This window comes from Mchenga conophoros, linkage group LG11 (genome assembly GCF_057382185.1).
Source record: "Mchenga conophoros isolate Kocher_MC1m ecotype Shallow Benthic linkage group LG11, M_conophoros_male_GT1.1, whole genome shotgun sequence".
Taxonomy (NCBI): Eukaryota; Metazoa; Chordata; class Actinopteri; order Cichliformes; family Cichlidae; genus Mchenga; species Mchenga conophoros.
The window spans coordinates 1809284-2097641 of record NC_140536.1 but is presented as its reverse complement, the minus strand read 5'-3'; the positions used below and the strand labels follow the sequence as shown (position 1 = coordinate 2097641).

General features: G+C 44.4%; 8 protein-coding genes and 1 long non-coding RNA gene across 15 annotated transcripts; 5 read left to right on the top strand and 4 right to left on the bottom strand.

Moving 5' to 3' along the window:
- The first annotated feature begins 86489 nt into the window (after window positions 1-86489).
- Window positions 86490-117319, top strand: hace1 (HECT domain and ankyrin repeat containing E3 ubiquitin protein ligase 1). 3 transcript variants are annotated; one of them, XM_085290500.1, is made up of 24 exons: window positions 86490-86777; window positions 88100-88154; window positions 88353-88442; window positions 88998-89102; window positions 90735-90810; window positions 90905-91036; window positions 91985-92067; window positions 92228-92324; window positions 92420-92521; window positions 92601-92707; window positions 94651-94801; window positions 102596-102897; window positions 104201-104269; window positions 104411-104498; window positions 107682-107793; window positions 108201-108298; window positions 108426-108513; window positions 110373-110522; window positions 113107-113303; window positions 113543-113674; window positions 114952-115050; window positions 115509-115579; window positions 115673-115786; window positions 116027-117319. In XM_085290500.1, the coding sequence occupies exons 1-24, from the start codon at window positions 86687-86689 to the stop codon at window positions 116127-116129; spliced, it is 2712 nt and encodes a 903-aa protein (XP_085146626.1). In that variant the 5' UTR covers window positions 86490-86686; the 3' UTR covers window positions 116130-117319. The 3 variants fall into 3 exon arrangements, with proteins under 3 accessions (XP_085146626.1, XP_085146627.1, XP_085146628.1); XM_085290501.1 differs by lacking the exons at window positions 86490-86777; window positions 88100-88154 and having other exon boundaries at window positions 88400-88442; window positions 88998-90459; XM_085290502.1 differs by lacking the exons at window positions 86490-86777; window positions 88100-88154; window positions 88353-88442; ... (1 more) ...; window positions 90735-90810; window positions 90905-91036 and adding an exon at window positions 91365-91602.
- A 1636-nt stretch (window positions 117320-118955) lies between these two features.
- Window positions 118956-133622, bottom strand: preb (prolactin regulatory element binding). Its single transcript, XM_085290503.1, has 11 exons — window positions 133244-133622; window positions 131924-132030; window positions 130748-130910; window positions 130246-130441; window positions 129813-130063; window positions 125068-125148; window positions 122213-122340; window positions 121316-121489; window positions 119692-119764; window positions 119454-119613; window positions 118956-119376 (listed from the first exon to the last, which is right to left on the bottom strand). Exons 3-11 carry the CDS (start codon window positions 130880-130882, stop codon window positions 119282-119284), a joined length of 1293 nt encoding a protein of 430 aa, XP_085146629.1. The 5' UTR covers window positions 130883-130910; window positions 131924-132030; window positions 133244-133622; the 3' UTR covers window positions 118956-119281.
- Window positions 133623-147028: 13406 nt separating this feature from the next.
- adcy3a (adenylate cyclase 3a) lies at window positions 147029-209252 on the top strand. Of its 5 annotated transcripts, none has more exons than XM_085290495.1 (21): window positions 147029-147117; window positions 149338-150417; window positions 164594-164743; window positions 173412-173542; window positions 174651-174762; window positions 179446-179573; window positions 180001-180159; window positions 181382-181547; window positions 181713-181832; window positions 185563-185705; window positions 189419-189580; window positions 189772-189859; window positions 192974-193090; window positions 193271-193551; window positions 194237-194318; window positions 195354-195512; window positions 195600-195746; window positions 198771-198884; window positions 201120-201246; window positions 203136-203260; window positions 207539-209252. In XM_085290495.1, the coding sequence occupies exons 2-21, from the start codon at window positions 149743-149745 to the stop codon at window positions 207716-207718; spliced, it is 3366 nt and encodes a 1121-aa protein (XP_085146621.1). In that variant the 5' UTR covers window positions 147029-147117; window positions 149338-149742; the 3' UTR covers window positions 207719-209252. The 5 variants fall into 5 exon arrangements, with proteins under 5 accessions (XP_085146621.1, XP_085146618.1, XP_085146617.1 ...); XM_085290492.1 differs by lacking the exon at window positions 147029-147117 and adding an exon at window positions 147272-147387; XM_085290491.1 differs by lacking the exon at window positions 147029-147117 and adding an exon at window positions 147467-147618.
- Window positions 209253-212927: 3675 nt separating this feature from the next.
- On the top strand, window positions 212928-230404 carry wdr26a (WD repeat domain 26a). The gene is made up of 14 exons (XM_085290490.1): window positions 212928-213567; window positions 214514-214613; window positions 214746-214802; window positions 216110-216246; window positions 216532-216629; window positions 218273-218429; window positions 218680-218818; window positions 218933-219073; window positions 221016-221135; window positions 224474-224619; window positions 226546-226624; window positions 226720-226849; window positions 227039-227233; window positions 228159-230404. The coding sequence occupies exons 1-14, from the start codon at window positions 213269-213271 to the stop codon at window positions 228179-228181; spliced, it is 1821 nt and encodes a 606-aa protein (XP_085146616.1). The 5' UTR covers window positions 212928-213268; the 3' UTR covers window positions 228182-230404.
- Window positions 230405-238547: 8143 nt separating this feature from the next.
- cnih4 (cornichon family member 4) lies at window positions 238548-242837 on the bottom strand. The gene is made up of 5 exons (XM_085290488.1): window positions 242678-242837; window positions 242122-242190; window positions 241844-241956; window positions 239659-239799; window positions 238548-239579 (listed from the first exon to the last, which is right to left on the bottom strand). Exons 1-5 carry the CDS (start codon window positions 242744-242746, stop codon window positions 239552-239554), a joined length of 420 nt encoding a protein of 139 aa, XP_085146614.1. The 5' UTR covers window positions 242747-242837; the 3' UTR covers window positions 238548-239551.
- Window positions 242838-249941: 7104 nt separating this feature from the next.
- On the bottom strand, window positions 249942-262036 carry kpna5 (karyopherin alpha 5 (importin alpha 6)). Its single transcript, XM_085290485.1, has 14 exons — window positions 261888-262036; window positions 256940-257073; window positions 256402-256503; window positions 256220-256319; window positions 255671-255765; window positions 255158-255289; window positions 254850-254938; window positions 254681-254780; window positions 254383-254546; window positions 253171-253249; window positions 252958-253083; window positions 252743-252870; window positions 252155-252333; window positions 249942-251615 (listed from the first exon to the last, which is right to left on the bottom strand). The coding sequence occupies exons 2-14, from the start codon at window positions 257066-257068 to the stop codon at window positions 251428-251430; spliced, it is 1611 nt and encodes a 536-aa protein (XP_085146611.1). The 5' UTR covers window positions 257069-257073; window positions 261888-262036; the 3' UTR covers window positions 249942-251427.
- Window positions 261165-271318, top strand: LOC146563410 (uncharacterized). Its single transcript, XR_014894310.1, has 3 exons — window positions 261165-261407; window positions 266202-266354; window positions 271072-271318. It is a non-coding gene; the product is annotated as an uncharacterized LOC146563410 (long non-coding RNA).
- Window positions 268108-274139, bottom strand: rwdd1 (RWD domain containing 1). The gene is made up of 7 exons (XM_085290486.1): window positions 273546-274139; window positions 272654-272719; window positions 271840-271970; window positions 270581-270724; window positions 270366-270498; window positions 270219-270281; window positions 268108-268541 (listed from the first exon to the last, which is right to left on the bottom strand). Exons 1-7 carry the CDS (start codon window positions 273616-273618, stop codon window positions 268429-268431), a joined length of 723 nt encoding a protein of 240 aa, XP_085146612.1. The 5' UTR covers window positions 273619-274139; the 3' UTR covers window positions 268108-268428.
- Window positions 274140-275083: 944 nt separating this feature from the next.
- On the top strand, window positions 275084-281317 carry rrp15 (ribosomal RNA processing 15 homolog). Its single transcript, XM_085290487.1, has 5 exons — window positions 275084-275236; window positions 279685-279932; window positions 280346-280443; window positions 280517-280706; window positions 280792-281317. The coding sequence occupies exons 1-5, from the start codon at window positions 275203-275205 to the stop codon at window positions 280927-280929; spliced, it is 708 nt and encodes a 235-aa protein (XP_085146613.1). The 5' UTR covers window positions 275084-275202; the 3' UTR covers window positions 280930-281317.
- The last annotated feature ends 7041 nt before the right edge of the window (window positions 281318-288358 follow it).

The following is a 288358-nucleotide window of genomic DNA, read 5'->3' as shown; positions in this document are numbered from 1 at the left end:
GCATTGCCACAGCTGGATTTCTTAAAATGTGGTTTCTGAGGGGGAGTTTATCTCTGGATGTGTGCAAATGTATGTGCATTCATGTGTGCTTGCGTGGAGATCTGAGGTTGGCTCGTAGGGTGGACCTCTGCGCATAATCACATGTGTGTGCACACATTTCCATTTCTGGATATCTTGGAATTTGGTTTCTGAGGGGGAGTTTATCTCTGAATGTGTGCAAATGTATGTGCATTCATGTGTTCCTGCGTTGAGATCTGAGGTTGGCTGGTAGGGTGGACCTATGCGCATAATCACATGTGTGTGCAAACATTGCCACGGCTCGATTTCTTGGAATTTGGTTTCTGTTGGGGAGTTTATCTCTGGATGTGTGCAAATGTATGTGCATTCATCTGTGCTTGCGTGTAGATCTGAGGTTGGCTGGTAGGGTGGACCTCTGCGCATAATCACATGTGTGTGCAAGCATTGCCACGGCTCGATTTTTTGGAATTTGGTTTCTGAAGGGGAGTTTATCTCTGGATGTATGCAAATATATGTGCATTCATGTGTGCCTGCGTGGAGATCTGAGGTTGGCTGGTAGGGTGTACCTCTGCGCATAATCACATGTGTGTGCAAGCATTGCCACAGCTGGATTTCTTGAAATTTGGTTTCTGAGGGGGAGTTTATCTCTGGATGTGTGCAAATGTATGTGCATTCATGTGTTCCTGCGTTGAGACCTGAGGTCGGCTGGTAGGGTGGACCTCTGCGCATAATAACATGTGTGTGCAAGCATTGCCACGGCTCGATTTCTTGGAATTTGGTTTCTGAGGGGGAGTTTATCTCTGGATGTGTGCAAATGTATGTGCATTCATGTGTTCCTGCGTTGAGATCTGAGGTTGGCTGGTAGGGTGGACCTCTGCGCATAATCACATGTGTGTGCAAGCATTGCCACGGCTCGATTTTTTGGAATTTGGATTCTTTGGGGTGAGTTTATCTCTGAATGTGTGCAAATGTATGTGCATTCATGTGTTCCTGCGTTGAGATCTGAGGTTGGCTGGTATGGTGGACCTCTGCGCATAATCACATGTGTGTGCAAGCATTGCCACGGCTCGATTTTTTGGAATTTGGATTCTTTGGGGTGAGTTTATCTCTGGATGTGTGCAAATGTATGTGCATTCATGTGTGCCTGCGTGTAGATCTGAGGTTGGCTGGCAGGGTGTACCTCTGTGCATAATCACATGTGTGTGCAAGCATTGCCACGGCTCGATTTCATGGAATTTGGATTCTTTGGGGTGAGTTTATCTCTGGATGTGTGCAAATGTATGTGCATTCATGTGTGCCTGCGTTGAGATCTGAGGTCGGCTGGTAGGGTGGACCTCTGCGCATAATCACATGTGTGTGCAAACATTGCCACGGCTCGATTTCTTGGAATTTGGTTTCTCTTGGGGAGTTTATCTCTGGATGTGTGCAAATGTATGTGCATTCATGTGTGCCTGCGTGTAGATCTGAGGTTGGCTGGCAGGGTGTACCTCTGTGCATAATCACATGTGTGTGCAAGCATTGCCACGGCTCGATTTCTTGGAATTTGGTTTCTGAAGGGGAGTTTATCTCTGGATGTGTGCAAATGTATGTGCATTCATGTGTTCCTGCGTTGAGATCTGAGGTTGGCTGGTACGGTGGACCTCTGCGCATAATCACATGTGTGTGCAAGCATTGCCACGGCTCGATTTTTTGGAATTTGGATTCTTTGGGGTGAGTTTATCTCTGGATGTGTTCAAATGTATGTGCATTCATGTGTGCCTGCGTGTAGATCTGAGGTTGGCTGGCAGGGTGGACCTCTGCGCATAATCACATGTGTGTGCAAACATTGCCACGGCTCGATTTCTTGGAATTTGGTTTCTTTGGGGTGAGTTTATCTCTGGATGTGTGCAAATGTATGTGCATTCATGTGTTCCTGCGTTGAGATCTGAGGTTGGCTGGTAGGGTGTACCTCTGCGCATAATCACATGTGTGTGCAAACATTGCCACGGCTCGATTTCTTGGAATTTGGTTTCTTTGGGGTGAGTTTATCTCTGGATGTGTGCAAATGTATGTGCATTCATGTGTTCCTGCGTTGAGACCTGAGGTCGGCTGGTAGGGTGGACCTCTGCGCATAATCACATGTGTGTGCAAACATTGCCACGGCTCGATTTCTTGGAATTTGGTTTCTCTTGGGGTGAGTTTATCTCTGGATGTGTGCAAATGTATGTGCATTCATGTGTTCCTGCGTTGAGATCTGAGGTTGGCTGGTAGGGTGGACCTCTGCGCATAATCACATGTGTGTGCAAGCATTGCCACGGCTCGATTTTTTGGAATTTGGATTCTTTGGGGTGAGTTTATCTCTGGATGTGTGCAAATGTATGTGTATTCATGTGTGCCTGCGTGTAGATCTGAGGTTGGCTGGCAGGGTGGACCTCTGTGCATAATCACATGTGTGTGCAAGCATTGTCACGGCTCGATTTCTTGGAATTTGGTTTCTGAAGGGGAGTTTATCTCTGGATGTGTGCAAATGTATGTGCATTCATCTGTGCTTGCGTGGAGATCTGAGGTTGGCTGGTAGGGTGGACCTGTGCGCATAATCACATGTGTGTGCAAGCATTGCCACGGCTCGATTTCTTGGAATTTGGTTTCTGAGGGGGAGTTTATCTCTGGATGTGTGCAAATGTATGTGCATTCATGTGTGCTTGTGTGGAGATCTGAGGTTGGCTCGTCGGGTGGACCTCTGCGCATAATCACATGTGTGTGCAAGCATTGCCACGGCTCGATTTCTTGGAATTTGGTTTCTGAGGGGGAGTTTATCTCTGGATGTGTGCAAATGTATGTGCATTCATGTGTGCTTGTGTGGAGATCTGAGGTTGGCTCGTCGGGTGGACCTCTGCGCATAATCACATGTGTGTGCAAGCATTGCCACGGCTCGATTTCTTGGAATTTGGTTTCTGAGGGGGAGTTTATCTCTGGATGTGTGCAAATGTATGTGCATTCATGTGTGCTTGCGTGGAGATCTGAGGTTGGCTCGTAGGGTGGACCTCTGCGCATAATCACATGTCTGTGCAAACATTTCCATTTCTGGATATCTTGGAATTTGGTTTCTGAGGGGGAGTTTATCTCTGAATGTGTGCAAATATATGTGCATTCATGTGTGCCTGCGTTGAGACCTGAGGTCGGCTGGTAGGGTGGACCTCTGCGCATAATAACATGTGTGTGCAAGCATTGCCACGGCTCGATTTCTTGGAATTTGGTTTCTGAAGGGGAGTTTATCTCTGGATGTGTGCAAATGTATGTGCATTCATCTGTGCTTGCGTGGAGATCTGAGGTTGGCTGGTAGGGTGGACCTGTGCGCATAATCACATGTGTGTGCAAGCATTGCCACGGCTCGATTTCTTGGAATTTGGTTTCTGAGGGGGAGTTTATCTCTGGATGTGTGCAAATGTATGTGCATTCATGTGTGCTTGTGTGGAGATCTGAGGTTGGCTCGTCGGGTGGACCTCTGCGCATAATCACATGTGTGTGCAAGCATTGCCACGGCTCGATTTCTTGGAATTTGGTTTCTGAGGGGGAGTTTATCTCTGGATGTGTGCAAATGTATGTGCATTCATGTGTGCTTGCGTGGAGATCTGAGGTTGGCTCGTAGGGTGGACCTCTGCGCATAATCACATGTGTGTGCAAACATTTCCATTTCTGGATATCTTGGAATTTGGTTTCTGAGGGGGAGTTTATCTCTGAATGTGTGCAAATGTATGTGCATTCATGTGTTCCTGCGTTGAGATCTGAGGTTGGCTGGTAGGGTGGACCTATGCGCATAATCACATGTGTGTGCAAACATTGCCACAGCTGGATTTCTTGAAATTTGGTTTCTGAGGGGGAGTTTATCTCTGGATGTGTGCAAATGTATGTGCATTCATGTGTGCTTGCGTGGAGATCTGAGGTTGGCTCGTAGGGTGGACCTCTGCGCATAATCACATGTGTGTGCAAACATTTCCATTTCTGGATATCTTGGAATTTGGTTTCTGAGGGGGAGTTTATCTCTGGATGTGTGCAAATGTATGTGCATTCATGTGTGTTTGCATGGAGATCTGAGGTTGGCTCGTAGGGTGGACCTCTGCGCATAATCACATGTGTGTGCAAGCATTGCCACGGCTCGATTTCTTGGAATTTGGATTCTTTGGGGTGAGTTTATCTCTGGATGTGTGCAAATGTATGTGCATTCATGTGTTCCTGCGTTGAGACCTGAGGTCGGCTGGTAGGGTGGACCTCTGCGCATAATAACATGTGTGTGCAAGCATTGCCACGGCTCGATTTCTTGGAATTTGGTTTCTGAGGGGGAGTTTATCTCTGGATGTGTGCAAATGTATGTGCATTCATGTGTTCCTGCGTTGAGATCTGAGGTTGGCTGGTACGGTGGACCTCTGCGCATAATCACATGTGTGTGCAAGCATTGCCAAGGCTCGATTTCTTGGAATTTGGATTCTTTGGGGTGAGTTTATCTCTGGATGTGTGCAAATGTATGTGCATTCATGTGTTCCTGCGTTGAGATCTGAGGTCGGCTGGTACGGTGGACCTCTGCGCATAATCACATGTGTGTGCAAGCATTGCCACGGCTCGATTTCTTGGAATTTGGTTTCTGAAGGGGAGTTTATCTCTGGATGTGTGCAAATGTATGTGCATTCATGTGTGCCTGCGTGGAGATCTGAGGTTGGCTGGTAGGGTGGACCTCTGCGCATAATAACATGTGTGTGCAAGCATTGCCACGGCTCGATTTTTTGGAATTTGGATTCTTTGGGGTGAGTTTATCTCTGGATGTGTGCAATTATATGTGCATTCATGTGTTCCTGCGTTGAGATCTGAGGTCGGCTGGTAGGGTGGACCTCTGCGCATAATCACATGTGTGTGCAAACATTGCCACGGCTCGATTTCTTGGAATTTGGTTTCTCTTGGGGAGTTTATCTCTGGATGTGTGCAAATGTATGTGCATTCATGTGTTCCTGCGTTGAGATCTGAGGTTGGCTGGTACGGTGGACCTCTGCGCATAATCACATGTGTGTGCAAGCATTGCCACGGCTCGATTTCTTGGAATTTGGATTCTTTGGGGTGAGTTTATCTCTGGATGTGTGCAAATGTATGTGCATTCATGTGTTCCTGCGTTGAGATCTGAGGTCGGCTGGTAGGGTGGACCTCTGCGCATAATCACATGTGTGTGCAAGCATTGCCACGGCTCGATTTTTTGGAATTTGGATTCTTTGGGGGAGTTTATCTCTGGATGTGTGCAAATGTATGTGCATTCATGTGTGCCTGCGTGTAGATCTGAGGTTGGCTGGCAGGGTGTACCTCTGTGCATAATCACATGTGTGTGCAAGCATTGCCACGGCTCGATTTCTTGGAATTTGGATTCTTTGGGGGAGTTTATCTCTGGATGTGTGCAAATGTATGTGCATTCATGTGTTCCTGCGTTGAGATCTGAGGTTGGCTGGTAGGGTGGACCTATGCGCATAATCACATGTGTGTGCAAGCATTGCCACGGCTCGATTTCTTGGAATTTGGTTTCTCTTGGTGAGTTTATCTCTGGATGTGTGCAAATGTATGTGCATTCATGTGTTCCTGCGTTGAGATCTGAGGTTGGCTGGTACGGTGGACCTCTGCGCATAATCACATGTGTGTGCAAGCATTGCCACGGCTCGATTTCTTGGAATTTGGTTTCTGAGGGGGAGTTTATCTCTGGATGTGTGCAAATGTATGTGCATTCATGTGTTCCTGCGTTGAGACCTGAGGTCGGCTGGTACGGTGGACCTCTGCGCATAATCACATGTGTGTGCAAACATTGCCACGGCTCGATTTCTTGGAATTTGGTTTCTCTTGGGGAGTTTATCTCTGGATGTGTGCAAATGTATGTGCATTCATGTGTGCTTGCGTGGAGATCTGAGGTTGGCTCGTCGGGTGGACCTCTGCGCATAATCACATGTGTGTGCAAACACTTCCATTTCTGGATATCTTGGAATTTGGTTTCTGAGGGGGAGTTTATCTCTGAATGTGTGCAAATGTATGTGCATTCATGTGTTCCTGCGTTGAGATCTGAGGTTGGCTGGTAGGGTGGACCTATGCGCATAATCACATGTGTGTGCAAGCATTGCCACGGCTCGATTTCTTGGAATTTGGTTTCTGTTGGGGAGTTTATCTCTGAATGTGTGCAAATGTATGTGCATTCATGTGTTCCTCCGTTGAGATCTGAGGTTGGCTGGTAGGGTGGACCTCTGCGCATAATCACATGTGTGTGCAAACATTGCCACGGCTCGATTTCTTGGAATTTGGTTTCTCTTGGGGAGTTTATCTCTGGATGTGTGCAAATGTATGTGCATTCATGTGTTCCTGCGTTGAGATCTGAGGTTGGCTGGTAGGGTGGACCTCTGCGCATAATCACATGTGTGTGCAAGCATTGCCACGGCTCGATTTTTTGGAATTTGGATTCTTTGGGGTGAGTTTATCTCTGGATGTGTGCAAATGTATGTGCATTCATGTGTGCCTGCGTGTAGATCTGAGGTTGGCTGGTAGGGTGTACCTCTGCGCATAATCACATGTGTGTGCAAACATTGCCACGGCTCGATTTCTTGGAATTTGGTTTCTCTTGGGGAGTTTATCTCTGGATGTGTGCAAATGTATGTGCATTCATGTGTTCCTGCGTTGAGATCTGAGGTTGGCTGGTAGGGTGTACCTCTGCGCATAATCACATGTGTGTGCAAACATTGCCACGGCTCGATTTCTTGGAATTTGGTTTCTCTTGGGGAGTTTATCTCTGGATGTGTGCAAATGTATGTGCATTCATGTGTTCCTGCGTTGAGATCTGAGGTTGGCTGGTAGGGTGTACCTCTGCGCATAATCACATGTGTGTGCAAGCATTGCCACGGCTCGATTTCTTGGAATTTGGTTTCTGAGGGGGAGTTTATCTCTGGATGTGTGCAAATGTATGTGCATTCATGTGTTCCTGCGTTGAGACCTGAGGTCGGCTGGTAGGGTGGACCTCTGCGCATAATCACATGTGTGTACAAGCATTGCCACAGCTGGATTTCTTAAAATGTGGTTTCTGAGGGGGAGTTTATCTCTGGATGTGTGCAAATGTATGTGCATTCATGTGTGCTTGCGTGGAGATCTGAGGTTGGCTCGTAGGGTGGACCTCTGCGCATAATCACATGTGTGTGCAAACATTTCCATTTCTGGATATCTTGGAATTTGGTTTCTGAGGGGGAGTTTATCTCTGAATGTGTGCAAACGTATGTGCATTCATGTGTTCCTGCGTTGAGATCTGAGGTTGGCTGGTAGGGTGGACCTATGCGCATAATCACATGTGTGTGCAAGCATTGCCACGGCTCGATTTCTTGGAATTTGGTTTCTGTTGGGGAGTTTATCTCTGGATGTGTGCAAATGTATGTGCATTCATCTGTGCTTGCGTGTAGATCTGAGGTTGGCTGGTAGGGTGGACCTCTGCGCATAATCACATGTGTGTGCAAGCATTGCCACAGCTGGATTTCTTGAAATTTGGTTTCTGAGGGGGAGTTTATCTCTGGATGTGTGCAAATGTATGTGCATTCATGTGTTCCTGCGTTGAGACCTGAGGTCGGCTGGTAGGGTGGACCTCTGCGCATAATCACATGTGTGTGCAAGCATTGCCACGGCTCGATTTCTTGGAATTTGGTTTCTGTTGGGGAGTTTATCTCTGGATGTGTGCAAATGTATGTGCATTCATGTGTGTTTGCATGGAGATCTGAGGTTGGCTGGTAGGGTGGACCTCTGCGCATAATCACATGTGTGTGCAAGCATTGCCACGGCTCGATTTCTTGAAATTTGGTTTCTGAGGGGGAGTTTATCTCTGGATGTGTGCAAATGTATGTGCATTCATGTGTTCCTGCGTTGAGACCTGAGGTCGGCTGGTAGGGTGGACCTCTGCGCATAATCACATGTGTGTGCAAACATTGCCACGGCTCGATTTCTTGAAATTTGGTTTCTGAGGGGGAGTTTATCTCTGGATGTGTGCAAATGTATGTGCATTCATGTGTGCTTGCGTGGAGATCTGAGGTTGGCTCGTCGGGTGGACCTCTGCGCATAATCACATGTGTGTGCAAGCATTGCCACAGCTGGATTTCTTGAAATGTGGTTTCTGAGGGGGAGTTTATCTCTGGATGTGTGCAAATGTATGTGCATTCATGTGTGCTTGCGTGGAGATCTGAGGTTGGCTCGTAGGGTGGACCTCTGCGCATAATCACATGTGTGTGCAAACATTTCCATTTCTGGATATCTTGGAATTTGGTTTCTGAGGGGGAGTTTATCTCTGAATGTGTGCAAACGTATGTGCATTCATGTGTTCCTGCGTTGAGATCTGAGGTTGGCTGGTAGGGTGGACCTATGCGCATAATCACATGTGTGTGCAAGCATTGCCACGGCTCGATTTTTTGGAATTTGGATTCTTTGGGGGAGTTTATCTCTGGATGTGTGCAAATGTATGTGCATTCATGTGTGCCTGCGTGTAGATCTGAGGTTGGCTGGTAGGGTGGACCTCTGTGCATAATCACATGTGTGTGCAAGCATTGCCACGGCTCGATTTCTTGGAATTTGGTTTCTGAGGGGGAGTTTATCTCTGAATGTGTGCAAACGTATGTGCATTCATGTGTTCCTGCGTTGAGATCTGAGGTTGGCTGGTAGGGTGGACCTATGCGCATAATCACATGTGTGTGCAAGCATTGCCACGGCTCGATTTCTTGGAATTTGGTTTCTGTTGGGGAGTTTATCTCTGGATGTGTGCAAATGTATGTGCATTCATCTGTGCTTGCGTGTAGATCTGAGGTTGGCTGGTAGGGTGGACCTCTGCGCATAATCACATGTGTGTGCAAGCATTGCCACAGCTGGATTTCTTGAAATTTGGTTTCTGAGGGGGAGTTTATCTCTGGATGTGTGCAAATGTATGTGCATTCATGTGTGTTTGCATGGAGATCTGAGGTTGGCTCGTAGGGTGGACCTCTGCGCATAATCACATGTGTGTGCAAGCATTGCCACGGCTCGATTTCTTGAAATTTGGATTCTGAGGGGGAGTTTATCTCTGGATGTGTGCAAATGTATGTGCATTCATGTGTGCCTGCGTGTAGATCTGAGGTTGGCTGGCAGGGTGTAGCTCTGTGCATAATCACATGTGTGTGCAAGCATTGCCACGGCTCGATTTCTTGGAATTTGGTTTCTGAGGGGGAGTTTATCTCTGGATGTGTGCAAATGTATGTGCATTCATGTGTGCTTGCGTGGAGATCTGAGGTTGGCTCGTCGGGTGGACCTCTGCGCATAATCACATGTGTGTGCAAGCATTGCCACAGCTGGATTTCTTGAAATGTGGTTTCTGAGGGGGAGTTTATCTCTGGATGTGTGCAAATGTATGTGCATTCATGTGTTCCTGCGTTGAGATCTGAGGTTGGCTGGTAGGGTGGACCTCTGCGCATAATCACATGTGTGTGCAAGCATTGCCACGGCTAGATTTCTTGGAATTTGGTTTCTGTTGGGGAGTTTATCTCTGGATGTGTGCAAATGTATGTGCATTCATCTGTGCTTGTGTGGAGAGCTGAGGTTGGCTGGTAGGGTGTACCTCTGCGCATAATCACATGTGTGTGCAAGCATTGCCACGGCTCGATTTCTTGGAATTTGGTTTCTCTTGGTGAGTTTATCTCTGGATGTGTGCAAATGTATGTGCATTCATGTGTTCCTGCGTTGAGACCTGAGGTCGGCTGGTAGGGTGGACCTCTGCGCATAATCACATGTGTGTGCAAACATTGCCACGGCTCGATTTCTTGGAATTTGGTTTCTCTTGGGGAGTTTATCTCTGGATGTGTGCAAATGTATGTGCATTCATGTGTGCTTGCGTGGAGATCTGAGGTTGGCTCGTCGGGTGGACCTCTGCGCATAATCACATGTGTGTGCAAACACTTCCATTTCTGGATATCTTGGAATTTGGTTTCTGAGGGGGAGTTTATCTCTGGATGTGTGCAAATGTATGTGCATTCATCTGTGCTTGTGTGGAGATCTGAGGTTGGCTGGTAGGGTGTACCTCTGCGCATAATAACATGTGTGTGCAAGCATTGCCACGGCTCGATTTCTTGGAATTTGGTTTCTTTGGGGTGAGTTTATCTCTGGATGTGTGCAAATATATGTGCATTCATGTGTTCCTGCGTTGAGATCTGAGGTTGGCTGGTACGGTGGACCTCTGCGCATAATCACATGTGTGTGCAAACATTGCCACGGCTCGATTTCTTGGAATTTGGTTTCTCTTGGGGAGTTTATCTCTGGATGTGTGCAAATGTATGTGCATTCATGTGTTCCTGCGTTGAGATCTGAGGTTGGCTGGTACGGTGGACCTCTGCGCATAATCACATGTGTGTGCAAGCATTGCCACGGCTCGATTTTTTGGAATTTGGATTCTTTGGGGTGAGTTTATCTCTGGATGTGTGCAAATGTATGTGCATTCATGTGTGCCTGCGTGTAGATCTGAGGTTGGCTGGCAGGGTGTACCTCTGCACATAATCACATGTGTGTGCAAACATTGCCACGGCTCGATTTCTTGGAATTTGGTTTCTGAAGGGGAGTTTATCTCTGGATGTGTGCAAATGTATGTGCATTCATGTGTGCCTGCGTGGAGATCTGAGGTTGGCTGGTAGGGTGTACCTCTGCGCATAATCACATGTGTGTGCAAGCATTGCCACGGCTCGATTTCTTGGAATTTGGTTTCTGAGGGGGAGTTTATCTCTGGATGTGTGCAAATGTATGTGCATTCATGTGTTCCTGCGTTGAGATCTGAGGTTGGCTGGTACGGTGGACCTCTGCGCATAATCACATGTGTGTGCAAGCATTGCCACGGCTCGATTTTTTGGAATTTGGATTCTTTGGGGTGAGTTTATCTCTGGATGTGTGCAAATGTATGTGCATTCATGTGTTCCTGCGTTGAGATCTGAGGTCGGCTGGTAGGGTGGACCTCTGCGCATAATCACATGTGTGTGCAAACATTGCCACGGCTCGATTTCTTGGAATTTGGTTTCTCTTGGGGAGTTTATCTCTGGATGTGTGCAAATGTATGTGCATTCATGTGTTCCTGCGTTGAGATCTGAGGTTGGCTGGTAGGGTGGACCTCTGCGCATAATCACATGTGTGTGCAAGCATTGCCACGGCTCGATTTTTTGGAATTTGGATTCTTTGGGGTGAGTTTATCTCTGGATGTGTGCAAATGTATGTGCATTCATGTGTTCCTGCGTTGAGACCTGAGGTCGGCTGGTAGGGTGGACCTCTGCGCATAATCACATGTGTGTGCAAACATTGCCACGGCTCGATTTCTTGAAATTTGGTTTCTGAGGGGGAGTTTATCTCTGAATGTGTGCAAACGTATGTGCATTCATCTGTGCTTGCGTGTAGATCTGAGGTTGGCTGGTAGGGTGGACCTCTGCGCATAATCACATGTGTGTGCAAACATTGCCACGGCTCGATTTTTTGGAATTTGGTTTCTGAAGGGGAGTTTATCTCTGGATGTGTGCAAATATATGTGCATTCATGTGTGCCTGCGTGGAGATCTGAGGTTGGCTGGTAGGGTGTACCTCTGCGCATAATAACATGTGTGTGCAAGCATTGCCACAGCTGGATTTCTTGAAATTTGGTTTCTGAGGGGGAGTTTATCTCTGGATGTGTGCAAATGTATGTGCATTCATGTGTGTTTGCATGGAGATCTGAGGTTGGCTCGTACGGTGGACCTCTGCGCATAATCACATGTGTGTGCAAGCATTGCCACGGCTCGATTTCTTGGAATTTGGATTCTTTGGGGTGAGTTTATCTCTGGATGTGTGCAAATGTATGTGCATTCATGTGTTCCTGCGTTGAGATCTGAGGTTGGCTGGTAGGGTGGACCTCTGCACATAATCACATGTGTGTGCAAGCATTGCCACGGCTCGATTTTTTGGAATTTGGATTCTTTGGGGTGAGTTTATCTCTGGATGTGTGCAAATGTATGTGCATTCATGTGTGCCTGCGTGGAGATCTGAGGTTGGCTGGTAGGGTGGACCTCTGCGCATAATCACATGTGTGTGCAAGCATTGCCACGGCTCGATTTCTTGGAATTTGGTTTCTGAGGGGGAGTTTATCTCTGGATGTGTGCAAATATATGTGCATTCATGTGTGCCTGCGTGGAGATCTGAGGTTGGCTCATAGGGTGGACCTCTGCGCATAATCACATGTGTGTGCAAACATTGCCACGGCTCGATTTCTTGGAATTTGGTTTCTGAGGGGGAGTTTATCTCTGGATGTGTGCAAATGTATGTGCATTCATGTGTTCCTGCGTTGAGATCTGAGGTTGGCTGGTACGGTGGACCTCTGTGCATAATCACATGTGTGTGCAAGCATTGCCACGGCTCGATTTCTTGGAATTTGGTTTCTGAGGGGGAGTTTATCTCTGGATGTGTGCAAATATATGTGCATTCATGTGTTCCTGCGTGGAGATCTGAGGTTGGCTCGTCGGGTGGACCTCTGCGCATAATCACATGTGTGTGCAAACACTTCCATTTCTGGATATCTTGGAATTTGGTTTCTGAGGGGGAGTTTATCTCTGAATGTGTGCAAATGTATGTGCATTCATGTGTTCCTGCGTTGAGATCTGAGGTTGGCTGGTAGGGTGGACCTATGCGCATAATCACATGTGTGTGCAAGCATTGCCACAGCTCGATTTCTTGGAATTTGGTTTCTGTTGGGGAGTTTATCTCTGGATGTGTGCAAATGTATGTGCATTCATCTGTGCTTGTGTGGAGATCTGAGGTTGGCTGGTAGGGTGGACCTGTGCGCATAATCACATGTGTGTGCAAGCATTGCCACGGCTCGATTTCTTGGAATTTGGTTTCTGAAGGGGAGTTTATCTCTGGATGTGTGCAAATATATGTGCATTCATGTGTGCCTGCGTTGAGACCTGAGGTCGGCTGGTAGGGTGGACCTCTGCGCATAATAACATGTGTGTGCAAGCATTGCCACGGCTCGATTTCTTGGAATTTGGTTTCTGAAGGGGAGTTTATCTCTGGATGTGTGCAAATGTATGTGCATTCATCTGTGCTTGCGTGGAGATCTGAGGTTGGCTGGTAGGGTGGACCTGTGCGCATAATCACATGTGTGTGCAAGCATTGCCACGGCTCGATTTCTTGGAATTTGGTTTCTGAGGGGGAGTTTATCTCTGGATGTGTGCAAATGTATGTGCATTCATGTGTGCTTGCGTGGAGATCTGAGGTTGGCTCGTAGGGTGGACCTCTGCGCATAATCACATGTGTGTGCAAACATTTCCATTTCTGGATATCTTGGAATTTTGTTTCTGAGGGGGAGTTTATCTCTGAATGTGTGCAAATGTATGTGCATTCATGTGTTCCTGCGTTGAGATCTGAGGTTGGCTGGTAGAGTGGACCTATGCGCATAATCACATGTGTGTGCAAACATTGCCACAGCTGGATTTCTTGAAATTTGGTTTCTGAGGGGGAGTTTATCTCTGGATGTGTGCAAATGTATGTGCATTCATGTGTGCTTGCGTGGAGATCTGAGGTTGGCTCGTAGGGTGGACCTCTGCGCATAATCACATGTGTGTGCAAACATTTCCATTTCTGGATATCTTGGAATTTGGTTTCTGAGGGGGAGTTTATCTCTGGATGTGTGCAAATGTATGTGCATTCATGTGTGTTTGCATGGAGATCTGAGGTTGGCTCGTAGGGTGGACCTCTGCGCATAATCACATGTGTGTGCAAGCATTGCCACGGCTCGATTTCTTGGAATTTGGATTCTTTGGGGTGAGTTTATCTCTGGATGTGTGCAAATGTATGTGCATTCATGTGTTCCTGCGTTGAGATCTGAGGTCGGCTGGTACGGTGGACCTCTGCGCATAATCACATGTGTGTGCAAGCATTGCCACGGCTCGATTTCTTGGAATTTGGTTTCTGAAGGGGAGTTTATCTCTGGATGTGTGCAAATGTATGTGCATTCATGTGTGCCTGCGTGGAGATCTGAGGTTGGCTGGTAGGGTGTACCTCTGCGCATAATAACATGTGTGTGCAAGCATTGCCACGGCTCGATTTTTTGGAATTTGGATTCTTTGGGGTGAGTTTATCTCTGGATGTGTGCAATTATATGTGCATTCATGTGTTCCTGCGTTGAGATCTGAGGTCGGCTGGTAGGGTGGACCTCTGCGCATAATCACATGTGTGTGCAAACATTGCCACGGCTCGATTTCTTGGAATTTGGTTTCTCTTGGGGAGTTTATCTCTGGATGTGTGCAAATGTATGTGCATTCATGTGTTCCTGCGTTGAGATCTGAGGTTGGCTGGTACGGTGGACCTCTGCGCATAATCACATGTGTGTGCAAGCATTGCCACGGCTCGATTTCTTGGAATTTGGATTCTTTGGGGTGAGTTTATCTCTGGATGTGTGCAAATGTATGTGCATTCATGTGTTCCTGCGTTGAGATCTGAGGTCGGCTGGTAGGGTGGACCTCTGCGCATAATCACATGTGTGTGCAAGCATTGCCACGGCTCGATTTTTTGGAATTTGGATTCTTTGGGGGAGTTTATCTCTGGATGTGTGCAATTATATGTGCATTCATGTGTTCCTGCGTTGAGATCTGAGGTCGGCTGGTAGGGTGGACCTCTGCGCATAATCACATGTGTGTGCAAGCATTGCCACGGCTCGATTTCTTGGAATTTGGTTTCTGAGGGGGAGTTTATCTCTGGATGTGTGCAAATGTATGTGCATTCATGTGTGCCTGCGTGTAGATCTGAGGTTGGCTGGCAGGGTGTACCTCTGTGCATAATCACATGTGTGTGCAAGCATTGCCACGGCTCGATTTCTTGGAATTTGGATTCTTTGGGGGAGTTTATCTCTGGATGTGTGCAAATGTATGTGCATTCATGTGTTCCTGCGTTGAGATCTGAGGTTGGCTGGTAGGGTGGACCTATGCGCATAATCACATGTGTGTGCAAGCATTGCCACGGCTCGATTTCTTGGAATTTGGTTTCTGTTGGGGAGTTTATCTCTGGATGTGTGCAAATGTATGTGCATTCATCTGTGCTTGTGTGGAGATCTGAGGTTGGCTGGTAGGGTGGACCTCTGCGCATAATCACATGTGTGTGCAAGCATTGCCACGGCTCGATTTCTTGGAATTTGGTTTCTCTTGGTGAGTTTATCTCTGGATGTGTGCAAATGTATGTGCATTCATGTGTTCCTGCGTTGAGATCTGAGGTTGGCTGGTACGGTGGACCTCTGCGCATAATCACATGTGTGTGCAAGCATTGCCACGGCTCGATTTCTTGGAATTTGGTTTCTGAGGGGGAGTTTATCTCTGGATGTGTGCAAATGTATGTGCATTCATGTGTTCCTGCGTTGAGACCTGAGGTCGGCTGGTAGGGTGGACCTCTGCGCATAATCACATGTGTGTGCAAACATTGCCACGGCTCGATTTCTTGGAATTTGGTTTCTCTTGGGGAGTTTATCTCTGGATGTGTGCAAATGTATGTGCATTCATGTGTTCCTCCGTTGAGATCTGAGGTTGGCTGGTAGGGTGGACCTATGCGCATAATCACATGTGTGTGCAAGCATTGCCACGGCTCGATTTCTTGGAATTTGGTTTCTGTTGGGGAGTTTATCTCTGAATGTGTGCAAATGTATGTGCATTCATGTGTTCCTCCGTTGAGATCTGAGGTTGGCTGGTAGGGTGTACCTCTGCGCATAATCACATGTGTGTGCAAACATTGCCACGGCTCGATTTCTTGGAATTTGGTTTCTCTTGGGGAGTTTATCTCTGGATGTGTGCAAATGTATGTGCATTCATGTGTTCCTGCGTTGAGATCTGAGGTTGGCTGGTAGGGTGGACCTCTGCGCATAATCACATGTGTGTGCAAGCATTGCCACGGCTCGATTTTTTGGAATTTGGATTCTTTGGGGTGAGTTTATCTCTGGATGTGTGCAAATGTATGTGCATTCATGTGTGCCTGCGTGTAGATCTGAGGTTGGCTGGTAGGGTGTACCTCTGCGCATAATCACATGTGTGTGCAAGCATTGCCACGGCTCGATTTCTTGGAATTTGGTTTCTGAGGGGGAGTTTATCTCTGGATGTGTGCAAATGTATGTGCATTCATGTGTTCCTGCGTTGAGACCTGAGGTCGGCTGGTAGGGTGGACCTCTGCGCATAATCACATGTGTGTGCAAACATTGCCACGGCTCGATTTCTTGAAATTTGGTTTCTGAGGGGGAGTTTATCTCTGGATGTGTGCAAATGTATGTGCATTCATGTGTGCTTGCGTGGAGATCTGAGGTTGGCTCGTCGGGTGGACCTCTGCGCATAATAACATGTGTGTACAAGCATTGCCACAGCTGGATTTCTTAAAATGTGGTTTCTGAGGGGGAGTTTATCTCTGGATGTGTGCAAATGTATGTGCATTCATGTGTGCTTGCGTGGAGATCTGAGGTTGGCTCGTAGGGTGGACCTCTGCGCATAATCACATGTGTGTGCAAACATTTCCATTTCTGGATATCTTGGAATTTGGTTTCTGAGGGGGAGTTTATCTCTGAATGTGTGCAAACGTATGTGCATTCATGTGTTCCTGCGTTGAGATCTGAGGTTGGCTGGTAGGGTGGACCTATGCGCATAATCACATGTGTGTGCAAGCATTGCCACGGCTCGATTTCTTGGAATTTGGTTTCTGTTGGGGAGTTTATCTCTGGATGTGTGCAAATGTATGTGCATTCATCTGTGCTTGCGTGTAGATCTGAGGTTGGCTGGTAGGGTGGACCTCTGCGCATAATCACATGTGTGTGCAAGCATTGCCACAGCTGGATTTCTTGAAATTTGGTTTCTGAGGGGGAGTTTATCTCTGGATGTGTGCAAATGTATGTGCATTCATGTGTGTTTGCATGGAGATCTGAGGTTGGCTGGTAGGGTGGACCTCTGCGCATAATCACATGTGTGTGCAAGCATTGCCACGGCTCGATTTCTTGAAATTTGGTTTCTGAGGGGGAGTTTATCTCTGGATGTGTGCAAATGTATGTGCATTCATGTGTTCCTGCGTTGAGACCTGAGGTCGGCTGGTAGGGTGGACCTCTGCGCATAATCACATGTGTGTGCAAACATTGCCACGGCTCGATTTCTTGAAATTTGGTTTCTGAGGGGGAGTTTATCTCTGGATGTGTGCAAATGTATGTGCATTCATGTGTGCTTGCGTGGAGATCTGAGGTTGGCTCGTCGGGTGGACCTCTGCGCATAATCACATGTGTGTGCAAGCATTGCCACAGCTGGATTTCTTGAAATGTGGTTTCTGAGGGGGAGTTTATCTCTGGATGTGTGCAAATGTATGTGCATTCATGTGTGCTTGCGTGGAGATCTGAGGTTGGCTCGTAGGGTGGACCTCTGCGCATAATCACATGTGTGTGCAAACATTTCCATTTCTGGATATCTTGGAATTTGGTTTCTGAGGGGGAGTTTATCTCTGAATGTGTGCAAACGTATGTGCATTCATGTGTTCCTGCGTTGAGATCTGAGGTTGGCTGGTAGGGTGGACCTATGCGCATAATCACATGTGTGTGCAAGCATTGCCACGGCTCGATTTTTTGGAATTTGGATTCTTTGGGGGAGTTTATCTCTGGATGTGTGCAAATGTATGTGCATTCATGTGTGCCTGCGTGTAGATCTGAGGTTGGCTGGTAGGGTGGACCTCTGTGCATAATCACATGTGTGTGCAAGCATTGCCACGGCTCGATTTCTTGGAATTTGGTTTCTGAGGGGGAGTTTATCTCTGAATGTGTGCAAACGTATGTGCATTCATGTGTTCCTGCGTTGAGATCTGAGGTTGGCTGGTAGGGTCGACCTATGCGCATAATCACATGTGTGTGCAAGCATTGCCACGGCTCGATTTCTTGGAATTTGGTTTCTGTTGGGGAGTTTATCTCTGGATGTGTGCAAATGTATGTGCATTCATCTGTGCTTGCGTGTAGATCTGAGGTTGGCTGGTAGGGTGGACCTCTGCGCATAATCACATGTGTGTGCAAGCATTGCCACAGCTGGATTTCTTGAAATTTGGTTTCTGAGGGGGAGTTTATCTCTGGATGTGTGCAAATGTATGTGCATTCATGTGTGTTTGCATGGAGATCTGAGGTTGGCTCGTAGGGTGGACCTCTGCGCATAATCACATGTGTGTGCAAGCATTGCCACGGCTCGATTTCTTGAAATTTGGTTTCTGAGGGGGAGTTTATCTCTGGATGTGTGCAAATGTATGTGCATTCATGTGTTCCTGCGTTGAGACCTGAGGTCGGCTGGTAGGGTGGACCTCTGCGCATAATCACATGTGTGTGCAAGCATTGCCACAGCTGGATTTCTTGAAATGTGGTTTCTGAGGGGGAGTTTATCTCTGGATGTGTGCAAATGTATGTGCATTCATGTGTGCTTGCGTGGAGATCTGAGGTTGGCTCGTAGGGTGGACCTCTGCGCATAATCACATGTGTGTGCAAACATTTCCATTTCTGGATATCTTGGAATTTGGTTTCTGAGGGGGAGTTTATCTCTGGATGTGTGCAAACGTATGTGCATTCATGTGTTCCTGCGTTGAGATCTGAGGTTGGCTGGTAGGGTGGACCTATGCGCATAATCACATGTGTGTGCAAGCATTGCCACGGCTCGATTTTTTGGAATTTGGATTCTTTGGGGGAGTTTATCTCTGGATGTGTGCAAATGTATGTGCATTCATGTGTGCCTGCGTGTAGATCTGAGGTTGGCTGGCAGGGTGTAGCTCTGTGCATAATCACATGTGTGTGCAAGCATTGCCACGGCTCGATTTCTTGGAATTTGGTTTCTGAGGGGGAGTTTATCTCTGGATGTGTGCAAATGTATGTGCATTCATGTGTTCCTGCGTTGAGATCTGAGGTTGGCTGGTAGGGTGGACCTCTGCGCATAATCACATGTGTGTGCAAGCATTGCCACGGCTAGATTTCTTGGAATTTGGTTTCTGTTGGGGAGTTTATCTCTGGATGTGTGCAAATGTATGTGCATTCATCTGTGCTTGTGTGGAGAGCTGAGGTTGGCTGGTAGGGTGTACCTCTGCGCATAATCACATGTGTGTGCAAGCATTGCCACGGCTCGATTTCTTGGAATTTGGTTTCTCTTGGTGAGTTTATCTCTGGATGTGTGCAAATGTATGTGCATTCATGTGTTCCTGCGTTGAGACCTGAGGTCGGCTGGTAGGGTGGACCTCTGCGCATAATCACATGTGTGTGCAAACATTGCCACGGCTCGATTTTTTGGAATTTGGATTCTTTGGGGGAGTTTATCTCTGGATGTGTGCAAATGTATGTGCATTCATGTGTGCTTGCGTGGAGATCTGAGGTTGGCTCGTAGGGTGGACCTCTGCGCATAATCACATGTGTGTGCAAACATTTCCATTTCTGGATATCTTGGAATTTGGTTTCTGAGGGTGAGTTTATCTCTGAATGTGTGCAAACGTATGTGCATTCATGTGTTCCTGCGTTGAGATCTGAGGTTGGCTGGTAGGGTGGACCTATGCGCATAATCACATGTGTGTGCAAGCATTGCCACGGCTCGATTTTTTGGAATTTGGATTCTTTGGGGGAGTTTATCTCTGGATGTGTGCAAATGTATGTGCATTCATGTGTGCCTGCGTGTAGATCTGAGGTTGGCTGGTAGGGTGGACCTCTGTGCATAATCACATGTGTGTGCAAGCATTGCCACGGCTCGATTTCTTGGAATTTGGTTTCTGAGGGGGAGTTTATCTCTGAATGTGTGCAAACGTATGTGCATTCATGTGTTCCTGCGTTGAGATCTGAGGTTGGCTGGTAGGGTGGACCTATGCGCATAATCACATGTGTGTGCAAGCATTGCCACGGCTCGATTTCTTGGAATTTGGTTTCTGTTGGGGAGTTTATCTCTGGATGTGTGCAAATGTATGTGCATTCATCTGTGCTTGCGTGTAGATCTGAGGTTGGCTGGTAGGGTGGACCTCTGCGCATAATCACATGTGTGTGCAAGCATTGCCACAGCTGGATTTCTTGAAATTTGGTTTCTGAGGGGGAGTTTATCTCTGGATGTGTGCAAATGTATGTGCATTCATGTGTGTTTGCATGGAGATCTGAGGTTGGCTCGTAGGGTGGACCTCTGCGCATAATCACATGTGTGTGCAAGCATTGCCACGGCTCGATTTCTTGAAATTTGGTTTCTGAGGGGGAGTTTATCTCTGGATGTGTGCAAATGTATGTGCATTCATGTGTTCCTGCGTTGAGACCTGAGGTCGGCTGGTAGGGTGGACCTCTGCGCATAATCACATGTGTGTGCAAGCATTGCCACAGCTGGATTTCTTGAAATGTGGTTTCTGAGGGGGAGTTTATCTCTGGATGTGTGCAAATGTATGTGCATTCATGTGTGCTTGCGTGGAGATCTGAGGTTGGCTCGTAGGGTGGACCTCTGCGCATAATCACATGTGTGTGCAAACATTTCCATTTCTGGATATCTTGGAATTTGGTTTCTGAGGGGGAGTTTATCTCTGAATGTGTGCAAACGTATGTGCATTCATGTGTTCCTGCGTTGAGATCTGAGGTTGGCTGGTAGGGTGGACCTATGCGCATAATCACATGTGTGTGCAAGCATTGCCACGGCTCGATTTTTTGGAATTTGGATTCTTTGGGGGAGTTTATCTCTGGATGTGTGCAAATGTATGTGCATTCATGTGTGCCTGCGTGTAGATCTGAGGTTGGCTGGCAGGGTGTAGCTCTGTGCATAATCACATGTGTGTGCAAGCATTGCCACGGCTCGATTTCTTGGAATTTGGTTTCTGAGGGGGAGTTTATCTCTGGATGTGTGCAAATGTATGTGCATTCATGTGTTCCTGCGTTGAGATCTGAGGTTGGCTGGTAGGGTGGACCTCTGCGCATAATCACATGTGTGTGCAAGCATTGCCACGGCTAGATTTCTTGGAATTTGGTTTCTGTTGGGGAGTTTATCTCTGGATGTGTGCAAATGTATGTGCATTCATCTGTGCTTGTGTGGAGAGCTGAGGTTGGCTGGTAGGGTGTACCTCTGCGCATAATCACATGTGTGTGCAAGCATTGCCACGGCTCGATTTCTTGGAATTTGGTTTCTCTTGGTGAGTTTATCTCTGGATGTGTGCAAATGTATGTGCATTCATGTGTTCCTGCGTTGAGACCTGAGGTCGGCTGGTAGGGTGGACCTCTGCGCATAATCACATGTGTGTGCAAACATTGCCACGGCTCGATTTTTTGGAATTTGGATTCTTTGGGGGAGTTTATCTCTGGATGTGTGCAAATGTATGTGCATTCATGTGTGCTTGCGTGGAGATCTGAGGTTGGCTCGTCGGGTGGACCTCTGCGCATAATCACATGTGTGTGCAAACACTTCCATTTCTGGATATCTTGGAATTTGGTTTCTGAGGGGGAGTTTATCTCTGGATGTGTGCAAATGTATGTGCATTCATCTGTGCTTGTGTGGAGATCTGAGGTTGGCTGGTAGGGTGTACCTCTGCGCATAATAACATGTGTGTGCAAGCTTTGCCACGGCTCGATTTCTTGGAATTTGGTTTCTTTGGGGTGAGTTTATCTCTGGATGTGTGCAAATATATGTGCATTCATGTGTTCCTGCGTTGAGATCTGAGGTCGGCTGGTAGGGTGGACCTCTGCGCATAATCACATGTGTGTGCAAACATTGCCACGGCTCGATTTCTTGGAATTTGGTTTCTCTTGGGGAGTTTATCTCTGGATGTGTGCAAATGTATGTGCATTCATGTGTTCCTGCGTTGAGATCTGAGGTTGGCTGGTACGGTGGACCTCTGCGCATAATCACATGTGTGTGCAAGCATTGCCACGGCTCGCTTTTTTGGAATTTGGATTCTTTGGGGTGAGTTTATCTCTGGATGTGTGCAAATGTATGTGCATTCATGTGTGCCTGCGTGTAGATCTGAGGTTGGCTGGCAGGGTGTACCTCTGCACATAATCACATGTGTGTGCAAACATTGCCACGGCTCGATTTCTTGGAATTTGGTTTCTGAAGGGGAGTTTATCTCTGGATGTGTGCAAATGTATGTGCATTCATGTGTGCCTGCGTGGAGATCTGAGGTTGGCTGGTAGGGTGGACCTCTGCACATAATCACATGTGTGTGCAAGCATTGCCACGGCTCGATTTCTTGGAATTTGGTTTCTGAGGGGGAGTTTATCTCTGGATGTGTGCAAATGTATGTGCATTCATGTGTTCCTGCGTTGAGATCTGAGGTTGGCTGGTACGGTGGACCTCTGCGCATAATCACATGTGTGTGCAAGCATTGCCACGGCTCGATTTTTTGGAATTTGGATTCTTTGGGGTGAGTTTATCTCTGGATGTGTGCAAATGTATGTGCATTCATGTGTTCCTGCGTTGAGATCTGAGGTCGGCTGGTAGGGTGGACCTCTGCGCATAATCACATGTGTGTGCAAACATTGCCACGGCTCGATTTCTTGGAATTTGGTTTCTCTTGGGGAGTTTATCTCTGGATGTGTGCAAATGTATGTGCATTCATGTGTTCCTGCGTTGAGATCTGAGGTTGGCTGGTAGGGTGGACCTCTGCGCATAATCACATGTGTGTGCAAGCATTGCCACGGCTCGATTTTTTGGAATTTGGATTCTTTGGGGTGAGTTTATCTCTGGATGTGTGCAAATGTATGTGCATTCATGTGTTCCTGCGTTGAGACCTGAGGTCGGCTGGTAGGGTGGACCTCTGCGCATAATCACATGTGTGTGCAAACATTGCCACGGCTCGATTTCTTGAAATTTGGTTTCTGAGGGGGAGTTTATCTCTGAATGTGTGCAAACGTATGTGCATTCATGTGTTCCTGCGTTGAGATCTGAGGTTGGCTGGTAGGGTGGACCTATGCGCATAATCACATGTGTGTGCAAGCATTGCCACAGCTCGATTTCTTGGAATTTGGTTTCTGTTGGGGAGTTTATCTCTGGATGTGTGCAAATGTATGTGCATTCATCTGTGCTTGCGTGTAGATCTGAGGTTGGCTGGTAGGGTGGACCTCTGCGCATAATCACATGTGTGTGCAAGCATTGCCACGGCTCGATTTTTTGGAATTTGGTTTCTGAAGGGGAGTTTATCTCTGGATGTGTGCAAATATATGTGCATTCATGTGTGCCTGCGTGGAGATCTGAGGTTGGCTGGTAGGGTGGACCTATGCGCATAATCACATGTGTGTGCAAGCATTGCCACAGCTGGATTTCTTGAAATTTGGTTTCTGAGGGGGAGTTTATCTCTGGATGTGTGCAAATGTATGTGCATTCATGTGTGTTTGCATGGAGATCTGAGGTTGGCTCGTAGGGTGGACCTCTGCGCATAATCACATGTGTGTGCAAGCATTGCCACGGCTCGATTTCTTGGAATTTGGATTCTTTGGGGTGAGTTTATCTCTGGATGTGTGCAAATGTATGTGCATTCATGTGTTCCTGCGTTGAGATCTGAGGTTGGCTGGTAGGGTGGACCTCTGCACATAATCACATGTGTGTGCAAGCATTGCCACGGCTCGATTTTTTGGAATTTGGATTCTTTGGGGTGAGTTTATCTCTGAATGTGTGCAAATGTATGTGCATTCATGTGTTCCTGCGTTGAGATCTGAGGTTGGCTGGTACGGTGGACCTCTGCGCATAATCACATGTGTGTGCAAGCATTGCCACGGCTCGATTTTTTGGAATTTGGATTCTTTGGGGTGAGTTTATCTCTGGATGTGTGCAAATGTATGTGCATTCATGTGTGCCTGCGTGGAGATCTGAGGTTGGCTGGTAGGGTGGACCTCTGCGCATAATCACATGTGTGTGCAAGCATTGCCACGGCTCGATTTCTTGGAATTTGGTTTCTGAAGGGGAGTTTATCTCTGGATGTGTGCAAATATATGTGCATTCATGTGTGCCTGCGTGGAGATCTGAGGTTGGCTCATAGGGTGGACCTCTGCGCATAATCACATGTGTGTGCAAACATTTCCACGGCTGGATATCTTGGAATTTGGTTTCTGAGGGGGAGTTTATCTCTGGATGTGTGCAAATGTATGTGCATTCATGTGTTCCTGCGTTGAGATCTGAGGTTGGCTGGTAGGGTGGACCTATGCGCATAATCACATGTGTGTGCAAGCATTGCCACGGCTCGATTTCTTGGAATTTGGTTTCTCTTGGTGAGTTTATCTCTGGATGTGTGCAAATGTATGTGCATTCATGTGTTCCTGCGTTGAGATCTGAGGTTGGCTGGTAGGGTGGACCTCTGCGCATAATCACATATGTGTGCAAGCATTGCCACGGCTCGATTTTTTGGAATTTTGTTTCTGAAGGGGAGTTTATCTCTGGATGTGTGCAAATGTATGTGCATTCATCTGTGCCTGCGTGTAGATCTGAGGTTGGCTGGCAGGGTGTACCTCTGCGCATAATCACATGTGTGTGCAAACATTGCCACGGCTCGATTTCTTGGAATTTGGTTTCTGAGGGGGAGTTTATCTCTGGATGTGTGCAAATGTATGTGCATTCATGTGTTCCTGCGTTGAGACCTGAGGTCGGCTGGTAGGGTGTACCTCTGCGCATAATCACATGTGTGTGCAAACATTGCCACGGCTCGATTTCTTGGAATTTGGTTTCTCTTGGGGAGTTTATCTCTGGATGTGTGCAAATGTATGTGCATTCATGTGTTCCTGCGTTGAGATCTGAGGTTGGCTGGTACGGTGGACCTCTGTGCATAATCACATGTGTGTGCAAGCATTGCCACGGCTCGATTTCTTGGAATTTGGTTTCTGAGGGGGAGTTTATCTCTGGATGTGTGCAAATATATGTGCATTCATGTGTTCCTGCGTGGAGATCTGAGGTTGGCTCGTCGGGTGGACCTCTGCGCATAATCACATGTGTGTGCAAACACTTCCATTTCTGGATATCTTGGAATTTGGTTTCTGAGGGGGAGTTTATCTCTGAATGTGTGCAAATGTATGTGCATTCATGTGTTCCTGCGTTGAGATCTGAGGTTGGCTGGTAGGGTGGACCTATGCGCATAATCACATGTGTGTGCAAGCATTGCCACAGCTCGATTTCTTGGAATTTGGTTTCTGTTGGGGAGTTTATCTCTGGATGTGTGCAAATGTATGTGCATTCATGTGTTCCTGCGTTGAGATCTGAGGTTGGCTGGTACGGTGGACCTCTGCGCATAATCACATGTGTGTGCAAGCATTGCCACGGCTCGATTTTTTGGAATTTGGATTCTTTGGGGTGAGTTTATCTCTGGATGTGTGCAAATGTATGTGCATTCATGTGTGCCTGCGTGTAGATCTGAGGTTGGCTGGCAGGGTGTACCTCTGCACATAATCACATGTGTGTGCAAACATTGCCACGGCTCGATTTCTTGGAATTTGGTTTCTGAAGGGGAGTTTATCTCTGGATATGTGCAAATGTATGTGCATTCATGTGTGCCTGCGTGGAGATCTGAGGTTGGCTGGTAGGGTGTACCTCTGCGCATAATAACATGTGTGTGCAAGCATTGCCACGGCTCGATTTCTTGGAATTTGGTTTCTGAGGGGGAGTTTATCTCTGGATGTGTGCAAATGTATGTGCATTCATGTGTTCCTGCGTTGAGATCTGAGGTTGGCTGGTACGGTGGACCTCTGCGCATAATCACATGTGTGTGCAAGCATTGCCACGGCTCGATTTTTTGGAATTTGGATTCTTTGGGGTGAGTTTATCTCTGGATGTGTGCAAATGTATGTGCATTCATGTGTGCCTGCGTGTAGATCTGAGGTTGGCTGGCAGGGTGTACCTCTGCGCATAATCACATGTGTGTGCAAACATTGCCACGGCTCGATTTCTTGGAATTTGGTTTCTTTGGGGTGAGTTTATCTCTGGATGTGTGCAAATGTATGTGCATTCATGTGTTCCTGCGTTGAGATCTGAGGTCGGCTGGTAGGGTGGACCTCTGCGCATAATCACATGTGTGTGCAAGCATTGCCACGGCTCGATTTCTTGGAATTTGGTTTCTGAGGGGGAGTTTATCTCTGGATGTGTGCAAATATATGTGCATTCATGTGTGCCTGCGTGGAGATCTGAGGTTGGCTGGTAGGGTGGACCTCTGCGCATAATAACATGTGTGTGCAAGCATTGCCACGGCTCGATTTCTTGGAATTTGGTTTCTGAGGGGGAGTTTATCTCTGGATGTGTGCAAATGTATGTGCATTCATGTGTTCCTGCGTTGAGATCTGAGGTTGGCTGGTACGGTGGACCTCTGCGCATAATCACATGTGTGTGCAAGCATTGCCACGGCTCGATTTTTTGGAATTTGGATTCTTTGGGGTGAGTTTATCTCTGGATGTGTGCAAATGTATGTGCATTCATGTGTGCCTGCGTGTAGATCTGAGGTTGGCTGGCAGGGTGTACCTCTGCACATAATCACATGTGTGTGCAAACATTGCCACGGCTCGATTTCTTGGAATTTGGTTTCTGAAGGGGAGTTTATCTCTGGATATGTGCAAATGTATGTGCATTCATGTGTGCCTGCGTGGAGATCTGAGGTTGGCTGGTAGGGTGTACCTCTGCGCATAATAACATGTGTGTGCAAGCATTGCCACGGCTCGATTTCTTGGAATTTGGTTTCTTTGGGGTGAGTTTATCTCTGGATGTGTGCAAATGTATGTGCATTCATGTGTTCCTGCGTTGAGATCTGAGGTCGGCTGGTAGGGTGGACCTATGCGCATAATCACATGTGTGTGCAAGCATTGCCACGGCTCGATTTCTTGGAATTTGGTTTCTCTTGGGGAGTTTATCTCTGGATGTGTGCAAATGTATGTGCATTCATGTGTGCCTGCGTGTAGATCTGAGGTTGGCTGGTAGGGTGGACCTCTGCGCATAATCACATGTGTGTGCAAGCATTGCCACGGCTCGATTTCTTGGAATTTGGTTTCTGAGGGGGAGTTTATCTCTGGATGTGTGCAAATGTATGTGCATTCATGTGTGCTTGCGCGGAGATCTGAGGTCGGCTGGTAGGGTGGACCTCTGCGCATAATCACATGTGTGTGCAAACATTGCCACGGCTCGATTTCTTGAAATTTGGTTTCTGAGGGGGAGTTTATCTCTGGATGTGTGCAAATGTATGTGCATTCATGTGTGCTTGCGCGGAGATCTGAGGTCGGCTGGTAGGGTGGACCTCTGCGCATAATCACATGTGTGTGCAAACATTTCCATTTCTGGATATCTTGGAATTTGGTTTCTGAGGGGGAGTTTATCTCTGGATGTGTGCAAATGTATGTGCATTCATCTGTGCTTGCGTGTAGATCTGAGGTTGGCTGGTAGGGTGGACCTCTGCGCATAATCACATGTGTGTGCAAGCATTGCCACGGCTCGATTTCTTGGAATTTGGTTTCTGAAGGGGAGTTTATCTCTGGATGTGTGCAAATATATGTGCATTCATGTGTGCCTGCGTGGAGATCTGAGGTTGGCTGGTAGGGTGTACCTCTGCGCATAATAACATGTGTGTGCAAGCATTGCCACGGCTCGATTTCTTGGAATTTGGATTCTTTGGGGTGAGTTTATCTCTGGATGTGTGCAAATGTATGTGCATTCATGTGTTCCTGCGTTGAGATCTGAGGTTGGCTGGTACGGTGGACCTCTGCGCATAATCACATGTGTGTGCAAGCATTGCCACGGCTCGATTTTTTGGAATTTGGATTCTTTGGGGTGAGTTTATCTCTGGATGTGTGCAAATGTATGTGCATTCATGTGTGCCTGCGTGTAGATCTGAGGTTGGCTGGCAGGGTGTACCTCTGCGCATAATCACATGTGTGTGCAAGCATTGCCACGGCTCGATTTCTTGGAATTTGGTTTCTGAGGGGGAGTTTATCTCTGGATGTGTGCAAATGTATGTGCATTCATGTGTGCTTGCGTGGAGATCTGAGGTTGGCTCGTACGGTGGACCTCTGCGCATAATCACATGTGTGTGCAAGCATTGCCACGGCTCGATTTCTTGGAATTTGGTTTCTGAGGGGGAGTTTATCTCTGGATGTGTGCAAATGTATGTGCATTCATGTGTTCCTGCGTTGAGATCTGAGGTTGGCTGGTAGGGTGGACCTCTGCGCATAATCACATGTGTGTGCAAGCATTGCCACAGCTCGATTTCTTGGAATTTTGTTTCTGAAGGGGAGTTTATCTCTGGATGTGTGCAAATGTATGTGCATTCATCTGTGCTTGCGTGGAGATCTGAGGTTGGCTGGTAGGGTGGACCTCTGCGCATAATCACATGTGTGTGCAAGCATTGCCACGGCTCGATTTCTTGGAATTTGGTTTCTCTTGGTGAGTTTATCTCTGGATGTGTGCAAATGTATGTGCATTCATGTGTTCCTGCGTTGAGACCTGAGGTCGGCTGGTAGGGTGTACCTCTGCGCATAATCACATGTGTGTGCAAACATTGCCACGGCTCGATTTCTTGGAATTTGGTTTCTCTTGGGGAGTTTATCTCTGGATGTGTGCAAATGTATGTGCATTCATGTGTGCTTGCGTGGAGATCTGAGGTTGGCTCGTCGGGTGGACCTCTGCGCATAATCACATGTGTGTGCAAACACTTCCATTTCTGGATATCTTGGAATTTGGTTTCTGAGGGGGAGTTTATCTCTGGATGTGTGCAAATGTATGTGCATTCATCTGTGCTTGTGTGGAGATCTGAGGTTGGCTGGTAGGGTGGACCTCTGCGCATAATCACATGTGTGTGCAAGCATTGCCACGGCTCGATTTCTTGGAATTTGGTTTCTCTTGGTGAGTTTATCTCTGGATGTGTGCAAATGTATGTGCATTCATGTGTGCCTGCGTGGAGATCTGAGGTTGGCTGGTAGGGTGGACCTCTGCGCATAATAACATGTGTGTGCAAGCATTGCCACGGCTCGATTTCTTGGAATTTGGTTTCTGTTGGGGAGTTTATCTCTGGATGTGTGCAAATGTATGTGCATTCATCTGTGCTTGTGTGGAGATCTGAGGTTGGCTGGTAGGGTGGACCTCTGCGCATAATCACATGTGTGTGCAAGCATTGCCACGGCTCGATTTCTTGGAATTTGGTTTCTCTTGGTGAGTTTATCTCTGGATGTGTGCAAATGTATGTGCATTCATGTGTGCCTGCGTGGAGATCTGAGGTTGGCTGGTAGGGTGGACCTCTGCGCATAATAACATGTGTGTGCAAGCATTGCCACGGCTCGATTTCTTGGAATTTGGTTTCTGAGGGGGAGTTTATCTCTGGATGTATGTAAATATATGTGCATTCATGTGTGCCTGCGTGGAGATCTGAGGTTGGCTGGTAGGGTGGACCTCTGCGCATAATAACATGTGTGTGCAAGCATTGCCACGGCTCGATTTCTTGGAATTTGGTTTCTGAGGGGGAGTTTATCTCTGGATGTGTGCAAATGTATGTGCATTCATGTGTGTTTGCATGGAGATGTGAGGTTGGCTCGTAGGGTGGACCTCTGCGCATAATCACATGTGTGTGCAAGCATTGCCACGGCTCGATTTCTTGGAATTTGGATTCTTTGGGGTGAGTTTATCTCTGGATGTGTGCAAATGTATGTGCATTCATGTGTTCCTGCGTTGAGATCTGAGGTCGGCTGGTACGGTGGACCTCTGCGCATAATCACATGTGTGTGCAAACATTGCCACGGCTCGATTTCTTGGAATTTGGTTTTTTTGGGGTGAGTTTATCTCTGGATGTGTGCAAATGTATGTGCATTCATGTGTGCTTGCGTGGAGATCTGAGGTTGGCTCGTAGGGTGGACCTCTGCGCATAATCACATGTGTGTGCAAACATTTCCATTTCTGGATATCTTGGAATTTGGTTTCTGAGGGGGAGTTTATCTCTGGATGTGTGCAAATGTATGTGCATTCATCTGTGCATGCGTGTAGATCTGAGGTTGGCTGGTAGGGTGGACCTCTGCGCATAATCACATGTGTGTGCAAGCATTGCCACGGCTCGATTTTTTGGAATTTGGTTTCTGAAGGGGAGTTTATCTCTGGATGTGTGCAAATGTATGTGCATTCATGTGTGTTTGCATGGAGATCTGAGGTTGGCTCGTAGGGTGGACCTCTGCGCATAATCACATGTGTGTGCAAGCATTGCCACGGCTCGATTTCTTGGAATTTGGTTTCTGAGGGGGAGTTTATCTCTGGATGTGTGCAAATGTATGTGCATTCATGTGTTCCTGCGTTGAGATCTGAGGTTGGCTGGTACGGTGGACCTCTGCGCATAATCACATGTGTGTGCAAGCATTGCCACGGCTCGATTTTTTGGAATTTGGATTCTTTGGGGTGAGTTTATCTCTGGATGTGTGCAAATGTATGTGCATTCATGTGTTCCTGCGTTGAGATCTGAGGTCGGCTGGTAGGGTGGACCTCTGCGCATAATCACATGTGTGTGCAAGCATTGCCACGGCTCGATTTCTTGGAATTTGGTTTCTGAGGGGGAGTTTATCTCTGGATGTGTGCAAATGTATGTGCATTCATGTGTTCCTGCGTTGAGACCTGAGGTCGGCTGGTAGGGTGGACCTCTGCGCATAATCACATGTGTGTGCAAACATTGCCATGGCTCGATTTCTTGAAATTTGGTTTCTGAGGGGGAGTTTATCTCTGGATGTGTGCAAATGTATGTGCATTCATGTGTGCTTGCGTGGAGATCTGAGGTTGGCTCGTAGGGTGGACGTCTGCGCATAATCACATGTGTGTGCAAACATTTCCATTTCTGGATATCTTGGAATTTGGTTTCTGAGGGGGAGTTTATCTCTGGATGTGTGCAAATGTATGTGCATTCATGTGTGTTTGCATGGAGATCTGAGGTTGGCTGGTAGGGTGGACCTCTGCGCATAATCACATGTGTGTGCAAGCATTGCCACGGCTCGATTTCTTGGAATTTGGATTCTTTGGGATGAGTTTATCTCTGGATGTGTGCAAATGTATGTGCATTCATGTGTGCCTGCGTGGAGATCTGAGGTTGGCTGGTAGGGTGGACCTCTGCGCATAATAACATGTGTGTGCAAGCATTGCCACGGCTCGATTTTTTGGAATTTGGTTTCTGAAGGGGAGTTTATCTCTGGATGTGTGCAAATGTATGTGCATTCATGTGTGTTTGCATGGAGATCTGAGGTTGGCTCGTAGGGTGGACCTCTGCGCATAATCACATGTGTGTGCAAGCATTGCCACGGCTCGATTTCTTGGAATTTGGATTCTTTGGGATGAGTTTATCTCTGGATGTGTGCAAATGTATGTGCATTCATGTGTGCCTGCGTGGAGATCTGAGGTTGGCTGGTAGGGTGGACCTCTGCGCATAATAACATGTGTGTGCAAGCATTGCCACGGCTCGATTTCTTGGAATTTGGTTTCTGAGGGGGAGTTTATCTCTGGATGTGTGCAAATGTATGTGCATTCATGTGTTCCTGCGTTGAGATCTGAGGTTGGCTGGTACGGTGGACCTCTGCGCATAATCACATGTGTGTGCAAGCATTGCCACGGCTCGATTTTTTGGAATTTGGATTCTTTGGGGTGAGTTTATCTCTGGATGTGTGCAAATGTATGTGCATTCATGTGTGCCTGCGTGTAGATCTGAGGTTGGCTGGTAGGGTGGACCTCTGCGCATAATCACATGTGTGTGCAAGCATTGCCACGGCTCGATTTTTTGGAATTTGGATTCTTTGGGGTGAGTTTATCTCTGGATGTGTGCAAATGTATGTGCATTCATGTGTGCCTGCGTGTAGATCTGAGGTTGGCTGGTAGGGTGGACCTCTGCGCATAATCACATGTGTGTGCAAACATTGCCACGGCTCGATTTCTTGGAATTTGGTTTCTGAAGGGGAGTTTATCTCTGGATGTGTGCAAATGTATGTGCATTCATGTGTTCCTGTGTTGAGACCTGAGGTCGGCTGGTAGGGTGGACCTCTGCGCATAATCACATGTGTGTGCAAGCATTGCCACGGCTCGATTTCTTGGAATTTGGTTTCTGAAGGGGAGTTTATCTCTGGATGTGTGCAAATGTATGTGCATTCATGTGTGCCTGCGTGTAGATCTGAGGTTGGCTGGCAGGGTGTACCTCTGCGCATAATCACATGTGTGTGCAAACATTGCCACGGCTCGATTTCTTGGAATTTGGTTTCTGAGGGGGAGTTTATCTCTGGATGTGTGCAAATGTATGTGCATTCATGTGTTCCTGCGTTGAGATCTGAGGTTGGCTGGTACGGTGGACCTCTGCGCATAATCACATGTGTGTGCAAGCATTGCCACGGCTCGATTTTTTGGAATTTGGATTCTTTGGGGTGAGTTTATCTCTGGATGTGTGCAAATGTATGTGCATTCATGTGTGCCTGCGTGTAGATCTGAGGTTGGCTGGCAGGGTGTACCTCTGCACATAATCACATGTGTGTACAAACATTGCCACGGCTCGATTTCTTGGAATTTGGTTTCTGAGGGGGAGTTTATCTCTGGATGTGTGCAAATGTATGTGCATTCATGTGTTCCTGCGTTGAGATCTGAGGTCGGCTGGTAGGGTGGACCTCTGCGCATAATCACATGTGTGTGCAAACATTGCCACGGCTCGATTTCTTGGAATTTGGTTTCTCTTGGGGAGTTTATCTCTGGATGTGTGCAAATGTATGTGCATTCATGTGTTCCTGCGTTGAGATCTGAGGTTGGCTGGTAGGGTGGACCTCTGCGCATAATCACATGTGTGTGCAAGCATTGCCACGGCTCGATTTTTTGGAATTTGGATTCTTTGGGGTGAGTTTATCTCTGGATGTGTGCAAATGTATGTGCATTCATGTGTGCCTGCGTGTAGATCTGAGGTTGGCTGGTAGGGTGGACCTCTGCGCATAATCACATGTGTGTGCAAGCATTGCCACGGCTCGATTTCTTGGAATTTGGATTCTTTGGGATGAGTTTATCTCTGGATGTGTGCAAATGTATGTGCATTCATGTGTGCCTGCGTGGAGATCTGAGGTTGGCTGGTAGGGTGGACCTCTGCGCATAATAACATGTGTGTGCAAGCATTGCCACGGCTCGATTTTTTGGAATTTGGTTTCTGAAGGGGAGTTTATCTCTGGATGTGTGCAAATGTATGTGCATTCATGTGTGTTTGCATGGAGATCTGAGGTTGGCTCGTAGGGTGGACCTCTGCGCATAATCACATGTGTGTGCAAGCATTGCCACGGCTCGATTTCTTGGAATTTGGATTCTTTGGGATGAGTTTATCTCTGGATGTGTGCAAATGTATGTGCATTCATGTGTGCCTGCGTGGAGATCTGAGGTTGGCTGGTAGGGTGGACCTCTGCGCATAATAACATGTGTGTGCAAACATTGCCACGGCTAGATTTCTTGGAATTTGGTTTCTCTTGGTGAGTTTATCTCTGGATGTGTGCAAATGTATGTGCATTCATGTGTGCTTGCGTGGAGATCTGAGGTTGGCTCGTCGGGTGGACCTCTGCGCATAATCACATGTGTGTGCAAACACTTCCATTTCTGGATATCTTGGAATTTGGTTTCTGAGGGGGAGTTTATCTCTGAATGTGTGCAAATGTATGTGCATTCATGTGTTCCTGCGTTGAGACCTGAGGTCGGCTGGTAGGGTGGACCTCTGCGCATAATCACATGTGTGTGCAAACATTGCCACGGCTCGATTTCTTGGAATTTGGTTTCTGAGGGGGAGTTTATCTCTGGATGTGTGCAAATGTATGTGCATTCATGTGTGCCTGCGTGTAGATCTGAGGTTGGCTGGCAGGGTGTACCTCTGCACATAATCACATGTGTGTACAAACATTGCCACGGCTCGATTTCTTGGAATTTGGTTTCTGAGGGGGAGTTTATCTCTGGATGTGTGCAAATGTATGTGCATTCATGTGTTCCTGCGTTGAGATCTGAGGTTGGCTGGTACGGTGGACCTCTGCGCATAATCACATGTGTGTGCAAGCATTGCCACGGCTCGATTTTTTGGAATTTGGATTCTTTGGGGTGAGTTTATCTCTGGATGTGTGCAAATGTATGTGCATTCATGTGTGCCTGCGTGTAGATCTGAGGTTGGCTGGTAGGGTGGACCTCTGCGCATAATCACATGTGTGTGCAAGCATTGCCACGGCTCGATTTTTTGGAATTTGGATTCTTTGGGGTGAGTTTATCTCTGGATGTGTGCAAATGTATGTGCATTCATGTGTGCCTGCGTGTAGATCTGAGGTTGGCTGGCAGGGTGTACCTCTGCGCATAATCACATGTGTGTGCAAACATTGCCACGGCTCGATTTCTTGGAATTTGGTTTCTGAGGGGGAGTTTATCTCTGGATGTGTGCAAATGTATGTGCATTCATGTGTTCCTGCGTTGAGATCTGAGGTTGGCTGGTACGGTGGACCTCTGCGCATAATCACATGTGTGTGCAAGCATTGCCACGGCTCGATTTTTTGGAATTTGGATTCTTTGGGGTGAGTTTATCTCTGGATGTGTGCAAATGTATGTGCATTCATGTGTTCCTGTGTTGAGACCTGAGGTCGGCTGGTAGGGTGGACCTCTGCGCATAATCACATGTGTGTGCAAGCATTGCCACGGCTCGATTTCTTGGAATTTGGTTTCTGAAGGGGAGTTTATCTCTGGATGTGTGCAAATGTATGTGCATTCATGTGTGCCTGCGTGTAGATCTGAGGTTGGCTGGCAGGGTGTACCTCTGCGCATAATCACATGTGTGTGCAAACATTGCCACGGCTCGATTTCTTGGAATTTGGTTTCTGAGGGGGAGTTTATCTCTGGATGTGTGCAAATGTATGTGCATTCATGTGTTCCTGCGTTGAGATCTGAGGTTGGCTGGTACGGTGGACCTCTGCGCATAATCACATGTGTGTGCAAGCATTGCCACGGCTCGATTTTTTGGAATTTGGATTCTTTGGGGTGAGTTTATCTCTGGATGTGTGCAAATGTATGTGCATTCATGTGTGCCTGCGTGTAGATCTGAGGTTGGCTGGCAGGGTGTACCTCTGCACATAATCACATGTGTGTGCAAACATTGCCACGGCTCGATTTCTTGGAATTTGGTTTCTCTTGGGGAGTTTATCTCTGGATGTGTGCAAATGTATGTGCATTCATGTGTTCCTGCGTTGAGATCTGAGGTCGGCTGGTAGGGTGGACCTCTGCGCATAATCACATGTGTGTGCAAACATTGCCACGGCTCGATTTCTTGGAATTTGGTTTCTCTTGGGGAGTTTATCTCTGGATGTGTGCAAATGTATGTGCATTCATGTGTTCCTGCGTTGAGATCTGAGGTTGGCTGGTAGGGTGGACCTCTGCGCATAATCACATGTGTGTGCAAGCATTGCCACGGCTCGATTTTTTGGAATTTGGATTATTTGGGGTGAGTTTATCTCTGGATGTGTGCAAATGTATGTGCATTCATGTGTGCCTGCGTGTAGATCTGAGGTTGGCTGGTAGGGTGGACCTCTGCGCATAATCACATGTGTGTGCAAACATTTCCATTTCTGGATATCTTGGAATTTGGTTTCTGAGGGGGAGTTTATCTCTGGATGTGTGCAAATGTATGTGCATTCATGTGTGCCTGCGTGTAGATCTGAGGTTGGCTGGTAGGGTGGACCTCTGCGCATAATCACATGTGTGTGCAAGCATTGCCACGGCTCGATTTTTTGGAATTTGGTTTCTGAGGGGGAGTTTATCTCTGGATGTGTGCAAATATATGTGCATTCATGTGTGCCTGCGTGGAGATCTGAGGTTGGCTGGTAGGGTGTACCTCTGCGCATAATAACATGTGTGTGCAAGCATTGCCACAGCTGGATTTCTTGAAATTTGGTTTCTGAGGGGGAGTTTATCTCTGGATGTGTACAAATTTATGTGCATTCATGTGTTCCTGCGTTGAGATCTGAGGTTGGCTGGTAGGGTGTACCTCTGCGCATAATCACATGTGTGTGCAAGCATTGCCACGGCTCGATTTCTTGGAATTTGGTTTCTGAAGGGGAGTTTATCTCTGGATGTGTGCAAATGTATGTGCATTCATGTGTTCCTGCGTTGAGATCTGAGGTTGGCTGGTAGGGTGGACCTCTGCGCATAATCACATGTGTGTGCAAACATTGCCACGGCTCGATTTCTTGGAATTTGGTTTCTCTTGGGGAGTTTATCTCTGGATGTGTGCAAATGTATGTGCATTCATGTGTTCCTGCGTTGAGATCTGAGGTTGGCTGGTACGGTGGACCTCTGTGCATAATCACATGTGTGTGCAAACATTGCCACGGCTCGATTTCTTGGAATTTGGTTTCTCTTGGGGAGTTTATCTCTGGATGTGTGCAAATGTATGTGCATTCATGTGTTCCTGCGTTGAGATCTGAGGTTGGCTGGTACGGTGGACCTCTGTGCATAATCACATGTGTGTGCAAACATTGCCACGGCTCGATTTCTTGGAATTTGGTTTCTGAGGGGGAGTTTATCTCTGAATGTGTGCAAATGTATGTGCATTCATGTGTTCCTGCGTTGAGATCTGAGGTTGGCTGGTACGGTGGACCTCTGTGCATAATCACATGTGTGTGCAAACATTGCCACGGCTCGATTTCTTGGAATTTGGTTTCTGAGGGGGAGTTTATCTCTGGATGTGTGCAAATGTATGTGCATTCATGTGTGCTTGCGTGGAGATCTGAGGTTGGCTCGTCGGGTGGACCTCTGCGCATAATCACATGTGTGTGCAAACATTGCCACGGCTCGATTTCTTGGAATTTGGTTTCTCTTGGTGAGTTTATCTCTGGATGTGTGCAAATGTATGTGCATTCATGTGTTCCTGCGTTGAGATCTGAGGTTGGCTGGTACGGTGGACCTCTGCGCATAATCACATGTGTGTGCAAGCATTGCCACGGCTCGATTTCTTGGAATTTGGTTTCTGAAGGGGAGTTTATCTCTGGATGTGTGCAAATGTATGTGCATTCATGTGTGCCTGCGTGGAGATCTGAGGTTGGCTGGTAGGGTGTACCTCTGCGCATAATAACATGTGTGTGCAAGCATTGCCACGGCTCGATTTCTTGGAATTTGGTTTCTGAAGGGGAGTTTATCTCTGGATGTGTGCAAATGTATGTGCATTCATGTGTGCCTGCGTGGAGATCTGAGGTTGGCTGGTAGGGTGTACCTCTGCGCATAATAACATGTGTGTGCAAACATTGCCACGGCTCGATTTCTTGGAATTTGGTTTCTCTTGGGGAGTTTATCTCTGGATGTGTGCAAATGTATGTGCATTCATGTGTGCCTGCGTGGAGACCTGAGGTCGGCTGGTAGGGTGGACCTCTGCGCATAATCACATGTGTGTGCAAACATTGCCACGGCTCGATTTTTTGGAATTTGGATTCTTTGGGGTGAGTTTATCTCTGGATGTGTGCAAATGTATGTGCATTCATGTGTGCCTGCGTGTAGATCTGAGGTTGGCTGGCAGGGTGTACCTCTGCGCATAATAACATGTGTGTGCAAGCATTGCCACGGCTCGATCTTCTTGGAATTTGGTTTCTGAGGGGGAGTTTATCTCTGGATGTGTGCAAATGTATGTGCATTCATGTGTTCCTGCGTTGAGATCTGAGGTTGGCTGGTAGGGTGGACCTCTGCGCATAATCACATGTGTGTGCAAGCATTGCCACGGCTCGATTTTTTGGAATTTGGATTCTTTGGGGTGAGTTTATCTCTGGATGTGTGCAAATGTATGTGCATTCATGTGTGCCTGCGTGGAGATCTGAGGTTGGCTGGTAGGGTGTACCTCTGCGCATAATCACATGTGTGTGCAAGCATTGCCACGGCTCGATTTCTTGGAATTTGGTTTCTGAAGGGGAGTTTATCTCTGGATGTGTGCAAATGTATGTGCATTCATGTGTTCCTGCGTTGAGATCTGAGGTTGGCTGGTACGGTGGACCTCTGCGCATAATCACATGTGTGTGCAAGCATTGCCACGGCTCGATTTCTTGGAATTTGGTTTCTGAGGGGGAGTTTATCTCTGGATGTGTGCAAATGTATGTGCATTCATGTGTTCCTGCGTTGAGACCTGAGGTCGGCTGGTAGGGTGGACCTCTGCGCATAATCACATGTGTGTGCAAACATTGCCACGGCTCGATTTCTTGGAATTTGGTTTCTCTTGGGGAGTTTATCTCTGGATGTGTGCAAATGTATGTGCATTCATGTGTTCCTGCGTTGAGACCTGAGGTCGGCTGGTAGGGTGTACCTCTGCGCATAATCACATGTGTGTGCAAACATTGCCACGGCTCGATTTCTTGGAATTTGGTTTCTCTTGGGGAGTTTATCTCTGGATGTGTGCAAATGTATGTGCATTCATGTGTTCCTGCGTTGAGATCTGAGGTTGGCTGGTAGGGTGTACCTCTGCGCATAATCACATGTGTGTGCAAACATTGCCACGGCTCGATTTCTTGGAATTTGGTTTCTCTTGGGGAGTTTATCTCTGGATGTGTGCAAATGTATGTGCATTCATGTGTTCCTGCGTTGAGACCTGAGGTCGGCTGGTAGGGTGTACCTCTGCGCATAATCACATGTGTGTGCAAACATTGCCACGGCTCGATTTCTTGGAATTTGGTTTCTCTTGGGGAGTTTATCTCTGGATGTGTGCAAATGTATGTGCATTCATGTGTGCTTGCGTGGAGATCTGAGGTTGGCTCGTCGGGTGGACCTCTGCGCATAATCACATGTGTGTGCAAACATTGCCACGGCTCGATTTCTTGGAATTTGGTTTCTGAGGGGGAGTTTATCTCTGGATGTGTGCAAATGTATGTGCATTCATGTGTTCCTGCGTTGAGATCTGAGGTTGGCTCGTCGGGTGGACCTCTGCGCATAATCACATGTGTGTGCAAACATTGCCACGGCTCGATTTCTTGGAATTTGGTTTCTGAGGGGGAGTTTATCTCTGGATGTGTGCAAATGTATGTGCATTCATGTGTTCCTGCGTTGAGATCTGAGGTTGGCTGGTACGGTGGACCTCTGCGCATAATCACATGTGTGTGCAAACATTGCCACGGCTCGATTTCTTGGAATTTGGTTTCTTTGGGGTGAGTTTATCTCTGGATGTGTGCAAATGTATGTGCATTCATGTGTTCCTGCGTTGAGACCTGAGGTCGGCTGGTAGGGTGGACCTCTGCGCATAATCACATGTGTGTGCAAACATTGCCACGGCTCGATTTCTTTAATTCTAATTCAATTTTATTTATATAGCGCCAAATCACAACAAAAGTCGCCTCAAGGCGCTTCATAGATACAGAGAAAAACCCAACAATCATATGACCCCCTATGAGCAAGCACTTTGGCGACAGTGGGAAGGAAAAACTCCCTTTTAACAGGAAGAAACCTCCGGCAGAACCAGGCTCAGGGAGGGGCGGCCATCTGCTGCGACCGGTTGGGGTGAGAGAAGGAAGACAGGATAAAGACATGCTGTGGAAGAGAGACAGAGGTTAATAACAGATATGATTCAATGCAGAGAGGTCTATTAATACATAGTGAGTGAGAAAGGTGACTGGAAAGGAAAAACTCAATGCATCATGGGAATCCCCCGGCAGCCTACATCTATTGCAGCATAACAAAGGGAGGATTCAGGGTCACCTGGTCCAGCCCTAACTATATGCTTTAGAAAAAAGGAAAGTTTTAAGCCTAATCTTAAAAGTAGAGATAGTGTCTGTCTCCCGAATCCAAACTGGAAGCTGGTTCCACAGAAGAGGGGCCTGAAAACTGAAGGCTCTCCCTCCCATTCTACTTTTAAATACTCTAGGAACAACAAGTAGGCCTGCAGAGCGAGAGCGGAGCGCTCTAATAGGGTGATATGGTACTACAAGGTCATTAAGATAAGATGGGGCCTGATTATTTAAGACCTTGTATGTGAGGAGCAGGATTTTGAATTCAATTCTGGATTTAACAGGAAGCCAATGAAGGGAAGCCAAAACAGGAGAAATATGCTCTCTCTTTCTAGTCCCTGTCAGGACTCTTGCTGCAGCATTTTGGATTAGCTGAAGGCTTTTCAGTGAGTTTTTTGGACATCCTGATAATAATGAATTACAGTAGTCCAGCCTGGAAGTAATAAATGCATGAACTAGTTTTTCAGCGTCACTCTGAGACAGGATATTTCTAATTTTAGAGATGTTGCGCAAATGGAAGAACGCAGTCTTACATATTTGTTTAATATGTGCGTTGAAGGACATGTCCTGGTCAAAAATGACTCCAAGGTTCCTCACCGCGTTACTGGAGGCCAAGGTAATGCCATCCAGAGTAAGAATCTGGTTAGATACCATATTTCTAAGATTTTCAGGGCCGAGTACAATAACCTCAGTTTGATCTGAATTAAGAAGCAGAAAGTTAGCGGCCATCCAGGTCTTTATGTCTTTAAGACATTCCTGCAGTTTAACTAATTGGTGTGTGTTATCTGGCTTCATGGACAGATAGAGCTGGGTGTCATCTGCATAGCAGTGAAAATGTATGCTATGTCTTCTAATGATGCTGCCTAAGGGAAGCATGTATAATGTAAACAGAATTGGTCCTAGCACTGAACCCTGTGGAACTCCATAATTAACCTCAGTGTGTGAAGAGGACTCTCCATTTACATGCACGAATTGGAGTCTATTAGATAGATATGATACAAACCACTGCAGTGCAGTACCTGTAATACCTACAGCATGTTCTAATCGCTCTAATAGGATATTATGATCAACAGTATCGAACGCTGCACTGAGGTCTAGCAGGACAAGCACAGAGATGAGTCCACTGTCAGAGGCCATAAGAAGATCATTTGTAACCTTCACTAAAGCTGTTTCTGTGCTGTGATGAGCTCTGAAACCTGACTGAAACTCTTCAAATAAACCATTCCTCTGCAGATGATCTGTTAGCTGTTTGACAACTACTCTTTCAAGGATTTTTGATATGAAAGGAAGGTTTCTTGGAATTTGGTTTCTCTTGGGGAGTTTATCTCTGGATGTGTGCAAATGTATGTGCATTCATGTGTTCCTGCGTTGAGATCTGAGGTTGGCTGGTACGGTGGACCTCTGCGCATAATCACATGTGTGTGCAAACATTGCCACGGCTCGATTTCTTGGAATTTGGTTTCTCTGGGGGAGTTTATCTCTGGATGTGTGCAAATGTATGTGCATTCATGTGTGCCTGCGTGGAGATCTGAGGTCGGCTGGTAGGGTGGACCTCTGCGCATAATAACATGTGTGTGCAAGCATTGCCACGGCTCGATTTCTTGGAATTTGGATTCTTTGGGGTGAGTTTATCTCTGGATGTGTGCAAATGTATGTGCATTCATGTGTGCCTGCGTGGAGACCTGAGGTCGGCTGGTAGGGTGTACCTCTGCGCATAATCACATGTGTGTGCAAGCATTGCCACGGCTCGATTTTTTGGAATTTGGATTCTTTGGGGTGAGTTTATCTCTGGATGTGTGCAAATGTATGTGCATTCATGTGTGCCTGCGTGTAGATCTGAGGTTGGCTGGCAGGGTGTACCTCTGTGCATAATCACATGTGTGTGCAAACATTGCCACGGCTCGATTTCTTGGAATTTGGTTTCTTTGGGGTGAGTTTATCTCTGGATGTGTGCAAATATATGTGCATTCATGTGATCCTGCGTGTAGATCTGAGGTTGGCTGGTAGGGTGTACCTCTGTGCATAATCACATGTGTGTGCAAACATTGCCACGGCTCGATTTCTTGGAATTTGGTTTCTGAGGGGGAGTTTATCTCTGGATGTGTGCAAATATATGTGCATTCATGTGTTCCTGCGTTGAGATCTGAGGTTGGCTGGTAGGGTGGACCTCTGCGCATAATCACATGTGTGTGCAAGCATTGCCACAGCTCGATTTCTTGGAATTTGGTTTCTGAAGGGGAGTTTATCTCTGGATGTGTGCAAATATATGTGCATTCATGTGTTCCTGCGTTGAGACCTGAGGTTGGCTGGTAGGGTGGACCTCTGCGCATAATCACATGTATGTGCAAGCATTGCCACGGCTCGATTTCTTGGAATTTGGATTCTTTGGGGTGAGTTGATCTCTGGATGTGTGCAAATGTATGTGCATTCATGTGTGCTTGCGTGGAGATCTGAGGTCGGCTGGTAGGGTGGACCTCTGCGCATAATCACATGTGTGTGCAAGCATTGCCACAGCTCGATTTCTTGGAATTTGGTTTCTGAGGGGGAGTTTATCTCTGGATGTGTGCAAATGTATGTGCATTCATGTGTTCCTGCGTTGAGATCTGAGGTTGGCTGGTAGGGTGGACCTCTGCACATGATTACATGTGTGTGCAAACATTTCCATTTCTGGATATCTTGGAATTTGGTTTCTGAGGGGGAGTTTATCTCTGGATGTGTGCAAATGTATGTGCATTCATGTGTTCCTGCGTTGAGATCTGAGGTTGGCTGGTACGGTGGACCTCTGCGCATAATAACATGTGTGTGCAAGCATTGCCACGGCTCGATTTCTTGGAATTTGGTTTCTGTTGGGGAGTTTATCTCTGGATGTGTGCAAATGTATGTGCATTCATGTGTGCTTGCGTGGAGATCTGAGGTTGGCTGGTAGGGTGGACCTCTGCGCATAATAACATGTGTGTGCAAACATTGCCACGGCTCGATTTCTTGGAATTTGGTTTCTGAGGGTTAGTTTATCTCTAGATGTGTGCAAATGTATGTGCATTCATGTGTTCCTGCGTTGAGACCTGAGGTCGGCTGGTAGGGTGGACCTCTGCGCATAATCACATGTGTGTGCAAACATTGCCACGGCTCGGTTTCTTGGAATTTGGTTTCTGAAGGGGAGTTTATTTCTGGATGTGTGCAAATGTATGTGCATTCATGTGTTCCTGCGTGGAGATCTGAGGTTGGCTGGTAGGGTGTACCTCTGCGCATAATAACATGTGTGTGCAAGCATTGCCACGGCTCGATTTCTTGGAATTTGGTTTCTGAGGGGGAGTTTATCTCTGGATGTGTGCAAATGTATGTGCATTCATGTGTGCCTGCGTGTAGATCTGAGGTTGACTGGTAGGGTGGACCTCTGCGCATAATAACATGTGTGTGCAAGCATTGCCACGGCTCGATTTCTTGGAATTTGGTTTCTGAAGGGGAGTTTATTTCTGGATGTGTGCAAATGTATGTGCATTCATGTGTTCCTGCGTGTAGATCTGAGGTTGACTGGTAGGGTGGACCTCTGCGCATAATAACATGTGTGTGCAAGCATTGCCACGGCTCGATTTCTTGAAATTTGGTTTCTGAGGGGGAGTTTATCTCTGGATGTGTGCAAATGTATGTGCATTCATGTGTTCCTACACTGAGATCTGAGGTTGGCTGGTAGGGTGGACCTCTGCGCATAATCACATGTGTGTGCAAGCATTGCCACGGCTCGATTTCTTAGAATTTGGTTTCTGTTGGGGAGTTTATCTCTGGATGTGTGCAAATGTATGTGCATTCATGTGTGCTTGCGTGGAGATCTGAGGTCGGCTGGTAGGGTGGACCTCTGCGCATAATCACATGTGTGTGCAAGCATTGCCACGGCTCGAATTCTTGGAATTTGGTTTCTGAGGTTGAGTTTATCTCTGGATGTGTGCAAATGTATGTGCATTCATGTGTTCCTGCGCTGAGATCTGAGGTTGGCTGGTAGGGTGGACCTCTGCGCATAATCACATGTGTGTGCAAGCATTGCCACGGCTCGATTTTTTGGAATTTGGTTTCTGAAGGGGAGTTTATCTCTGGATGTGTGCAAATATATGTGCATTCATGTGTGCCTGCGTGTAGATCTGAGGTTTACTAGTAGGGTGGACCTCTGCGCATAATCACATGTGTGCAAGCATTGCCACGGCTCGATTTCTTGGAATGTGGTTTCTTTGGGGTGAGTTTATCTCTGGATGTGTGCAAATGTATGTGCATTCATGTGTTCCTGCGTTGAGATCTGAGGTTGGCTGGTAGGGTGGACCTCTGCGCATAATCACATGTGTGTGCAAGCATTGCCACAGCTCGATTTCTTGGAATTTGGATTCTTTGGGGTGAGTTTATCTCTGGATGTGTGCAAATGTATGTGCATTCATGTGTGCTTGCGTGGAGATCTGAGGTTGGCTGGTAGGGTGGACCTCTGCGCATAATCACATGTGTGTGCAAGCATTGCCACAGCTCGATTTCTTGGAATTTGGTTTCTGAGGGGGAGTTTATCTCTGGATGTGTGCAAATGTATGTGCATTCATGTGTTCCTGCGTTGAGATCTGAGGTTGGCTGGTAGGGTGGACCTCTGCACATAATTACATGTGTGTGCAAACATTTCCATTTCTGGATATCTTGGAATTTGGTTTCTCTGGGGGAGTTTATCTCTGGATGTGTGCAAATATATGTGCATTCATGTGTGCCTGCGTGGAGATCTGAGGTCGGCTGGTACGGTGGACCTCTGCGCATAATAACATGTGTGTGCAAGCATTGCCACGGCTCGATTTCTTGGAATTTGGATTCTTTGGGGTGAGTTTATCTCTGGATGTGTGCAAATGTATGTGCATTCATGTGTGCCTGCGTGGAGACCTGAGGTCGGCTGGTAGGGTGGACCTCTGCGCATAATCACATGTGTGTGCAAGCATTGCCACGGCTCGATTTTTTGGAATTTGGATTCTTTGGGGTGAGTTTATCTCTGGATGTGTGCAAATGTATGTGCATTCATGTGTGCCTGCGTGTAGATCTGAGGTTGGCTGGCAGGGTGTACCTCTGTGCATAATCACATGTGTGTGCAAACATTGCCACGGCTCGATTTCTTGGAATTTGGTTTCTTTGGGGTGAGTTTATCTCTGGATGTGTGCAAATATATGTGCATTCATGTGATCCTGCGTGTAGATCTGAGGTTGGCTGGCAGGGTGTACCTCTGTGCATAATCACATGTGTGTGCAAACATTGCCACGGCTCGATTTCTTGGAATTTGGTTTCTGAGGGGGAGTTTATCTCTGGATGTGTGCAAATGTATGTGCATTCATGTGTTCCTGCGTTGAGACCTGAGGTCGGCTGGTAGGGTGGACCTCTGCGCATAATCACATGTGTGTGCAAGCATTGCCACGGCTCGATTTCTTGGAATTTGGTTTCTGAGGGGGAGTTTATCTCTGGATGTGTGCAAATGTATGTGCATTCATGTGTTCCTGCGTTGAGACCTGAGGTCGGCTGGTAGGGTGGACCTCTGCGCATAATCACATGTGTGTGCAAGCATTGCCACGGCTCGATTTCTTGGAATTTGGTTTCTGAGGGGGAGTTTATCTCTGGATGTGTGCAAATGTATGTGCATTCATGTGTGCTTGCGTGGAGATCTGAGGTTGGCTCGTAGGGTGTACCTCTGCGCATAATCACATGTGTGTGCAAACATTTCCATTTCTGGATATCTTGGAATTTGGTTTCTGAGGGGGAGTTTATCTCTGGATGTGTGCAAATGTATGTGCATTCATGTGTTCCTGCGTTGAGATCTGAGGTTGGCTGGTAGGGTGGACCTCTGCGCATAATCACATGTGTGTGCAAGCATTGCCACAGCTCGATTTCTTGGAATTTGGTTTCTGAGGGGGAGTTTATCTCTGGATGTGTGCAAATATATGTGCATTCATGTGTTCCTGCGTGTAGATCTGAGGTTGGCTGGTAGGGTGGACCTCTGCGCATAATCACAAGTGTGTGCAAGCATTGCCACGGCTCGATTTCTTGGAATTTGGTTTCTGTTGGGGAGTTTATCTCTGGATGTGTGCAAATGTAAGTGCATTCATGTGTGCTTGCGTGGAGATCTGAGGTTGGCTGGTAGGGTGGACCTCTGCGCATAATCACATGTGTGTGCAAGCATTGCCACGGCTCGATTTCTTGGAATTTGGATTCTTTGGGGTGAGTTGATCTCTGGATGTGTGCAAATGTATGTGCATTCATGTGTGCTTGCGTGGAGATCTGAGGTCGGCTGGTAGGGTGGACCTCTGCGCATAATCACATGTGTGTGCAAGCATTGCCACGGCTCGATTTCTTGGAATTTGGTTTCTGAGGGGGAGTTTATCTCTGGATGTGTGCAAATGTATGTGCATTCATGTGTTCCTGCGTTGAGATCTGAGGTTGGCTGGTAGGGTGGACCTCTGCACATAATTACATGTGTGTGCACACATTTCCATTTCTGGATATCTTGGAATTTGGTTTCTGTTGGGGAGTTTATCTCTGGATGTGTGCAAATGTATGTGCATTCATGTGTGCTTGCGTGGAGATCTGAGGTTGGCTGGTAGGGTGGACCTCTGCGCATAATAACATGTGTGTGCAAACATTGCCACGGCTCGATTTCTTGGAATTTGGTTTCTGAGGGTTAGTTTATCTCTAGATGTGTGCAAATGTATGTGCATTCATGTGTTCCTGCATTGAGATCTGAGGTTGGCTGGTAGGGTGGACCTCTGCGCATAATCACATGTGTGTGCAAACATTGCCACAGCTCGATTTCTTGGAATTTGGTTTCTCTGGGGGAGTTTATTTCTGGATGTCTGCAAATGTATGTGCATTCATGTGTTCCTGCGTTGAGACCTGAGGTCGGCTGGTAGGGTGGGCCTCTGCGCATAATCACATGTGTGTGCAAGCATTGCCACGGCTCGATTTTTTGGAATTTGGTTTCTGAAGGGGAGTTTATCTCTGGATGTGTGCAAATGTATGTGCATTCATGTGTGCCTGCGTGTAGATCTGAGGTTGACTGGTAGGGTGGACCTCTGCGCATAATAACATGTGTGTGCAAGCATTGCCACGGCTCGATTTCTTGAAATTTGGTTTCTGAGGGGGAGTTTATCTCTGGATGTGTGCAAATGTATGTGCATTCATGTGTTCCTACACTGAGATCTGAGGTTGGCTGGTAGGGTGGACCTCTGCGCATAATCACATGTGTGTGCAAGCATTGCCACGGCTCGATTTCTTAGAATTTGGTTTCTGTTGGGGAGTTTATCTCTGGATGTGTGCAAATGTATGTGCATTCATGTGTGCTTGCGTGGAGATCTGAGGTCGGCTGGTAGGGTGGACCTCTGCGCATAATCACATGTGTGTGCAAGCATTGCCACGGCTCGAATTCTTGGAATTTGGTTTCTGAGGTTGAGTTTATCTCTGGATGTGTGCAAATGTATGTGCATTCATGTGTTCCTGCGCTGAGATCTGAGGTTGGCTGGTAGGGTGGACCTCTGCGCATAATCACATGTGTGTGCAAGCATTGCCACGGCTCGATTTTTTGGAATTTGGTTTCTGAGGGGGAGTTTATCTCTGGATGTGTGCAAATATATGTGCATTCATGTGTGCCTGCGTGTAGATCTGAGGTTTACTAGTAGGGTGGACCTCTGCGCATAATCACATGTGTGCAAGCATTGCCACGGCTCGATTTCTTGGAATGTGGTTTCTTTGGGGTGAGTTTATCTCTGGATGTGTGCAAATGTATGTGCATTCATGTGTTCCTGCGTTGAGATCTGAGGTTGGCTGGTAGGGTGGACCTCTGCGCATAATCACATGTGTGTGCAAGCATTGCCACAGCTCGATTTCTTGGAATTTGGATTCTTTGGGGTGAGTTTATCTCTAAATGTGTGCAAATGTATGTGCATTCATGTGTTCCTGTGTTGAGATCTGAGGTTGGCTCGTAGGGTGGACCTCTGCGCATAATCACATGTGTGTGCAAACATTTCCATTTCTGGATATCTTGGAATTTGGTTTCTCTGGGGGAGTTTATCTCTGGATGTGTGCAAATATATGTGCATTCATGTGTGCCTGCGTGGAGATCTGAGGTCGGCTGGTACGGTGGACCTCTGCGCATAATAACATGTGTGTGCAAGCATTGCCACGGCTCGATTTCTTGGAATTTGGATTCTTTGGGGTGAGTTTATCTCTGGATGTGTGCAAATGTATGTGCATTCATGTGTGCCTGCGTGTAGATCTGAGGTTGGCTGGCAGGGTGTACCTCTGTGCATAATCACATGTGTGTGCAAACATTGCCACGGCTCGATTTCTTGGAATTTGGTTTCTTTGGGGTGAGTTTATCTCTGGATGTGTGCAAATATATGTGCATTCATGTGATCCTGCGTGTAGATCTGAGGTTGGCTGGCAGGGTGGACCTCTGTGCATAATCACATGTGTGTGCAAACATTGCCACGGCTCGATTTCTTGGAATTTGGTTTCTGAGGGGGAGTTTATCTCTGGATGTGTGCAAATGTATGTGCATTCATGTGTTCCTGCGTTGAGACCTGAGGTCGGCTGGTAGGGTGGACCTCTGCGCATAATCACATGTGTGTGCAAACATTGCCACGGCTCGATTTCTTGGAATTTGGTTTCTTTGGGGTGAGTTTATCTCTGGATGTGTGCAAATATATGTGCATTCATGTGATCCTGCGTGTAGATCTGAGGTTGGCTGGCAGGGTGGACCTCTGTGCATAATCACATGTGTGTGCAAACATTGCCACGGCTCGATTTCTTGGAATTTGGTTTCTGAGGGGGAGTTTATCTCTGGATGTGTGCAAATGTATGTGCATTCATGTGTGCTTGCGTGGAGATCTGAGGTTGGCTCGTAGGGTGTACCTCTGCGCATAATCACATGTGTGTGCAAACATTTCCATTTCTGGATATCTTGGAATTTGGTTTCTGAGGGGGAGTTTATCTCTGGATGTGTGCAAATATATGTGCATTCATGTGTTCCTGCGTGTAGATCTGAGGTTGGCTGGTAGGGTGGACCTCTGCGCATAATCACAAGTGTGTGCAAGCATTGCCACGGCTCGATTTCTTGGAATTTGGATTCTTTGGGGTGAGTTGATCTCTGGATGTGTGCAAATGTATGTGCATTCATGTGTGCTTGCGTGGAGATCTGAGGTCGGCTGGTAGGGTGGACCTCTGCGCATAATCACATGTGTGTGCAAGCATTGCCACAGCTCGATTTCTTGGAATTTGGTTTCTGAGGGGGAGTTTATCTCTGGATGTGTGCAAATGTATGTGCATTCATGTGTTCCTGCGTTGAGATCTGAGGTTGGCTGGTAGGGTGGACCTCTGCACATAATTACATGTGTGTGCAAACATTTCCATTTCTGGATATCTTGGAATTTGGTTTCTGAGGGGGAGTTTATCTCTGGATGTGTGCAAATGTATGTGCATTCATGTGTTCCTGCGTTGAGATCTGAGGTTGGCTGGTACGGTGGACCTCTGCGCATAATAACATGTGTGTGCAAGCATTGCCACGGCTCGATTTCTTGGAATTTGGTTTCTGTTGGGGAGTTTATCTCTGGATGTGTGCAAATGTATGTGCATTCATGTGTGCTTGCGTGGAGATCTGAGGTTGGCTGGTAGGGTGGACCTCTGCGCATAATAACATGTGTGTGCAAACATTGCCACGGCTCGATTTCTTGGAATTTGGTTTCTGTGGGTTAGTTTATCTCTAGATGTGTGCAAATGTATGTGCATTCATGTGTTCCTGCATTGAGATCTGAGGTTGGCTGGTAGGGTGGACCTCTGCGCATAATCACATGTGTGTGCAAACATTTCCATTTCTGGATATCTTGGAATTTGGTTTCTCTGGGGGAGTTTATTTCTGGATGTCTGCAAATGTATGTGCATTCATGTGTTCCTGCGTTGAGACCTGAGGTCGGCTGGTAGGGTGGGCCTCTGCGCATAATCACATGTGTGTGCAAGCATTGCCACGGCTCGATTTTTTGGAATTTGGTTTCTGAAGGGGAGTTTATCTCTGGATGTGTGCAAATGTATGTGCATTCATGTGTTCCTGCGTTGAGACCTGAGGTCGGCTGGTAGGGTGGACCTCTGCGCATAATCACATGTGTGTGCAAACATTGCCACGGCTCGGTTTCTTGGAATTTGGTTTCTGAGGGGGAGTTTATTTCTGGATGTGTGCAAATGTATGTGCATTCATGTGTTCCTGCGTGGAGATCTGAGGTTGGCTGGTAGGGTGGACCTCTGCGCATAATCACATGTGTGTGCAAGCATTGCCACGGCTCGATTTCTTGGAATTTGGTTTCTGAGGGGGAGTTTATCTCTGGATGTGTGCAAATGTATGTGCATTCATGTGTGCCTGCGTGTAGATCTGAGGTTGACTGGTAGGGTGGACCTCTGCGCATAATCACATGTGTGTGCAAGCATTGCCACGGCTCGATTTCTTGAAATTTGGTTTCTGAGGGGGAGTTTATCTCTGGATGTGTGCAAATGTATGTGCATTCATGTGTTCCTACACTGAGATCTGAGGTTGGCTGGTAGGGTGGACCTCTGCGCATAATCACATGTGTGTGCAAGCATTGCCACGGCTCGATTTCTTAGAATTTGGTTTCTGTTGGGGAGTTTATCTCTGGATGTGTGCAAATGTATGTGCATTCATGTGTGCTTGCGTGGAGATCTGAGGTCGGCTGGTAGGGTGGACCTCTGCGCATAATCACATGTGTGTGCAAGCATTGCCACGGCTCGAATTCTTGGAATTTGGTTTCTGAGATTGAGTTTATCTCTGGATGTGTGCAAATGTATGTGCATTCATGTGTTCCTGCGCTGAGATCTGAGGTTGGCTGGTAGGGTGGACCTCTGCGCATAATCACATGTGTGTGCAAGCATTGCCACGGCTCGATTTTTTGGAATTTGGTTTCTGAAGGGGAGTTTATCTCTGGATGTGTGCAAATATATGTGCATTCATGTGTGCCTGCGTGTAGATCTGAGGTTTACTAGTAGGGTGGACCTCTGCGCATAATCACATGTGTGCAAGCATTGCCACGGCTCGATTTCTTGGAATGTGGTTTCTTTGGGGTAAGTTTATCTCTGGATGTGTGCAAATGTATGTGCATTCATGTGTTCCTGCGTTGAGATCTGAGGTTGGCTGGTAGGGTGGACCTCTGCGCATAATCACATGTGTGTGCAAGCATTGCCACAGCTCGATTTCTTGGAATTTGGATTCTTTGGGGTGAGTTTATCTCTGGATGTGTGCAAATGTATGTGCATTCATGTGTGCTTGCGTGGAGATCTGAGGTTGGCTGGTAGGGTGGACCTCTGCGCATAATCACATGTGTGTGCAAGCATTGCCACAGCTCGATTTCTTGGAATTTGGTTTCTGAGGGGGAGTTTATCTCTGGATGTGTGCAAATGTATGTGCATTCATGTGTTCCTGCGTTGAGATCTGAGGTTGGCTGGTAGGGTGGACCTCTGCACATAATTACATGTGTGTGCAAACATTTCCATTTCTGGATATCTTGGAATTTGGTTTCTGAGGGGGAGTTTATCTCTAAATGTGTGCAAATGTATGTGCATTCATGTGTTCCTGTGTTGAGATCTGAGGTTGGCTCGTAGGGTGGACCTCTGCGCATAATCACATGTGTGTGCAAACATTTCCATTTCTGGATATCTTGGAATTTGGTTTCTCTGGGGGAGTTTATCTCTGGATGTGTGCAAATATATGTGCATTCATGTGTTCCTGCGCTGAGTTCTGAGGTTGGCTGGTAGGGTGGACCTCTGCGCATAATCACATGTGTGTGCAAGCATTGCCACGGCTCGATTTCTTAGAATTTGGTTTCTGTTGGGGAGTTTATCTCTGGATGTGTGCAAATGTATGTGCATTCATGTGTGCTTGCGTGGAGATCTGAGGTCGGCTGGTAGGGTGGACCTCTGCGCATAATCACATGTGTGTGCAAGCATTGCCACGGCTCGATTTTTTGGAATTTGGTTTCTGAAGGGGAGTTTATCTCTGGATGTGTGCAAATATATGTGCATTCATGTGTTCCTGCGCTGAGATCTGAGGTTGGCTGGTAGGGTGGACCTCTGCGCATAATCACATGTGTGTGCAAGCATTGCCACGGCTCGATTTTTTGGAATTTGGTTTCTGAAGGGGAGTTTATCTCTGGATGTGTGCAAATATATGTGCATTCATGTGTGCCTGCGTGTAGATCTGAGGTTTACTAGTAGGGTGGACCTCTGCGCATAATCACATGTGTGCAAGCATTGCCACGGCTCGATTTCTTGGAATGTGGTTTCTTTGGGGTGAGTTTATCTCTGGATGTGTGCAAATGTATGTGCATTCATGTGTTCCTGCGTTGAGATCTGAGGTTGGCTGGTAGGGTGGACCTCTGCGCATAATCACATGTGTGTGCAAGCATTGCCACAGCTCGATTTCTTGGAATTTGGATTCTTTGGGGTGAGTTTATCTCTGGATGTGTGCAAATGTATGTGCATTCATGTGTGCTTGCGTGGAGATCTGAGGTTGGCTGGTAGGGTGGACCTCTGCGCATAATCACATGTGTGTGCAAGCATTGCCACAGCTCGATTTCTTGGAATTTGGTTTCTGAGGGGGAGTTTATCTCTGGATGTGTGCAAATGTATGTGCATTCATGTGTTCCTGCGTTGAGATCTGAGGTTGGCTGGTAGGGTGGACCTCTGCACATAATTACATGTGTGTGCAAACATTTCCATTTCTGGATATCTTGGAATTTGGTTTCTCTGGGGGAGTTTATCTCTGGATGTGTGCAAATATATGTGCATTCATGTGTGCCTGCGTGGAGATCTGAGGTCGGCTGGTACGGTGGACCTCTGCGCATAATAACATGTGTGTGCAAGCATTGCCACGGCTCGATTTCTTGGAATTTGGATTCTTTGGGGTGAGTTTATCTCTGGATGTGTGCAAATGTATGTGCATTCATGTGTGCCTGCGTGGAGACCTGAGGTCGGCTGGTAGGGTGGACCTCTGCGCATAATCACATGTGTGTGCAAGCATTGCCACGGCTCGATTTTTTGGAATTTGGATTCTTTGGGGTGAGTTTATCTCTGGATGTGTGCAAATGTATGTGCATTCATGTGTGCCTGCGTGTAGATCTGAGGTTGGCTGGCAGGGTGTACCTCTGTGCATAATCACATGTGTGTGCAAACATTGCCACGGCTCGATTTCTTGGAATTTGGTTTCTTTGGGGTGAGTTTATCTCTGGATGTGTGCAAATATATGTGCATTCATGTGATCCTGCGTGTAGATCTGAGGTTGGCTGGCAGGGTGTACCTCTGTGCATAATCACATGTGTGTGCAAACATTGCCACGGCTCGATTTCTTGGAATTTGGTTTCTGAGGGGGAGTTTATCTCTGGATGTGTGCAAATGTATGTGCATTCATGTGTTCCTGCGTTGAGACCTGAGGTCGGCTGGTAGGGTGGACCTCTGCGCATAATCACATGTGTGTGCAAGCATTGCCACGGCTCGATTTCTTGGAATTTGGTTTCTGAGGGGGAGTTTATCTCTGGATGTGTGCAAATGTATGTGCATTCATGTGTGCTTGCGTGGAGATCTGAGGTTGGCTCGTAGGGTGTACCTCTGCGCATAATCACATGTGTGTGCAAACATTTCCATTTCTGGATATCTTGGAATTTGGTTTCTGAGGGGGAGTTTATCTCTGGATGTGTGCAAATGTATGTGCATTCATGTGTTCCTGCGTTGAGATCTGAGGTTGGCTGGTAGGGTGGACCTCTGCGCATAATCACATGTGTGTGCAAGCATTGCCACAGCTCGATTTCTTGGAATTTGGTTTCTGAGGGGGAGTTTATCTCTGGATGTGTGCAAATATATGTGCATTCATGTGTTCCTGCGTGTAGATCTGAGGTTGGCTGGTAGGGTGGACCTCTGCGCATAATCACAAGTGTGTGCAAGCATTGCCACGGCTCGATTTCTTGGAATTTGGTTTCTGTTGGGGAGTTTATCTCTGGATGTGTGCAAATGTAAGTGCATTCATGTGTGCTTGCGTGGAGATCTGAGGTTGGCTGGTAGGGTGGACCTCTGCGCATAATCACATGTGTGTGCAAGCATTGCCACGGCTCGATTTCTTGGAATTTGGATTCTTTGGGGTGAGTTGATCTCTGGATGTGTGCAAATGTATGTGCATTCATGTGTGCTTGCGTGGAGATCTGAGGTCGGCTGGTAGGGTGGACCTCTGCGCATAATCACATGTGTGTGCAAGCATTGCCACAGCTCGATTTCTTGGAATTTGGTTTCTGAGGGGGAGTTTATCTCTGGATGTGTGCAAATGTATGTGCATTCATGTGTTCCTGCGTTGAGATCTGAGGTTGGCTGGTAGGGTGGACCTCTGCACATAATTACATGTGTGTGCACACATTTCCATTTCTGGATATCTTGGAATTTGGTTTCTGTTGGGGAGTTTATCTCTGGATGTGTGCAAATGTATGTGCATTCATGTGTGCTTGCGTGGAGATCTGAGGTTGGCTGGTAGGGTGGACCTCTGCGCATAATAACATGTGTGTGCAAACATTGCCACGGCTCGATTTCTTGGAATTTGGTTTCTGAGGGTTAGTTTATCTCTAGATGTGTGCAAATGTATGTGCATTCATGTGTTCCTGCATTGAGATCTGAGGTTGGCTGGTAGGGTGGACCTCTGCGCATAATCACATGTGTGTGCAAACATTGCCACAGCTCGATTTCTTGGAATTTGGTTTCTCTGGGGGAGTTTATTTCTGGATGTCTGCAAATGTATGTGCATTCATGTGTTCCTGCGTTGAGATCTGAGGTCGGCTGGTAGGGTGGGCCTCTGCGCATAATCACATGTGTGTGCAAGCATTGCCACGGCTCGATTTTTTGGAATTTGGTTTCTGAAGGGGAGTTTATCTCTGGATGTGTGCAAATGTATGTGCATTCATGTGTGCCTGCGTGTAGATCTGAGGTTGACTGGTAGGGTGGACCTCTGCGCATAATAACATGTGTGTGCAAGCATTGCCACGGCTCGATTTCTTGAAATTTGGTTTCTGAGGGGGAGTTTATCTCTGGATGTGTGCAAATGTATGTGCATTCATGTGTTCCTACACTGAGATCTGAGGTTGGCTGGTAGGGTGGACCTCTGCGCATAATCACATGTGTGTGCAAGCATTGCCACGGCTCGATTTCTTAGAATTTGGTTTCTGTTGGGGAGTTTATCTCTGGATGTGTGCAAATGTATGTGCATTCATGTGTGCTTGCGTGGAGATCTGAGGTCGGCTGGTAGGGTGGACCTCTGCGCATAATCACATGTGTGTGCAAGCATTGCCACGGCTCGAATTCTTGGAATTTGGTTTCTGAGGTTGAGTTTATCTCTGGATGTGTGCAAATGTATGTGCATTCATGTGTTCCTGCGCTGAGATCTGAGGTTGGCTGGTAGGGTGGACCTCTGCGCATAATCACATGTGTGTGCAAGCATTGCCACGGCTCGATTTTTTGGAATTTGGTTTCTGAGGGGGAGTTTATCTCTGGATGTGTGCAAATATATGTGCATTCATGTGTGCCTGCGTGTAGATCTGAGGTTTACTAGTAGGGTGGACCTCTGCGCATAATCACATGTGTGCAAGCATTGCCACGGCTCGATTTCTTGGAATGTGGTTTCTTTGGGGTGAGTTTATCTCTGGATGTGTGCAAATGTATGTGCATTCATGTGTTCCTGCGTTGAGATCTGAGGTTGGCTGGTAGGGTGGACCTCTGCGCATAATCACATGTGTGTGCAAGCATTGCCACAGCTCGATTTCTTGGAATTTGGATTCTTTGGGGTGAGTTTATCTCTGGATGTGTGCAAATGTATGTGCATTCATGTGTGCTTGCGTGGAGATCTGAGGTTGGCTGGTAGGGTGGACCTCTGCGCATAATCACATGTGTGTGCAAGCATTGCCACAGCTCGATTTCTTGGAATTTGGTTTCTGAGGGGGAGTTTATCTCTGGATGTGTGCAAATGTATGTGCATTCATGTGTGCTTGCGTGGAGATCTGAGGTTGGCTGGTAGGGTGGACCTCTGCGCATAATCACATGTGTGTGCAAGCATTGCCACAGCTCGATTTCTTGGAATTTGGATTCTTTGGGGTGAGTTTATCTCTGGATGTGTGCAAATGTATGTGCATTCATGTGTTCCTGCGTTGAGATCTGAGGTTGGCTGGTAGGGTGGACCTCTGCACATAATTACATGTGTGTGCAAACATTTCCATTTCTGGATATCTTGGAATTTGGTTTCTGAGGGGGAGTTTATCTCTAAATGTGTGCAAATGTATGTGCATTCATGTGTTCCTGTGTTGAGATCTGAGGTTGGCTCGTAGGGTGGACCTCTGCGCATAATCACATGTGTGTGCAAACATTTCCATTTCTGGATATCTTGGAATTTGGTTTCTCTGGGGGAGTTTATCTCTGGATGTGTGCAAATATATGTGCATTCATGTGTGCCTGCGTGGAGATCTGAGGTCGGCTGGTACGGTGGACCTCTGCGCATAATAACATGTGTGTGCAAGCATTGCCACGGCTCGATTTCTTGGAATTTGGATTCTTTGGGGTGAGTTTATCTCTGGATGTGTGCAAATGTATGTGCATTCATGTGTGCCTGCGTGGAGACCTGAGGTCGGCTGGTAGGGTGGACCTCTGCGCATAATCACATGTGTGTGCAAGCATTGCCACGGCTCGATTTTTTGGAATTTGGATTCTTTGGGGTGAGTTTATCTCTGGATGTGTGCAAATGTATGTGCATTCATGTGTGCCTGCGTGTAGATCTGAGGTTGGCTGGCAGGGTGTACCTCTGTGCATAATCACATGTGTGTGCAAACATTGCCACGGCTCGATTTCTTGGAATTTGGTTTCTTTGGGGTGAGTTTATCTCTGGATGTGTGCAAATATATGTGCATTCATGTGATCCTGCGTGTAGATCTGAGGTTGGCTGGCAGGGTGTACCTCTGTGCATAATCACATGTGTGTGCAAACATTGCCACGGCTCGATTTCTTGGAATTTGGTTTCTGAGGGGGAGTTTATCTCTGGATGTGTGCAAATGTATGTGCATTCATGTGTTCCTGCGTTGAGACCTGAGGTCGGCTGGTAGGGTGGACCTCTGCACATAATCACATGTGTGTGCAAGCATTGCCACGGCTCGATTTCTTGGAATTTGGTTTCTGAGGGGGAGTTTATCTCTGGATGTGTGCAAATGTATGTGCATTCATGTGTGCTTGCGTGGAGATCTGAGGTTGGCTCGTAGGGTGTACCTCTGCGCATAATCACATGTGTGTGCAAACATTTCCATTTCTGGATATCTTGGAATTTGGTTTCTGAGGGGGAGTTTATCTCTGGATGTGTGCAAATATATGTGCATTCATGTGTTCCTGCGTGTAGATCTGAGGTTGGCTGGTAGGGTGGACCTCTGCGCATAATCACAAGTGTGTGCAAGCATTGCCACGGCTCGATTTCTTGGAATTTGGATTCTTTGGGGTGAGTTGATCTCTGGATGTGTGCAAATGTATGTGCATTCATGTGTGCTTGCGTGGAGATCTGAGGTCGGCTGGTAGGGTGGACCTCTGCGCATAATCACATGTGTGTGCAAGCATTGCCACAGCTCGATTTCTTGGAATTTGGTTTCTGAGGGGGAGTTTATCTCTGGATGTGTGCAAATGTATGTGCATTCATGTGTTCCTGCGTTGAGATCTGAGGTTGGCTGGTAGGGTGGACCTCTGCACATAATTACATGTGTGTGCAAACATTTCCATTTCTGGATATCTTGGAATTTGGTTTCTGAGGGGGAGTTTATCTCTGGATGTGTGCAAATGTATGTGCATTCATGTGTTCCTGCGTTGAGATCTGAGGTTGGCTGGTACGGTGGACCTCTGCGCATAATAACATGTGTGTGCAAGCATTGCCACGGCTCGATTTCTTGGAATTTGGTTTCTGTTGGGGAGTTTATCTCTGGATGTGTGCAAATGTATGTGCATTCATGTGTGCTTGCGTGGAGATCTGAGGTTGGCTGGTAGGGTGGACCTCTGCGCATAATAACATGTGTGTGCAAGCATTGCCACGGCTCGATTTCTTGGAATTTGGTTTCTGTGGGTTAGTTTATCTCTAGATGTGTGCAAATGTATGTGCATTCATGTGTTCCTGCATTGAGATCTGAGGTTGGCTGGTAGGGTGGACCTCTGCGCATAATCACATGTGTGTGCAAACATTTCCATTTCTGGATATCTTGGAATTTGGTTTCTCTGGGGGAGTTTATTTCTGGATGTCTGCAAATGTATGTGCATTCATATGTTCCTGCGTTGAGACCTGAGGTCGGCTGGTAGGGTGGGCCTCTGCGCATAATCACATGTGTGTGCAAGCATTGCCACGGCTCGATTTTTTGGAATTTGGTTTCTGAAGGGGAGTTTATCTCTGGATGTGTGCAAATGTATGTGCATTCATGTGTTCCTGCGTTGAGACCTGAGGTCGGCTGGTAGGGTGGACCTCTGCGCATAATCACATGTGTGTGCAAGCATTGCCACGGCTCGATTTCTTGGAATTTGGTTTCTGAGGGGGAGTTTATCTCTGGATGTGTGCAAATGTATGTGCATTCATGTGTGCCTGCGTGTAGATCTGAGGTTGACTGGTAGGGTGGACCTCTGCGCATAATCACATGTGTGTGCAAGCATTGCCACGGCTCGATTTCTTGAAATTTGGTTTCTGAGGGGGAGTTTATCTCTGGATGTGTGCAAATGTATGTGCATTCATGTGTTCCTACACTGAGATCTGAGGTTGGCTGGTAGGGTGGACCTCTGCGCATAATCACATGTGTGTGCAAGCATTGCCACGGCTCGATTTCTTAGAATTTGGTTTCTGTTGGGGAGTTTATCTCTGGATGTGTGCAAATGTATGTGCATTCATGTGTGCTTGCGTGGAGATCTGAGGTCGGCTGGTAGGGTGGACCTCTGCGCATAATCACATGTGTGTGCAAGCATTGCCACGGCTCGAATTCTTGGAATTTGGTTTCTGAGATTGAGTTTATCTCTGGATGTGTGCAAATGTATGTGCATTCATGTGTTCCTGCGCTGAGATCTGAGGTTGGCTGGTAGGGTGGACCTCTGCGCATAATCACATGTGTGTGCAAACATTGCCACGGCTCGATTTTTTGGAATTTGGTTTCTGAAGGGGAGTTTATCTCTGGATGTGTGCAAATATATGTGCATTCATGTGTGCCTGCGTGTAGATCTGAGGTTTACTAGTAGGGTGGACCTCTGCGCATAATCACATGTGTGCAAGCATTGCCACGGCTCGATTTCTTGGAATGTGGTTTCTTTGGGGTGAGTTTATCTCTGGATGTGTGCAAATGTATGTGCATTCATGTGTTCCTGCGTTGAGATCTGAGGTTGGCTGGTAGGGTGGACCTCTGCGCATAATCACATGTGTGTGCAAGCATTGCCACAGCTCGATTTCTTGGAATTTGGATTCTTTGGGGTGAGTTTATCTCTGGATGTGTGCAAATGTATGTGCATTCATGTGTGCTTGCGTGGAGATCTGAGGTTGGCTGGTAGGGTGGACCTCTGCGCATAATCACATGTGTGTGCAAGCATTGCCACAGCTCGATTTCTTGGAATTTGGTTTCTGAGGGGGAGTTTATCTCTGGATGTGTGCAAATGTATGTGCATTCATGTGTTCCTGCGTTGAGATCTGAGGTTGGCTGGTAGGGTGGACCTCTGCACATAATTACATGTGTGTGCAAACATTTCCATTTCTGGATATCTTGGAATTTGGTTTCTGAGGGGGAGTTTATCTCTAAATGTGTGCAAATGTATGTGCATTCATGTGTTCCTGTGTTGAGATCTGAGGTTGGCTCGTAGGGTGGACCTCTGCGCATAATCACATGTGTGTGCAAACATTTCCATTTCTGGATATCTTGGAATTTGGTTTCTCTGGGGGAGTTTATCTCTGGATGTGTGCAAATATATGTGCATTCATGTGTTCCTGCGCTGAGTTCTGAGGTTGGCTGGTAGGGTGTACCTCTGCGCATAATCACATGTGTGTGCAAGCATTGCCACGGCTCGATTCCTTGGAATTTGGTTTCTGTTGGGGAGTTTATCTCTGGATGTGTGCAAATGTATGTGCATTCATGTGTGCTTGCATGGAGATCTGAGGTTGGCTGGTAGGGTGGACCTCTGCGCATAAGTACATGTATGTGCAAGCATTGCCACGGCTCGATTTCTTGGAATTTGGATTCTTTGGGGTGAGTTTATCTCTGGATGTGTGCAAATGTATGTGCATTCATGTGTGCTTGCGTGGAGATCTGAGGTTGGCTGGTAGGGTGTACCTCTGCGCATAATCACATGTGTGTGCAAGCATTGCCACAGCTCGATTTCTTGGAATTTGGTTTCTGAGGGGGAGTTTATCTCTGGATGTGTGCAAATGTATGTGCATTCATGTGTTCCTGCGTTGAGATCTGAGGTTGGCTGGTAGGGTGGACCTCTGCGCATAATCACATGTGTGTGCAAACATTTCCATTTCTGAATATCTTGGAATTTGGTTTCTCTGGGGGAGTTTATCTCTGGATGTGTGCAAATATATGTGCATTCATGTGTTCCTGCGTGTAGATCTGAGGTTGGCTGGTAGGGTGTACCTCTGCGCATAATCACATGTGTGTGCAAGCATTGCCACGGCTCGATTCCTTGGAATTTGGTTTCTGTTGGGGAGTTTATCTCTGGATGTGTGCAAATATATGTGCATTCATGTGTTCCTGCATGTAGATCTGAGGTTGGCTGGTAGGGTGTACCTCTGCGCATATTCACATGTGTGTGCAAGCATTGCCACTGCTCGATTTCTTGGAATTTGGATTCTTTGGGGTGAGTTTATCTCTGGATGTGTGCAAATGTATGTGCATTCATGTGTGCTTGCGTGGAGATCTGAGGTTGGCTGGTAGGGTGGACCTCTGCGCATAATCACATGTGTGTGCAAGCATTGCCACAGCTCGATTTCTTGGAATTTGGTTTCTGAGGGGGAGTTTATCTCTGGATGTGTGCAAATGTATGTGCATTCATGTGTGCTTGCGTGGAGATCTGAGGTTGGCTGGTAGGGTGTACCTCTGCGCATAATCACATGTGTGTGCAAACATTGCCACGGCTCGATTTCTTGGAATTTGGTTTCTCTTGGTGAGTTTATCTCTGGATGTGTGCAAATGTATGTGCATTCATGTGTTCCTGCGTTGAGATCTGAGGTTGGCTGGTAGGGTGGACCTCTGCACATAATTACATGTGTGTGCAAACATTTCCATTTCTGGATATCTTGGAATTTGGTTTCTGAGGGGGAGTTTATCTCTGGATGTGTGCAAATATATGTGCATTCATGTGTTCCTGCGTTGAGATCTGAGGTTGGCTCGTAGGGTGGACCTCCGTGCATAATCACATGTGTGTGCAAGCATTGCCACGGAACGATTTCTTGGAATTTGGTTTCTGTTGGGGAGTTTATTTCTGGATGTGTGCAAATGTATGTGCATTCATGTGTTCCTGCGCTGAGATCTGAGGTTGGCTGGTAGGGTGGACCTCTGCGCATAATCACATGTGTGTGCAAGCATTGCCACGGCTCGATTTTTTGGAATTTGGTTTCTGAGGGGGAGTTTATCTCTGGATGTGTGCAAATGTATGTGCATTCATGTGTGCCTGCGTGTAGATCTGAGGTTGGCTGGTAGGGTGGACCTCTGCGCATAATCACATGTGTGTGCAAGCATTGCCACAATTGGATTTCTTGGAATGTGGATTCTTTAGGGCTGAGTTTATCTCTGGATGTGTGCAAATATATGTGCATTCATGTGTGCCTGCGTTGAGATCTGAGGTTGGCTGGTAGGGTGGACCTCTGCGCATAATCATATGTGTGTGCAAACATTGCCACGGCTCGATTTCTTGGAATTTGGTTTCTGAAGGGGAGTTTATCTCTGGATGTGTGCAAATGTCCTGTTATCCTGTCTTCCTTCTCTCACCCCAACCGGTCGCAGCAGATGGCCGCCCCTCCCTGAGCCTGGTTCTGCCGGAGGTTTCTTCCTGTCAAAAGGGATTTTTTCCTTCCCACTGTTGCCAAAGTTCTTGCTCATCTGGGGTCATATGATTGTTGGGTTTTTCTCTGTATCTATGAAGCGCCTTCAGGCGACTTATGTTGTGATTTGGCGCTATATAAATAAAATTGAATTGAATTGAATTGATGTATGTTCATCATGTCTGCATGCGTGGAGATCTGAGGTTGGCTGGTAGGGTGGACCTCTGCGCATAATCACATGTGTGTGCAAACATTTCCATGTTTGGGTATTGTAATGTTGGGTTGTGTTGCATGGTTGAGAGGAGGCGGTAAAACACCTAGCAGGCTAGTCGGAAGAACACACACCCACGCTGGTATCGGTAATCCACGGTGGTTCTTTAATACGCCTTCTTCAACAACCATATAAATGCCCGGCTGAACGGCTGCGGCTCAACAACATAACGCCCAGCGTCCATACAACCCAAGCGTTGCAAACAAAACAAAAAAAAGGTTTGGAGAAGAAAACATAAATCCGTCCCTCCTTAATCACAAGCGTGCAGGCACGTGTCCTCATAATTCCAGAGAGTGAGAGCAGTGGCACAAACTGGTGACACCATCAACCCTCGACTTGGGTGTCTTAAAGAGACACCACACCATTGTGACTGTTACATATTCCCCCCGGGTTAAACAAAGGCTGTCCCCAGCCGAACACAGCAAAGGTACAGTTCAGACTTAACCAGCCTCCATACATGGTCAGCAGGATAAGACGTTAAAACCAAAACAGGGAAATGTACAGTTCAAAATTGACAAACTGGCATACATGACAGTGTCCCACATGGTGAATGTCCATTTAAATAAATGTTAAAGAAAGAAAATAAACTTAGGATAGCCAGGACAATTACGGAACAAAATTCCCTCTTTTTCTTACATTGCGTTTCTTCCTTTTCCCCAAAAACTGTAACAGTAAGCATGAACATATTACCACAACATGAAAACATTGCCAACATGAATCGTAGAAAACTCAAACAACGGTCCTGTTACAACAGTAGACCACATGAAACACATCAAAAAGCAAACAAGGTCACTTTAGGTCAAATCTGTCAGTATGAAAAGGGTTGGTCCACCTATTGACTGACCAGTCAGCGGTGACTCTAGGAACTCGTCTTGGTCTGAGGTTATAAGAACCTCTAACAGCACACCCATCGTCAGCAGGAGGTGAACTGTTAACCTCTGTCTCCAGAGCAATGTCAGCAGTCTCTTGGAAAGAGTTCTGGTCCACGAAAAGCGGGACAGTGTCAGCATAGTCAAAGTCAGTCTCAGCAAAGGCGTTGCTAAAGACCGCGGGAGTGGTGTCAACAGCGTCACAGTCAATGCGGCCTGGGACTGAAAGAGCAGGAGGCAAGCTGCCGGGACACTGAGATCCAAATCTGCTGTAGCCTTTAGCTTTGCACGCTTGACAGATAAAGCTGAGGCCCAGGTGTAGAATGGTTGCAGGTTTGCAACATGAAAAACTCCAACTCTCTCCCCAGTGTCCACTGTGGTGAGACAGTAATTCACATCAGACATCCTCTTGGAGATGCGGTAGGGACCCGTGTAAAGGGGGGCCAACTTAGCAGAAAAGTTGGACGATGCATCTGATTTTGGGTGCGACTTTACTCTGACGAGGTCCCCAACTTCATAAGAGACTGTGCGACATCTCAGATCATAGTAGTGCTTTTGCCTTTTATGACTCTCTCCGAGCACCAAGCGAGCATGTTCATGAGCATCCCGAAGTAAAGCTCTCAGGTCATCTGAGTGGGACGTTTCAGGGTCGCTCAGTCCCTCCCCGGAAGGCTGAGTGACAAGGTCCAAGGGCGTGTCCAACTCTCGCCCATACAGCATCATGGACGGGCTCAGGCCTGTGCTCTCGTGAGGCGCAGTGCGCAGTGCAAAACAGATCTGGGGAAGATATTTGTCCCAAGAGGTGTGTTTATCCCCAACATAGGCTCGAATGGCCGTTTTCAAAGTGCGATTTACACGCTCAGTTGCATTCGTTTGAGGATGGTATGCAGTCGTTAGTCTGTGTTCAGTCCCAAGAGTCAACAAAACATGCTCAAAGAGTTCACTGACGAAAGGCATTCCCCTATCAGAAATAAGGTGGGAGGGAGAACCATGTCGGGCAAAAATGTCAGTAATGAACTTGTTCGCTGCAACTTGAGCAGTGGCTTCTCTCACAGCACTCACCTCGACCCATTTTGAGAAATAGTCCACAAAAACAAGGATATAAGCATTCCCTCTTTGTGTGCGGGGCAGTGGGCCAACATAGTCCACCCCTGCGTACTCCCATGGTCTTTGTGGCTGGATAGGGACCATAAGGCCTGCTGTTTTTCTTTGACTTGGCTTAGTGGCTTGACATGAACAACATGAGACCACATACTTTTTCACGTCAGAGTTCATGTGTGGCCAGAAGAATCTGAGACACAAGCGTGCCAGCGTTTTTGCAATGCCCAGATGTCCGGCTGTAGGATGATCGTGGTAATACTTGAGCAGATAACCACGGAGTGTAGTAGGAGCAAACAGTTTAAGCTGCTTGAGTGGGTGGAGACCACATTTCGTTTTTGGGTCGAGGAAATAGAGGAGACCATCATGTACAACATACTTTTCCAGATCTTGATTATCCTCCCCAGTTTGTTGGTCACTCTCCAGCTGATTGAGCAATGAGCCTGTGACTGGGTCCTCAAGCTGCAGTTGACGAACATGTGGGCGGTCTGAAACAATTACAGAAGGCAGAGCACGAAGGTCCATGCTCCCAATCACGGCATAGGGAGGGAGAAGATCAAGCTCTCACCTTGTCAGGATCAGGATGAATGCCAGCCGGCGTAACCCGATAACCAAGGAAGGTGAGTTCTGAAAGGCAGAATTGGCATTTGCTCAGCTTTAAAGAGAGGCCAGCGGACTGAAGCCTACCAAGGACCTCTTTTAAGTCAAGCAGGTGTTGCTCAAAGGTCGGTGATGCGACAACAATGTCATCTAGATACACCGCGCAGGACTTATAAATCAGGCCAGCTAGAACATTGTTCATAAGCCTCCGAAAAGTCGCAGGGGCGTTACACAGGCCGAAAGGAAGGACTCTGAACTGAAACAGGCCACAGTGCGTGATAAAAGCAGTCTTTGGTTTAGCTTCTTCAGCAATGGGGACCTGCCAGTAACCTCGAGCGAGGTCTAGTGTTGTGAGAAACTTCCCCCTCGACAGAAAGTCCAGTGATTCATCCACCCGCGGGAGTGGGTAAGAATCCTTCACGGTCAGCTGATTCAGACCACGGAAGTCAACACAGAACCGTGGTTCGCGGGGGGGTTTGTTCACAATGACCACGGGGGCTGCCCATGGTCCTGATACAGGTTCGATGATGTTATCCTGTAGCATTTTTTCCACTTGCTCTTCTATGATTTGCTTTTTAGCTGGTGAGGTGCGGTATGGTGGCAAGTTAACAGGCTTTGCATCCCCAGTTACAATGACATGTTCTGCCAGAGAAGTGCGACCAAGGTGGCCATCAAACAGGTCACCAAAACTATTTAACAACTCCAACAGTTCTTCCCTCTCCTCAGAATCCAAGTTAGCTTCTCCAGCCTTATCATGGAGGGAGAGCTGCGGGGTGTGCTGCAGGGTCATAGTTCCACACTCAAGATCAGCTTCCACAAAGCCATTTTCACCGAGTTCATCAAGACATGGGGGGTTATCGTCCATAATTACAGTTCTTGTTGGGACATGTAATGTTAGTGAAATGCGAGTCATAAAGTCCATCCCAAGAACAAAGGGGGATGACAGGTCCTGCACTATCACCAACCACTGATAGACTCGCTTGCCCATAAATCCAATGGTTAACCAGGTTATTCCCAATGGACTGCAGTTAGTGCCATTGGCCAGTCTTATGGGCGGAGAATCCCACGGATTATTTAATGACTGATTTTGGTTTTTCTCAGACAACAGGTCTGCATTTACTGCTGAAAGAGATGCCCCTGTATCTAGTGTGGCATCCAGAGCTGCCCCATTAAAGTTCACTTTAACTCTGAGAGGGGTGTTCCACGATGCTTGCAAAGTTCCATCTTCAACGTGACTGAGCACTGGTGGCACACTTTGATCTGACAAAGGTGTTGAGGGCCGAGTTATTGGCTGGGGGGAGGGTTGCCCCTGTGAAACACTCTCCCCCCCCCCCCCCCCCCCCTGAAGTTTCCCTGCCTCCTGCCAGCTGCTCTCGTCTCCCTGACCCCGCCAGTTTCATCTGGATCCGCAGGCTGAGTTACTGGATGTTGGTCAGGAGACAGCATTTGAGGAAGCTCCGGAGCCATCCTGGGAGAGTGTCGAGCTCCCTGAAAATCAGTGGAACAGTTAGGGCACGTACGAGATGTAACACCAGGCATGGCACATTTGAAACAGCGGGGTCCTCCCTCAGCTCTGTTTTTCAGCTGAGCTCGGGAAGGCTGTGAAAGGCTGGTGCCAAGAACAGAATGCAGCTCATGGGCACGCAGCACTAGATCAATTTCTGACCTTACAGACGTTCCATACAGTGCTACTCTGTACTTCTCCACTGCGTGTTTACAGATGAGCTCAATTTGCTCCAGTTCAGATGGTGGGTTCCTCAGTCTCCTAAATTCACTGAGCATATGGGCAACAAACGTTGGCAGAGGCTCTTCGGGGTGCTGGAAACGGTCCAGGATGCCTCTCAAAATCTGCTCCTGGTTGTCAGCAGGCAAGAAGACAGTTCTGAAAAGTTCACAAAACTTAGCCCATGTAGATACATGAGGAATGAGCACAACAAACCACTTTCTTGGTTCCTTAGCTAGGAAGTGTGGTAGCTCTCTGAGGATTTGGGCGTCTGTTAGGTCTAAGGAGGTTTTGTAAGCATTAACAGACTGTAGCCATTCTTCTGGGTGAAGACTGCCATCATTAGCGAGCACATTGGGCTCCAATTTAGCTTGATGCAATGCCGCAGCAAGGACTCTGGTTGTATTAATTAGCTCCAGCGAATCTGACTGGGATTGGGACAAGGCCCTGGCGGGCTGCGTGGGGCCAGGTGCTGAGATAGATCGTTCCGTTTCCCTGGTTGGTAGGCCTGGCACATATGGAGTAGAGGAGGCCTGAGGAAAAGGGTGAGTCCAGTGCTCCAAAATATTCCTCTGGAGGTCCAAAGAGTGATGAAGGCACTGCTGAAGCATATCAACCTCTGCTTGCAGACTTTGCACTTTATGCCCAAGGTCAGCAGTACTATGTCTGGCAGTAAGTCGGTTGGGGTGTAACATAAAGTCTATATCATCACACATGTCAGTCAAGTCAGGATGAGTAGCCATAATACACACTTATCAAAAACCCAAATCTATATAAGGTAGCAGTTGTGCTGAAATCAACTTCAGTTCTGGTCACACAAAAATATACAAAACGTGAATTCTGAAGTTTAGCTTCAAATGTTTTATCTGACTTTGAAACGTGGAGGTAGAAGGAGTAAACACCCCGGATCAAAAGCATTTAGGTGTAAAATACAGTAGATCCAAACTTATGAGTAACTGTGTATGAGTAACACCTTTTCAAGTCAAATGCACTTAAAACAGCATCTCAATAAGAACAGTTAAGTCAGTGAGAATCAATAGTAAATCAGTTTGAAATATAGACAGCGTTGTTTTTGTTTTGTTTATATATATATATATATATATATATATATATATATATAATATATATATATATAAAAACTCCCAGCACGCCCATGCGGGCGGTTTATCCTTCAAGCTCGGGTCCTCTACCAGAGGCCTGGGAGCTTGAGGGTCCTGCGCAGTATCTTAGCTGTTCCCAGGACTGTGCTCTTCTGGACAGAGATCTCCGATGTTGTTCCCGGGATCTGCTGGAGCCACTCGCCTAGCTTGGGAGTCACCGCACCTAGTGCTCCGATTACCACGGGGACCACCGTTACCTTCACCCTCCACATCCTCTCGAGCTCTTCTCTGAGCCCTTGGTATTTCTCCAGCTTCTCGTGTTCCTTCTTCCTGATATTGCTGTCATTCGGAACCGCTACATCGATCACTACGGCCGTCTTCTTCTGTTTGTCTACCACCACTATGTCCGGTTGGTTAGCCACCACCATTTTGTCCGTCTGTATCTGGAAGTCCCACAGGATCTTAGCTCGGTCATTCTCCACCACCCTTGGGGGCATCTCCCATTTTGACCTCGGGACTTCCAGGTTATACTCGGCACAGATGTTCCTGTACACTATGCCGGCCACTTGGTTATGGCGTTCCATGTATGCCTTGCCTGCTAGCATCTTGCACCCTGCTGTTATGTGCTGGATTGTCTCTGGGGCATCTTTACACAGCCTGCACCTGGGGTCTTGCCTGGTGTGATAGACCCCAGCCTCTATGGATCTTGTACTCAGAGCTTGTTCTTGTGCTGCCATGATTAGTGCCTCTGTGCTGTCTTTCAGTCCAGCTTTGTCCAGCCACTGGTAGGATTTCTGGATATCAGCCACCTCCTCTATCTGCCGGTGGTACATACCGTGCAGGGGCCTGTCCTTCCATGATGGTTCCTCGTCTCCCTCCTCTTTCTTGGGTTTCTGCTGCCTGAGGTATTCACTGAGCACTCGGTCAGTTGGGGCCATCTTCCCAATGTATTCTTGGATGTTCCTTGTCTCATCCTGGACTGTGGTGCTGACACTCACCAGTCCCCGGCCCCCTTCCTTCCGCTTAGCGTACAGCCTCAGGGTGCTGGACTTGGGGTGAAACCCTCCATGCATGGTAAGGAGCTTTCTTGTCTTTATGTCAGTGGCTTCTATCTCCTCCTTTGGCCAGCCTATTACCCCAGCAGGGTACCTGATCACGGGCAGGGCGTACGTGTTGATGGCCCGGATCTTGTTCTTACCATTCAGCTGACTCCTCAGGACTTGCCTGACCCTCTGCAGGTACTTGGTGGTTGCAGCCTTTCTAGCGGCCTCTTCATGGTTCCCATTTGCCTGCGGGATCCCCAGGTACTTGTAACTGTCCTCTATGTCTGCAATGTTGCCTTCTGGTAGTTCAATCCCCTCAGTTCTGACTACCTTCCCTCTCTTTGTTACCATCCGACTACACTTCTCCAGTCCGAACGACATTCCAATGTCATTGCTGTATATCCTGGTAGTGTGAATCAGTGAATCGATGTCTCGTTCACTCTTGGCATACAGCTTGATGTCATCCATGAACAGGAGGTGGCTGACAACTGCTCCGTTCCGTAGTCGGTATCCGTAGCCAGTCTTGTTAATGATCTCACTGAGGGGGTTCAGGCCTATGCAGAACAGCAGAACAGCAGTGGGGACAGAGCATCTCCTTGGTAGATCCCGCACTTGATGGTGACTTGTGCTATGGGCTTGGAGTTGGCCTCTAGTGTTGTACGCCACATCCCCATATATATATATATATATATATATATATATATATATATATATACTCACAACATCAGTACAGTGATTTTCCAGTCGACTCCAAACTTGTCCAGTCCTGACACGGCATAGAGGTTTGTCCCGTGGAAAAGTTCCCACTTGCAGAGACCGTGCGGATGAAGCAAAGTCTGCAGCGTGAGCTCGGCTGGTGAAGGGGAGAGAAAAACCCCGGTGCGCTTCACTCCGCATACATGCACTTCAGAAACTATGAAGAAGCGGCATCCGTCTCGTGTCCAAGTAGCGTGAATCCACGTTAATCCAAAAGTGTCGCAGTAAAGGCGTTCAGCAGATAACGATAATACATCCCGAAAACAGCGCTGCGGCGGCTTCGCTCGTTGCCGTGGAAACACACCTCCGTGATCCGGTGAATCTGTGATCTTCCCGACGTCCGCATCGAGGCCAGCCTGGTCTGTTTCCGCGAAGTATGGCAGACTACTACTAGATCTACTTTGCCGTGATGTACCTTTTAATGTATCAATCATCAGCTGCTCGAAGATACTGCATACTGAGGTCCAGGAGAAGATGTTCGGGCGCCATTTTGTAATGTTGGGTTGTGTTGCGTGGTTGAGAGGAGGCGGTAAAACACCTAGCAGGCTAGTCGGAAGAACACACACCCACGCTGGTATCGGTAATCCACGGTGGTTCTTTAATACGCCGTCTTCACTAACCACATAAAAGCCCGGCTGAACGGCTGCGGCTCAACAACATAACGCCCAGCGTCCATACAACCCAAGCGTTGCAAACAAAACAAAACAAAACAAAGGTTTGGAGAAGAGAACATAAATCCGTCCCTCGTTAAACACAAGCGTGCAGGCACGTGTCCTCATAATCCCAGAGAGAGAGAGCAGTGGCACAAACTGATGACACCATCAACCCTTGACTTGGGTGTCTTAAAGAGACACCACACCATTGTGACTGTTACAGTATCTTGGAATTTGTGTTCTGAGCGGGAGTTCATCCCTGGATGTGTGTAAATGTATGTGCATTCATGTGTGCTTGCGTGGAGATCTGAGGTTGGCTGGTAGGGTGGACCTCTGCGCATAATCACATGTGTGTGCAAACATTTCCACGTTTGGATTTCTTGGAATGTGGATAGGGTTAGGGGGTTAGGGTTAGGGGAAGGGGACTGAGCCTGCCACCTCTGTGAGGCAGGAAATGCACGGGCCATCCCTCCCGCAGGAAACCCACCCTGCTGGTTGTCACGATTACGGGAAAGCCTCTGCCTTTTTCCGTATCGGACGACGGTCCAATCAGCTGAGGCCATCCAGTCCTCAATCTTTGGAAAATGTTTGCGTTTGTGTTGTTGTGTTGTATGTTTTGTATATTGTTGTAGTTCTTGTGATGTGGGTTCACCTTTGTTATCTAAATAATTATAACTCTTAAGTGAGCTTTTATGAGACAAGATACAAATGAAGAAAATGAAAGGGAAAAAAAGGAAAAAGAACAAAGAAAAATTAAAACAAAAGCTTTATTTAATTAATTAAAAACGTTCAAAAAATAGTGTGCCGTACGTGCAACGTTTCGACCCCTCAAGGGTCTTCTTCAGGCGCTTGGCACACAAAAAAACTGCTGCGAAAATGTGGCTGTAATGCACAGTGCTGCAGCTGGTAAGAGATGTTCACTCGTCAATGCTTCAAATCCAAATGAACCCCTGGCTGACTCCACCTCCCTTTATACCCTTCTGTCTGTGAATGTTTTTTGTTTTGTCAATCCCTTTCCATTTCTCCTTTTGTAAAATTTGTATTAACCTTCTGTATGTGAACCTTTATAACCATTACCATTAAATATGAACTGTAAACATTGTACAATAAACTTTTTAATATTTAATATTTTTAACTGTATTTGTTTTTTGAAAAATGATGTCATGAAATAACTGTTTTTTAACTGTTTTACCATGCCATATTCCTTTTTTAACACTGATGTTTATGCCCTGTCCCATGAAACTGTTTTTTCAGAAAATATTATTTTGAATACACTGTTTTTAATGTTTTACATGATTCCACGGTTTATTAATCTAAATATAATTTTTTATCTCTGTGAAGGTTCTCAGTCATCCAGGTCATCGTAGTCAAAGGAGCTTGCAAAAAAAAGTGTCTGGACTTCTTTAAGTTACTTGAAGACGTTTCACCTCTCACCGAGAAGCTTCTTCAGTTCTAAGGTCAAATGGTGGAGAGTCCCAGATATAAACCTAGTGGGAGTTTCCCCCCACAGATGGAATTTTTTTATCCAATAAAAAGAGGTTTCAATCAATTTTTGTAATGTAGAGAATATCCATGTCCAATTGTAATTTACTGTAAACATTAGGATGAGGGTTTTGTGTTATGGCCCCCAGGGTAAGATTAGAATTAGGATGGGGGAGGGGGTATGGTTAGGGTTAGGGGGTTTAGATGGGGGAGCTCAAGTTGGGAGGTTGGCCATGGAAGGTGGCCAAACTCCATGCACAAACCACACCTGTTCCCACCCCGGGCCCCCACGTCACTCATGGATTGCTCTCCAGGAGGGAAGTGTCCTCTCTTATCCCAAATAAAGGGGTTTGAAAGTTTGAAAGGCTTAGGGAACCCAGAGGTTAGGTTTAGGGCCGGAATGAAATCCCTGCATGGGGTTAAAAGAGGTTAAGGTTGGGGAAGGCTTCAGGGCCAGGAGTTTATAATGGGATGGCCATAAAAGGGTCTATACAAATAAAAAATGAAGAAACAAGGAGAAAATTAAAGAGAAGGGGAAAATTCCCTTAAATGGAGTTACAGCACCCTCTAGTGGGTTGTATTGGGGTTAAACTCTCACAAAATGGCATCTGAAGCCTCCCTCAAGCACAGGAGTACATAAAATCAGTCACTCAAATTGGTTTCATGGAGATGCTCCATTAACATGATCATTCCAATGATCCAACATGTGCTCTGCAGTCTTGTCCGTCCAGCGAAGATTGTCCGATTCTGTGCTGAACTTATCAGCAGGTAGAGCAGGTATGTGCTCCTTTAAACCTGCAATAAAATTGTTTATGTGTAATAATGTGTCTTGTTCTGTTTTGGGAAGGGCAGAAGAAAAGTTAATCACTGGAATATAAATGTCAGCTTGGGGGAATTTTTCTTGTGCCGACCTCAGCGTTCTTCTCAGCTCCCTTATTGGTACATTTTTATTAGGGGTGCAACAATACACAAAATTCATGGTTCGGTTCGGTTCGATACTTTGGTGTCACGGTTCGATATTTTTTCGATACAAAAAAATGTTCAAGCATTTTTAATTTGTCATTTATTAAAATTATAAATATATATTTTAACTCAAAAGTACAGTTTTTAAATTTAACCCTAACCCTTGTGCGTGTTTTTTATTTTGACAGCGAATGCGCACCTGCGGACCACTTATGTGCAGCCCTGGTTATTTAGCTCGTCATATCGCAGCCACAGAAATTCTTTTGTCCATGAAACCATAAAGCTGCACTTTCTTTTTGCCTTATAGTCTGATTTGTCATAACTTCTCCGTTTTGTGGTAAGCTTTTCTTTGGCTGTCACTTCTTCACCCTGACCTGTCTTATTTGGCTCAGCAGAACTGAAATGCTTTTACACACTCACTCACATAAGCTCAGCGATTCTCTGCGCGATCAACCTCTCACATGTTTAAGCTGCGGGAGATTTCACTTGTCATGTTTGCATAGTAAGCTAACGATTAATAAGACGATGTCAGAGGAATTGGTGCACAAATTATCATCACTCACAGATCAGTGCTGTCGCTCTCTATACACAGTTCGCACGATTGCAAAGTGAAAGCAAAAAAACGAGCGCAAATTCAAACGCGACTTCAATATGTCACATATTGACAGTGGCTCACCGATGCCAATGACATAATTACCCAGCTACATTTCTGAAAGAATGCAAAAGCATTGACATATATTTTTCCTACAATAGCCCGACGGGCAGGGAAGAGATAGATTTTGGTAGCCCGACTGAAAAAATCGCTAGCTCCGGGACGTCGGGCTAGCGATATTGCAAGCCCTGTATCTGATTGAGGAATCACTCATCTTTGGAAAAGAGAGTTTATTACAGAGAAATGGCTCTTTCCAAAATAAAAGCTATACTATCCGCTTCTTCTGGGCTATATTCTCAGCAGCATAAGGAGAATCATGTGCTAACAGCTGTCTAAGTGACTCGGCTAAAGTTAGTAGCATGCTTGCTTTTTTTTGTCTGCTTCCACTTGTCTTTGCACTAGGATGATGTCGGTGTAAATGTGCAGTCATATTCGTTGTGTTCCCACTAGTGCTTTCAGGTTAATCTCGTTGAAATGACCTTAACGCCACAACACGGCAAATCTCCGTTAACGAGCTACCGCCGATTGCTCTGTGCATGGGGCTAGACGGCCAACACGTTAACGAGCTAACTGCGCTAGCACACTAGTTCACAACAATGTAATTAAGCATTGCATGGCACATCCAACATACTGTTTTACTTTAGTCCATGACGCGCTTACCTTCAGGGTCATACGTCACATGAAAACCAAAATAATTCCAAACGCCAGATCTGAATGAGGGTGGGGGAGGTCCATGTTACAAGGAGAGCTTAACTTCTGTCTCGCTAGCTTGCCCTGCGCTCTTCCTTCTGACTATGCTGTCTGTGTTGAGCGCTCAGTGGATCTGCGCTGGACAGTGCAGCCTAGGCGGAGTAGTCGAACACAGATTCACTGAGCGCTCAACACAGACAGCATCGTCAGAAGGAAAATTGATAAAATAAATTACAAATGTTGTATTGTTCGATACATATGCGTACCGAACCGAAAGCACTGTATCGAACGGTTCAATATCGATACGAATATCGTTGCACCCCTAATTTTTATCCCTCTGACACCTGTTATTCAGGCCGAAGGAGAGAACCAGCTTCTCCACCGATGTGTCACTGTCTGCTTTATCCACAAGGATCTCTGCATGGCCCCATTCTGTCAATTTGGACTCCCTCCGCAACATAAGGAGGAATCAAGCCCACATTGGTGTCTCCAGTGATCACCGATGCTTCCTTTGTGTGCAGTCTCCACTCTCTGAGCTTTTTCTTTGTGCTTGGATGTCTCGTCGGGGTGCATACCTGTTGTCCAACTGAAGCTGTGTTGGTCTTCTTGGGGGTGGATTCCCCCTGTATGAGGTCCATCGCCTCCATGTTCTGTTGTAGCTGAATGGCGGGAGAAGATTTCCCCTCAGAAGAAACCCCATGAAGTGCTGTAGGGATTCTCCTCACCCTCTGGTCTCTCGCTGCCACTTGATTGGGCCCTGGTTCCTGTAGATGCACAGGAGTGGCAGGTCTCAGATCGCCGTCTCTTCCCTCCTCTGTCTTACTGGAGAGTGACAGTTCACCTCCAATCGGGTCAGACGTCGTAGCAGTCGTAGTTTTGGGTGCGGTGTTAGCTGTGGGTGGAGCCTGAACTTGTGCTGTGACAGAAACGATCCGGCCAGTAGTGGCCTGCAGTGCTGCGGGTTGTGTGTCCAAAGAAGCTGATTGCGATGCTTCAATCAGGGGTGCAATCATGTCCAAATGTCTCACCTCTCCATGTACTTGTGGCTGATGATCTGGTTCATTGATGGCGTTGCTCCGCTCCGTCGATCCAATAGTTGCCTGCACGTCTGCCAGCTTCGCCACAATGACAGCCTCAGTTTGCTCCAAAGATTCAGGCTGAAGACGGCGGCCCAGATTCCTTTTGGCCCAGGATGCCGCTATCTCAAACGGGCCTCTCCAGTCCTGTTCAGGAAACTCAAAAAGAGTCTTAACTGCCTCCTCCATGCGTTCATTATAATGATCCCGAAGGATTATGATGGTTGTATGAGCCCAGTTCTTAGCATTGCCCTCAATTAGAATCTGCACTTCACTATTGGGGATAGCTTAATCACAGTCATTAGATTGTGAGCTATCTTGTTCAGAGAGGGAGGAGGAACGTCCCCCGAAACATTTTTTAAATGGTGCACTGTCTTAATGAGTTTATGAATGATGCGAACCTTTGCTGAGAAGTCAGGATCATCTGACTGTATTTTCTTCTGTGGAGGTTCGGCCCGGTCTGTTCGCAGTGGCGTGTCCAGTGGGGTGGCCTGGGGGGACTTATTGTTAGTCTTTTCAGTTGTTTCTGCGGGGCTCCACGGCAGCAGGAGGGAGGCGGGGCTCCACGGAGAGTGCAGCGGGAGGGGGGCGGGGTTCCACGGAGAGTGCAGCGGAGAGCAGTCCTGATAGTGGTGGCTGACTTGGCATTGAAGAATGCTGACATGACAATAAATGCCGTGCCATATCCCCACGCCGTATGATTGTCATGTTACAGACAGGGCAGTGAAAGTGTCCTGTCGTCCTACACTGCAGCCTGCACCGGCATATCATTTTGTCTGTAAGAGAGAAAAAAACCCCACATATAATTTAAATGTAGTTGTACAGAATGCAATCAGTTTATCTAACAATCAGATTGTACATATTAAGAAAAGCATCCAAGCCATGCTCAATAATGAAAGCAAAATGGTGTGGATCACAAGAGCTGTCAAGAAATGTGGTGAAGAAGAAATAAAAATATATTTAATAAAACACACTTTTTTCTAGCTGATGAATGCCCTGAACTGTACAATGTGAAAAGCAACTTTTGAGTCAACAGAGAGACTGCAGAAGTGCTGAAAAGAAGTGCATATTTATAACTTTAACTATGAGGTATATTTAATTCAACATACCTTTGAAAGGCAAAGCATTTTTAATGTGTCCATTTATCTGCTCCTCAATCTTTGCCCTGACAGTAGGTCTGAAAGTGGGGCACAGAGGGCAGTGAAAGAGTCTTCTGCAACACGTGGTGCATTCCTGCAATTCTGGCCTGGAGGCAGAATTCCAAATTGATATGTGCATCTAAAACAGAGAGAAACAGATAAACACCATATACACATTTAAGTTCAGGTTTTAGCAGAAATAACACGTTACAGTTAGCATGTAAGAGATTTGGGGAGAAAATTATTTTAAAAAAACAAACATAATTTACAAGGCACTTTAATTTGTGACATACGTATCTATTGACATATAACAGACAATTTAACAAAGGCTAACTCAAATCTGAGTAATAAAAAAGCAGAATAGAACAGAGAGTATTCCATCCATCCTTCCGCTTATCCTTTTCAGGGTCGCAGGGGCGCTGGAGCCTATCCCAGCTGTCATAGGGCGAGAGGCGGGGTGCACCCTGGACAGGTCGCCAGTCTGTCGCAGGGCCAACACACAGGGACAGACAACCATTTGCACATTCACACCTAGTTACAATTTGGATTATCCAATTAACCTATCCCCACAAGCTGCATGTCTTTGGACGGTGGGAGGAAGCCGGAGTACCCGGGGGGAACCCACGCAAACACGGGGAGAACATTCAAACTCCACACAGAAAGACTCCGGCCTGATGGTGGAATTGAACTCAGGACCTTCTTGCTGTGCGGCAACAGTGCTAACCACCGTGCCACCGTGCTGCCTGAATAGAGAGTATTAGTATTTATAAATATATAAATCGCTTTGTGACAAACTTTTCAATGTTGATGCAGGTGGAATGAAAGACAAAGTGTGATATGCACTGAATGGAACGATGTGCATTGATGTTACTGACAGTGAAAAGTAGTGGATTTGTTCGATAACAAGCAAAAAACAAATACGTTTGAAACTGACCACTAAATGCTAACCAGAGGTGTCAAAAGTCCACACATTCCTTACTAAAGTTCAGATACCTCTGTTTAAAAATACTCGACTAAAAGTAGAAGTATTCACTCAACTTTTTACTGAAGTGGAAGTAAGAAGTACAGTATTTTGTGTATTTTTTGTCTTGTAAGCCCTTAATCCTGTCACGGTTCTGGGTCCGTTGGACCCAGTATTCTGAGTTTATTATGTTTTGGTGTAATTTTGCATCAGGGATTGTTTTCTTGTTCTCTTGTTGTGTTAATGATGATGATGATTATGATGTTTATTATTAGAGTTTCATGTTTGTGTTTAGGATTTGTTCTTCGGTTGGGTCTGCTTAGTATATGTCTAGTTCCATGTGTCATTTTCTGTCTGTCTCTCAAATATCAAGTCTGTGTCTTAGTGTGATGGTTGCTTGTTCCTGTTTTATTGTGAAGGTCTGCGTCTTATGTTAGTGTGGGCAGCTTGGCTCCCCCGTCTCGTTAACCCTGATCTCTCCCAGCTGTGTCTCCCTCCTGTTGCCCATTCGCTGATTACCACCCTGTGTATATTAGCCCTGTGTTTTCCTGTGCTCAGTGTCGCGTCGTACCCTCAGATTATGCCTGTGTGTTCCTGGTCTCCGGTTTCAGTGGTCACTTCACTTTTGGTTTTCATGTCAGCAATAAAGCTGAAGTTTTGAGTTTCACGTTTGTGTCTGAGTCCTGCGTTTGGATCCTCCTCTCCGCCTGCCCGCACACAGAGCCCTGACAAATCCAGCGCTCTCACTTTAACCAGGGCCAGTAAACAGACACATGTGTTTCTCTGCCAGGAAGGACGATAAAAAAAAACCCACACACACAATTTAAAAATGACTGTTGTTGTAACGCAAACAGAGTGCCAGATTGCCAGAATTATGAAATTACGGCAAATGTACATATGAAAGACTCTGTCCCAACCTTTACGATCCACTCCACTGTGTCCATGCAGGGTACGTATTTCCGGCTACTGTGGCAGTCGAAATATGGCGCTCCACAGTGGCTGTGTCCCAATTCAGGGTCTGCACGCTTGAAGTATGCATTTTAAGTGCGATTACATAGCTTAAATGGCACCCTAAAAATAAATTGGCTTAGGTCATTTTTAAGAAGTCAAAATAGCCTTTGGTTTCACATTCCAAGCAAAATATTCTCAGATCTATGTGGAATTAATCTTTTACTTAGATGTGATTTTGACATAAAACTCCCCATACAGCTCTCTTCCTTTCACCAGCAAGTTGTATTATACTGGAAATTAATATACAAACATAACTATAGCCACACAACACTCCCCTATGGAACTGTCGCTACATAAACGTTGGAAACAAATCAATCTTTATAAAAAAAATGGTACGATAAGGGCATCTGGTCAGTGATGCATTTGTTAAATGATAGAGGTAAATTTTTATTAGAAGATTTCACCACCAATTATAATCTGCAAATAAATAACAACGAATTTCAAAAAATTACTAAGGCTATCCCTCAAAACATTCTATGTACAGCATATAATCTTTTACAAAACCCTGACTATAGATCCCCTGACCTCCCTGAACTCTTGGTAAATGGGCACAACATTACAGCTAACAGTCTAAAAAACTCTCAAATTAGGGAATTATTTACTAATATTTTTTCCCTTATAGATGCAATCCAAATTCCTTCTCACATCTGTTCTCCGGTGATCAAAAGAAAGAGATCGAAAAAATTACCTAAAACTTCCCATTCCACCCAAAGCTAAGGAGGTCCACTACAAAATCCTTTCTGGTATTTACCCTTTCAAAGAATTTCTCAGACGTCGCTTTGCTATTGATAATAATTCTTGCTCTTTTTGTGATGGGGATATTGAATCAACAGAACATTTGTCTTATAATTGTATATTCTGTAAAGCCCTGTGGAATGATGTGCACTACTGGCTCTTTCCAAAGATTACAAACTTACTTGAATTTTCTAAAAACGATATTATCTTTGGTTCTCTAAGAAAAGAAAAGAAGCTTGAAAATGTTCTAAATGTAATAATTATTATGGGCAAATTCTTCATTCACAAATGTCGTTTTCTGAAAACAAAGCCGTCCTTTTTTACTTTTCACAAAGAACTCTGCCTCTTCCTCTCATCTGTTAAATTTATGGACAAAAAACAAACTCTGGTTTTGAATCATATGATTATTGAACTAGATCTGCTAGAAAACCCCTAAGGTATAACGTCTTTTTTTTTGTTTTGTTTGTTTGTTTGCTTTGATTCTGTGTGGGGTTTGTTTTTATTTATTTATTTGTTGTTGTTTGTACTTCCTGTTCATTATCTATCTTCTATATGTTGGAATTCAGCCTGTTCTGATACTATTTCATGTTGGGAAAATAGAATTTTTGTAGAGATTGCTATAATTGTTGTGCATTTCTGTGCAAATGCAAATTTAAAAAAAAAAAGATCGACTTTGACAGCGAAAAAAGAAAGAAAACAAAACAATTCGATTACGTCACCGCCACGCGACGACGGCTGTCCCAATTCGAAGTGTACTCCAAATGCGCCATCGATTTCCCCAAATATCTTTTTTTCCCAAAACCTTTATTTAAACATCAGTACAATACAAAATGGAATTAAACAGTACCACAATAATGGTGTTGTGCTTACAAAAGAATTGTATACCATAGACAAACAGACACAGGAACAGTATTCAGAACCAACAATATAAATATGCTAGGGGGAAAGTAACTGATCAAGCCAAAGAATAAAGTGATTGAAAGAGCTTGATTTTTTCACAAACACCAATAGTTTTTATAGCTTTTGGGTTAGTGGAGTTCTTAATTGAGTTAAGATACTGTACAAGTTCAAAGGAGAAAACATAAAAAGAGGGATGTCTTCCTAAACATTTGGACTTGTGAATATGAAATTTAGCCATTAAAATTAACAAGTTAATCATATATCTGTTATCAAAGTTGAATTGTCTTTGGTTTTTGTGCAGACCAAATAAAACAAATTTCCAAAACAGTACAAATCCTTTAAATACATTTTCTGAGATAAAAACACATAAACTCTGCCAAAAATCTTGTACAAGGTTACGAAACCAAAAAAGATGTGTAGTAGATTCCTTGGAAGTTTTACAAAAGCTACAGCTTGTATCAATGTCTAATTTGAATTTGCTTTGAAGATAATCTTTAGAAGGATAAATTCTGTGCATTAATTTATAAGAAATATCTTTAATTTTGTTGGTAATTAAAAACTGATTAGGGAGTCTCTGTCACGGCTGCACAGCAGTCGTGTGGTGAATTGAGAAAAGGATCCAAGATGCAGGCACTGACTGGGGTGCGAGTGAATGTTTATTTGCAGAGGTGATAAGGTGACAAAAACAGGAGGAGCAGAGCGGGGAGTAAACCAACCTAAACTGGGGGAAACTAAAGAACTCAACTTAAACCAAACACGCACGGGAGGAGGAACAAAATACACAAAGAAAGATGGCAGAGAGATGCAGACTGAACACCGGGTTAGAATGATGCAGACGGACATGGCATTAAACAGACGACGCGACAGAGAGCACAGGAAAACACAGGGCTTAAATACACGGGGAGTAATCAGGGAATGGGCCACAGGAGGGAGACACAGCTGGGAGCAATTAGGCTAACGAGACAGGGGAGAGGTAAAACTGAACACACTGACATGAGACATGAACTTTCAGAATAAAACAGGAAACTAACAGACACAGAGAACCAGACAGGACACTGAACTTGACAGGCAGACTCATGAGCAGACACAATAACACCATGGACAGACAGAGGGAACACAGAGAAGTGGGAGCAGGCAGGCAAAGAACAGAAACCTAACAAATGGCAAAATCACAACAGAATACACACTCGGAATGAACAAAAGCATAAGGAAACACAAAACACTGAGTCCTCAGACTCAGGACCATGACAGTCTCCAAACTTCGTTCCACATAACACCATCTGACAGCCGGTTCCAGAAAAAAATAACATATGGTAGCGTGGTTATGGTACTCTGAAATAAAGATCCGATCGATTTATTGTTGTTTTTAGATTGCTTAGAAAAGCAAATCTTGCCAACAAAAGTTTGTATGGGAGATGCCAACGGCCTGTGGAATGAAGTGATATTAGGTTGATTCTTAAACAGCATACAAACCCCTGATGGTATTGATCCAAATACTTTTGTATAATCATGACAATTTATAGCTAAATTGAAATGTAAACAAAATTCTTCATAGGAGAAAAGCGTACCATTCGAATCATATAATTGGTTGACTAAAACAATGTTATTCCTAAACCAATTATCTAAGAAGAGAGATTTTCTTTTAAATAAAACATCCTTGTTATTCCAGATATAATAACTGTGTGGACTAAAGTAGTGCTTGTAAATAGGAGTCCAAGCTAAAAAAGCTTGACGATGAAAAGCAGAGGTTTCTAAAGGGATTTTATCAATATCAAAATTACAAGTAAGGAAAAATTCAGTGCCACCTAACTGATTTCCCCAAATATCAAGCGTGGTCTGGTGCACGCTTCGTGGTCCCATATATCCCAAAATTCATAGCGCGGCGGTGCGTGTGGCTCATTTTGCCGCAAAATACGGCAGAAGGCAGAAGGGAGCGGCCGAAGAGTGAACTGTCAAAAGTAAGTACTGAATATGATGTCACTTATTTATGTGCGAATGTTGAATAATGAAGAACATTAAAACATTGCTGTTGGCCACATGTCGGCAAAGTTATGTGACATTAGTGACGTTTGTACTAACTTGGTTTTAAAGCCTTTACTTCAAAATATCCACCGTTCAATAGTTGACTTTAATCTTACAGAGAATCTTACAGAGAATCTGATGATTTATGGATAATTAAAGTCAGTCATATATCCACAAACACAACAGGCTGAAAGTCAGTGATGCTGCTCGGTTTGCAGTCCTGAACATCACGGCACAAGCAGGATTCACTGCACTGTTAATGTGAGCTGTGTTATATTGCTGCCTCTGTTCGGTGGTGTCGAGCCAAACGGACTTTAACGTGTGTTTGAACGAGCTGACGGTTCACTCGTTAAGCTGAAAGAAAGATGCTTTAATCACAGCAGTCACACATGTGTCCACTGCACCATCTGGAACTCTTCTTGTTTACACTCGTAATAACACAAACACTAAATCCTCCTGTTTGTAGCAGTGTGTACACCTGAGACTGTCACCTGTCTGTCTGTCCTGCACTCTCTCTCTGTTTCTTTCTCTCTGATTGTGTAATAAAAGTATGAACATGTGTTTATAAGTTACACTTGTGTCTGAATCCTGCAGCTTATCACACATTTGATTTCCATGTGTGACGACTGCAAGTGTCCAGAGTGAGGACAGACTGAGGGACCCACTGCTGCACATCATCTGTGAGGCTTTGCACCCCTGATGATCCACCAGGACAAACTCGGCAGTGTGTGAGGAAGAGGAGGAGGAAGAGCCAGCAGCAGCTGACAGATGGAGAGAATAGACAGACTGTTCCCTGTTTGTGAAGGACTGCTAGGAAAGTTTAACATAACTGTCTGTGCTGAATCAGTCTTATTAGGTAATGTTCAAATAATGTGATCATCCCAGTGTTTCCAGTGTGGGAGAAAGTACTCAGGGCCTTCAAGTTACACACTATGAAAGGCAGCAACAAGTTTAATGTTCAGAAACCTAAAGTCTGTATCAGCAGCAGGATGGAGCTAAAAATAAATGTTGGTTTCAGTTCTATGAAGCTTTGAGTATTTTGGATCAGTAGCTGCTGTGTTTGTTGCATCATATTGCTGTAACTGTTTATATGCTTTATATATTCTGAGCTAAGTTGATCTATAGTGTTACATCATATTCTATAAGGATGTTATGTGTTTGTAGACTTTCTGCCCAGTTTGACCCATTTAGCAGACGTCAGCCTGTTTAAGGCTCTGATATCTATTCTGTGTGACTTACAGCAGTTATGACATGGTCTGATTTTCTCACCCAATAAAGGAATATTTCATATATCAGTCTACTCTTCATTCTATCAGACACAGTTATCACAGCTCGTACATTTTCCTTTTTACACATGTATGTAAGCATTGAGCCAAATTTAGTAATGCCAACATATTAAAAGAACAATATTTGTCTCTTATATATATAATACATCTATATATATACACTGTCACAGATACTTGTGTTTAAGTGAAGATTTAAGGTGACAGGAAATATAAATAACTGCAACTTGAATCTTTACTGAAGCTCAGTGTTTGGCACAGAGTTCAAGTTCACTGCTGTAATAACTAATAACGATTAATATAATATTGTCCATATTATATTTACATTACCACAGTGAGATGACTTTAGTCTCATGAGCAACATTAACTAATTGTCATTTACTAGCTAATCTTAAATGACTGTTCAGCACAGACATGAAGCCCAACAATCATGTTTACAGTCCTGTGGTCTCAGCCTCAGATACTCAGCTAATCACACAGAGCTCATGTAGAAACAAATGTACAAAATATGTTCTCCTTCATTTCTGTCAAACAAAGCTGTATGAAACGTTTCCAGCTGTTAGTATCATGGTTGCTAGGCAACCTGGGCAGACCGTCCCATCTCACAAGCCTACAAGCCTCACACTTCCGGCCTCAGCGGTCTTTGAGTGCGGCCCTTGAGGACCTTTAAGGCTGCAGACCCTGAATTGGGAAACAGCCATACATACATGTTTTGGTTCGTGCAACTGGTCCGTCTGGTTATTGTCTCCCCAGAAACATTTCCGTTGTGTTGTGTGTGCTTTTGTAGCATTTTTCTTTTTGCAGCGTTTTTCTTTTTACAGCGTTTTTCTTTCTGCAGCATTTTTCTTTTTGCAGCATTTTTCTTTTTGCAAGTGTTTTCTGAAGTTGCAGTCCGTTTGGCCTCTCAGGGCCACCGTATTTTCGGGCCTGTTTCAAACATTAAAGGAGAGAGAATCGGGCCATGACGTCAGAAACTCCGACAGCCCGTTCTTTATGGGCGTTACCTATTTTCAAAGAGCCAATAGGGAACGTTGTTGTGGGCGGGGCCTGATTCAAAGATGAAAGGCAAAAGAACCAGGCCGTGACGTCACAGTCAACTCAGGTCTATAAATTGCAGGTGAAACCCACACTGGACCAGCGCGTTTCTTATAGTCACGAGCGATTCACTGGATGAGATTTTGTTCTGCTACCCTCAGTCACATTTGAATGTCTGACTCATTGTAACATCGTAGCTTAAATGTCAAACACGAGTGACCAACAAGCAAAACCAGAATTAGTGTGCACTCTGCCAAAGAGTACACTGGGCGACCTGGAGGTCGAGGAGGAAGAAAATAAGAAAGTCCTGTCAGAGGAGAAGACAATGGTAGAGGACGCAAAGAAACAAACTGGACAGGAAAAACAAGTGTTAGAAGAAGTGCAGTTTGTATTCAAAGATGAGACCAACCAGGCTAAAGTATCAGCTTTGGAAAAGACACTGAAGCTGCAGAAAAAGGTGCGCGTCAACTGGGTTGTTCAGTTGGTGGTTTTACTGGCCAAAGAAAAAGTCTCCTCCAAATACAAGATCTTCACAGAGCGCCTCACTCCTAACTGCATCAGCCGTCGTCTGATTGAGAAAATCTGGCCTGAAGTTGAGGAGAAACACTTGAATTTATTCCACAACAGCATTTTCAAAGTGGGCAAGGCCATTCTCAAAGATCTTTGCAAAACACACAACTGCAAAGAAAACCTTTTGATCTTTAATCTGAGGGAACAGCTTGACAATATTACCGTCTCAATCTTCACCAAACACCTGTTGGCATTACCAGCAAGAGTACTCAGTGTCTCTAAAGACAGGCAAGAGTACAAGGAAGTTGTAAAAAATGTGACCAAAGATCTGGTAATGCACGCCATCAGCGAAGGAAATGAGACGATGACAATGAATCCAGTAGCATCCGAGTTCATTGCAGAGAGGCTTTTCCAGAAGATCTGGAACAAAATCTTGTCAAAAAAGTACAAAATGTCCTTGGAGAACATTGGAGAACTCGCCCTGACAATATACAATGAACTCCATGACAGGTGGGATTCTCCAGTACTCTTAATGTGGTCAAGAAACCCAGTAATGGATGAAGCAATCGTCAGCAGCTTCAAAAAACATGCAAAATTGAGGAGCCAAAACATCATCTTTAGGGCTTTCTCATGTGCACGCTAAAGTCTAACCAACACGTGCATGTGATTATGTGAGAAAACTCTTAAATTGGCTTCAAATATTCATTTCAATTGGGCTTTCTAAATGTAATTTTGAAACCAGAGTGGTTAAAAATAACTACTCTTTTTTCCCAACTTCCTTCCCTCATCACCAACTGGCCGAGGCAGATGGCCACCCCATCCCAGAGCCTGGGTCTGCCGGAGGTTTCTCTCTTTATAAGTGAGTTTTTCCTTCCCACTGTCGCCAAAGTGCCTGCTCTAGGGGGTTGGAGTCTTTGTGCATTATTGTAGGGTCTGACTTTACAATATAAAGCACCATGAGGGAAGTGTTGTTGGGATTTGTTCTGTTTCTTAACTCAAAAAGTCCAGTTACAACAGGACATTTTGAGTTAAAAAACAAAAATAAATAAATAATAAATAAAAATAAAACAAAGTAAAGCTATTTTTCGGCTACGAGCCGACAGGGACCCCGCCGTATTAGCCAGAGGTCCCTTTACTACAGTTCGGAGTCGCGGACCTTCAGTAACAGTAATAAATCACAGCAATAGTACATTCACGTTGTTGTAAAAAGCATGATAATATATTAAGTAATCCAAAGTATTCAGAATACGTTACTTACTGATATCTATTCTGTGTGACTTACAGCAGTTATGACATGGTCTGATTTTCTCACCCAATAAAGGAATATTTAATATATCAGTCTACTCTTCATTCTATCAGACACAGTTGTCACAGCTCGTACATTTTCCTTTTTACACATGTATGTAAGCATTGAGCCAAATGTAATAATGTCAACGTATTAAAAGAACAATATATTTGTCTCTTATGCATAATACATCTGTATATACACTGTCAAAGATACTTGTCTTTGACTGAAGATTTAAGGTGATAACTATATATGAATAACTGCAACTTGAATCTTTGGCTCACTGCTGTAATATATATATATATATATATATATATATATATATATATATATATATATACTATAATATTGGCCATATTATATTTACATTACCACAGTGAGATGACTTTAGTCTCATGAGCAACATTAGCTAATTGTTGTTTACTAGCTAATCTTAAATGACTGTTCAGCACAGACATGAAGCCCAACAATCATGTTTACAGTCCTGTGGTCTCAGCCTCAGATACTCAGCTAATCAAAGTGATGTCATGACAAAAATGAATGACCAACAAAACATTTTTCTCCTTCATTTCTGTCAAACAAAGCTGAATGTAACGTGTGTCGCGGTTAGTATCATGGTTGCTAGGCAACCTGAACAGCGCGACGAAGCGTATACCGTCCCATTTCACAAGCCTCTCACTTCCGCACTTCTCGTACTTATAGTACGCACCGTACGTAGTACGCGTAGTGCGCGTACTTCAAGCGTGCAGACCCTGAATTGGGACACAGCCAGCCAGTGGCTGCAGCCAGACCCTTCTCCTTGATTATGGTCGCCACGCAGATACTTCCGGTTCACAGCAAAATGCACCCATAGTGCATTGCGTTTGACCGTCATCACAACAGGAAGTGTGGAATATGGCAATAACAGCTTCATAAATCATTGTGTACAGTCTGGCCAATGGAAGACACCAGATAACAACACAACCGCATTAGAAAGATACCGACCCCACGACCAAGGCTTTCCCCCGAGTTTTAACCCCGTGGACCGTCCATCTATGATGGAACGGGCGATGGAGCAGCTCAACGTACAGCTCAGTCGATTGACCCGGTCTCTTCGCCGGGCCAGGACCGTGGAACTCCCGGAAGGTAGCGATGCAGTATGACCGAGCATTCATTTATTAGATAATGGTCAAAAGTGATCGCCCCATCAGTTATTACGTGTGTGTGTTGATCGGTGCAGGCACCAATGCTGCTTGGAAAACGTAGTTTCCCTTTGTAAAGATTCAAAATGACACAAAATTCAGGTTTTTATTTCAGTTTTATTTATAACGCGCAATTTCAAAACAACAGTTCTCTCAACGCGCTTTATGTCGTGTGGCCAAGATTTTACACCGAATCCGCAGCAATCAGATGAAACAGGAGGAGACTTCCAGCAAACGCAGGTGTAGGGAGGGCAGCCAGCTGCTGTGGCCTTTTGAGAGCCAAGGGAAGGAGAGGACAGAGCGCCCACAAACAGCAAATGGGACCAAACACAAAGTAGAAGCATCAGGTAAAGTACAGTCAGGTTAATGACATGCAAAGGACAGAGGTAATTACATCAGGACTGAAAAGAGGCACCTGGAAAAAAAATACTCGGGGCATAAAGTGCCTCGAATTGAGAGTTGTTGTGGTTTGGCGCCATATAAGTAAAACTGAAATGAAAAAAATAAAATAAACAAAACCCCAGATGAACAGCTGTTTCTCACGTGAGTGAGAGGGTGAATGCAGGCATCAACTACTGTCTCTCCAAGGTAACAGGTGCTTTGTGCCACTCAGAGCTGTGCTGTTCATGATTGGTTTGGCAGGCGACTAGGTAAAATACATGTAGTGAAACAAATGATTTTGAGGGGAAATAAACAACAATTTGCTGATGACCTCGCTCTGAACTTTATTTAAGTAAACCTTTTTTGTTGTTCATGATGGAATATCACTCACCTTTCCTAGCTTTAACGTGAGCAATGACAGCTGACGCCGAGCCTGTCGAGGCTAAACGGTTCCACGAGGATGAAAACGATGTCGGTCATGTGCTAATGGTTTCAGTCACCTAATTCCAGCCCAGCTCAACTCCTCTGGGACATGTTGGACTGTGTTAGACACAAGTGAATGTTTTTGGAAGGATTGTTTTATCCCTCCAGTGGTGTTCCCCTGGTATGTTACACGTCATATTAAAACGAAAGCTTTTCAAGTAAATGTTGTACTAAATGAGAAAACAAATAAACGGTCTCAGTACAGTAATGTCACGTAAAAAGGTATACATGCAATTAAACTAAGACATCAAATAAAGTTCCTTTTACCCATTTTCCAGTAGGAAACAATTGATTTTTGTAATCAAGTCATTCAAATTCCTTGATGAATCGTTGCTAATAAATCGTAATGTCTTTGTCAGGTGTTAGCTTTCACTGATATTTTCTGCATTATTTTCACCACAGACAATGAGACAGCGGTGTACACACTCATGCCAATGGTCATGGCAGACCAGCACAGGTACACGTGGAGCAGACTGTACTCATCACTAATTCATTCACTTTTATTTATGTGCTCGTTTTGGCTCACTGTGCATTAGATGGAAACGTATATTATGGTATGTCTGCTTACTTTAGGCAGTAGTATACTTGCCACTGCACATCTAATCTACGGCTGCAGAAGGATTGACATGTTTTTACATGTTCACTCCTCCCTCAGATCAGTGTCAGAGTTGCTGCTCAACTCCAAGTTTGATGTGAATTATGCTTTTGGACGAGTGAAGAGGAGTCTGCTACACATCGCAGCCAAGTAAGAGAGACTTTACAGCTGTAATCACAAATGTAACTGTGACATTCAATTCGTAGTTACTGACTTTGCTGAATATTTTCAAAGAGTTCTTTAAAGTAGTCCTTTTTAAACGATTTCTGTTTCAAAATAAACTCTAAACTGTGGAATAAGTTGTGCTGTAAGTCCTGTTAATGTGATGCTAGCAGAAACCTGTCCAGCTTGCTGTCACTGGTTCAGTCTCTGGTAAGCATTTAGTGGAATCAAAAAGTAACACCAAGGCCATAAGTAGTTCCCACTTTACGTCTGCACATTTCCTAGTAATGGTGCTTGCTCAGTGAAATACAGTGCAGTGAAAAAGTATTTTCCCCTCTTAATTTATAATTTATAAAGTCCAAACAACTTTGTCCCGCTTCTTAAATCATGAGTCGTTCTGACAGAGTGAAAAAGATCTAAAAATGTAACGTACCACAATCACAAGTTTGTCAAACAGATGACAAACAGTCTCTCATTCAGTGTACATGCAGAGAGTTGCCTAGTCTGTTGTTCTGCACTAAATACGCTGTTTTCTGTGTACAGCTGTGGCTCATTGGAGTGTCTGGTGCTGCTGCTAAAGAGAGGAGCCAATCCAAACTATCAGGACATCTCAGGCTGCACCCCTCTGCATCTTGCTGCCAGGAATGGGTGTGTTGCTGTATTTAATCTGTTTATATGTTCATTTCTGATATGTTGTCTTGTTATATTTACTACAATACACCTTTGTTCATGTCAGGGTGTCTCAATACTGGACTTTTAGCTCATGTGTTACAGGACACTTTGTTTCTCATCATGCTGTTCGTTTAGGTGGAGCTTCATGAGAGATTTCGAATTGCAATCTTCTCAGTGCTACCAACCATCAACCTACTGTTTTCTATTATAGATAAGCTGACTACCTAATGTTAAAATAAATCATGACGTTTCTTTTTGTGTTTTACAAAGTTCAGGTGTTGTCAAGTGACGTCTTCAGTCTGAATCAACTTTTTGGGATTGGTGCTGTAAGGACTGTTTATGAAATGCTGAGTGGAACTGAAGAAACTGGATGAATCACTTTCTTTTTCTTTTTCATAAGCCTTTATCTTTATGCATATTTACTTCTAGTCGATGGACCTTAAGATGGCAAAATCTGAGTCATGGGGTTTAAATCTGTAAAACAGAAAGGCTGATGAAAGACCAATGACAACCACAAATCTGTGGTCAAGTCATGTATTAAAGCGTTTCAAGCATAAATCAGCGATTTATCAATATTTCATACCAGAATCTATTTGTGCTTTAGAAACAGTCCCTCTGATCATCCATGTGAGCAAATGTTAACCTGGCTGCCTTCTCAATTTAAACGCAAGTCTTTAAAATAAATCCTACTACTACTGATATTGTTACTAACATTGCTATTATTGTTGTTAACATTTGTAACAATATAAATTTTTATTTTTACCTTTTAGTCTAATTACACTTTTATAAAACAAGCCACAAAAGATTCAACATTATAATAAAACAAAAAATGAATGTAAAGAAACCAAAACACTACATGGAACAGTGCAGGCTAACCTTGTTTAACTGTAGCTTGATTATTCTCTCACTGACAAACCTGCAGAATAAAAGAAGCCAGAAGTGCACAGGAGGAAGATGGTCGATCACAACAGTTGGGGCCACGTCAACCCGACATGTAGTCACATTTCTCAGGTGTTGCAGTTCGGGTTACGTCGAAGCTCATGATGTAGGGTTTCCTGTTACAATGTTACAATGTAGATTACTGGCAGAAATCTAAATGAAGCCTTAGAGGTGCAGGGTTCACTCTTACAACTTTTTCTGCTTCGCCTGGAGCAAAATGTGTTTCCTTATATAAAGAAATGGAGGGACATGTTCTTATATAGTGCTTTTCTACTCTATCAGAACACTTTATACAACTTGCCTATTCCATCCATTCATGTCAATACTTTTTTTTCTATGCAAGTGCTTTCTAATCTATTCCTACTCCAATGGATGCATCTGAGAGCAACTCGGGGTTAGTATCTTGCCCAAGGATACATTGCATGTAGACTGGAGCAGGGATTGAACCACCAACCCTCCAATTATTAGATGACCTGCTAGATCTCCTGAGCTACAGCCACCCCTAATGTGCAGATTGTACAAGGCTCTTGGCCCCAAAAGATTCTGATTTATTAACATATGCATGTTAATGTGCAAATAAATTTTTTGCACGGGGTAAGAACATTTCCTTGTAAATATTAGTAAATGAGGCCCAGTGACACTAAACCATTTCCTGTACTGTTCCCTCAGACAGAAGAAGTGTATGGGGAAACTGTTGGAATATAATGCTGACGTCAATATCTGTAACAATGAAGGCCTGACTGCTGTGAGTTGACTTGAATCCTCTTGGTAAATCATAAATGATTGATGTTTAATGAACTCCTGTAGTTGAGATAGTGACACTGTAACCTCTAATGTAGATCCACTGGTTAGCAGTAAATGGGCGAACAGAGCTCCTGCATGATCTGGTCCAGCATGTGTCCAATGTGGATGTTGAAGACGCCATGGGCCAGACAGCGCTACATGTAGCCTGTCAAAACGGACACAAAACAGTAAGCAAATTAGAAGCAACCTTTTTAATTACATATATAAACTGCTTGTTAGTGCACAGGGATCAAAACAGCACATGTCAGCTTTAGCAGCCTCTTAGTAATCACATTACTTGCTCCAGGTGTGTGCATGATTGTCTGCATCTTCGTTCATTTGTTCAGTATATTGTCTTTGGTTCAACAAGATCTTGAATAATCAGGCCCCATCTTACCTTAAAGTCCTCACAGTGCCTTATCACTCCAGTAGACCACAGACTGCTCGTTTACTTGTGGTTCCTGGGAAAACTTCCGCAGCAACCCAGCTGGGCGGGTTCACCGTCAGAACCGGGAGTCTGTGGAACGGATGCTGTGGGCGGGGGGGAGCACTAGCCAGGACCGGCAGAACTAATCTAGCGAGTGTCAGCGCATCGTTCATCGCCCATTTCTCTGATTTGTGAAACTATTGGGTTAACATGGAGAGTGACTCCTCGTGTTTCTGGAGTAACATGTTGGGAGAAGTGTCTGCGCGATCTGCTGGGTCCATACGTGTGGTCAGAGTATTCTGTTATGGACAACTCAGGTGGACCCAGGTAGGAGATCACACAACTGTAAATATTTTACAAGCCATATTCAAAAGCTAATCTATCGATGTCTCATCTGGTCTCATCTTATTCATTCCATGGCAGACACGTCTGACCTGTTGCTCAACACGCAATAGCGTAGAATACTAAATACCTAGACATTTATTTGATAAACATTTTTTCTCAATGAAATTCAAACCTGAAATCTTCCATCAGACTGAAAATTACATCTGCAGCCATAAAGGAAGTATCTAGAAACCATTTGGCAACGTAAATCCCCAGTGCACTGCAAACCAGTTCTGTTGTGTTACTGATTGCTGAGCTCCTGTTTTCTCGTTCTAATAATAAATATTTCCAGTATGTGATATGAGCATGTATCACATCTGTTCAGACGGTGCTTTGTCTTCTGGAAAGTGGAGCTGACATTAACCGACCAAACGTCTCTGGAGCAACGCCTCTTTACTTTGCTTGCAGGTAATGTCATCAGTCATAATAACAATAATAGTAGTGATACTGAGTGTGCTCGTAGCTCTTTTACACTTCATCTTGAGTCTTCGGGATTACAAATGCACCAGCAGATTAGCTTTGCTTTTGAATCCAGCTGTATTGAAACTCATCCTGCATTATTCTTTAGCCACGGCCAGAGAGACACAGCCCAGATCCTTCTCTCTCGAGGTGCCAAGTACATCGCTGACAACAATGGAATCACTCCACTGGATGTCTGTGTGCAGGTGAGTGTTTCATTTTTGAGTATTGTTTTTCTCTTCCTATTTTGTCGTCGTTTGGTTTGTGTTACTCTGCTTTGAGTTTTTTCTGCCGCCCTCAGGGAGGATATGGAGAAACCTGTGAGATTCTCATCCAGCACCATAGCAGGCTGTTCTTGACCCTCATCCAGATGACGCAGAATAATGACATTAAAGAGAACATGGTATCAGAATTTGTATCTGATGTCACACAGAAATCTATTTTATACTTTAGATTAGTTACGAGTGTTTGTGTTTGTGTAGCTCAGACAGGTTCTGGAACATGTCTCTCAGCAGAGTGATAGTCATTACCACAGGATCTTGACCAGTCTTGCAGAAGTGGCTACCACCAATGGACACAAGCTTCTCAGGTAAAATTACATATATTTGAGTATGTTTCACCAAAATCTGGACAGTTTATCCCATTAAACACAGTGTGTCAATGTGTCGCTGTAATTTAAAACTTAAACTTCCTCATGTTAGGTCTTAGAAAAAATGAATTTATTATTAACTACAACATTATTATTAATAAACTGGAATCTATGCTTCTAACTGAAACTGGTAACAGACAGAGACATGGGCCCATCCTCCTGTAGGCCCACCACCCGCAGGAGGCGCCATACAGGTTGGGTGCAATGTGTGTCGGGCGGCAGCCCTTGCAAACCGATCCCCCAAATCGATTGGGACATGGAATGTCACCTCCCTGGTAGGGAAGGATCCTGAGTTAGTGTGCGAGGTTGAAAGGTACCAGCGGGAACTTGTGTTTTCTGACAGTGGGGTAAGGCATGTCGGCTACTTGGTCCTGCTCAACTTCTCTTAATCTCACTTACTAATCCCCACTTTGCTGGTACACACGTACGCGTTCAGGCCTTTAATAAGTGTGACAACTGTTTTCCACTGGGAAAAATGTCCAAAGTAAAAAGACAAACTGAGAAGAACACAGCAGCTGAGAGTTGTGCTAATGCTGGCTTAGTGGTTGATGCAAGCGCTGCCCTGAACCTTCGGTCATTATCATGCTGAAAGAAAAACCTTTTAAGAAGCTTGCTGTATTTGACGTGTGTTCCTTCTTTCTTTAAGTGACCAGTTTCACTCTCTGTGTTGTGGAGAAGGACCTCTATAGCAGAATATACCTTGCTGTAGGGATAGAATTCTTGGACTTAAATGTGTTTATCATTAAGAGAATGTATACTTATGTATACTCAGCCATTAACTTGGTCAGAAGAAGATATCACTGTTGGGATCTTGGTCACCTTCCTGACTCATGCTTGCTGGAGTATTTGATTCACTATAGTCTATAAGGATTCTTTTCATGTAGTGGGAACAGACACGGTTTTATAAATGGGTTTAACCTTTTGCTCTCATCTATGGCTAGATTTTCCAGACTTGGTTCAAATAGTCAGATTAGCACAAGTGTGTTCACATCAACTCCCATACATGTCTCAAGGATAGTTAAGCCACTGAGTATAAACATAGCAATAATTAAAAGCAATTGTCTGTTAAGGGCAGCACGGTGGTTAGCACTGTTGCCGCACAGCAAGAAGGTCCAGAGTTCAATTCGGTGTCTTTCTGTGTGGAGTTTGCATGTTCTCCCCGTGCTTGCGTGGGTTCCCTCCGGGTACTCCAGCTTCCTCCCACCGTCCAAAGATATGCCGTTAGTGGGGTGTGAATGTGAGTGCAAATGATTGTCTGTGTCTGTGTGTTAGCCCTGCTACCTGTCCATGGTGTACCCCTCCTCCTGCCTTATGACAGCTGGGTTAGGCTCCAGCACCCCCGCGACCCTGAAAAGGATAAGCGGAAGCAAATGGATGGATGTCTAGCCTTTTTGGATATTTTCACACCTATTTTTGGGCAATTTCTTCTCCCATTATTCTTTTCAGAACCTCTCAAACTCTGTCAGCTTGTATGGGGAGCATCAGTGCACAGCCATTTTCAGATCCTTCTAGAATTTTCAGGCAGGTTCAAGTCTGAGCTCTGGCTGGGGCCCAGAGGGCACACACGGAGTGGTCTCGATGCCACCCTTTGTTATCGTGGCTGTCTTAGGGTTGTTCTCCTGTTGAAAGATGAATTTTTTGCTCTAGTCCAAGGTCCAAGGTGGTTCCAAACAGGATGCACCTGAGCTCAATTTTGAGTGTCATGAAAAAGGCTGTTCAGTAACTCAGAGTTATTTAAAGGTGTATAGATATAAAGCAAGAAAAGACCCAGCACAAGGAGACCAACAAACACTGCATCTTATCCAGGTTCATGCATTTGTTACAAGCTACTACAATAGTTAATCAGTGCTAAGGTGTGTTTATTTCCTGTCTTTTTTTCTTAGCCTGTCTAGCAGTTATGAAGCGCAGATGAAGAGTCTGCTGAGAATTGTTCGTATTTTCTGCCATGTGTTCCGCCTGGGGCCTTCATCACCAAACACTGGCAATGACATGGGCTACAATGGAAACAAGACACCACGCAGCCAAGTTTTTAAGGTAACACATCTGGTAGCGTACAAAGACTTTTGTATTTCTTGTTGAAGAGAACAAAAGGAAAGTACAACTGGAAAGTTTTGTTCTTTTGAAAGGTAAAAGTTGGCAGTTAGTGCTAGAGTAGAATAGAATGCCAGGTGATTGCTGGGTCTTCTTTCTCTGAAACTAACTGAAAGTCTTCTTGGATGTGCGTTTGGATCACTGTCTTGCTGAAAGGTCCAGCCTCATTGAATCTCTTCATCCTGGTAAATGGCAGCAAATTTTGGTACATTTTCCCCATTTATTCTTCCTTCAGTTAGATAAAGCATGAGGGTGCCATATCCTGCCAAACAGCCCCACACCATGATGTTCCCACCTCCAAACCTCACTGTTGCTATGGTGTTTTGGGGTGATATGCAGTGCCTTTTGACCTCCAAACATGGGTCATCCAGAGAGTTCAATTTTGGTCTCATCTGACCAGACTATATTCTCCCAGTATGTCACAGGCTTGTCTAAATGTTGTTCAGCAAACCTTAAATGTGCTTTGAAACAACTGTACCTGCTGATTTCCCGTCTTTCTGTAGCTCCCCACAAGTTGTTATTGACTCTTGGACAACTCTTCTCACTCTTCTTTTCACTCCTCTGTCTGAAATCTTGCAGGGGGTACCTGGTCATGGCCTGTTTATTGTGAAATGACATTTGTTCCACTTAAAGATTATGGCCTCAGCAGTGCTCACTGGAACCGTCAATAGTTTATTATAAAATCTACTACAGTGGGGCAAAAAAGTATTTAGTCAGCCACCGATTGTGCAAGTTCCCCCACTTAAAATGATGACAGAGGTCAGTAATTTGCACCAGAGGTACACTTCAACTGTGAGAGACAGAATGTGAAAAAAAAATCCATGAATCCACATGGTAGGATTTGTAAAGAATTTATTGGTAAATTAGGGTGGAAAATAAGTATTTGGTCAATAACAAAAATACAACTCAATACTTTGTAACATAACCTTTGTTGGCAATAACAGAGGTCAAACGTTTACTATAGGTCTTTACCAGGTTTGCACACACAGTAGCTGGTATTTTGGCCCATTCCTCCATGCAGATCTTCTCGAGAGCAGTGATGTTTTGGGGCTGTCGCCGAGCAACACGGACTTTAAACTCCCGCCACAGATTTTCTATGGGGTTGAGGTCTGGAGACTGGCTAGGCCACTCCAGGACTTTCAAATGCTTCTTACGGAGCCACTCCTTTGTTGCCCGGGTGGTGTGTTTTGGATCATTGTCATGTTGGAAGACCCAGCCTCGTTTCATCTTCAAAGTTCTCACTGATGGAAGGAGGTTTTGGCTCAAAATCTCACGATACATGGCCCCATTCATTCTGTCCTTAACACGGATCAGTCGTCCTGTCCCCTTGGCAGAAAAACAGCCCCATAGCATGATGTTTCCACCCCCATGCTTCACAGTAGGTATGGTGTTCTTGGGATGCAACTCAGTATTCTTCTTCCGCCAAACACGACGAGTTGAGTTTATACCAAAAAGTTCTACTTTGGTTTCATCTGACCACATGACATTCTCCCAATCCTCTGCTGTATCATCCATGTGCTCTCTGGCAAACTTCAGACGGGCCTGGACATGCACTGGCTTCAGCAGCGGAACACGTCTGGCACTGCGGGATTTGATTCCCTGCCGTTGTAGTGTGTTACTGATGGTGACCTTTGTTACTTTGGTCCCAGCTCTCTGCAGGTCATTCACCAGGTCCCCCCGTGTGGTTCTGGGATCTTTGCTCACCGTTCTCATGATCATTTTGACCCCACGGGATGAGATCTTGCGTGGAGCCCCAGATCGAGGGAGATTATCAGTGGTCTTGTATGTCTTCCATTTTCTGATGATTGCTCCCACAGTTGATTTTTTCACACCAAGCTGCTTGCCTATTGTAGATTCACTCTTCCCAGTCTGGTGCAGGTCTACAATACTTTTCCTGGTGTCCTTCGAAAGCTCTTTGGTCTTGGCCATGGCAGAGTTTGGAGTCTGACTGTTTGAGGCTGTGGACAGGTGTCTTTTATACAGATATTGAGTTCAAACAGGTGCCATTCATACAGGTAACGAGTGGGGGACAGAAAAGCTTCTTACAGAAGACGTTACAGGTCTGTGAGAGCCAGAGATTTTCCTTGTTTGAGGTGACCAAATACTTATTTTCCACCCTAATTTACGAATAAATTCTTTACAAATCCTACCATGTGGATTCATGGATTTTTTTTTCACATTCTGTCTCTCACAGTTGAAGTGTATCTCTGGTGCAAATTACTGACCTCTGTCATCATTTTAGGTGGGGGAACTTGCACAATCGGTGGCTGACTAAATACTTTTTTGCCCCACTGTATAACCGATGCCATCAGTATGTTCTGTAACAATAAGGTTGCAAAGGTCTTGAGAGATCTCGCTGGTTTAACCCATCATGAGATGCTTCTTGTATGACAACCTGATAATGAGACAACTTTTTATAGGCCATCAGTCGGACTGAACCAGCTGATTATACCTAATTAGAGTAAAATCTACAGAGTCATCTTAATGTCGTTTCAGTCTCCGTCTCTTTCCTTTAACATGTAGTAGAGTTATAACGTTCATGGATTATGCACAGGTGGATAAATGTAATTTGGATCATTTCAGCTTTCTGTTAATTTGGTCTGAGCTAGCTGAAGTCTTTTTTTTTTTTGACACTTTTTATTTGTTTAGGAACATTTTTATGCAGCAAGATAAAAGAAAAAAAGAAAAAACAGAAACAGTATGAGGTCATGGGAAGATAACATACACCTGTACATACATCTGCACATCCACACATACATACGTCAACAAGTCTGCATTGCTAATTCTATGCATCAAAGGGTGCTGCCACAAGCTGTAAAGTCCAGCCATTTTCTCCACCGTCTCCTTCCCAAATCTCCCTGCAGTCGCAGAGAGAAAGTCATACATTCCATCAATTTGACGTCTTCCACTATAGAGGTAAAAAGTGTTACAGTGGGAGGATCTCTACAGAGCCAGCGTTTTGTTATGGCCTTCTTCGCAGAAGCCAAGAGAACTTTCAGAAGGTAAACATCATCTGCAACTAAATCGTCTGTAAAATACCCCAGATACAATGAGGTAAATGTACAAGACACGTGGAATCCCAACACCTCTGTAATTATCTTTATAACTTCCGTCCAGAAGGGTCGTATGAGTGGGCAGGACCAGAATATATGACCGTAATCAGCCATGACTTCCCCACAATTCCTCCAGCAAAACGCAGGTGTAGCACTGAATTTAGACTTCTGTTTAGGCGTTATGAAATAGCGTATAATGTTCTTCCAGCAGAAGTCCCGCCACATGTTGGAGTTAGTCGTGGTAAACTGTGTCTCCCAGATCCGTGCCCACCCATCTTCTGTAATCACAATGTCCATTTCTTTTTCCCATTTCTGCTTTATGTAAATCGTTGAGTGCCCTTTGAGCTTAGTCAGACATTTATACAGTTTACTTATCAAGGCTCTGTTACTCCCAGAGTCATAAGCATCAATGAAAATATTAACAATCGAGAAGTCTCCACGGACACAGCTCTTCAGTCTTTTGCCAATATAGTCACGGAGTTGCAAGTATCGAAAAAAGTCTTGTTTCCCGAGATCGTAAGTCTTGCATAGGGTATCAAAAGCCATAATTTTAGATTTTACAATAACCAAACACCCAGCAGTGATTCCATGCCACACCCATTGTTTAAATCTACTATCGTGGGAAGCAGGTAGAAAATCAGGGTCATACGCTGGCCACCTCAGAAGTTTTATCTCTTCCTGGAGTTGCGCCTGCTTGACCACTCCCCTCCATATTTTTAATGTAAAAGTGACCCAGTGGCTGGGCGTCAAGGTATCATCCAAATCAGAAGCCGCGTGACCAAGTCTAGACTGGATTGGCGTGTCTGAGAGAGACATCTCAATAGTCTTCCACCTCGCACAAAAAGATGGATTACACCAACACACCAAGGACCTCAGCTGAGCAGATAAGTAGTAATTCCTTAATGAAGGTAGAGCCAAGCCCCCTTTGTCTTTCGGCAACTGCAAAGTAGAGAACTTCACCCGTGGTCTTTTGTTAAGCCAAATGAATCTCGAAATCTGCTTATTCCATTCCCTGAATTGCTTCTCTGGAATTTGAATAGGTAAAGCAAGAAAAAGATAGAGTAGTTTGGGGAGAATATTCATTTTAATTATCTGTATCCTGTTGCCAAGGTCGAGAGGGAGCAAGGCCCAAATGTTGAGATCGCTATATATTTCTCTATTAATACGACTGTAATTAATATCGTACAGTTGTGTCAGATCTCTAGGCAGAAACACTCCCAAATATTTGATAGCAGTTGCCTCCCAATTAAACTTGAATTTTGCCAGTAGTGTCTGGTCCGGAGAAAAATTAAATGACAGAACTTGAGTTTTTTTGACATTAAGGACATACCCTGAATACAGGCCATATGTTTCCAACATCCCCATTAATACTGGTATACCTGAGCTGGGATCCATGATTGTCACCAAGACATCATCTGCATATAAACACACCTTGTACTCGTCCCCTCCTATTACAGTCCCTTTCAACGATGTTTCCTGACGTATAGCCTGGGCTAGAGGTTCGATAAACAAGTTGAAGAGGTAGGGGCTTGCTGGACACCCCTGTCTACATCCTCGTTCTAAAAAAATAGTATCGGAGAGGCTACCGTTAATTTTTATTCTGGCAGTAGGGAGAGAATAAAGAGCTTGGAAACATCTTATAAACTCGCTACAGAAACCAAATCTTTTCATCACTAGGAAGAGGAAGTCCCAATTCACTGAATCATATGCTTTTTCAGCATCTAAGCTAAGAATAATTGAGCTTTTTTTCTTATTATTAATGTGTTCGATGATGTGTAAAGCTCGTCTAATATTATCGTGGGTTTGTCTATTTTTCAAGAAACCCGTTTGGTCTTCATCAATCAAAGAAGGCATTACAGCATCCATTCTTCGGCTAGCTGAAGTCTTGAATTAAGCTTTATAGAACCCGCAGGTAGGGGTGGGCGGTAGAAACGGTATACGGTAGAAACGATAGAAATTTAGAGATTTTGACTATACCGCTCTACCGCGATAGCGCATGTTGATGGTGTCATCAAGCTGCGCCTGTTTTGGTCAAAGGCATGGCAGCAGCTGCAAGCGAGGTCATCTGCAAATGATGCCATAATAGCAAAGAGACAAAGCACTTTTGGAATATGGGGAAAGCTAAAAACTGCGCTTCCTCCACTTCCGTACCATTGATTCATTAATGCTGAATCCTCTGGCAGCTGCTGTATTCCCATGTTGTTGCAGTATATTAATGACTAACCTCGTATTGTGGATGGAATATCTCAGTTGTTCTCCTGACTGAAGTTTGGTCCGTTTACAGCATCCTGCCATGCGATTGCATTTGTCCCTAACCATCGGGAACCCTCATGTTAACTTTTATCGAGTGGAAAAAAGTTAGCATTCATCCTCCAACTTCATTGTGCTAAGGTTATTGTTGGGTTTATCTAAGTACAAACCCTGCTGGAACAATTTAGACAACCAATTGCAGCAGCAAAACAAGACACAAGACAGAGCTCTTTGTGTGTTCTCGCGCGAGGGAGGCCAACTGAGGTTAAGCGCTGTTCCTTTCACTTGAACCCTGTCAAACTCTCAGCCGGACTTCCCATAGCGCTCCTTTTATTGTGGTTACATGAGTATGCGTAGTTTCATCAATACGTGACATCTTAAACAGGCATTTGTGTGAACATGTCACGATCCTGGGTCTTAGGACCCAGTGTTTTGAGTTTTAGTTCATTTTGATGTTTATAGTATGTTTAGCTCATTAGGCCTCCTATGTTGATTTGCTTATTAGTTCCCCCTTGTGTTCCAACCCATGTTAAGTCTCCCCTGCCCTTCATGTCTCTCTGTGCCCCCTCTGTTCTGTTTATGGTGTGTCTTTGCATGTTTGAGTTTCTTGTTTTCTGTCACCCTGCATTGTGCATTATGTTCTCATGGTTGGTCTTTTGTTACTCCCTCTAGTCTAGTCTCTTGTGTTCAAAGCTGAGTATTTCCCTCTGTGTATTTTGGTTCTTAGACCTCTGCCTTATGGTTTGTCTCGGTTTCTTAGTTGCTGTCTCCACTGTGTCTAGTTCGCGTCTCTGTGTGATACTTCCTGTTTTACTTTGAAGGTCCATGCCTCATGTGAGTGTTTCTAGTTTTGCGTCTCTGTCTCGTCCAGTCCTGATTTCTCCCAGCTGTGCCCTCCTTCTGTGTCTCATTCCCTCGTTATCCCTCTGTGTATTTAAGCCCTGTGCTTCTCTTTGTCAGTGTCGTAGTCTCCATCATAGCTGTGTGATTTTTCCCTGTGGCTCCTTGTGCTTTAGTTTTCCCAGTTTAGTTTATTTTGTATTGTTTTTCGTGTCCCACTCCACGCCAGCAATAAAGCTGTGTTTTTTGAGTTTACCTTTTGTCTCTGTGAGTTTGCGTTTGGGTCCTACTTTTGCCTGCACACAGCCGTACTGTGACAGAACAGAGTATAGCCTGTCGTTGTGTGTGGGTCAAAATATGACCCTGTGAAACCTGCTCAGCCAGGCCTAACGATATTACACTATGCTGTCTGCAAAGGAATACACTCCATATATCACAAGACAAGATGCAACCTTGCCATGAACTTAAGATGTATATGAGGTATGCCAGAACACCAGAAAGGAGTGAACGTCCTCCCCTCACCCTGTACATGGCTTAACTTTAATAGTTCACCATATACAAGCACAGGCGAGCCCCTAAATGGCAAGAAGTAAACATCCTCACTAAATAAGGACACAGAACCTTTACATAGGATGTGCCTGCAGTTAAACACTATAACTAATTACCTCCCCCACACCCTAGATGTGTAGGGGAGGAACAGAATAATATCTAAACATGCAGTTTAAGGCAAGGTTTACAAATTTAAGTACAATAATGGCAGCTATTATCAAAATCAACCTAACAGTTATGCTAACATAGCTGTGTTGCTAGCAGTCAAGTAGCACATCATTATATACCAGCTAGCCCAACTTCAGTAACCCTACAAACGTCACTGCTGTTTAGTTTTCTGTCTTCATTTATGTTGGAAGTGATAGCAGAGCTGTACGTTTGAATTTTTTCAGAAATCTCTCAGTCAGAACATGCTATATCATGTTTAGGTGGAAACTAGCGAGCTAACTTCCTGCTAACTTCTAACTCCGTTAAATTTAAGTTTAACATCCAGGCATTCATGAAAACATAATTTATTAATTGTTACACCTGGTAAAGCAGCAATGCTGATTGTTTTATTAAAGATGAAAGAATTTAGACAGTTTTTAACTCTCAGTGATGCTGCAGTGTTCGGTTGACTTTGGGACCTGAAACAGACAGAGTTTAGGACCCAGATTCCTCCGCGAGGCTCCTGACTACGGTAGCCTTAACGCTCTGACAATCCATCAAGTGCTGCGGCTTCATAACTTACCAAAGTCGTACTAAAACACTCAGATTTCTGAGCGCCGTGTACCACATAAAATTGGTTCGAGGTCAGTATGCACAACCAGAATTCATACATAAGGCGAACTGTCGATTTTTGAGAAAATTAAAGGATTTTAAGTGCACCTTATAGTGTGTAAAATACGTTATACAGAGGAAAAGAATATATCACGATATATATCGTTACCGCACATGCTTCAAATTATACCGCAATATGGATTTTAGGCCATATCGCCCAGCCCTACTTGCAGACATCCTCTGTTTCCCTCCTCAAGCCTCTTGTCCCTTGTCTGTCACCCTGCAGCCTCTGGAGCTACTATGGCACTCCCTGGATGAGTGGCTGGTGCTCATCTCTACAGAGCTGGAAAGGAATAGGAAGAACCCATCTTCCTCCTCCAGCAGCGATATAGCCTCTCTGCTTCTGAAACAGCGTGAGTCAGAACATGATGGGTCCACGCCAAAGCTTCCCTCCTTGCTGGATCATCAGATTGTCATCGAATCAGAGGCGTATGCTGACGGGGAGGACGTCATCTCCATGACAGCCAGTCGACTCAGTGCTGTTATCCAGGCTTTCTACATGTGTTGCTCCTGTCAGATGCCCCAAGGGTATGAGCTCTGCATCCCTCTGTCAGATCCAATGGTAGTAAACATCAGATGGCATCATTTCAATTCAATTCAATTTTATTTATATAGCGCCAAATCACAACATAAGTCGCCTCAAGGTGCTTCATAGATACAGAGAAAAACCCAACAATCATATGACCCCCTATGAGCAAGCACTTTGGCGACAGTGGGAAGGAAAAACTGCCTTTTAACAGGAAGAAACCTCCGGCAGAACCAGGCTCAGGGAGGGGCGGCCATCTGCTGACATAGAGACTGTTAAATATCAGTTTTAATCAAATAGACCTGCAGCTATACAATCCAGAGTGTTCAGTTTTCTTCTTATCATTCATCATTAGTTATTACTGTGGTAGTTCTGTTACAATACTACTGCTACATCCAACTACTGCTAATGCTGCTAATGTGTAATGATCAAATGTTTTCAAATGGGAAAGAGAACTGAGCTTGAAACTGTCGGGAAGTGACTGGAAATCTCCAAACAGCTCTAAAAGATGAAGATACTTTAATCAGGAAACAATCTAATCAGTTTCGTTATTACTTCACATGTAAAAAGTAAACCCCTGGAGACCATACGGATACCAAATTCCAATCATATTAATGGTTGTATATAAATCTGCAATCATTCTGGGATAAAGTTCTCTTAATTTTCAAGGACATATTTGGTTGTGATATCCCTGCAAAACCTAGAATGATGTTTTTTACCCAACCTAAAGATATACATCGCTTCAGAATTTTACTATTGTAAGTAAAAAAGCCGTAATGAGGATAAATGTGATCCTCCGAGGACAGATCACGGCTGTATAGATCAGAAGAAATACACTCCATGGAAAAACTGACTGATTCTTTAAGGACTGAAGCAGGCACCCATAGCAAACTATGAACCAAATATCTATCTGTAAGTCAAAACACAGGTCAAAACTTTAGATTGTGAGGAAACCCTTCAGCCATCAGGCTGTGGTTCCTCTGTGAAACCAGCTCCCAGATTGAATTCAGAAGACATAGCTCCCCCAAACCTTCCTTTTTAAAACGAAATGAAATATTTCACATTCATGTCAGGTCAGACTGACTGATCTGAGGCAGATTCCACTGGAAGCAGCCATGCTTCATCCCATTTGCTCCCACACTATTAGTGGACATTTATGGATTAGATCTATAAAGATGCTTAATTAACAAGGAAATGTGGACTGTTATTGACATGAAGTGAGCTGTTGCCCATTTCAGTTTGCTCTGTCTTTTCTCTGGTTTCTGTTTCTCGTACCTTCTGACCTCTCTCTGTTTCCACACCCAGAATGACATCACCCCGCTTCATTGAGTTTGTCTGCAACAATGATGATGTGCTCAAGTGTTTCGTTATCAGGTGAGTCAACATGGCTCTTTAACATAAACATTAGAAAGTATGAATTGATCCAGAAACGTATTTTCTCTGAATTGATTTCCACTCTCATTTCCTTGTTCTCTCATTTTTCCCCTTATATTTCCGTCTGGACCTCCTCCTTAGAAATCCAAAGATCATCTTTAACCACTTCCACTTTCTCCTTGAATGTCCAGAGCTGATGTCACGCTTCATGCATATCATTAAAGGCCAGGTAAGACATAATCGAATAAATATATGACTACCTATTATGTACAAGAGAGAAAGAGAGCTGCCTGGAAAGATAAAGGCAGCCATCATTAGCCCCACTTCTGCCTACAGAGGCAGTGGTGCAGCTCAGTGTCTGTAAACAGCTTAAATAATTTTGATGAGCTAATAAAACCGCCCTTTATTTCTGCTGAATAGTTTCTCTTCCTTCCTATAGTGTGTCCTATAGTGTCCCTAAGAATAAGTACAGCAGTACTAGTATTCAAAAGATTTGTCTTTGGAACATTCATCCGACTTCCCACGGTGCAAACCTGCAGACCTGCATCTCTTCTTCTATATCAGCTCTGATTTTCATTTTCTCCATGGCAAAGCCCCGGAGTTCTCGGTCAGGTGGTAACACTTCCTGACATTTTTTAGTTCATTATCACCAGTATTTTGTGATTCTCACCCCACTGACGACCCTACCACCCATTCTTGATCCCACATTTATTAATTAATCTATAAGTTATCCATCCACCTTCTTCTGCTTATCTGAGGCTGGGTATTAGGGGCAGCAGCAGAGGCATTCATGCCTCTACAACATACAAACAAGACAGCCCTACAACATCCAGAGCCTTCAGGGATTCAGGGCAATCCTCCCACAGGGGCTCTGCCACCAACAAGTTGTTTAACTGCCTCAGTGACCTCGCCCCCTGTGATAGACGAGTCATCCTTCTCATCCACAGACTCTGCTTCCTCTACAGGAATGTGTCAGTGGGATTAAGGAGATCCTCAAAGTATTCCTTCTACTGCCCGATAATATCCTCAGTTGAAGTCAGCAGCGCTCCACCCACACTACACTCATTGCAGTCAGAGCACCACCTTTACCTCCTCAGTCGCTTAAAGGTTTGCCACAAACTCATTAAGGAAGTGCAAAAAACTTTTTCCATGGCCTCTCTGAACTCTTCCCACACCCGGGTTTTGCTTCAGCCACCATCTGGTTCGGGGTTACCACCATCACAGGCACCAACCACCTTGCAGCTGCAGCTCAGTGCAACAGCTTCAGCAATGGAGGTGCTGAGGATGGGCCGTTTGGACTCAGTGTCCCCAGTCTCCCTCAGAATGCTAACGAAGCTCTGTGAACGAGCTCGTGGGCCTCTTCCATGTGTTCCCAGCACACCCTCACTATACGTTTAGGTGTCCCAGGTCTGTCCAGCGCCCTCCCCCGCTACTGACCCACCTCACCACAAGGTGGCGATCAGTTGACAGCTCAGCCCCTCTCTGCACCTGAGTGTCTCAAACATACAGCCGCAGATCTGTTGATACGATTACAACCTCGATTGCAACCTTGGGTGTCCTGGTGCCACATGCACTTATGGACACCCCTGTGTTCTAACATGGTGTTTGTTATAGACAAACTGTCGTTTGAGAACACCGCTCGGGTTCAGATCTAGCAGACCATTCCTCCCACTCACCCCCTCTTCAGTTCTCTGTTGCTAATATGAGCGTTTAAGTCTCCCAGTAAGATACGGATTCCCCAGGTGCAGCACCCTCAAGCACCCTAACGAGGGGGTTCAAGAAGACCGGGTACTCTGAACTGTTTGGTCTATAAGCACAGACAACAGTCAGGACCCGTTCCCCGACCCAAAGGCACAGGGAACAAACCCACTTGTCCACTGGGCAAAACCCTAACATACAGGCAGCAAGCCGAGGGGATACTACAGATACCCACCCTTGCCCATCACCTCTCACCAAAGGCAACTCTGGGGATCAGTCCACCAGGGTCTCCATCCTTGGCTGCTGCACACATTGCAGCCTACCCCTACTGCACCCCCTGCGGGTGGTGGACCTACAGGTGGATGGGCCCATGCCCTTTTTCAGGCTATGCCCAGCGAAGCCCCATGGGCTAAGGCCTGGCCACCAGTTGCCCGTCCTCAGGCACCCTCCCCATGCCCTGCTCCTGGAAGGCTCCCTGGTAACCCTATCCTGGGCAGGACGAACTGTTCCCTACGTTTTTCTCTCATAGAGGTCTTTTGAATCACTCACTCCAGTGTACAAAGCAAAGTCCATAAAGACATGGATGAGCAGGTTTGTTTGTTTGTAAGAACTTGACTGGTCGCACAGAGTCCTAACCTCAACCCCATAGAACAGCTTTGTGATTAGTTACAGCAGAGGTTGTGAGCCAGGCCTACTCTCTGAGTCTCCTGACTTCATTAGCGTACCATCATTAGGCTTAGAAGACACTGTCAAAACTTGTTGACAACAGATCCTTTAAGGTGCTTGAAAAAGAAGAAGAAAATGATCTTTGTAGCCAGCCTGCTTGTTATTCTGATATAAATGAAACAATAAAAGTTGAATGACAGATAACTCGTGGTTAAAGTCAGTGCTAAGCAAACTGCTTTCTGCACAGAAGCCGTTTCAAAGTTGGATCAGTGTGATATTATTTAGAAAAACACTGACAATTTTGTTTTCTTTAGCCAAATAACTTTATTTTACCATGCTGCTTATTTTGAAGAGTCCGTCTTCACATTTGACTTTTTGTACCTGACTTTTTTTGTATCAGACTGCTATTCGTACGCAAACCTGCAGCCAATTTAGAACTACCACTCAACCTAAAGTGGACTTCTGTGATCTGTGGGAGGAAGCTGGAGAACCTTGAGAGAACACACTCAGACCAAGGGCAGGATGTACAAACGCCAACAGAAAGGTCCCGCCCGGCCGATGGATTTAAACCTTATTTATCTTGTAGTCCTGTGAGACTTTGAGTGACCCCATGTCATTTCATGATCAAGTGTTCCTTTCACGGCGAGAACACTTGTCTTAAGAAAAGTTTATTCAGCTTCATTAATTTTTAATGGCTGTTCTGAGTTATATTAATTATCCTATCTTTAGTATTTATATTTGAGCTGCAGCATGAAAGTCCATGGATCATAGCTCACCTGGGAGTAGGTCCTTGTTTTAATTACAGGCTTCCTTATTCCTCTCTCAGTGCACTCTATCTTTCACTCCTCGGTGCTTGGAGAATAAAGGCATATATTATGGAAATGGCCTTGGCTCTGAATTACAGATGAGCGTTTCAGCACAAAACACTTCCTGAGGAATCAACTCGGATTGAAAAATTCCCCAACCTTAAAATTGAAAACACAGCCAAGTGATAATTAGTTTGAGAAAGTGCTGTGCAGTGTGAAATAAAGTCTTGTCTTCCCGTCAGCCCTTTAAGGATCGGTGTGAGTGGTTCTACGAGCATCTGTTGGCCGGCCAGCCGGATTCTGACATGGTTCATCGTCCAGTCAATGAGAATGATGTGCTGCTCATCCACAGAGGTACAGACACACTTAAGCTGCTCGTGTCCAGTCGCTGATGTCATTTGCAGGGTTATGCATACGGAATGAGATTGTGAATGTGGCCATGTGAGGGTTGTTGGCAAGTTGAAGGTGTAAAACCTAAAGTAACATGATAAAAGGTAACAAAGTATCTAATAAACTCTGTCTACTAGTGTCGTAACACAGAAACAAACGTGGAAACATACAGCAGGTCTGCCCAAAGCAGTTGGGCCATTGAAGGTTCAAAATACCATTGGTCGAACAAACTGGTCCAAAATGTGCACCAGCTGAATGGGAAATGACAAGAAGACCCTAATAAATAACATTCAACCGTCATAAAACCGAAGATCTGTATGAAAACGTTTGTTCGACAAAATATAAATTGTATTTCCCCATATCACCATCAGATTCCATATTTAGGAGTAGCTGTGAGATGGTGTCAAAGTCCACCAATGAAAAACTCAAACAAGGCATTGCTGTTCGTTTCCATGGCGAGGAGGGTATGGTGAGTTGTCTGCAGTTCAGCTGTTAACAGTATAAACAGTAGTATTGTAGTTTGTATTAAAGACGCAGAGTACTGTGCGTGTGTGTGTCTGTGTGTGTGTGTCTGTGTGTGTGTGTGTGTGTTTCAGGGCCAAGGTGTAGTTCGGGAGTGGTTTGACATTCTATCCAATGAGATCATCAACCCAGACTACGCTCTGTTCACTCAGTCAGCTGATGGTACGTGGCATTTTTCCTTTAAATCACAAGAGTTCAGGTGTACAGAGTGATCCACAGAATGAGCTCATGCCATGTTTGTGTGACCACTGCTTGCTATTAAGATCATTTTGTACTGACGTGCTTGACAAGATGAGGCACAGTTTAGTCGCACTTAGGAACTAGCATGGCTCCCCAATACTTGCTCAATGACGACTGCCTCTGTAGAATCATAATTTACAAATTTGTAAGAGGAAAATGCACGACTGCTTCCCAAGTTAATCTACAAAATGCATTAAGTCATGAAAGTCATGCTGTGCAAGAGCACTGTGTTAGAGAGAGAGAGGAGAGAATAAATGCCAGAGAGATGAGATTAGATAAGAAGAACTTTATTTATCCCGAGGGAAATTCTTTTGTCATACACATGCTCAATGCAGCAAGAGAGACAGAGGAGCAGAGGAATAAGATATACAATATATACAATAAGAATACTAGTATACAGTAATATACAGTAGGATAGTGCAAAATATAAGATCAAATAACTGTAACAAAGTAACAATATAACTGTATCTTGAAAAATAAATAGCTTAGCTATCAGTGCAGGTGATTCTAAAAGTGACATAGTGTTGTGCAAATGAATAAATACATGAAACAACTGTTGGTGATATTGCACGGTCTGAATGGGAACAGAATAGCTTTGTTATTAATCCTCAGGAGTTGTACAGTTTTATTGCCACCGGCACAAAGGATTTCCTGTGGCGGTCAGTTCTGCATTTCGGGGCAATGAGTCTTCTGCTGCGTGTGCTCCGATGGTCCATCATGGAGGCGTGCATGTGGTGGGAGGGGTTGTCCATGATACAAAGAAGCTTTTTTAGCATTCTCCTCTCAGACACCTCCTCCAGGTTCTCCAGTCTGACACCCAGCCCGTTTAACCAGCTTGTTCAGCCTGTTGGCATCGGCTGTCTTCACCGCCCTGCCCCAGCACACAGCTGCAAAGAACACAGCGCTCTCCACCACAGAGTGATAAACATGGTCAGCATTTTCCTACAAACATTGAAGGACCTGAGCCGCCTCAGCAGGAAAAGCCGACTCTGCCCTTTTTTAAAGACAGCATTGGTGTTCTTGGTCCAGTCCAGTTTACAGTGTTTACCGCAGGTACCGGTAGTCCTCCACGATCTCCACATCAGCCCCTCTGATAGTGACAGGGGTAGGAGGAGGAGCCTGCTTCCTAAAGTCCATGATCAGTTCCTTTGTCTTTGTGATGTTAAGTTGTAGATGGTTAAGCTCACACCACTCAACAAAGCTGTCCACCACACTCCTGCACTCCTCCTCCTGTCCGTCTGATACAGCCCACAATGGCTGAGTCATCAGAGAGTTTCTGCAGATGACATGACTGTGACTTGTACCTGAAGTCAGACGTGTAGAGGGTGAAGAGGGAGGGTGATAGGACCATCCCCTGCGGCGCCCCCGTGCTGCTCGGGATGTTATCTGAGTGGCAGCCCTTCAGCCGAACATGCTGTGGTCGACTTGTTAAATAGTCCGTGATCCAACCTACCAGTGGGGCGTCCACCTGCATTTCCGTGAGCTTATTCCCCAGCAGTGATGGTCTGATTGTGTTAAAAGCACTGGAGAAGTCAAAGAACATGACCCTCCCAGTGCTCCCAACAATGTCCAGGTGAGAATAAGCCTGGTCCAGCAGGTAGATGATGGCATCCTCCACACGATACGGGTTGATAAGCAAACTGCAGGGGGTCCAGCCAGGGCTCCACCAGCAGACGCAAGTGTCTCAGGATGAGTCTCTCTAAGACGCTGAAACAAACAAAGTGTACTTACCGTACACACACACACACCTGTTTATCACAAATTGTGTCTATGATCCACAGGTACAACGTTTCAACCCAACAGCAACTCATCAGTGAACCCAGACCATCTGAACTACTTTCGATTCGCAGGTCAGATTCTGGGTCTCGCTCTGTACCACCGGCAGCTGGTCAACATCTACTTCACACGCTCATTCTACAAACACATACTCGGTAAGAAACTTTGGTTGCTAATACCTGATGTTACCTACCTTTAAGTAATAAAGTTTGAGTTTTGCACCAAACACCAGACTGATGAGAAAGTCCCTTCAATGTTTCTCCAGGATCTGTGGAAAAATTAGACTGTAAGTGATAATATCCAGAAACACTTTAATATGTCCCACGCCTTTAATTTAATGTATTGACAAAAATATTAGCTCATCTGCCTTAACATGCATATGAACCTGAGTGGCATCCCATTTGTAATCCATAGGATTTCACATACAGTCGGTTCACTCTTTGCAGTTATAACAGCTTCAACTCTTGGGAAGGCTTTCCATGAGGTCTATGGGAATTTTTGATCCAGAAGCATATTTGTAAGGTCACACACAGATGTTAGATGAGCAGGCCTGGCTCGCAGTCTCCAACGTATCCCAAAGGTGTTCTGTCAGGTCGAGGTCAGGACTCTGTGGATTGGCCTGTGTAGACCAGTCAAGTTATTCCACACCAAACTCGCTTATCCTTACATATATACCTGTGCATCCTTTGATAGGAAGAATGTGTTGAGGCGATCTGTCTTCCTGGGCAGAGATATGTTAGAAGAAGCTGAGATTGCCTTGCCGCCCTGGGTTTGGTCAACCGGAGCTCACCCATCTCTTGGATATCCAGCTTGTGACCCAGCACCCCTGGGTCAGAAGCTTGCTCTTAAAATGGGTTGAACAGAAGTGCCTCATTTCTCTCATGCCAACTGGGACTGCTGGTAGAAGCTTCTTTGCTGGTGGAAGGCTCTTGCCACCACACAGGTTGTGTTTTCCCCTTTAAATATCTTAGGCTGCTGGCCATGGCACTACTAGCTTGGCAACTAGGTATTCAGACCTCATACAAGTTGGTGTCTACTGGGGGTGCAACTTCTGCCCCATTTGGTGATCTGCACTGCTCTGCAGGGAACGTGGAGTCCTCCTCCTCCATGTTCCCTAGGTTGATGAGGTTGGATTTGGCATCACTCTCTGTGTCCTTACCACCCAGCTCAGCCATGTTTTGATCCAGGAGGACCTCAAATGTTAGGAGAGTGGGGGGGATCTTTCTCAATCATGTCTGCCCAGCTCGTGGTGGCTCGTAGATGATGCGTATCACCTGCAGCAGTAGCAGCTGGCAAGCAGGCACCCTGTCAGTTAGTCCCTGCTACTCTCAACCTCCATTCCAAGATCTTCTGTGGCATCTCAGCACAGTGGGGGCAGCCTCGAGGGTCCGCCAGAGAAGCCTGGCCATGTTTAGTGCCATTGCAAATGTACACAGGTGAGTGTCCCTGCTCTTAATCGGGGCACCACATAATGGACGGGTGGGATGACGCCTCTTTGGCCTTCAGTCTGACCAGCGTGGGTAGGAGCCGTAGTCATGGTAACAGAAAGGGGTGAAACTAAGCCACACCAGGGTTGCTTGTTTGTAGCAAGCACTAGCAGCTGGGGTTAAGGCCGAGCTAGTTGCTGTGAGAATCAACATGACACGTTAGCTGAGTTCTACTAGCCAGCGCAGAAGAGACGTAAGATTTGCACATACGTGGTACGGATCGGGTTTCCGGTACGGATCGGGTAGTGACAAATCTAATGCTAGCCAAACCCTAGAATCGGCTAACCATCTAATGTGGTGTGACACTAGCATGGTTTGTGGCCTACTAACAAGCTGATGCTAGCTAGACACTAAAAAGGCTTGCCATAATGCGTTAGCCCGAGTTACACAAACGTTGGGTACGCTGCTAACTAAAACCAGGAAACTGCTGGAACAGCTTTCTTCGATGTGATTGCTGTTCTACAGAATGTAACTATGAGTTCATTTCTTTTGAGGACATATTAAGCACAGTCCAGCTAACACGTCTGGTTGGCCATGCTAGAATGATGGGGCGGAGCCCTGACCACATCTCAACAGATCTGTCATGGACACACGATGTCACTGGAGCTGATCATGCCAAGGTCATTCCCATAGTGAAACATCGAGCAAAAGAACCAGTGCAAGGCCATGGGCAGACAAGGCACACTGATTCGTGTGGGGAGTGATGCCTGTAGGCTCCGATCCAACAAATAAGGTACTGTTTTAATGCTGGTTCTGATGCAAAGGTGTCAGGATACACAGTGAATCACTTTTTGTTGCACATGGGGCTGCATGGCTGCAGACCAGTCAGGGTTGTTCCTGCTGAGCCGTGTCTACCGCTAAAAATGCTAATAATGGCCACATGAGCATCATAACTGGAGCAATGGAAGAAAGTGGCTTAATCCGATGAATCATGTTTTCTTTTACGTCGCCCACCTGAGGGAACATCTGGTGTCAGAATGCACTATGGGAAAACAGCAAGCTAGCAGAGGCAGTGTGATGCCTCAGGCGATGTACCATCTACACAACCACTGGTGCAGACCATGCACTCCCTGATTCAGCAGGATGAGGAGCACAATGAGGATGAGGTGTTGACATGGCGTCCAAATTCCCCATATTTTATAGTGTAATATGACTTTTTTTTAAATGTCTGATTATATCACCTCCTTGGCTCCAGTGTTTTTGTTTCTAGTGCTACGTTGTGTGGTGACGTCTTGTCTTGTGCGTTTCACAGGTATCCCTGTGAATTACCAGGACGTGTCTTCTATCGATCCAGAGTATGCTAAGAATCTGCAGTGGATCTTGGACAATGACATCAGCGATCTGGGCCTGGAGCTCACCTTCTCAGTAGAGACTGATGTGTTCGGAGCGATGGAGGAAGTGCCACTAAAACCCGGAGGGACCAGCATCCTGGTCACCCAGGACAACAAGGTCAGTCATCACAAATACAGTCTGACGTGTCCCAGTGTCAGTGGAATGCAGGAACTTATTTGGTTGGTGAAGGGATGAAGCGTAACACTGTATGTCAGCTATTTGTGCCTCAGTGTTCCCTGTTGCTGTTGCTTAAAGCAGAGTGCTAAAAATGACATGTATGTATAAACTCTGTCTTTTCCATTTCTGTCAGTCGGCATCTCTTCAGGCTTGGTGTCTTTGTGTGCCTCTTCTGTTAGGCCGAGTATGTGCAGCTAGTGACAGAGCTGAGGATGACTCGAGCCATCCAGCCTCAGATAAATGCATTCCTGCAGGGATTCCACACCTTCATCCCCGCCTCGCTCATTCAGCTCTTTGACGAATATGAACTGGTTAGTCCTCCTCCTCAAGTTACTCTTCTTGTTAGTTTTATCCTTGTTCTTTCCTTACTGGCACCACATTCAGACCTCAACACCATGAGGTTTTAGGCTGCTTGGTTTAACAGCATGAAATCCACCATCCAGCTGGGGCCTTCCTGTGTGGAGGTGCTGTGTTGCTTCCAGGTACACTTTTTTTTCTTTGGGTTTGGTAAAATGTCCATAGTCACACATACTCACACTGCAGTGTGTGAGTATCAGGGCTGCCACAAGTGATTGTTTTGATAGACGACTAATCAGATGATCATCCATTGGACGTAAAACGTTCAGCTTCTTGCACCAGCAGCATCTGCTCTTATATAACTATCATTAGCTTACAGCTTTAAGTGTTTAAGGTGCTAACTAAAAATAAAGACAAGATGATAGTTTATTCAATTTTAATGAAATCTGCAGATTGTTTCGGTGAAGTTTAATAAACTCCTTGCTATCTAAAATATAACAGGACACCGGAGTAAACTCTGAGCATCTCACACTTCTGATAATCAGCTGTCTGCTTGATGTTTATTCAGCTGTGTAAAAACTTTAATCTCAGCCAAAGAGATTTACTCAGGAACAAATAAAATACTAAAAAAAGCCAAACAATAACATTTTTAAGTTATCTAAGTGACTCATATATCATGTTTAACCTGAGTAGCGAAAGACGGCGGTGGGTTTGAAAACGATTTGCCGGGAGTCCGGTGTTCTCACGGCTCTAGTGACCTAGCCCCCGGCTAACTATCGAGCTAGTGGGTAACAGACGTCTCCGAAAACGTCGGAGCGCTTTTGAAAATATGCGGTGTCCTGATAAACTGAGCAGATATTTGAGGTTTAAACAGCTACATTCTCGCCTGATAATATGTTAAACGTTTATTTTGTGACCCAGAAAGAATAATAAGAGTAACATTAAAACTAACTAGCTGCCGCCATTGTTGGAAACTGAGCTGGGCCGCGCTATGAATTCTGGGATAGGTTGGGCCACGAAGTATACACCCGATCCATCCTTCAAATCTGGGGAAATGAAGGCCTAATGAAGACTATTAAATCAGTCGTCGACGATTTTGATAGTCAACGTAATCGTGACTAGTGACTAATCGTGGCAGCCCTAGTGAGCATGTGTGAGTGTATTGCTCAACCAACCATTGAACTGTGGGAGGAGCTCTGTGCTCTCCTGTTGTGTTCGTCTCAGTTAGTATCTTTTCTTTTCTCTCTGTGTGCACGTCGCTGCATCGCTGCGTGTACGTGCACACATACAGGAGCTCCTACTATCAGGGATGCCCGAGATTGATGTGCAGGACTGGTGTAGGAACACTGAGTACACCAGTGGATACGACACTCAGGAGCCAGTCATCCAGGTGGGCCCCTCTGCTACCACACAAGAACCAAATCCTTGAACACAAGACCTGAGTCAACCAGAGACACCTTCACATTTTCGTTGAGTACTTTGTAAAGAATTGCAAAAGAACTCAATAATGCAAAACTATAAAAAATAACTTTTGAAATTCCTGAAAAACACTGAGTCTGTGCCTGTGACTGCACTTTAAACCGAGTGTTTCCTAATTTTCACCAGAGAATCTCTTCACCTGCTCTGATTTCCTCTCACATTAAAATTTTACTCTACAATACGTGAAGCTGACATGGAGTTTACACGTCGCATGTATTTGTCACGCTCTGCTTAATTTTGAACACAGCACTGATTATAGGGAAACGTTTACTTCATGGCTCCGTAGGAAAAGACAGAGTGAAGTTCGTCATTGTCAGTAATATGAGGATGTCCTTTAGCTGCCAGCTAATTAGCTTTCCTCCCCCCTAGTGGTTCTGGGACGTGGTGACGGGCCTGACCCAGGAGGAGAGGGTTCTCTTGCTTCAGTTTGTCACGGGAAGGTTTGTCAGCTCGATTCCTTCTACAGTTTTTTTAAATATAGAAACGTGTAAATGCCTTTTAAAGGGAATGGTGCTAATATAATCCTCGTCCAGTTCCAGGGTTCCTCATGGAGGATTTGCCTACCTGATGGGTGGGAGCGGTTTACAGAAATTCACTATTGCTGCAGTCCCGTACACCTCCAACCTGCTGCCTACCTCGAGTACCTGGTAATTAGAAACAGATCTCTTTTTTGCGTCCTGCTATCATTTGCTAATCCCCCCTTCATTTTCCAATAGAGAGAAATTACATATAAATATAATAAATACTGGGAAAAGTACATAAAATCATTTCTTTCTTAGAAAGTTTCAAACCAAGCATACAGGTCATTAATATAGCTGCAGTTGTTTTGGTAAAGAATGAGCTGTTCCCCTGCTGTGTTGGTCATGGCGCCTTTACCCCCTCCACAGTATCAACATGCTGAAACTTCCAGAATACCCAAGCAAGGAGGTCCTGAGGGACCGCCTGCTGGTGGCTTTGCACTGTGGGAGCTATGGCTATACCATGGCCTGAGCAGTGTCTGCAGGTTTGACCGTCTCCAGCCTCCACCTCCTTCCTCCTCCACAGACGACCCTTTTGCAGTCAGCTGCTTCTTCTGCTGGATGAACAGGGAAAATCCTTAAACAGGTCCAGATCTCCCTTCACGCCTGTGCCAGGATTTCATTTTTCAGCTTTCATTGGAGACACAGCAGAGACTGACAGGAGTGCAGAGGGAGAACCTGCAGCATGTGGTCGCCTCCTCATCCCACTGAGCTAAACCAGCACCCAGCATTTCATTTTTAGGTGATTTATGCAAATCATGTATTTCAATGGACTGTTTTTCATGCAGATATTTATTTAGGATTAAAACATTATTTAGAAGATACGTTTTGTACTGAAAACACATACCGACACACATTGTGTTGAGATTATATATCAAAGTGCATCATAAACATTATCACAATATATGGAATCACGTTTTGTTTTTGTGCCGTCTCAGGCCTTCATCGTTCGTTTACTCTTTGGGCCAGTATTGTGTAACTGTTTGATACCTGGGCCAATAACAGTGAACGGTTTTTGATACCTTTGGTTTTATAATTACATGACCAAAAATAGTCGTAATCATTTGCCATTTATTTCTTAGATGACTCAACAAGCCAACACAGCAACCAACTGCACAAAGTATCAAAAGCCCAACCACGAAACAAAGTTTGAAACATGGAACAAGTCTGTAAACATGTAGACTCCATGTCCTCTTACAGGCGGCGCCTCCTTTGACAGATTTGTCCTACGTTGTCATGGCGCCGCTATAACTGTATTCAATAAGATTTTGTCATTTAAACCTTCTTTTAGGCTCCTCCCTGAAAGCTGAAACCAAAGTCAGCTGGATGGGTGATGAAACGTTTCCCCCGCTGAAAGCACTGATGATGATGATGATGATGAAGAGAGTCCACGTTTTGAAAGCAGGACTCTTTTTCAGTTTTTGTTATTGTTGATACAACACTGCGTTCAAAGAGATGGGCATCGTGCCATTAATGTATCAGCTTGCTGTATTTTTCCTCTTTGTAAAGGGAGCATATAAATAATGTAGAGATCGTTTAATCTGTCATATTTTTTCAAATGTGTTTTTATACAGACACTGGTGTTGCTGGTGTGTATTGATATTTTTGCTGATGTTTGTCTTTGAGATTTTATCTAATAACACTCGGACATGTTGCCATTAAGCAGCAGAGGCAAACGTTTGTACTTGGGGTTTTTTTAAAAAGGGGCGGGGTTACCAGCAGGTTGTTTGCCTGGACAGGTGTAAATGGCCACGACATGAGCTCTGCACTCCGGTCATCAGTTTAGACCAACAGGTAACTACTGTTTAAGCACTGCTTCCAGCCAAGAGTGATGCCTTATATGCCACATAGCTGCAGAAAAGGCTAACATTGTTATCTTTTTACAAAAAAACCAGCTGAACATGAGAGGTTTTTGGACAAAGTTTGTGTTCTTCATTCTTTAAGCACCGGCACCGTTTCAAAAGTACCGATTTGGCACCGGTATCGGATAAAACCTAAACGATACCCATCCCTAGTGTTCATGTAAGCAGCTCTGCGCCGTCACATTAGTGCCACCTACTGAAGCTCAAGAGGTAGGAAATATCAACCATTAGCATTTTTTTAAATAGGTGACTGATTTTATTTTTTAAAGCCAAGAACCAATAGAAGCTGGTTTTTAATCATAAATCAAGAATTTAGGCAGTACTGTAAAATATACATCATGCTGAGAATAAGTACAAATATTTCTGCAGCGTCCAAACATCAGCGTCCTCCATCAGTGGAAGAAGTTTGAACAAGAAAGAAAACTCTTAGTTGGGCAGGTATACTTGTTTCTGTCCTTTCTACTGAAGCGTTGTCTAATATTCACACAATCACTTCTCTGCACTGTGTGTGATGTGAAGATTTCATGCATTTTTGAGTGAGGCTGTAACATGACGAGTGAAGTGCTGGGAATACTTTCCAAATAATATTCTAGGAAAATACTTTGGGCATGCAGTTTTGAAAGGAGAGGGAAAACAGCATATTAAAGTACATGCAGTTTTTGGTGCAGCTTTCACACTACCCAGATCCCAGTGCGAACATCTGCAGGATGTGCTACAACCAGACCCATCCACAAAGGCACCAACATCCCTGTTACCAGAACCCAGAGGTACCTTATCCAGGCGAGAGGCTGAAACATCGTGACAGCTGATGGCAGAAAAAATATTAAGATCATTGAAATAAAGCTACTGCTTAATGCAACAAGAGCTCGAGCTCTCTAACAAGAAGGCAAGTTTGCAGTTTATTGATGAAGACATACTATCACTAATGATTAGTCCTGTTGGTCTGTTGTGTCTCAGGCCAGCTGTTTACAGCCAGTGTCTTTATAAATTAAAATAACCTTTATGCATGTGGTTGTTTTATTCAGTTTTATTCACACAGGACCAAACAGTCGCCTCAAGAAACAATACTTTAAGTTAAGACCCAACAATCAAAGGTTTGTCTGGTCATCTGAGACGTTTACCTGTTGGATGAGTTCAACAGCAAGTTTCTACTGTGCTCAAATAAACTTCAGGGTTTTAAAACTAACTGCTGTAAAATGTAGAGCTTGAACAGTCACTGTTGTGAAGCACAAAGTAAACTGCTAAAATCATTGGTTTTTATTAGTTTTTATTCTTTTATTTAACCAAATGGAATCAGGTTGTTTTTTAAGTCTTATTTTTGTCCTTAGGCTGAAGAAGCTGTTCAGGTGTTCATAAAGCCAGACTTGCTATTCTTCTGCAACACGACACAAGCTCGCACAGGAAACGTCTGAATTCAGACGTCCAATGAAAAACAATTTCAGTTTGATTCATTTTTATTTATATTGAGCTGAATCCAGACAAAAACATGTTTAACCAACGAGCAGCTTCTGTCATCATTCATGTCTCTGCTGCCAACAGTTACTCAAAGTCAATGGATCATTCACTGTGAACGTTTTTTTAATAAAAGGCAACGTCCTCACAAAACAATCCAATGAAAATCCGGCTTTTAAACGATGATAAACCTTTAACGCTGTCCAGGTTTGGTTTAGTAACGGTGCAGTGATGGGACGCATGAAGGCTGAACTCAGGTCCGCCGATGCAGAGAGATGATTAAATGCTCATTCGTGGCAACACGTACGACTTAAATAAACCCTGGAAAGAGGTGCTGTAGGAGGAGAACGACTCCCACCACCAGGACACCACAGAAGAACAACACCAGCCAAACAGGGAAGTATCCTGGAGAGAACACAGGAAATGATGAACAGGCTCTGAGATTATGAGACATGTTCAATAAATGATGATGCAAGACTTACTTCTTCTGGCAACACGGTGTAGTTGGCAGCGACTGTCCACAGCTACGCTCAGCAGGGCTGTTTCATTGTTCCCCTTGATGTTCTTGCCTTTCATGGAGTGAGGCAGGAAGGCCAGGTCTGTCACCACGATGCCGTGTGATTCATGCACATAATACAGCCTCTGCATACAAACACCACGTTATAAGTTAAAAACATGGCTGCTTGTTGGATTTATGCATCTGTAAGTGCAGCGTGTCACCTGTAGGGAGAACGCGATGTAGATTGCTACTGATCCTGTCACAGTTCCAAGGCCAAGAAATGTTCCAGAGTCACTACGAGGAAGAAAGCAAACAGCTTCAAGTCAGACTTGCCTTTCCAAACTCAATATGCTACGCAAACGTGCTTTCAGAGAAACACTAATCACTTTTGATAAAAGATGTGCACAGCTAATGGTTGCTGACTGAAGACCTTGACTTTAGCATTGTTGTGGGTGCCATCTTAGTTCAGAGGTCCAGTTTAGTGATGAAAATTAGTAAAGGGGACGTCTAAAAGACAGCTAAGGCTAAAGCAGTACAGAGATGGAGCAGTGCCTCCACACTATCCAATGTAAACATCTATAGGACGTGTTGTCTGTGAAGGTTCTCGGTCATCCAGGTCATCGTAGTCTAAGGAGCTTGTAAGAAAAGTGTCTGGACTTCCTTAAGTTGCTTGAGAGGTGAAACGTCTTCAAGCAACTTAAAGAGGTCCAGACACTTTTCTTACCAAGCTCTTTAGACTATAGGGCGTGTTAGAACAAGAGTCACCATCACATAAACCACAGGACTTAAAGAACAGTGCCAACATCCTTGCTGCCTGAACCCAGAGGTACCTTGTCCATCCCCCAACTAGAGGGTTACAGTTAGTAAATCTGTATAATATTAAGATCCCAAAAGGTTGATTCTGGATGTTTTCAGTGGGAGAAACATCACTGTCAGAGGCCATAAGAAGATCATTTGTAACCTTCACTAAAGCTGTTTCTGTGCTGTGATGAGCTCTGAAACCTGACTGAAACTCTTCAAATAAACCTCTGCAGATGATCTGTTAGCTGTTTGACAACTACTCTTTCAAGGATGTTTGATATAAAGGAAGGTTGGAGATTGGCCTATAATTAGCTAAGACTGCTGGGTCTAGAGATGCTTTTTGAGTAATAGCTTAATTATTGCCATCCTAAATGTACATGCATACATAATTAATAAAGAGTGATAAAGATCGAAGAGTGAGCTAATGGCAGGATGTCTTTGAGCAGCCTTGTAGGAACGATGTAAAATGAACACGGAGGGTGAAGATTAAAAGTGATTCTGCAGGTAAACTCGGACAGTCTAAATAATAAACATCAGTGAAAGTAGCTGTATACAGTAAGAAGTCTATGGGATTGTTATGAGTCATGTTTTGTGTAATGGTTACAACTTTATTGATGAAGTCATTACTATTCAAGGTTAAAAAGGAGCAGTCATCAGAGCCTCTTTGTCGCCATGGATACAGTGCTGGAAAAACCTGGAGCTATTCTCATTTTCACACACTCTCCAGGCTAAATGAAAATGCTCTAAATTAGTGAGAAGACATTTCCTCTCCAGCTTACTGATTAGTTACTTGTGTATTTGTGAGTTAGAGCCAGGACGTCTGAGACTTGTTCAGAGGAGCGACAGTATTCAGAGCCGCACGCTGTGAGGACGTGACAACATTAAAGCAGATAATCAGCCTCTGTAGGAGCAGAGCTTAGGTCGCACTAAATCAGATTAAAAAGTCTGAAATCAGAAACGAGGGCCTCGTTAGACATCGTAGTCATACCACATCTCAACAAACACAACAGCCAGTCTGCATGTCAGCATTTATGAAGCTGTTACCTGACAGCCAGACTGGAGATGACCTCCGTGCCGCAGGGAGCCGTCAGCATGGCCAATAAGCTCCTGCCGTCCCACTTGGTGAGGTAGCACGGGGGAGGTTTTCTGTCTCGTTTATGGGGGATCTGCACGGTGTAAAGTCTCAGGGCATCTTTCTGGTCTTCAACCTTTCCAAACCTGAAACAGGCGAACAGACAACCATGCAGTCATTGTTACTGACAGACGTCTGTACAGTGCACCTGAGAAACTCTCATCACTTCACTTGTTCCACATTTTTTCATCTCTTAGTCTTATGGATGGATTCCATTTATTTTACACATTCACATTCTGCAGACTAAACTCCACAAAATGGAAAAGTTTGCTTGAAGCTTTGCAAGTTGATTAAAAAATGAAAGACTAAGATGCACACTGGTACATAAGTACAGCCTGCTCAGTACTTTGCTGAAGCACCTCTGGCAGCTGTTAAATGCTACAAGCTTGACGCGCACAGTGCAGCTCCGTCAGCTTAGATGGGGAGCAACAGTGCACAGCCATTTTCAGATCTCAATGCAATGTAACAAGTAGTGTAACAAATTACTTTCTGTAGTGAGTAAATAAGTAACATGCTGCATCACTTTTCTTGAGTAATGCATCTGACAGGTGATGAAAACAGGACGCAGGAGCTCCGTCACAAACACTCAGTACTTGTGGAAGTGTCCCATTTTATATTTTTCAAATTTAAACAAATTTCCAGTCAACTTTGTTTCACTGCATCATTGTGAGATATTGTGTTAATGCGTTTTGGAATAAGGCTGTAACAACACGTGGAACAAGTGAAGCATGAATGCTTTCTGGGTGCACCGTACTGTATGAAACACTAAGATGCTCTTTGATTGAAGAACAAGCTAGATTAGGTTTTACCTGCAAGCCAAATATCGATAGGTCTTCTCATCTATTTGAGACATGGTTTCATGCCATTTAAGACTCATAGACAACTGGTTGCCACTCCATACACTGCAGGCAAAGTCCCGACCAACAGTCACCAGATGCTATATGACAACAGACAGAAGGTTACTGATGAACCATCTACACTAACTGGCTACTAAGTTACACCGTGCCGGTACGAGCCTGAACCCCTTTTTGCATCCACAGCTGCCTTAATTCTTCATGGCACAGATTCAACAAGGTGCTTGAAACATCTATATTGTCATCATAGCACACAGATGCTGTATATCTGTCAGCTGCACATCCATGAGGGAAAAACTCCAAAAGGTGATGAAGAGATGGGACTGACATTTGTAGAAATCTAGTGACTAAGGAGGTCATGAGGGTGCCTGTGACTGGAAAGTCGGTGGTTTGTGATCGCTGGCTTTTCCAGTCTGCTTATTAAAGTATCGCTGAGCAAGACACTGAACGCCAAGTTGCTCCCGATGCACTCAGAGTGTTACTGTGTGTGTGTATTAGACAAAAAGCACTCAGATGTAGAAAAAGTTACTTTCGAATTTGATGATTTTTCAGTGTTCAGTTGTCCAATTTTGGAAACAGCAATTGTAGAAATGTAGTCCAGTCTGCTGCTGTAGACGTCTACTCGAACGTTCAACCATTCTCCTCTGACAGTGAGCTGCCGGTCATGACATATTTTCTCTTTTTCAGATCACTCTAATGACAGATAGGTGAGCAGGAAAATCCCAGTAAATCAGCAATTTCTTCTCTTTTCAAGTCCTGACATCAACAACCACGCCACGCCCAAAATCACATTTCTTAGCAGGTCATCTTAACCAAAGACCTAAATTTGCTGAGCAGCTACCTGAACGCTACAAAGGTTAATTATCTTATTAATAATTTTACTTCTTTGCTTTTATTTAAAGAAAAGAAAAAAAAGCAATCTGGCAAAGCCAGAACATCTTACTATTCATCACTGATTGAAGAAAATAAGAACAACCCCAGGTTTCTCTTCAGCTCTGTAGCCAGGCTGACAAACAGTCAGAGCTCTGTTGAGCCAACCATCCCTTTAACGTTAACTAGTAATGACTTCATGAACTTCTTCACTAATAACATTTTATCATTAGAGAAAAAATGACCAGTAATCATCCCACAGATGTATTATTATCTACAGCTACTCTTAGTACCATTGATGTTAAGTTAGACTCTTTTTCTCCAATTGATCTTTCTGAGTTAACTTCAATAACTTCACCAGTGTGTGAATGTGAGAGTGAATGAATAGTGGCATTGTAAAGCGCTTTGGGTGCCTTGAAAAGCGCTATATAAATCCAATCCATTATTATTATTATAATAATTACTTCCTCCAAACCATCAACGTGTCTTTTAGACCCCATTCCTACAAAACTGCTCAAAGAAGTCCTGCCATTAATTAATTCTTCGATCTTAAATATGATCAACCTATCTCTAATGATCGGCTATGTACCACAGGCCTTCAAGCTGGCTGTAGTTAAACCTTTACTCAAAAAGCATCTCTAGACCCAGCAGTCTTAGCTAATTATAGGCCAATCTCCAACCTTCCTTTATATCAAACATCCTTGGCCTCCAGTAACACTGTGAGGAACCTTGGAGTCATTTTTGACCAGGACATGTCCTTCAATGCACATATTAAACAAATATGTAAGACTGCTTTCTTCCATTTGTGCAACATCAGAATCAGAATCAGAATGGGTTTATTGCCAGATGTTGAGGTTTACAACATTAGGAAATTGCTGCGGTGCTTCAGTGCAGACAATAAGAATTAAAGTGCTATGTAGAAAGAAAGATATGTGCATGAGATATACATGAGATATATACATGAGAATAAGAATTATGAGTGCTACATCTCTAAAGTTAGAAATATCCTGTCTCAGAGTGACGCTGAAAAACTAGTTCATGCATTTATTACTTCCAGGCTGGACGACTGTAATTCATTATTATCAGGAAGTCCTAAAAACTCCCTGAAAAGCCTTCAGCTAATCCAAAATGCTGCAGCAAGAGTCCTGACAGGGACTAGAAAGAGAGAGCAGATTTCTCCTGTTTTGGCTTCCTGTTAAATCCAGAATTCAAAATCCTGCTCCTCACATACAAGGTCTTAAATAATCAGGCCCCATCTTATCTTAATGACCTTGTAGTACCATATCACCCTATTAGAGCACTTCGCTCTCGCTCTGCAGGCCTACTTGTTGTTCCTAGAGTATTTAAAAGTAGAATGGGAGGCAGAGCCTTCAGTTTTCAGGCCCCTCTTCTGTGGAACCAGCTTCCAGTTTGGATTCAGGAGACAGACACTATCTCTACTTTCAAGATTAGGCTTCAAACTTTCCTTTTTGCTAAAGCATATAGTTAGGGCTGGACCAGGTGACCCTGAATCCTCCCTTAGTTATGCTGCAATAGACGTAGGCTGCCGGGGATTCCCATGATGCACTGGGTGTTTCTTCTTCACTCACCTTTAGACTCACTCTGTGGTTATCCATCACTCTGGATTCAATTATTAGTCATTATTAATCTCTGGCTCTCTTTTTCCTGTTAAAAAGGAGTTTTTCTTCTCAACTGTTGCCAAAATGCTTGTTCATAGGGGTCATATGACTGTTGGGGTTTTCTTTGTATTGTAGGGTACTTTACATACCTTACAGTGATTTGATATAACTTGTTGTGATTTGGTGCTATATAAATAAAACTAAACTGGCTTGCTCCCATGTGATTGGCTGATAAGACATTTGCATTAATGAGCAGATGAACAGGTTCACCTCATCAAGTAGCTAGTGGTGCAAGTTGTGTTGTTAAATATTGACACTGACCTTGTTCCCAGGACTTATATCCAAGTCTTCGATCTCTCCTTCATGTGCTTTGAAGTCAAACTTTTTCTTCAGGGAAGGAAACTGAAACAGGACATACCAGGTGAAGACAACGTTTTATTCTTCCACTGCAGGACAAATACACCAGCGTCTTATAACATCTCACTCCACTAAATACTGAGCTCAAAAACAATAAATACATTATTATGGTTTATAGTGAAATCACGTTCTTTCCACTTGCAGATTATCACCCCAGTGCTCATGTTTACCTTCAGTAACCACTGTTGCCGACAACAAGAAGACGTGCACTGAATGATTGCTTTCTAATGACTGAGATTTCAGCTGGTTTCATGCCTTTCTTCGTGTTTTCAATGCTCCCCTGTGTCATTTCTCATTATTTAACATAATATTAACATTATAGAGAGCTATGCTTGATTTCTTTGCATGCATGGATTGGATGGGCTGTTACCAACATCTGTAGTAACACCTTTAGAAATATATGTACTTAGAAAATTGCAGATGTGATTAATACTTATTTACTGAAACATTCCAGTTATAGTTACATTATGAATATGCACATAGTGTCATTTGAGGTTATCCACATTCAAACTGGATGAAGGTTTTAGGAGTTTCAGCTCCTTAACATGTGCCACCCTCTTTTTAGAGGGACCAAAAGTAATTGGACAACTGACGAAGGCCATTTCATGGGCAGGTGTGGGCAGTTCCTTCGTTCTGTCATTATCAAGCAGATAAAAGACCTGGAGTTGATTTGAGGAGTCGTGCTTGCATTTGGAAGATTTTGCTGTGAGCAGACATGTGGTCAAAGGAGCTCTCTGTGCAGGTGAAACAAGACACCCTTAAACTGCGGAAAGAGAAAACACTCACACTGTTAGGAGCGGCAAAATCTACAGTTTGGTGCATCCTGAGAAAGAAAGCAAGCACTGGAGAACTCAGCAACTCAAAAAGACCTGGACGTCCACGACAACAGTGGTGGATGATCGCAGAATCATTTCCATGGTGATGAGAAACCCCTTCACAACCAAGCAACATTCTCCAGGAGGTAGGCGTATCCAAGTCTACCATAGAAGACTACATGAAAGTAAATACAGAGAGCTTACTGCAAGGTGCAGGCCGCTCATAAGTCTCAAGAACAAAAAATCTAGACTGGAGCTTGCAAAAAAAAGAAAAAAAGAAAAGAAAGCGAAACAAAAGAGAGCACACCTAAACAGCCAGCAGAGTTCTGGAAAAGCATTCTTTGGACAGATGAAACCAACATCCACCTCTACCAGAACGATGGCAAGAAAGAAAAGCACGGAGAAGGTGTGGAACAGCTCATGACCCAAAGCCATCACATCTGTAAGCACAGTGGAGACTGATGGCTTGGGGGTGCTGCCAGTGGTGCTGGGACACTGGTGTTTATAGATGTGACACAGACAGAAGCAGCCAAACTAATTCTGACGTGTTCAGAGACAAACTGTCTGCTCAAATGCAGCCAACGCCAGTCAAATTGATTGGGGGGCGTTTCATAATACAGATGGACAATGACTCAAAAACACACAGCCAAACAAACCCAGGAGTTTATTAAAGCAAAGAAGGGGAATATTCTCAAATGGCCAAATCAGTCAGCTGATCTTAACCCAATTAAGCATTTAACTATCGAAGACTTTGGACAGAAAGACCCACAAACACACAGCAAAGCTGCTGCAGTAAAGACCTGGCAGAGCATTAGAAAGAGGAAACCTGCTCATGTCCCTGAGTTCAAGACTCCAGGCTGTCATTCCCAGCAAAGGGTTCTCAACCAAGTACTAGAGATCCAGGGCTCGCAAAGTTTCTAAATCCCTGCTAGCCCTTCGGCCAGTCACTCTTCAGTTTTTGGTGGCCCAAAGTAAATTTAAGTAGCCCGAATAAAAAAAGATTATTTTTATTGTATAATATTGTAAAGGAAACAAAACATCAATCAAAAAAATGTTAAAACAAAAATTACAACAACTGTATATAAATTACAATCACCAACTCAAATACTTGGTTCTAACTGAACAGAAATTTCTGTGAACTTGTAAGAACTGTGTGGGACATGAATCAGCCTGTGTCAGATCCTGATCTGACATTTCCACTCAAGTCACGGATGAGAAAATGCCACTCGACGTTGAGGGCATAGCATCTCCTTCATCAGCTTTCTCTTCCTGTGCATTGCCCTCCATTTCACTGCTCTTCTTGTCGGGGTTTTATGATCCAGGTGTCTTGAACCTTTTCAAGAAAACATCCAGAAACGAATCGACTTGTCAGGGCAAAAAGATTCAACTGTTTCCCCATTAATAGGGAGTGGCATGCAGTCATTCAGTGTTTCAGGGTGTAGAGAGGTACGATGTTTGTCTTCACTCGGTTCATGCAAGAAAATCCTCTCACAGATGGCTGTCGATGGACTAAGTGTCAGCATTAATTTCACCAGCAACAAGATATGAGAGAGATGTTCTGGATTCTCAGAGAGGAGATCTCTGTACAAGCAATCTACTTTGCTACCCCGGCGTTCTGCAAGCCACACTTTTAGATCCATCCATTCTTGTGGAATTTTCTCTTTCTCATCTAGCAAACAGGCAAAATGTGTGACAGGATAATCCACCTCTTCATCCCCATAATTCGCCAGCTCTTCTCTGGGGTAGGGAAGAGTGGAAGGGTCAAAAACCTTGAAACAAGAGAGAGGCTTTTCATGGAGATTTTTAAATCTGTTGTCCATGTACTTGACTGTGTTGTCAATAATCTTCTGGATCTCTGCACCAAAGGTGCCTCTGCCTGTGCCCTCACCTCTGCTAGCAGGTCGCTGACTTTTTGTTAGCTGAGTTCCACAGTAGCAAATGCTACCATCCTGGTTCGCTGTGAACTTTGTGTCCAAGCTTTTCTGATATTCTCCTGGTTTTGTTTTTAGGCTGAGTAAGCGTGATGTTGTGCTCTCAACTAACTGATTTGTTCGTGTGATGTTTAGGTTATCATGCTGAAAATCCGTACAGCACTTGGATAAGATGGTACTGGAGTCCAACATGAAACGCAGGAAGCGAACAAATTTCTCAGTCTTCATCTCCTGCACCACCCCCTTAGCCTCGGCTGCATCCTCGGCTTTGACATCACTTCCTTCTGCCATGTTCTCCATATGAACAACAGTGGGAGTGTAATTTTTTTCCACAGCCTTCAGTCATCTCCGCCGGCTTGGAGCCACCGTGTGCTCTTCAGGCCACTGAAAGGTGCCAGCCTCTCATTTAGCAGCTCACTTATCTCTGTCAGCTCTCTTCGCTTCTTTGGGGAATAGTAGTACATCTTAAAGATGGTTTTCAGTGTATCTTCAAATTTCACCAGGTACTCACAGCCTTTCACGCTATCCAGCACAGCTAGCTCTAGTTTGTGTGCCACACAGTGGATTGTTATGATGTGGGGGTATCCTCTGTTTCAGTCTCCCAGCTACTCCTGTTTTCTCCATCATCACTGCAGCGCCATCAACAGTTGCACACACTACTTTCTCCTTCCACGTATCTTCTCTGATACCCATGGTGTTCGCTGCTTCATCAAAAGCCTCTAAAATACCTGCAGCATTTGCACTCTTGACTGGCTGAAGTTTGATCATGTATGTGGCTACGTCACCATTATCCCTCACATACCTGACATGAACCAGCTCCTGTTCTATTATACCAGTGTCTGTACTGCCATCTGCAAGAATGGATAAGAACCTGCTTTCTTGAATTTCCTTTTCAATCCGGTGTCTTGAAGTTTGTGCTGCTGCTCCAATAAACTCTGCAAGCATGGTCACTGAGGCAAGTGGAACCAAGATCGAGGCCATTTGCTTTCTGAAGTTTGCAAAGACGGCTAAATTTTGCCAGTGGTAGTTCACTCTTTGCAACATGGTACGCAGTTCTGGTACAGCTTCTTCAGGACTTCTTGTTGTGCTTGGTTTATTTTTAGTATGTTTTTTGCAACTGGTGTTTGTTCTGGGAAAGATGCTGCAGACTGGGCAATAATGCATTTCTTGTGATGCACAGATGTCTCACGGGTTCTGATGGGGTCTTTCCTAAAATTACTGGTCCCAGTAACAAAGGCGCTTGTCGACTCAAAAACTCACGACACACCCTGCAGAACATGATGTTATTTCGCTCGTCATATCCCAGCCACAGAAATTCTTTTGTCCATGAAACCAAAAAAGATGCGCTTTCTTTTTGCCTCGTAGTCTGATTTGTCAGAACTTTTCGGCGTTGTGGTCGGCTTTTCACTCACCAGTCAGTACTGCCGCTCTTTATACAGTTTGTGCGATCACAAAATGAAAGTGAAAGCAACAAACAAGCGCAAAGTCAAACGCGATTCAATACGTCACATTTTGACAGAGGCTCATCGATGCTAATGACACAATTACCCAGCTACATTTGCAAAAGCACCTTCCTATGATAGCCCGACAGGCAGGGCTGAGATAGATTTTAGTAACCCGACTGGAAAAAGCCCCGGGATGTCGGACTAGCGATTTTGCAAGCCCTGAAATCAATACTTTAGTTATTAGTTTATTTATTACTTTTGAGCCGCTGAAGTGACAGGATTGTGTTTTTGAAAGAAATGCTTCAGTTTATGCAATCTTTTTGTTCACTGCATGAAGGCTGAAAGTGTTCTTCATTGTGGTAATGTTCAGAACCAACATTAGAAGAAAACACCGTCTCTGTCTATGCGGAGCTAACTGTATATGTTTAACAGCTGTGGCTGAAATGATTGAGTCTTACCTCCCAGACTCTGATGTGCCCATCGGTGCCTCCAGTTAGCAGCAGGCTCTGGTCAGGACTGAACCTGACGACTTTCTGAAGCGGATCCTGAGGGTTCAGGTCTGACTGCACTTCAGCTGAAGCGGTCACAGAGATGTGAATCGTCTCGTCCTTCATATCTGACATGTTTCCAGATGGTGTAACTCCATCCTGTCCACACTTGTCTCCTTTCCCAGCTCGTAGCCTGGCGTTACCCTGCTGCTTGCTTTTCCCTGCAGCACAGAGGACACTTTTTATTTGAACAGAAGGTGTTCAGTCTTTGTCTCAGACCATAAAACCCTTTTCTTCATGCTCAGTGCTGTAGCTGCTGTTTGGGAAATATAACATTAAATTGAATCAGACACAATAAAGAGGTGTCATTTTAGCATATTTAGCTTGTAGCAGTGTGCCTCACCATCTTTATTAGCATCTTTGGCTTCTTTCTGCATGCACTGTTTAAACTGCATCAGACAGCAGGTCCCATCCTGTCCTGCAGCAATCACACCTTTACCTACAGCCATGTTCATGGTAGCACGTGTGTCAGTATCATGGGAGTGAAGGAGACTGGCACTGTGCTGGTATTCCCCAACGAGCTGCAGATCCAGGAAGTGCTGTAAAACACAAACATCAGTCTGCTACTGTTGTACTATGGATACAAACTCAGTGTGCATCATGTATCAGGATACTCTCACCAAACACACTCAAAACACTTTTTTGTTAGTTTGTTTCCAGAGAGTCAAGAAATACAAGAAGAAAAGCACAAGTGAACAGAAGAACTCATGTGTGCATGTAAACCGCCGTAGCATGCTGTCTGTGATCATCCTGGTATACGTTATTAGATCACATAAATGAGCCTTATCAGGACAATGACACAGCAACACTACAGCGACTGTACAACACCCATCTTCAGTACTGACCACAGCGTTCTTTATGCCCGTCTTGGAGGCCCCCCCTCCTCCTGCTATGATCACCAGCCCTGTGTCAGGGTCCACTTTCACAGAGTACAAGGGGAAGGGGGCTCTGTACAAATCTGGAACCTTCTTCTTCCCCATTGTTCCTCACAAAGCTGCCAAGACACACCTGTGGAAAACAGAGTAAGTTCATCTGTGACGTCGTCTGTCCTCCCTCTGCTGGAGCTACAGAGGTTACACTGAGCGATGCCGATGGCGTCCCTGAACTTTATTAAACAGTGCAACCATTAACCATCTTAGTCACGTCTAGTCCAGCAACTTCCATTTCCAATCAAACAAAATGATACAGCATAAAATAATGACCTTCACTCTGGCTGCTTGGAAGGCTTTGTGACGTTAAGAGCACGCTGCTGGAAACAGGTGTTTTGCTGGTGTTGACATGAAATCATATTAACAATAATTCAGGGTCCAACCTTACAACCCTCAGGTTAGTGGCTCAGAGTTTAATGGCCCATGTACGTTTTTTCTGGCTTGTAAAATGTTTAAATATTAATGCAATATTTTATATTATTCCACTTTCAAGTTGAAACATGTTCAGAAAGCCGTGAAACCCCATGCCCCCCTTTAGACTCGCCCGTCTGCTGCAGGTATCGGATATAAAACCGGAGCTGTGAGCTGCATCATTTCACTGTGTTAAACAAACAGCAGCGACCACGTTAGCCCGTCTTCACTCCTGAGTTTAAGGCTGGCTTTTCCCAGTAAAGGCTTTAATGACGATTTCAGGAACAGTGCTGCAGACTCTATATCTCTCCCTTTGTCTCACATACGCTGCGTCCATTGTTACTTTCAGTCCACAGTATAACAGAGCTCCAGACCGCTACGCCGAGCATTTTAGTGGGTAAAAAGATTTAGTGTTGCTTTTGTTTTGTTGCCTCACCAGCACACCTGTTTGCACTTTTATTTGCACCAGAGTTGAAGGTCAGAAGTGAAACCGACTATACGTGATGATCATCAACTGTTCCCTTAATGTTTTTTGAGCAGGTTATATTTCTAGCAAAAGACTAACCATTATCAGTTTAAGCTCCTCCAATGTGCTCTTTCTTCTGGCTTCTTTTATTATAACTATTTTCAAGTCATCCAATATAGTGCAAAAAATACAGGTTTAAACAGGAGCTTGCTAACCTCTGGAAAGTCCTCATAAAGTGTTGTTGTGTGTGTTGCTGTTCAGCTGCTGGTGAGGGCAGCAGCTGTGTGCCTTCCTGTGTGCAGCTGTGCGACGCTTTGTTACCCTGAGGAGGCAAAAACAGCATTTAGATATTAATACAACAGTATGAGTAGAGTGAGGGGTTTCATAACACTAGAGCCAACAGGCTGAAAAACATCAAAGCAGACTGATGGACAAATCATTACAGGTCAAGTTGAGTGTGAAGCAGAAGCATGTGCACACACAAGTTTTGCATGAATGCTCATGCTGAATAACTGGGTGCTGGTTAGAATCTGCATGATGCTTCAGCTTCCTCTAACCCCAACCCTGGATTATTTTATTATGTAAATACAGCTATGATTAGCACTGTTTCCCACATGAGACATTGAGGTTTGTTCTTATCACAAACACTATGCATTAGCCTAATATACACGCTCTAAAACATGTCATAAATCCCAAACAATCAAGCACAATGTTATGTAGCATTATTTTCCTCCTGTAGCGATGCTGAAGGATCTTAACTCTCGCTTCCCTGACAGTGTTAAAGCCGTGACTGGGTGTGTGTGTGTGTGTGTGTGTGTGTGTGTGTGTGTGTGTGTGTTTAAGGCTCTATGGTGTAAATTACACTTAATATATGTAGTGTTTCACATCCACTTTAAACGGCCATGAATTGTACGCAGATGAAATGCTTAAAGCTAATTAACTTAAGTACTATATAAAAGCCACTATTCATTGAATGAAACCTGCGTGGCTGATGTCCTCTTCCTTCATGTATTACGAGTTTCTGGGTTAATGTAGTAATCGTGTTTCTTGAAGCAGCTGATGATGTGCTGGCGTGTCGGACTGAGAAAGCTACTGAGTCCCACATATAAGCTTGAAAAGAAGGTCAATTGGATTTTTGAACACGTTTCGTCCCTTCTCCAAGACGTTTGTTCAGTTTTAAGGGAAATGAAGGAGAGATCAAACGGAAGAGGCGAAATGTCGTCACAAAAGAAAAACCCTGAAAATAAGTGCAGTTACCTTCCTTTCAAGCTCTAAGGCTACTGTAACCTGGACGGCTGAGAAGCTACACAGCCGGCCTGTCACAGGACTCTGTGCTTTAAAGAGCAGCTGAGCAGCGACTGAATGAAAAACCATGAGGTGAAAGGAAACGGTGGCAGCGACGGAACCAGAACCATGTTAATGGTGTATTTAAACCGCTACGGTTTGCTAATGTATAGCATTCGGCTGTATTTGCTACAGTTAGCGCTTTAGCTCTGCCGGCTAGCCGGTCAGTGATTTAAATGTTGGACACCTACCTGTGCTGATAGTCCTCGCTATCCTCGGCTCGTATTTTACCATCGAGGTACGAGCTCAATCTAATGATTTCATTTTGAACTGTCGCGGAAAGAACTAAACGATATCCACTGACACTTCCACGCACATACACGTCAGCAGCTAACCAGGCGTTAAGATTTCTTCTTCTTTCTCTTAAAAGAAGGAATGGCGGTGGGCAAACAGCGAACGGTGCATCATCGCCACCGTCTGGTGTCGTGTGTTGACTTGATTCCAAGAAGTAGGTTCAACAAACGGAGTTTAAAAATAAATTCCAAGTTGAACAACTCCGAGCTTCCTGCTCCACAACAGCTGATCAGAGTGAATTCAGTGTGGTTCAATGGAATGACGCACTGAAGCGCTCAGGTTCACTCTGCTGAGTGCCATAGTAGGCAAAGAAAGGCATCATCAATAGAGCCCCGAAACTACGATTCAACATAGCAACGGGTAAATAAAGACCAGTGCTGACCATGACAGGAGCATCTTGTCATCATACACTGAATAAAATTTGATATAAAATGTATCATTTTATTATAATGTCCATGCTCATCATTTAGATTAAGCTGAATCCTAATTTTACATTTCGTTTTAAATCTAATTATTCAAACGTGACCTCAGTAGATTAGATGTAGGAGGCAGAACATGAAGATCAAATGTGGAGAAAGATCTTATTTCATTACAAATGCCTCAGCGTTTATAGAGCTGTGTGTATGCAGATCAAAGTAAGCTGCTGTGAACAGATCCAGATGCCATGAGCTGGGACAGTCTGAGCATCTGCAGACACGCTCACACAGCTAATCTGTTTATCCTGCACAAAACTGGCCTGGATTTTCATGCAACATTTTAATAACACAAGTTAGTTTGTTTTTCAGGATGTTTCACATGATGAAAACACATAATTTATCAACACACATTACATGTCATTTGCAGTTCTTCTCTTCTTCCTCTCCTGTCTGCTTTATCTCTTTCTCCATCTCTGACTAAAGTTATTGTAGATCCTCTGGTTAAATGATCACTGTGCACCATTTGTCTGTTATGAGCCACCGTGCCTGTGTTGGCTAATCCAATCAGAACAGAACATGGAATATACTTTTTGATCACCAGCCCTGTGTCAGGGTCCACTTTCACAGAGTACAAGGGCAAGGGGGCTCTGTACAAAACTGGAACCTTCTTCTTCCCCATTGTTCCTCATAAAACCGCCACGGGGGCAGTAACAAATATACGATGACTGGGAATCAAACCTCTACATAATAGAGTCATTTTTGACCAGGACATGTCCTTCAACGCACATATTAAACAAATATGTTAGACTGCTTTCTTCCATTTGTGCAACATCTCTAAAGTTAGAAATATCCTGTCTCAGAGTGACGCTGAAAAACTAGTTCATGCATTTATTACTTCCAGGCTGGACGACTGTAATTCATTATTATCAGGATGTCCTAAAAACTCCCTGAAAAGCCTTCAGCTGATCCAAAATGCTGCAGCAAGAGTCCTGACAGGGACTAGAAAGAGAGAGCAGATTTCTCCTGTTTTGGCTTCCTGTTAAATCCAGAATTCAAAATCCTGCTCCTCACATACAAGGTCTTAAATAATCAGGCCCCATCTTATCTTAATGACCTTGTAGTACCATATCACCCTATTAGAGCACTTCGCTCTCGCTCTGCAGGCCTACTTGTTGTTCCTAGAGTATTTAAAAGTAGAATGGGAGGCAGAGCCTTCAGTTTTCAGGCCCCTCTTCTGTGGAACCAGCTTCCAGTTTGGGTTCAGGAGACAGACACTATCTCTACTTTCAAGATTAGGCTTCAAACTTTCCTTTTTGCTAAAGTATATAGTTAGGGCTGGACCAGGTGACCCTGAATCCTCCCCTAGTTACACTACAATAGGTCTAGGCTGCTGGGGCTTCCCAGGGTGCACAAGTGTTTCTCTTGAGTCACTGTGGGCCAATAATGGCTCCTCCTCATCAGACTGAAATGCCACCCTGAGTTTGTGTTGACTCTCGTATATTTGGCAGGACAATGAGCTGCCTGGTCTCTTCCCCATCACGAGGGTCTTGAACATGCCTGTATCTGTTCACAGGTCCCAGATGCTGCCTCGATCTCCTTCTGTGGACATATTGTCTGCATCTCCCTCTTTTCATTGTTCCTTCCTCCCTCATGTTGTGTGACCTTCTGTCTGTTTAACCTCTGGTCATACAGCCTGTGGTCTGTGGCAGCTGCAGAGAGGGGTGGAGCAGTGGGCTCTGGGTGTGTGTCAGGGGAGGCTGATCCACACAGCTGTTCTCCATATCCTAATCATGTCTCCCCTATGAGTAGGATGCTGGGACTGGATAGAAGAGCTTTCTGCTGCACTGAAGGCAACTGGAAAGCTGCCCAAGGAGAGGAGCATTGGGCTGGAGAGAGTGGGACTGAAAAGCCTGCCAATAAATGTGATGCACACTGGTTTGCACACATAAAAACAGTCACGTGCTGGAAAAACTGTCAGTCTGGGTCCTTGCTAAAGTGGTGCCAAAACCCAGTCATGTTGTGACAGATCCCGGATAGCGGCTGACCTGGTGGCTATGCATCAGGAGGTGACTGTGGTTCAGAGGGTTGGGAAGCTCGTCTTGTAACCGGAAGGTTGCCTGTTCGATCCCCTGCTCTCTCTGTCCTGGTCGTTGTGTCCTTGGGCAAGACACTTCACCTACCGCCTACCTGTGATGGCCAGAGGGGCCGATGGCGCGATATGGCAGCCTCGCTTCTGTCAGTCTGCCCCAGGGCAGCTGTGGCTACAACCGTAGCTGCCTCCACCAGTGTGTGAATGTGAGAGTGAATGAATAGTGGTGTTGTAAAGCGCTTTGAGTGTCTTGAGCTTCTGATGAGAGTGAGCTTTATTGAGGAGGATAACATTCAACAAAAGGCGAGGGTGGCGAGAACAGAATTGACAAAACCTAAACCGAGGGAGGTCCGGAGGCCGGTCGCACGGAAGAGAGCGGCGACCTCATTCAGGGAGCCACCATCGACGGTGATGACATCCAGCTAGAAGCCTGGAAAGTGGCCGGCAAAGGCGAGGTGGTTCAGGCAGAGGCTGGACCAGACAGCGAGGCAGAGGCTGGACCGGCGTGGAAGTCCCTAACGGCGGCGCTGCAGGCGACGGCGTGAAAGCTGCAGGCGATGGAACCGCAGACGACGGCACGGAAGCCGCACTGCAGGCCTGGCACTGCAGGCGACGGCTGAACGGGCCCCTCAGACCCTCCAGCGGTAAAGAAGTAAAGACAGCTGAGCAGGAGACTGAACAGCTGATAAGCAGTTCTTATTGTCCTTTGCCGTACAGACCACAACCGCCGAGTAAACAGTCCCACAGTTCAAACCAGTAATATTGTCCTTCCTACTCACCACAGCCGGCTGCTCTGAAATCCCGGTGTCCGACTGTGGCGAGGGGCGTCGACGGCGCGATTGCCGCTTCCTGTTCGAAGGCTGGGTCGACGGGCCGGGCAGAATATCCTTAGTCGGGCCAGGCAGCTAAACAGTAGTTGCTAGGCGAGAGGTAGAGGCCGGACGAACAAAGTGAAGCTCGTCCAGAAAGAAAGCCTCTGCGAGCGGGTGAAGTAAGCTGAGCAACCAGGGGAGACCAGAAACTAAGCGCTGTAGCCAATTAGCTATGGCTTGGCGAAAGTCTTTCCCCTCGTGCTCCAGCCATAAGTTAATCTCCACATTCACAAATATACATTTCTGACATTCAAAAACAAAACAAAAACAAATCAGCGACCAATATAGCCACCTTTCTTTGCAAGGACACTCAAAAGCCTGCCATCCATGGATTCTGTCAGTGTTTTGATCTGTTCACCATCAACATTGCGTGCAGCAGCAACCACAGCCTCCCAGACACTGTTCAGAGAGGTGTACTGTTTTCCCTCCTTGTAAATCTCACACTTGATGATGGACCACAGGTTCTCAATGGGGTTCAGATCAGGTGAACAAGGAGGCCATGTCATTAGTTTTTCTTCTTTTATACCCTTTCTTGCAGCCACGCTGTGGAGTACTTGGACGCGTGTGATGGAGCATTGTCCTGCATGAAAATCATGTTTTCTTGAAGGATGCAGACTTCTTCCTGTACCACTGCTTGAAGAAGGTGTCTTCCAGAAACTGGCAGTAGGACTGGGAGTTGAGCTTGACTCCATCCTCAACCCGAAAAGGCCCCACAAGCTCATCTTTGATGATACCAGCCCAAACCAGTACTCCACCTCCACCTTGCTGGCGTCTGAGTGGGACTGGAGCTCTCTGCCCTTTACCAATCCAGCCACGGGCCCATCCATCTGGCCCATCAAGACTCACTCTCATTTCATCAGTCCATAAAACCTTAGAAAAATCAGTCTTGAGATATTTCTTGGCCCAGTCTTGACGTTTCAGCTTGTGTGTCTTGTTCAGTGGTGGTCGTCTTTCAGCCTTTCTTACCTTGGCCATGTCTCTGAGTATTGCACACCTTGTGCTTTTGGGCACTCCAGTGATGTTGCAGCTCTGAAATATGGCCAAACTGGTGGCAAGTGGCATCTTGGCAGCTGCACGCTTGACTTTTCTCAGTTCATGGGCAGTTATTTTGCGCCTTGGTTTTTCCACACGCTTCTTGCGACCCTGTTGACTATTTTGAATGAAACGCTTGATTGTTCGATGATCACGCTTCAGAAGCTTTGCAGTTTTGAGACTGCTGCATCCCTCTGCAAGATATCTCACTATTTCTGACTTTTCTGAGCCTGTCAAGTCCTTCTTTTGACCCATTTTGCCAAAGGAAAGGACGTTGCCTAATAATTATGCACACCTGATATAGGGTGTTGATGTCATTAGACCACACCCCTTCTCATTACAGAGATGCACATCACCTAATATGCTTAATTGGTAGTAGGCTTTCGAGCCTATACAGCTTGGAGTAAGACAACATGCATGAAGAGGATGATGTGGACAAAATACTCATTTGCCTAATAATTCTGCACTCCCTGTAATATCCTGTAATATCCTCCCGTAGCCCCAGGTGGGTCGAATATGCTGCAGGGTCCATGGTGGCTGGTTCGTACTGTCACGGCCAGCGGGGCAAGCCGTGTGTAAATTATTAAAGGACACAAAGTGCAAACACGGTTTCTGATGAGAGTGAGCTTTATTAAGGAGGATAACATTCAACAAAAGGGCGAGGGTGGCGAGAACAGAACTGACAAAACCTAAACTGGGAAAACTAAGAATAAAGCTAACCTGGAAGATGCAGGGGAACCACACAGGATGACAGAGGGAGATAGGGTTAGACCACGGACTCAGAGACGCGGGCTTAACACAGAGACATTCAATTCAATTCAATTCAATTCAATTTTATTTATATAGCGCCAAATCACAACAAAAGTCGCCTCAAGGCGCTTCATAGATACAGAGAAAAACCCAACAATCATATGACCCCCTATGAGCAAGCACTTTGGCGACAGTGGGAAGGAAAAACTCCCTTTTAACAGGAAGAAACCTCCGGCAGAACCAGGCTCAGGGAGGGGCGGGGCCATCTGCTGTGATTGGTTGGGGTGAGAGAAGGAAGACAGGATAAAGACATGCTGTGGAAGAGAGACAGAGGTTAATAACAGATATGATTCAATGCAGAGAGGTCTATTAATACATAGTGAGTGAGAAAGGTGACTGGAAAGGAAAAACTCAATGCATCATGGGAATCCCCCGGCAGCCTACATCTATTGCAGCATAACAAAGGGAGGATTCAGGGTCACCTGGTCCAGCCCTAACTATATGCTTTAGAAAAAAGGAAAGTTTTAAGCCTAATCTTAAAAGTAGAGATAGTGTCTGTTTCCCGAATCCAAACTGGAAGCTGGTTCCACAGAAGAGGGGCCTGAAAACTGAAGGCTCTGCCTCCCATTCTACTTTTAAATACTCTAGGAACAACAAGTAGGCCTGCAGAGCGAGAGCGGAGCGCTCTAATAGGGTGATATGGTACTACAAGGTCATTAAGATAAGATGGGGCCTGATTATTTAAGACCTTGTATGTGAGGAGCAGGATTTTGAATTCAATTCTGGATTTAACAGGAAGCCAATGAAGGGAAGCCAAAACAGGAGAAATATGCTCTCTCTTTCTAGTCCCTGTCAGGACTCTTGCTGCAGCATTTTGGATCAGCTGAAGGCTTTTCAGTGAGTTTTTTGGACATCCTGATAATAATGAATTACAGTAGTCCAGCCTGGAAGTAATAAATGCATGAACTAGTTTTTCAGCGTCACTCTGAGACAGGATATTTCTAATTTTAGAGATGTTGCGCAAATGGAAGAAAGCAGTCTTACATATTTGTTTAATATGTGCGTTGAAGGACATGTCCTGGTCAAAAATGACTCCAAGGTTCCTCACCGCGTTACTGGAGGCCAAGGTAATGCCATCCAGAGTAAGAATCTGATTAGATACCATATTTCTAAGATTTTCAGGGCCGAGTACAATAACCTCAGTTTTATCTGAATTAAGAAGCAGAAAGTTAGCGGCCATCCAGGTCTTTATGTCTTTAAGACATTCCTGCAGTTTAACTAATTGGTGTGTGTTATCTGGCTTCATGGACAGATAGAGCTGGGTGTCATCTGCATAGCAGTGAAAATGTATGCTATGTCTTCTAATGATACTGCCTAAGGGAAGCATGTATAATGTAAACAGAATTGGTCCTAGCACTGAACCCTGTGGAACTCCATAATTAACCTCAGTGTGTGAAGAGGACTCTCCATTTACATGCACGAATTGGAGTCTATTAGATAGATATGATACAAACCACTGCAGCGCAGTACTTGTAATACCTACAGCATGTTCTAATCGCTCTAATAGGATATTATGATCAACAGTATCGAACGCTGCACTGAGGTCTAGCAGGACAAGCACAGAGATGAGTCCACTGTCAGAGGCCATAAGAAGATCATTTGTAACCTTCACTAAAGCTGTTTCTGTGCTGTGATGAGCTCTGAAACCTGACTGAAACTCTTCAAATAAACCATTCCTCTGCAGATGATCTGTTAGCTGTTTGACAACTACTCTTTCAAGGATGTTTGATATAAAGGAAGGTTGGAGATTGGCCTATAATTAGCTAAGACTGCTGGGTCTAGAGATGGCTTTTTGAGTAAAGGTTTAACTACAGCCAGCTTGAAGGCCTGTGGTACATAGCCGATCATTAGAGATAGGTTGATCATATTTAAGATCGAAGAATTAATTAATGGCAGGACTTCTTTGAGCAGTTTTGTAGGAATGGGGTCTAAAAGACACGTTGATGGTTTGGAGGAAGTAATTATTGAAGTTAACTCAGAAAGATCAATTGGAGAAAAAGAGTCTAACTTAACATCAATGGTACTAAGAGTAGCTGTAGATAATATTACATCTGTGGGATGATTATTGGTAATTTTTTCTCTAATGATAAAAATTTTATTTGTGAAGAAGTTCATGAAGTCATTACTAGTTAACATTAAAGGGATGGTTGGCTCAAAAGAGCTCTGACTTTTTGTCAGCCTGGCTACAGAGCTGAAGAGAAACCTGGGGTTGTTCTTATTTTCTTCAATCAGTGATGAATAGTAAGATGTTCTGGCTTTGCGGAGGGCTTTCTTATAAAGCAGCAAACTATTTCTCCAGGCTAAATGATGATCCTCTAGATTTGTGACACGCCATTTCCTCTCCAGATTACGAGTCATCTGCTTTAGGGTACGTGTTTCAGAATTATACCACGGAGTCAGGTACTTCTGATTTGAGGCCTTAGTTTTCACAGGAGCTACAGTATCCAGAGTCGTACGTAGTGAGGAGGTGAAATTATTAACAAGATAATCGACCTCTGTTGGGGTAGCGTTCAGATAGCTGCTTTGCTCTGTGTTGGTACAGGGCATTGGAGATGATAACAGTGGGTGGATTATATTCTTAAACTTAGTTACAGTGCTTTCAGAAAGACATCTACTTTGATAAAGTCTACTCTTCACCGCTGTGTAATCAATTATTGTAAAAGTAAATGTTATCAGGAAATGATCAGACAGGAGAGGGTTTTCAGGAAACACTGTTAAATGTTCAGGTTCGATGCCATATGTTAAAACAAGATCTAGAGTGTGATTAAAGTGGTGGGTGGGTTCTTTTACATTTTGAGAGAAACCAATTGAGTCTAATAACAGATTAAATGCCATGTTGAGGCTGTCATTTTTAGCATCTACATGGATGTTAAAATCACCCACAATAATTATTTTATCTGAGCTCAGAACTAAATTAGATATAAAGTCTGAGAAATCAGACAGAAACTCTGTGTAAGGCCCAGGTGGACGATAGATGATAACAAGTAAGACTGGTTTCTGAGTTTCACAGCTGGGGTGGACAATGTTAAGCATCAGGCTTTCAAATGAATTAAAAGTCTGTCTTGGTCTTTCATTAATTAATAGGCTGGTGTGAAAAATTGCTGCCACACCGCCCCCTCGGCCTGTGCTTCGAGATTTCTGGTAGTTAGAATGGCTCGGGGGTGTTGATTCATTTAAACTAACATAATCATCCTGCTGCAACCAGGTTTCTGTAAGGCAGAGTAAATCGATTTGTTGATCAATTATTAAGTCATGTACTAACAGAGACTTGGAGGAGAGAGACCTAATATTTAATAATCCACATTTCACTGTTTTACTCTTTGGTTCAGATGTGGATACTGTATTGTTCTTTCTTTGTGATTGTTTATGTTTAAGTTGTTTGTTGCTGGTTTTTAGTTTGTTTTTTGTCTTTTTGGAAGCTGACACAGTCTCTATGGAGATGGGTTTTTGGGGGGGTAGCAGGAGGAGAGAAGCTGCAGAGAGGCGTGTAAGACTGCAACTCTGCTTCCTGGTCCCAACTCTGGATACTCATATTTTGGGGGGTTTAATAAATTTGTCCATATTTCTAGAAATGAGAGCTGCTCCATCCAAAGTGGGATGGATGCCGTCTCTCCTAACAAGACCAGGTTTCCTCCAGAAGATTTGCCAATTATCTATGAAGCCCACATCGTTTCTGGGACACCACTCAGACAGCCAGCAATTTAAGGAGAACATGCGGCTAAACATGTCACTCCTGGTCTGATTGGGGAGGGGACCAGAGAAAACTACAGAGTCCGACATTGTTTTGGCAAAGTTGCACACCGATTCAATATTGATTTTAGTGACCTCCGATTGGCGTAACCGGGTGTCATTACTGCCGACGTGAATTATGATTTTACTGAATTTACGTTTACCCTTAGCCAGCAGTTTTAAATTTCCTTCAATGTCGCCTGCTCTGGCCCCTGGAAGACAATTGACTATGGTTGCCGGTGTCTCTAGCTTCACATGTCTGAGAACAGAATCGCCAATTACCAGAGTTTGACCCCCGGCGGGTGTGTCGCCGAGTGGGGAAAAACGGTTAGACACATGAACGGGTTGGTGGTGTACCTGGGGCTTCTGTTTAGGACTATGCTTCCTCCTCACCGTGACCCAGCCGCCCTGATTCCCCATGACTACACTAGAGGGGATACACAGAACCAAAACGTAAGAATAAACAAAGATACATCAAGAAATCAAAGATTAACAATACAGAACAGAAAACACTGGGTCACAGAGCCAGGACCGTGACATTGGGTCTGTCGTGGGTTTGTTACAACAATATAGATTCACAACTGCACCAAAGAGTAAAACTGTTGAATGTGGATTATTAAACATTAGGTCTTTGTTTTACAAGTCTCTATTACTGCATGAAAAAATAATTGATCAACAAATTGATTTGATCTGCCTCACAGAAACCTACTTACAGCAGAATAATTATGTTAGGTTAAATGAATCAACACCCAGAGTTATACAAATTGTCAGAATCCTCGAAGCAGGGAGGGGAGCAATCTTCCACTTAGAGTTTATTAGTCAACCACAGACTCTGACAGAGTTTGAGTTCATTCAGAAGCCTGATGCTTAGCCTTGTCCACCCTAACTGTAAAACTCAAAAGACCATTTCATTTGTTTTCTATCTTACACAGAGCTTCTGTCTGATTTAGTGCTCAGCTTAGATAAAATAATTATTGTGGGTGATTTTAAGATGTATGTAAGCATTAAAAATGACAGCATTTAATCTATTAATAGGCTCAACTGGCTTCTCTCACAATGTAAAAGCAACCATCCATCACTTTAATCACATGCCAGATCTTGTTCAGATAGAAACTCAGCATTTAACAGTGTTTCCTGAAATCCCTCTTTAATCTGATCATTTCATAATAATGTTTACATTTATAATAATGCATGACACTACAGTAGATGTCTTTCTGAAAGTGCTGTAACTAAGTTTAAGACATGATTCCTCTACAGTTCCTGCACATCTGTCACGGTTTGCCAGGGCAAGCCGTGGGGATGTTGGAGAAAGGACCCAAATGCTGGACTCAGTGCAAATATGAACAGTGCGTTTATTTACAGTAAGGTAAATGTACACACAATAAATCTCCAGTGCGTTCCTTCAACTCCTGTGTTGTGCCTTCTCCTAAGTGCTGGTATTCGTGCTCTCTGCTCCCGTGCCTACGCACACCCCGTGCGTCCTGCTGTCCTGTGTTCCGCTCTCCTCCTGAGGAAAACACAACAGACGCAGCCGTTACGACACCAACTCCAGCAGGCATACACTTAACAGCACTAGAACCACTAACATGGAGTCTAACTCAACGATCCTGCGCCAGAGGAAGCTCCATCATTCTGTTAAGCAGCTCCCCGACGAGCCTGATCAGTAGCAGGTGTGTGAGATCCTGGGCGTGACCAGCCAGCTGGCAGGGCCACACCCACCAGGCCTGGGAGTGTCACTGCTGCACTCACACACACACACACACACACGCACACCCACAAGCATGGAACACAAGAACACAGCACAGTGCAGCAAACATACATCATATGCTATAATAATGATGATAATAATAAACGTCCACACTGCTCACGGACCCCGAGTCCCCGGGTCCGTGGCAACATCTTTAAATCACTGGTGAGCAACATCTGAACCATGAAGGAACTTTCCATACTGCTGTGGATGCTGCGTGGCAGGATGTTTCACTGCAAGTCTGGACTTTTGGTTATAGTCACCCTGCAAACCTCCTGTTGTTTATAACATATTCACCCCAGAAGTGTCAGTGAGAATAAACATGTTTTCTAGCTTTTCTTCTTACAGTTTAAATACATCATTTATGTCAGCATAGTATGTGAGTAACAGGTTACAGTGAGGATGAAGTCACCTGATGCTGCAAATAACATTTTCTGTTGAAAATACAAAACAAAAAACTAAAGAACTGACGGAGTCAGAGGTGAAAACTTTTAATGAACGTCACACTGTGTCGCTCTCTCTCTCTGCTGATATGATTGAATTGAGCTCGCCCACCAACCTCTTTCTTCTTGACAGTAATCATTCAAATAAGATATCTGTATATTATTTATTTATCTATTTAATTGTATTAAACTTTGGAGTTTAGTGTTTAAGTAATTGAAGTCATATTAGTCTTCACAGTCTACAGCTAAATAATGAGAGATAGGTATTGTTTGGTTTTACACGTGCACGTGTGATAAACTGAATCCGTAATATCAAAAACATGAATGCAGTCATTACAAGGCTCAGCATCAATAAGTGTGCTTATTCAAAAATGGGAATCCTTGTCCCAGGAATGCGTCGAAGCAGCAGGTACGCCACCTGCCATAACTGGGGTGGAGTGCACCATCGTGTTTTGTCATGGTCACGTGATCTGGGTGTTTTGAACCACGCTTCTGAGCAATGTTTCGAAACATCTGTGCTTTGGAAGGTCAACACAGTGTCAAAACAGCTGTTTCAGTCTTCTCATCCCTACTCCTCTATAGACCTTCCCTGGAATTCCTCCCTGAAGTGTGGGGAGCCTGTTCTCTGAGCGCCCTACAGAGAATTTTGGATTGTTGTGCATTTTCCCCTTGGACACCTGGAGTCCCATTTTCTCCTTTTTTGTGGATAGCATTTTCTGGTAAAACTCAGAATCACAGTTAGTGTGCATGGGATTCTTCCAAGCCCTGCATTTGAGTCCATTCCAGTATTCATGACAGAAGTATCCAGCCAACTTATGGATTTGGTGGACTCAGCGGACTCAGGTCATGTTCATCACGTCCTTTCCACCCAGGAAGTGTAACTCGGCTGGCTCCACGTGATTGGAGAGCTTGCCTCTGGCTTAACAAACTGTCCTAGTAAGCCCAGCTCTGTCTCCAGTTAACCCTCTGCAGGATATACTACCTCAGCGTTCTCTTCACCCTAACCTAAGGTTGCTTCCACCCCAGAAGCATTTGTGTGGTGCACTGGACTTTGAAGTCTTATTCAGCCACTCCACCAACCCGTCAGTGTGAGGGTGGTAGACGCTGATCAAAACAGATTTGTAGACGTCCCCATGCACACACCTAACCTCCACCCACTCTGCCTCTAACAGTTCTCCGGCCGAACCAGATTTTGGTGGACTACAGTCTGCGTGCAACTTGAATCTACCATAGCCTGGCGTATACCCCTTTGTTATACTGTGTGTCCAGCAACACAGAACACTCATCCCATCTCCATCTGTGGGCACGCCCTTGTGTGGTTACCATCTGGTAAGGATAACGGAGTGGGATGAGTGGAAGACAGCCATCAACACTCAACTGGGCCACTTTGAGTTTTTGGTGATGCCTGTTGGTCTTACGAACAGGTCCAGAGTGTTTCAGGCCCTCGTGAATGATGTCCCTTGGTACTTCTTTAAATACTTTGTCTACCTGGATGATTTTTGTCTTCAGACCTGATGTTGTCTTCTATCTCCTCTGTATAGACCTTCCCTAAATTTACTCCCTGCATTGTGGTGAGCCTGCCTGTTCTGAGAGAGAGTTGGATTGTTTGTGTTTGCCTGTTTCCCCCTTCGAATCCCCTTTCCTTTCTCCAATAGATCTTTCTGAGTTAACTTTAGTAATTACATTCTCCAAAGAAGCCCTCTCATTAATTAATGCTTCAACCATAAATATTATTAGCCTATCTTTATGAATCAGCTACGTATCAGGCCTTCAAGATGGCAGCAGTTAAACTGTTACTTAAAAAGCATCATTTGACCAGCTGTCCTAGCTAGTTACAGGCCAATCTCCAACCTTCTTTTTATCTGAGAAACTCTTGAAAGAGAACAGCTAACTGATCATCTGTAAAAAATGGTTTATTTGAAGAGTTTCACTCAGTTTTTATTGTGCTTGGCTTACTCTGAATGTTAAATTAACCTGGCATCCAGGTTATCAAGGAATCTTGGAGTAGTTTTGATCAGGATCCTTCAGTGCACATATGAAATATATGCTGCTTTCTTCCTTTCTGTCTCAGAGATTATTGATCTTTGGCTCTGTCTTCCTCAGCTCACCCCCAACTGGTCAGGTTAGATGGCCCCGCCCCTCCCTGAGCCTGGTGTTGCTTCTTACTGTTTCTTCCTGTTAAAAGAGTTTTTCCTTCCCAGTGTCCCCAAAGTGTTTGCTCAAAGGGGGTCTTGTTTGATTGTTGAGGTTTTCTCTGTATTGTTGTGGGAACTCTTGGAGAATACATCAAAAAGCACCTTGAGGTGAATGCTTTTGTGATTTGGCATCATCTAAATAAAACTGAATTGAATCAAGCCAGTTACATCACTTTTGTCATTCCTAACATTTACACTCCAGGTCATGTACTTGGGGAGGGACTCGGTGTCTCACCTAAACAAATGTGGTCAGGGGAACGGTGGACTGAGATTGGCGGACAACCTGCTCTATCAGCTGAGCGGCAGGTGCATTTCTGTTCAACACTTAGGTTTCACTGATATCTTCATATTGCCTTACATTTTGAATGAACTATGAACTGTCATGCATTGATTTAGTGGATAGAAAAAAAATTGAGGAGCCGAGAAAAAGGCTTCCAGGTAAGACAAAGCTCTGAGTGTAACAAGATCATTTATTTTACTGTATAGCAAGTTCTATTATTATTATCGTTAATATTTTACACAAACGGTGCTTGTTTTTAGGGTTGCTGTGTGGCCTGTAGAGCATTATTCACATAGCTTTCAATCATACTTCTGCTCTTTCCTGCGTCAACGTTCGCGAGCAGTGATTTTATTTTGTAAGCCACCAGAAGCCTCGTTGGTTGCGCTCGTGATGAAGCTGTTCCGTGTCTTCTGCGGAAAACATCCGAGGTAAAGTAATAATAATAATGAAATAAATAATAAAAATAACATTAATAATAATTCATGTTAAGAACAGTGGGGGAGGGGGCGGAGCCACCGGCCGCGGCTACTTTCTGTGACTCGTTAGATTCAGTGATTGTTTCCATCTTCACGTGAATCCGGTCTCGTGCGGGGCTCCGGTAGCTGATATCTGTGTGAGGGGAATAACGTTAGCACCCACAGGAGACGGATGCTTTCACGGTAAGCGGTGCATCAGCTCCACGGAGAGCTTGCAGTGAAGCAGGTGAACACGAAGCACACGCGAAGAGCCGAAGTGGAAATCACGTCCAGATAAGTTTCCGTTCGAAAGACACAGATGCTAACGCAGCCACAGAGAAAGGTTTGTTGGACAGCTACCGTGTGCCACCCGAGAACCCCTTTTGTCACTGCGAGTACCGTGGACGTGGAAATGTCCTCAGGCAACACAAGCCCACTGGCTTTTGTTTGTTTTTAGTGTGGTTTTACGACATGTGTACCTGTGGGAGCGCAACATGTAACAAGGTAGGCCCACAGCGGAGAGCCTCGCTCTAGCGTGGAGAGACCCTAACGCCAAAATGTGGCCGTTTCACAGCGCCTGCCTTTAACAGAGGTGCGAGCCCAGGGAACAATCATCCATCTGTCGCTGTGCATCGGTTAGTTTGTTACAAAGGGATTTATTGAGACGTGTAAACACGCAGTCCAGAGAGCAAACAGAGCTTCGTAGATTTTGTATGACTGCCTTTATTCGTCAGCACAGGTGAGCTGTCATCAACAAGCTTTTAAAATGTGCTCGCAGTCTTCAGAAATAGTTCTCCGGGCTCCTAGAAGGACATCCCAAAGTTCCTCTTCGTACTCACACACTGCTTCATGATATTAAAGTCTGAGTTTGGAGGATCGTCTCTGACGCACAGTTTTATGTTGTGCATTTGTAATTTGTTCGGGATCGTTGCCATGCCGAAAAAATAAAGGCACTGTCCAAAAGCCTTTTGGTACTGTGTGCTGGATCAAACTCTGACACTACTTTTCTACATTCGTATCCATTGTGCGGAGATCCTGACTGAGCAGCTGCCCCAAACACCCAACCTGCACCGTCACACGGCTGCGGACGTCTGCCTCCGTGGATAAACTTTTGGCTTTCACATGCTGTTCATTTGCTGTGTAACCACTTCTTCTTCTTTTGTTTCCCCTGCATGTTTTAGGGCACACAGCTCATTATTTTGCAGTTAATAGTGCTTTAGTAATCACTTTTGTGGGTCACACTCAGACCTATAGCCTTTAGTGACGCGGTCACCCGTGAGCTGAACTGGTATCCATCTTTGCCTTTGTTCATAGATTCAACTAAAATATTGTTTACATATTTTGCTACACCAGATATGTAAACGCATCTGGTGCAGCAAAGTGCATGGATTAAGTTTGCAGGTTAAAATAGTTGGCTGTTCATCCCTTAAGCTAAGTGCCTCGTAGTTCAGTGTTAAGATAAGCAGATTAGCAAACAAAAAGCCGTACTTTGAAAAAGTTTAGGGACAAGGACTGGAAAGTGAGTGAATTTGAGAAGGCCTGGAACTGCTGTACAAGACATTTGAGAAGCGCCGTGGACTATACTTACAAGCCTAACTGAAATGAATTCTATCAGTTCAGCAGAGAAGAAAAGTGGTCAAATATCCACCCAGAAGGTTGTTCATGGCTGTCGAAAGCATGTAGTCAAGGTGCAACTTGCTAAGAGACATTTAACCAAATATTAGCGGCGTGTATGTGTATAATCTTGACTGCGTGAGAGAAAATCCAAAATAAGTTCAAATGTTCCCCCTGCGATTCTTGTCATTTAAAGCCATTAAAGATGTCTGCTGTGTAATGATTCCACCCGGGAAAAAGAGCAGTTAAAAAAGTTAGCGTGACACTTCTACCTGTTGCTCTCTGGTGACTTTGTGTTTCTTTATTCAGGTCATGTGAGATTTATGGAAAGCGGAGGAATGAAGGCAGTGACACAAAGAAAATCAGCGGAGTAAATGTTAATACATCCAACTTTGATATGTGGCCTACGGAGACGACCGGGCTCAGGTGAAACGGTCCCATTTGCAAAGCTGAAAAACCAGAGGTGGACATCACGATGATGAAGAGTAGGCGTGCTCAGATTGGACCTATGAGAGAAGGCTAAGCACGTCAAGTGACCTCACTGGATGGAGTGACTGTGGATGCAGAGAGGACGTCTCTCCAGTGTCCTGACAGTCTGCTGTCCACACGTGTGGGCTTCCCTCACAGGATGTGAACCTGAGACTTCGGTCGGTGTTTGATTTATGCTTCCATTGTTTTTGAAAGAAGACTGGGAGCTGCAGCTGAATGTAAACCATGCCTCGGAACCGAGCCTTTTCTGAGCCCGAGTATTCTGCTGAGTATTCAGCAGACTGCTCTGTGACGTTGCCCTCTGACCCCGGGCAGGCAGTGGGGCGAACACACGAGGTCACGGTGCGGACCTCGGGATGCTGCCTCTGTCTGCCGCGTTTCATGCGCCTGACCTTTGCGCCCGAGTCCTTGGAGAATCTTTACCAGACCTACTTTAGACGGCAGAGACACGAAACGCTGCTGGTGCTCGTTGTGTTTGCCGCGCTGTTCGACAGCTACATCATCCTCATGTGTGCTGTGGTCTACACCGCTGATAAGCTGGCTTCTGTTTTAGTGGCATCAGTGGGACTGGCAGCAGATATCATTCTCTATCTGCTGTGCCGCTTTGGGCTGCTGCCAGACCGCATCTCCCGGCGGGTGTTGCCCTATGCCCTGTGGGTGCTCATAGCCGCTCAGATATTCTGCTACCTGGGGTTGAATTATGCTCGCTTCCACCAGGCCAGCGACACTGTAGGCTGGCAGGCTTTCTTCAGTTTTTCGGTTTTTCTGACTCTGCCTTTGAGACTGACTCCCATTGTGCTCATCACCACTGTGTCCTGTGGGGTCCACACCCTGGTTCTGGGTGTTACCATTGCCCAGCAGCAGCAGGATGACATACACGGCGCAGCACTCGGCAGACAGGTGAGAGTTGAGTTGTCTGTTTGTTAACGCATTGAATTTCCTGTGTCTAATGGCATGTAGCCAGATGTAAGGCAGTAAAGCTCCCCAAAGCCAAATATCTCCGTTTCACAGGGATACTAACTAATACTGGATAGGTCTGGTAACTGTACGCAGATTACACAGTTGACAGAACAACCCGCAGAGTCCTCTTTGTTGGTTTCCTTTTTAAATAACGTTTATTTTCATATATTGTGTTTTAAGAGAAGCAGTAGTTGACTACATGACAAGTTATTATTAACATTAGTGCCACGGGTCTGCCCTGAAAGTATGGACGAGTGTCCAGATGAAACCAGAGTCATGAAACTGCATTAGGAACAGGAAGTTTCACCTTTATGGTAAAATTATTATTTCAACTTGTCAGTATCTAAATCTGCCATTCACATATAACAGCCACTGTAATCAATACTTTTTATATCTATCAATATAAAGTATTCCACTTCATATGCTTCTTTTAAAAGGGCCACTTTGTGCAGCTGTTTGTCTTTTTCTCAGCAGTTAACACTTTGAGAAGATATTTGTCCTAAACGTGCAAACCAGTTAGTGTATTACCTAAATATACAGTATCAGAACTACAGTCAATCTCAAAACCTAGTGTGACTTTCATTTGTGCCACTACGTCTGACCAATAACGTTTGTGATAGTTGCATCTGTTGTATTATTAGATCCAAATCTGTCGTTTAATGGAAAAGCTAATAAAATTCTTCCATGAAAATTTTCTCCACTGGCAGAACTGGAGGTGCTGTTTTTGTTTTAAACACATATTTGTATAAAACTCACCTATTAGTGTTATATTTGCCTCTTATGTCCCATTTGACTTTGTCTTTAATGAGGACAAAACCGTTTTTTCCCCTAGTGCTTTTTTTTTTAGCAGAGCAGAGAATTTGCAACGCGACATTTCTAAACATACTATTTTCATTATTTCTATAGAAAACCGAAATAATTTCTGCTTGCACACGATACAAGAATTATTTCAGGAACAAAAAATGGCCGGTGGCTGTTTGCATGGTTTCTCTCCAGCTTCCTTCCACAGCCCAAAGACATGCAGTTAGTGCGTTACAGTGTGTCTCTCAGTGTTAGCTTTGCATCAGCCTGGTGACCTGTCCAGGGTGTATCCTGCCTCTAGGCTCAATCCCCCCACAACCATGCAAAGGATAAGCAGAAGATGGCTGTGAACCAAAAAAGTTATCACCCTGCTGAAAACGCCACCTTTTTATTGAGCTACAGCTGAAACCAATGCTGTGCAGTGATGTGCTTTAACTTTTCAACGCTCAAAGCTTGTAAAATCGAACTAAAGCTTGTAAAATCGAACTAAAGCTGAGGCTTACCTTCCAGTTTACACACTTTATAAAAACTTCAGCAAGCAGGGTTTGTGTAGGTGCTTGAAATCCTTTCTTGGATTTTAATATTGTCTTTTCAGGGTTTCAAAAGTGCTTGAATTTTGGATGTGGTGCTTAAAACTGTATTTCATTCACAACATATGAGTATTTGATTGCATAGTTTGCTGATCAGATGGAGAAAGAAAATGAGTCAAAAAGGCTAAAAGAAACATTTCTCCACTGGGGCGTGCTTTGCACCTCTGCGTCAGTCAGTCTGTTTTAATGAGTGTTGGCTGGAAAACGACAAATACGAATTATGGATAAGACGAGGACCAAATCCATGCATAGCCACATGCAAAGTCTGCAAAAAGGATTTTCACAGTAGGGGAGTCTGCGTTCTCGAGTCACATGAAAGGTACGTGCACATTACACAGTAATGCTAATTTGTTTATTTTCGCTAGTTAGCAAATTCACAGGATAAATTGTGAGTGTGATGCAGTAAAGCAGTACTAGTGATAATTTATGGAATATGCGTTAACCTAGCTAACATTACTTAGCAGTAACAGTGACTGTAATTAGTTCCCTCAACTGAAAGCTTTAAACATTAGCCCAATATAACCAGGGCTTTCTGAATAAAGGCTATATAGCAGCAAAGTTGTCACCACCCAAATAGAAGAACACTGTCTATATTTGTATGTCTTACAATTTGCAGCTTTTTAAAGTGTTAACTTGGTTCCTTTGGGAACACTTTGAGGGGTTAGATAGAGCTGAGAATCCCAATGCAGTCTGTGATCATTTAGGACTTCAGCAATAACAAAGACAGAAACAAAGTTAAGCATATCACTGATAGTTGTATTGGGATTTATTATTTTTTTTAAATAACCCGTCTGCTATTTTTCTTTTTTGCTGAGTCGGAAGGAAGATTGTGCTTCATCTGAAGTCCAACAGGCTTCAAAGACCTGCAACAGAAAATGAAAAGAGTCTGGAGGATTTGCAGAAACGGCTAACTGACAAACTCAAGGAACTCTAAGGCTACGTTCACACTGCAGGTGAAAGCGCATCAAATCCGATCTGGGTCACTTTCATATGTGGTCCTGAATCTGATACATATCTGATGTTTTAGAAAGCGACTGCTGTTTGATGGTCAGGTCGCATTGAATCCGTCTTTTACGTCACTGACACAAGACAGACGCCAATTATCAGCGCCGGAGAAGACATCGTGAACGCTTCCTGGCCATCCCGTGTAGATGTCAGTGAAACTGTTGGGAAGACAACGTTGGAGAAACGTGAACATTTTATTTGTCCTGTATAATCTGCAGATTCTGACAGAAACTATCCTTTGAAGCAGCGCTCCTCTAAAACAGCAGTAAGGATCATTATTAGGTTATTTACATTATTATGTAAATAACAAAATAACTTAAAGCAAAATTGGGAAACATAAAGTCTGAAGTCTTTATATTAAGGCCATCAGTCAAACAATACTGTTTGGTCTGGGTTAGGGCTGTTCAATATAACGATATATATCGGATGACGATATAAAAACGTCTGTCGTTTCATTTTACGCTGTCGTTTGTTTCGTGGTGTCACAAAATAAACCGTTTACGGCAATATTTGTTCATGGTTCTGATGGTCACTGTAGTTATTATTAATTTCTTAAAGTTCTCTCTTTCTCTTATATTTAATATAACCACACCACGGACGGACAAGCGCCTGTTTTTATGCGTTGTGGTTAGCAACAACGACGGTAACAGCATCGCGTGTCCGCTTGTTTATGTTCTACATAAACCTTTCACAATAAAGCTCAAGATCCTGTTGAGACTTTTCAAAATAAACTGAATCACGTGAAAGATGCAGATTATTTATGGATGAGAAGTAAAAAAGAGCCGCCAGGTGCTAAAAAATAAAGCTTAGACTCAAACGTTAGAACAGGCTTTTCCCCGCAGCACGCCGTGTAATAAATACTCACAAAGAAACGGCGCCATTACAACTTATGTCTAAAAATGTATCGTTTCATGCATCGATTAAAACTCGACTCCAGCTACATGACGCACAGCTGGAAACACTTCACGCAGGTCGAGCTGCCTGAGATTCACAGAGTTTACAGAAAATGTTACATTTCTGTGATTTATATCGTTATCGGACGATAGATGTCTCATATCGGGATATGAGGTTTTGAACATATTGCACAGCCCTACCCATACGGAAAAGAAATAGTAAAAACTTATATGATTTACTCATGAAAGTGGCCATTTTCATGAGTAAATCATATAAGGCTTACATAATTTACTCATGAAAGTGGCCACTTTCGCATTACTTTCATACATTGTTTTAGTAAGTATCCAAAACATATACGTTTCATTATATAATTTTTCAAGGGATCTTATATCTGTTTTCACACTTATATGAAAAGCATATAAGTTTCACACAAGACAGATACAAACTTTATAAGATTTATATAGATCTTTTCCAAATGGGTAGTCTGGGTCTAAACAGAGCGCGTTGTGTGTGATGTCTTTTTTGTGTGCATGCGGCCGCTTCAAGCGTTCACACTAGAGCGCGTTTGCTGTCGCATTTTATTTGTAGTGTGAACGAGCAGACAAAAAACAAAATGCACAGAAATCAATAACTTTTCTACAATAATTAAATAGATTCAACATCTTTCTTCAACAGAACTGCAGACTGCACAGATGGTGCCTTCCCAAAGGAAAAAGTACTATAGCTTACCAGGGTATATTAGACTTAACAGTCTAAATAATATACAGTAATGGACTTCTATACATTTTACATCAGATTAAAACTTTGGTGTAAGATTCAGATAATTATTTATTAAAAGCTAGACATTTTAAATGAGAGTAAGAAAGAAAAGTATGTCTTTGTGCCCCCTTTTCCCTGTTCATGCCCTATCGGCCCCCCTGGCTAAACTTTGCTAGATCCGCCCCTGCACAGTTACAGCCGTCAGCTGCATAGAAAGGATCCTGGTGTAGAAAGTAATATTAAATAAATTCTAACAACAGCTTATCAAGGTTAAACGTGCTGCTGTTGTTCAGCCGCTGGTTTCCTCTTTCTGGTGCAAAGTGAGAGAAAAACAAACGAGAGAGACGGACTCGCGACAGAAAAGACGATCAGCTGATCATTGATCAGTTTCATGATTGAAGTAGCAGCAAGAGGAGGCAGTCGCTCCATATATCGGTTGTTAAGCTTAAGGCTGGAATGCTTTACTAACATTCAGAGATGAACTTACACACTTGCTTTACTTCTCTCTGCGATAACTTCTTAAGAGATGAAATGCTGGTTTGGTAGCGAGGCTCCAAATGCTCAACCAGAGCGCCGACAGGTCTTGCACGCCACAGCCGCTCTCACACGCCACAGCCGCTCTCACGTGATGCGTACTGCTCCGACGTGCTAAGGTTATGAGCTGAGTTGCGCCATGTTGCAGGTGACCTAAATCCAGTAATTTAGGTCAGTATCGGACCGATACGTAATATCGGCTCGGTCCATCCCTATTATATACTGTAACGTTCGCAAGAACCAGACGTTTGGATCTCAGTTTGTCCGTTTATTCGGTAACACAGGCAAACGGGCCGTTAACTCCGGGAGAGTGCCCTCGTACAACACCTCACTTCAGCCCCGCACAGTCACACAACAAGGACCCCCCTCCCCTTCCTGCACACATTAACTCCCTTTTTCCTGCAGCACGACCAAACATGTATCTTAAAGAAGTAACAACAGTGTGCAGAGATAACCAACATGTCACTGTAAAATAACATTTAACCATCGTTACACTGCCCCCCCAGCAATAAGTTCCTCATCCCCGAGGGAACAACACAGTCTCTGAGGCGGGGTGGTAGCCTACGTTCCCTCCTTGACCTCCTGAGCCCCTGGGGTGTACACGGAGCTTCGGGGCTTTGAGGTGAAGAGTCCGAGGGAGGGGAACGCAGCTCCGGCCGGGGGTCCCTCTGTGCAGGGTCATGGGAGCTCTGTACACGTCCCTCAGGGAAGGAGGGGAGGGACTGCCCTCTCCATAGGGGGCCATCCGGTCACTTTCCTCCCTCTAGGAGGCAACTGCACTCTGTAAACAATTTCCCCCACTCGCTCCAGGACCCCACCCAGCTGCAATCCAGTTTAGGACACCGTCCTTTCTTTCTCTTTGTGCTGTAGACCCACACCAGCTCCCCAGCACGGAAGTGCCTCCCCTTAGTGGTGATGTCATAATTCCTCTTTTGGCGCAGGCTTGCCTTCGCCAGCTGCTCCCGGGCGTAGGAATGTGCAGAATCCAGCCGGTCCTGCAGCTTCCTTGCGTAGTCCCGGCCTGGTGGTGCCTCTGGCGCGTCCGGGGGCTTCCCAAAAGCCAACTCTGCAGGAGTTCTCAGCTCTCTCCCTAACATGAGCAGGGCAGGCGTACATTGGGTGGAGTCTTGCACTGCCGACCTGTAGGCCATGAGGATAAGGGGAAGATGGTAGTCCCAGTCCCGTTGGTGTTCTGAGGTAAGGATGGCTAGCTGCTGGGCCAGCGTCCTGTTAAACCTTTCCACCAGTCCATCGCTTTGGGGGTGAAGTGGGGTGGTGCGAGTCTTCTTAATCCCAAGGCGTTCACACATGGCAGCAAATACCTTGGACTCAAAGTTACGCCCCTGGTCACTGTGGAGGGTCTCTGCTGTTCCAAAGCGGCTGAACATCCCCTCCACTAATACATCAGTGACAGTCTCAGCCTCCTGATCTGGGATGGCATATGCTTCCAGCCACTTGGTAAAATAGTCCATGGCCACAAGGACAAAGCGGTTTCCTCTGTCTGTACGAGGAAATGGGCCCATGACGTCCACAGCTACTCGCTCCATTGGAGCTCCTGCTGGTTGCTGCTGAAGCTGAGCCCGGGACTGGTCCTGTGGCCCTTTGTGCGAGGAACATGCATCACAGCTGCGGCAAAAGTCCTCCACATCCCTCCGCTGCTGACCCCAGTAGTAGCCCTGGCGGAGGCGGCGGAGGGTCTTGGAGATCCCAAAGTGGCCGGAGCCAGCGCTCCCATGGCAGGCTCCCAGCACAGCTGACCTCAGCGACCTTGGCACCACAACCTCCCACCTCTCCTCCCCTGTGGCAGGATCCTTCCAGGCACGCTCCAACACTCCCTCCTTCAGCCTGTGAGCTGCAAACCTGGCCCACAGCCCCCTGGTACAGACGGAAAACCCAGTGACCTCATCCCAAAGGGGTTGCTCCTCCCTCTCCAGCCACTGCAGGACTGACAGCAGGTCAGTGACTTGTTTCTGCCGTGCCCTCCACTCCACTGCATCTACCACCAGAAGAGCCCTGCAGGCGAGCTGTGTTGCTCCGTCTATTGTTGTGAGTTCCCGCTCTATCTCCTCTCGCTTTTCACAGTAACGGCAGCCAGCTGCAGCACATGGGCGGCGAGAGAGGGCGTCTGCGTTAGAATGGTGCGTCCCTGCTCTGTGCTCCACAGTAAAATTGAAGGCTTGGAGCTCCTCCAGCCAGCGAGCCACCTGTCCCTCTGGCTCCCTGAAAGACATCAGGCACTGGAGGGCGGCATGATCAGTTCTGATAACAAATGATGTGCCACACAGGTAGTACTTAAAGTGTCTCGCCCCTGCCACCACGGCCAGCAGCTCACGTCGTGTGACACAGTAGCGCCGCTCACTCCTGTTCAGGACCCGGCTGAAGTACACCACCACCTTCTCACCTTCCGGCCCAACCTGCGACAACACAGCTCCCAGCCCCACATTACTTGCGTCAGTGTCCAGGACAAAAGGCAGGGTGGGGTCAGGGGGGGCGAGGACTGGGGACTCTGTCAGCGATCTGCGGAGGGTGTCGAACGCCTGCTGACAGTCCTGGGTCCAGATGAAGTCACGGTCCTTCTGCAGCAGGCGGAAGAGTGGTGCAGCTATAGAGGAAAAGCCCTTCACAAACCTCCTGTAATAAGACGCCAGTCCTAGGAAGCTTTTGAGCTGTTTCTGGTCCACTGGTGTGGGCCACTCAGTAATGGTGTGAATTTTTTCCTCCAAAGTGCTGATGCCGTCATGACCCAGCTTGTGGCCCAGAAACTCTACCTCCCTCCTCATGAAGTGGCACTTGTCGGGGTGCAGCTTCAGGCCTGCAGTCGCCACCCTCCCCAACACTTGTCTCAGGGCATCCAGGGCAGCATCAAACGAGCTCCCGTGCACTAGAAGATCATCCAGGTAAACCAGACACCGTTGCCGTGGGACGCCAGCCAGCACACTGTCCATAAGCCTCTTGAAGGTAGCAGGAGCGTTGCAAAGACCAAAGCTCAGGACTTTGAACTGCCATAGTCCCCTGTTAGTGCAGAATGCTGTCTTCGGTCTGGATTCAGGGGACAGTGGCACCTGCCAGTAGCCACTCCGCAGGTCCAGGGTGGAGAACCAGGAGGATCCGGCTACTAAATTGAGAGACTCATCAATCCTGGGAAGGGGGTAAGAGTCCTTTTTCGTCACTTTGTTGAGTGGTCTGTAGTCCACACAGAAACGCATCCTTGGGCTTTTTTTCTTAGGCACCATCACCACAGCAGAGGCCTACGGGCTATCATTTCACACAACTCTCATTTCACACAACTCTCTGTCAGCAGCCTCCTGATGAGCCAGGGGCAGGCGGCGGGGGCGCACTTTAATAGGCTGGGCATCCCCGGTCTCAATGACGTGCTCTACCAAGTGTGTCAAGCCAACATCACTTTCTTTCAGGGCAAAAATGTCACTAAACTCTCTTAGTACCTGCCATAGACTCTCTTGCTGCTGTGGAGTCAGCCCCTCACAGTTCTTTGACCAGATGCTCCTCACTGCTGAGAGCCTCTCCTCCTCCCCCGCTTGCTGTTCTGCTGGCGGGTCTGCAGGGGTCTCGGAGGTGGAGGTGGACGCCACGGCAGATGCTGGGCAGACCGGAGAGGAATAAGCTGCACCTTCTTCCCATCAGGGAGTACGAGGAAGCCTTTGCCTAAGTCCAGTACACCACCAATGGCTCGCAAAAAATCCAGCCCAAGGATGCAGGCGTCCTGCACGTCAGCCACCCAGGCAGCGTAAGGTACGCCGAGGTCCCCCACCTTAAACTGGAACACTCCCCTCCCTCTAATTGGGGCCAGATCACCGGTCACAGTCTTAAGTCGCACATTAGTTGGTTGCACAGCAGCTCCGGCTGGGACAACATCGGGTCGGACCAGCGTTGCCTTGGACCCCGTGTCCAGAAGGGCCGTACAGGACACCCCCGCAATCATCACTGGAACATGGCAAAAGTCGCCGTTTCCCTCAATCTATGGGCAGGCGAGTGCGGACGAACCTGCCTCTCCTCCGTCTCCTTCTTAATCTTGCCTGGCAACATCCTCGCGTCTCGTGACGGTCAGCGTCACCAGCAACAGGGTGTCGGGCGTTTTCGGTGTTTTTTTTTGTTTTTGTTTTTTTTCTCTCTTCACTTCTGACACCAGTGTAACGTTTGCAAGAACCAGACGTTTGGATCTCAGTTTGTCCGTTTATTCGGTAACACAGGCAAACGGGCCGTTAACTCCGGGAGAGTGCCCTCGTACAACACCTCACTTCAGCCCCGCACAGTCACACAACAAGGACCCCCCCCTCCCCTTCGTGCATACATTAACTCCCTTTTTCCTGCAGCACGACCAAACATGTATCTTAAAGAAATAACCAACATGTCACTATAAAATAACATTTAACCAACCGTTACAATACTATATGCAATTCAATTCAGTTCAATTCAATTTTATTTATATAGCACAACACAGTCGCCTCAAAGCATACAATGCAACCTTTTGCCTTTGCAGTATGATGAACTTCTAGGATTATTTGTGTTAATTGCTTATGGTCTTACTGAGGAAACGTGAAATGAAATATGCGTTTTTCTTGTTGTTGTTGCACTATATATAAATATATACACAGTTAGGTCCATATATATTTGGACACTGGCCAAAGGTTTTTTTTCTACCTATTTACTAAACCAGATTTCAATTATGGTTACTGTATATAATGGACATGGACATAATCTGTAGATGCTCAGCTTTCATTTGAGAGTATCCACATTCAAACTGGATGAAGGTTTTAGGAGTTTCAGCTCCTTGTGCCGCCCTCTTTTTAAAGGGACCAAAAGTAATTGGACAACTGATGTGGTGTGGGCAGTTCCTTCGTTCTGTCATTATCAAGCAGATAAAAGACCTGGAGTTGATTTGAGGAGTCGTGCTTGCATTTGGAAGATTTTGCTGTGAACAGACATCATGTGGTCAATGGAGCTCTCTGTGCAGGTGAAACAAGCCATCCTTAAACTGCGGAAAGAGAAAAAACTCACACTGTTAGGAACGGCAAAATGTACAGTTTGGTGCATCCTGAGAAAGAAAGCAAGCACTGGTGAACTCAGCAACTCAAAAAGACCTAGACGTCCACGACAACAGTGGTGGATGATCGCAGAATCATTTCCATGGTGAAAAGAAACCCTTCACAACAGCCAACCAAGTAACTAACAGTTTCCAGGAGGTAGTCATATGGATATACAAGTCTACCACAAAGAGAAGACTGCATGAAAGTAAATGCAGATGTTTTTCTGCAAGGTGCAAGACACTCATAAGTCTGAAGATTAGAAAGTATATATTGAAGTTTGCTTAAAAACAAACAAACATTAACATTACATTTTTGGAGAGATGAAATCAATATCCACCTCTACCGGAATCATTGCAAGACAAATATGAAGAAGGTGTTGAACAGGTCATGATCCAAAGCCAACACATCATCTGTAAAACACAACAGAGGCAGTGTGATGGCTTGGGCCTGCATGGCTGCCAGTGGCACTTAGTGTTTATTGATGATGCGACACAGGACAGAAGCAGCCTAATGAAGTCTGAGGTGTTTGAAAGACAAACTGTCTGCTCGAATCCAGCTAAAGCCAGTCAAATTGATTGGGCAGTGTTTCATAATACAGATGGACAATGACCCAAATCATACCCACAAACAAACAGCAACTGAAAGCCGCTGCACTAAAGGCCTGGCAGAGCATTAAAAAGAAGAAAACCCAGCATCTGGTCATGTCCATGACTTCAAGCTGTCATTGCAAGCAAAAGGTTTTCAGCCAAGTACTAGAAATGAACATTTTATTTTCATCTGTTTAATTTGTTAATTACTTTTGAGACCCTGAAATGAAGGGATTGTGTTAAAAAATGCTTTAGTTCCTCACATTTAATGCAGTGTTTTTGACCCAACCCACTGAATTAAAGCTGGAGGTCTGCACTCCAACTGCATCTGAGTCGTTTCATTTAAAATTTATTGTGGTAATGTATAGAACCAAAACTAGAAAAAAAAAAAAAGTTGTCTATCCAAATATTTAAATAAATAAATACATTGACTTGCCCTATCTATTTTTTTAGGGGTGCAACGATACTCGTATCGATATTGAACCGTTCGATATAGTGTTTTCGGTTCGGTACGCATATGTATTGAACAATACAAATGTTTTTATTTTATTTTATCAACTTTCCTTCTGACGATTCTGTCTGTGTTGAGCGCTCAGTGGATCTGCGCTCGACTACTCCGCCTAGGTTGCACTGTCGAGTGCAGATCAACTGAGCGCAGCGCAAGCTAGCAAGACAGAAGCTAAGCTCGTTGCAACATGGCAAATTGAACCTCCCCCACCCTCATTCAGATCTGGCGTTTGGAACTATTTTGGTCTTCATGTGACGGATGACCCTGAAGGTAAGCGCGTCATGGACTAAAGTAAAACAGTATGTCGGATGTGCCACGCAATGCTCAATTTGTGGGAACTAGCGCAGTTAGCTTGTTAACGTGTTGACGCCGTCCAGCCCCATGCACGGGGCGATCCGCGGTAGCTCGTTAACGGAGATTTGCCGTGTTGTGGCGTTAACGTCATTTCAGATTAACGCTGACAGCACTAGTGGGAACACAACGAATATGACTGCACATTTACGCTGACATCATCCTAGTGCAAAGACAAGTGGAAGCAGACAAAAACAACAAGCATGCATGCTACAAACTTTACCCGAGTCATTTAGACAGCCGTTAGCACAGGATTCTCCTTGTGGGGACCTGATATGTTTAATATGCTGCTGAGAATATAGCCCAGAAGAAGCGTATAGTATAGCTTTTATTTTGGAAAGAGACATTTCTGTGTAATAAACTCTCTTTTCCAAAGATGAGTGATTCCTCAATCAGATTTTTTTTTTTTTATTACTTTGTTTCAGCACCATTAAATTCAAAAACTGTACTTTTGGGTTAAAATATATATTTATAATTTTAATAAATGATAAATTAAAAAGGCATGAACATTTTTTGTATCGAAAAAATATCGAACCGTGACACCAAAGTATCGAACCGAACCGTGAATTTTGTGTATCGTTGCACCCCTGCTATTTTTGTAGTATTTTGAGTTGTTAGTGCACATTTTATTTTTAAAAAAGAATGCACTATGCCTTTATTTTCCCCATTTTTTTCTTTATTTATTTTATTTGAAGTTATTTGTCAAGTGACATATAGCATAATACTTTTTTTTCTTTTTTTTTGTACGATTTCAAAAAAGTGAAATCATTTTGAGTTTGTATGTATTTGTATAAATATGTAATTTATCAAAGTGGTAATGTGCTGGAAAAGCTTTAAAATGGACCTTGAAAGTGCTGAATTTTACTCTGGAAAAAGGTGTATGAACCCTGAGCAAGGGTTTAAGCTGTCACTTGAGAAAGGATTATAGCAATAACCAAAAGAAATCATTTTAGAATTAAGAAAAATAATTTTTGGTGCTCAGAAAGTAGGAGAGGGATATTCAAAGTTTCCACAGTGTTTCCAAATGTCAAGAACTGGAGTATCATCAAGAAATTCAAAGAGAGCCATACAGTACAGAAAGAAGACTAGTGTGTCTAAGGAGCCCAGTACAAATGCCAAGATGCTTTGTGAATGAACTAACCAATTGTAGGGAATTGTAGTCTGAAAGAAGAAAATCACTACGACCCTGCACAGGATTGTACTGTGAGTTTGCAGACCAAGGAAAAACTGCGGAAGACGTTGAAATACATTAACCCTGGAGAACCCATGGAGAACCCAAATTTGACCCCATGGTTTCCCTAGAAAACCCATGGGGTCGGCTCTGACCCCATGGGTTCTCCAGGGTTAAGGAAATTCCTGGAGAAGCACATCCTTTTGTCAGGATTTAATTGGACTTACTGTATGCAAACATCAAGGATGCATACACCTTGGTTCCTACATTATAACCTCATATATGTACTTTCAGACTACACCCCTGTGAATGAACAACTGTTTTTCAACAGGTTTGATTCAGGCCCCACTCTGCCCTCTTGTCGCAGGCTGCCCAGGGACTGTGCACATCAGCTATGTGGAATGATCATGCACATGTTTAACCCTCTGGCGTCCAGGGTATAATTGGCCTTTTTTGACTACTTTTGATTTCACCTCTGCATTTCACCATTAAAAACTGTTTACCTTGCCTTGTTTGGTATCATTCTTTTCAGCACAACCTCACATCTCACTTTAGTTATTTTTTCATTTAGGAATACTGTATTAATGCAATTGATCTAAATTAAACATAACATCAGAGTAGAAAGAAGTTATATTTTTCACTGTAAAAACCACAAACTTTAACAAACATCTTTAACAAATTATTCTCATAACTTCAAATGCAAATATTTTTTTTTTTAATCATAACTGTGGTTTGATGTGACCTATCAACACAATTTAAAAACTGGTATCGTCAGATATGCGGCTGCAGAACCCACACGCAGGACTCTTTAAATAAAGCGTGCGTTTATTTACAGTGAGGTGAGGGACAAAGTGCACTATATTTTCTTCTGGTGACGGTGCCCCATGTCTCAGTTTCCTCTGTTCCCAAAACCCGTGCGTCAGCTCGATCCACCTGTTTCCGAGATCCTGCAGGAAACGCCACAAAAGCTGTTGTTAGAGGACTCCATGTAAGCCGACAATCACACACTTCTAAATCTACTGGGAAACTGACGGTTTCTCAGACGACGATCTTTTTCTTCTTCCAGAATGTGAAGAAGAAAAGTCTTCCATCACGTTTCTTCTTCACTTTCTTTTTTCCCTATGATAAAGCGCCCTTTATGCGAGGAAGCCTTTTGGACGGTTACAAGACAGCAGCAATACATATATACAAACAATAAATTCAAAACAAGAGAAAGACCTGCTGGACAGGACAGGTTGCAAAGTACGTGGAAGTAGTGCAAAGGACTTGGTCCAACCATAGAGAAAAGAGTACCATAGTAACGTTAGCTAGCTGATGTGTTAGTACTTTTGCTGAGCTCAGTGAATGTTTATGCAGTTAATCAATTAGTTGTGTAGTTTTGATGGGTGACTTTGGATTTGTGGGAGAAACATTAATATAAAAAAGAAACTGTCAGTGTGAAAAAACACTATCAAACAAAACCCCTCCTTAAATGTGCAGTTACACATTTGGAATAAAAACGTATTCATTCCCATTCATCCTATTCATTTTCTTCCACTTATCTGATTCAGCGTGGGGGGAGCCTATCCCTGCTCTGTGGTACACCTTACACAAAAGGGCTACACAGAGAGACGCACAACCATTCACACTCACATTTACATCTACACTACAGGCAATGTAGAATCACCGGTTAGCCTAATAACACTGACTGCATGTCTTTGGACTGAGAACATGCAAACTCACAGTGTGTGGTGATTATAGTTACAGGATTTCCATTTGCTGTACTGTTTTAAATATATGTGAATTTTTAAAAAGTAAGTTGTGTCATTTATAAACTTGTAAGAGTGCACAGAAGTGAAATTATGAATGTACTCTCACTTCTTGTTTTCAAGCTTCTAGCCAACCTTGTGATTTATGTTTGTGCCATCACTGTGGGCATCATGTCGTACTACATGGCTGATCGGAAACATCGGAAGGCCTTTCTGGAGGCGAGACAGTCGCTGGAGGTCAAACTCAACCTGGAGGAGCAGAGTCAACAACAGGTCAGAGGACAGACACTGCACTGTGTGCACAGGCAACTCGTATCTTTGACGATTCATTTTATTGCTGATCAACTAAACCTGAATATTTAAGATAGTCAAAGTTTTGGCTTTTATATCCACGATGATCGGGCAACTGTTAGTGTGCAGAATTATACAACTAAATGCAAAACAGAGATTTTCCCATTTCACCTATTTTCATCTAAGTGAGAGTAATAAAGAAATCTAAATTTACAAATAAAAAATGTCTTCTGCCTTATCATGGTCGCGGTGGGCTGGAACCAAGAGGCCGTGTGCAGCCTGGTGAGGTCGCCAGTCTGATCAGGGCTAACATAGACAAACGACCATTGCTACTCACACTGATACTTATGGGCAATTTAGAATCACCAGTTAGCCACTAATTGCATGTGTTTAGAATGTAAATAATACATTTACGATAAACTCTAAATTCTATGCTCAAAATCAGTAAAAAAAAAAGAACTTATTTAAATGTTGCTGCTTTCACTTTCACCATCTGTTCCTTGTGAAGCGTTATGAACATTCCAGCATTCCTATATGTTTGAATTGCTCCCAAAATGTGTGTCTGAGCACTTTTTCAATGCATGCGGGAAACTGCTGTGGTGATTTGGGCAGATAAAATAAAAATGTGTATCTCGCTTTTTAGTACACCCTTCTGTTTCACTGTTGTCCCTGTTTGAATGTGTGCAGGAGCTGCCCAAGTCCACAGTGAAACACAAGCACAGAGAACAACACTACCAAATATAAGTTATTGTCTGGCTTTATGAAACCAACAGGGCTTCATAGATATGTTTCCTCTGTTAGCAGCACTCACTTTGGAAAATATGTACACATTATTTGTATGTTGGCGTGTTTGTCTGAGCTGTGACCATATCAGCAGTCAGCTCCCCTTCTGCTGTTGCATCTGTGGCCACTAGGCAGTCTAAATTACTATTACTATTATTTATGGAACAGATGGTGTGTGTGTGTGTGTGTGTGTGTGTGTGTGTGTGTGTGTGAGAGAGTGTGAGAGAGAGAGATTGTGAGAGAGAGCAAGTAAGAAAGAGATGTCAAGTGTGAATGTGCTATGAGAAGAAATTGAGAGGAAAAGTAACCCAGCAGTGGTGATAAATAAGCTGGTGAAAGATGAGAGCTGCTGACCAATCAAGAGACATCTGACTGGTGATGGTTGCCGAGGCAACCAGCCTCCTGAGTCAGTGTCAGCTGTAATCACAGAGCCAACCTATTCAGCTGTTTGATCCTTCTTGGCCTCTCTGTTGAATTTTGATAACGATATTGAAAGCTGCTGATGCCCAGCCCGCCTCTCGGTCTGTGTGTACTTCTGTGAAGGTGCGTTTGAAATGTGTAAAAACAATAAGTGTGTGTGTGTGCGTGTGTGTGTGTGTGTGTAATGTATGCTTTTGTTTTGTTTGAAAAAAACACTTGTTGGATCTGCCAGTTATCCCTGTAAAGGGGATCTGGACTGGCAGGGTCAGTGATATTGTGCAACAGGGAATGTAGGAACTGGACTACTGAGCTGGTGATGAGAAGATTCGCCTGGCTCTGCTAAACTCTGGATGTCTACCCTACTTCCTCTGACTGGGTATCCTTGCAGCTCAAGTGCGATTCGTGAACCACACCGACTAACTGGAGCTCTTCTGTATAACCCGTGCACCTCATAAAATTGACCAGGTTACTCTTTAGTATGTAGGAAAAAGGATCTGTTCATTTTAAGGCTGTGCACAACCTGCAAGAACTTTTTGAATGATGATGCTCATGCACAAGTTTTGACCTTTACTATTTCACAAAGAGTGAATAAACACAATTTATACTTTTGAATGAGGATATTTTATCTATACAATATAGTAGGACCAAAGCCAAAGCTTAGTCAAATAGTAATAATCACTTAAAGTTTGATGAGCTTTGAGATGGCAATCCAACATCCTACAGAAACAAGTAGAGAAAAAGCCAAAAATTATCATTCCAATTCATAAGTCCAGAGTGGTTAAGTCCAGAGTGGTTAATCCTCTGGTGCTTCTCGCTGATATTTCCAACTGTGAACTCCAAAGTCTGTTCTTCTGATGCTGTTTGCCACTTCTTTATGGAAAATTAGAAGAAGAATCCCAAACCTTTTCAGCAGCACTTTATATGCTTTTGGTGATATACATCGCCTCCTCTCGCTCTCCCTCTACACTGCTAATATTTTCCATGCCTCACACCTGTTTTATACGTGCACATGTGCACTCATGCACACGCTCAACCTGTCCATGCTGTTGGCACATCTAGTACGTTAATGTAACTTGCTCCACTGTTCTTCCTCTTTTCATCTCAACACACATAAAAATTAGTACAAAGTTCAAGTATTACAACCGTTTCTATTTGAAAGTTCACATATAGATGTACCCTGTTATAGCATTCTGTACAGCACTCTTACAAACTGGATGTTAACTCCTGTGTTTCACTTTTGGATTTCCTTGACACACTGCAGCCTCACTGCCTAACAGTTTGGAGCTAGTCAACCTGTAAACACAGCAAGAGGGTTAGGGCGTTGGGGTTAGGGTGCCTTTGTCATGCTTTAAGAGACATTTAGACCTTTACTCATCTCCCTTATGTATTGCTCACTGTAGTTTCTTGTGTTCTTTTCTAGGAATTATTTTTACATTCTTAACGTTGCTGCCATTTCCTAAAAGATTGAGAAAAGTGCAATAATGACCTAGTGAACAACTAGGGCCTTAGGTTCCTTGGTCAGATGAGAGCCTTCCAGCAATTTCTGGATCTGTGGCTTGAAGATGTGATTGGTTAAATTTAATTTTTTTAAAATTAATTTCTGATTCCTGCCTTTTATTTAATAATAATAATAATAATAATAATAATAATGGATTGCATTTATATAGCACTTTTCTAGGCACCCAAAGCGCTTTTTAAGCACACTTCTAGTATGTGTTACTATGACCCTGATGAAGGCAACAAGCCGAAACGCATTGGTCAGTCAATAAAGTTGTTCCTCTTCCCTTTAAGTGTTGCTGGAGTCTCTGCATTGCGATTTGTTTCATCCTGTCAACGCACCTTGGAAGCAGGTAAAGTTGTGCCAGAAAATCCTGCTGAGGATCTGTGGCTTGGCCTCATTCTCCATCCATCCATCCATTTTCATCCGCTTTGTCCGGGGCCGGGTCGCGGGGGCAGCAGCCTAAGCAAAGAGGCCCAGACCTCCCTCTCCCCAGCCACCTCCTCCAGCTTATCCGGGGGAATACCAAGGCGTTCCCAGGCCAGCCGAGAGATATAATCTCTCCAGCGTGTCCTGGGTCTGCCCTGGGGCCTCCTCCCGGTGGGACATGCCTGGAACACCTCACCCAGGAGGCGCCCAGGGGGCATCCTTGTCAGATGCCCGAACCACCTCAGCTGGCTCCTTTCGATGTGGAGCAGCAGCTGCTCTACTCTGAGCCCCTCCCGGATGGCCGAACTTCTCACCCTATCTCTAAGGGAGAGGCCAGCCACCCTTCGGAGGAAGCTCATTTCTGCCGCTTGTATCCGCGATCTCGTTCTTTCGGTCACTACCCACAGCTCGTGGCCATAGGTGAGGGTAGGGACGTAGATCGACCGGTAAATTGAGAGCTTCGCTTTTACACTCAGCTCCCTCTTCACCACGACGGACCGGTGCAGCGTCCCCATTACTGCAGCTGCAGCCCCAATCCGTCTGTCGATCTCCGGCTCCCTTCTCCCATCACTCGCGAACAAGACCCCGAGATACTTGAACTCCTCCACTTGGGGCAGGAACTCATCCCCGACCCGGAGTGGGCACTCCACCCTTTTCCGGCTGAGGACCATGGCCTCAGATTTGGAGGTGCTGATCCTCATTCCCGCTGCTTCACACTCGGCTGCGAATCGCTCCAGTGCGAGCTGGAGGCCCTCGCCCGATGAAGCCAACAGAACCACATCATCTGCAAAAATCAGAGATGAGATTCTGAGGCCACCAAAGCGAAAGCCCTCCGCCACTTGGCTGCGCCTAGAAATCCTGTCCATAAAAATTATGAACAGAACCGGAGACAAAGGGCAGCCCTGGCGGAGCCCATCACCCACCGGGAACGAGTCCGACTTATTGCCGGCAATGCGAACCAAGCTCTTGCAACGGTTGTATAGGGATCGAATGGCCCGTAGCAATGGGCCAGACACCCCATATTCCCGCAACACCTCCCACAGGACACCCCGAGGGACACGGTCGAATGCCTTCTCCAAGTCCACAAAACACATGTAGACTGGTTGGGCAAACTCCCATGCACCCTCAAGTATCCTGGAGAGGATAAAGAGCTGGTCCAGTGTTCCGCGACCAGGACGAAAACCGCATTGTTCCTCCTGTATCCGAGGTTCGACTAACGGACGAACTCTCCTTTCCAGCACCCTGGCATAGACTTTCCCAGGGAGGCTGAGGAGTGTGATCCCCCTGTAGTTGGAACACACCCTCCGGTCCCCTTTCTTGAAGATGGGGACCACCACCCCGGTCTGCCAGTCCACAGGTACTGCCCCTGATCTCCACGCAACATTGCAGAGGCGTGTCAACCAGGACAGCCCTACAACGTCCAGAGCCTTCAGGAACTCGAGGCGGACCTCATCAACACCAGGGGCTCTGCCACCAAGGAGTTGTTTAACTGCCTCAGTGACCTCGCCCCCGGAAATTGGCGGGTCATTCCCCTCATCCCCAGACTCTGCTTCCTCCTCGGAAGACGTGTCAGTGGGATTAAGGAGGTCCTCGAAGTATTCCTTCCACCGCCCGACAATTTTCTCAGTCGACGTCAGCAGCGCTCCGCCAGCACTATACACAGTGCAGGTAGAGCACCGCTTTCCCCTCCTGAGACGTCTGACGGTTTGCCAGAATCTCTTCGAGGCAGCCCGAAAGTCTTTTTCCATGGCCTCTCCGAACTCCTCCCACACCCGAGTTTTTGCTTCAGCCACTGCCCGAGCCGCATTCCGCTTGGCCTGTCGATACCTGTCGGCTGCCTCCGGAGTCCCACAGGCTAACCAAGCCCGATAGGACTCCTTCTTCAGCCTGGTGGCTCCCTTCACCTCTGGTGTCCACCATTTGGTTCGGGGATTACCACCACAGCAGGCACCAACCACCTTGCGGCCGCAGCTCAATGCAGCAGCTTCGGCAATGGAGACACTGAACATGGTCCATTCGGACTCAATGTCCCCAGTCTCCCTCGGAATGCTGTTGAAGCTCTGCCGGAGGTGTGCGTTGAAGATCTCGCGGACTGGGGCCTCTGCTAGACGTTCCCAGCACACCCTCACTACGCGTTTAGGTGCACCAGGTCTGTCCAGCGTTTTCCCCCGCCACCTGATCCAACTCACCACCAGGTGGTGATCAGTTGACAGCTCAGCCCCTCTCTTTACCCGAGTGTCCAGAACATATGGTCGCAGGTCTGCTGATACGATTACAAAATCGATCATCGACCTACGGCCTAGAGCATCCTGGTGCCACGTGCACTTATGGACACTCTTATGTTCGAACAGGGTGTTCGTTATGGCCAAACTGTGATTAGCACAGAAGTCCAATAACAGAGCACCGCTCGGGTTCAGATCAGGGAGGCCGTTCCTCCCAATCACGCCCCTCCAGGTCTCGCTGTCGTTACCCACGTGAGCATTGAAGTCTCCCAGCAGGACAACAGTCTCCAGGTGGAGCACCCTCCAGCACCCCCCCCCCCCCCCCCCCCCCCCAGGGACTCTAAGAAGGCTGGGTACTCTGAACTGCCACTCGGCGCATAAGCGCAGATGACGGTCAGGACCCGTTCCCCGACCCTAAGGCGCAGGGAACAAACCCTCTCGTCCACCGGGAAAAACCCCAACGTACCGGCAGCAAGCCGAGGGGATATTAGGATACCCACCCCAGCCCGCCGCCTCTCACCAGGGGCAACTCCAGACTGAGACAGAGTCCAGCCCCTCTCCAGGAGACTGGTTCCAGAGCCCAAGCCATGTGTAGAGGTGAGCCCGACTATATCTAGCCGGTACCTCTCAACCTCACGCACTAACTCAGGCTCCTTCCCCACCAGAGAGGTGACATTCCATGTCCCTATTGCCAGTCTTGGCAGCCGGGGGTCAGTCCGCCAGGGCCTCCGCTCCTGGCCGCCACCCGGCACACAATGCACCCGACCCCTATGGCGCCTCCTGCGGGTGGTGGGCCTGCGGGAGGATGGGCCCATGTCTCCTCTTCGGGCTGTGCCCGGCCGGGCCCCATGGACTAAGGCCCGGCCACCAGACGCTCGCCCTCGGGCACCCTCCCCGGGCCTGGCTCCAGGGCGGGGCCCCGGTAACCCTATCCCGGGCAGGGTAAACTGTTCCCTCGATGTCCTTTTCATAAGGGTCTTATGAATCGCTCTTTGTCTGGTCCCTCACCCAGGGCCAATTTGCCATGGGAGACCCTACCAGGGGGCAAAAGCCCCCAGACAACATAGCCCCTGGGATCCCTGTGACACACAAACCCCTCCACCACGATAAGGTAGCGATTCATTCTCTTAAAACAAAATTTAATACGCTTAAATACCTTATCGTGGTCGAGAGGTTTGTGTGTCCCAGGGATCCAGGGGGCTATGTTGTCCGGTAGGGCCCCTTGGTAGGGTCTCCCATGGCAAATTGGTCCTGGTTGAGGGTGGATATCGTAGTATTGCCTCAGCTTGCTGCCTGTACGTTGGGGTTTCTCCCAGTGGATTAGAGGGTTTGTTCCATGCGCCTTCGGGTCTGCATTTGTGTGCCGAGTGGCGGTTCAGAGTACCCAGCCTTCTTGGAGTCTTTGGGCAGGGTGCTTAAGGGTGCACCGCATGGGAACTCAGTTGTCCTACTGAGAGACTTCAACACTCATGAGGGCAACGACAGTGAGACCTAGAGGGGTGTGATTGGGAAGAACTGCCTCCCGGATCTGAACCAGAGCGGTGTTTTGTTGTTGGACTTCTGTGCAAACCAAAGTTTGGCCATAATGAACACCATGTTCAAACATAAGAGTGTCCATAAATGCACGTGGCACCAGGAAGCAGACCTGCGGCCATATGTTCTGGATGCTCGGGTAAATGGACGGTTCTGAGCTGTCAACTGATCACCACCTGGTGGTGAGTTGGATCAGGTGGCGGGGAGGATGCTGAACAGACCTGGCACACCTAAATGCATAGTAAGGATATGCTGGGAATGCCTGGCAGAGGCCCCAGTCCGCACACCTCCGGAAGAGCTTCAACAGCTTTCTGAGGGAGACTGGGGACATTGAGTCTGAATGGACCATGTTCAGCATCTTCATTGCTGCACTGAGCTGCGGCCGCAAGGTGGTTGGTGCCTGTCGTGGTGGTAACCCCCGAATCAAATGGTGGATACCAGAGGTGAAGGGAGCCACCAGGCTGAGGAAGGAGTCCTATTGGGCTTAGTTAGCCTGTGGGACTTCAGAGGCAGCTGACAGATACTGATAGGCCTGAAGCAAAAACTTGGGTTTGGGAGGAGTTCATAGAGGCCATGGAAAAATTCTTTAGAACTGCCTCGAAGATATTCTGATACGTCTTACATGGAGGAAGCAGAGTCTGGGGACGAGGGTGATGACTCGCCTGTCTCCAGGGGCGAGGTCACTGAGGCAGTTAAACAACTCCTGGGGGGGATGAGATCTGCTCTGAGTTTCTGAAGGCTCTGGATGTTGTAGGGCTGTCTTGATTGACACGCCTCTACAATGATGCGTGGAGATCAGGGGTGGTACCACTGTATTGGCAGACTATGGTGGTGGTTCCCATCTTTATGAAGCGGGGCCGGAAGGTCTGTTCCAACTACAGGGGGATCACACTCCTCAGCCTCCCTGGGAAAGTCCAGGGTGCTGGAGAGGAGAGTCCTTTAGTCGAACCTCGGATACAGGAGGAACAATGAGTTTTTTGTCCTGGTCACTGGACCAGCTCTTTATCCTCTCAAGGATACTTGAGGGTTCATGGGAGTTTGCCCAACCAGTCTACATGTGTTTTGTGGACTTGGAGAAGGCATTCAACTGTGTCCTTCGGAGTGTCCCGTAGGAGGTGCTGTGGGGTGTCTGGCCCATTCAGTCCTTATTCGACCATTGCAAGAGCTTGGTCCGCATAGCCGGCAATAAGTCAGACTTGTTCCTGATGGGTGATGGTCTCCGCCAGGGCTGCCTTTTGTCAACAATTCTGTTCATGATTTTTATTGACAGAATTTATAGACGTAGCCAAGTGGCGGAAGGCTTTCACTTGGATGGTCTCGGAATTTCATCTCTGCTTTTCGCGTTATGATGTGGTTCTGTTGGCTTCATCGGGTGGTGGCCTCCAGCTTGCCTTGGAACGGTTTGCAGCCGAGTGTGAAGCGATGGGAATGAAAATTAGCACCTTCAAATCTGAGGCCATGGTCCTCAGCCAGAAAAGGGTGCAGTGCTCATTCCGGGTCAGGGATAAGTTCCTGCCCCAAGTGGAGGAGTTCAAGTATTTCGCGGCCTTGCTCACAAGTAACAGGAGAAAGGGAGCGGGAGATGGTGCTAATTGGTGCACCATCTCTCTAATGCTAATGCTCCAATGTGCATGGCAAAGTGTCCTTGTATTCAAGCCAAATAGAAAAGCAATAGGATAACCAGTGTCTTCTCTGTGAGGGACCTGATTATTACCAGTGTTGTTTTCTAATATGCTCTGTCTGCTTTTGCTTTTGTCCTCCACAGGAGCGTCTGCTCCTCTCCATTCTTCCAAAGCACATAGCTGATGAAATGCTTCAGGACATGAAGAAGGGGCCTAGTCAGAAAGAAATGCAACAGTTCAACACCATGTACATGTACAGGCATGAAAATGTCAGGTAATTTGGTACCTCTATAAACTTAAACCATCAAGGGTTCTGCATGTCTGTGAAGTATGAGTCTTGTGATTTTTGTCAAGGTTTGGGGATTTGGGTTTTATTTCCTTTGGTAATTCTAAATCCTTGTTAATATTTGGCTCAGGATTGCTGTATTCACTCAGTTGCCCACCACAACTGTATACTCTACAACAGGGGTCCCCAATCCCAGTCCTCGAGGGCCGGTGTCCCTGCAGGTTTTAGATGTGTCCTTGATCCAACACAGCTGATTTAAATGGATAAATTACCTTCTCAACATGTTCTCCAGAGGCCTGGTAATGAACTCATCGTGTGATTCAGGTGTGTTGACCCAGGGTGAGATCTAAAACCTGCAGGGACACCGGCCCTCGAGGACTGGGACTGGGGACCCCTGCTCTACAATTTCCACCAGTGTTTTTGGACTTTGTGTTACTTTTGATTTGCATTTGAGCTATCAGAGTGTTTTACAAACTGTCTTTTGTCCTGCTCTGGTTTTTGGCATTGTTCCCAGCTTCACTGTTTGTGACCACTGCATGTTTGAAGTTAAAGGTTTGGATTTTGTATATTTATTTTTCGTGTGAGTTGCATTTGGGTGCTTTCTCTCAGTTACAATTCTAAATTGGCTTTAAATGTAGCTTGTACTCTAAAGTGCTTTGAATAGTAAGACTAGAGTGAAGCTATAAAATATATTGATCAACATTAATGATGCCTTCACAGATGTGCACAGTACTCTTATCATGTGAACAATGCTGTTCAAAAATGAGTGTACATATTTCTTAAAAGAAAAGTTTTGCCTTTTCATGTTTGACATATTGTCTGTAAAAGAACAAACAAACAAACAAAACAGTATAAATATAAATCATTGCATTCTTTATTTACAAATTGCTTTTTGGAACATGGCTTGTATATATTTTAATATTAATGGATAAGAATATTGTGAAAAAGAGGCCACTAACTTAAAAATGAAAGCCGATGGTCCTATTAGATTTGCTTATACTAAGCTTCTTCTTGAATTTTTGAAAATGTGCATGAAGAATTTTTTAATGTAGCTGTTAAAGAATGATGTCAGTAATGTGTATTTTTTCTCTTTCAGTATTTTGTTTGCAGACATTGTGGGCTTCACCCAGCTGTCGTCTTCTTGCAGTGCTCAGGAGCTTGTCAAGCTGCTTAATGAGCTCTTTGCCCGCTTTGACAAACTAGCTGCTGTGAGTATCACAGTGTAAACTAACTAAAGTGATGTCACGGTTATTTGTTGTTATTTACATTTTTCCGATTTAGACTGAAATCTTTTATGGGATTCATCAAGATTACAAGAAATACTCATTTAGAATCCACCTCTAACCTTTATGTGATTTATGGGAGGTCATTTGAAATGATTGTCACATATCAATTTGTTGTAATGATGCTTCTTGGCAATAAATATTATACCATTGGAAAAAGCCTGTTCCTTTCCCCTCAAATGGTGCCACCTTTGCTAATGAAAAACCGCTGGTTCTGCTGTTGTTTTGATCTCTGGTACTCAGGTGCTGACAATCAGATACAACAATGGTCTGCTACAATGGTAAGGCATGCCACATTTGACTGATCTGGATAGGGCTTGTGCCAAGGGGCATCTTCAAGCTGGTGTTCTGTAAAACCAAGTTGCACCAATGTGCCTTAAATGCCCTTCACTGTCGGGCCTGTTTGCAGGTGTGTCGGCATCATGTAAACTGGAACCTGAACATGAGGAGGAATATTATGCTCTGTAATGAGTCCAGATGCAGTCTACTGATATGTTAATCTATTAACTTGTAGGGTAACAGCTTTAGTTAGAGGCGGTGTGATGGTGTGGGCCTCAGTTGGGCGGTGGGGGTGTGTGGCGGAGGTGTGGTTCTGTTGCTCAGCTGCAGGGGAGGGGTGGAGCAGTGTGTTCAGGGTGTGTTGTCAGGGGAGGAGTTATACATCTGACCTCATCATCCAATCATGGTTCCCCTGTAAAAGATGTTGCCAGGATCTGAGGTGGGAGGTGTGCTGTTTGTGGTACAGAAGCAGGGCAGCTGGAAAGGTGCACAGTGGAAACCCAGCCAATAAAGACGTGGAAAACTGCAATGCTGCTGTCGGGTCCATCATTGTCACAGCCGTGCCAAAACCCGAGTCGTGGCATGGCGGAACAATGACTGGCCCAACCAGTTAAGGCGTGGGCCCAGATGTTGGTGAGCTGCCAGCTTTGCAGTGGGAGCAGACAGCTGTGCAGGACCAGTCTGTGCACCAGACGAAAGTGTCGGAGAGTCTGGTCGCTCAAGGTGGTTCCTTGCTGACACTGCCGTCGCCTCTACCGAATGGGTGAAGGAGACAACCCCCACGCCTTCCTGGAGGTCTTTCGCGCCATGGCGGTGGCGTGCCTATGGCCAGAGGAGTGACCGCCTGTTCATGTACATCAGCAGGAAACTGTTGGAGTGGGAGGCCAGGTACAACACAGTAGAGAAGGAGTGCCTGGCCATCTGGTGGCCACCTGCCCTTTTACCCTATGTGCGTGTCATGCACCGCTACAGGAGGAGGTGCCAGGCTTTTTCGGCTGTGTATGGTTCTTTCACATGATACTGAGGCCCCTGTTTGTTAAAAGAATAAACTGTTTCATTTTCAATATGGATTGAAGTTTTTCATGGGCACAGTCCACGTATGTGGCGGCTCAATCCATAAATGGATTTTCTTTCCAAATGTGGAAAGACAACAGGCTTGTCAGTGGTAGAAATATGTATTGCCAAGAACAAAACACACATAAAGTTGTTTTACAACACAAATGTTCTGACTTTTTGTGGTAAGTTGATATATATCCATGTTTAGCAATGGTTGCTGTGGTTTCATGTCACTTTCTCAGTGGCTCAGTGTTGCTGTCAGTTTATTATTATGCATATGTATTTATGTTTAGATCACACGGGCCAACATGCTAAGAGCATGAATAATCTCTGCCTCTCTTCCACAGCATGTCTTATGTCCTGTCTCCCTCCTCTCAGCCTTGCTGCACATGGCTGCCCCTCCTTGAGAAACTTTGATTGTTGCCGTTCTGTCTGTATAGTTATAGGGTCTTTATCTTACAATATAAAGCACCGTGAGGGGACTGTTGTTGTAATTTGCCGCTTAATAAATAAAATTGATTTGAATTGAATTGTAAGCAACAATAAAATTGCAGACAACACATTTGAAGCTAACGGTAGCTGATTCAGTAAAGGAGAAACTCACAGCAAGGAGTTTATTTCTACCTACGATTGCGCCTGCAACACAGGACCTAATCCCTGAAACCTCGTTCAGGGTAGGGATAACTGCACTATTCAGAGGTGGGACCAAGTCATTGTTTTGCAAGTCTCAAGTCTTTATCCTCAAGTCTCAAGTCAAGTCTCAAGTAATGTCAGGCAAGTCAGTCTCGAGTCTCAAGTCACTGGTGTAAAAGTCCAAGTAAAGTCACAAGTCTGAAACTTTGAATTTCAAGTCCTTTCGAGTCTTTAAAAAAAAAACGAAAAAAATAATGTTGCAGTTATATGCTAAATGTAAATATTAGACCATGTAATTTTTAAATCTGTGTTTTTCTCAACACATGACAAAATAGTGAACTTAGAAAATATACACAAATTGCACCTCTTTAAAATGCAGCTCAATTAAACCTAGCTCCAAGAATAATTTTCACCGACAGTTCTGAGATAAGCTGCATGTTATTCTTGGATGCGGTTGTAGGACCAGCTTTAAAATCGCATGACAAAAATATCATACACATTAAAAAAACTGTATCACCAACGTAGCCTGGACAACATTTGCTAGTTAGATGAAGTCAGCTATCTCATCGTAGCATATTTATATGCATATTTATAATCATACGGTTCTTGGAGTGAGTGCATACACTCATGAAGTTTAGTAACTTCCGGTCACTGCAACAAGCCCAGGTACAGTTTACCGACGGATGGGTACAGGACCTTGAAATGCACCGTGTAGAACGAAAGACCATCGTACGTATCATAAGTTTACCAGTCTCACAAATTGTCTTCATAAATACACATTCGTTAACCGTTTATTAATAGGACCTTTGAGCTCAACGGTAATTAATTAGTAGTGGAAATAATTTCTGGTAGCATCACAGAAATGTAGCAGTGACAATAATATTGTATGCTGTAATCGTACTGGGCAATTAGTGATACAAAAACAACTGTTTTATCCTGTGAATAAAAGTATATGTTTTTGTCAATGTACCATAATAACAGAAGCGAAACGCAATATTGTGTCAGGATAATTCACTATTTATGCACAATAAACAAAGGAGCATAGCGCGACAATTTCTGTTCAGCGCCAAACTTGCTTGTAACCTATATCACCAATTATGTTAAGAAAATGACGTATTAACTACAACAGCAGACTGACCTTCGTGTAAATGCTTGGAGCAGACTAACCTGTGAGCTGGAGTGTTCTGGGACGTTATATTTGACCTTTGAATGGCTGCAATCCAGTCGGCTCTTTGTTACTTCGGAAACATGGCTCGAACAATTTCTCTTCAACGACGTAATCTGATAACAACCGATCTCTTTACCCGTCGGCTTCCCGTGGCTGTCATGCGACCGGCTATTGCAGTTAATAATACAACAGCTTCTTGACATTTTTGTGTTTCTTTTTATCGCTGTGTGACTGATTTCAATTGAAAGCCTGCGTGCGCTAGTACCGCTTGCCACGAGTTCCCAGAATCCTTTGCGGTTCTACCCGTGAATGACGTCACATTTTCAATCTCTATATAATATGCATGTTAAATTTTATATTTGGGGTAAAATATCAAGTCTTTTCAAGTAAACCGGTTCAAGTCCAATTCAAGTCCCAAGTCATTGGTGTAAAAGTCCAAGTCAAGTCACAAGTCTTAGAACATTTTTTCAAGTCAAGTCTAAAGTCATAAAATTAATGACTCGAGTCTGACTCGAGTCCAAGTCATGTGACTCGAGTCCACACCTCTGGCACTATTAGACAAAGCTGCTTTTGGCTGTTGCCTTGTTCACACGGGATTGCCACAGTGGGTAGCTGCACATGTTTGATGATTTGGCAGATATCTTCTGCTGGGTGCCCTTGCTGACTCCTCCCAGAATCGAACAGGATTTTGTTTGTTAGGCTAATTCCACTGTGACACTGTGAAAACCATATTTAGAAAATAAACTTTGTTTAGTGAGATCTTTTGGCGTTTAACAGGATGTGGGTGCCCTATCTCCAGGCAAGATTTACTGTTCTGTATGCTGTTCATGACTTACAACCTAAACCAAACTCGTGCCAGAGTCCTGTATGTTATCTACAGGTTCTGCATGCTCATGTGCAAATATTTCTCTGTAGAGATCCTGTCTTAATTGGTATGAGGCTGCACCCCAGTTTGTCATCATCTAGGAAGTGCTACTGCATGGCTCCGTACTGGCTGTGAACATGTACCCAGGTTGTGTATGAGCCCAAATGTCAAAGCTTGCATAAGGTTTCACCAGTCTGGAACTAATTTTATGGGTATCTGCGTGACAGTAGAGCTCTATCCTTCTAGGTTGCCTAGCTTAATATGTTAGCATTAATAATATGCCAATAATGTTCGCAGTCCCCTAAACACCATATAGTGTACTATCATAGATCAAAGTGCTTTTTTGCATTATTTCTTATTAAAATTAGTAACAGGAGTAGCTTAATGCCCAAGATTAAGCTTAGCCTATGAGGAAATGAAGTAAAAAGACAGCCTGTGTGCTCGCCTCCATCCAGTCTGTGCTAACTGCCATCCATTGCATGTATGTGTTTCTAGCAGTTTAACCCATTGCTGTTGTTAGACCTGCTAAGAAGACAGCTGGACAGCGAGCTCGTGATTTATGTCCGATCTTGATCCACTGTCTGACTAAAACAGACCTGCCTTTCAGAAATACCACCAGCTAAGGATCAAGATCCTGGGAGACTGCTACTACTGTATCTGTGGGCTGCCGGACTACAGGGACGACCACGCCGCCTGCTCTATCATGATGGGCCTGGCCATGGTGGAGGCCATTTCGTGAGTATGAATGAGCACGCGTGAGGAGGGGTGGCCTGGGATAACTGCCTGATTCTAAGCTTTTCCAAAGATCAGACAGTTTCATCTACGTTATTATGGGATGTAGTGGGTTAGTCATTCTGTCCACAGTGTGGGATTGATCACACTGATGGACTCTTATTGACTTTTTGTGGATTGTAGCTGTGATGTAACAATGAGAGGTCATTAAACACAAATTGATTGTGATCCATCATGTTGGTCAGGCTCCAGAACATTGCTGTGCACGGATGGATGGCGTTTAGTGGCACGCCAGAGACGCTGTTTCCTGTATTGCTGGAATGTTTTTCTTCTTTTGTGGTAATCAGGCTTTGAGACAGCTTGATTATTACTCCAAAAAATGCTACCTGTGCTTTGTTTTTAACGCTGCTGCTTTCTGAACTGACCACAGGTATGTCCGAGAGAAAACCCAGACAGATGTGGACATGCGTGTTGGAGTGCACAGTGGTACGGTCCTGGGAGGAGTGCTGGGCCAGAAACGTTGGCAGTATGATGTTTGGTCCACAGATGTCACAGTGGCCAATAAAATGGAGGCTGGAGGGATCCCAGGGTGAGAACATCAGCTTCACACTACAGCGTAGTTGCATTGATCAATACTGATTGGACTGTGTTTCTCACATGGTGCCATTTTCCTTATTTCTCCTTCGATGTGAGTGTTTTCATGTGTCGGCTCATGTAAATAACATGCACAAAGTAGATGTGCTGCGTTTTAGTTTTTAGGTCACTGGAGATGTGAATAAAGTTCTTACTCTGAACCAAACATTTATATCATGTTTTTGTCTGTATCAGCTACTTGGTGTGTTTCAGAGAAGAGTCGCTGGACTATTCCCAGCCAGAAACAAATGATGCTGACGCTGCATGAATTGGCTAAGAGATCTGAAACTGAACCTGAAACTAAAGACACTCACTGTTACCTAATTAAACCACTTTTGCCTTTAAAACTGACAGAACGATTCAACACGGTGCTGCTAACATTCCTCAGAGACTTTGGTCCTTAGCTTACATGTTGTGTTGACGCGACCTGCTGCCTCGCTGTAAGCTTTCTGGTCATGTTTTCACCCAGAGCACTGAGGCTCACTGGATATTTCCTCTGTTCTGGCCTCCCTCTGTAAACACTCGGGAGAAGTGATTCCAGTAGATCAGTCAGTCTGACACCAACAACTTTAAAGTCACTTAAATCGTCTTTTTTCTGATTCTTGCTTTGAACTTCATCACGTCGTCTCCACCATGTCTACATGTCTAAATTGAGTTGCTACCATGTGATCGATTAATGGTCTGATTCTTCTGGCTCTCTGCACCTTAATTGGATATTTCTCTGTTTTTTGTATCACCAGCTTCACAGCAGCTTGGTGCTCTCTTGTGGTTATTTTGGTTGAAACTGAATGTCAGTGATATGTTTTTTCATACTGTTTTTTTTTAACATTTATAATTGGAAGTTATATTATTATATTCATACGTTTAAAAAAGCTGTCATGATTTCCTCCCAATAACCGGATAAGAAGACGAATCTGTTGCTGTGAACCTCACCATCAAATGTTTTACTTTAAACTGCTTTAATTCTTTGTGGGTTTTGTGTTATTATCACAAGTTTAGGCTTTAAATGTTGTGCATATATTTACATTCAGTGTGTATTGATATTTTAGATTGGGGAAATAAATGCATAACCCAAAATACTCATACACAAAGCGTCACTTTGCACAGCACTTAATGTGGAAGTACAGTTGGTAGAACAATGGCCCGTGTAATCTGCGCCACCTTGTATGTGTGTACAGCCGTGTGCACATCTCACAAAGCACCATGGAGTGTCTTCATGGTGAGTTTGATGTGGAGCCGGGGAATGGCGGTGACCGCTGTGACTACCTGAGGGAGAGAGGCATAGACACCTACCTGGTGGTTGTTCCAAAAGCACCTGTGGGAAAGAATGGCATTAACAGCGTCGTAAGTAAAACGCTCCATACTGCTCTGCAAGTATTTCTATAGTCAGCGTTTACATGTTGTGAATGTGTTGCTGTATGTCGAACATCCACAATGCATGATACAAACAAAAGTCCTTCAGTTCTTCATAATAAACTCAGCACTTGCTGTTTGCTTGTTTCACATTAGAAACTGTCCGTAACCTCGTCCAATGGAAATTCCCCTCTGCTGATCAACACCACAGACTGTAATGGCAGTGTTCACACAGCCTGCACCACACCAGAGGAACCAGAGGAGCTGGACACAAGGGTAACCAAAGAGATGGTGTTTTCTCTAGGGCTGGGTTTTGATTATCGATTCATTGATTAAAATCGATTCTGGCTTGGATAACATGATATTGATTCATTAAAATCCTGAATCAATTTTTAATATGAATTTATTTTGCCCGAAACACCAGAATCTCAGGTTAAACCTCACAAAATTTCAACAACCACCAAACAGCTGAAACAGTAAATGAGAGCAGGAACACGGATTCTGCACAAAGACGTAAACACAAAGCGCGAAGCCGCCGACGCATCAGGATTAGTGAGATGTGACTTTCTCACCCGACGACACGGACGCGGACACGCCGCCGGGGCTGAAAGCCGACAGCTCGCTGATTTTGAAGCGTCGGCGGGCGCTTTGTGTTTACGTCCTTTTGGCGCTGATTCAGAAACTGCAGGTTTGATCTCTCTCCAAACAACATTGACTGAACCAGCAGACAAAGAAGATCCAAACTAGCTTCACATAAACATCGTCACGAATTTCCTCCGACTTTTGTTGTTTTGCTTCCACCAGGATAAACACTTCATGTAGAGCTCTCTCTCTCTCTCTCTACATCAGAGGCGGAGCCAGACATTTGAAACACCCGGGGCTTAGCCCAAAGAGTAGTATGCATGTGGGATTTTTTTTTTTTTTTTTTTTTTGGGGGGGGGGGGGTGTAGAAATGACTGAAAGATTAATTGGCTCTGTTTTGAGTTTTGTTCAAAAAAGAATGACTTCATATAGGGAAAAATATATATCACACATGCAGGACACCTTAAACTAGTTTTTTAATTAAGCAGCAAGGCAGAACAAGGTCAGGGCTGCATCAAGACACGAGGACTAAACCCCAATTCAACCAGACCCAGAACTGATCCAGAATTAAAACAGGACTACAACAGTTCAAAATCAGGACTACTGAGGACTTAACCAAGACAGAACCAGAATCAGAACTAGATGATAGTAGCACTAAAAATCATCATAGACCTGCACAACACTTATTTTTTAATTCTACCAAAGTACAATATTTAGATTGAGAAAAGTTTATATAATTATTCAGCCTTGTTGTGCAAACAAGCTGCATAACTTAATAAATATAGAATTTGAAAAATAACAAACCTAAAAAGAAACACTAGGTACGAGATACATGAGGACCTGTGATACGCTGATACTTTTGGTAAACAACCATTTAACTAACATGTGTGTCTCACCTGCTCTTGTTCATCTGTTCTGTCCTCGTTCTCCATCCCTCTCTGTTCCTCTCTCTCCCTCTTTGTGCTGACAATCATCAAATATACAGTTGAAACCAGATATTTACTCTTCAGATAAAAACACTTTTTTAATTGTAACATCAAATCAGACTAAATGTTTATTTTTTTAGATTGATAAATATAAAAACATATTTGTTAACTTTCAGAGTAAAGAGAGAAACTATCTGTATTTCTTAATTGTAAATGGCACCAAATTGTATTCAAACTTGAGCCACACTTATGGAGCTCCACAGTTCTTTTTCTGGTGTTTTGGTTGATATCTCTTGATGTTCCCATGTCACAGAAACAGGCTCTGTGTTTTGCCTTATATGCATCCACAGCTGTGCCACCAGTTTACTCACATGGACTCTACTAACCTATCAGAAGCTTCTTCAGCTCAGAATGGAATCGTCTGGAGTTTCTTATTAATTAACAATAAATTTAGTGTACATGTACTCCTAAATTTGATGAAAGTGATAAAAAACAGAAAGCTCTGTCTCTCTTTATTCTGACATTTAACTAATTCAAAATATATTTCAATATTTATCTAAAACAAAAGTTTACTCTAAATTGATGTTGTACAGTAAAAATGTTTTATGTTTTCTCCCTAAAGTGTAAATATCTGGTTACAAATGTGAATATCCTGCTGTGTACTGAAATCCCTCTTGTTTTGCATAGAAATATACTGAACAACATACAAAGCATAATATATAAAATAACATTTACCTGAGTTTTTTCTTTGAAAGAAGCCTCTAATGTCCATTCTTATATTTCAGTACATAACTGAAACCGATTTAGTCGGGGAGGGTAAGAACTGAGAATATGAAATAAACACACGTAAGCTAAGACTATAAAAAAAATAGCATTTGTTCGGCTTTTCATTTCGCCATTTGTTGATTCACTTGAAGAGCGAGTAACGTAACATGGGTCAAGTGATCAGTTTGATATCAATCTTTTGTGATGCACCGTCATATTTACATTATTTGTACGGTACGAATGATTTGCTTTGGTACCTGGTCAAACTTAAGCTCTCCTTAGTATGGCTGGCTCCGTTTCTCCAACAGCGCACTCACAGGCAGCAGCTGCCCCGCCCCCTCGCTCAGTCGCTTAGTGCCTGAGCTTGGATCATACCAATATCAGGGGGGGATTCACGCACAGTCGTAAATTCCCACAGTGTGCACTATGTGCTTCGAATATTGTGTGTACTTTTTGTTTTATACAGTTGTCAGCCAGGCATCTATGAAAAAATTACACTCCAAAAGACCCCGGGCTTCTGACAAAACAACCCGGGCTTAAGCCCCGTAAGCCACCCCCACGCTCCGCCCCTGCTCTACATCGATAATCAAAACCCACCCTTACTGACTACCCACCAGTCTACGCTGTCGCCCGCTGTTTGTTTTTGTTTTTTTACTTCCGACACGAGAGCCTCATTTCTGCTGTTCATTACTGAACAAACGTAAACAAATTATGCAAAATTGCAAAACGCTCAGCTGTGTCTCCAATCAAACCGCTGTAACTTTGCTCTGCTTCACTTTGTTTTTGATCTACTGCACAATATTTTTAAGGTCATCTGCTATAAAAAACCCAGACCAGGAAAACCGCCTTCATGTTTTTCTGTTTTATGCTCAGTTACTTTGACACAAAGGCCTCTGCTGAGACGCTCACACCTCTGATAGTCTGGTGTCAGCTTCCTTTTTATCGATCTAAAAATATAGATATGTACTGATAAGTGATCAGAATTATAATATTATAATGAATAATAAATATTGTAAATAAATTATAATATTTATATTTATAATATTTCTCAGGCAAAATTTCTCCGATTCAAATCGAATCGATTCTAGAAATCAGTGACGATACCCAGCCCTGGTTTTCACACATTAACAGGTGCCTGAAAGTCCTTCATCACACAGTGCTGCTTTTTTTCCTGTCCTTGTCTGTTCTGATTGTGCCACACTTTGGCATTCTCATTCCCATTTTGCATTAGCGTGGCTGTAGCTCATCGGAAGATGACCTGAAGGTCGTCACTTACCCGAGCAAAGACCACAACATCACCATATCACCAGCTGGCACGGGAAGGTGCACCGTTGTTCTAAACACACACAAAAATTACTACACTCCTCAGTGACAACAGTACCTATAGACCAAACAGCCACTTCATAATCACATGGGACAACATAGAAGAGCCACCTCCACGGGACAAGACTCTGTCTGCATCTAAAGGTCAAAGGTCACCCTTTTGACGATGTCAGTGCTCACATTTTGGACAGAGAAGACAGATGGTTTAAAAGAGAAGTGAAAGAACACCGGCACTCGGGGCCTGGAGTTGCCCACCCCTGCTCTAGATCCTCCAGAATTAACCTCATTTTTTCCAGCATGCTTTGCTTATCTATTTAGTTAGTCTATACTTGTGAACTGGATAAAGAGCAGACTCCCATTTTATGAGGAGGCAAGAAATCCTAAACTGTACTCTAACCTTTGGATTGCAGGTGGTGAACCCATCGTTTCCTAATCCCCGAAGGAGGCTGAGGCTGCGGGACCTGGCTGAACGGGTGATTGATGCTCAGGAGAATGAACAGGAGCTCAACAAACTCCTTAATGAAGCTCTGCTGGAGAGAGAAACGGTTCAAGCGTAAGTGAATAGCCTCACATCACTGTGACGGTGCCGATCAGCGATACTGGTTTCTTGTTTCTTGGGGTGGCTGTAGCTCAGGAGGTAGAGCTGGTCACCTACTGATCGGAAGTAGGTGACCTGTGGGTCGATCCCTGGCTCCTCCAGTCTACATGTCAAGTATCCTTGGGCAAGATACTAACCCCAAGTTGCTCTCCAATGCAATGTGTGTGAATGTAGTTAGAAAGCAATCCGGTCGTTCAGTCTGACGTCACTAGCCGTGTCTGGGTCTAAACTCCGCTGCAGGTCCATATATCAAACATCACTGTGGCATTACTGAGAGTTGAAAAACTGTCTAAAGTCTTTCATCTTTAATAAAATGATCAGCGTTCTGCTCTACCAGGTGTAACAATTGAGTTTAACATCCAGGCATCCATGAAAACGGAATTTATGACATTTAACGGAGTTAGAAGTTAGCAGGAAGTTAGCTCGCTAGCTTCTATCTAAATACAATATAGCATGTCCTGACTGCGGGGTTTTGGAAACAAATTCAAACGTACAGCTCTGCTATCACTTCCAGCATAAATGAAGACAGAAAACTAAACAGCAGTGACGTTTGTAGGGTTACTGAAGTTGGGCTAGCTGCTATATAATGATGTGCTACGTGACCGCTAGCGACACAGCTATGTTAGCATAATATAAACAAGCTAACTTTTTTTCCACTCGATAAAAGTTAACGTGAGTGTTCTCGGTGGTCAGGAACAAATGTAATCGCATGGCAGGATGCTGTAAAAGGACCAAACTTCAGCCAGGAGAACAATACGAGGTTAGTCATTCATATACTGCTGCATGGGCTGGGCTGTAGCTACATCCTAAGGTTTTAAAAACTGACCTTAAATAAATGATTAGCGGTAATAAAGGGAGGTCAACAGTGATCACTGACTGTTTTAGGAGCTTTTTGAGATCAAATAGAAGAAAATACATAACATTAAACATGTTAACAACACAAAAGCCATATTAAACGCAGACTACTTTAGACCCGGAAGTAGGATTCGTCACGTCATCACTTAACAACCGGATGAGTTGCCTTTTTTGCCATGATGCCAGGTCTCTCTTGAAAATTAGATTTTTAATCTCAATGAGATTTTTTACCTGGATAAATAAAGGACTAATAATAAGTACAGAGAAAGTGCTTGTGAGAATGGGTGTGAATGTGGCATGTTGAGTACTTCGGCAGAGTAGAGAAGCGCTATAGAAGAATCAGTCCATTTACCATTTGTTATGCTGCTGGTGCTTCAGTGGGTTATCACTGAGTGAGGGGTTGACTGTTGGTACTTTTAAATGTCTCCACACCGACAATACCATTTACAGCTTTTTGCTGTTTTCATAAATATTACACATGACATCTTTGTCACTTATCTTCCACTCTTTGTGGAAGATAAAAGGTTATGGTTAGGCTGTGGTGGTCAGTCACCAACACAGTGAATCCTGGGTTCAGTCTACTTCAGGCCATAGTTTTTTGGTGGCATTTTTTTCCTTCCTCATTACTTTTTTCTCATTAGTTTTGCATTTCGCAAGGTCAGTGTCAGTATTGGTGGCATGAGGCGATACCTGCACCCTATAGAGGTTGCACAGGTAGTCCAACTCACCCAGATGACACATCAATACATCCCATTGCCAGAACGTTTGTGGAATCTCCAGCCACGTAGGACATTCCAAGATAACGGCAGTTACTCTTGGACAGGGCGGCAGAAAATGATTAACCCATCAGCAGGACCGATGTCTGAGATACCTGAAGTCCTGACATTCCCTTCTGGGCTGTCACTGCAACGGATCACGGTTGATCGGTAATCCGAACCGATCCCACTCCACGGTTCGGCAGCACGTGATCTGAAGATTCAAAAAAGAAGAAAAAAAAGTATGTGTATGGTGGCGTGCTGGGTCTGTCAAGCGATACTTATGGCCAGCGCTAGCGGTCCAAGTGGAGGAGCAGAGGCATTTAAGCAGCCCTTTGCTGCCCAACCCGACCGGGCTAAAGCTATTACAGAAGCTACTGCGGTGTTTAGCTGCAGACGGGAGGCCGTATTCTGTTGTGCAAAACAAGGTTTAAACTATGATGAACGTGCTTGAGCCACGCTATGATATCTCGTTGCGCGTCCACTTCAGTGACAAGATCGTTCCAAGCATGTATGAGCAGGAGATTTTTACATTTATGGCTGAACTGATCCAGGCATCTTCTGTTGCCCAACTACAAATGACAGCTCAAAGCCCTGTACTGCCCTATATTGCACCTTAATTTGTTTTTATATAACTGTGTGGAGTGAATCTTGAGTTGAATGTTTTTAATAGGCAAAAAATACTTAAATAAGTAAATGTTAAAATTTTGTCCTTTTTTCTGTTTGTGCTGATCCGAAAATCGATTTGATCCGTGACTTAAAACCGTGATCCGATTCAAACCGTGAGACTTTTGATCCGTTGCACCACTAGTCGCTGCCTGGCACTGTGGAGCCAGAGTGACATCTGCCATAGGCTATCCCAACTGTCTTAGAGCGAGAGGCAGGGTACACCCTGGAGGGGTTGCCAGTCTATCGCAGGGCTAACACACAGAGACAAGCAACCATTCATACTCACACCTATGGGCAAATTAGAGCTACCAATAAAACCCAAGCCCAATAACTGCATGTCTGTGGGAGAACCCACGCAAACATGACGAGAACATGCAAACTCCACACAGAAAGACAGCAACCTGATGGTGGACTTGAACTCAGGACCTTCTTGCTGTGAGGCAACAGTGCTAACCACTGTGCCACTTAAGTTATTCTGATTCTGATTAATTACTAAAGCTTAGCTTTGACATCTAGCAATAGCCACAAATATGAAACAACAAGCTAGTTTTATAACACACAGGTAGCAGTATTGCAACAACGCTCTAAAAGTAAATAAAAGTGTACTATAGTGTAATAGATATTCGTGAAAACCAGGAAAACCCATCATCCTGGACTACAGTAACGGCTGCATCAGTACAAAGTTAAGTAAGCTGTTATGATCTTGACAGGAAAGAAAACAAGCATGCCTGGTGTGGGGTCATTGGCTATTATAAGGGGGTTGAGGAACACCATGTCCTTGAAGTTGTTGTCTGGTTTGGACAGATGTTGTAGTGGAGCTTCCATGATTGGTCACATCAGAGAGTGTTTCCCACTGTGAGATACCAAGTGAGCTTTGAAAGGGAACCATCAGTTGAGTTTCAGTTAAATTCCATTATGTGTTTTTGAAGTGGTATATTTAATAATCTTTAACCTTCCAATCTTGTATCCACATGTGGGAAAAGTGGAGCCAGTGATCAAACCAAATCTCTGATTGAAGTTCAAGTAGGCAGCAGAGATTTCCTTTTCTTGCTCGTGGTATAATATGTTATAGTGTTTGTTTGCAAATTGGCAAACTCCAACTCTTACTCTAAACAAACGCACCTGTCTTAAAATACCATAAATAAGACGTAATCAGTCCATGTTGTCATTGGTGTTGTTTGGTTACTGGCGTGACCCTGGTTCTCTGAAAATCAAGCGCGGTATCTCACTAAGGCAACCACATTCTGGCGTGACCAATCATGGAAGCTCCACCTCCACCGCGCCTGCCCAGGTCAGACCATTCACTTCAATCGCTTCACTTCCATAAAATGTTAATAATGTTACAACCAGTGTGCTGCATTCACTGTCACTAAGCTTGTTGTTCCTCAGTCTGAAGGGGAAACACACCAACAAGCTGTCCCTCAGGTTTGTGGATCCAGAGCTGGAAACACGTTTCTCTGTGGAGAAGGAGAAACAGAGCGGGGCTGCCTTCTGCTGCTCCTGTGTGGTTCTGCTCTTTACTGCAGTGATGGAGGCGCTCATAGACCCCTGGTGAGTTCACAGGTCTGTTTTACTCATTCACATTTTGGGCAGGATGGTTTATATCACCTACTCTCCTAAGAACAAAAGAAAATGAAAGCAAAAGTAAGCCTACACACTTTGGCAGTGTAAACTGGAAGTCATAACTGTAATAATAATAACTCACTAATTACTCTCCACTACGTTCACGTGTTCTGGAACAGGCTGATTGCAAACTACATCACCTTTGCAGTGGGGGAGGTCTTACTGCTCATCCTGACCATTTGTTCTCTGGCTGCCATCTTCCCCAGAGTGAGTTATAACACATTCTTAGACTTCATTTACAATGTGATTAGGGGGATTTTCTTTTCTTTTACAACCTTGTTCAGATACAGAATCGATTAAACACACGCTGAATTTGTTCCGTTAAATTTTTACAAGCAAGTGGTGGGATCGTTTGGATATATGTAACCTCTCAGCGACTTATGGGTAGGGATGGGTACCAGTATCCGGTGCCATGATGGCACCGGTTCTGACATAAACGGTAGTAACCAGACCGAAAAGCAGTGCACATTTCGGTGCTTTATTTCGGTGCTTTTTTTTCCTGAGCTGTGATACACTTCTAGCCAATCATTTTACGTTTCCGAGGATAGTAGGCGGGGCCGGGTACGTGCGTTCTTTTAGAGCAGAGCTACAGATTAAAAATGCCCAAGGCGAAGCGGTCAAAAGTCTGGCTGTACTTCACAGCAAAATATGCAAACTCAGCAGCAACAAGTGCTTTAAGCTGATACTGTGATACTGTCAAAGGAGGTAACACCAAGAATCCGATGAAACACCTGGCGACGCATAGCGTTTTTTTTAAAAGCCCAGAAATGCGCCGTATGATAGCTTGCTGCAAGACCTCACACCGAGCACATCTACTGTGCGTGGGTTGCCTGTTATCTGACCCGGAGTTAGCAACATCCCCCAAAAACCCGAAGAGGAGAGTCCTGGCCCCTAGCCCTGCCAGTGTAGCAGAAATGATGAGGATGATGATGCAGCAGCAGCCGTTCTTCTCTGCGTGAGTAGCTTCATGTTGTTCGTGTGTAATTTACGTTGAGTAGGCTAACCACGTTATTACATTAATGCATGTAAGGTGAACTAGCAAACATCATCATAGCTACATGCGGCTGTCTTCTTGTTTAATGGCAGATACTCCCTTCACCCTGGACAAAAAGGCTAAAATGACCAAAGAAAAAGTGGAAAACAGTTAAACATGAGAGGTTTAGGACAAAGTTTGTGTTTTTTCCATTGATTAAGCACTGCTTCCAGCCAAGAGTGATACCATATATGCCCCATAGCTGCAGAAAAGGCTAACATTGTTATCTTTTTACAAAAACCAGCTGAACATGAGAGGTTTTTGGACCAATTTTGTGTTCTCCATTCTTTAAGCACCAGTTTGAGCACCGTTTAAGCACCGGCACCGTTTCAAAAGTACCGGTTTGGCACCGGTATCGGATAAAACCTAAACGATACCCATCCCTACTTATGGGTCATTGCCTTCTTCTCTCACTGTGCTCACAGTCAATCCTCTGGAAAGCACCAGTGGCATTTTCTCTCACACAGAGTTGTCCACATATTGTCACAGTATCGGGGCTATGCTAATGTTGGAAATCATGTTAACAAAGTGTTACTACTGATTTTTAATTGCTAACACGGTATGGAAAATGTATCAGTTATTTGTCTTCATAAAGTTGTAACTAATGTGTTGTTTAGTTTCCCTTTAGCTCGCTCTGGTTACGTTTAGGTCCTAAAAGTACTTTGTTAGGTTTAGGAAAAGATTATCACTTGAGTTAAAATCCAAGTTTCCCATTGTCCAAAGATATTGGATGATAAGCTAATTGGTGACTCTAATTGGCCATTGATGTGAGACAGAAACAAGTTTCCACTAAATGTGGTCCCAAATGTGCAAATCATGCATCGGCTCTTCAAATGTTTTAAACTCAGACCTACAATTCTAAAAGTTTGTTTTGGAGGTTTTGGGCTTTTCCCATATAGACAGTGTCTCATCTGCTGCAGTCTTTACTGTACCCTCCCCTCACACAGCCCAGTTTTTCACACACAAAAACACCTACTAGACAAATAAGTTGAGGAGAAACAACGTTCTCTGCAAATGTGGTGACATTACACAGATTTAAAACATTTTCCTCCCGTATCGTTCATTTCACGAGTCAGTATAACTGCTACTCTCAAACACCTCTATGATTGTATCACTTACATGCGTCTCCTGTAGAGTCACAAATAGAGAAATGGGTAGAGAGAGATTATACTGAGAGTTCAGAGGAGCTGAAACAATAGATATGAAATGACTAAAATAAGGACCAACCTTGAAAATTATTCCTTTTTTTTGCTTTTTAAATTTAGATGATAGTGGGTGCAGTGATGTTACGTTATATACAAAGATTATGTTTGTTTATTGATATCAAAAAGCTAATTAACAACCAGTTAATATGCAGCTAACAACAGAAAAAGGAAAAATGTTTACAAAACTGTCTTAATTCAATTTTGACATGTAATTCAGGTAAGTAAGTTTAATACTTAAGACCAGGGTTAAAGTTTAAGTCTGAGCCACATGTGCCTGCCATGTACTGGATAAATATGTGATCTTCTGAAGTCATGGAAAAAAGCCGTGTGTTTATCATAGAGTACTTTTTCAGGCAGTACTTTTGATCCTCCCTCTTCATGGAAATTTAGATGTATTGATATTTTGCAGTCGGGTGAATATTGACAGCTGATGTCACGGCCTCCGCTCAGCTCAGGGCTGCAGCACACACTGATTACACGGACCGAGAACTGCAAGGTCACTGTAAACACTGCATGTAGCTCTGCAGGACTTATCAGTGCTACATCCAATATAACAACGTCCTAGGCCTGCAGTGTCCGTTTAAAGAGGCTAAATATGTGGTCATCTTTACTCCAGAAAGATAAACATAGGTGAGAGGATTAATGATGCCCGGGCTCACAGTTCTGGTGTTGTGAAAGGCTTCGAGACACCTAAAAGCGTCTGTCATGTTAAAACCCATCCATGCAGCTGTGTACAGCTGCTTTTGTCAGATAGTGTGTGTCAATTCAGCGACTTCCCCGAGTACACTTTCATGTAGTATACAATGTACACTATGCTGTTACTGTGTAGTAATGTGAATTTTAACACTGTAGCGCTATCTCAGATCAGAGTTGTGCTGCAGGTCTGTGTACCTCAACCATGAATTATTACCCAAAGCAAAGCCTAAATGTTTGACACATGAGAAGTTTTTCTGTTAACCTTTCACACATCTGTGACCAAAAGAAACAATAATCACACATTATGTTGTTTGTCTCAGCCACAGTGACAGTATGACTGTTCATAAATAAAAGCTTTCATTACTAAATGGATGGATTTCATGTCAGGTCTTTGCCAAAAAGCTGGTGGCTTTCTCCACCTGGATTGACCACACACGTTGGGCTCGCAACACTTGGGCCATGACCGCCATTTTCATCCTAACCATGGCTGACATAATGGACATGGTGAGCTCCTCATTTGTTTTTAACATCTAGACTAAATGCACCTTTTTGCGAGTAAGCAGGTGAATTATGTTAAAACTAGGCCAATACAACATAAAAACTCTGGAGCTTATTGTGGGGGGACAGATATTGCAAATTTGAATAATGGTAAAGCTGATGGCTTCGTGCCTGTCTGCTGTGTAGCTTAGTTGTCTGCCTCAGGTCCCAGACTCAGACACCACCACAGTGGCCCCCTCCTCCTCGTTGTCCACCGTGTCCAGCCTTGAAGGTTGCCTGAACAATCCCAAATATTACAGCTACGTTGCTGTGCTGGCACTGATGGCCACCACAATGCTGGTTCAGGTCAGTCACATGGTTAAGCTTACCCTGATGCTGCTCATCACAGTGGCCACGGGCGTCGTTAACATCTACAGCTGGAAGGACATCTTTGACCGCTATGACATGGCCCGCTTCCACGACTACAGGTGAACCAGAAAACACCCAGTATGATCTGCATGAAGCAAGCGTGTGTGTGTGTGTGTGTGTGTGTGTGTGTGTGTGTGAGTGAGTGTGTGTGTGTGTGCGTGTGTGTGAGTGTGTGTGTGTGTGTGTGCGTGTGAGTGAGTGTGTGTGTGAGTGAGTGTGTGTGTGTGTGTGTGTGTGTGTGAGTGAGTGTGTGTGTGTGTGCGTGTGTGTGAGTGTGTGTGTGTGTGTGTGCGTGTGAGTGAGTGTGTGTGTGAGTGAGTGTGTGTGTGTGTGTGTGTGTGTGTGAGTGAGTGTGTGTGTGTATTCAAGTCTCAGTTTCATGTCAGTGTGTTTTGTGCAGAACATAATCCACTTTCTAGACTCCAACTGGTGTTTGAGAAATTTGCAATATGTATATAAATAACGCAGTCAGCTGTTCCAGTATAAAACAGCTTGCTCTGCCATTGGTGGGTTCAGGCTCTTATTCTGATATGTGCCTGTTATGTTACCCTGTCCCTGTGACAGCAGGCACGGCCCCAGCAGTGGGGCATGGATGTTACCTTCCTTGTACTCGTGCTAGGGTAACATAGGAGCGTTTGTCTAGAGCTCCAGTGTGTCTACAGGTCTTGGAACAACATTTTCTTGTGGAAAATACACAGAAGAAATGTTCAGACTGTTGTTGTTTCCCTGTTGTGTTTTTGGCAGGTCGTACCTGGTCCCATCTAAATTCGCGATGACAGTTATGATCTTCATTATGATGGTTAGCTTCTATTACTTCTCCAGACATGTAAGTTAAGCTTGTCTATTGTCTTCACTAAAGTAAAGGAAATGCTTTATGTAGTGTTGTATTGTGTAGTACTGCGCTGTAGTATCTGTAGTTCTTTGTCATGTTTACTGGTAAATACTTCAGCTCCAAGCCCATAAATATTATTGAAGATCATTTTATGGTAATTGGACATAATGCACAGCTGATACTTTTTTAAATGATTCTTTATCCCTAAAACCAGCAGTGTCTAAGAGTAAGAAGAACTTTGTTGATCCCAGAGGGAAGTTCAGGTCTGACGTAGCTCATCTGGTGTTTGCATGAGAGTTGAAAAACCTGCTGCGTGTGGGTCTGTGGGTCGTCAGGAGTCATGATGATAACAAATGAGAGAACACTGTAACTACTTTGTTTGTTAATACTTTTGACAGCAGTTGAAATGATGAAGTAGTAGTATTAATACAAATAAAATTAAGCATAATCACAAAAATAAGAATGGATATACTGACTTATACAAGACGAACGGGAACCAAGGCGACTCAGGACCTTTTGGCGCTCACATTACCAAATCAGGCAGAGCTCTACCCAGTCTGTGGCCTGTCTGTCAGGTGGATGTCTTTACTCATACTTCTGGTAGAGTCTCACACCAAAGCAGTGGCTGGATCATGTTAAATGCACTAGAAAAATCTAGGAATTAGATCTAAGCTCTTAGGTGGCACAAGGCTAGTCTCTTCATCACATGTTGATGCGTCGGCAACTGGTTGATAGTCAGTTAGCTCCCATCGTCTTTGCTACAAGATTTCGACAGGATGTTTTCCATAATGCCGGTGTCTTCTCCTGTTTCGTAGTCTGCTTGTAAATGTGACACAGGCTCACAAAGCGCTGGCTGGTCCTTTTATTTGAATACATGTCAGTAATATATCTTTAGGCACAATAGTTTTATATTACAGCGTTATGACTTCACGGCAGTTTTTCCCCTGCAGTTTGCTAATGTGCAACATTTTAGCATTTCATTGCTCGCAGTTGGCTATTGCTAACATGAGAACCTGTTGGCACCTGAAGGTGGAGAAGCTTGCCCGTACCCTCTTCCTCTGGAAGATTGAGGTTCATGAGCAAAAGGAGAAGGTGTATGAGATGCGGCGCTGGAACGAAGCGCTGGTGACCAACATGCTGCCTGAACATGTGGCTCGACACTTCCTAGGATCCAAGAAAAGGGACGAGGTAAGAGGCTCGCTGATAACACATCCTCAACTCACTGTGACTGTCAGAAGTCTTTTCTGTCCACACTAATGATCCGTTCTGTTCCAGGAGCTGTACAGCCAGTCATATGACGAGATCGGAGTCATGTTCGCTTCTATCCCCAACTTCTCTGACTTTTACACAGAGGAGAGCATCAATAATGGAGGCATCGAATGCTTGCGCTTTCTCAACGAGATCATCTCAGACTTTGACAGTGTAAGGAACCTTTTTTCCTCAGTGTCATACAGGTTTGATTTCTTCAAGAAATCAGATCAGGTCAGTTCTATCTCTACTGCTCTGGGACTTTAGTCTCAGATTATTTCATGACACATAGTTGAAAATACTACTTATTGACCTTATCCTGCCCATCGCTTTATTATGGAAGAGGTTAAAGCCACATGTGGAGCTTTTGGCTTTCATTGGGGTCGTCACAAAACATATTACAGATAGCATTTTAACTATGATATGTATGTGCTGTAATATTTGTAATGCATGCTTTTAGAGCAGGGTCGGCAACCTTTCTGATGATGAGTGCATCTAACATTTCCTCAGAGGTCAGTGTGCCGTATGACTGCATTAGCAATAAATGTAATAACGCTCTATATGAACAGTTACTCACTATATAGAACAACGTTATAGGATTATATTTGTTCACAGATGTTTGCAGCTGTCAGCGAATAGTTATCAGCTATTTAGAAACAAAACACTTTTAATCCATAACAGCAAATGAACTGAACAACAGAAAATACAAATGCTATTTATGGTCTCCTCACAACAATGATAAGAAAAATAAACTGGGCCAATATGGCATGTTTGTTAATACAGAGACACACATGTTAATGTGATCTCTGGTCTCCCACTCAGAGACACAGGTCTCCCAGTGTCCAGCATTCAGACCTGAGGACTCATGTGAGAGAAAACCTGCTCACACAGACATGTGGAGCCAAACACTGTCAATAAGGCCTCTGCAATGTTCTGAAGACAGTTAAACCTGTCAGGTAGTGACGTCCAGCAGGTGAACATGCAGCTCCATGAACACGCACAGCTGTGGAGTCCAGCTGCTTCGTAGTTCTGCAAACTTTGACCCCACAGAGTCGAGCTGTTCAGTTCAATCAGCTGCATTTCGATGTGTCGAGCCAGTTAATGCGAGACAAATCCAGCTGCTCATTAAAGCTTCTGGTTTGATCAGAAAAGAAAACATTGGTCCAAACAGCTGAAAGTCCTGAAAACACATCGTGAATTCTGTCTCGAGTCTACGGATGTATCCGTGTATCTCCGCGGTGCTGATGCTGCGCTGAGCCGACAGCTGCTGAAGCTTTTGAAGTGTCAGAACGTGAAAATTTCAACATCTCTTGAAAAAACTACCAGCTAACAACGTCCCTGTCACCGCTAGGCTAAGTGATTTTTAGCCAATTACAAGTTGAATCTGGTAGTTGGGGTCGTTAGCTAAGATACCGTCATTAAGAATGTGTCTATGGGACACATTAGTTGTGTTGCAATTTGCGATGTGCACCGCTGGCCCGGCCATTTATTTTTTAATGCACCTCTCAGATTAACTCACTGCGTGTCGTGCCCAGGGCTGGACTGGGACAAAACATCAGCCACTTTGCGCCAGAAAGAGGAAACCAGCGGACGTCACGCTAAACAACAGCAGCACGTTTGATCAGCTGTTGTTAGTAGAAATTAATATTAAATAAATTCTATCAGCTGATGTTTGCTGGAGCCACAGCTGTAAAGCTGCTGGTCATGATGTCGGTTTGGATATGTGGTGAGAGGGAAACATGAAGATGAAACCAGGAGATGTCCTTACTGGATCATCAGAGCTGAACAGGTGATGGAGAAACAGGTTTACCTTTTAGGTGACATGGATGAGTTGAAGGGAAGTTATGAACTGTTTCTGAGAGACTAATAACACCAGGATCCTTTTTTAGGTAGCTGACAGCTGGTAACTGTGCAGGGGCGGGTCTAGCAAAGTGTTGCCAGGGGGGCAGGTAGGGCATTAACAGGGAGAGGGGGGCACAAAGAAATACTTTTCTTTCTTCGTCTCATTTAAAATGTTTTGCTTTTATTAAATAATTATCTGAATCTTACAACCAAAGTTTTTATCTGATGTAAAATGTATAGAAATCACACATATACCAACAAGACTGTGCATCACTGTCACCACAGCGTTTGTTTTCATTCTTTATGGCTTTTCCTATAATACCTGGTGGGCCGGTCTCTAGAGCTCATATAGAGCAAAGATTAAGTCAGATACAGCAATAATTCCATTTTATTTTAATTCAGTGTCATTTATACAGCACCAAATCACAGCAACAGTCGCCTCAAGGTGCTTTATATTGTAAAGTAGACCCTACAATAATACATACAGACAGAAACCCAACAATCATATGAGCCCCTATGAGCAGCACTTTGGCGACAGTGGGAAGGAAAAACTCCCTTTTAACAGGAAGAAACCTCCGGCAGAACCAGGCTCAGGGAGGGGCGGGGCCATCTGCTGCGATTGGTTGGGGTGAGAGAAGGAAGACAGGATAAAGACATGCTGTGGAAGAGAGACAGAGATTAATAACAGATATGATTCAGTGCAGAGAGGGCTGTTAACACCCAGTGCATCATGGGAATCCCCCGGCAGCCTACACATATTGCAGCATAACTAATACAGGTGGGGTTGTGGTGGAGGTGGGTTAGAAAGTGGCTTGGAGATGACCGCCAACTTTAACCAAGCCAAATTGGTTTACATAATGTGACCTTAAACAAATCAATGTGTATAAATGAGCAGAGAAAGCAGACATTGAAATCAGGAATATATCTCAAATATCTGTGAGCTCGCTGACGTTCTGCAGTGATTCCAGCTGTGATTCGTGCACTAGAAAGAGTCGTGGATGAAAAAGACACAAGAACCATAAAAGTTTCTGTACATTAGTTTAAATCTGATTTTACTTGAAGTCTCTAATTATGACTTGGATGGTGATCAGACCACATCTACATGTTGTCATTGCAGAAATCTTTTAATTCCCAAACGTTCATGTTTTCTTTCAGCTGTGTGATAGCAGACCCCTGACGGTACAGTAATATTGAAAACGGTTACAAACGCCTCGATATGTCCGTTTTGTGGTGAGATGAAGTTGAAATGTAAGTTGCTCAGATGGCCAGGGTGCAGTGCTTTTTAAAAATGGTTGCAGCATGTTTGTCTGTGCTTTCATTGTCAGTAACACAACCTCCCACTTGTCTCCATGTCAGCTGCTGGATGAGCCTCAGTTTCGCTGCATTACAAAAATCAAGACTATTGGCAGCACATACATGGCAGCGTCAGGTGTCACCCCGGACGTCAGCAACGGTTACAACTCCATCAAGGTCAGTGTGGTCACATGACTTCTTCAGCTTCAGTGTGTGTCATGCTGACAGAGCCAACATAATTGCATCTTAGTGTGAATAGATCTAGATCTGCTGCAGGTTTGGTGCAACTCTCTTTGTGGAAATATTAATTTGATTAAGATGATCTGATTAGGATGCAGGTACAGTTTACTGTAGTGCAGAGGGCACAGCTGAGACAGCCTGTAACTCAGTTATTTCCATGGTAACGTAGATTTTTCATAATTTATAGGAATTTATAGGCTGAAGTCTTAATAAACAATCAGTGAAATGTTGCAGATTCTTTAGTTAGTTCAGTTAGTTTGACAACAAATGTAATGATAATCTATCTGATTTACTATGAATATAAAGAAATATTTAAATTGGACAGTTAAGGAAAAAACCACCTCACTCGACAAGGATATAAGACAAATGTAACCTATGTTCTAATTAAGGCTATAATAATGGAAGATTACTAACCGTGCACTGAGCATAATGGAGAGTTAAATTACGTGTTGAGTGCTAATAGATAATAGGTTTGATGTCCTTATTGTGGTGACGACATCCTTAAGTCTAAAATGTGTCCCTCAGGTTTGATGTTGAGGCTTTCGATGCTTTATTGCATTTTCACTTTGGATAAACGAGCTTTGGTCGACACAGTCGTGTTAGAGCACAGGCTGCGTTTGTGTGCTGCTGTGTTTTCCAGTCTAATCTTTCCAGAACAAAGTCGCATGCTGTCGCACACCACAGACCACATGGTTGTCCCGACGCACAAACTAGTGGAGCTTAGTAATGGTAAAAGGACGGGTTCTTCTACTCTCCCGAGTACTCAAAGCGCTCTACACAACTTGCCACATTCACCCATTCACACAAGCACTTTCTTTATGCTTATCTAACTACATTCACACACAGTCATGCTCCGATGGATGTATCGGAGAGCAGCTCTGGGTTACTATCTTGCCTAAGGATACTTGACATGCAGACTGGAGGAGCCAGGGATTGAACCACCAACCTTCCAAGGCGACCTGCTGTACCTCCTGAGCTAGAGCCACAGTCAGTGTCGACATTCTGACTTTTGGCAATGATTTATCAGATCAACAGTTTGGTCATCTTGAAAGAAAAATCGACGTCAGCTTCACCAGAGGTTGGTGTTTGCAGTGGAGACGTCCAGGGATGCATGTAATCTACTGCTTATCTACTGTAACTGATGACACACAGCACTTTACACGCCTCATTCACCCATTCACACTCCAAACTGGGGTCAGTAGCTTTTCCAAGGATATTAGTCATGCAGACTGGAGCAGATGGGCATCAAACCATCATCCTTCTGATAAGCAGGTGACCTGCTCCACCACCTGAGCTACAAAGTTTAAATGAGCTAAGGCTTTGGGTTTTTTTGTGGGCCACATTCTACATATACGTAGAATTTGTGTTCATTTTAGGCATTTTGAGTAGTGAGTCAGTATTTACATCAGGGGTGTCCAACTCCAGGCCTCGAGGGCCGGTGTCCTGCAGGTGTTAGATCTCACCTTGGTTCAACACACCTGAATCACATGATGAGCTCATTGCCAGGCCTCTGGAGAACTTCAGCACATGTCGAGGAGGTCATTCAGCCATTTAGATCAGCTGTGTTGGATCAAGGACACGTCTAAACCCTGCAGGACACCGGCCCGCGAGGCCTGGATTGGACACATTAAACATAAGAACACCATTTTATTTGCACCCGTTGAAATCCTTGTTTTAGGATTCAATGCTCACGTTTAGGCCATTTGGCTGGTCAAATCCGGTCACATTACAATGTGATTTGACCAGTCCCACACAGAGATGTGACCTTTTATTTTCCTGTTGAAAGCCTCGTTTTAAGGTTCGACGGTTTTATTTCCGAGTTTTGGGTGAGAGTGAGGCGCTGACAGAACGAGTTAGTGATAGTTTAATGCTGAGGTGAGAGGCTTATACAAGCATTAATGTTAATATCATTATGAATACAAGCACAACAGAGAATGATGAAAAATTAAAGGCTGAATTTAATAGCCTAAGAAAATGGACTCACGTGACTGAACTGCTTGGTGGTTCAAAGTTCGTCACCAGGAAAAAAGACGCTCACTCCCAGTTATCTGCTTGGTTGTTTTTACACAGAAGAACCCAAATCAATAATCCAGATTTATAATACAGTAAAGAGCTGTTTACAAAGTGAAGCATTTAACCAAGTAAAAAACTGAATTTGCTTTTGCCTGACAGAAGGAAGAGCTGTCGGACACCGAGCGCTGGCAGCACCTGGCAGACCTCGCAGACTTTGCGCTGGCCATGAAGGTTACACTTATGAACATCAACTACCAATCATTCAACAATTTCATGCTGCGCATCGGTACGTCCTAATCTTAAGACGGTTGAAGGGTTGCATGTTAGGTGTGTTGCTGTGCAGGTCTGTCAAAGATATGTTATCTCTCTTATGGTCAGTGGATTCAAACCATGTAGGAACAAAACACAACAAATAGTTGACGTCAGGAGCAAAGCTGAACTTGCAGACTTCATCTTGTACATGTTGTGTTCATGCTGTATAGCATTCATTCACTTAGCATTACCGTAGTTTTAAATGAGTAATTAGCATCTCCAGTGTATTTATTTTTTGTTAAAACGAAGACTATTAGAAACATTACAAAAGGGATTTTGACCCAGAAGGAATCATGTCTAAAACATGAACTGAGTGTTGGCAAAAAAGGAGAAATCACAGCCACCAGTCCCACATGGACATATGACCTTTTATTTTTATCTAAATGTTCTCCAGTGAATTATCAGGGAGCATGCAGACTACCAGAGCATTCTTCTGTTACTCTGCGTCGCAGACAAACTTCATCGTGGGTTTGATCTTTGAGTTGGAATCATCCTGAACTAAAATGAGATCTTTGCTTTTGATTGTGACACTTGAATCAACTTTAAAATATAACTTTGAGTATAACTTTCATACACTATGCCCTGACCGGGGAGAGACCTGGTCTGTTAGAAAACGTTTACTTCTGATTGTAAATAAGACAGACAGTGAGCAGCATGTCAGGGAGGCTGAGGTTGTGGTGGAGAGGACGTTTTGACTCGTCTTATAGAGTCTCAAGTGTCATGGAACATGAAAGATTCAATAAGCAGCCTCGAAAACATTAGATGGAAAACTACATTTATATCATGTTGTAAAATTGTAACAAAATGCAGCATAACTAAGGGAGGATTCAGGGTCACCTGGTCCAGCCCTAACTATATGCTTTAGCAAAAAGGAAAGTTTGAAGCCTAATCTTGAAAGTAGAGATAGTGTCTGTCTCCTGAATCCAAACTGGAAGCTGGTTCCACAGAAGAGGGGCCTGAAAACTGAAGGCTCTGCCTCCCATTCTACTTTTAAATACTCTAGGAACAACAAGTAGGCCTGCAGAGCGAGAGCGAAGTGCTCTAACAGGGTGATATGGTACTACAAGGTCATTAAGATAAGATGGGGCCTGATTATTTAAGACCTTGTATGTGAGGAGCAGGATTTTGAATTCTGGATTTAACAGGAAGCCAAAACAGGAGAAATCTGCTCTCTCTTTCTAGTCCCTGTCAGGACTCTTGCTGCAGCATTTTGGATCAGCTGAAGGCTTTTCAGGGAGTTTTTAGGACTTCCTGATAATAATGAATTACAACGAAGATGTTTTTCTAAAATTGCTGTAACTAAGTTTAAGGTTATAATTCCTCCACTGTTATCTTATTCAATGCCATGTGTCCACACAGTGCAGAGCAGCTACAGGACCTAACCTCTACTTCCACAGAGTCCCATTTTCTTGTTAATAGTGTTACATCCTCGCTGTACATGTCACTCTTCTGGGGAACCAGCTTCCAGTTTGGATATGGGAGACATATCGCCTCTATACTTTAAAATGTAAGCTCAAAACTTTCTTTTTTGATGAAGCTTATTCTTGGCCCTCCCTTAGTTATGCTGCCCGTGGCTGCTGGGGGCATAATACACTCTGTGTGTCTTTGTCCTGTCCTGCTGCCTTCATCCCTGAGCCACGGTCTACTGGAGGGTTTTAAAAGAGGGTTTCTTCTTCCAGTTGTCACCACATGTTTGGTCATATGAGGGTGTCTGATTGGGGTTTTCTTGTTATTATTGCCGAGTGTTTACCGTACATAAAAGTGCTTTGAGGCAACTTTTCTTGTGATTTGCCGCTAAATAAACAGACTGAAGTGAATTAAAATGAAAGTCAACACGTTGCATATTTCAACACTCTCTTTTAGGTCTAAATAAGGGAGGGGTGCTAGCTGGAGTGATTGGTGCTCGCAAACCCCACTTTGACATCTGGGGCAACACTGTCAACGTGGCAAGCCGCATGGAGTCCACAGGTGTGATGGGCAACATCCAGGTACTGCTTCACTTCAGACTTCTGCTTTATCTTATTCAAATAACCTCCAAAGAGATTATTGTAGAGAGGAGGTCAGATAAATAGTGTAAAGTTTCTTTTAAGCAGTTTTAAGATCACAGCAAAAAGTATCTGTTGTGCTATGAGGAAGACTTCCCATCTGGCTTCTGAGGCAGAGTAACCAGCTCAGCCGCTGGTTGTATACAGATGTGATCTAGCACTATACCGTTCTTCCCAGGAAACATCTTTCTGATTCCTCCACCAGCGACATGACCCTGGGCAACTGAGGGGGCACGATTATGACAGCTTGGCCTATGGCACGGTCGTGTGTTGAGACTTCTGTTTGGCCTGGATGCTTTAATCTTCCACTGGTGATGATGTTACCTTGTCCAGAAACCACCTGCAGCAGTGAGGCGTCCTGCTGCCCCACGAGCAGCAGAGTTGATGTAATGGATCAGCAGTATCCAATGATGCGCAGCCAAGAGGTTTCACATTAAGGATCCCTTCTACCGCCATGCGGTGACTTAGGAACAATGTGATCCTCAGGATGATTGGAGCGCAGACTTACCTTATTTCCCTCTCACAGGTTCATCAGAAATGTGTGTGGTGGATTAGTATGGAAGGTAATCTTCTGATTTACAAGATGCACCTGAAGAATGGGCTATATGGTGGAGAAAGCCTCCTGCAGCTCTCGAGACCTGCCTCAGAAATTGGATCTATGATTTGAATATACATTGAATGGTGTTCTCGACAGGAGACACAAGGCCAGGAGGAAAGCGTCTGAGCACAGAGTCAACAGCAAATCAAGGTGTGCAGATCTGATGATTAGGCACTTAAAGATTATCCCTCTGAGGCGCTCATGTCAAGCAGTCAGCTCCAGTTGGACAGAATACAGGTTTGTGGACGTGGAGTCTCTCTGTGAGCAGATCAGCCATTGCAGCGAGGACAGGTGTGTTGGTTGGGAGGGCCAGTGCTCTGAGGTTTGTTGCTATAACATGGGGGCCCAGCAGCAGGCTGGTGAAAGATCATGAAGCTGCTTCCCCCTTGTGATGCTGTTATCCAGGTTTTCCACTGGTATGATATATTTCCACGGGGGAGAACTGGTGAGCTCCTGGATTTCAGCACAAATGGAAGACCTTTTAACAGGACTCAGACCACAACTAACCCAGCGCAGTAGTGGATTCAGTCCATGGTGCTTTGCAGCGGTAGACCAAGCTGAGTTTGCAGAGTAGTCTGAACAGCTCTGAGCTCCAAACGAAGCATGAACCATTTCTTCTGAGGAGCTACCTGGGATCTGGCCGTCAGGAAAGTGCCAGTTGTGGCAATCCGTGTCCTTGTGTAAGCTACAGCCACAGCTGCTGTGGTGCACATGATGGTGTGGAATGTACCGAATCCAGTCGAACCATTCCCCCTCCTCTGGAGTCAACTTCACCACAGATTTCTCCAGTTTGTGGAGCTCCTGGTTGTACGTCTGTGACCTTCTGGAGTCCTTCCATAATCACAGCTCACTGGCTATTGATCCACGACAGCTTCTTGAGGTGCTTTCAGCTGAGGTGGCATATTTCTGAAAGGGAGGATGTCAAGCTGCCACAGCCTTTCCACGTTTTTGTAAAGCTATGTTGTCTGTGTGAGTAAGGCTGAGTGTAACCATCTATCAGCTTACTGTCGTAGACTACTGTGGGTTGCTGCAGTGCCAAACCCAGCTTGGTGCAGACTGCTTCTGGCCCTCCAGGCCACAGATCACTGGTCAAACACGAACGATAAGGTGAGGGTGATCTGATCCGATCATAGGTCTCACCCAGCTGAGACCTTTAAGGGGAAGTCGTAGGTGGTTCTTCTCAGTTGTTTCCACTGGGCAGGATTGTTTAGCTAGGGCTAGTTGTTGTGCTGTGAATGACTTCGATATTTAATGCCTCACCTTTGGCTTTGCTTTGGTGAACATATCCAGTGATATCCTCCATTCAGCTGTAGGACTTACTGTCGCGATGGTTTATTGGGCCACAGCCTTGTCTGTCTGGGCAGGGCAAGGAACTTCATGGGAGCAGACAATTTTCTCTCCAACCTGTCGTCCAGCATTGCAGAGGTCTGCATCTATGATGAGCGTGATGGTCAGCATAGATGACACTGGATCCAGCATTCATGGTAAGAATATTAGGGTTTTGTTCTTTAGCCTTGGCAAGGCAGGTAGTGCAAGGAGGCGTTGCTCACCACAGGTGCTGCTGGGTTTCTTGAGCATGCAGCAACATGTTTACGTCACATCTCCAACATCTCCAGTCCACCACAGTGGCCACGTCTAGCCTGGAGAAATCCTTGGATCCTCTCAAGTAATGCTCCTCACAATAGGGATCGAAACACTCTCTCTTCTTCTGTGACACGAGCCTTAGAAGATGGATGGGCCACAGCAAGTGGTCTTGTGGTAGTGGCTAATAAACTACCGTATTTCCCGGACTACAGAGCGCACCTGAATATTAGCCGCACAAGCTAAAATCAGGGGAAAATCCTGTTTTGTACATACATTAGCCGCACCTGACTAAAAGCCGCAGGTGTTTCAATGTTGACTCATCATATGTAAGAGAATATGCACAAAGGGAATTGTCAGGAAAGAGACGGCTGTTTGGAGACACACCCCTTTTATTAATATTTTGAAAAACAAGTTATGGGTACATATTTGCATAACTTTTTAGGTATATGTACAAGTAGCGGTAATTACAGGTATGAAACATGTACTGTGCTTCATAAATGAGTAACAAATGTAGTACATAACAATAACCTACAGCACACCAGAAAAATAGATCCGGCCTACCTTTCAGGCTCAGGTGCAGTGACACGGCTTTAACAAGAAGAAAAGTCAGTCATTCACCATCTTTCTCTTCTTCCTGCCACTAAAACCACCAAAGTCCTCTCCTCCAGTGTTGGAGACAAACAGGCTCAGGATGGCTTCGTCATCCACGCCTCCCGCTGAACGAGTAGCGCTACTTTGAAGTTTGTATTTCGTGCTACTTGTACGGCACTACGTTGCCTGGCGGACGGACATGTGACCAACATACCACTCTTGAACCCCGATACTGTGTGTCTGATCACATGCCCTTCCGCCAGGCAACGTAGTGCCGTACAACAGAGGAACAAACAAAACAAATCCTCTTACCATATGACAAAAATCATGGACAATCCATAGAAAAGAAGCACCTGACTAAAAGCCGCAGGGTTCAAAGCTTGTGCAAAAAGTAGCGGCTTATAGCCCGACAATTACGGTACCTGTGTTCTTGGTTTGACAGTGCCTACTGACTTTCCTCTCCAGTGATGTAAGTGCAAATAGCCTTGGTTGGGGCAGTATTCCCAAAGTTATGGGGTGGCTGTTGCTCAGGAGGTAGAGCGGGTCATCTACTAATCGGAAGGTTGGTAGTTCAATCCCTGGCTGCTCCAGTCTGCATTCCATATACCCTTGGACAAGATAGTAACCCGAAGTTTCTCTACGATGCATCCATCGGAGTCTGAATGTGTGAATGTTAGATAGAAAGCACTTATGTAAAAAACCATTTACAAGTTTGGTAAGTAGTCGGTCTGCATGGGATCCACAGTGGAGTTACCTCTCTGCTACTCCGTTGACAGTAGTTAGCATCCCCACAGGACAGACCCGCTTCAAAAGCTTGAGAGTCCCCTGCCTTTATGGGTGGTGTGCACAGGACGGCACTGAGTTCGCTTGTACTCCTGTCCGAGAGCCCTCAGCACACTGATATATGCAGTTGGGTCACAAATGTATCGTTTAGCACACTTGATAACTTCAGGTGAGCTAATAAGATCTTGTAATCCTCGGACAAATGCTTATGAGGACCAAGAACATCACTCAGTCCTTCCTGTAGCAGGGCTAAGCTGCTCTCCTTCCCAGAGCTGAAACCAGTAAGATACTTCTAACATGCTGGGTTAGAAACTCTAATGACCAGCTGCTGGTGGCACACGTGACTGAGACTGGTGGCACAGGCTTAATGAATCATGATAAGGTCTACTGGGCAAAAGAGGGGGGTGGTCTGGTTGAAGTGTTCCAGGTAGCCCACATACCTGTGCTGGCTGCAATAACTCTGGGTACAAGAGCTGGAGCAGGTCTGGATGCAGGTGTAAGAAGATAGTCCGGATGTGGTGACGCAACTCTGGCGACAGATGCCGATGCATCCATATCTGTGACCAAACATAACCAGTGGAGCTTTTGAATGTGCAGCTTTGAATTGTGTCCCCAACTGTACAAAGCAATGAGACATACTTTTGTACTCTGTGTGTTTCCCTCAGGTAGTGGAGGACTGCTACAACATCCTGAAGGAGTATGGCTTCCGCTTCGTGAGGAGAGGGCCCATCTTTGTGAAGGGGAAAGGAGAGCTGCTCACTTATTTTCTGAAGGGAAGAGACAAACAAGGCTCATTTATCAACGGCTCCTCTGTCACTCTGCCACATCAGGTGGTGGATAGTTGAGGACTTATCTGTCTGTCACACACTCATGCACTCATCGGTCATAGGCTGTGTGAAGAGTCGTGCAGGGGAAAGAAGTGAATTGATTTAAAGTCCTGGGAAACCTGAAACTATAACTGAACCGAAGCCTAATTCATTTACAAACTTCATAAACATGAACTGGTGTATTCTCTGTCTGTACAGAAAGATGTACAGATGCCAGAAGAGTCTGTATTTGATTTTGAAGATGATTTCAGTTTAGCAGTATATATTTAAATCAAGATGTTCGAATAAATTGAGAAGATTAGAAGCTGAGGGCACCAAACAGATAGGAGATTAAAGGGAAACCTGATTCTTTGACTGTGACACTGAGGGGACTGATCGATGATGCTGTCAAGGTTTGAAGTTCTTACTTCTTAAATAAGGAGTTACATGGAAATTCATAATATTGGGTTAAACAGGTTAAACAGAACTCTTGCTTTGGACGGATACTGCAGAACAAATTATTCATCATTTGGAAGTTTTTTTCTTTTTGTCCTCGTGTCACCCTTCCTGAAACCATAGGCACAGAAACATTTACCAAAAGGAGACTTTAGTGTAATGAAACACCCAGTAACACACCACACGGGTCAAATCTGTGCAGATTTGTTTTATAAACCACTCCGTTTGATGACAAATGCACTTGTAGCTTAAAATGAATCCAGGTACTGAATATACAGATAGTAAAGTATTACAGTGTTACCTCAGACACACAGCTAATACTACTGACGTGATTTCTCTGCATCCTTAGATTTGACAGCAAGAGCTCAAACTGGCCCATTAACTTCCTGGGTGGCTGTAGCTCAGGAGGTAGAGCAGGTCCTCTACTAATCACGAGGTTCACCGTTTGCTCCCTGCCTGCTGTAATCTTCATTGGGCAAGATACTAACCCCAAATTGCTCTCCAGTGCATCCATTGGCATGTGAACATTAAATAAAAAGCACATAAGCATAAAAAACGTGCTGGAGCACGAGGTATAAAACGAGTCCCTTTACCATCCTGCACAGCTTTCACTCCTGGATCAGGCCATGAAGCTCTCCCTGCTGCTACCTTCTGTTGAATCATAGTTTCTTTGTTTCCTCATTTAGAAACATCAGGACCTGTCTCTGCTTCAGCACTTAAACCGATGCATTTAAGAAGCACTCCCCTTTAGCAAACCATGGTATGTGTAAATGTTCGACATGTGCAAAGGAAGTGTTGCTTTTGTTACAGCAGAGATTGTTAGCTTTGGCTGGTACAGTCCAAGCAAACTTTTAAACATTTCTCTCTCTGTCTCTCACACTAATCTCTCCTCTGGAGCAATAAAAATGTATTTTAGGCATAAACTTTAATTTTACTGCAGGAGGTGAGTGAGTAAGATAGATCATTAACTCAATTCAATTTTATTTACACAGCGCCAAATCACAACAACAGTCACCTCAAGGTGCTTTATACTGTACAGTAGACCCTACAATAATACATACAGAGAAAAACCCAACAATCATATGAGCCCCTTTGAGCAGCACTTTGGTGACAGTGGGAAGGAAAAACTCCCTTTTAACAGGAAGAAACCTCCAGCAGAACCAGGCTCAGGGAGGGGCGGGGCCATCTGCTGTGATTGGTTGGGGTGAGAGGAGGAGGACAGGATAAAGACATGCTGTGGAAGAGAGACAGAGGTTAATAACAGATATGATGCAGTGCAGAGAGGTCTGTGAACACAAGAACTTGTATATAAGGAGCAGGCTTTTGAATTCAGTTCTGGATTTAACAGGAAGTCCATGAAGGAGAAATCTGCTCTCCTTCTCAGCACAGACGAGACACACAGTGGCCACAGCCTGATCATCCGACTGCATTCGATTAGACTTGATCTGTGACTGTTACTGGGTCGGACGTGGTAGCGCAGTAGTGACATGAGGCAGATGCTGTGTGACTGATGGAAAAGAGTGCATGCTTGAAGGAAGCGCTTGACTTAAGCAAAACATTTTAAATAAATGATCCTAATTGTAAAGACAGGCGGGAGACAACAACATGTGGACTGGTTGGGAATAAACCAGACACTGAGACTGTGGATCATCAGAGTAGCATAGGCTCAGTGTCTTTTTGCCCAACAGCAGATTGACCAAATCTTTGGCTTCTGTAACCAGATTAGTTCTTTGAATTCAGCATTTCAGTATGAGAAACACACTGATGGGCTACATCTCTTTCATAAATGTATCTGATTTTTTTCAAAACAATGGAGATTTCTCTCTTGTGCGCTCACAATCCTCTTTAGTAACTAAGCACCATGTCCTCATCACATGGACACACGGTGGGTTTGCACAGCGTGTATGTTGGAGTTCATCCTCAGTTACTAAAAGCCTGACAGCCTTCACCGGTCCTGCCTCTGAGGAGGATTCAACCAGTGAGGGACAACGGTGTGATCATACAGACTCGTTTGCTGCTCGTCTGCTGTGGTGGAAGAAGCGTGTGCAGCATCGAATGTATGTTTTTTCCTCGATTCTGAAATGGGACACATCTCCCAGCTCTCCTTAGCCGCACCGCTCCACTGGCTTCTGTGTCTTGAAGCTGTGTCAGATGGATAGCAGAGGTGTTTTTGAAGTGGGCGGACAAGCTGTGGATAAGTGCACACGACAGCTGGGACATGTTAAAATGGCAGAATTCATTTTTGCAGTAGAAGCGAGCTTCTCCTGTTTGTTTCCCTCCACTGTCAACGTCTGTCTTCAGTTTGTTTTGGTAGTTCTGCTGATACGATTTCTTGGTCTCACTGGTTCCAAAAAACCTGTTGACATGAAAACTGGCCCCTAACCCTAACAGCTCCATTTTCAGACTTGTCATGCGTTTGTGTCAGTGCACCAGTCCTGCTCTCTTCTTGTGAAGATACCTCCACTTGGGGCAGCCACTGGCTCCCAAACCAGAGCGGCCATCCCAGTACAAGCTGGAGGTCATATCTTGATGAAACCAACAGAACTGCATCATCTGGGAAAAGCAGAGACGAGACAAACCCCCCCCAGCCTCACCCCGAGGTTTGCCTACCCAACAGACTCTTCTCTTCAGCACCTTTGCACCCCTCACTGTCGCTGGCCACGTCCCTACTGATGATGCACAACGAGACAGCGAGTCCCAATGTGTAGCACTTTCCCCGCCCTGCCCCACGACTCCAAACAGCATAGTTAGTCTGAACAGCTGTTTGGGGTGTAACTACTAATAGCCAGAACCTGTTTCCCCGTCCGATGGAGCACTGAGGAAAACTCTGATCTACAGGCTTCATGCTTCTCTCACCCCAACCGGTCGCAGCAGATGGCCCCGCCCCTCCCTGAGCCTGGTTCTGCCGGAGGTTTCTTCCTGTTAAAAGGGAGTTTTTCCTTCCCACTGTTGCCAAAGTGCTTGCTCATAGGGGGTCATATGATTGTTGGGTTTTTCTCTGTATCTATGAAGCGCCTTGAGGCGACTTATGTTGTGATTTGGCGCTATATAAATAAAATTGAATTGAATTGAATTGGGGACACAAGTAAACCTCACCTGTCCATTTCTTCTTCATGAAACTGGTCCCACAACCTGAGCTGTACACGTATCTCTCACCCTCACACGCTCTGGGTCCTTCCCAGCAAACAGATGACATTCAGCATCACCTGAAGCCAGTTTAAGCAGCCAGTGATTGGATCACCATGATCTCTGTCCCCAGTGAACCAACAGACGTATCCAGGAGAGAAAATGGGACAAGCAGTGAGATCTGCCCTTCCTGTACTTGTGCCCATAGTTATGTGTGCTGTCATTAGCTTTATTATTATAGCTTCAGTTTAGGTTCAGTCTCCTGATGAGATGTTTTAGCTTGTCCAGAGAAACATGATTGCACTGTAGCTCAGTGAATGCAAATCTTAGTTAAGCTGGTATTGTACTGAAACTGAGTGAAGTAAGAGGCCGGGTGAGAAGCAACATCAGCTGACCAAGTCTCATAGTCACTGAATCAGCTGCTCCCTGAATCCACCTGCACAGCAGGACAGGTGACACGAGTTCTTTGACATTTCAGAGCCAGTTTTGGACGGTGTTTTAGGAAGTAGGAAGCAACAACTCTGTATGAGTGCGACGTACACGATGGCCTTGACATAACAGCAGCAGTCACTGCTCTTTCCTCTGTTTATTGTTACTGTCTGTAAAAAGGGAAGAAAGTGCAATAGTCTGTTCTTCTGCACACCAGATGCTCTTCATTCCTTCCCCTTTAATTCACATTTTCATAATGTGATCTTTTTTCTTTGTAAAAACGAAGAGGACAGGATGTATTCTTGTATATAGAGTTTACACAGTGTTTACTGGTTAAATGTATTTATTGGAAATGACAGGGATGCTTTTTTCCTCCACACATGTGAAAGTGCCAATGATGAAACGATGGCTTTAGGTTTGAATGCCGTAACATGGACTAAGGCTGTTTTCTGAATTTTATTTTTAAGAATCTCAGGATTGGGAACAAACTAGCACTTTCAACAATGTATGAGCTCAGACATGAATCCATGTTTTAGGTGCAACTGTGTGGGTTTTTTCTAAGCTGAACACAAACACACTCCGGCTGTTGGTGTTAGAAGTAAAGAACAAGCTGTGGTTCTTGTTACTGCGCTGATTTTGATCCTTTTTCACGCCTTCCCAATCTTTTGTTTTGGTTTGTTAAATCCTTTCTTATTTAATGTGCCCTCTCTCCTTTGAGTTGTTGGTTATCACTTACTGATTAAAGAATTATACTGATAAATCTCAGTGTCGTGATTACTGCACAGCCCATTGAGACAGCTGATTTGTGATTTACTCAAAATCCGGAAAGCGACTGCGTTCAGACGGTGATGATCAGCTAATTAATGAGAAAACATTCAGGTTAAAAAACTAGGAGCATGCTTGAACCATGCATACAGATGTGCACAGACCACAACTTTCCACAGAGATTAAACTCCATGTTATGATACTGCACAGCTGCGAGTGTGAATGTGGAAGTTTGTCATAGATTTAAAAAAGACTAATTAAATGATGCACAACTGTGTCTGACTTTATGTGCAATGTGTTCTCTTCAGTGATCCACGCGTGTCAGTAGAGCCTAAATGATCACGTCACCCTTAAAACGAATGCTGGGAGATGTGAAGGTCGCGCCCAGGCGGGGAAACAGCGACGCCTAACGGTGACGCACAGCAAACAAGAAGGACGTGAAGGAATTTCCGCTGACGTCACCGCGTATGGCCATATCAGGGCTGCAGCTGTCCGAGAGCAACAATAACAAGCGCTACTCCGCAGCCTGAGCGCAGCTTTAACGGCGCTGACAGCACCTAATACCGTCGAAATGCTCAAAATGCAGCTTTCGAATTAACTCTGCCGTTTGTTTCTTTGTCCTCCGAGCTGAACTCCGGCTGTCGTTCACGCTGACGCCGCCGAACACAGACTCGGGCGCAGGGGGAGCTTTGCAATTTGCGGCTGCATCTGGGTCAGTGGGCCCGACGTTAACCGCACCAGAGGTTTGCTTATCCCCGTGGACCTGTCAGCTGTTCGTACACGCACCATATCGCCGTTATAAACCGTGGCAACATGGAGGCTAACGGTGGAGGACAGGACCGGGATTCCGAGCTCTCCTGTCGAAACGGTACTCAGAATGGCGAGTCGTCCTCCACCGTGGCCGCTCACTCCAACGGACTTATCTCGGTAACCAACAATGGCAACGCTGTCAGCAACAACAACGGAGTGGCAGCCCAGCCCGCCTCCAACAACAACAACAGCAGCAGCGCGGCGGATGGCGGGTCGGGTGTCAAGAAGAAGAAGCGCCTGTCTCAGTCCGAGGAGGATGTCATCAGGCTCATAGGACAACATCTGAACGATTTAGGTCTCAAGTAAGTGAGCCAGCTCAGGTAGCTAGTGTTGTTATCAGCATAGCCAGCCGCGGTGATGGCAGGTCACCGTGAAGATGCTGAGGATGCATCCTTCCTCACGCGTTTATCTGCAGGTGCAGAGCGATAGAGGAGTAGGCCCGCTGAGGGCAAAGTGTCACATACACGCTAATAAACTGTATCCGACCCACGGTATCCGGACCTGTGTATCACCATACGCTGCAAATCTTATAAGATAAGATAAGATAACCTTTATTAGTCCCACACGTGGGAAATTTGTTTTGTCACAGCAGGAAGTGGACAGTGCAAAAGTTATGACGCAAAAATTAGAATACAATAAGAATAAATACAGTACACAGCTGTACAGAATAGAATAAAATAAAATACTATATACAGTAGAATAAAATAAAATAAATATACAATAAGATAAAAATAGAATACAAATACTATATACAACTGAGTAAAAATACAACGATGACAGAAGGATTATTGCACTTAGTGTTATTGCATATGTATGGATGTGTGTGCTTGATCAGTTGATTGATTATATGAGGTGTTTTAAGCAAATCTCCAACCATGAGCTGTCAGAATAGGAAGACATCATACTGTGTCCAACGTGATCGCACAACTCAAGGCAATTTAAATCTGAAAATCCTGCACAGATGTCATGCGTGGGGACTTTCCTGGGTTAGAGTGGGTCTTTGATAGCTGGCTACACGTTGTGTTTACGTGTAGTAACAGTAAGGACTCTGTGATAAGTGACACACATCTCTGCATTTTAATGCTTGTTACGTTTTTATATGAAGGATGGACCTTAATCTTATTATAGTCCAGCTTTTTATTTCACCCATGACACAACTTTGCAGTCAGTGTGTTGATCACAGGTGAGTGCTGATGCTTCGCCATGCTCCGTAGTCATAACGTGGATGTTTCTTTTCGCTGTTCATAGCCAGACGGTGGACCTCCTGATGCAGGAGTCTGGCTGCAGACTGGAACACCCCTCTGCCACCAAGTTTCGCAATCACGTCATTGAAGGAGAGTGGGACAAGGTGCAACCAAGTTCTCCGAACTGCATATTAAATCTTTAGGAGGCTGTTACAGTAGTCACCGTAGTAGTAAAGGTTTGAGTGTGAGCTCTTTGCTGGTCTGTTAATGAGTTTGTATTTCTCCTTTTCATACAGGCTGAGAGTGACCTGAATGAGCTGAAGGCACTGATGCATTCTCCTAGTGCTATAGTGGTGAGTGGACCAAACCTCAGACAACATCAGTTCACCATGAAGTCTGCAGTCTGAACACTGAGCCAGAATCAGACTTAGAATAAAGCCTCTTTCCTCGAGCTCAGACTGTACATTGATGGCATATCGTACAGGTACACTTATAAACAGAACTGCAACCATCACACCTTCTATGCTGTTCTAAAGTAAACATGGCTGCCTGCAAGTTTGGCTAGCTAGGTTTGCTTACAGACAGACGAACGGTGCACCGCTAATCTTACCCAAAGCACTTCAGCAATGATCATTGGTTTGTTTGGGGTTTGTTTACTGCATCCACTGAGATTACACAGAGCAGTTTGAGATGAAATGATGAAAGACAGTTTACTGCACTTTTATTTTAGAAGTTCTTCCAAAGGAGTGCTAACTAACCGCTACGTGCAAACTAAACCAAATGAAAAACAAGTGTGACCTTTAACCTTTTAATTTAATAAACAAGAGAAACTAGAAAAACCAATGACCCCTGCTTCAGTGCTGTTTACAAATGGACAAGACCATTAACATTACTGTACACCAAACTCTTAAAGGCACAGATCACAGCAAACCTGACACACTGCTTCACAATATGGCCACTGTAGTGACAGTTAGCCAGCACCCTAATGTCCGAGACCAGGAGCCTCAGACATTAGCCTGGTCGGCTGGACGTCAAGCTGCACATTTTTGACTCTAAACTGTGTTTGCATGTTTTTCAGAGCTCCCACATGTCCACTCATTCTACACCACAGTGATTGAATAACAGATGAACAGCTAAATTACACTATCAGCACTATAAATATCTGTTTGTTTTTACACCATGACTGTAAACAATACCAAAAGAAAAATCTATAAATAAAACATGTCTGTGAATGAACACAAAGCTAGTTTTCTGATCACAGGGCAGTGGTGCAGGTGAGGTTTTACACATTTATTTCTCACAGAGTCGTGCTGACAGATCAGTTACTACATTTCTTTATCGTGTAGCTGAGATCCTTGAAATCGCACTTCTGTTCTTTGTAATCAGATTAAATGTGTAGTTAAACTACTTTAAACAGAACAGTGACGTTCACTCGTCCAGCCCAGATCAAAGTGACTGTATCACACTGACATGCTGGACGCAGCATGAACAGCCATTGTTAGTCTGGTTGGTAACTGCATTTTCATCTTGATGTTTAAAGTTCCTTTAAAAGAGCCAGACGTGAGACGTGAAGCTCAGTAGCAACAGATTCGTGTTGTTACATGTCGGCTGATCCGTGGTGATCATTTAAATCCTTGTTTTTGTTTTTGCTCCCCGACAGCGGATGAAGTTCCTACTCCTGCAGCAGAAATATCTGGAATATCTGGAGGACGGGAAGGTGCTGGAGGCCCTGCAGGTCCTCAGAGCCGAACTCACCCCTCTCAAATATAACACGGAGCGCATCCACATCCTGAGCGGGTCAGTTCACAGCACACGAAGAAGCTGAGTGTGGTTCTGAGATGATGATGATGGAGAAATATAGCGTGCTGGGTATTTGCGTCACAATGATGGATGACAGATGTGTAGTTTGTTAAAAGCACGATGCCTTGAAAACATTTCGAGATACTGGCAGCTGTAAAGATGCTGAGATGCATGAACAATTCAAACAGGAATTAGCCTTACAATAAAACGTCCATCTACGTATGTGCTCCCTGTAAAAGCTGACGTGGGTGTTTCTGATAGTAGCTGGCTTTGTGTTTGTAGGTACCTGATGTGCAGTCATGCAGAGGACCTGCGAGCCAAAGCTGAGTGGGAGGGCAAAGGCACAGCATCGCGCACCAAACTGCTGGACAAACTCCAAAGTGAGTGCAGTGACTCACACGGTCACATGTCAGTGTGTACACTGGCTGACAAGCAAAGGAGTAACTCCTATACGCAGTACCCACTCTGAAATTCTCTTACTGGTTCCCAGTTGACATTAGCATCTATTTCCTGACCAGTTATTATTCGTCCCTGGAAGGAGCCTTTTTTTCCAAATAGCAACATATTCTGGATATAAAATTTCAAATGAGTAATAACGATCTTTGTATGCAGGTGTGATCACAAGTGCTTTGAAAATCACCAAAAAACCCACCTGACATAAATTTGGCTGATCTTACATTAAAGATGCACAACAACCGTCGCCTCAAGGTGCTTTATATTGTAAGGTAGACCCTACAGTCACATGACCCTATGAGCAGCACTTTGGTGACAGTGGGAAGGAAACTCTGCACGAACGCTGCACTGAGGTCTAGCAGGACAAGCACAGAGATGAGTCCACTGTCAGAGGCCATAAGAAGATCATTTGTAACCTTCACTAAAGCTGTTTCTGTGCTGTGCTGAGCTCTGAAACCTGACTGAAACTCTTCAAATAAACCATTCCTCTGCAGATGATCTGTTAGCTGTTTGACAACTACTCTTTCAAGGATGTTTGATATAAAGGAAGGTTGGAGATTGGCCTATAATTAGCTAAGACTGCTGGGTCTAGAGATGCTTTTTGAGTAAAGGTTTAACTACAGCCAGCTTGAAGGCCTGTGGTACATAGCCGATCATTAGAGATAGGTTGATCATATTTAAGATCGAAGAATTAATTAATGGCAGGACTTCTTTGAGCAGTTTTGTAGGAATGGGGTCTAAAAGACACGTTGATGGTTTGGAGGAAGTAATTATAATAATAATAATAATGGATTGGATTTATATAGCGCTTTTCAAGGCACCCAAAGCGCTTTACAATGCCACTATTCATTCACTCTCACATTCACACACTGGTGAAGTTATTGAAGTTAACTCAGAAAGATCAATTGGAGAAAAAGAGTCTAACTTAACATCAATGGTACTAAGAGTAGCTGTAGATAATATTACATCTGTGGGATGATTACTGGTCATTTTTTCTCTAATGATAAAAACTTAATTTGTGAAGAAGTTCATGAAGTCATTACTAGTTAACGTTAAAGGGATGGTTGGCTCAACAGAGCTCTGACTGTTTGTCAGCCTGGCTACAGAGCTGAAGAGAAACCTGGGGTTGTTCTTATTGTCTTCAATCAGTGATGAATAGTAAGATGTTCTGGCTTTGCGGAGGGCTTTCTTATAAAGCAGCAAACTATTTCTCCAGGCTAAATGATGATCCTCTAAATTTGTGACACGCCATTTCCTCTCCAGATTACGAGTCATCTGCTTTAGGCTACGTGTTTGAGAATTATACCACGGAGTCAGGTACTTCTGATTAGAGACCTTAGTTTTCACTGGAGCTACAGTATCCAGAGTCGTACGTAGTGAGGAGGTGAAATTATTAACAAGATAATCGACCTCTGTTGGGGTAGCGTTCAGATAGCTGCTCTGCTCTGTGTTGGTACAGGGCACTGAAGATGATCTATGCTCTAAATTAATTCTGTGTGTGTGTGTGTGTGTGTGTGTGTGTGTGTGTGTGTGTGTGTGTGTGTGTGTGTGTGTGTGTGTGTGTGTACAGCTTACCTGCCTCCGTCAGTGATGCTGCCTCCCCGTCGTCTGCAGACTCTCTTGAAGCAGGCTGTGGAGCTCCAGAGGGAGCGCTGCCTCTACCACAACACCAAACTGGACAGTGGTCTGGACTCTGTGTCTCTGCTGCTGGACCACTCCTGCAGCCGGTCAGTAAACACACACGCTGTTAAATACTGAGCTCCACATCAACTGATTGTGCTTCTTTCTGCTGCCCTGCAGGAGGAAACATTTAGTTTAGTGAACAGTCGGTAATCTAGACGATAAGAATGTCATCTGTATGTTTCCTTTATGCACAAGTCTGAGGCATGTTGGGCAAACCTGTGTGTGTGTGTGTGTGTGTGTGTGTGTGTGTGTGTGTGTGTGTGTGTGTGTGTGTGTGTGTGTGTATGTGTAAAGGAAACAGTTCCCCTGCTACACACAGCAGATTCTCACAGAACACTGCAATGAAGTCTGGTTCTGCAAGTTCTCCAACGATGGCACAAAACTGGCAACTGGCTCCAAAGACACCACAGTCATTGTGTGGCAAGTCGACATGGTAACCAGTCATTTGCTTATCAAGAGTTACACTTCAGAATAGCAACAATCAGTCAGTGAGTTATTACAACGGCTGTAGTAACTGGAACATGGATGTTTGTGTGTTGGGTCACAGGACATCCAGCAGCTGAAGTTGATGAAGACTCTTGAAGGTCATGCTTATGGTGTTTCCTACCTGGCATGGAGCCCTGATGATGCTTATCTGATAGCCTGCGGCCCTGACGACTGCTCCGAGCTGTGGCTGTGGAATGTGCAGGTACGGAAAGGAAGTACTGTCCATATAGCAAGGAGATGAGCATGTCCAGGAGGATGGCGAGGGCCTTTCTTTGGCCGGTCTGTTTTCACCGTGTGGGTTTACTCTGCGATTCCTCCAGCGTTCCAAACATGCTCAGCAGTGGTAGGCTCCATTCTCCCCCTGATCCTAAGGTGGATAAGTGGCCAAGGGGGAGCATGAATGGCTCAAAGCATTAACCAGCTGGGTCTCTGTGGTAGAGTGGCCAGATGGAAACCACTCCCCTGTAAATCTGGAGTTTGCTAAAAGTCACCTGAAGGACTCTCAGACCACGAGAAACAAAATTCTTTGGTCTGATGAAACACAGACTGAACTCTTTGAGCTGAATGAGTCACGTCTGAGGGAAACCAAGTGTTGCTCACCCGGCCAATCCCCCTGCAGTGAAGCATGGCAGTAGCACTGTCACGCTGTGGGGACACTTTCTGTGAGACTCGACTGGTCAGGGGAGAGGCAAAGATCAGTGCACCGGTGTGCAGAGACGTCCTTGATAATAAGCTCTGGACCTCGGACCGAGACAGTGACCCTAAGACGCCAGACTGAACATCTCTGGAGAGAGATCTGAAAATGGCCGTGCACTGACGCTCGCCATTAACCTAATGAAGTTTGAGGTTCTGCAAAGAAGACAGGCTGAGACCACCAAACATAGGTGTGCCAAGCTTATAGCATCATGTTCAATAAGACTGTATTAGCTGGGAAACAAAATATTGAGCAAAAGCTCTAAAATACATCTTACCTTTATTATTTGTAAAGAAATCATACTGCGTTCATGTGTTCCCTATCTTCTCCTGGACAAGGGTTAATGAAAGTTTGTCCAGGACACTGTGAGTGCCAACGTCTTTATGGCTTAGTACAGCGGTCTCCAACCTTTGTTGCGCCACCGACCGGTTTATGCCCGACAATATTTTCACGGACCGGCCGTTAAGGTGTCGCGGATAAATACAACAAAATAAAACCAGTACTGGTACCGAAAAAAAGAAGATTTATTCATAACACACGTGAAAAGACCCAGGAAAACCGAGTAAACGATAAAACGATAACAAAATAACACTGAAAACCAGACATTTCACAGCTGAGCCTCAGCTCTCGCGGCCCGGTACCAAACGACTCACGGACCAGTCCGAGGCCCCCCATCATTGTGACTCGAGTACAAATCTCATACTTGGAAATATTTGTACATCTGACAATTCAGGTGAGCGCTGAATAGCGACGTTCCAACTGTGTTCAGCGTGTGCACAGTCTGTGTTCATGTAGCAGCAGTACGATGAGTGCAGCTGATCAGATCAAAGCTTGCATGCAGCAGTGTGGACACGAAGATGAAGATTGGGTTTGAGCATCGTCATCGCATCATGACATAATTGATGAAGCAACCAGTGCAGGGAACATGAGCTCAGCTCTTTAAATCTGTTAATGATGTTGTATCTGAAGCTGAAGAAACCCTGAGTCCTTCTGGGTTTTTATGTTCAGAGATCACGCTCTCGCTGTAAAACGGTTTCCTCGTGCAGTCCATCTGAGCGCAGCTGTTGCCAGTTTACCGAGCTACCTGGAATATTTCTGCTCTAAAGGGTTAAAGATGATGAGAGTCTCAACATCAATAAATTGCCTGCACTTGTGAACAGTGGATTTGTTAGAGTCGCTGCCTACAAGAAACCTGGCTGACATGAGAGATGCGTTTATGCACCGAAGAGCTGGAGAGCGAGTGAGAGTTGGCTGGGTTGTTAACTGATTATCAGTGCGTCCTGAAACGAGTCCTGCTCCACACCAGCTGCTTTGTTCATGTGAAACTGGACCTGCAGACGTTCCTTTTCAATGTGACCTTTTCATAGACCAATCAGAGAAAACTGATCTCTGTGTGTTTAGTATGTTTGGTGTCTGATCTGTTCTGTGTGCTCTGGGCTCTACTGTACAGACGGGGGAGTTGCGAACAAAGATGAGTCAGTCCCACGAGGATAGCCTAACCAGCGTGGCCTGGAACCCAGATGGCAAACGCTTTGTCACCGGCGGCCAGAGGGGCCAGTTCTACCAGTGTGTGAGTATCCTCGCTGCATGGGCACTGTGTCCACAGGCTCCAACACAGCCTTACAGGCAGGAAACATTGTCTCCATGTTGCAGGAGAACAGCCAGACTGATTCAAACATGTGGAAAAACCAAGACAGGAAGCTTCTCTGAATGCACATCACACGGAGCCTTTCTTTCCTTAGAAGGGACGCTGCAGTTTAACATGGCGTAAAACATGAAGCTGATGCAACGCTTATAGCTGTTGCTAATTTTCAACCACTGTCCCTTGTTGGGCTACAATCACACATCAGACGTTTTAGAATAAAACATACATTTTCATCCAAAATACATCATAAATACAACTACAAGTAATAGATGATAACTTTAAAAAGACAACAAACAAAAAACAAACAAACAACAACAACATTAATTAAAAGGAAGACAGCTCTGATTTCCCTTTAACCAAACTTTGACCTTTAACCTCCTCGGACCTGGCGTCCACATATGTGGACATCACATGTTGGGTTATTTAGACCAAAATACTCAATTGTGCTCTACAAGGGCCTGATATCCACTTACGAGGACATTATCCTGCTACTGTCCTATTGAAAGTTTAAACAAATATCCTCATTTGTGGCTCTGATTTTTCTTAGAAACAAAAATAAGGTAAAAAAAAAAATCTGTTAATTCTTTGTTTTTACATTCATCAGGTCCCAATCAGCCCGAATATCAAAGAGAAATTAAAAATGCTGCCGTGGAAGAGTTCAGGTCTCAGGAGGTTAAAGTAAAGAGACTGATGTCAGTTGGAAGTCTGTTCCAACACAAGCTTATTAACACAATTCAATTTCAGTCCAATTCAACTTTATTTACACAGCGCCAAATCACAACAAGTCGCCTCAAGGCGCTTTATATTGTAAGGTCAACCCCACAACAATACATACAGAGAAAAAGCCAACAATCATATGACCCCCTATGAGCAGCACTTTGGCGACAGTGGGAAGGAAAAACTCCCTTTTAACAGGAAGAAACCTCCGGCAGAACCAGGCTCAGGGAGGGGCGGGGCCATCTGCTGTGATTGGTTGGGGTGAGAGAAGGAAGACAGGATAAAGACATGCTGTGGAAGAGAGACAGAGGTTAATAACAGATATGATTCAATGCAGAGAGGTCTGTTAATACATAGTGAGTGAGAAAGGTGACTGGAAAGGAAAAACTCAATGCATCATGGGAATCCCCGGCAGCCTATGTCTGTTGCAGCAACACACGTACAGCTACAGAGGGCGGAGCCTTACAAACACTAGACATAATGTAAACTATGAATTCTTGGAAAATCTGGTGTTTTAATGGTGTGGCCAGTTTTTATATAAATGATGTATGTTACAAACCACACATGTTTTTTGCAGTGAGACATCACTGACATCATTGTCCTGATACGCACAGATCATATGTAGTGAGCTGAGAACAAGACTTCACAAGACATCGTTAGAATAAAGTGTAACTTAAAAATATGCCGACGAGTCAGAGCATGTCTGTTTAGTTTGTATACGTCTGCTGCGTTCATGAAAACATCCGTCTCGTTATCGTTGTCACTGTGAGAGCTCAGACTCTCCTCTTATTGAAGGTTTCAAGAACAACAACAAAAACAAACTGCATGTCAAACAGGAAAGCTTTAAATTTATTGAATTCATGTAGTAGCCTGAACCATTTTTTATAGTCATCTAATGTCCTAATGTTTAAAACAGCCTCGTACAGCTGGAGAGCACTTTAAGAAGGACAGTATGTGACAGTCTGGCCTCTTGTACAAACATGGACCTGATGACTCAAGACTTTTGCACAAACTAAGAGTTTAAAGAAATCTAATCCTGAAGTCTGAACTGTCTGTTATTCAGCACCGTCCTGCGACCACGTCTCACATCATCATCAGTGGTTGTCATGTTGTTGTGATTTACTGTCCTCACAGTTTCTCAGCGTGATGACAGAATCGTTTCAGTGTAAAGAAACTGCACCTGTCTGTCTGCACTTATAGTTTTCTCCACATTGCTGCCTACTCTTTCTCATTATGAACTTACAGCATGATTAACATAAACACTGTTAAGGTTCAAAATTGAGGAAGGAGAGTACAAACCACCCATGGTCCAGAGGATCTTGGTCCAACAATGATTTTAATGAACACACGTGTGGGAAGACACTCTGTACGCAGACAGCCAGTTGTCCTCGACTTAATCAAAGCATGAACAGATATTTTATAGCATCAGGGTTTGATTTACTGACGCCCCTTCATGCGTCACAGATACATTTTATACATAGATTTATACAAGATGATCTTCTGGCTTTTACCCCAGAAGATCATCTTCTATTTTCATGGCTGGCCCTTCCTGTCTACCTTTCAGTTCTTGTCTTGTTCCTCTTTCTTGCCGAGACAACAAGGAACGGTTCCTCTTTTACCGAGACACTTTTGCAGTTACAGCCAGACATGAGTAACCTCTTCTCTAAATAAATCTAACTAATGTGTGTGTGTGTGTGTTGACCTCACATGCTCTCTGTGTCACCTGTTGCACTTCTGACCTTTCACCAGAACGGAGGCTCACTGAGACTATGTGTATGTCTTCTACTAAATAAATGTTTTAATCAAGAACCTCTACTAAACATAATAACTGTGTGCATAAGCATCTTAAGGCCTTCTTAAAGCTATCTGTTACTTTGTTAAAGCAATGATCATTTTAAATAACCTAGTGATTCAAATGGCCTCGTCTGGCCTGCTCCTCAGAATAACTTAGACTTTGCTTTCACTTCTGCAAAACTCTCTGCAAGCCTGTTTCCTGTCCTGTTACTTTTAGCCTTTCTGAAAGACACACTGTTTAACCCCTGAATGCAATATAAACTCCAGATTATATTATTAATGCAATGGTAATGATGACAATTATTTAACAATAGCAGTAAAATAATTTCCCTGCTCCACAACACGCATCAATTTCCAGTGTCTGCCACTTTATTAGGCACAGCTGTTTCTCTCCTCCTTCCCCGACAGCGAGCTACAGTCCACAGGTAGCATCCATCCCACTGCAAACCCTCCAGGAGCTGCACATTCTAGTTTTTATTATTATTGAAAAGGGACCACAAATTAAAAACATCCAACGAATCTGGGTGAGCGCTTGTGTCTCAGCTCATTGCTAAATATTTAGTGCAAAACCTCAGAAATATTTTTTAGCATTTTGCTGAATCTGTGATGCTCAAAATTAATTCAGTGTTAAAGTGAAAAGAAGGTTGCACCTGGTCCCACATAAAACTGTCCGGTGAGTGTTTCTGGACTGATAACAATCATTTCCAGGCTGACGTCCTCCTGCTTTTGCTTTGTTTCTGGTGAACTCCCAGGACTTGGATGGAAACCTCCTGGACTCCTGGGAGGGAGTTCGGGTGCAGTGCCTGTGGTGTCTCAGTGACGGCCGCACAGTCCTCGCATCTGACACCCACCAACGCATCCGAGGATACAATTTTGAGGACCTGACAGACAGAAACATGTACGTCATCAGAGTAACTGAAGTACTAATTAGTCATTACTTTAATAGTAAATGTATCTGTTCTGTCTTTCTGGAGACGTCTCTGCAACTGTTTTAAGGATCTGAGAAACTACTGAACACTTCAGTCCCAAAACACTGGTTGTAGAGATGTTTGCTGTCTACAGTCTGGAATACATCGATCTATTGGATCAGTTCACAAACGAGCAAGAGCAGAATGTCCTGTATGAGATGAGATTTAACAGCCACAGATATTCACTGCAAGTGTCTTAATGAATGTCAATAACGTCTCGTGATGAACTCAGCCAACAAAGGTCATGTTTGGCCTTATATCTGTGCGTCCATCAGTAGGTGTGTCAGCTGATACGTTTCTTACCAGTACCAGGTCCTCCTAAGAAGGACTCGGTCACTCCACACCTGATTAATTTGAAAGAAATGTGGAAATATTTTGCCAAGCAACCAAATATGATCAAACTTGGAGTTATTCACTACTTTGTTACACTTGTTACACTGTCACACTTAGATGTGTCAGTTCATCAAACTACTTTAAGTATTAGACAATGTTAACCTTAAATAATCTTAATAAATAAGAAGAAATACTGAGTCCATCTTAGGAATCCCCAGCACCCTACACCTATTGCAGCATAACTAAGGGAGGATTCAGGGTCACCTGGTCCAGCCCTAACTATATGCTTTAGCAAAAAGGAAAGTTTGAAGCCTAATCTTGAAAGTAGAGATAGTGTCTGTCTCCTGAATCCAAACTGGAAGCTGGTTCCACAGAAGAGGGGCCTGAAAACTGAAGGCTCTGCCTCCCATTCTACTTTTAAATACTCTAGGAACAACAAGTAGGCCTGCAGAGCGAGAGCGAAGTGCTCTAATAGGGTGATATGGTACTACAAGGTCATTAAGATAAGATGGGGCCTGATTATTTAAGACCTTGTATGTGAGGAGCAGGATTTTGAATTCTGGATTTAACAGGAAGCCAAAACAGGAGAAATCTGCTCTCTCTTTCTAGTCCCTGTCAGGACTCTTGCTGCAGCATTTTGGATTAGCTGAAGGCTTTTCAGGGAGTTTTTAGGACTTCCTGATAATAATGAATTACAGTCGTCCAGCCTGGAAGTAATAAATGCATGAACTAGTTTTTCAGTGTCACTCTGAGACAGGATATTTCTAACTTTAGAGATGTTGCACAAATGGAAGAACGCAGTCTTACATATTTGTTTAATATGTGCATTGAAGGACATGTCCTGGTCCAAAATGACTCCAAGGTTCCTCACAGTGTTACTGGAGGCCAAGGTAATGCCATCCAGAGTAAGAATCTGCTTAGATACCATATTTCTAAGATTTTCAGGGCCGAGTACAATAACCTCAGTTTGATCTGAATTAAGAAGCAGAAAGTTAGCGGCCATCCAGGTCTTTATGTCTTTAAGACATTCCTGCAGTTTAACTCATTGGTGTGTGTTATCTGGCTTCATGGACAGATAGAGCTGGGTGTCATCTGCATAGCAGTGTAAATGTATGCTATGTCTTCTAATGATGCTGCCTAAGGGAAGCATGTATAATGTAAACAGAATTGGTCCTAGCACTGAACCCTGTGGAACTCCATAATTAACCTCAGTGTGTGAAGAGGACTCTCCATTTACATGCACAAACTGGACATTTCCAACCACTGTAGTGTAGCACCTTTAAATCATTATCTCTGTAATAAAATTTGTGGTCATCAGTATTGAACATGTTCACCTAACATGTGAAAGTTGGACTTATTAACTTCTGGTTGAAGACTGGATGGTGTCACAAATTAGCATCAGGATGGGCCGTAAAAACGCTGCCACATGCTGAGCCGTCTCCTGTGGTGATCAGTGAATTAGGGAGGAGCAGTCAGAAGCCTCATTTCTAAAATAAACATGTTTGTGTATGTTGTCCTTCCAGAGTGCAGGAGGACCATCCCATTATGTCTTTCACTGTTTCCAAAAATGGAAGGTTAGCTCTGCTCAATGTTGCTACTCAGGTGAGCTCCTGATTACTTCCTGACATTTTGTTTCTTTCATCAGCTGCTTCACATCAGCTTTGTCTTGATTGTTGAAATGTGCCTCTTATTTGCAGGGAGTGCACCTTTGGGACCTGCAGGACCGGGTGCTGGTGAGGAAGTACCAAGGTGTCACCCAGGGTTTTTACACCATCCATTCCTGCTTCGGGGGGCACAATGAAGACTTCATTGCCAGTGGTAGTGAAGGTAAGACCAAAGCATGTTTAGTTCTAAGGAAGAAGAAAGCAAAAAGTGTCCTCCACAAATGTTGCTCTGTAAAGAGACATTCATACAAATATTGAACCCAAACGTTGTTCTTGATGCTAAAAGAAGGTTTTGTGCTGGTCATTAGTGTGATCCAACAAACTGCTGACGAGCTCGTCTCTCTCTTGTCAGACCACAAAGTTTACATCTGGCACCGGCGCAGTGAGCTGCCCATCGCAGAGCTGACCGGTCACACACGCACAGTCAACTGTGTGAGCTGGAACCCCGTGGTGCCCGGTCTGCTGGCCAGCGCCTCAGACGATGGAACCATCCGAATCTGGGGACCTGCGCCCTTCCTGGATGTCCAGGATGCAGAGGGACTGAATGGTATGAAAGTGAAACGATTTTGAAAGGCTAAAGGTAAAGTTCAGTCTCCACCAGAAAGAAAGAAATTAAATTCTGGTAAAATAAAGTTGATAAACTGTCCTTCTGTGGAAAATCAGTGATTGGCCCACAGCTGAAAGTCAGATCAGATCTGTTCCAATCAAAGGCCAAGTTTGAGCATCAGTGTTGTACTTTTATTCATTTGTATTCTGTAATGTCTGTGGTCAGGTACATTTGTCACATTTGAGATTAAAGCAAAAAAAAAAAAATCAAAATATTTAAATAAGAATTTTGAACAAAGATTTCTTTCTCCTCTCTCAAGGAGAACATGGGGCTTACAGGAACTGCATGTTGGTGTGGAAACTCTGGCTTTATTTATCATTAGTGAGGCAGTGAGCTGCGCTCCACACAGCAGCTCAGAGTCAGCAGATGTAGATGATGCAGGCGGTTCTGGAGTGAGCCGATCTGGGTGAGGGCACTCGCCCAGGTGTCTTCCTGCTCGCGCTGATACCTGAGTGACCTTGCAGGTCGGACCTTATCAGTCATACCTGTTACCAGCTGCCCTCTCGATCGTGGCTCTTGCTAATCTGGGTTGGTTTAAAGGCCTGTGCGATGGTACTCAGAAAGGCCAGAGCCTATTAGACTAATATGGGTTAATACTCAGAACATAATGTAATATAATTACATTAATATGTGTTTCTAGTCTTCTTGCCTAATGAAAGCACTTGTACAGGACTTTAATCTGTACCAGTTTAGCCCTTTATCTAGCTCACATACATGACCAGTAACTAACATTCTCAGGCGCTGTGAGGAGCTGTTGGTCAAGTGTTTGCTTGGTCAAAGTGACGCCCAGCAGTCTGTAATCACTGACGACGACGACGATGATGATGATGATGATGATGAGTAACGTGTGTTTCTTATCCTGCAGAGTGTTGCAGCATGGACAGCTGATGATCTGCCGCTAACACCCTGAAAGCATTGAGACTCTGTAGACACTTGAATGCATAAAGTGGGGACGTTTTTTAATTGGACAGCTGCATCTTGAAGGCGTGGCCTGTAGTGGGGCGCGCCTGGACGTCACAACACGAGCTGTCGAACTCGAGGCCGGGCTCCAGGACATCTGACCCACCTTCTCCTCCAATGTGGACCCGTTCCCTAGAACCACACAGGACCACCAGCCTCCTGCTTTATTATAAAGTCCATTATTTATTCCTGAGTAGTTCACTGAGTAGTGCTAGGCGCCCGGTGGAGGCTTCGTCTCTGAGCTTCTCACATGAAGAAACTCTGACCCGTCGCTGAACCTTTTCTGAGACTCTAGCCGGAGCGATGGTTGGTGGAAGTGAGACCCACTCGAAGAGAATCTTTTAACTGCTATAGTCTGTTTTTGGTTTTGTTCCTTACTTTTAAATGTGGAGTTTCATGGCTTGGCTCCGTTGTGCTTAAACCCAGAGACAGAATCGTGTCCCAGGAGCATGTTGCATAGGAATCTGCATAACTCGTGTTTTACACTCGCAGTGTTCAAGTGTGTCAAGTGCTTTGCTGTTTGTGAGGGCGTACAGCAGCTGATGTGTACAGCTGTGTCATCATACGTGGATTATGGGATGTTGTTTCCTCTGTTCAAGTGTGGAGTTTCCTTTAATTCATGTTTTCACTCTTTGCTCTTTGATTGTGTTTCAGCCTGTTTCCTTCCTCTGTACAAACAACAGTCATGTTGTGTGTCTGTGTGTGTCTATCTGTTTCATCGTTTGTCATCTTTATCGATGCTGTTGGTTCTGAGTGGAGGTGTAGCATAGAGACAGTCTGATTTCTGACAGATGTGTTTACATGAGGCTGTCAGTGAACCTCTCCATGAACAGTGTGTCAATAATAATAACACAATCGTCTAACAAACCCAGGCTGACTAAACTAAAACTGCTGGCACGTCGTTTTTGAACACACTGATTGCCGTGACCACCCGCAGGCTCGTTTCCTTGAACTGTTAGTGAGATCTGGGTTGTGCATCTCAGTTTGTTTTGGTCCATTGAGAGAATGTTTGTAGTAGAAAACAACTTTCCTGACTTCCTTCATTTACGAGTGGCTGTAGGTCAGGAGGTAGAGCCGGCTCGATGGTTCGAACCCTGGCTCCCCCAGTCTGCAAGCCAAACATCCTTGGGCGGGATACTAAACCCAGACTTCTCTCCTCTGATGCATTTAGATAGAAAGCACTTGAAGTATGGTGAATGTGTATAAAGCACTATATAAGAGTCAGTCCATTTATCATGGTGGACTGATGACTCAGAGGGTTTTTGAAGTTTGTAGCTGTGCACATCTACGTAAAGGCTCCTGTGACAATGACGTCGGTTTGATTCGAAGCAGCTCGAGGGTCACCTCCTCCCTCCAGTGTTTGTGGGATTACTCAGTGCGACCAGTAAAGACAGACACATAAAAACAGAACATCTCTTTGTTATTAATTCAGTTCATCGTCTACTCTGGAATCTCACGCGAAGCCGCTGCATCTCTGCAGCTTAAAGGAATCTTTATTACTCCAAAAAGATTTGGGATCCACGTCATTTTGTAAATTACATTTTCTTAAGATAAAAAAGAAAACATTATCCTTAATGTTCGACACATCAGTAGGAAGCGAACAAAATGACAGAGCGTGTGACTTAATCTGAGTTTCCAAATGTTTCCTGTCTTGGGTCAAAGAGCAGTCTTCCTCCATGTGTGGTACACAGTTGTGTTATTCTGATATTTGTGTTTCGGTGCTTCTGGCTGAAATGAACAAACAACTGAAATTTGAATAATGCAGATCAGTTTTTATCCAAACAGCTTTTATACTCTCTGTAAGTCTATTCAGATTCTTTCCAGTTGTGAGCAACAGCTGGAAGACGGTGGGAACCCTGTTGTCTGTATCCATCAGCAGCTTCGCTCCTCCATCGCACACACAGACACACACAGTGCACAACAGCATCTCTCCCACAGCCCACACGTGGTGTTTGAGTTTCTGCTTCTGTGATCATTTCAGGCTTCTCTTCTTCAGTCAAGAAGCCAAAGTAGTAACTGTGTTTGCTTGCAGGCAGTTTTTGCCTGGAATTCAGTTTTAATGTGTTATTGCAAAAAGTGATTGTACTATTCAGTCTAGTTCTAGAATTATGTGTCCAGATTTTAAATAAAGCATTCGGGGTTTTAAAAAAAGGTTTTACGTGCAGCCTCCTTTGCATCCTTGTTCACAGAGTTTGTAATTAGGAAACGAGCGATCGATGAAGTTTCAAGTGTTATTGTCATTTACCTGTAAAGGTGCAGAATGTCAGCTGTTCCTGATGGTTTGTGGGTAGAAACTGTCTCTGTGTCTGGATGCTCCTGAACCGCCACAGCAGCAGTGTGAAGAGGCTGTGGCTGGGATCAAACAGCCTCGTGCAGCGCTGTCTGCAGAGAACAGTCCCGGTGATGCGCTGTGCTGATCTCACCACCCTCTGCAGAGCTTTGCAGCGTTACAGCCGCCGTACCAGCCAGTCAGAATACTTGCAATGGTGCATCTGTAGAAGTTGGTAAGTATTCTGGGGTTCATGCCGAATCTTCTCAGGCGCCGCAGAAAGAAGAGCTGCTGTCTTGTTGCTTTTGTGATCACACCAACATGGTGTGACCAGCTCAGGTCAGGAAAAGAAACAAACTCTGCTGTCAGTGATTTCAAGTACTGCACAATTTTCAAACAAACAATACTTGCACTTCTTACATCGTACGTACCCTGTGCTTTCTGGGGTATGGGCCATACGTGGAGTGACTTAAAAATAGCTCACTTAAATGAAAGAGCAGAAAACGTGCATCCTTAGCTACCAGGCAGGAGCAAAAGAGCCAGACCACAGAGGAAGTTCACAGATGTACTGAAGGACAAGAGGATGCAGGTGGGTGGGATGAAGGTGGCTCCTAAAGGGAGCAGTTGAAAGTAGAAGGGAAAAAAGTACACTATGAATCCACATTTATTTTGATTACAGTTTTATTGGTTTTGCCTTCAATACAGTGGAGCACAATATCCATATGTGGTTTGGCACTGTGCAGGCATTCATGGCACAGCGGTCCCACCTACCTGAGAAAATACTTTTTGTTAGCCTGTTTTACATCTTCTGTTTTAGCCTCACTGCACTGGGTCCCTTCATTTTATTATTCTCTGTTTTTCAGTCTTCAAATCGTCTCCGAGCTCCTACATTTACACTCCCAGCCGCTCCGAACAGCTGACGTGCTGAGGACGCAGCTCAGAGGAGACAGAGACAAACATCTTCAACGAGCTTTTTAAGTCACTTCTTAAAACTCTTTTCAGTGGCGAATATATTTTTATTTTTTAAAGATCCTTGCTGCCCGCAGCCATACACTCGTCAAAGGACCTTTGACCTCTAAGTTTAATTCATTTTATTTACACAGCGCCAGATCACAACAACAGTCACCTGAAGGTGCTTTATATTGTAAGGTCGACCCTACTATAACAGATACAGAGAACAACCCAACAATCATATGACCCCCTATGAACAAGCACTTTGGTGACAGTGGGAAGGAAAAACTCCCTTTTAACAGGAAGAAACCTCCAGCAGAACCAGACTCAGGGAGGGGCGGAGCCATCTGCTGTGATTGTTGTTGTTGCTGATAAAATTGAAGGTCAGATAGCAGCGAAGGGATAAAAGGGGCCACTGCAGCAGCCCCGCCCACCAGGTGATATGCCAGCAAGGCAAATATAATAGCCCTGCCCACAGTGACCTACGCCACCGCACCTCTCCATCAAGACTCTGCATGCGTGATATGTTATATGAGGGAGGTAGAGAACTAACCCTGGAAAGAGAGCCAGGAAGCAACTAGCTCAGCAGGCACCACACTCCACCACAAGGGGTGTGGGGCCCACCACACCATCACTCTGGAGCACCACGGAGTCCAGAGCAGCACAGAGTAGACTAGAGTCACAAGTCTCAACTGCACACTGTGTCACAACAGCAGACAGCCAGTACAGGGACAAGACAAACAGGTCTGGGTTGTTCCCTCACCTCGATGCCCCGCCCCACGGGCCTGTGGGAGACTTCCACAGATTTCTTCTTTTAGTTCAGCCACCGGCTGGCTAATAATCTGGATTTCATCCATTTTGAAATATAGCACTCGATTGGTTTAGAAGTTTACTGGGGAAAACAAGTAATTGATTTAGGCTGAATCATCCTTCTAATGATATATATCCCATGAGTGACATGCAGTAGTGTGAAAAAGTTTTCACCTGTCCTGATTTCCTGTTGTTTATTTTTTATGTTTGTCACACTAAAATGTTTCAAGAAAACATTTTTTATATTAGACAAAGATAACAAGAGTAAACACAAAATAAGGTGCAAACCTACATGTCCTACGTGAAAAGTGACTGCTCCTTAAACCTACTAACTGCTTGGGCGCCCTCAGCAGCAACAACTGCAATCCAGCGTTTGTGATCACTCCAATGAGTCTTTAAAGCGCTGTGGAGGACTTTGGGCCTACTTTGGAGAATTGGAGGGTTTTTAAGCATGAACCGCCTCTTTGAAGGTCACGCCACAGCACCTCTGGATCAGGCCACTCCAAAGTCTTCATTTCAATTTGTTTAAGCTATTCTTGGCTTGGATTTTTGTTCCCATTAATAATAAACACCTTAATTCAGAAACTGCATTTTGCGTTCACTTGCATTATCTTTGTCCAATATTTACATTTGTTCGATGATCCGAAACGTTTAAGTGTGACAAACATACAGAAAAATAGGAGATCAGGGAGGCGGCAAACACGTGTGAGCTCATCCTCTACAGCAGGGGTGTCAAACTCAAATACACAGTGGGCCAAAATTCAAAACTGGAACAAAGTCGCGGGCTAACATTAATATTTATTGAAATATATTTATTCCTCCAGATATAAGAATGGATCTTATGGACTCAAACACGTTTTGCTGAAAAACTGAATATGGAACAAGCAAAGCTTAATACTAAACAAACAGTGTTGGTCAAGTTACTTGAAAAAAGTAATCAGTAACTAATTACTGATTACTTCCCCAAAAAAGTAATCCCGTTACTTTACTGATTACTTATTTTCAAAAGTAATTAATTACTTAGTTACTTAGTTACTTTTTAAAAACACGATTTACAACCTGAACAGGTGATAAAGTGATAGATCTTTCAGCCAATTCTACTTTTTCTGCATAATCCATCATACAAAATGTAATCAAATGGAAAAGTCTCTTTTTAAAACTTGTTTTATTAGTTTTATTCTTTTAAATTTATGCATCAAGCAAACATTTAATTATCTGCAACATTCTCTGACTGGAAGAAATTAGTTTAACATTTAAACCTATTTTCTGCACATTCCAGCACATAAAATAAAATATTTTGTGTTTACACTCAGTCTTTCAAATAGATGCAAGTAAAACACAGCAGAAAATAAATAAAGTCAAAGACTCAACGGTCCTGTTGCTCTATTTTCACCTGTAAAGCAGGAGTGGGGTAGGCGGAGGTTTACCCTGGTGCAGGTGTGCCGCGGTCAGTGGAAGAATCCGTGAGTTTCTCTGTGAGTTTCCCATCACGTCGTAGCTACTCGGTGCTTGTTGGAAGTTTAGGGGTTTTTTCGCTGTAAAAAGAAGTTTTCTTCCCACGCACAGCGGACACTAATGTTTTTGTCACTTTTTATGGAATCAAACTCAAAGTAAGGTCAGTACTTCCACGCTTTAAACGCTGCACGCTCATACTCTCTCTGCACTCGATATATGATCCATTGTTGATCTGCACACAGCTGTTGTCACTAACGTCGCACTCGCTAACGTCACTGTCATGAGACATTCTCGCAGAAAAATCACGGTTTTAGTAACGCAGTAACGCAGCGTTCCTACGGGAAAGTAACGGTAATCTAATTACCGTTTTTGCAATAGTAATCCCTTACTTTACGCGTTACTTGAAAAAGTAATCAGATTACAGTAACGCATTACAAGTAACGCGTTACTGCCCATCTCTGTAAACAATATATATATTAGCTGTATAATACCAGTAGGCCAGCTCTAATAGTAATTTGGTATGGCTTCATGGGGCCAGATTTGACGCCTATGCTCTACAGTGTTACATGAACGTGACTCCACACCAGAAAGATTTATACCTACATATTTAACGTCAGCTGACTGTAGTGGAGTGGTGGTTTTGAAACTTATCTTTAAGTGTGATCCTCTTTAGGAGCGAGGTTTGTGAGTTCCTGTGAAACAGTGATGCATCATCAGCATACGGGCTTATTATGGTCTGTATTTTCAGACTGCTGCTGGTGGCTCGATAAAAATAACAAAAGCGAGTGGACTGGATACCCTCTGCCTGCTGTGAAGATCATAAACACAGATCCATAATGTAGCGATTCTCGGTCTGTAATAGTGTTGGGCACAGTGAAGCTTGTTTTTCTGCTAATTAAAATGGCTACGACTCTTTGTTTTGAGTTGCAACAGGCTGAGAATGTGTGAAGGAGCTGTGGCGTGTGCACGTTTCAGACACGTGCGTCTCCTGTAGTGAGACAACAGCAGTCGTTTACCTGATCACTCACTTTCCCTGGAATCAACTCCACGTACAACCAGTGTTGAAAAACCTCATTGTGGTCACGAGTAAACCAACTGGTGCAGTGCTGAATGTTCACTAAAGGTCGTCACCTTTTACGTCATATATATCAATACATCAGTGTACATCACATATATATGACGTAAAAGGTGACGAGGGGAATAAGGCACTGCAACCTTCCAAGAACCGTTCTGAGTGACCAGAAATGTTACTGTATCATTTTTATATTTATTTTATATACATTGATATTTATATAAAAATAAGGTTGAGTAGTAGAACATCCATTATGCACAAAATTACTTACGCTGTACTTAAAAGTACTTACAGTACAATTTGTCTTATTTCCTGAGAAATACCTGAAAGAAAGACAAGTTTAAGTGACCCCATAAAACATTGTGTGTGTTACCAGCAACCACAGAAATGCATATTTAAAGACGACCACGTTCACTTCCTGGTTTGTCGGGAGCAGCTCCTGAATCTGTTTGGCTGATAGCAGTTAAACTGTCATGAGCTGTGTGGCAGGCAGGGGTAGGACCCAACTGCAGGACTCAGAGACTCGAAGCAGAAGCTTTATTTGCTGTGAAAGATTAACTAAAAACAAAGTACATGAAGAAAGAAACAAAAGGTTAACTCGAAATAAGTCTTGAACTCGGGATACATGACAGGAACCAACTGCTAACGTGGAAACGACAATGAACGTGTTGAGATTGAAGACTTGAATACATGATAACAAGGGGACACAGCTGGGACTGATCAGACCTGACGAGACAGGCAGGAAGCAAAACTAAATATACTGAACACAGGACGAAGGACTACCACAATAAAACAGGAAACAGTCGACACACACAGAGAACAGGGGGAGTGACACAGCAGGAGACAGAACTTAACATGCACGAGAGACATGGCAGCAGACACTGCACAGAGCCACGAACAATACTAAACACGAGGATATAAAAGCAGGACACAGACACTGGGTGGACGACCCAGGACCACGACAACAAAACAAGAGCACGACCATCGGAACCAAAAGCAGGGAGATAAACTAAACCTTAGAAAACTGTTCAAACCATAATCTCAAAAAGACAAAAACATGAACCCTGACATAATCTGAAGTACCGTCCATGTGCAGCCACTATCTTACACATTCACACCGAAGAAATCCCCGAGATTACTCACAGGGCTGCGAAAGGCTCGTAGTGAGCCGCATGTCAGGCTTCTTTCTCTAGCAGGCTGCAGTGGAGGCGGTGAACAGCTGCAACTCTAACATCTGTCTCGAGCTCTGCCCCCCCCCCAGCCGATTGGCTCTTCCAGCCTTCTTGTCAGGTACTCAGTCGTGTTAATGAGCCAATCTGAGGTATGTTAGGGAAACGATGCTGACGTGACAAAAGTTAACAGTTAACAAATAAAACCAAACCCATGCAAATGCACCACAATAAGAAAAACATGCACATCACAGCAACATGAAGGTTCTGCCTGATGACACCCATCATTACTTTGTCCAGCTTAAAGCAGGCAGTACTCACAACAATGCATGGAAGAACAAGCTGCAATAATATATAAACAATAATAAAGATTTAGATCATATTTGAATGATTGTAAAGCATTTGTATTAATAAAGGTTTAAATCTTAATAGTGTGAACACTGCTTCAGCATTCTGCTGCTACTAATAATAATAAGTGCTGTTCATGTGCAGGAAATAATCACTCCGCTGATTTACAACTCTTTAAGGAGAAAATCAGTCCTGAGAAATCTACATGTATTTGCTGACTGTCAGAAAAATTGTGTACATTTTATGTATATTTGGAGTGATGCAACATCCTTCATCTATATCCTTCAAGCTCGGTCCTCTACCAGAGGCCTGGGAGCTTGAGGGTCCTGCAGCATCTTAGCTGTTCCCAGGACGGCGCTCTTCTGGACAGAGATCTCCGCTGTTGTTCCCGGGATCTGCTGGAGCCACTCGCCCAGGTTCGGGGACACTGCTCTGAGTGCTCCGATTACCTCGGGGACCACTGTTACCTTCACCCCCATGTTCTCGTTCTTCCTGATGCGGCCATCATCACTACAGCTCTCTTCTTCTGCTTGTCCACCACCGCTGTGTCCGGTTAGCCATCACCATTCGTCTGTATCTGGAAACCCCATCGGAACCGTTATCAACCACTCTTCCTTATTATATCTCTCCACCTGTTTCCTTACCTTAATTTCACTTACCTCCACCTCGTCCTTACTCTGTTGTTGGGACTGCTGTCCTTCTGCCGGCACTTCACAGCTGCAGCTACAACAGCAGCCTCCTGTGGCTGTGGGCTCCTTGTGAGATCTTGCTTGTCCTGTTATTAGCAGCAGCAGCAGCTAACATGTTGGTTCATTTGGTACACTTTGCTATATCGATCTTTGTTTTTCTCTCTTAGCTTTTCGTCACTTCTTCCACACCAAACAGTGCAGGCTGTGGTTTTTTCAGTAAACAATAAAATACCAAAAATGAAAAATATGTGATTTCATAGTTTTATATTATAATTATTTGGCTACACAGATTAATCTGAGGTGGGCCCCAGCCATATAATCTTATGAGGTTCTTGACACAGTCATCCTTTTATTTGTTAGATCTTGATGAACACTCTAGTTCAGGGGTGTCCAACTCCAGGCCTCGAGGACACAACAAGTCCTGCAGGTTTTAGATGTGTCCTTGATCCATCACAGCTGATTCAAATGGCTGAATGACCTCCTCAACATGTCCTGAAGTTCTCCAGAGGCCTGGGAATGAGCTCATCATGTGACTCGGGTGTGTTGACCCAGGGTGAGATCTAAAACCTGCAGGACACCGGCCCTCGAGGCCTGGAGTTGGACACCCCAGGTCAAATTTATATGCACAAGTTTCTCCTTGCTGTTGTCGTACTGAAAGAGATTACATTTGCCTCTCATTACATCTGAGAGAGGCAGTCGATTGTTTACTAGTAAACAATCTTAAACTTTTAATCAAAACTATAAAAATCTAAAATATAACCAAATAATGATTCTTCAAGAACTCTGTGCAAACAGAATAAGTTCTTCCTTTCACCTCCTGGTGAAATACATTTAAAAAGCTGGTGTACAACACTACAGAGTACTAAGGTTACATTAAGAAAATATGTCATTGATCATGTTGAGAATAAAGTTGAAATTTCAAAGTTAAGTTGAAAATCTGCTGAAATGTGCAGACTGAAGTTGTTTGGAGACAAACGGCCAGTTTCTGCAGCTGAGTCAGCTTTAGTTTCTCTCACTGTGGTGATGAGAAATCTGCACATTTCAGCTTTCTACTCAAAATGATTCTTTTTAATTCATCACAGGAATGCCAGGAAGTGCAATGGAACGAAAATATTTATTCAGGTTCCTGTACTTGGTACAGCACACGACTGCAACAGGTGACCATGCTGGCTTTGTAAGGAACAGTGTGTGTGTGTGTGTGTGTGTGTGTGTGTGTGTGTGTGTGTGGGGTCCTGTATGCAGAATAAGTCTCAGAACTGGATTGGTTATCCAACCTCAACTACACCTCAGTGCAATCAGACACCCGAGGTCAACGTTGGAAAACTGTCAGTAAATCTGTTGGATAGTGTTGAAATCAAAGAGCAGCAGGGTCACAAACCAAGCAGCAGGTGAGCGCACATATGCAAACTACACAATAAAATACACAACGTCAGTCACATGGAGTGGGCCACTTTCATTGTTCTCTATTGGTGCAGACAATAAGAGAAACTCTGAGTTACCAAATACTGACAAAAACAGACCGACGAGCCAGTTTCAAACCTCTGACTCTGACTGAGAGTTTGGGATATTTATTGGATTGATTTGACAGAAGTAGTTCAAGGTTTACTTTAAAAAAAAAAGGATTATGTTGACACAACAAGAACTTTCAAACATTTCCCCAAAGAATAAAACTTTGCCAATCAAAGAGTCAGAATCCCGACTGCCTCTTAATTCAGTGCACGTATGACGCTGCTGAGCATCGACTGCAGCAGCGTCATAGAAACATCTTATTAGTTGTTGGAGGTGGTTAAACCCTGACACGAAGCACAGCATGCACACACCATAAAGGACCACATTAACTGTGAACCTGATTGAATCACCAGCTGGGAAAAGTCATTACGTGTGGCACAAACAGCACAATTTACAGGATGAACTGAAGTGTTATAGTTATTACATGGGTCGCATCACACTGGTGCACAAGAGCGACCAGCGAGGTGAGAAGAAGAATGTCCGAGCGCACTGGAAGGATCCATAACTTAGGCTGCTACAGCAAGACGGGTCCTGCAGGGCCCGCGCTGTTAGCTTGATTTAACTCAGCTGTCCTCCACTCTGTACAAGCTGTCGACCCAAAGTCCTTACAGCAACCTGCAATACTTTGTGTAAAGCACCAGAATAATGAGCACTCATGAGGAGGCTGAAAGCAGTTCATTACTGGGAGGGATCGGGCTCATCGTTATTGGTAAAGAAACATACTGCAAACGTCTATCAGCTGTTGAGGTTGTAATGACTTTGTGTTAAACAGAGGTTCAAAAATAAAGGATTGTTTTCCACAGTGCAGACGAGCTTTCTGTTGGAGGCTATGAAGGTGGATCTTTGAAAGGTTAAATATTAACCATATCCATGTGGCAAAGTCAAACTCTGGAATTCAATACAAAAAATGTAATAGTTGTTCTGAGACATTAAATGCATACAGTACAGGAGCACAGGATGTGAGGGGGACGCAGCAAAGCCTGCAGTCTGGAATTTGGCAGCTGAAGTCCGTGGCCTGCTCCGGGCTCAGTCGTTGATCAAAGCCAGGATCATGCTGGAAAACACAAGTCAGATATGTGAGTGCAAACAGCGAAGACAGCCCTGGACGTGTTAGCAAAGTGTGCGTGTGTCACCTGTACAAATAGATGAAGAAGCAGAGCAGGTGGTAACCCAGTTTAATCATGGCCTCCTTCATGTGAGACTTGAGCAGACCTCGGTTGTGGATCTCCGTTGGGTCAAACACTCCCATGTTCCCCATTGGAACCTTCAAGTACCTGCAGGGTGAAACGGATCAAGATGACACACCCGGCAGACTCTAAACACCAGTACGACTGTTCCAGCTGATCGTCTGTGACCGAAGGTTTAGTCACTGGTTAGTACTGTTAAGGTGTCTGCTGGTCCCGACACAGTATAACCCTGCTCTTTGATAGAACATGAGAAGGAAGAGCTTCTGCCACTCGCCTGATGAAACGATTCATTGGTCGCTCTTTGTGTAAAGGTCTGAATAACGGTACAGTACATCCAAACCTTTATTTTGGTAACCAACTGCAGTTCCTCAGCTTTCTAGATGTATGAAGAAAGTCTACGAGAGTCTGAGAGCAAAGTGCTCTAATGGTCATTAAGATAAGATTCAACACATTGTATACTGCAGCGCAGTACCTGTAACACCTACAGCTGCTCTAATAGGATATTATGGTCGACAGTATCGAACGCTGCACTGAGGTCTAGCAGGACAAGCACAGAGATGAGTCCACTGTCAGAGGCCATAAGAAGATCATTTGTAACCTTCACTAAAGCTGTTTCTGTGCTGTGATGAGCTCTGAAACCTGACTGAAACTCTTCAAATAAACCTCTGCAGATGATCTGTTAGCTGTTTGACAACTACTCTTTCAAGGATGTTTGATATAAAGGAAGGTTGGAGATTGGCCTATAATTAGCTAAGACTGCTGGGTCTAGAGATGCTTTTTGAGTAAAGGTTTAACTACAGCCAGCTTGAAGGCCTGTGGTACATAGCTGATTATTAGAGATAGGTTGATCATATTTAAGATCGAAGCATTAATTAATGGCAGGACTTCTTGTAGGAACGAGCTCTGACTTTTGTCAGGTCTGTGTAGGTTCTCGGGTCATGCTAGTCTTAAGCTTGGAAAGCTCGACTCCTTTAAGAAATAAGTGCTTAAAGTTTTACATGTTTTGTGCCAGTACAGAACATGACATCATCTGATTGGTTAGTTGCTGCTAATGGACTTGCATTAGTTTATTAGCCAACTAGTGACAGAACCAATAACGAGGAGTTTCGTGTTAACAAATATAAGGACGTACTTTCACTCCGTCTTCAGCAGTAAGTGCTTCAGGAAACAGGAGCATCCAGCTGTTAGCTGTAATGTTGGGTTTTATACAGTGGGCTTAAATGAGAGGTGTGTAGAGGAGCCTGTTTGAGTCTGATTTTCCTCATGTGGCTGGATGCAGCGAGCGGTGCAGTCAGCCCATGTGATCAGCTCTATTTCAATCGTCTCCCAAGCAAAACAGTAAAACAACAGGTTCCTACGTGCACACCACAAACAACTATGTATCTTGTTGAAGCACAACTGGGAAAAATAGGTCGATGCGTGCAATCGGAAAAAAGAAATAAAATGGTGACTGCGAGGAAGAGACACGATCTGAACTGTCTGGTGTGCTTGAGAGAGACTGTATGAAATGACAACGACTGCATTGCTTTGCCTGGAGATCGTACGGCTTGGTGCATCCAGCCTGGCGAGGAACATACCAGCGTCACAGTCCAGCTGGTTGGTCTGGTGACTCAAACAGGCTCTCCTCCACACAGGTCTCATTTATAAAGTGCTTTACAGAACCGAACATACAGCTAACACTTCCTGTTTCAGTGCAGCAGTGCACACTGCTGTACCAAGGGACAATACAACAGTGATGCCCACAGACTCATTTTGAGTTTTGGTCACTAGTCTGCTAACAAATGAATGTAAGCAGCATTAGCACCAGCCAACCTGGTGACATCATGTTCTGTACCGACACTAGATGGCACTAAACATGTTTTAAAGCACTTGTTTCTTAAATCCAGCGACACAGACAGTTATTCATGTTAGCCTGTATACATGTAGTGTTTCAGGTCCACTTTAAATATTGGGATTTTTATCTTTTGGCTTTAGAACCCAAGAAGCCTCTTGGGTGAGGGCCCGATCATTGCTGCTTTAATTATTTTTCCAACCACGTGACATAAAAGGAACAACTACAAAAGAGAAAGGATCCCGACATGCACGTGTAGCCGTGGTGGACCTAACTGATGCTGAGACTGGATGGGCATACCTGTAAATGTTCCAGGCTGCTACAGGCAGGTTGAGGAGGAGGATGAACCAGTGCATCGAGACCAACATGAGCATGGTGGAAAGACACTGGGCAACCATCTCTGGAATTACCCACTAAACATCAAACAAACATTTGAATTACAGATTAGAAATCTGAGTGTGAAAATGATCTTTACAGTCGGTTACAAAAAGAAAAGCGATGATTATTTCATAAACGACGGGGGGTAAAAGATCAACTGCATCATCAACCATATCTATGAAATCAATAAGACAACTTACTTTGTTCAGCTTGGAACAGCAGGCTCTAGCATTGATGTAGTCACATTCTAGGTCAGACAAGGTTATAATCTAGATTTCAAGTTAAGGTACAATGTGCTGTGAAAAGGATGTTGCATTCAGGACCTCGACTGGCTCCTTCGATTATCCTTTAAAATATATACATACATATTAAGGATGTGCTGGACTGGCCTCATTTTTCATCGCCGATCGGTCCAGCAACAGTGGACCCACGCACCGCAGCGCTGCGTGGGTCACCCAGCGCTGCGTGGGACTGAAATATAAAAGCCGACAGTGTGAAATGAAACTATCAGTACAGAGATATTTGCAGATAGCGGCTCTTCGTGACTGCTAACTCAAAACACTCTACAAACTTTCATACACTTATTCCGTCACACAAGCCCGACTACAACGCTCATAACAAGGCGGCTAACAAGCTAGCTGGCTGCTATTAAATTAGCTTTTTTATACGGAGAAGACTTCAGCAAAGCTCTCGGACAGAAAACCGCTTTGACGCAGACGAGTACCGTCGCCCGACTCACTGAATCGAAAAGGATACGAAGTAAACGGAGAGGAAAATCAGCGCACAGCAATCCACAAGAGACAAAATGAACACTGCCGCTTCCATGTTCCCTTTTCCGCAAGTAGTTTTTATTTCCGGACAGTTGACGCGTTTGTGCTGCCGGGAGTTGTGACAGTGTCAATGCAGCGCTGCCACCTAGCGGACTGGAGTGGACATGGTTGACTCAAGACAACCATGGATCCAGACAAACTGTAACAGTGGGGTTTTTTCTGTCAACACTGACTTAAAATAACGACGTAACATAACATAAAACCCAAAAAACGCACCTTTAGGAACTCCTGGCTGTCTCTGTATTTAACAAGACAGTAAACATCAAATAGCAAAAATATTATAAGGCGGCTTCAGCAGAACAGATGCTCGGTGTGCTGTTGGTTATGGGGAAATGGAGGCTGCAGGGGGGATGCGAGAATGCTAAAGCCTGGAGGCAGAAGCAAGAGGGAATTTTCTTTTATCCTAATCCAAATGGAGTTTGTAATAAGATAAGATAAGATAACCTTCATTAGTCCCACATGTGGGAAATTTGTTTTGTCACAGCAACTTCCTGCTGTGACAAAACAAATTTCCCACGTGCAAAAGTTGTATAGAAAAAATTAGAATACAATGAGAATAAAATACTGTACACAACTGTACAGAATAGAATAAAATAAAATACTATATACAGTAGAATAAAATAGAATGAAATATACAATAGGACAAAAATAGAATACAAATTCTATACAACTGAGTAAAAATCCAACTTTGTCAGAAAAGAGTATTGAACTTCAGCGGAAGAAGGAAAAACGTTTTAAGAGCCAATAAGGAGGAAACACACTCAGGACAGTGTTATGGTCAGGACTCTTACATGCTATTGGTGTTTTATATTTTTTTGTTATTAAGATAAGACTTTATTGATCCCACAACGGGGAAATTTTTGCGTCACCTCAGCTCAAGTACAGATATATGAAGGAAATACAGAAATACAATTAAGTACAATCAATGAAAAAAAGTAAGATAATACACTATATACAATGGTAGCATACACAGTATGTGATTATGGATATGGTTGGAAATATGGAAGACATAAACTATATAGCTTGGAAGGTCATGGAGGGTCCATTATGCATGAAGTGGTGACCGTGGATGTTCACAGTGTCCAGTGACTTATGACATCGTGATTGAGGAGTTATAGTCTAACTGCTGTTGGGATGAATGATCTGCGAAAGCGCTCCTTCCTGCAGCGAGGGTGTTTCAGTCTCTGACTAAAGGAGCTGCTCAGCCCACTCACAGACTCATGCAGTGGGTGATGTGGGTTGTTCATGATGGATGTCAGCTTTACTAACATCCTCCTCCCGCCAACCACCTCCACAGACTCCAGGGGACATCCCAGCACGGAGCCAGACCTCCGCACCAGTTTGTCAATCCTGCTCCTGTCCCTGTCCGTGCATCCACTCCCCCAGCAGGGCACTGCATAGAAAAGGGCAGATGCTACCACAGTGTCATAGAATAACAGAGTCCTGCAGACTCCGTAGGACCTCAGTCTCCTCAGCAGGTGGAGTCGACTCTGGCCCTTCTTATACAGGACGTCTGTATTTGTAGTCCAGTCCAGTTTATTGTTGAGGTGAACACCCAGGTACTTATAAGAGTCCACTATCTCAGTGTCTTTCCCTTGGATGTTCACCGGTGTTGTAGGGGGTGACTTCCTCCTGAAGTCTATGATCATCTCCTTTGTCTTGCCGGCGTTGATTTGGAGTACGTTGGTCTCACACCAGCCAACAAAGTCACTGATGACCCGCCTGTATTCCTGATCATTCCCGTCTGATACGCATCCAATGATGGCTGTATCATCTGAGAACTTCTGTAGATGGCAATCGTCCGAATTATAACAGAAGTCTGAAGTGTAAAGGCTGAACAGGAAAGGTGAGAGAACCGTGCCCTGTGGTGCCCCCGTGCTGCAGATTACCACCTCGGACACACAGTCATGGAGCCTCACATACTGTGGTCTGTTGATAAGGTAGTCGACAGTCCATGCAGTCAGCTGTTTGCCTACTCCGGCTCCCTCCAGCTTCCCTCTCAGTAGTGCGGGTTGGATGGTGTTGAAAGCACTGGAGAAGTCAAAAAACATGATCCTCACAGTGCTCCCCACCTGCTCTAAGTGAGAGAGGGATCGGTGTAGCAGGTAGATGACAGCGTCATCCACCCCAATTCCAGAACGGTAGGCGAACTGCAGGGGGTCCAACACTGAGCCCACCAGTGGCTGAAGGTGGTGCAGGATGAGCCTTTCCATGGTCTTCATCAGATGAGAAGTCAAGGCAACAGGCCTGAAGTGGTTGGGCTCCCTGGGGTGTGCGATTTTTGGCACCGGAACCACACAGGAAGTCTTCCACAGTTCAGGAACCCTCTCCAGGCTCAGGCTCAGGTTGAAGATGTACAGGCCCACCTGACAGAGCTAGTCTGCACAGTCCCTGAGCAGTCTGGAGCAGATTCCATCCGGACCTGCTGCCTTCCTTGCCTTCGTCCTCTTGAGCTGATTTCTCACCTGATCAGCTGTGAAGTAGATGTGAGGCTGGGCTGGAGTGGGGGGTGGGGCTCGCTTCGTTGTGGATAGATGTGTGGATAGGGGTGAAGCAGGGTTGTGGTGAGAGGAGAGCTCAGGTGACAATGGCATTGCACCCGGAGTGGGGGGGGGGGGGGGGGGGATGGAGGGGGGTTAATGGAACCTGGGGGGTGGGATCGGTGATCAGTGGGCCATTGTCAAATCTGTTAAAAAACAGATTCAAGTCGTTAGCACACCCCCGGCCAGCAGACACTGTGGCTCCTCCATTGTCCTGGAAATGTCCAGAGATTTGTTTCATGTTCCTCCAGACTTCTTTGACGTTATAGTGCTAATTATTTTATTATTTTATTGTTGCATTGTCTATGTTCTCTATCACTGTGTATGATGGTACAGTTCTACTTTGCTATAGCTGTGTGCTATAGATTTTTACCTGTGAACATAATCCCACACTTATATGACTCCGATGTTTTAGTGTAAATCATTTTATTGTTTTATTGTTTTATGTAAAGCACTTTGGCATGCCCCTGGCTTTTAATGTGCTCTATAAATAAAGATTGTTGTTGTTGTTGTTTGACGTTTTTCTGTTGGAGTTGGTTTTCCATCTTCCTACTGAAGCGCTCCTTGCCTTCTTGGATCTTGTATTTAAGATCCTTTTGGACTTTCTTCAGTTCCTCCTTGTCTCCCGACCAGAAAGCACTCTTCTTCTTGTTCAGCAGGGCCTTCAGTTCTGGGGTGACCCACGGTTTATTGTTTGAGAAACACTGTATCTTCTTGGTAGGCACAGTGTTCTCAACACAGAAATTAATGTAGTCCGCGATGCAGTGAGTGAGGTCGATGTCCTCACCGTGAGGCTTGCAGAGTTCCTGCCAGTCTGTGCATTCAAAACAGTCTCTTAAGGCCTCAGTGCATTCCTCAGACCACACCCTTATCACCTTCTTCGTGGGGGGGTTCCTCTTCACCATGGGAGTGTAGGTGTGGTGGAGAAGGACCAGGTTGTGGTCTGAGTGGCCAAGCGGGGGGAGGGGTGATGCACTGTAAGCCTGCTTTGTGTTGGCAAACAATAGATCCAGGGTTTTGCTGTCCCTTGTATGTCAGTCAACGTACTGGGAGAAGTTTGGGAGAGTGACAGATAGTGAGGCATGATTGAAGTCCCCAGAAATAATAATGAGGGACTGCGGATGTGCCATCTGTAGCTGAGACAGTGGAGTGAATGTACTCACAGGCTGCTGTAGCGTCGGCCGAGGGTGGGATGTAAACAGTCAGCACAATAACGTGTGAAAATTCCCTGGCCAGGTGGTATGGCCGGACGCTAACTGCCAACAGTTCAATGTCTTTGGTACAGCTCTGTTCCTTCGCAGTGATGTGCCCCGGGTTAAACCATCTCTCACTGACAGACATTGCTAGTCCCCCACCTCTCCTCTTACCACTCTCCATTGCACTCCGGTGCTCTAACCAGTTGAAAGCCATCCAGAGTTATAACAGTCCGGTGTGTGGTCCGTGAGCCATGTCTCAGTGAACAGGAGGAGGCTGCTCTGCTTGTACTCCCACTGCAGTCTGGTTAGCGCAATTAGCTCTTCCATCTTGTTGGGTAAAGATCTTACATTACCCATGAGAATGGATGGAATGCTTGGTTTGTACCGTCTCCTTCTTTCCTGGTACTTCACTCCAGCCCTGCGTCCCCTCCTCCAACGTTGTAATTCCTTTGGAATCTTGGGTCGCTCCTCCGGGAGTACTTTCCTGTTGCCCAGTGCTAGCAGCTGCTCCGTACTGTAAACAATGGCTTGGCTTACAGATTCTCCAGAAGTGGTGGTAAAAAGTCCCAAAAAGAGTAGAAGACATACTACTACTCTCATGAAAATTTGTGGGTCCATGTCCCGTTGCACAACAAATAAAACACGACCAAGAGTGTCGGGTAAAAAAAGCTTAAAGCACAAGAAAAAACAGAAAGGAAAGGAAAAAGCTGGGAGCTGAGGAAACAGGCTGCCTACCGTGGCGCCATCTTGGATGGCGGATAGCCTGCAAAGTGGACATGCTACTGGAATGGATACCAGGAAACCAGGAGTTCCAGTTCCAGGAGATATTTTGTTTGGAGGAATTTTTCCCATTGACAAAGACGTGGGGACAAAGAACAAAACCTTTGCTCGACACCTGCAGTCTTCTATCAGGTAAGGTCTTAGTGTCAAGAGGATCTGTTTCTCATCAGCTTCACAAATCGTGACTGTGTTGAGCATCCACTGAGTGGTAATTTGGCTCCTAAATGTTATTTTCACTATCTTCTAAGCCCATAACAGAATTCCATAATTAATATAATTCCTGCACAAAAAATAAATGGTAGAGAAAAATATGTACCAATGCATACTGTATCCAAGCACAAAAGCAGGCGACTGGATCTTGGGACGTTTACACATTTTGACGGACATGAAATCTTATGATCGAAATGTGAAGTTAACAAAACCATCACAGGGTCAAATATAAAAACACAGAAAACAGCAGTAAGTCTCAGTTAATTCAGACCTTTATGCTACAAACTGTGAGCCACCTCTGCTGGCACCTTATGACTCAGACTAACACATTACTGCAGATGCTACATCCATTAGTCCATCGATCTCCTGCTCCTTCCTTCCCTCACCCGTGGAAAAGGCGTGGGAAGATGCTAACTGTCATTGCAGCCAAAATATTTGGTCGTAAACCACCTTTGCATGAGCTCAATGAAGCCAAATGCATCATCTTAAAAACAGAAGAGCTGCGATCTTCAGACCGCAGAATTTGATTCTTGTCCTCTCGATGACTATAAAGTCCATCACCTACCACAATGAACAACAACAGATACACCGACCCCGAGGACAGCTGAGGCTTTGAACATGTGTTTCTTTGAGTGAAAAAATGATGATATGTCTATTCTAATAAAATCATTTTCAATTAATAAACCTTTGTTTAAACACATGGTGTGTTCTTCTTCTGCTTGATGGTTATTACTAATAACCCCCCACTATATATAACAATGTACAGCACAGTCTTACAGTAGGTCAGTGGTTCCCAAACTTTTTCGCTGGGCCCCCTTTGTTTTACAAGAAAAATGCCCCCCCCCACATCCTCCAACCACACACCCCCATATTTTGCTCCATTGTGGTTTATTTCACACCACAAACATTTAGTAAATAATTAAGCAAATAAAAGTAATCTGCAATAAATTACAGGTAGCAATGAAATAAACTACTCTTTTACGTCCACATCTACACGGGTATTTTTGAACACGCAGCTGTTTCATCCACGTAAACGGCGTTTCCAATCACCGAAAACAGATTTTTTTTTTAAAACTCCTTTTTTGCGTTTACGTGTGGACGAGGAATACAGAGTTTATCACACACCGTCAGAGGTATGTGCCTTTTTCCACGTCACGCTGTGGCCACGTTATTGTTTACATGGGATGAACTGCAGAATAGCAGATAGAGACAAAATACTGTTAATCTGACTGTCTGCAGGTTTACACGCAGTTACTGTCCCTCTGTTTACAAAGGCAGAGGCGTCACGGTGGGATTATTTTACGTGTAGTTGTTTTTTCCTGTGTAATAATATTCAACATTGCATCAATACATTTTTCAAAAAATGCCTCTCTGTGCAAAATGGGTTTAAACACAAAATCGTGGCAGGATCAGCCTGATATTATTTGTATCCAGCTGTAACTTTACTGTATAAAGAGCAAACATCTCCAACATGTCAGGAGCAGTTAGTCATTACAACAAGTGTTTGTGAACTAAAGATCAAGAATGTGGGATCCTGTTTGTCCGTGATTTGAAGCGCTGCTCCTGATGCAGGGAAACCAGTCCTGCAGGGAGACCTACCTCAGCACCTGTGCAGGTGAAGCCAAAGGGAAGATTTGCTTCACCATGTTTTCTAGTCTTTGGCTCAGAATGAAGTTGGTTTGGAAACATATGCAGCGACGCTTCATCTCCTGCTTTGCGTTTCTGTGGGCGCCTCGTCAACAAACCTGTCCATGATGTTAGCAGTGTCCAAGCGTTTTTTTTTTCCTTTTCATACCACACCCCCCCTGCAATGGCTCTGCACCTCCCTAGGGGGCGGGCCCCACACTTTGGGAACCTCTGTAGTAGGTGAAGTGAGGTCCCTGCCTCCACCTGATTATGTAATTTACCAGGAGATGCTTTTATATAAACTATAACTTCTATAATTGCAGTGTTTGTCTTTAGAGCTGGGAGCAGAATCGCTGATGATTTATTACCAGCAGTTATTACTGTAGGGTCTACCTTACACTATAACACGTCTTGAGGTGACTGTTGCTAAATAAAATTGAACTGGTTTTTATTTAGAAACAGGCAGAGCTCTTCTTGGCTTCATGTCTCTAATTATGTGGCACGCAACCTCGCGCTAAATCACCCAAACACAGCACACATCCTGCCAGTGATTCAGTTCCTTACAAAACACTGAATAAGGTGCTGAAGCAGTGACGAAGCTTCGGACGTCATCGATCACGTGACTCTGTTCAGCCCCCGCCTCGGCCCAGTGTTTCTGAAGCTGTGTGACTGACTCGTGCCGGAGCTTCAGCTTCAAACGAGCCGGCACAGGTCGCAGCGAGGCTTTGAGACAATCTGACTCATCTGCACAGGGACACCTGCTGGTCGTCCTCCTCACAGACTAAACACCAAAGTCAAACAGGACGAGAACTTTCCTCCAGATACTCACAGCACACCACAGCTCACATCGTTTTTATCCAATGGATGCATTTAATTATTATTTTTTACATCATATAGCTGCAGCCTCACACGTGATCAGTGACTACAACAGCTTCCACCATCAGGTCTCCGTGTGTCAGGAACCACAGGCTGCATATTATAGTATCACACTGTTGTACATCGGCTGTTGACAATTAAACACATGAATCCACGAGCGACGGGAACACAGCAAATGAACTTCCAAAAGCAAAAAACCCAAAAACTACAAAAAAAAGAAAAACAGAGAAACCAGAAATATTAGAAAACTATATGATTGAATGTGCTTGATGTAAATTCTGCATTACAAAGTTTTACTTCACATAAATATAGACTGATTTTGCGTCCAGTTGATGTCACTGTACTCAAATCGACGTGTATCAAAAGTGTTCGGGGGCGGAGCTCGAAGAAGGAAAGAAGCCTCCGCTTCCTCCTTAAGACCTCGACCACAACAAAACATGAAAAAATAAAGTGGAAATATTCAAAGTTCAAAATGAAACTGTCAAAACTGCATATCAAGCAGAAAAAATATTGCATATAACCTATTCCCACAGCCACTTAAATATCGTCTTTGCACTTACATGTATATATAATATACAAAACCCTCCAGGTCGCTCAGGAAATCCCATCACACCAGGCAGAAATAATTTAAGACAGATAACTGGCAAACCAGACAACTGAACAATCTCACGGGAAAGAGTTTTGCACACAGCATCGTGTCACAGACATTACCTGCCACGTCCTGATAACTTGCGGATCAACTGAAAGAACGTTTGAAATTAGCAGCAATGAAAAGCTAACACTGTCACAGACTAACTCAGGCCGCTGCTCGATGCAGGAAAAAAGCTCCGACTCTTCTGTTTCTAACGAGCTCAGCAGACACAGCAGCCCTCCGTTCTTCAAGTCCTTTAGAAGTAAAAGGTGGATGTGCCGCTGCTCCAGACGGCAGCGCTGGGACATACAGTAGTGTTGTTCTACAGGTGACCCTGATCTGAACATTTCGGATCTGGATTTCCTTTCAGATTTCCACATCAATGGAAAAATGAAGCAATGCTCGGTGTTCTTTTCTCTCCCTTTTCACTCTTCTTTCTGGAGACTGAAGAGGTAGTTTCACATTCACAAAGGGATATGGATGATGGCTTGGAGACATAAATATTAACATCATTTTGAATGATTAAAAAAACACCACTGAAAGCTTAACGTTGTGATTTTGCACTAAATTTGAAAACAAGGTTTCAAAACCTTTTGACTTGAGTCGGCTTTCGATGGCAGAGACATTTTATCAACGGTACGGAAACGGGTAAAGCTCAGCTCTCTATTTAGGACTCCAGAGGAGCCAAACGCTTGATCTCTATTTTCACAAATCTCAGGCATAGTACACGTGAAGATCCTGCACAGCAGAGAAGAGACGGGTCTGCTGCAGAGACGTTCCAAGTCCAACAAGACCGAACTAAGGAAGTGCAGTGGGATTAAAGCTGGAAACCCTCCATGGGTCCTTCCTGTTGCTGGAAGACAAACTGGCCTTGATTCTGATCCACCTGTGGAGCCAGGCTGGCATCCTCTTCCTCCACACCGAAGTAGTGTTCAATCAGGTCAAAGGCCTTCTGGTAGATCTCCTGGTTCTCGTGGCTCTGTAAAAACTCAATCTTGTCCAATCCTGAAAGAATGGAAGCAAACGCACAAATCTTCACACGACAGAAGTTTCAACACTGAGTGACAAAAAGCTCCTGTGAATATAGTTACAGCAGGCATTTCTAATCAAAGTGCTGCTGTTTCCATCCCTGTCTGTGTGCCAAAGTACGGCAGGGCCAGATACTGAACCCCGAGTTCCTCTCCTGCATCCAGCAGCGTGTGTGTGTGTGTGTGTGTGTGTGTGTGTGTGTGCGTGTGTGTGTGAGAGACAAAAATACCAGCATGCCTATAAAGCTTGTGATTCTTAAAATGTCCAAACTTTGCCTTCTGCCCTCACGTACAAACTTCCTAAACAAAGCTTTCACTTTTATTTGACACTTTTTTAAACTTAGACGTTCTTGCAAACACGCTCGGTTACAAAGAAGTGCCGAGAAAGAAGCAACCCCACCGAGGTGCAGTGAACACTCGGTGGGTGTGGAACCAAACGCGACACAAAAGAACGTGTCCACTTTTCTGAGTGAATGAAAGCTCGTGAATGTTCTGTTGGTGGTTTGCGAGCATTACCGTAAGCTTCCTCAATCAGAGCGCAGTACGGATTGATGCCAGTTCCATTCTGTTTGGCTTCCTGTTCTCCCAGTCTGAGGATGTTCTCTAAACCGTTCAGTGACACCTGAACAATCTTAGAGTCCATCACTGTCAGCAGATCGCACATAGGTTTGATGGCATTCAGGGACACCAGATACCTGTCACGGAAAGCACAGACGTTAGTCCTCAGCAGCATTTCACTTTGTTTATAAAGCTCGACTGATTTTTGGATTTCCACCAATTCCTGCTGTGCAAATGTGCAGAGAAGTCCCAGCACAGTGAAATCTGACAAACCAAATATATGAACATGTAAAATGAAACCAGCGCTGTTGATTTAACAGTCTGAATGAGTCACATTAACATCCACGTGGTGTTTGTAGGAAAGAGTGTGGTGCACCATCTGAAGCAGTGCTCAGCTAACATTGGTGGATTTTAATGACTCATCACATGGTGCAACTACTCGCACTGAACTGTGACTCAAGTTTGTATTTGTGGGAAACACGGCACCAGAACTACGTAAGGAGGAATCTTCACATCAAGTGTTTTTAAGACGTCTGGTAAACACACTTTATCTGTGAGGGAGTGCCCCCAGAGGTGGCGTTGGTAATTGCCCACGCAGCCTCCTTTCTTGTGCGGAACTCGGCCTTCTGAAGGATCTCGATCAGTACTGGAAAGATGTTGGCGTCAATGACGTTCTGACAAAAACAGAAAAATGTGGTCAGCAGCAAAGAACAGCAGCTCTTCATCTCGCCACGACAAACGGAGACGCCGCAGCAGAATACCTGAATCTGAGCTCGGTTTCCTGCGGTGATGTTGGACACAGTCCAGCAGGCCTCCTTCTTGATGGATTCCTTAGGGCTGCTGAGAAGGTGGAGCAAACACGGCAGTGCTGAACAGTTCAAGATTACCTGAGACGAAAGCAGAGGAGCCAAAGATCTTAATGCTGTCAATGAGAAAAGGCCAAGCAGCACCGATGGAAGAAACAGAGGCTGTACCTGAGTCTGGATGTCATCTCCTGTCACGATGTTTCCCACTGCACGCAAGGCAGGAGAAACAACCTTGTAGTCGCCGTGCCTGGAAACAGGAGGCACACAGTGAGACGTGCAAAGCGTGGACGGGATCAGAAACGACAGATTCTTTGTGCAACAATGTTACGCCATCAAAAGAAAACAACGTTTGATGCTTCAAATCGTCCAGGGAACGAAATCAGAGGAAGCTGATTGTGTTCTACTGGACGCTGCGTCTCCCAAAGAAAACAGACGAACAGAACAGACGCTCTCAGACAAGAAAATATCAGAAAAGAACCTGTGACTCTGGAAGTTTCATACCACCAATAAGAAACTCAAAGGACTGAAAGCTGGAGCTTAGACACTGTGCATGAATAGGCTCATTGCAAGGGAAACTAATACCGCCGACTGTTAATCCAACATTTCTGTTCCCTTCTTTTTAAATCCAGCACCACCCAACAGCAGTTTTTATTCACCACAGTACTTCGTTTATTAATGTTTCAGTTTTCTTCTTTTGGCTGCCTTTAAGTGTCACCACCCCCGATCTGACCTGCTCTCAGTCCAAGCCGATACCCAGCACTCAACATGCCCCCTTCACTATACACAGGAATAATCCTCTCAGCTACACCAACCTGGATAAACTTGAAAACAGCGTTTTGGTCTCCGCGGCCACACTATTGTTTTCATCCCCACTGAAAACGCTCATGCTCGCGTGCTGATGATTCAGTCTGCGTCATTTTCGTCTGCCGTTTATTTACTTTGTGGCACTTAAGTGTGTTGATTGGGCAATACAGCATCAGCAATGAAAATGAACGAATGGGCTCGTGTCAGCACTTACAGGGCTGGTGTGGAGCGTCCCTTCAATTAACCCAACTGGGCAAATGGCCAGTGTTCCCCATGACTGACGCAAGAATCATTTAAGCTGTCTCCCAGAAAATTGTGAAGGACCATGTCCAGCCAGTTCGTACTGGAAACTCAGCTACACTCATGACACTTAAATCCAATCCAACGTTACGTTTTGGCTCAACAGCCCTTCAATTCTGCAAAGAACAGGGGGCTGAAACTGCTTCACAGCTACGTGGAACACTCAAAGCTTGTCACAGCACAATCAGCTCTTACATTTAGGGAGCAATTTTCATTTATGTTCAACAAATGTGCAAAAAACAACAACAACAACCAAAGAGTATGTCAGTGTCGTACATGAGCAGCTCAACGAGCCTGCGGCAGACCCCGGAGTCGATGACCGTCTGGATCTTTTCATTGGGGCCGTCAGACAGGTAGGAGAGAGCCCAACACGCATCGGCCAGCACATCTGGATCACTGCTGAACAGCAGCCTGGACAAAACGTTGAGACAAGGAGACACCTGACAAAATAACACAGACAAGGGGACAATTTAATATTGGAACCACATGATCAGTACAGGAAATATGACTTTAAGGAGGAGGAAGGCGGATGAGCTCCAGTATTCAGTGACTCAACAACAATGACGGGGCTGACCTTTGCAAAATCTGGTGGTGGGTTTTTCCCTCTGCACAGGTTGGACAGAGCCCACACTGCATTTCGGGTTGTTGTGAGACGGTTGGACTTAGCGAGCAGCCTGCACAGAGCAGAGCCAGCTGTTAGTGCAGCGCTGACACACAAACGCAGACAGACGACGAACACTTACTGCTGTAAAGACGGGAGGATGCCACAGTTGAGTACGTAGTCTCTGCACTCAGCGTTGTCGCCCGCTATGTTCCCCAGTGCCCACACTGCCTGGAAAACAGCCAACATGCTTCAACTACGTCACAGCCCAACAGACCGCCTTTGACACTAAAACTCGTCCTGTCAAACACTACCACAGCAGTTTACACACATTCAGGTTTGTGCCTCTCAAAAGTCCTGAAACTGTTAGAAAAGCTCAACATCTCAACTCACTCACTATAGATGAGCAGGTTACCTGTAACTAAGCAGGTGTTATCATGTGACTCTCACCTGTTCCTGCACATCCTCGTACTCTGAGTTCAGCAGTTCAATGAAAATGGGAACAGCTCCTGTTTCAATCACAACCTTGGTGTGCAAGAAGGTCCCAGAGGCGATGTTGGTCAGTGCCCAGGCCGCTTCGAACTGTTACGAGCACACCGTGGACAATATGACAACAACAACAGTTTTACCCGATACAACTGAAGGTTCAATGCTCACAATAGCTGTGTAACGCCTACCAATCATTTCAACATTCTAGCTATTATTATTAAATACATATAAATATGACTCATAACAAAGCAACATGTAAATTGCTGCCCTGTGAAGCACCATGTCACCCACTCGCTTTGAGACTAATAACAAATTAGAAAAGGACAAAATGAAACAATAAATGAAATACGAGCAATAATCTGACTGTAGACGTCTGCTGAGGTGAACACGTGACACAGGAACACATCTGTTATCTGATAGTGGGACATCCAGATGTCCTGATACTCTCAGGTGTACAGTGTTGGATTCTCTGACCTGCAGTGTGCAGTTTTCACTCCGCTGCAGAAAATCCACAAACCGAGTCACAACACCAGGAGTGGAAATCACTTCATCTATGGGGGGGCTGGGTTCTGTGCAAAAGAAACAAGTGAACACTTTGAGCACAAACCTGCTAAAGGGTTAAAGGCATTTCACAGACAGAGCAACAGGCTGTTTCACAAAACCAATTCAATTTGTGTTCTGCAGAAAAACACCTCAAAGAGCAAGATTTCTTTTTCAGGTCATTTTGTGTGTTTCTCTTGGTTTAATCTCTGTTGTGTAAGCCAGCACAGGTGTGGTGCAACATTGATAAAGTTGTGGGAAATGATTACTTTAGTATTTTGATAGTGAGGCAGCACTGCGCCTGTAGAAACGAGGCGTTGCAGAAGCTGCACACAGAGCAGAGCCTGTTGTTGACAGCCAGGTGGAAGCAGAATAAAATAACTTGGCAGCTTCTCTGTTCAACTTTGGTCCAAACAGTTATTTCTCTTTTAGTAAACAGACTACAGAAACACGAATCTTCCATTAAACGTCACAGAGACACACCTTTGGAAAGCAATTTTCTGAATTTCTGTGTAGCAATTAGTTGATGGTCGGGGTCTTCAGAAAAGATCATCTGAATCATATCTGCTGTTATGACTCCATCCTGCACAAACGCATCAGAGAGTTCATGTTTAGTTCAGACTACAGCACAGCAAACCTACAGGAGAGAGGCAGCTTACACTTACAGCTGTGATGGGTACTGTGGAGCTGATGTCTGGATCTTGGATCGGACATTCCTGCATGGAGTCATCAGCTGAAGGTATGCAGACATTTCTTCTCTTGAACAGCTGCAGTCATACAGACACACATTAAATAAATGCACAGACGCACAAATGAAAGGCTGCAGGAGACGGCGGTGATCGGAGCAGAGATGCAGCCTGAATATTGTAAAGAAGTCCAGACTGAAAATGGAGACGGAGAAGAATCAGGACCAAAGTAAAGAGAGAAACACAAACCAGTCAAAAAACAAAAGCTCAGCAAAATCAATGTTAACCAAACACACAGACACAGAGTGAGCAAGAAGCCACATGGACACAACTCTTTAATGGGAACTTGAGCCCCAGTTGCTGAGTGCAGTTAGCTGGTAGCAAAGGCAGGAGAGCAGAACTCACACCCTGATAGGAAAAACACAGCAGGTGCTAACAGGACCATAACAGTCCCACACACATGTTGAACTCTGTTAGCTTAATTCCATTTTATACACCAAACGTTAGCAAAGATCACCTGCTCCTCTCTTTTTTGTTTGCGTAGCTGAATTCCTTCCTCTTCTCTCCTTCGACGCATTTCCTGAGGATTCAGCGCTTTGTTCTTATAGCTCTTCATCCTGTAGTTGTCTTTCCCTGGACTCGCCATTGTGTCTGAGGATTTAAGCAGATTGATGCAGTCACCACCGTGCTGAAGCCTCGGTACATTTTACTTTACAACATACGAAATGACATCAACAAGCAGAGTGTGCGCGGGAGAAATAGACTGGGGAATGGTGCATAAAACTTGTTGCAGCTTGAAGTTAGCACACTGGCCTCCGTGGAAGAAGTTTGGAACCACCTGGACTCTTCTTAGAGGTGGCCGCCCTGCCAATCTGAGCAGTCACGGTACGAGGGCCTTAGTCAGGCAGGGGACAGAGACCTGATGGTCACGCTGACAGAGCTCCAGCAGAACTTTGCAAAGGACAACCATTTCTGCAGCACTACGAGAATTAGGCCTGCATGGTAAAGTCACCTGACAGAAGTGACTCTGTAAGAGGTGAAAGACACCTGGAGTGCCAAAAAAGCACCTGAAGGACTTGGGAAAATTCTCTGGTCTGATCAAACAAAGACCGAACTTGAATGCCAAGTGTCAAACCAGGAACCACCTAAGCACAGAGTGGCTGTGGGACCATCTGTGGTTGTCCAGGCTGCTAGCAACACACCTGGAATACTTTCCCAGTGCACTACATTCTCTTATGTCCATTCAATCATTTCAGCAATCGGCCTTCACAAATCTGCTGACATTTGTGAGTCCTTATAGCAATGCAATGATTATTATTTCTATATACGGAGTCAATGATTGTTATTCTCTCTCCCAATACATTCAAAACTGCTTGAAAAAAAAGGAGCTGGTAAAGCACCGTAGGAGTTGATGGCACTGACAGATTATGCTTTGGGGCCGTTTCACTAGTTCGTTAAACGGGCGATTCACCGCCTTGAAGGGACGATTGATGGGACGAGCGAGTGAGCTTGTGTCTGTAAACCTGTAGACCAAGCGTGTCTGCAATGAAGGAAAGCAAACATATTAGCATTCTCAAGTTTGCCCTGTGCTTTGATGCAACACTTTTGTGCTGCTGAAAACAAGACGTGATGGTGTAGATGGTAATATCAATAATCAGCGTCCAACCTAACAACCCTCGGGTAGGGGCGGGCGATATATCGAATATACTCGATGTATCCTGAGTTTTTCCATGTACATGGGTTCAATGGTTGCATCGTAAAAGCTGCCTGCATGTAATTCACTGTGAGGTTGTTTTCCTACCACAGGCTGCAAATGCATCATTTATTCACACCTGCCAACTGGAAACATGTCTACCGGCTGGAACGCGCCGAGCAGGCGTGTTTCTATGCTGCCGGACAGGGACAGCAGAAGTCTCAGATGAGCGAAGGAATGAGACTCGCTGTCGTTTGGATGTCGAACAAAATGCAGTATTTTTCAAAACATGCCATAAAACTATGCCACAAAAGGCAGCAGTACCACAAATTTATTCCACCAGCTCAAAAGTCAAAATGAAGCCTGTGGTAAGCTCCCCGCACACCAAAGAACACGTCAAACACACCAGCTGTGATCCCTGTGACTGCTCTCGGTCGGTGGCTTTTATAGTCACTATCTTTTTTTTTTTTTCCAAATATTAAACTTTATTAAGAAACAGTATACAGAACATGTATACAATCAGAACAAAATTAACATATGCCAGGGGGTGTAATACAAAGAATTACAAACATTCAAATAATTTGTAATTACTACAAATAGTAATAGTTTTCATAGCCTTTTTGTTAAGTGATCCACTAATCAATTTTATGTAACATAAAACATCATTAAAGTAATGTTTAAAATTAGGGTTTTTGTTACTGTATTTGCATTTGTGAAAATAAAATTTAGCTAAGATAACTAACAAGTTTATTATAAAGTAAACATCTTCTTTTTTTTGCCTTCGAAAGAAACAAAATACAAGATTTTCCCGTTTCACAGTAAAGTCTTTATAGAGATGTCCAGCAATGAATCTACTGAAGTCTTTCCAAAATGTTCTAGCGTATGAACAGATCCAGAAGAGGTGCTGCACAGTCTCAGGATGGCTTCCACAAAATCCACAGCTCACATTTATGTCCCTTTTGAACTTCGTCATGTAATGATTAGCAGGATAAAATTTATGCAGTATTTTAAATGGGACTTCCTTCACTTTATTCGTTACCAGATACTTGTTAGGAATTGTCCATACTCTTTTCCAGTTAATGTCACTGACAAAGGAATCCCAGTAAGAGACCACATGTGGAATAGTTAGAGATTCTGTCTGGAACAAAGCACGGATATTCTTATTACTTTTACTGTGGTTTGTTAGACAGATTCTTCCTATGTGTGAATCTAAAGGGTTGGGGAGAGAAACAGATGATATGCAAGGTTGAATACCTTTAAAAAGCATTATAATACCCGTAGGTATTGCATCAAATAATATGGCATATTCTTTGGGCGTGGCTGGAAATTTATAGGTGTTTAAGAATTCTGAATAGGACATGAGCTGCCCATTAGGATTAAACAGCTGATTCACTAAAACAATCCGTTTCTCAACCCACCTAGAAAAAATATAATGATTTATTTTTATACACTATGTTCCTATTATTCCAAATTGAATACGTATGGGGTGTAAAGTTGTGTTTATATATAAGGGACCAAGCTAATAGAAGTTGTTTGTGAAACATCGAAAGGTTTTCTGGAAGCTTATCTATATTATAATCACAACCTAAGATAAAACTTAGACCACCAAACTTAGAGAAAATGTAGTGAGGAATAAAATTCCAAATGGATACCGGATTTTTAAGAAAATGTTTAGCCCAATTAATCTTAAATGTATTGTTTAGAGTAGTAAAATCCAAAACATTGAGACCACCGTGCTCATAGTCATTCATCAATACACTTTTTCTGATGTAATGTGTCCGGTTTTTCCAGAGCAAGTTGAAGAGCATTCGGTCGATATCCTTACAAGTTTTGCCGTCCACATGCAGAGAAATTGCTGCATAAGTCAGTCGAGACAGACCTTCTGCTTTTGAGAGCAATACCCTTCCTCTTAAACTTAAATCTCTCTGCAACCATTGATTTAATTTGGTTTGAGATTTTTTAATAATTGGGGGAAAATTTAGTAAAATTCTGTCTTTTGGATCTTTGCAGATAATCAGACCTAAATATGTTGCTTCATTTTTAACTGTTATATTACAAATACTCTGAACATTACACTCTTTGACAGGTAATAACTGACATTTATTTAAGTTTAGGACCAATCCAGACCCTTTTGAGAAATCCTCTATTACACGTAAAGCAATTGGCACTTGGCTGGCATTTTTAAGAAAAATTGTGGTATCATCTGCCAATTGACTGATGACAATCTCTCTGTCTGCTATGTTTATACCCTTCACAGGGCTATTCGAAATATGAGAGGCAAGAATTTGGGTGCAAAGTAAAAAAAGATAAGGGCTAATCGGGCAACCTTGGCGTACACCTCGATTAAGACTAAAACGAGAAGTGAAGAAGCCATTTTTCATTCTAATAGAATTTCCCAGAGGAACCCACCCGAGGGATTAATAAAGTTCTATCTTATCTTATCTTATCTTATTAGCATTGGAATACAGAGTTTTGATAGCTCTGCAGAAGATTTTATAGTCACTATCTAGACCTTTGTTTCTGTGGGCTGGACATCATCATCTAAAGGTCGAAGGTCACTCTTTCAAGGATGCCAATGTTCACATTTTGGACAGAGAACACAGATGATTGGAAAGAGGAGTGAAAGAGGCATCTGTGTCCACTGTGAACGGCCATCTTTGAACAGAGGGCGGGGCTTACGACACCAAGTGTCCGAAGACAAGCTTTTATTTTAATATGTTTAAATATTAACCCAATGCCACTTTCAATCTGAAAAAATGTTACGAAAGGCTCGACATGAATGCCGCCCTTTAGACTCAAACCCCCGTTTGCTGCAGTATCGCTTCCGTCCGAGCTGTAACTGAAGTTAACATTTCATCTGCATAATTCAGAGCCATGCATTCAACGAAGCATTTGAGTCAATTTTATAATCAAATTATTCGCATTAATCGTTGCAGTCCTACTTTCAACCCTTTATTATTTAACTTAATTTCAAAATTAGAGTGCACTATTGTTTTTTATTATTGTAGCCACAGAAAATAGTACAACAGAAGCAATTCAACAGCAATTAGAGAACAATAGTCCAAGTCTCCCACAGAATGTGCTAGAAACGGTACATCACTGCCACACAACGAACCACACCTCCAAAGTAAAGCGCTGTTTAGAACAACGGCTTCACCTTCGGAACCTCGTCTCCATCTAAATCGACACCAAGTTTGAATCGTTTCGGGAATATTCAGCAAGTCGGAGAAGACATGCAGCACCACCTGGAAAACTGTAGAGTATTTAAGGTCACAGCAATCTCCACCTCCAAGTGAGTTCTCCTACCCGAGATCTTAAGAGGACCTCCACAGATGATGAGCGCTAACGTTCACCTTCTTCTAAACTGAAGCGTTGCAAACAATGACAGCGATAGCCGCTCCTAAACTAGGATATTTCTTTATCAGGGAAGTGGACACGACCCGCTTTCCCGGTCAGGAAGGAGGTCATTCCTAACTGCTTAAATCCCTCCACTCCTGAGAGTATAGGCACACATTTAACAGACAACATGAACAGTGAATACCCACGTTATCCGATTTCGTAACACGTCGTTTTACTAGCTTGCAGGAACTAACCTCACTCCGTGAAACAGAACAAAACGGATTTTGGCCAACTTATTCCTGGTTAGACCCTAAATTAGCTTCCCGGACAACTCGATAGCTAATGCTAACTTGTGGTCAACATCTCTGCTGTAAATTCAATGCAGCGGTTTTACTAACTCTACCCTTATTACATAACCTTCCCCGATTCTTACCCAGTGAAGATCTGATGTAGCTGAAAACACGCACGGCTGTGAAATACCTGCAACTTCGACTACTCCCTCTGTTTCTTAATCCAAAATGGCGTCAAACTAAAACTTTCCCAGCAAACCCCGCGCGTCAACAACACCCCCGTTTCCGTCCACCGGTATAGTACGGGAAGCCGAAAGAGCCAAATCCGCCCCCTTTTCCCCATGGACGACCTAGAGCTCCACAAACATGAAGCCAAAACGTCTCTTTCGCCCCCTGGTGTCTGATGCGGTATAGATCATAGATCAGCGGACGGGACGAGAGTTCTTCTCATTTTTCCCAAATATGCTTGTCTGCCATTATTAGTCATTCTCATCACGCTGATTTGTGTCCAGGGGTCTTCTTTCGCATTCGATTAGATTCTGATTGTTAACTTGTGTTAAGGTTCAAAATATTGGGGATGAAAAACCACAATAACAACACTGGTCCGGCCGGGTTGAGTCAAACGATGATTTTAATGAACACACGCGTGGGAGATGGACACCGTATGCAGACAGCCTCAGATCTCAAAATGGTGGAGCATTGCTCAAACTCTTATAGCCTCTGGTTCTCCCACCTTATCATAAAAGCCTAAACATTCACATGCTTTTCTCTCACACGGCGCCTAAGCTACGACCTTGGCTCCCCGTTTATCTGCTCCTGCTGAGTTGGGGCAGAAAACTCCAGTATATTCTGTTCTGTTCTAATCAGACAAATAAGGCGATGACTTTCTGCAAACAGTATTTCTTATAACATCATAAAACAATATCATTCAATTTTCAATTCAATTCAATTCAATTTTATTTATATAGCGCCAAATCACAACAAAAGTCGCCTCAAGGCGCTTCATAGATACAGAGAAAAACCCAACAATCATATGACCCCCTATGAGCAGCACTTTGGCGACAGTGGGAAGGAAAAACTCCCTTTTAACAGGAAGAAACCTCCGGCAGAACCAGGCTCAGGGAGGGGCGGCCATCTGCTGCGACCGGTTGGGGTGAGAGAAGGAAGACAGGATAAAGACATGCTGTGGAAGAGAGACAGAGGTTAATAACAGATATGATTCAATGCAGAGAGGTCTATTAATACATAGTGAGTGAGAAAGGTGACTGGAAAGGAAAAACTCAATGCATCATGGGAATCCCCCGGCAGCCTACATCTATTGCAGCATAACAAAGGGAGGATTCAGGGTCACCTGGTCCAGCCCTAACTATATGCTTTAGCAAAAAGGAAAGTTTTAAGCCTAATCTTAAAAGTAGAGATAGTGTCTGTCTCCCGAATCCAAACTGGAAGCTGGTTCCACAGAAGAGGGGCCTGAAAACTGAAGGCTCTGCCTCCCATTCTACTTTTAAATACTCTAGGAACAACAAGTAGGCCTGCAGAGCGAGAGCGGAGCGCTCTAATAGGGTGATATGGTACTACAAGGTCATTAAGATAAGATGGGGCCTGATTATTTAAGACATTCATCCACAATAAATCAGCAGTCTAATGTAATGCAAATCAGTTTAACTAATGCAATAGTTATCAGCTTCTTCTAATTCAGGAGAATAATGCAAACTAAAACTACATAATAATTCACAATCTTTAGTTAGGGGTATAACATGGCATAAAATAATATTATAATCTAACACTTGATACTATAAGAATCACTCACTCTGTATCCCTGTTGTTAATTAGATAGCAATGCTACACACCTGTGCTACTCTAATAGTCTATGTTTGAATGCTTCAGCACTCTCCCTTAGACAGAGATGACATGAGCTGCACACTCCACAGAGTACTGTTAAAGAATTACCTGGAAATTAAACGTTGTACTTGAGACAAGACTGAAGATGATATAAAACTGAAGATTTAAAGTTTTAGATCCATGAGCACTCTACAGCTCGTTAGATTTAAAAACACAGCAGCAGCAGGTTTCATACAAGTGTAATTTGTTCTTTTCATTTCATTCAACACAATAAGAACAGCAACAGCCTGAACTAAATCAAATAATACATTATGTAACAAAGCTACAAAATAGAAGAAATAGCTCAAATATAAATACCCAGAATAAGATAAGATAAGATAAGATAAGATAAGATAAGATAACCTTTATTAGTCCCACACGTGGGAAATTTGTTTTGTCACAGCAGGAAGTGGACAGTGCAAAAGTTATGAGGCAAAAATTAGAATACAATAAGAATAAATACAGTACACAACTGTACAGAATAGAATAAAATAAAATACTATATACAGTAGAATAAAATAAAATAAATATACAATAAGATAAAAATAGAATACAAATACAAATACTATATACAACTGAGTAAAAATACAACGATGCCAGAAAAGATTATTGCACTTAGTGTTATTGCACATGTGTGGATGTGTGTGTTTGTTCAGTTAAAGTCTTTATTATGGAGTCTGACAGCAGTGGGGAGGAAAGACCTGCGAAATCTCTCCGTCCCACACCGTGGGTGCCGCAGTCTCCCACTGAAGGAGCTGCTCAGTGCTGTCACAGTCTGCTGCATGGGGTGGGAGATGTTGTCCATCAGGGATGACAGCTTAGCCGCCATTCTCCTGTCACTCACCACCTCCACTGGGTCCAGAGGGCATCCTAGAACAGAGCTGGCCCTTCGGATCACCCTGTTCAGTCTCTTCCTGTCCCCAGCAGAGATGCTGCCGCCCCAGCAGACCACACCATAAAAGATAGCAGAAGCCACAACAGAGTCATAGAATTTCTTCAGGAGTGGGCCCTCCACTCCAAACGACCTGAGTCTCCGCAGCAGGTACAGCCTGCTCTGCCCTTTCCTGTAGAGGGCGTCTGAGTTATGAGTCCAGTCCAGTCTATTGTTCAGATGAACACCAAGGTACCTGTAGCTGTCCACAGCCTCAATGTCCATACCTTGGATGTTCAGTGGTTGCAGTGGAGAATGCTTGTGCCTGCGGAAGTCTACCACCAGTCTACCACCAGTTCCTTGGTTTTACTGGCGTTGATCTGGAGGTAGTTCAGCTGGCACCAGTCCACAAAGTCTTGGGTCAGACCTCTGTACTCCTTGTCGTCCCCATCAGTGATGAGGCCGACTATTGCAGAGTCATCAGAGAACTTCTGCAGGAAGCACTGGGTGGAATTGTGGGAGAAGTCTGCAGTGTAGATGGTGAAGAGGAACGGAGCCAGAACCGTTCCCTGTGGGGCCCCCGTACTGCAGACGACCCTGTCTGACACACAGCCCTGAGTCCTCACATACTGTGGTCGGTCGGTGAGGTAGTCCAAAATCCAGGTAGTGAGGTGATGGTCCACTCCAGAGTTCACCAGCTTGTCCTTTAGAACCGAGGGAAGAATAGTGTTGAATATTACCGAGATTAAATATATATGATGATATTATCATCATCAACATTCACCCTGGAAAAGCACTAATGAGAAGACCATCAGGACCGAGCTGCGTCTCCTGGATGCATCATCACAGCTGTCCTGTACCAGATCTCGGCGCAGGGATCAAGCAGGACTCGTCATCCCTGTTGGACAACATCTCCCACCCCATGCAGCAGACTGTGACAGCACTGAGCAGCTCCTTCAGTGGGAGACTGCGGCACCCACGGTGTGGGACGGAGAGATTTCACAGGTCTTTCCTCCCCACTGCTGTCAGACTCCACAACAAAGACTTTAACTGATCAAGCACACACATCCATACATATGCAATAACACTAAGTGCAATAATCCTTTCTGTCATCGTTGTATTTTTACTCAGTTGTATATAGCATTCGTATTCTATTTTTATCTTATTGTATATTTATTCTATTTTATTCTACTGTATATAGTATTTTATTTTATTCTATTCTGTACAGTTGTGTACTGTATTTATTCTTATTGTATTCTAATTTTTGCCTCATAACTTTTGCACTGTCCACTTCCTGCTGTGACAAAACAAATTTCCCACGTGTGGGACTAATAAAGGTTATCTTATCTTATCTTATCTTATCTTAGTCTTTACCAGCACCTCCTTCAGTCCTGTAGAAAGCTATACAGTAACAATGTATATACATTACAATGTCATTACTCAGATATGACTGACTCTGAATTACTTTATGGTAAGTAACACACTATTGGCAAGACCCAGTGTGAAAGAATTCCTTGCTCAAGTTTTTATTTCATCATCAAGTGACGACCTTTGACCTTACATCAGGTTGTATTGAATGCTGTCAGAGAAAATCTCATGTCCTCTTTCTGCAGCTGACTAGTGTTTAAAACAGAAGCCGTGCAGATCTGAGTCTATGTGACAGCATGGATGATCAATCATTTTGACTTTTTGTCTTTAACTTTAGTATAACCAGGACGATCACCTCACCTCGTCACCATCCGTCAGCTGATGATCCCACCATGGTTTCTCTGTAGTCTTTAATAGATGTCCACACCCAAAGAGCTGGGAAAAGCACTGCAGACACCCATCTGACTGAGAGGGACAGCTACATCAAATGGTAAACATTTTGAATATGTACGGAGAGAAGCAATGAGAAAAACTGAGAAACTGGTTACTCAGAACAGTCTTCATCTTTCAGCTGCTCCTTTAAGGGGTTGCCGTATTGGATCACCTGCCTCCATCTAACTCCATCATTAGCATCATCTAGCATCCGTCACATATGCCCTCTGTATGTCCCATTACATTCAAAAACTCTTCTGAGGTCTTCCTCTTTTCCTTCCACCTGGTAGCTTCAACATCCTTTGTGTAATATGTCCACTTGTGGACTTTCCTTGTTGCCATCCTTCTGTCACCAATCACCAAAAAACACTCATCTCCATACAAACTGTATGCCAAAGTATCCTTGGGCAAGAGACTAAACCCGTGCTGCTCCCAATGCATTCATTGTAGTGTGAATGTGTAAGTAAATGCTGTGAATGAGACCTTGAATAAAATACTTGGGGTCAAGTACACCAGAAATGTACTATATAGGAACCTTGTCATACACACAGTTCTTGTCTAAAGAGACAGTGCAACACCTTCAGTCTTCATCAACACTGTCAAAGGAAACGTCACATATGGAGTGAAACCACGTAGCTGCTCAGTGATCACCTCTGTGTTTGATAACACTTAACCAAAGATTCCAAATTCTGATCCATCAGTCCATAAGACCTTCTTCCAGTCTGCAGTAGTCCAGTGGTGGAGTTTATGGCCCAGCCAAGCCTCTTTGTCTTATTGTGATGTTGCTGCAGCTCGTCCTGTCAAACCTGCAGCAGGAAGTCTTCTCTTCACAGCTGAAACTGAGACTTCTCACTACGACCACGATTAAGCTGCTTGTAGCTGTTGTCCTGTGAGCCGCCATCACACTGTAACTGATACAGTCGTGTCTTTGGGTCTGCAGACCCCCTCCTGTCACAGTTTGTTTCTGAGCCTTTGGATGATGAAGGAAACTGGACTCACTCTTTGCAGTTTCTCTGTAGGACAAACCTACATTTGAAGTGTTATGATGGTCTGTCTCTCTTCCATTGTTAATCGCCTTGTTGTCACCATTTCTGTACCAACACGCTACTTTCTGCAGTACAATAATGTTCAACTGATGCTCACGAGGGTCTGGTACCACAGTGTGCCCAGCACACAGAGGGGCTGTACCTGCAGGAATTAGTAGCACTAACCTGAGTCTCAATTGCTGCAGAGCAGCTTTAAATTGTTAACCCATGTTGTGTTCCCTGAAAAAGACCTTTTTGTATAATTCTGAAATGTACATTATTTTTCACTTTTGGGTATCTTTTATTTTAACCTGGCAGTTCACCACTTGTTTGTTCTATTTCAAGATATTTAGTGGACTTAAACTTGAATTGCAATAAATAACTGGAAAAATTGGGCTGTTCAAAACTTTTTAATCGGTAGTGTGTGTGTGTGTGTGTGTGTGTGTGTGTGTGTGTGTGTGTGTGCAGAAAGGCTCCGGCCCAGGACCTTATCCATTGAAGCAACAATGCTAACCACTGCTACACATCTTAGACTCACTTCTAAATTAAATTATTTGAAGGAAAACTGATGTAAGAAACTGCTAAACATGCCCAACTTTCCCACAGTGTTACAGCCATCAAATTCAAATTTGGAGTTGGTCAGTCCAACTACTAAAATCTTACTTTGGTCACGTAAAGAACTGCTCACCTGATTTATTGTCACAGAATGTTTTTACTGCACATCGGAAAATATTCTAGTTTTTCTGGAAATGCGGTCACGTGTAATAGAGTATAGTTACTTCAACCTCAGCAAAGCAAGACTTTTATTCTCTGGCCATACCTGACAGTTTAGTGCCTTCAACTGGACAGAAACTTGCTGATACTGGGATGAGCTTAAAGACAAAGCCCCAGAGGGAACACACATTTTTATCAGACTTAATCGAGGCAGTTGAAATAAACACCAACTGTTGAGTGTTTTTAAACAATTTCCTCTCCTTTCATTCGGAGTTTTGTAAAATAAAAAAAAGCAGACATGTCCTTAATGGCCAGAAGACGGCGTCCAGGACAAGAGCAGCATGTTCCTCTGATCATGCTTGAAGCCTTTGATTCCACCGTCCTGCTCTGCCTTTAGTCTTCATCACTACCCATCTCTATAGGGTCAAAATCTGGGTCATCTTCATCCAAATCCAAGTCCTCAATGTCCTGGAATAGTGACTCGTCCACTTCAACGTTGTTTCCAGCTGCATAAGAAGAAAGCCACGGGGTTAGAAGAAACTTCACAGGAAAAAGATTATTCCTACTAAATGCTGTTCTCTGACTGGGAGTTGTTGACTGAGCCAACAGATCCAGATGATCTGTGACTCTGACACAGCAAATCAGATCTTAGAAAGTCACGTTTTTTTCTCTCTTTCACGTGTCTGCCTGCTGCCAATCCCGTTTCTCCCGAGCTACACAAACACAATTCCATCCATTTTCTGCCACTTATCCAGGTTCGGGTCACCGGGGTCTGAAGCCCAGACTTCCATCACCCTGGCTCTTCAGCTCATCTGGGCAGACAATGAGTTGTTCTCAAGCCAACCAAGACATATAATCTGTCCAGCAAGTCCTGGGTCTGTATGAGTGCACCCACCAAGTAGGACACGCCCAGAATACTTCACCCAGGAGGTCGGGGGGGGGCCTCCTCGTCAGATGCCTGAACCACGTAAACTGACTCCTTTCGCTGTGGCTGGCGGCTCTACTCTCAGCTGAGCTCCTCAGTCTATCGCTAAAGGAGAGGAAGCTTACTTCTGCCACTTGTATCTGCAAATTTGTCGTCTTGGTCACTAGGCTGAGCTCATGAGCACAGGTGAGGGCAGGAAGGAAGATCGCAGTAAATCAACAACTTTGCTTTTAAGCTCTCCTCACCAAAACAAGATGATACGAAGTCCGTGGCTCAATCCTTCTGACGTTCTCACACTCCACTCTGCCCTCACTTGTAAACGAGACCCCGACCTACTAGTAACTCGTCCCTGACACAGAGTTTGACTCCACCCTTTCAAGCTGAGAAGGTCTCGGAAACGGAGGTGCCGATTTTGAATCCAACTGCTTCACACTCAGCAGCAAACTGCTCCAGTGAAAGCTGGAGGTCACCACCTGATGAAGCCAACAGAACCACAACATTCGCAAAAAGCACAGCTGAAACCCTGATGCCACCAAAACAGAGACCCTCCACTACCTGCTACACCTGGATACCGTCCATAACAGAATCTGTGACAAAGGGCAGCATCCACCAGAAACTGCCGACCACATGGCCGTCGCTACACGTACCTAACGCCCTGTAATGACAGACAAGACACCTCATACTCCCGAAGGATAAACCTGTCAGCTGACACCGCTGGGATCTACAGCAATGACATCGGAATGTCATTTGGACTGGAGAAACGTACTCGGATGGTAACAAAGAAATGTTGGTCGGGAATTGCAGATACTGAGTACAGCTATAAGTATCTTTTAATCCCACGAGAAAATGGAAGCCGTAAAGAGGAACCTCGGAAAACTGCAACCACCAAATACCCGCAGAGAATAAGGCGAGCCCCGAGGATCGGCTGAACGGGAAGAACGAGATCCGAGCAATCAACACTGCTGGGATAATAGGATGGCCAAAGGAAAAGGTGGAAGCCACTGAGACCGAGGCAAGAAAGCGAGGGTTTCACCCCAGACACGGCACACTGAGAGGAAGGAAGGAGGTCGAAACCACCATCCCGAATGAAACAAGGATCCATCAGCCCATCACAAAGATGGCCACGACTGATCACGTGCCTACTGATTACCTGCAAACACAGACGTCCACACAAGTGTTATGTTTAGATTCCACTGTCCTATAAATGACTTTAGTCCTCACAACAAAAAGAAGCACAACACTCAGAAACAGTCCTTACCATCTTCAAGGAACTGAATGTCAGATGTGTCCAGGTTGTGGTCTCTCTCAAACAGCTGTTTACCTGGTGACAGATGCACAGTCTTCAGTCAGGACACGTACGTCATCATCTTTACAGTTTTTGGTGTCTTTGAGTAACACCGTGTACCTGTCAGTTTGGGTTTTCCTGCCTGCTCCTCCTCTTTCTGTCTTTTTCTCCTCAGTTCAGCCATTTCCAGCTCAAACTTGGCTTTCCATGCCAGGAAGTTTTCAATGGTTACCACTGTTCCCTGGAAAGCCACCTGTTGAAAGCAACTACTGTTATAATAAAATAAAACCTTGGCTGCAGAGAGTGAATGGTCATGAATCCCGTCTGGGTTCTACCTTCTCTGCTTCCTGGGCCTCTCTCTCTTTCCTCCGCTTTTCCTCTTCTTGCCTATTTTTCATCACATCAACAACTGTATTAAGTTTCTCTTGAACAGCTGTAACCAGGGTGAAGATCATCACCATGCCCAAGTTTTCTTCTGCCTGCACAGTGAACACAAACATACAAAGCCACATTTCACCAGCTGTCCAAGAACAGTTCAACACTTTTGGTTCAATTCTTTTTCTTTTTGCAATAAGGCGATGGAGAGACGTCTGACGTCACCTACATTTTGATTGTTATTATTGCTGTGTAGTTTAAGGGGCTTGGAAAGCAAGCTTCTGTAAGGTTCTTGGAGATGTTTCACCTGTGAAGCTTCTTCAGTTCACATAAAAAATACAAAATTGAAAGTAAATTTTCTCATTAAGTGCATCCTCCCGCTGCTGCGTTGTCACATGGATATCTATGTTTGGACACAGCTTCTCATTCAATGTTTTTTCTTTATTTTTAGCACTTTGGACATTGTAGGTACAACATGAAGACATCACATGGTGATGGAGTGCTGCACCGTGACCTGCCCTCCACAGTCACCTGACCTACACCCAGTGGAGATGGTTTGGGATGAGATGGAGCGCAGAGTGAAGGCAAAGGGCCAACGAGTGCTCAGCATCTGTGGGAACTCCTTCAAGCCTGAAACAGTATTATGGTGTTTCACACTTTTTGTTTACTACATAATTCCACATGTGTTCAATCATAGTTTTGATGCCTTCAGTGAGAATCTACAATGTAAAAAACCATCACACGAGAAGGTGTGTCCAAGCTTCTGACTGCTCGTGTATGGCCAGTATAAAGCATCAATCTGATACTCTGAGTTACACTGATAAAAAGAACACATATCAATCCTTTTAAACGCTTTGGAAACATTTAAAGTTGTCTCCATCTCGCTACATGTCTGACAGGCATCACTGCACAGTTCAATGAACATACACTGTTATTGTGTTATTAGTATGCACCCATATTTCATTACAATGTTACTGTAGTCGTGCCCATGGACCAGCTGTACGAATGTCTGAAGCTTTAAGATTCGGCAGCATTTCTTCACAGATTCCTCTTAATGAGGTTTGAGCTTCAGCTACATCACAAATGTAGACACGCAACAGTGAAGCTGTCATCCAAGGCACTGGGCTTCCATCCAAGCATCTGGAAAGATCTAGAAGCCACTAATTAGCCCTCAACCAGCACCAGACCCACGACTGCTCAGATAAATCCAATGACAGACCTGCTGTTGTAATAGTGTGAGGATATCTTCTGCGTCACTCTCCTCCAAGTTCTCCTGGGAATAGATTTCCCACAGCGGGGGCTCGTCTGGGTACTTGTCTACATACGTAAACTTTAAAGTTGTTTCCACAGCTGCAAAAAGACAACAGACAGTTCATGTTCCACAACTTTACAAGTGCACAATGAAAAAGTTATTTTTATTATTTAACTAAAGATAAAACTTTCATTTATTCTTTATTCACTACGTGTAAAGTCAAACAGGTGGATATACGTGTACCCCCCCAGCTTAGTGCCAGCATAGTGGGGTTTTCACTAGTGGACGAGAGGATTGCTTTCATTCTGGTCAAGTAAAGGGTCTTGTTATTCGTGCTCATCAATCAACCATGCAGCCTACCCAGCCTTCCTGGAGGCCCTGAGTGGGGTGCGTTAAAGTGGCCTTTGCTGTGTTACTAAGACCCCACAAGAACAGTTCTGATAACATAACTGATCCTGCGACCATGCAGGGGAACATCCTTAGAAGCAAAGCAGTATCACTGGGACCAGTGTTCCTTCAACTGCTGTCAGACGGTAGTCACAGACGGGCTCAACGGTCATGGATTTCACACCAGAGGTTTTACAATACTGTTCTATTATCATGATCCATTTCAAATGCTAAGTTGCTTTTAAATATATGCTATAAATGTACACATGCATACACACACACACACATTCTATAATGGAAAGCAATGAGCAGTTCAGTTTGAAACACCTGACATAATAACAGCTGCAGTGCTAGCAACACACCGTTTTCCAACCACATTCATCAGTTTACTTACTTTCCCCGTTCTCCCCGGCATCAGACGTGACCGTGATGGTGAAGCTGGTTGGATCTTCTGAGAGCACTGCAAGTACACATTCATTAGTAACATCACTATTACCATGATTTCATAAGTGGCTGGGTAACTAAGGCATATTTCACGATTTTACCAACCAGAAATAATAAAGATTTGGATACCAATAACAAAGACTTCAGGCAAGCTTTGCTTTTCCCAACAGCTACCGCGTGCTAATAGAAATAGTATTAGTATTTTAACATTTGACATTAATATGAGCATCCTTTCACAAACACAAGAACACCAGCAAGCTAATCCCAAAAAGTTGATGCTCCTCATTTGGACGTTTTCAGCAGGAGAAACGCTTCATGCAGGGGACTTCTTCAGTCTCAGCTGACTGCAGGTTTCCAACCTTATAAACAGAACATTTGTACAACGACTGAAACCAGCACAGCTGATTAACAACGGGCTGGGAGGTCAGTTCTGCAAATTCTCATGACCATTGATCAACAACCATTGGTGAGTGTCATTCACAGAGAGTTGGGGGATGGCTGCAATCACAGCATTGTAAGATGCACACAGGTGTACCCTTAGGTCCCCTCCTCGTTTCAGAGATGGTCTTTCCCTTTTCACGTGAAAGGTTTCAGTCATTGTACAAATGTTCTGTTTATAAGGTTGGAAACCTGCAGTCAGCTGAGACTGAAGAAGTCCCCTGGATGAAACGTTTCTCCCGCTGAAAACGTCCAGATGAACAGAATCAACCTTCTGGGATTTCCTTACCTGGATCACTGAGCATGCATCAAGACCAGCAAGCTAAGTAACGTGTACTTGCTAGCTATGAGCTAGCTACTACTTTCGTGCTACAATCCTACTTAACGTTACGTGCCATTCAGACCTGTAAAGGAGTCTGGGTAGATGGACTCTATGGCTTCGAGTTCATTCCGCTGCTCTTCGGCGTAGTCTGTCATGTTTGTGAAGCTGCAGGTTATCTGGAAGTTCGTAAAATCATCACCAATGCGTTCGCTGTGTGCTGCGTACTCAGCTGAAACAGTCGATCGCCGATCTCGACGATCCGCCTCTTCTTCTTCTTCTTTTCGGGTTTAGCGGGGGTCGCAAACCAGCTTTGAACGTACATTACCGCCACCTCCTGGACTTGTGTAGATCACACGCTCCACACAAGAAAAAGAGAAAAACTTGCGTCCGTGTGATTTTTCTTTATGAATGAGTGAAAAAAAAACAATCGGGAAATGGTCGTTTACCAATTATCATTTGGAGGAAAACAAATAAACAATAAATAAATAGATAAGGGAAAGGAACCGTTTTACTAACAGGGGGCGTATCGAAAGTGTTTGTCTGAGTGGGGGAATGAGTCGAGTTGTACAAAGGACTTTGAGATATAAGAACCAGTCAAATTACCAAATCTTATTTCGCACTTTTGTTGGTATTTATTTAGTTTCTCCTCTTGTACAGGTGTGAATGCCAAGATTAGGTCTCCTTTTTAAGAGTCACTTGTCTCCATTCCTCCTTCCATTTCTTTCTGGTCTATTTTTTTTAGGACATTGACTGGAAGAAAGTTTGGCGTTTGCCAAAAAAAATTCCTCCTTACTAAGTGAAGGAAATTTCATTTAAGCTAATTCATAGATTCTACCCTGTTAAATGCTTCCCTCAGAAATGTAAGAGGGATGTAGACACTCTTTGCTCCTTCTGTAAGATCGCCCCAGAGTCCTGCTCACATCTATTCTGGTCTTGTACCTCTACATAGATTTTGTGGTTTCATCTCTAAGAACATCTTATCAAATTTTGTGCTTTTTTACCAAAATGTGTTATTTGGTTACACTGACTTAGTAGGAAAGACTCGGATGCTTTTTACCTCATTAATCTGATTTTACTCCTCGCCAAAGACCATAAAAGTTCTCAAGCAATGAACCTCACTTTCTCACTTTTAGGAAAGAAATTGAACTCTGTGAATACAATTTGCTCCTCTCACAACAAAAAAGCTTTTAAAACCGTAAATATCTGTAATGTAATAATGTAATGATTGTGTTTAATGTCCCCGTTTAATGATTCAATGTCATTGTATCTCTCGCTTGTTTTTCTTTTTTATTCCTTTTTCTTATTTTCCCCTTTTAATTTTGATATGCATCTTACCTGTTTAATTTGGCGCACTCTTCCATTGTATCATAATTTTGCAGTACATTGTCTCCTCCGTGTTTTATATTTGTTGTTACTGTTCCTCTTGAAATAAAGATGGAGAGAAAAAAGTCTGAACTGGGACACAGCCCGAGCTACACTTTCTACCGGGTTAACTTTGGCACAGCACGGAACCCTGTTCCAGATCCTTCCGGCCCGCTTCAACCTCTAATGGCCCGAATAAGCCATTTCATTACCATTGCAGACAGAACAAACGTCGCAGTGTTTATTTCTCTGGGTTTTATTGGCGAGTACACGAAGAAGCTTTTTCCTCATACGTGTAGAACAAATCGGAATTCCTGGACGGAACCTTTGACGGGCGGTTAGTTGTACTCTACGGAAACGACGTAGTGTAACACACAATGTCTCTGGTGGAAGCACACGCGTTGGACTCCGGTGAGTTTTGTAATTCACGTTTTTATTATTGCTGCTAATTGTAGCCGCACGGCCTCGAAGATTCTTACAACAACAGCACTAAAGGCGGTCTCTGCTGTTATTGTTAACACAGCAGCAGAGACATGAATGGTCTGCTCTGGTTACAGGATGGATTTAAAGTCCGTCTGTTCACCTGGTAGAAAATGAGCGAAACTTTTCTCCTGTAACCTGCTCTTTGAATGCGAGCGTTTACATCGTACTAAGTGTAAATAGTGTAACAAATCACGCGTGAATCGCACACGAACACCGCATTTGCGTCGGTATTCAGACAACAACGATCAACAGGGGCGTCGCTAGCATCACTGAGGACTTGGCCCAGCCCTGAAATCTTTTGGGTTCCTGCTTGAGAAGAACATTAATTTGAGTCCTTCTTGTTTGTTACAGTTTTATTTGCCAGTACAGAGTTTTTACCAGCCTCGGAGCTTTTATTGCACCACGATTGCTGCGTTTGAACTGTATGCCCTCTTTCTGATGCTCACCTCTTCTTCGTCTTTCCTGCTGTTGTGGTGTCCCTCATTTTGCATCTCTTCTCCTTTGCTCGCTCCTCCTGTTCTCTTTCCTGACCTGGTTATGAAAAGAATGCAGTCAGCATGTGCCGATCAAACGCCACCACCATCTAGTTTGATGGGATTATTAAGGCATCAACTTATTTTATACACACTGACTCAACCTCAAATATCAGACTGCAGAAAAGCAAAATGACTCATGCACTCTGCCAAGACACAAGAGCTAAACAGCAAACAAAGTCAGTGGTGAATGTGAGCTATAGGCCAACATTTAGTTCAGCTGCAGAGGTAGACTGCACACAGTGACGTCTGTCTTCAGTCACAGCACTTCCTCTTTTGTCATTTTATGTTTTCTTCTTCATTTTGCAGGATTTCATTTTTCACTCTGTTAAAATCTACATCTGATTTATTTCAAGCTTTTCTGTGAAGTATCTTCAAATGTCCAATAGCTTTCTTTGATCCTCGGTAAACATGCAACATAAAAAGATCGTAGCGTCACTCTGCTGTGTTACGGCACAAACGTGCATATTTGTGAGGAGCACAGGAGTCAAACGTGCACGAGTAAACAGAGAAATTACACCAAATGAACTCAAGTCAAGGCTTAATTTTTCAGTTCATGAAATTTAAAACATCCCCTGCGTTTCCATGGTTACTCACTGTCATGTGTAAACCATCCCTGCAGGATGACATCACCCTGAGCTGCTGTGGGATTTCACAGCGTCTCAGAGTTCCTCCTGATGTTCTTATAAACGCTGTTGTAACGCTTATGCTGGAGTCCCACGCATCGTTAAACCCCGTTGGTCAGACCAATCAGGTGCTCGTACGAGGTTGGACCTATTGAGGGATGCTCAGCTGTAATTGGTTCACACAGATATGTGACTGTTTCAGGTGTGACTTTAATAAACAATTCTTTAAAGATCCAGAGCTAATCACAAACCATCTGTGGCTCGAGCCCCGACACACCTGTGGAGCACAGCAACAGCTTCCAGCAGCTGAAAGGTCATTATTTGTTTATTATTGTTTATCCAACTTGAATTTTCCAAGTGATGCAGTAGTTGGACTTTTGCCTTTTAAAGTGAACTCATGGTTTGTAGAGTGTTACCTGTGCTGCTGCTCTAAGCTGTCACAGTAGTTGTGGATTAGTCATGTTAATTTTTGTGCTTTCATGAAGTGTTTGTAGTTTGATCGTTACAGACTCTTAGAATAATAATACTGTTCATCAAACCATGAACCTCGCTGTGCTTCTCTCTTGAACTATGCTGGCTGCTCTCATGTAGACTCTGATTGTTAGTCACTGAATGTTCTATCAGTTGTTCCATTAATTAATCGAGAAATCAGGTAAGAAATACTTTTGTGTTACTATGATCAATAATATATATTCCAAAGGGGGGAAAAGTGCAGGTCTTCAAAATGAACTGTTTAAAACATCTGTCCAAAAAACAAAAACCCCAAACCCTGAGCCTGCAGTGATATAATGACATTATTTAAAGAAAATATTCATTAATGGGAAAATAAAATCATCTCAAATACAGTAATGTTAAATAAAATAAAGTTTATCCTTCTGAGAACTGAGGAAAAATAAAGAGAGCTCAAAGTCCAGGATGTCCTCGATGTCGTCCATCAGGACTTGTTAGGATCGCTCGAATGAGCCAAAAGATACAGACCACAAATCAGACGTCCGTTACAGAGGACGTAAGTGAATCAGAATCAGAATCAGAATCAGAAAGGGGTTTATTGCCAAATGTTGAGCAGGTTTACAACATTAGGAAATTGCTGCGGTGCTTCAGTGCAAACATACTGTCATAAATAGCACTTAAATAGACATGAAAAAATAAAAGTAAGAATAAGAATTAAAAGTGCTACGTAGATAGATATATACATGAGTGCAGGTGGTGATCAGTGCCAAACATGGAATGATGCAGTGACACAGCGTAGGGTCATGAGTTAGTGGTGGGAACAGTCATACGGTTATTGTTCATGTGTCCAACAGCAGAGGGGAAGAAACTGTTCTTATGGCGAGAGGTTCTGGTGCGAATGGACCGGAGCCTCCTGCCTGAGGGGAGCAGGTCAAACAGACTGTGTCCAGGGTGAGAAGGGTCAGCTGAGATCCGAGCTGCACGCCGCAGTGTCCTGGAGGTGTACAGGTCCTGCAGAGATGGGAGTCTGCAGCCAATCACCTTCTCAGCAGAGCGCACAACACGCTGCAGTCTCAGTTTGTCCCTGATAGTGGCTCCAGCGTACCACACGGTGATGGAGGAGGTGAGGATGGACTCGATGATTGCAGTATAGAACTGCATCATCGTCCGTGTTGGCAGGTTGAATTTCTTCAGCTGCCTCAGGAAGTACATCCTCTGCTGGGCTTTCTTGATGACGGAGGTGATGGTGGGCTCCCACTTCAGGTCCTGGGTGATGGTGGTACCCAGGAAGCGGAATGAGTCCACAGAGGTGATGGGGGTGTCAGTCAGGATGATGGGGGGGAGTGGAGCTGTGTGCTTCCTGAAGTCCACAATAATCTCCACTGTCTTCCGGGCAGTGGAGACGTACAGGAGGACGTATGTTCATGTGCAAGTGAATGGATGAGTTTGTATCTGTGAGCCTTTAAAGGCGTATATGGTGAAAACAAGCACGTCAGCATCCTGAAGTCTGCCCTACAGCTGTGATGTTGTAGCCCAGCAGTCTCCAACCTTTTTTGCGCCACGGACCAGTTTATGCCCGACAATATTTTCACAGACCGGCCTTTAAGGTGTCGCGGATAAATACAACAAAATAAAACTAGTACCGGTACCGAAAAAAGAAGATTTATTCATAACACACGTGAAAGACCCAGGAAAACCAAGTTAACGATAAAAACGATGACAAAATCACGCTGAAAACCGATAAAAACACTGAAAACACCTGAGCCTCAACTCTCACGGACCGGTACCGGTCCGAGTCCCGGGGGCTGCGGACCGCTGCTGTAGTGCTTAGTCATTCATTAACTTTCATTAAACAGCTGTACTGGTGCATTTCTGTTGGTCTGGGGGTAAAGAGCTTTTATTTTTATATATTGAAATATTAATCTCATTTATTTAGAGAATTTAAAGTGAAAACATATAATGTGACAGAGGTGCTGAAATAAAGAGGGTGTAGTTGACCCCCTGTTAGACTCCCCCTGTTGTTCCAGGATCACTGTGATTGAAACGCTGCATCAGTTACACGTCTGTAGATTTCTGCTGTGTGGGACAAACACCGTGGATGGCAGCTGTTCCAAACGGAGCTTTTCTTCACTGTGAGTTTATCCGTCAGGTGCTTTGATAGCCGACTCCCTCCGGCTGTTTCCAGCAAAGGTTTAAATATCGATCGCAGTAACGAGCGCCGCCGTTTCTGGATGTTTTGCTTCACCTCTCTGCACTTCTTGGTATCTTTATGTAGACACAGTGTCATCACCACTGCAGCTGTTATGTTGAAAGGTTCTTAGATAGCGTTTCTCTGCACGCGGCACAACTTCCCTCATTCACACATTTATTAGTACAGTTTTTATCGCTAAGCATCCGAATCTCAATAAACTTTACTGAAAATCTTCTTGTGTACAATCAACATTTAAATGTGATTTCAAACGTTTGCATCCAAGAAGTCAAATAAATCAACTTTTCTCCACCGTCTTTACTCCCATCATCACCTGTCTGCATGTGGTAGGACTAATGTCCACACATAAACAGTGTTTATGTGTTTCTGCCAGTTAAGGTCTTCTTGTCGCTGTGGTGGAGTAAACACGTCTGTAACCTTTGGATGAAATCAGACGCTCGGTTCATCAGGACAGGATCAACTTTCTGGGATTGTCGGATATTTTAGCATGAATCAAAATGCTTCTACTGTGTCAGCGAGAGTTTGTAGTTCACTGCATCATTTCTTTGTGTGAATCAGGTGACAGCATGGCTCTTTGGTCTGAAGGCAAGGTTGATTCTGAAGGAGAGAGTGAAGGTGAAAGAGTGAATGATGAAGAGAAAGAAGAGGATGAAAATGAACATAATGAAGATGCCAGCACTGGATGGGCTGAAGCCATGGCAAAGATCCTCGGGAAGAAAACCACGAGCGGCATCCTGGAGAAGAACAAGGAGCTGGAAAAGATGAAGGCAGCAGAGAGACAGGAGCAGCTCGAGAGGAAGAAACAGGTGAGCGCCGAGTCCCAGGCTCAGGATGATGTGTCCGAGCAGATGTTCATCACTCACCGAGCACAGTTTCCATATTTGTTCATCACCGTCGACAAGAAATGACAACGTTCGACTTATAATAACAAGTTATAATAAATAGGCGAGTTTATTTTCATGTTTTGGCTCTAAAGACGACCATAAGTATAAACTAGTGATTGAACACAGGAACCAATCAGGAAAGCAGGCAGACCTTAGACACTGTGCTCTGCTCACAATGTTCATCCACATAATAATGTAAAATCAAAACTGCACTGTGACCAGCTGTGTTTGAAAATATATATTCATTCATTTCCTCCTTGTTGTTGAACACTTTCAAAAAAGCAACACGTTTATTTCTAAGCCTTGAAAACCCAAAGATTGTGTGTCCCTAACAGGCTGACGAGAAGAAAGCGTGGGAGCAGATGTGCAGGGAGAAACCTGACATAGTGACGGACCGCGAGACTGAGAAAGCATTACAGAGAATTGCTACAAGGTGACCACTCTGTGTCTTTGTTTGACGTATATGCAACCGAGCATCTGTTCTAATGTGGTCCTCCTTCACTCAGAGGGGTGGTTCAGCTGTTCAACGCTGTCAGGAAACACCAGAAAACTGTGCAGGAAAAGGTGAAGGATGCTGGTGGATCAGACAGGAAGAGGGCAAAGATCCTTTGTTCTGTCTCAAAGAAAGACTTCATCGATGTGCTGAGGAGGGAAGACGGAGGTGTCCGAGCAACGGGCAAGACCGAAAAGGCTGCTGTGAGTTGACAGATGTTTGTTTCGTTCTGTACCTCTGCTGTCAGTGTGTTTATCCTGATGTTTCTGTGTGTGTGCTCGTGCAAAGGTCGCTGCTGTGGAGAAGCCTGCCTGGACTGTTCTCAGAGATGACTTCATGATGGGAGCCACAATGAAAGACTGGGACAAAAGCAGTGACCAGGACGAGCCACAGGAGGGAAACAGTGAGGCAGCGATTCAGATCTGACATCAGCCGTGCACACTGAAAGGCTGAGCTCTGACCGTCTGGGAAAAACCAACAGGAGACCCTGAACTGAAAAGACGAGCTTTAGCGTCAGCACACGCCCGTGCACCCACACGTGCACGCTCACGTGCACCGCTGCGTTGGACATGTACAGTTTTATATTTGTTGCTGAATAAATTTTGACAGGTGACAGTGAAACATACTGAATGTGGACTGTAGCAGAGAACATATTAAACTACAAATTTCTTCACAGATTCATTCAAATGCAAAACTGTTTATTTGTTGACACTGGAGAAATGCATCCTTCATGTTAACAGTTTTCTATTCAACAATAAATGTGTGCATGCTGGAGTGTACTACACGCTCACAGGTGGAACAGCCTGTTACATCAGCTGCTTTCAGACTGATTTTAGTACACGAGTCGAGCAGTGGCATCTCAGTGTGGCTACAAGCAGGGGGTGTAAAACTGCAAAACTAGTCTTGTTATCTTCTATGGTCCACCTGGGCCTTACACAGAGCTTCTGTCTGATTTCTCAGACTTTATATCTAATTTAGTTCTGAGCTCAGATAAAATAATTATTGTGGGTGATTTTAACATCCATGTAGATGCTAAAAATGACAGCCTCAACATGGCATTTAATCTGTTATTAGACTCAATTGGTTTCTCTCAAAATGTAAAAGAACCCACCCACCACTTTAATCACACTCTAGATCTTGTTTTAACGTATGGCATAGAAACTGAACATTTAACAGTGTTTCCTGAAAACCCTCTCCTGTCTGATCATTTCCTGATAACATTTACTTTTACAATAATTGATTACACAGCGGTGGAGAGTAGACTTTATCAAAGTAGATGTCTTTCTGAAAGCGCTGTAACTCAGTTTAAGAATATAATCCACCCACTGTTATCATCTTCAATGCCCTGTACCAACACAGAGCAGAGCAGCTGCCAACAAGGGTCTAAAAAATTATATATTTTAAAATAAAATAATTAAACATACAAACCTAAAATGGGTTTAGCTACATTCTGGAGCGTGTTCCTGGATTGCAGTAGCTAGGGAGCTGATTGGAGACAATAACAGCCAATCAGAAGGTTTGCATCCAAGTCTGTGATTGGTTGGTTTTGTGGCACATTTATAACAGTGTTGCTCGTGCAGGGAGCAGAGATGTTAGTGGGAGGGGCTATATTCTGTGTGTGGATAATCGCAAACACCGAAACACATTTATTGCACGCAGCAATGAATTTTGTTCGCTTAAAATAGTTTTCTCCTCAACACGCAACATTTGTGCTCGCAAATTTATTTATTTTTACGTGCGCTCAGAATAGAGGCACTAAAATAACGCCATAGATCTGAGGTGATTCTGAGGATCACCACGACCTTGCAAGGAATGGATTACGACTAATATGATATATGATGAGATAGTATATTAGTCAGTGTGGTGTTTTGAAATTTGGTTCCAAGGTCAGCTTTGTCCTCGGGCAGTGAAGGTCAAATGCTGAGCCCACCTAGGTACGCATGTCCCCCACGGGACATAATTATTAGAAGCAGCCTACTTCACACCGACCCCCCCTCCCCAAGGGAGAATAAAACAAAACATTTTCTAAAAATGCAATTTAATGAATTATAAAAGAAACTAATATGGAAGCAGTGGTTCCCAAAGTGTGTGTGTGTGTGGTGGGGGGGGGTATGAATAAAAAAAGGAATGCTTGGACACTGCTAGCACAATGGACGGGGCTCCCACACGAACGCTGCACAACGCTGGTACGTCTCCCTGCAGAAGAGTTTCCCCTGCGTCGGGAGCACGTGCTGGGCTGATAATGACACGCTCCCTCTTTCCACCCGAGGCTGCTCCACACTCCTCCACTATCACAATTCCCGCCACCCTCCCTGACCACTCCCCTCCACTTTATGCCACTATGGTGGAGCATCTTGTTGTCTGCTGGGGAGGTGGCAGCATGGAGAGGGACAGGAACTCCAGTCTAATTTTATTTCTAAAGCACAGGACCAAAGTGCTGTACAAGTTCAAAACAATAGAATAACAGAAAACAGCACAAATAACTAAATAAAACACATAAAAATTAAAACAGCCATATATTAAAAAAGAAAACAAGATAAAAGAGCATAGAATCAACTAAAAACAAGACTAAACAATAAAAAGCAACTTCTCACGTGGTGTCAAAGGTCAGGGTAGAGAGGTGGGTTTTCAGGAGTGACTTAAGAACAGGTGGTGAAGGAACTGGATTATAGGCTGGTAAAAAGGACCAACTGGGTCCTGGCCAGTTCCCAGACTCCACAGAGGAACTGGGCGAGACTGTAACAGCTACCACAGGTCTTTCATCCCAGCAGCTGTCAGACTGCACAGTGCCCACAGATACTGTCACCTACATGTTGTCATTCCAGCTGCACCTCATGTGCACAGGATAGAAATCTTGGTATATTTGACTGTAAGCTGTATGCAGCATTTTATTTCAGCTTCACTGTTTCCTGCTGTCACTTGTGCTGCTGTGATGTGGATCAAATGAAGCAAAAGAAATGTAAAGAAAACAAAATACTAGTTGAAATTATTCTTTTAAACTTATTCTTCTGAATAAGTTTAAAAGAATAATTGAGGCTTGAGGATCTGGATGTTTCTCATCTTGAGCTGATACACTCAAAGGCATTGCTCTACTCTCGGCTCTTAAATACAGATTCTGACATTCCCTGAATCAAAAGTAAGTTTGATGTTCTTTATTATTATGGTTGCAGTGGTCCTACAAAAACAGTTAACACTGGACCAAACGTTGCCACTGGTCTGTAGGCATTTGTTTATAAGCCAGGTAACATTGCTCTAGAGTGTAAGTGGCATCTGTGACTGGAGATGGTCTGAGGTTGTCTTTTTGTCTGAGGTGATTGTGTTTGGTCCTAGCAGACCTTCTAACCCTCTGCTATTGACTCGGGACCCCTGGCAGAGTATTTTAAACCTGTTGTCACTAATCTGGGTTTTAAGATGGACGCTCAAATTAGGGCCAGTTTTTATCATTTAAGGCGTTTGGCAAAGGTAAGACTATTTTATCCAGGCCGCATTTTGAAACAGTGCGTGCTGTTATTTCATCTCGTTTGGATTACTGTAATGTGCTGTGTTTTGGAGTTAGTCGGTGTCTTCTCTCTCGTCTGCAGCTGGTCCAAAATGCTACTGCGCGACTTTTAACCAGCACATAGCTCCCATCCTGGCCTCACTCCATTGGCTGCCTGTTCATCTTAGATTTTCAACTCTAATGTTTGTTTTTGCTCCACCTTACCTCTCTGAGCTCCTGCATCCTTACTCAGACCCCAGGTCTCTCAGGTCAGCTGACCAGCTGCTCCTGGAGGTACTCAGAGGGGGCGGGGTCTTCTCCGCCCCAGAACATTAGAGAGGCCCCTTCACTGTCCACTTTTAAAACACGTCTTAAAACCCATTTTTACTCCTTGGCATGTGACACAGTCTGACCCTGATTTTGTTGTTTTAAATTTAATTCTAATTATCATTTTATACTATCGTGGCGGACCACCAGGTGGCTCCACTCACACCAAGTGGAAGGGCAGTGCTGGGGTGGAGAGTTTGGCGCTTTTCTGTATGTGAAGTTCTGCTGGCTCAGTAATTAAGTTGGAGTGAGACACTGAGACCGCCCCTGTCGTTTTTACAAACCTGCACACTATTTTATTTTTTGGTATTTGTGCTAATTTCATTATTTTAAAATTTATTTTAATTCTCATCTTATTCTTTTATTTTTATCTTTATTTTTTAACGTATTCATTGCATCACGTTTAGCGTGTCAAGTGTTCAGCACTCTGTGCTCAGCTGGGAGTTGTGCTATATAAATAAATGGCTTGCTTCATACAAGAAGCGGTTAAGTTTGTAGCACTGTGAGCTGTCCATTGTTCTCAGTGACAGACTGAGCCATGGCCAGCAGATGCTCTTAAAACCACTGTGCAGTGAAGGTCTTCATCCTACACTGCACAGGACTTTCTGAAATCAGTTCCCACTTAGCTTCAGACGACTGGGATTGTTTTTGGTCTCAGTTGACGGCTTGGAAAGTCTCCAGTGCTCAAACACTTATCTGTTATTGGGAGATGAGGTTGGGGTCTACAGGGAGTGCAGAATTATTAGGCAAGTTGTATTTTTGAGGAATAATGTTATTATTGAACAACAACCATGTTCTCAATGAACCCAAAAAACTCATTAATATCAAAGCTGAATGTTTTTGGAAGTAGTTTTTAGTTTGTTTTTAGTTTTAGCTATTTTAGGGGGATATCTGTGTGTGCAGGTGACTATTACTGTGCATAATTATTAGGCAACTTAACAAAAAACAAATATATACCCATTTCAATTATTTATTTTTACCAGTGACACCAATATAACATCTCCACATTCACAAATATACATTTCTGACATTCAAAAACAAAACAAAAACAAATCAGCGACCAATATAGCCACCTTTCTTTGCAAGGACACTCAAAAGCCTGCCATCCATGGATCCTGTCAGTGTTTTGATCTGTTCACCATCAACATTGCGTGCAGCAGCAACCACAGCCTCCCAGACACTGTTCAGAGAGGTGTACTGTTTTCCCTCCTTGTAAATCTCACATTTGATGATGGACCACAGGTTCTCAATGGGGTTCAGATCAGGTGAACAAGGAGGCCATGTCATTAGTTTTTCTTCTTTTATACCCTTTCTTGCAGCCACGCTGTGGAGTATTTGGACGCGTGTGATGGAGCATTGTCCTGCATGGAAATCATGTTTTTCTTGAAGAATGCAGACTTCTTCCTGTACCACTGCTTGAAGAAGGTGTCTTCCAGAAACTGGCAGTAGGACTGGGAGTTGAGCTTGACTCCATCCTCAACCCGAAAAGGCCCCACAAGCTCATCTTTGATGATACCAGCCCAAACCAGTACTCCACCTCCACCTTGCTGGCGTCTGAGTGGGACTGGAGCTCTCTGCCCTTTACCAATCCAGCCACGGGCCCATCCATCTGGCCCATCAAGACTCACTCTCATTTCATCAGTCCATAAAACCTTAGAAAAACCAGTCTTGAGATATTTCTTGGCCCAGTCTTGACGTTTCAGCTTGTGTGTCTTGTTCAGTGGTGGTCGTCTTTCAGCCTTTCTTACCTCGGCCATGTCTCTGAGTATTGCACACCTGTGCTTTTGGGCACTCCAGTGATGTTGCAGCTCTGAAATATGGCCAAACTGGTGGCAAGTGGCATCTTGGCAGCTGCACGCTTGACTTTTCTCAGTTCACGGGCAGTTATTTTGCGCCTTGGTTTTTCCACACGCTTCTTGCGACCCTGTTGACTATTTTGAATGAAACGCTTGATTGTTCGATGATCACGCTTCAGAAGCTTTGCAATTTTGAGACTGCTGCATCCCTCTGCAAGATATCTCACTATTTTTGACTTTTCTGAGCCTGTCAAGTCCTTCTTTTGACCCATTTTGCCAAAGGAAAGGACGTTGCCTAATAATTATGCACACCTGATATAGGGTGTTGATGTCATTAGACCACACCCCTTCTCATTACAGAGATGCACATCACCTAATATGCTTAATTGGTAGTAGGCTTTCGAGCCTATACAGCTTGAAGTAAGACAACATGCATGAAGAGGATGATGTGGACAAAATACTCATTTGCCTAATAATTCTGCACTCCCTGTATTTGCGCAATATATGCTTCTGTTCTTCAAGCACTGGAGGTAGAATGAAGGACATGAACGTGGAAGAGAGAGCAAAATTTTTCCATTAAGACTGCAGCGTCTACCAAGAAAGGAATGAGGAGATTAAATCAAATTCACTAGGTAATTAAAACAAGTGCCTCCTCCCAGGTGAGCCATAATCGATGCTGCAACTCAAATATGAATCCTGAAGAGCAGCATGTACATTTAAGAATCACATCAGAGTGTGAATAATAGAGAGAACGCAGCAGAATAAAGGAAAAAGTCCTTGTATGAATGAGTGTACCAGAGATGGGCAGTAACGCGTTACTTATATAAAATATAAGAGAAAGAGAGAACTTTAAGAAATTAATAATAACTACAGTGACCATCAAAACCATGAAAAATATTAAACAGTTTATTTTGTGACACCACAAAACAAACGATAGCATAATAGGAAACGACAGACGTTTTTATATCGCCATCTGATATATATCGTTATATCGAACAGCCCTACTGGAAAGGAAAAACTCAATGCATCATGGGAATCCCCGGCAGCCTACACCTATTGCAGCATAACTAAGGGAGGATTCAGGGTCACCTGGTCCAGCCCTAACTATATGCTTTAGCAAAAAGGAAAGTTTGAAGCCTGATCTTGAAAGTAGAGATAGTGTCTGTCTCCCGAATCCAAACTGGAAGCTGGTTCCACAGAAGAGGGGCCTGAAAACTGAAGGCTCTGCCTCCCATTCTACTTTTAAATACTCTAGGAACAACAAGTAGGCCTGCAGAGCGAGAGCGAAGTGCTCTAATAGGGTGATATGGTACTACAAGGTCATTAAGATAAGATGGAGCCTGATTATTTAAGACCTTGTATGTGAGGAGCAGGATTTTGAATTCTGGATTTAACAGGAAGCCAAAACAGGAGAAATCTGCTCTCTCTTTCTAGTCCCTGTCAGGACTCTTGCTGCAGCATTTTGGATCAGCTGAAGGCTATAAGACCACACAGCTGTGAGATGTGGTCATGTTTTCAGCTGTTGTCAACAGTTCTATACAGCGATTTTATAGTCAGAATTATCCTGACAAAGTGCCTCTGTGTCTTAAAATGCCATTTTTATTGTTGAATTATTGACTTTCATGAGGTGCAACTTCAAAGTTCTGTATTTAAAAGCAGGAGCTTTGATAAATCATCATATTGGCATTACGACTGTCACAATATGAGTTATCATAGTTATATTACAAAATCTGAAGAAAAATATGCTTTTAAAAATGTCTGAGACATGAATTTAAACATAATTATTTTTTAAAGTATATTAATAAAAAAAGTTTAGGTATCAGGCTTAATAAGACAGGCTGATGATTTATGTCAGAACATATGTAAATATTTAGACAACAGTGTACATCTGTAAGCTAAAACTGTAATAAAAAGAAATTTAGAACAGTATTCAAGGGTAACTTTGATATGTGTGGAGGCCCATTCACTGCAGTACATATCCACAGCTACATGATGGACTGACTCTGTCTTTGGTTACATCATATCGTATATTATTAGCTGTGTGTGACATGAAGGGCCCACACGTACACACTGTTAGGTACTCTGTGCAGCTGTTGATCCTGGTGCAGACTTCCCCTCCGGTCCCAGCTGAGAACTGAAATAGCAGCCCCGATCACTTAAATCAGTGATGGTTTGTTAGGATGAGGTAAACAACGACAGGTTGGCCCCCCCCCCCTTACCTGCTGGGACAAAATGGCCCCAAGCCCTCTGCTTG

What these genes read in the sequence shown, in the direction of transcription:
- hace1 (XM_085290500.1), top strand. Translation starts at nt 86,687, where the DNA reads ATGATGGAACGGGCGATGGAGCAGCTCAACGTACAGCTCAGTCGATTG. An exon ending in GTCAAAACGGACACAAAACA is followed by an intron (nt 91,037 to 91,984) that starts GTAAGCAAATTA and finishes ACATCTGTTCAG; the next exon opens with ACGGTGCTTTGTCTTCTGGA. An exon ending in CTCAGGAGCCAGTCATCCAG is followed by an intron (nt 115,051 to 115,508) that starts GTGGGCCCCTCT and finishes CCTCCCCCCTAG; the next exon opens with TGGTTCTGGGACGTGGTGAC.
- preb (XM_085290503.1), bottom strand. Translation starts at nt 130,882, where the DNA reads ATGGGGAAGAAGAAGGTTCCAGATTTGTACAGAGCCCCCTTCCCCTTG. An exon ending in ATATAAGTCCTGGGAACAAG is followed by an intron (nt 122,341 to 125,067) that starts GTCAGTGTCAAT and finishes GTTGTCATATAG; the next exon opens with CATCTGGTGACTGTTGGTCG. An exon ending in ATCTCCAGTCTGGCTGTCAG is followed by an intron (nt 119,765 to 121,315) that starts GTAACAGCTTCA and finishes TCTTCCTCGTAG; the next exon opens with TGACTCTGGAACATTTCTTG.
- adcy3a (XM_085290495.1), top strand. Translation starts at nt 149,743, where the DNA reads ATGCCTCGGAACCGAGCCTTTTCTGAGCCCGAGTATTCTGCTGAGTAT. An exon ending in GCCCGCTTCCACGACTACAG is followed by an intron (nt 193,552 to 194,236) that starts GTGAACCAGAAA and finishes TGTTTTTGGCAG; the next exon opens with GTCGTACCTGGTCCCATCTA. An exon ending in TCTATTACTTCTCCAGACAT is followed by an intron (nt 194,319 to 195,353) that starts GTAAGTTAAGCT and finishes TGGCACCTGAAG; the next exon opens with GTGGAGAAGCTTGCCCGTAC.
- wdr26a (XM_085290490.1), top strand. Translation starts at nt 213,269, where the DNA reads ATGGAGGCTAACGGTGGAGGACAGGACCGGGATTCCGAGCTCTCCTGT. An exon ending in CTGAACGATTTAGGTCTCAA is followed by an intron (nt 213,568 to 214,513) that starts GTAAGTGAGCCA and finishes CGCTGTTCATAG; the next exon opens with CCAGACGGTGGACCTCCTGA. An exon ending in CTGGACCACTCCTGCAGCCG is followed by an intron (nt 218,430 to 218,679) that starts GTCAGTAAACAC and finishes GTATGTGTAAAG; the next exon opens with GAAACAGTTCCCCTGCTACA.
- cnih4 (XM_085290488.1), bottom strand. Translation starts at nt 242,746, where the DNA reads ATGGAAGCGGCAGTGTTCATTTTGTCTCTTGTGGATTGCTGTGCGCTG. An exon ending in TTTTCCTCTCCGTTTACTTC is followed by an intron (nt 242,191 to 242,677) that starts GTATCCTTTTCG and finishes CTTGAAATCTAG; the next exon opens with ATTATAACCTTGTCTGACCT. An exon ending in TTCTTCATCTATTTGTACAG is followed by an intron (nt 239,580 to 239,658) that starts GTGACACACGCA and finishes TGTGTTTTCCAG; the next exon opens with CATGATCCTGGCTTTGATCA.
- kpna5 (XM_085290485.1), bottom strand. Translation starts at nt 257,068, where the DNA reads ATGGCGAGTCCAGGGAAAGACAACTACAGGATGAAGAGCTATAAGAAC. An exon ending in GTGAAAACTGCACACTGCAG is followed by an intron (nt 255,290 to 255,670) that starts GTCAGAGAATCC and finishes TGCTCGTAACAG; the next exon opens with TTCGAAGCGGCCTGGGCACT. An exon ending in GAAACCGAGCTCAGATTCAG is followed by an intron (nt 252,871 to 252,957) that starts GTATTCTGCTGC and finishes TGTTTTTGTCAG; the next exon opens with AACGTCATTGACGCCAACAT.
- rwdd1 (XM_085290486.1), bottom strand. Translation starts at nt 273,618, where the DNA reads ATGACAGACTACGCCGAAGAGCAGCGGAATGAACTCGAAGCCATAGAG. An exon ending in AGGCCCAGGAAGCAGAGAAG is followed by an intron (nt 270,499 to 270,580) that starts GTAGAACCCAGA and finishes TGCTTTCAACAG; the next exon opens with GTGGCTTTCCAGGGAACAGT. An exon ending in CATTCAGTTCCTTGAAGATG is followed by an intron (nt 268,542 to 270,218) that starts GTAAGGACTGTT and finishes CTTCTTATGCAG; the next exon opens with CTGGAAACAACGTTGAAGTG.
- rrp15 (XM_085290487.1), top strand. Translation starts at nt 275,203, where the DNA reads ATGTCTCTGGTGGAAGCACACGCGTTGGACTCCG. An exon ending in AGCTCGAGAGGAAGAAACAG is followed by an intron (nt 279,933 to 280,345) that starts GTGAGCGCCGAG and finishes TGTCCCTAACAG; the next exon opens with GCTGACGAGAAGAAAGCGTG. An exon ending in TTACAGAGAATTGCTACAAG is followed by an intron (nt 280,444 to 280,516) that starts GTGACCACTCTG and finishes TCCTTCACTCAG; the next exon opens with AGGGGTGGTTCAGCTGTTCA.